At 40.6% G+C, this 275,486-nt stretch overlaps 2 protein-coding genes across 23 annotated transcripts; both read right to left on the reverse strand.

The window, feature by feature from the left end:
• Nucleotides 1-13,418: 13,418 nt before the first annotated feature.
• dlg2 (discs, large homolog 2 (Drosophila)) lies at nucleotides 13,419-176,769 on the reverse strand. 15 transcript variants are annotated; one of them, XM_069675111.1, is made up of 26 exons: nucleotides 176,694-176,769; nucleotides 164,389-164,457; nucleotides 106,787-106,870; nucleotides 104,447-104,608; nucleotides 101,112-101,171; nucleotides 57,694-57,747; nucleotides 56,012-56,062; nucleotides 52,670-52,794; nucleotides 50,371-50,540; nucleotides 49,755-49,891; nucleotides 48,720-48,864; nucleotides 47,877-48,042; nucleotides 41,755-41,814; nucleotides 39,272-39,427; nucleotides 33,645-33,801; nucleotides 30,824-30,926; nucleotides 25,295-25,409; nucleotides 24,667-24,843; nucleotides 24,445-24,520; nucleotides 21,351-21,447; nucleotides 18,984-19,034; nucleotides 18,549-18,650; nucleotides 16,353-16,525; nucleotides 15,313-15,422; nucleotides 14,829-14,920; nucleotides 13,419-14,422 (listed from the first exon to the last, which is right to left on the reverse strand). In XM_069675111.1, the coding sequence occupies exons 2-26, from the start codon at nucleotides 164,422-164,424 to the stop codon at nucleotides 14,316-14,318; spliced, it is 2,766 nt and encodes a 921-aa protein (XP_069531212.1). In that variant the 5' UTR covers nucleotides 164,425-164,457; nucleotides 176,694-176,769; the 3' UTR covers nucleotides 13,419-14,315. The 15 variants fall into 15 exon arrangements, with proteins under 15 accessions (XP_069531212.1, XP_069531235.1, XP_069531202.1 ...); XM_069675134.1 differs by lacking the exon at nucleotides 21,351-21,447 and adding an exon at nucleotides 20,846-20,891 and having other exon boundaries at nucleotides 104,447-104,611; XM_069675101.1 differs by having other exon boundaries at nucleotides 104,447-104,611.
• A 36,502-nt stretch (nucleotides 176,770-213,271) lies between these two features.
• sytl2a (synaptotagmin-like 2a) lies at nucleotides 213,272-233,394 on the reverse strand. Of its 8 annotated transcripts, none has more exons than XM_069670541.1 (18): nucleotides 233,359-233,394; nucleotides 230,644-230,964; nucleotides 230,206-230,360; nucleotides 229,805-229,928; nucleotides 227,678-227,747; nucleotides 227,481-227,574; nucleotides 225,244-225,816; nucleotides 222,838-224,760; nucleotides 220,646-220,747; nucleotides 220,264-220,523; nucleotides 220,059-220,163; nucleotides 219,579-219,748; nucleotides 219,258-219,360; nucleotides 219,004-219,165; nucleotides 215,628-215,724; nucleotides 215,444-215,549; nucleotides 214,969-215,174; nucleotides 213,272-213,789 (listed from the first exon to the last, which is right to left on the reverse strand). In XM_069670541.1, the coding sequence occupies exons 2-18, from the start codon at nucleotides 230,742-230,744 to the stop codon at nucleotides 213,641-213,643; spliced, it is 4,500 nt and encodes a 1,499-aa protein (XP_069526642.1). In that variant the 5' UTR covers nucleotides 230,745-230,964; nucleotides 233,359-233,394; the 3' UTR covers nucleotides 213,272-213,640. The 8 variants fall into 8 exon arrangements, with proteins under 8 accessions (XP_069526642.1, XP_069526623.1, XP_069526633.1 ...); XM_069670522.1 differs by having other exon boundaries at nucleotides 219,579-219,751; XM_069670532.1 differs by lacking the exon at nucleotides 233,359-233,394 and adding an exon at nucleotides 232,722-232,809 and having other exon boundaries at nucleotides 219,579-219,751.
• Nucleotides 233,395-275,486: the final 42,092 nt, after the last annotated feature.

Genomic DNA, 275,486 nt, shown 5'->3' on the forward strand with positions numbered 1-275,486 from the left:
GTCGCCTCTCTGCGACTGCAAGTTGCGGAGAGGAAGGCTCTGACTGTTGTTTGTGCCTATGCACCGAACAGCAGTTCGGAGTACGCGGCCTTCTAGGAGTCACTGGGTGGGGTCTTGGAAGGGATCCCATCTGGGGACTCCATAGTTCTACTGGGGGACTTTAACGCTCATGTGGGCAATGATGGAGAAACCTGGAGGGGGGTGATTGGGAGGAACGGCCTGCCCGATCTGAACTCGCGTGGTGTTTTGTTATTGGACTTCTGTGCTCGTCATGGATTGGCCATAACAAACACCATGTTTGAACATAGGGTTGCTCATAAGTGTATCTGGTACCACAGCACCCTAGGCCGCAGATCAATGATCGACTTTGTGGTCGTTTCATCAGATCTGCGGCCGCATGTTTTGGACACTTGTGTGAAGAGAGGAGCAGAGCTGTCAACTGATCACCACATGGTGGTGAGTTGGATCAGATGGCGGGGGAGGCTGCGAGACAGACCTGGTAAACCTAAACGTGTAGTGAGGGTGAACTGGGAACGTCTGGCGGAGGCCCCTGTCCGCGCGGTCTTCAACTCCCACCTCCGGAAGAATTTCTCTTGCATCCTGGGGGAGGTTGGGGACATGGAATCCGAATGGGCCGTGTTCAAAGCCTCCATTGTGGAAGCGGCTACTAGGAGTTGTGGCCAGAAGGCCGTCGGTGCCTGTCGTGGCGGCAACCTAAGAACCCGTTGGTGGACACCGACGGTGAGGGAAGCCGTCAGGCTGAAGAAGGAGGCCTTTCGGACTTGGTTAGCCCAGGGGTCTCCAGAGGCAGCGGACGGGTACCGAGTGGCCAGAAGGGCTGCAGCTTCGGTGGTTGCGGAAGCAAAAACCCGGGTGTGGGAGGAGTTCGGGGAGGCTATGGAGAAGGACTTTCGGTTGGACCCCGGGTGGTCCTGTGGGGGGTACTGCGGGAGTATGGGGTACCGGGGCCGTTGATACGAGCCATCCGGTCGCTGTATAACCAAAGTGAGAGCTGTGTCCGCATCCTCGGCACAAAGTCAAACACGTTCCCAGTGCGTGTTGGCCTCCGCCAGGGCTGTCCCTTGTCACCGATGCTGTTTGTGATATTCATGGACAGGATCTCAAGGCGCAGCCGGGGGGAGGAGGGTTTCCAGTTTGGGGACCTCAGGATTTCATCTCTGCTTTTTGCAGATGATGTTGTCCTGTTGGCTTCATCAGGCTGGGACCTCCAGCAGGCATTGGGGCGGTTTGCAGCCGAGTGTGACACGGTTGGGATGAGAGTCAGCACCTCCAAGTCTGAGGCCATGGTTCTCTGCCGGAAACCGGTGGATTGCCCCCTCCGGGTGGGGAGTGAGTCTCTGCCTCAAGCGAAGGAGTTCAAGTATCTCAGGGTCTTGTTCAGGAGTAAGGGTAAAATGGATCGTGAGATTGACAGGCGGATCGGTGCAGCATCAGCAGTAATGCAGGCGTTGTACCGGACTGTGGTGGTGTAGAGGGAGCTGAGCCTGAAGGCAAAGCTTTCGATTTACCAGTCGTTCTACGTTCCAACCCTCACCTATGGTCACGAGCTTTGGGTCGTGACCGAAAGAATGAGATCGCAGATACAAGCAGCCGAAACGAGTTTCCTTCGGAGGGTGTCTGGGCTCAGCCTTAGAGATAGGGTCAGGAGCTCGGAGATCCGGGGGGAGCTCGGAGTAGAGCCGCTTCTCCTTCGCGTTGAAAGGTGCCAGTTGAGGTGGTTCGGGCATCTGGTTAGGATGCCTCCTGGGCGCCTCCCTTTGGAGGTTTTCCGGGCTCGTCCAACTGGGAGGAGACCCCGGGGCAGACCCAGAGCTCGCTGGAGGGATTATATATCCTGTCTGGCATGGGAACGCCTCGGAATCCCCCAGGAGAAACTGGAAAATGTTGCTGGGGAAAGGGATGCTTGGGTCACCTTGCTGAGTAGGCTGCCACCGCAACCCAGCCCTGGATAAGCGGAAGATAATGGATGGATGGATGGATGGAAGTAATGTTTTCTCAATAAACATACGTAGCAGAATGTACACCCATGTATTCTTGACTGCACTCATTGTGAAAATATAATATTTCGAGGGATTTTTTAAAAAGTATTTTTTTAAAGCAAGAACTCCAGTACTTAGGGCTTGCAGTATGGCATAGGAGCAAACAGCCGCATAAAACGGAGGCTCCCAGACAGCCTTATTACCCTCGAAAAAAAAAAAAACACAGATAATTACACAGAAAAGGTATCACTGTAGCATGAAAGGGGGAAACAAAACACAGACCAGAGGAAATTTACGACGAAACCCGAGAAAAGACGATAAATCGCAGACGGAAAGTGGGGATACATGCTAATGCTAGCTGAACACGAGGCTATGGAGGCTATCCAAACTAAGATAATTGCCGAGATACAGGCGGTCCGTGTGGATGTGAAGAAAGAACTCAGCGAAGCAATAGGAACGCTCAAGAGCGAGCTGGTGGACTTTCGAGGAGAAATAAGTACGAAACTAAACGGTATTTCATCAGAGTTAAGAGAAATAACGGACAGAGTTGAGGCGACGGAGCAGAGAGTGGCCGACGTGGAGGAGAGTCATGCCGAAACCGCGTGGATGCTAACTTACACAGTTGAGCTTCAAAAATCCATTCAAACCCAGTTAACGGACCTAGAGGCGCGTTCCCGCAGGAACAACATCCGTATATACGGTATCCCAGAAGGGGCCAAAGGGAACAACATAAAAACTTTTCTGGAGGAGTTTTTCAAAAGTGAACTGTCTCTCACCGAGACCCCCCTTGGCATCCAGCGCTGCCACCGATCACTGGGACCCAGACCACCGCAAGGTGCCAACCCCAGGTCCATCCTTGTTTATTTCTTGGAGTATACAACTAAAGAGCAGGTGCTGCGCTCCGCTTGGAGAAAGAAAGAGATTCACTACAATGAAAGAAGAGTGTTTTTGGAGCAGGACTACCCGACAGAAATACACATGAAAAGAAAGGCGTACACCTTTATCAGAAAAGCTCTTAAGGAGAAGGACATTCGTTCCCAGATGCTTTACCCAGCGAAATTCAGAGTGTTTTTCGACACAGGACCGGTTGTCTATAACAACGTGGAGGAGGCGACTGATGACCTGAGGAAGAAGGGACTTATCCCGGATGGACACAGAGCAGACCCCTCCGCGCAGAGCACACCTTCAGCGAGATCAAGACAAACTCCCTGGGAAACAGCCGGCCCAAAATCACGTCGACAGCAAGAGGTCTGCCTCAAGCATATTTAGGACGAACTGAAGGGGTTTCGATGTAATGAGGAGACTTCATGAGAGTTTTTGGTATTGTGAATGACGAGTAATCTACAGAGATCGGTAAGACTACATCCAATATCACACCAGAATGTACAGCATAATCCGTTTTTTTTTCCTACTGTAATCATTTTCCAGATAAACTGACTGCATGTCTGGGAGCCGATGTTTACTTTTCTATGTGCACCGCTCTGATGTTAACCTGTCAGAGAGAATGGGTGGCACGGGGAGGAGCACCTCCGAGGTTAAGGGATTCCCCTCCTAAAATAGAAGTTGAAACTATACTTCAAGGATGGAAGTCACTAATGTTCACTATGTATTTTGAGTTCATATGTTATGTTTCATTTTGGTACACAGACAGACATTTTGTTGTTCTGGTCATCTATGGATGTTTGACTATTAAGCTAAACTTATTTTCTTTTCAACAAGTAAAATGCATCATCACGAGTACAGAGTGATCACTCTTAATGTTAATGGGCTAAATAATCCCATAAAGAGGAGTATGGCCATCGCTAAAATGAAAAGGGAGAAGCAAGATATGATCTTCTGGCAAGAGACTCACCTTACAAATATCGAACATGAGAAGCTGTGTAAAATGGGATTTAGGAATACATACTATTCCTCATTTGAGAAGAGAAATGCAAGGGGTGTAGCAGTATTAATTTCGAACAGAGTAAATTTCCAGTTTTCTTCACAAATTACAGATAAAAAAGGGCGTTACTTGTTGGTTAAAGGTTTCATTGACAATAAGGAAGTAACATTATTGAATTTTTATAGACCACCAGGAACTAACTATCATGATAACTACTCTGATATTTGCTGGGGACTGGAACATTAATTTACATCCCACCCTGGACCCTGGAAATAAGCATGTTGGATGTATGGAGAGAATTACACCCGACTGATAAGTGTTTTACTTACTCCCATTCGCATTGTATGTACTCAAGAATTGATTATTTTATTTTATGTTTAAAACTGACAGACATAGGATTAAAAAATGTGAAATAGGGGTAAGAGATATTTCTGACCATGCGGGGGTATGTTTGACACTGCATTTAGATAACAGACCTAAAGGACTGTGTGGAGACTAAACACCAGCCTCTTAAATGACTCCCAATGCCGAAAATATATAGAGTAACAATTTGAAGAGTATATGTTGTTTAATGATAATGAGATGGTGTCTCCCAGTACATTATGGGATGCGGCCAAGGCAAACAATTGGCAGAGAGAATGCCAGGAGCTGATGGCTATCCAGCGGCATGGTATAAAACCTTTCAAAAAATCTGACACTGCTTTCCTGGAGACAAGCTATAATTTCAGTGATCCCCAAACCAGGTAAAGCCAAGACAGAATGTAGCTCGTACAGACCCATATCAGTACTAAACATGGATACAAAATATATGCAGCAATACTAACAAAAAGGATGGAGGATATTGTCCCAGATCTGATAGCCCCAGACCAGACGGGTTTTGTGAAGCATAGGCAAACCCAGGACAACATGCGACGAGCTCTTCACCTCATTAACCAGATGAGAAGTAGCGACAAGGAATCTATAGCTATTAGCCTTGATGCCGAAAAGGCTTTCAAATCGGTTCAATGGGAATATCTATATCTGGTTCTCAAACGTTTCGGCTTCAACAATCTAGTGATTGGATGTCTCTCTACTGTTCCCCCAACGCTAGAGTAAAAATTAACGGGTCCCTGCCTAACACAGTATTTCTTGAGAGGGGGTGTCGTCAGGGGTGCCCCCTTAGCGCTACACTTTTTGCTCTTTTTATTGAGCCACTGGCTCAGGCGATAAGAGAAGATAAGGACATAACTGGTGTATTGATTGGAAACACACTATATAAAATTTGTTTATATGCGGATGATGTTCTTATGACCCTTAGCAACCCCAAAGTAAGTCTCCCTAAAATACTGCATCTACTTGAAGAATTTGGCTCATACTCTGGGTATAAACTAAATTTACATAAAACCCAAACACTAACCTTTAATCTGAAACCACATGAAAACAATTATAGAACATGTACATTTAAACTGAGAGATAGTATCATTAAATACCTTGGAGTACATATACCGAAAGATTTAACTAGCATTTATGACCACAATTATACTTCTATAACAGCTGACATCAAGGCAGATGTAAGTCGCTGGTCCTTACTACCGACAAATATGTACAACCGGATAGACATGATTAAGATGAACGTGCTGCCCTGTCTCCTGTATCTCTTCCAGTCACTGACAATTGAGATACCACCAAAACAATTTAATGAGTGGATAAGATGATATCTACTTTTGTCTGGGCAAAACTAAGACCGCGGATTAGATTTTATACACTACAGTTGCCCAAAGAGAAAGGCAGAAGGGCCCTACCCTGTTTGGAAGATTATTACAGAGCGGCACAGCTGCGCTTCCTGGTCGGTTGGTGTGATCCGGAATGTGATGCAAAATGGAAGGAGTTAGAACAATGTTTTATATGTGAACCTCTCCCATCTGTGTTGGGAGACAAAACCCTCTTGAAAAAGTACTTACCGGTAGATAAACCAATTAATTGGATCGAAACCCCTCTAAACATGGTACGAAATCCTTAAAGACTCTAAGTTTGAAAGAAATGCACGATTATTACGCTGGGTAGCATTTGATACGGAATTCACACCGGCCGAACTGGACAGAAGGTTTGCACACTGGATAAACCTGGGTATTACCTCATATTGCAAAATTCCTTTGAGTATCTCAGGAAAAAGCACAATATGGAGAATCAGGATCTCTTCAGATATTTTCAAGTGAGAGATTATTTTAATAAAAATATCAACACTATTGGAGAAGAAGGAATGAACCTGATCGAGATATTTATCAATGCTTATAAAGGAAATTCAAGCAGAAAACTGATCTCCAGGATCTATTCAGCTTTACAGAAGGACAGAGGTCTCTCCACAATGTATATTAAATCAAGGTGGGAAAAAGAAGCTAACATACGGTTAACTGAAGATGATTGGCTAAATATTCCAAAAAGTCCACTACCTCAAGCTCAGATCTGTGGAGGGAATTCACCTGGAAAAACACTCTGAGATTCTTTATAACTCCCAGAATCAAAAGTTTACAAACCAATAACCCAGCTCAAGGACAATGTTGAAGAGGGTGTGGTAATATGTCACCTGGCCATTTTCACATATTCTGGGAACGTCCCATAATTTCATCTTATTGGGAAGACGTTATAGCAGCAATTGAATCAATAATCAATTTGCAACCTGATCTCAGTTTCAGTGTTATATATTTAGGAAACATACCAACTGAAATAAATAAACAAGACAGATACCTATTACAACTATTATTGGCAAGTAGCAAAAAGGCAATAACCAGGAAAGGGCTGAGCAAGGAGTGTCCGACAATTTCAGACTGGATAGGAATAGTTGAAGAAATTCACAACATGGAAAGGTTGACATTTTCCCTGAGATACAATACTGAAAAAGGTGACCAGTATTGGAAGAAATGGAGGGACTACATAGATGAGAGGTGATTTTACCACTGAATGCATATTCTGTGTGGGGGAAGATTTGTGTCTTTTACTTTATTTTTCTGCACTGGGACACTGAAACTTTGCTCTGGGTAATGAGCTTTTCTCTCTCTGTATAAATATATATTTATTTCATGTCCGTCAGCCTGATTTCTGCCAACCCATCGCTTTGAACAAAGCCCGCCATTGTGTCTTGCTGTAGATGACCCTGTCTGATGTACTTGTTCAGTGTGCAAATGTCATCATGGCTGAAGTGCATCTAAGGGAGTGAGGGTGTTTAGAATAACTTCACTGTTGTATACTGTCTTGCTGCTTGTTTGCATTAGTGTGTGTCTAGTCCGGTCCTTACATCACATTGCACTTACAGCTTGTAATTCAGTAGTTACAGAGACCTTTGTACCATTACCCTTTATACAATCAGCCAGTAGAGGGCAGTGTTTTCTTTCTGCTGGATATAAACCTGCTTCAGCGATTCCTCTGCCCTATATGTTGTCATGCTACTTTACTGTCAGTCTGCACAACATTGTACATGTTTCATATAAGCAGTTGGCATTGTACATTTTCAGTGTAATGAACAGTTATCTTTATTCTTGTATACTATATTCATTTATACAGAATCACTCATCCGGTGTTTTGCAGAGGTTTGCTGAGGTTGTGGTGGTGAAAAGAAAACTTCTGTGTGCTTTGGATCAATCATCTGTAGCAGCTAACTATTTCAGAGAATCTGGTACAAAACCGCAGGAAACTTCAAACTTCCTCACACTGTTTTTTATAAAACCTTTACTTACCTTTAGACAACTTATAGTCAACTTTCTTTCATGATCTTGCATGATCTTTATTAGATATATTTTTATCTCCTTATCAGATTTTTAAAAAGCTTAACATGAAAAAAAGTTTTTAAAAACATACAGAACACAACAGAAACCTTTCAGGAAGGTTACTTAGGCTACTTACTGGCTCTAAATGCTTTTAAAAAGGTCATAATATAACTGAAGAGAAAACTAAGCAAACATTCTCTTATTTAGTTTTTCAAACCTTTAATCTTCAGCGATTCTTCAGAAAACAAGAGCTGTAAGCTTCTCTAATCTTTAAGTCATTACATTACCTGTCCTTTAAGGTTCAGGTTCTCTGTATCTCAGAGTGTTCTTGATTCTCTGAAGGTTCTTTGAAGGTTTACAATCTGTTCGTTCTATTTATCAGGTGTTTAATATGCTTATCTAAAAAGCACATTTAGTGTTCAAAGGTGTAAGTGAGAAATGATAATAAAAAAGATACAATGTATCCAATCATAAAGAGATAACTACACTTTTATGTGCATATTACTAACACACACACACACACACACACACACACACACACAAACACACACATGCGCGCACGCACACACACACACACGCATGCACACACACACACACACACATCTGCCAGAGTTCTGCCAGATGGTATCACTCGATAACAACATTAACTTATCAACATTGAGTGGCACTGATATCCATGACTTATCCAATCATGTTGTATCTTTTATTAGCACCTCTAAGAGCTAAACAAAGTAGACAATAAGAAACACACCCAGGATCATGTAAAAGTATCACTCTTTTAATTTCCTCTGTTACAGCTGTTTGCTGTTGTTATTATATATAGAAATATACTCATACAGCAATGCTCAGAAGAAGTTCTTTTAAGCAACCAGGTATGCATACAATCACATAATGCAAACACAACTTCCATATTCTCCATGTTCATACGCTGAAAAAATACATGTAGAGAAAACAAAGCGTTGACAGGAACATGTCTGTGAACAGCTCTTCAGACACGCTGAACAGAGGCATAAAAAAGACTGAGAGCTCATCTTCAGGTGCAGTAGACTGAGAGCTCATCCTCAGGTGCAGTAGACTGAGAGCTCATCCTCAGGTGCAGTAGACTGAGAGCTCATCCTCAGGTGCAGTCAGCTCCAGGGAGAATAAAAACCTGCCCCTCTCTGTGTTTTTCTCATTTATCACTTGTAAACATTTCTTGAGTAAACTTTTTTGTAATGATTAAAGAAAGTATAGCTTAGGAAAGGTTTGATCCAATCTACTCAATCATCAAATGTATTTGCAATTTGAAAATAATTTCTGGTTTTTCAGCAGGCTCAACATGTTGTACCAAGCTGTGCCATGTAGCCTCAGGATGAAGAAATCTAGTTACACATAAAAGAGTCCAGCAGCATCCAGAGTTTTCTAAATACAAAGTTTTACGAGTTTTAGTCTGACTTTGGGATCATGTTGCCTTCGGATATAATACAAATTATAATACGAATTTCCTCATTTCATTATTGACTCACAAAAAGTGCAATTAGCTTTTAAAGATAAATAAATGCTTGCTGCATATTCTAAAGTGCGAACCCTAATACCCTCGTACCTTATAACCATCACCACAGACATGACTCGAATGTATTCTTTTAGATGAGACAATACATAGGATTAAAAACAGAATGTAACATGTAAAATGTGTCCCAAACCATGTGATGCTTCCTTCTTGAACTTGTCATGGCACAAACCATCTCCAGGACTATATGTCAGAACTCATCATGAAGTTTGTTCCACTGAGATTGAATCTTTGTCTGTGGTGTGGAGGAAACTTCCTGCTGGTGAACTGTGTATTCAGCAACTAATGAGCTGCTGAGCGGAGTCACAGGACTGTCCTAGAAAAATATTTATTTTTCTTTGTTTCCACATCTTTTTTTTATTCACCTATTCTTTTATTTATTCCTATTCATATTTGTATTTATTCATTTAAAAGAGTCCATATGAGTCATTATCCTCCACCATCACTGAAGGACTCACCGTTATGGTCCATGTGCTTCGACAGATGCAGACGCTGCCAACAGAATATCAAGGGATAATAACTTGGAATATTGAGCCAAATGAAGTTGAAAGATCTACGTTTGGTTGAATAAATATTCCTGTGGGGTCAGTAAAATCAGATGTTGTACATTTGGGTTTACTATTAAAACTTTTAAGAAGCGAACATTGTAAATGTTTAACCAAAATATATTGCGTGGACACCAGCTCTTACAACAGTGTTTTTATTTAACTTGAAAATAGACACAATTTGAATGATTGGATCATGTCCTCAAACACAGCAGGTTCCCCAAAGCTTCAGCTGTGTGGAATATTGCACATCCACAGGAAACATAAGACTGTTGCATCATGCATAGTCAGACACCCTTTACATTTCCACACAAATCCCCATTGACCTATAAAATATGGTGTGTTACAATGTTTCTAATGACTTTATTAGATTTAGCTTTAGTATCAAGCCAATATATAAAGTTCTATTTCCTTTTACATCTCATCATATTGCTGGCCAATTACAAGGGTCCAAACACTGAGCTGTCTCATCAATGACGACTTTAAAGCTGCGCTCATTGTGGACGGAGAAATGCTCATTTTAAATATACACTCACACAAATATCTCTTTAGTCTTGTCACAACAGCCTGATGATGACATCCACCTTTAATATGATTACACCTTTTTTCATTTAAGACCAGGTATTAAGAAAGTTGAAATAAAGTCCTCTGTTCTCAACGGAAAAGTACATTTGCATGCTTGAATTTGTAATATACAGTAAACCTACTCTGTTAAGGCAAGTGGTGACCAATATGTCATTGAAAATGCAAACAATAATGGCCGGTGTTGATCCACACGTCAGCCACAAATCTCAACCAGTTTAAGAAAAGGGACAAGAGAAGCATGATACTATCTGTTCACAGAAACATAATTTTAATCCTCAAAGTACATACTGTGTTTGTGTTTTGGGGGCTCTCTCTGCTACTACAGGTGCAGTGTATAATCCATACAAACAGGTCAAACCTCTCAGGTGTCACTGTGCCTTCTTAAGTCCAGTTCAGATCAATAATTCGCAACAAGACTGGATGCAACTGCCAAAAGAATCCCTTGATATCTGATCCTAAACATATTAAAACTGGGCCGTTCACATCAAAGCAACGCAACGCAATACAGCTGACCGTCTCCATAGCAACGACGCACTGACATACCCAACTACTTCTGCGTTACTATAACATTAGTTAATACTATATAACCTAAGTAACATGAATTATCTAGCTGGATTTCTGTTATCGTTATAAAAAGGAATGGATGACAGTGAAATGCTCACAATGTTAGCTGTAACATTGATTAATAAACGTTGAAGACAGAGAGTTTGGAAAGAGAGGATCTGGAGCCATCTTTGGCTACTGCAGTGCCAGAGACAGGGTGCCTACGCCAGTTTATGCTGTTTCCTGATTGGCTGACGTGAAATAACTACATCATTCAGTTCTAAAACTGCATTTGGAGATTTGAAAAGTCAAATCTTCTGCAACTCCACGCAACGACTTCAGACCCTCTGCAACTAACCAGTTCACACCGCTGCAATTTTCTCTGCAACATTCTAAATCTGTTTTGTTGCATTGCAAATCATTGATCTGAAATGGGCATTACACAACACTGGATTTCACTTCTATTGCTTTTAAATTCTTTTCATTAATGTTGTCATACAGTGCCTATTTTTGTTAGCAAAAACAATGAATAAGTGCACTTTTGAAATGTTCCATTGATAGAAACATACCTGCTTTTAATGTAAATACTATATTAACTTTATAACATGTTGGGTGACACATGCTGACTAAATAAAACAGCAGGACTACTACAGTACATGTCACTCACTAATTATCGTCATGGGAATCTAACAAATAATGGCATTGCAATTAAACAGGACAGGGAGGTTATCACACTGTTAAATGCATTAGTCATTCCAAGTGCGTAAAGTACATAACAGATTACTTATTATTTTTGACAAGGAGAGGTTCTACTTTGTATGCCCTTTCATACAAGGCTACTGGTGAGTAAACTATATATATATATAGTGGATACACTGTATCATGCTGGGTCAGTTAAGCATCCGCTCAGGACATCAGGGCTAATCTACCTCTAGGTCGTCCTGGCTCTCTGTAGCTGATTCAGGATGGTCCTGTCCTGTCAGGTGTTCGACCTAACGAAGATGTTTGCTAAAGGTTTTAAACCACATCTAACTTTGGAGCAGAGAGAGTTGTTCTGTCACACATATCTCATAAGAGCTTGCATTTGTCTCATGATAAGGGTCAGCTGTCATTGTAGCTATAAGAACACATTTCTATTGAATAATAGAGGCTCATAGATAGGCCACCTGAAAGTCCTATTGATGATTGAGACAGCCACACCACTGACTTAATAAGGCTTCTTATTTATTGACAATGCTTTTTCTATTAGTTTTGGTCTTTCATCTACATGCAAACTGTGTTTTAGGTTCCTGAAAACTACATCAAAGGTGAAGAAATTTTCAGTGTTGTCTTGTATGGAGAAAAAAAAGAGCCTTTGGGAGTCAGTAAAGTCATTACAGCAGTTTGTGCATGACTCTGCAGTCTGTTTGTTTATCTTGTGTTAGTAGTGCTAATTACAACTTAACTGTAATTAAATAAATAATTGGAGATTTGTGTGTATTTTCTAGGCTTGTTAAGCGTGTTCACATGTACTTCTGGCTCTGTATGCTTCTTTGAGCCTTTGGAATAACGGTGGAAAGAAGTGTGGACATCATTTTTTAAAAACAGAGTACAAATATCTGTCTGGAAAAAAGACCTGTGTACATGTTGACAAGGCCTATTACTGTTCACTGTGCCGATAGTGGCTTTTAGTGGCTTTATTTTTTATAGCTAACAATTTGAGGATAGCTTGATTCAGGCGCTCATTCCTCCAGAGCTTACTGGACTTTTAGAGGTCCCCTCCTAATCAGATTCAGATATAGTGATGTTCAGGTTCTTAGGATCCTCTTGTACACCTGCAACTAAAACTGTAAAGCATGAGCTCTCCCTGGAAAGTTATGCAGTGCACCTATTGTTGTTTATCAGCTGTAGCATGCTAATCAGGCGGGCCGTGGTCTTTAGTATTATGTTTTCCCTGTGGGATACAGCTACCTGGACAGTAATTAGAGTCAAACTTTGTGCACACATTGTTAAGCTGAAGTCAGGTGTGTCTGCAGAAACACTTCCAACACGTGATTAATAAAGGCATCACTGAATGTGTTAAAAACAGACTGAACAGTGAGTCCTTCTTTCACAGTGGTCAGGTAGCCACTACAGATGTGGACCGTGCAGGAACAAAAACAAACGTGTTTATTTTAGTATTACAGCAGTAATAAGTGTCATCGTGTGTGTGTGTGTGTGTGTGTGTGTGTGTGTGTGTGTGTGTGTGTGTGCTCACACTGAACTGTGGATTTTGTGTAGTGTTACAGATGGAGGGGGAAACACAGAGTCAGACTGTGTTTGGTCTTTCTAAGCTACAATTCAATTCATGCTTATCAAACCGTTCACAGCGGGAGGAGAACTAGCCATCTGACTCAGTATCTCTTCAAAGTAAAGGTGAAAAAAAATCACCTCTTTTTGTTTAAAATCCCAAGTGACTCTTTAATGTTGCTGCAGAAAATTAATATCCAATAATTAACTGCCTTCTCTGTTTTTGGGTAATCTTTCATATATTTTTTATAAAGTATCTTTATTCTTATTCTTCATTGTCTTGCTTTAAGTTTCAAAAAACAAAAGTTGTGTTTCAGTATTAAATTTAATCATCACTTTGACCGCCCTCTCCACTCCAGGTCTACAAAATACAGAGAACATCAAGTGCCCCCTTTAACATCACTTAGCCATAACCCATCCATCTTAGCCACAACATACTACATTACTCAAACACAATATGCTCCTTAAATGACCTTTTAATCAAAGTTATATTTTCAGTTATAAATAATTCTGTGCTTTAGTGTCCTCGAGCAATTTAAGTAGCAAAATATAATGTTACATCTCTGGTGCCGATAGCAGCTTTCTCCCTTTACTTATCATTGTCAATGCAAGAGACGAATGAGCATTGTCTACTTAAATAAAAAAACATAAAAAATGTTACAAGTGAATAACACATTTTCCTCACACATTGTCAGAGAAATAATTACAGTAATTGAATGAAGAAAGGAAGATGTAAACAAACACAAAATAAAGCCGTGTTTGGGGATGCACAGATGAGACAAAACAATAAACTGTATGAGGTTATTTGCTCGCTGCTGCAATGTGAAGGGAGGGGGAGGCCGCTGGAGTTGGAGAATATACTTTCCTTTAGTAAGGCAGAGAAATCTGCTCTTTATCTGCAACCTTCAGTGTAGACACATACCCCAAAAATGTTGTTTTTACTTCATTTTCCTTTCTGCTTAAATCAGCAACATATACAGTTCCTGCTTCAGACCTAAAACTCTCCAACACATTGTGGTTTACATTCAGGAACATTCATGTTGAGTGAAAAATGAAGCAATAACCAAACAAAAGACAAAAAAAGGAGTAAAACATATTCACAATAATTATTAATGAGGACTATTCACCGCCTTACAGTTACCATATGTTACAACTTATTACTAGTTTCTAGCAGTCCAGACTCCCTTCCAGGTTGATGAGTTATTATAGTTTCTCCTTTGAGGGGATCCAGATATAGGGTCCTGAATGTTCCTCTATGACCTGTTTGCAGTAGTTATAAATGTCCTCTAAGGTGTCTCCTTGAACCAGGGCTGCAAAGCAAAGGGAAGGCTTTATGTAATGTGGATCATCATATTGAATTGAATACAGTCACACATGCACCCTTTCATTTAGGAAGCCTCATTGGCCCCCCATGATTCCAATTTGAGGATAAATTCTATATTTCATTTCGACTGGTAAGTGTCAATGAAGTTGTGTTTTACCACTGACAGGCTTATATTGTTACCAGAAACAGCAGTTATGAAGCTCCTTTAAAGACAAAAAATCATTTTACCGAGTAGAACAGAGGAGTTGTTGCACTGATCAGTTATTTTCTTTGTGTTATTGTGTGTTACACAAAGATTGTGTTGGATCTGAACTAAGCAGTGTTTTAAAAAAGGTTCTGACCTCAACAAAAGTCTTTTTCCGTCTCTACTGGTGCGTTTGTTAACATCATACCTGTGAAGAATTCACCAAACTCCTGCTCGAGCTTCATCGCCCTGTCAAATGTCTTCTTGGCTTGATCCTCTGTCAGTCTCTTATTCATGTCCCTGCACACATAAACACATGGTTTCTATTTCAACTGTGGAAAAAATACAATCTATTGTGAGTGTTAATACCTGTTTAATGCATGCTATAAAGTAGTTAGATAATGTAGTTATAAGCAGGTATAAGGACATTTTAAAACTATCATCAAAGTACAGTATTGGTCAATAATTCAAAACTTCTTCTATGATACTTTAAATTATGTTTTAATATATCATCATTCATTTTCTGTTTAGGACTTAAAGTAAATTGTTAGCAAATTCTGATAAGTCCTTTACTAATATAAAACAAAATGTACGTGTACATACGGGCAAGTGGAAGATTGTAGTGTTACAAAAGGAAGTATTTTTAAAGATAAATTATATGAGTGGTTTGCAAAAACAAAACGAATACTCACATTAATGAATCAATAGACTTAGGTTTGATGAAGATGGCGATGGGATAAAGTTGTGCTACTTGTAGTCGTTTGATGGCATTTCCAGACACATCCAGAATGCAATGCTTACCCTGACACCGGTGAGACACGAGGGCACAGTCAGAGAAAGAGATGTTACATATTTTATTTCCTTTAGTACAGAAACCCTCCCCAGCATAGTTGATAAACCTGAACTGCACAATGTACAGGTCATAAGCAGACATAAAGTGAAGCACATTTTTGCCTTGTATTAGTGGCAGGAGATTGACCACGTTATAATTCTGGTTTATTTGTGTGGGTTAAACACAACCAACATCGCCTCTCTACATATATCAGAAAAACCAAACCCTGGAGGGCCTGGGTTCATAACATCATACCAAGTCGCATGCAGCTCTGAGAATTTCACTGCCTGCTCTAGGAGCTTTTTCCTGTTAACTAGTGCCCAGTTTGATTCCCTGTCAGCTATGTCAGGAACACCTGGGCTGGGTACCAGGATTTCTTGTGTTGACAAACAGATTTCTGTTGCGGCTGCAGAGTGCCTGTCCATCAGCCTCCAGGCGAGTCCCGCTTCAGCTGGAATCTGGCTTACTACAGCCCTGTGCACCCAAATTGTACTAAAAGATTCCAAAGGATGCCTGTGTGACTTCTTCATAATGCAGAGCGACTGACTTTAAGCTTCGTCAGGTCTGACCACAAGACAATCCAGGTAAATAGCATTTAATGTTTCATTTTTAAAAGGAGGTTGTATTGACCACCTTCTAGAGCCATCTCAGAATGCCAGGAGATTCTTAATGCTGATTGGCTTTCGCAGCACAAGGTCACATTCTTGCTCGAGTAAAGAAAATGAAACTTACATGTCTTTATGTTTCTGATGAGTTTTTGCGTTCACTGTGAATGCACTTGCATCACAAGGAAAAAATTTGCTTCACGTTCGGTCTGAACACATCTTGAACTTTACATTTGTACATCTTTTATGTGGTGCAGAGAACATGCAGTTATAATAAACAAGTTCAGAGTCTCACCCTTTCTGCCACATATTTCACTGACTGGACACTTGTTCCATACAGATTTTCGTTGTACTGTCCCGCCTCAATGAACTTGTGCTCTTGGATGTCCCTCTCCATCTGCTCTCTGGAATTCACAAAGTGGTAGTCTCGCCCGTCCACCTCATAGTCCCTCTTGGGCCGAGTGGTATCTTCAGTGCAAGGAGGACAGTGAGCTCTTTAAAACTCAGAAATAACCACATCAGCAGACACTTCCTGCATGTCCTCTTCTATTTTAACTGAACATCTCGCTGAATGCTTTAAAACACAGCAATGTTCTTAAAGGTGCTAAATATAAACACTGTGTATTGTCGAATTAGTTAGATGCCTTTTATAACTATGGTTCTAACTACATGGTTCTAACTACAAACAGACGAGACCACAGGTGAGATAACTGGGTGATGTTGTCGTTGCAGCTGTTTCACAAAGTAACACCAATAAATCCTGTTTTTTTTTCTCATTACAAACAACATGGTGTCACTTTTACATTTATGTATTAAGGAAAGCATCCTGTCGGTCTTTAGAATAACTGCCTTTAAAGATATCCACTCACATTTTAAGTGCTTGTCATGACATTTTTACAAAAGAGCACATAAGGAAACATAACATTACATGTTTTTTTTCATTGACAAACTCTTATGAACCTTGTTATTTTATCAATTAGACATTACATGGAGTGAGTAGGATGGTGTTATGTGTTACAGCAACCGTATCATTCTGACAGAACTGACAAATAAGGAATTCTCAGTTGCACATTATTAGCGTACAATTAGTGCTGGAAAATCTGTAAACAAATTTCACTCGATATCTTTGAAGAAAAGAGGACGACTGATGAATGCTTCTACAAAACGCAGGATGTGTATTTAGTCAGTTTCAACAGTTAACAAACTAGGGTCCATAACACAACACAAGTTCACCTTTCTAAACAACGACTCAGCTTATCCGCAGACTTACCTTCTCGCCCTGAACTGTTGGCAGCTTTATATGGTTTCAAAAGTAAATTGAAATAAAAGAGATGGGTAAATCAAAACATGCAAAATAAAACTGCTTTGAGTGATGAAGAACACATTGCAGAGCGCACAGTGAAGTGAGGTGATCAGTCAAAACAGTGTAACATATCAGTGCAGGGGTCACATATACAGAAACACAAACAGCAACCATAGCTGATAATGCTCCTTCCAGTTATATCACCATGGCAACATTACATTGAGTTTCAGGGGCAGCTTTCTATCAAAAAATAGACACTGAACTGAACAACGTCAGGGATTAGTGAACATGACTGGGATGGAAGGGCAGAGGTGGCAAAAGTACACACATTCTATACTTAAGTAGAAGTACAGAAACTTGAGTAAAAAAATACTTTGGTAAAAGTAGAAGTACTGATTCAACTCCTTTACTCAAGTAAAAGTAAGAAAGTACAGGCTCTGAAATGTACTTAAGTACAAAAGTAAAAAGTATTCCTCTGAAGGATATTTTACCGACCACTTCTGTGCAAAGCTAACTAAACCTCACAATAATACTAATATTGTATCCTGCCAATAATGAACATTAACTTTGTTCTAGAATTGTAACACCAGAATTTTGAACTTCAGCAATAAATGATACCTCTTTTGATAACAGGGCAAAACAAAAAAAAGTCCTTGGCACACTAGGATAGTTTTGCAAGCCAAATTTCAGACAGAAGAATAAAGACTGAACCGAACTGAGGTCCCAAATGAGCACCCGGATCATTTTTTACAGCTTTGACATCAGTCTTGATGTTGGGCAGGCAGTGTGCAGAGACCAAAATAAGATTAACCGATAATTCCCCTCACATGCATTAAAACTAAAGTAACTAGCCTGTTTTGAGAATGTAAGGAGTCGAAAGTACAGATGTTTGTGTTCAAATGTAGGGAGTAGGAGTTAAAGGTTGTCAGAAAACTAAATACTCAAGTAAAGTACAGATACCTGAAAAATCTACTTAAGTATAGTAACCTCCTCCTCTGTGAAAGGGTGATGTTGGTTTGCAGTGAAGTGGACTCCACAGTGAATATGGTCATTGTCATACATGTGTTTACCAGCTACTGCACTGCGTATCAGTTAAACACAGACAATGAGGCATGAGTACAACCTGTGTCACTGTTGTGCATGAACAATTCAACATTAATTCCTGCTCTGTTTCCATTGATTACTTACGTGGCACACAAGAGCCAAACTTGTCTGGATACTCTGAAATCAGATCATCATTGATTCGGTCCTTCATGGGTCCCAGAATGATGACGGGCCTGGCATAATCAACTGGAAGGGGAAAAAAGACTGACTGCCTTTCTTACAACTACTTCAGCAACATTGATCATATGGAGGTTTCATGTGTAGTGTGCAGGGCAGTAAACATTCATCAATAATTATGTTAATTGCAAGCGCACACGCTAAAATCTCATCTTAACATAGTCTCATATAAAATACTCACATGTAAAGGTTGTTGTGAGAATAAATTGTGTTTTATTAAATTTCCCCAATGACCCTAATGATTTCAAATATTAGATTAAAGTTTGAGGGTTAATGTGCTCTCATTCACATGTATTCACATGGTGAGCTTGACGACACTCTTAGTGGAAAGTGAAGACTTACTTTCTTGCCGCATCACAGGTTCATATGAGATAATCACATCATCTTGACTTCCTGGTGAGGCAAACAGTGAAAAATATCATTCAGTTATTTGGACAAATAACTGATGTTTACATGTTGATTTCTCTGGCCACGGTGACATCAAAATGCATAAATACAGCTCATGCTACATAAATAAATCATGTGGTAAACTGTCACATTTCAAATGTAACCACATTTCATTAGCTTTTAAGCTTCTTTGAGGAGTGTCATATCTCCCATTCTATCATTTCTCTTCAAAATCTACTGAATTCTGGAGCTCGGGAAATTGATACAATATGGCCTGAAACTTCATTTATGCATTTATATATGCACAAACAAGGTCACACTGAATATAATTGTGTTCTTAGTAGTCTTATGTCTCTGTAACTTTAACATTAAGCAAATGATTTGGATTTTTCTGCTCAAATAATCATGTAAGTGTTTCAGCATATTTCTAAAGATTTCAATGAAAAATGCTGAAATAAGGTCCATACTTGTAAGACATGTAGAAAATACAGGATGATAAAGAACCCTAAAGTATTAACAGGTCAGAGCTCTTGGATCTAAAGTCATTTTAAACATAAAGGGGATTCAGGTATTTGTAAAACTGGACCAAATGTGTACATATTTTGACATGTAAACAGCTCTGAGATGTGCTGTTATGGCTGCCACATCACTCAGGGCAAAGGATTTACTCAAAGTAAGTCCTCTGATGTTTTTGTCAGTGTGATATGACAGCTGTTTCTGGTTGAAAGAAAGGATCAAACAATAAATCAGAGCAACAATCAATTTGGAGCATTTCCTCATAGCTTTGCTTTAGTGCTGGTTCACAGTTCCACAACTTTTTGTACCTATTAGCACAAATTAACACCCAAAAATGATGGGAAAAAATAGGGCATATAGTGTAAAAAATACCAGAATTCCCCTTTAAATCAATTACCAGGTGCTGAATATTCCTGTATTCCTGATTAATAAAATAACTCCAACAGTAAACTACACACGACAACATGAGATTAAACAGGTGGAATTGGTACGAGATCCAAAGGTGTCCTTCAAACTGACATGCTCATAAGCAAAGACGAAAACACATTAGTTCTTTATGCCATGTCATGCAAACATGCATTAAAGTATCTGTCAGCAGAAAGGTGTCAGTAAGGGATGCAATTATACAAACTTTTTCAGTTCTGTTAAGCATGCCAGTCTGAATATAGGAGGCTCCAGTCCACGAGAATTAAACACATTAAAGCAGAGTATAAAAACTCTGCAGGTGGCCTGCAGTGCCTCTGCTTCTACACACACACACAGACAAAAATGTGTGTGACAATGCCGTCCTTACACACATTAACTTATACAATGTATCACTCGTTACTGGTGACATCAGACTACATAAAGTTGGAATACAAGACAAGTTGAATGTGCTTCTTATAAGCCTATTAATTCATATAATTAAATGAAACAAAAAATCTCATCCACTTCTGATGACTACAATTATCGTCAACAGATCAATCCTGTTTGCAGTCAAATATTTAAAAACAGGGATTGTGTAAGAAATCCTTAAATGACTTTTCTGCCTCATAACTTCTAGAAAAGAACATTTCTAAGATATCATGCCACCTCTTGTGATTCATGACTTTGACTCGACAAGTGTCACATTTTACCATGTGAATGAATGAAACAAACCGAAGGCCCTCCTCAACTTCAGTCAACCTGCTTCACCCCTCATACACACACTGCAAACTGACAAGCAACAAATGCAGCATGCAGTTGGTTGGTTGGAGGTTGTTGTTGTGAGAGCGGGGGTGGAGGTTAAACAGAGATTAGGAATCATTTGTCGACCAACTTACTGAACGTCTTTGTCCCATACCCATCATCACCTATGCCCAGGATGTCCTATTGGTCAACCACAGAGAGCCATAACAGAAGAGAGAGAGAAAGGACGACAGCCGCAACATAAGCAAAAGGTTTGCGGCAGTGAAAGGAGAGAGCTGTGGGCCCACACATCAAACTCAGTCCAGCTACTGACCAGCCAGCAGGGGGAGCCACATTCAACCTGATAAGCAGTAGGCTGGTTGAGATTGAACCTAAATGATCTCTGAAGGAAAACTGGGTCACACAATATCACCATATGGGGACATATCACAGGAAAACCAACAGCATTGACTTGGCTTCTGTGCTGCTGACTGATCAGCATCTGAGCCAGAATCTCTCTGACTGGGATCCAGCAAAAAGAAAAAGAACCATCAGAGGAGGCAGGAGAGGCCTCTGACACCACCTGTAAATGCCCCGTCAGTACATGTGCCCTACTCTGACTCTCTGCATGAAAACAAGTGTGTCTGTGACTTTACTTACGATCTGAATCACTGCCATCCTGCTCACCCTCTTTGTTCTTGTAGAATGGGAATTTTCTTGTAAAGATGAAATTCTTTTTACGTTTGTCATTGAATGACTGTGAAGGGAGAAAAAGCATGGGGCAAACAGGTATATCTGTCACGGTCATGCAGACAACACAACTGCTTGCGGAAAGTGGGACATCAAGAAGTTCTTTCAGTAAAAATTAAATGTAATTAAATTATATATATATAATTTAATTATGTTTACATTAATTTGCCTTCTTGTGTTTAGTCTCTTTATTAAAGCTCATTCATTAAGAGTGAGCAGCACAGTAAATACCACTGTGGGTTGATACTTTTGGGAAAAACTTGTTTCCTTTTTTATTTAAATTTAAAGACTATCCAGATAAACTGACCTCTGACATGTTGAGACACTGCTTTATTATTTTGACTTATTAAAACTTTGACATAATTAGGCCAATTAAAAAGAAGTGTAACAGCTAAAACACACGTCTACATCTCATCCATCTAGAGTTATAATGCAGTAGGTGGCAGAACTTCTTGATGTGCCACAGTTGCATCAGTGGCATTCAAAGTAAAAAGCAAGATGAAAAAAGGAGTTACTGAGATCCTGCTATGAGAGAAGTTACATAACTGGGAGTTAGTCATAAAAGAGATTGTTACAACTAAGCACACACAAAACACATGCAGTGCTGGAAAGAAAAGAGGAAACTCAAAGGATGAGACTTCATATGATGAATACGCTGTCTGTATCATCGTTTGAAAGGCTGCAGCTGATGTGTAACATTTGTACAGCTTCAGCTTTGAGGTCTCTTTGTGGAGAGTCATTCAAACTACAAAAATCTCCCCTTAAGTTGATTAAAACTCTGTTTGTTAAAGTTACACCTGGATGCTAGACCCTTAAGATGGCACCTTTTCTGTCCGCTTTAGGGTTTACATCTAATAATGCAGCTCATTTAATGTGCAGTAGTGTTTCTGCTGCTGCAGGATCTCGTTTGGCTAATAGACTTCATACATTTTTTATCGCTTTCTCAGCTCAAGGAAACTTTTATATAAAATATCAATGATCAAACATTCTTCAAAGAAAGAGTCATAATTGAACAATTTTTGCAGTTTGGGCTGTTTTGTCTATAGCTTCACAGATTTTAGAATGGTGGCCTATGGGAAAGATGCTTTTAGGGGTAACGGGGTATTTTTGTTCCAATACCCCAGAGGTAACAGGGCAATACTGGTCTGAATCACTTTACCAGGAGACAGACTACATTTCTGGGCTTCTGGGGTCCATTTCAGAAAGGAGGTTCAACAAACCCTGAGTCTAACCCTGGACTGTGGTTTGACTTACTCTGAGTTAAAATTCGCTGGCTTTTTGGTTTCAGTACAGCTGATCCGAGTTAGTTCAATCAACTCTGAGTAGGTTCAGCCGGAGTTAAGTGCGTGCACGCTGACTATAAAAAGCCAGCATTAATGGAGCCCCGATACCACGATTCACCATGGCAACGGTACACAAAAAGAGGTCCTCCTACGTCATACGAGTGGAGCTCGAAATCCTCATGCGGACGTTCAGCGAATACGAGCATGTTTTTAGAAAAATAAAGTAACACGGCTGCAGCTGCAAAAGAGAGAGAAGCGGTGTGGGAAGAAACTGCTGCTCGAGTAAATGCGCAAGTTTGAACTGGTCTGTTTATTTTATACTTAATCACGACCGGAAGCTAAAATGTATATTAATTTAGGAGCAATCCAGCGGGAGAAAAATGTACATGGAAGCAGTTAAAAATAAAATACCTCACTTCAATCATATTTTAAATATTAAACAGATTCAATATCATTCAGTGGCTGTTTTAATGTGCATTAGCTTTATCCCTAACATGATGCTGACTTCACATACATTATAATGTATGTAGATTAAACTGAATGTGTTATTTTTAAAAAAGAAAAATAATTCCAATAACTTACGGCGTCTTATTTGAGTGCTCTCTGCAGTGGTGGTGGAACATCTAAAAATGATGACTTTAACACAGATTTGTCTTTTGATTTTTTTATCATAATTATAAAAGACTTTTGCAAAGGGGTCAGAGCAGCACAGAGACGCAACATTTTTTTTTAAATTTGTAACCGCTCAAACACGCGTGAGACTGGCTGAATGAATAAGGAAGTAATGAGGGGTTTATATTGTAGAGGGAGGAGACAGAGCGAAACTCTGAGTTTCCTGAAGAAAACCTGCTTGCGACCAGGTTAGGTTCACAGACACAGTTACCATAGTAACCAACTCAGAGTTAAAGTTACCTCTCCTTCTGAAACGGCAAACCCGAGGTTTCCCTCATTTCAGGGTTAACAAACTCGGGGTTTTCACTAAACCCGCTTTCTGAAACGGACCCCTGTTGTAGCACACTGATATTCTGGTAACTGGTAACGGTTATCAGGGCCCAGACTTCTTCTTACATACATATACAGATATCTCTTATGCAGATTATAAAAAAGATAGATCACTATCAGCCTCTTTTGATCTCCACAAGGACAGTTGTCTGCCTACAGCCAAAGCTCACTGAAATGTGATTAGTTTAAACTACTTAGAGAACAAATGGAAACCCAGAATGCTTCTGATTTTAAAGATCTTATCCCTCGCCTACAGCTTACTCTCTATAGATATTAACATGTCATGAACCAGCATACATTACATAAGAAAAGGGAAACTGGCCTTTTTAGTGCTTAAATTACATTTTGCATTTAGGGGCCAATAATGTAAATGTATTATGTAAACAATGGCTAATAATGTAATCGTATCATGTAAACAATGGCCAATAATGTAACCAAATCATGTAAACTATGGCCAATAATGTAACCAAATCATGTAAACTATGGCCAATAATGTAACCAAATCATGTAAACAATGGCCAATAATGTAACCAAATCTGAAACCAAAAAACCAAAAACTGAATAAATTATTACATTTTTGGCAGTTGTTACATTAAAGGTGTGTTTTACATTGTTCTGTTAATTTCTGGAAGTTCAAAGTTCTATCTGAGCGATACAAGACTCATCAAATCAATATGGTAAAAATATTTCCACTTTGCAGCTCTTGTACAATCACTTACCCCTTTAGAATCAAACGACCCAGGCTTGGCATTAAATTTCACCGTCTTGAGACGCGCACGCTCTTTCCTTTCAACCCTGCCAAGAAAAGAGTCATTCTCAGTCATACACCAAAGAGATGAAATTAATAACTCTGACACAAGGCTGAACTAAAACAGTTGTACTCTAAGGTGTGAATTTACAAAAGGACTGGGCAGAAAAAACTGTCTAAATCTCCTGCTCACCTTCTCTTGCTGGGGATGACACCCATTTCCTCACTGTCCCCATGTGGGGTGACACGGCGGGCCTGCCACCACTCGTCATCCGAGGCATTGATGACGTGGAGGATGTCCCCATACCTGAAGCTGAGCCCTTGGCTGGGGAGGCCGCTGTCTTTTGATCTCTCGTAGTCAAACAGTGCCCTATTCAGTGGAAGATATCAGGATTATCAGGATCAGATATGCGGTGCACGAAACTTTTTTCACTATTGTTCCTCTATGTGACGTCTTTTCTAAAGTGGTAGATAGAAACTAAAAGCAAAGTATTACCTGCTCAGAGATAGCAGTTACTGTTGGTCCATGGGAGGTACAATAATAAGCAATCTGGTTTTACAGTAACGTATGTGTGTGTGTGTGTGTGTGTGTGTGTGTGTGTGTGTGTGCGTTTAATCTCTACATGAAATTGGTCTGCATGCCTTGCATTGATCATCTAAAAGCTGGATTGTCATCATTTTGCGGTGGTGCCTAGAATAAATCAGTGCAGACATCACATGGAAGGAATTTGGGGCATGAAATGGGCTGCTTTTTATTTTGTGAATTCTCTGAACTTAACTTGAACAGCCAAAACTAGGGTGAAATCCAAAAAAAGACCAACCTCACATAGAGTGATCTCTTTTGATTAGTTCGCAGGGATCCAGACCCAGAGCTCATACTGTGGTTCATCATCTGTTCCCGCAGGTCATGGATTTTGGCCTCAAAACGCCCGTACTCTGCAAGACAGGATTAGAATGGATATAGACTGACAGCCAGGTCTGCATTCAGGATCCCAGTACATGCTCAGGAAGAGGAGTTTAACACAATCATGCTACTTAAACCTTCGCCTGTTTTTGGACAAGAATCTATTTGAACTTTTGATTATTCGACGTAAAATCAAAGGACATGGTGGTTAAGAGAGGATGTTTTCTAGCACTCAAAATGTGGTGTTGTGAATCATTTTCATAGTGAGCATACATAACTTTTTCACAAGCGATAATCCTTACACAACAATTACCGTCCCTTTAGGTTCTTTATGCAATGAAAATGTAGTTCACTACTCCAGTAAATAGCATGACTCTTAGATACGACTCGGCAATGCCAGCATATTCATTTACTATTTAGTGAGAGGTGGACACAGGCGTCACAGTATTTACTACTGTCTGCATCCAGATCTCATGTCTCAAAATCACCTAGCAATACATACCAAACTGTATGCACTTTTTTGACATTGATTTGTTTTAATATTTTCTGTCATGCAAGCACATTAACCACTAACGGAAATCATGTATCTTCATATTTTGGAGGTTATCCTTTGTGTAGCTGTATTCACAGAGCACAAATAATACTATAACCGACAAATCATTTATTTCTTTTGTTTGCAGTGATGCACCGAGTATTACCCAGCAGGATTTTCAGGCAGTGACATGAACTGAAACGCTTTTGGCATTCAGGATGAGGATGTCAGGATGTAAAAACCCATCACTCTGTTGACAAGTATGCTTCTCCTGACAGTGCAGTTACTATTAGGATGACAGAGCTGATAACTTGAGGCATGGCTGGCTAATCTGTCACTTAAAGAAGATCAACATGACATGGTCTGTCTTGGCACAACTGACTGCACAACCTGCAGCCTGGAAATCAAGGCAAGAAGAGAGAAGAGATTTACTGTAAATACAGCTAACAATACTAAATATGTTTGTAATTGTATTTGTTCAGTTTAAGCATGTTTTCCATAAATAACTGCGTCTATAGCTGCCAAACTTGCATCAAACCTGTACATGCTTTTCTCAAATGCTGATACTTCTCCATCATCCAAAGAGTTTTGCTACAAAGTCAAACACAAGGCTGAGACTTCACATGTGAGCAAACAAAGTGAAACGAGGAGATCCCCTCTCACACTAAATAATTATCCATAAAGATGTCTACTTGTTAAAACAGAAATGTCTACATTAGTTACATATCTTGTCTTCTTACTCTAAAATTGGGTCTCACATACCTTTCTGCATGTTCACTTTGATGTAATATCTTCTGCTGTCATCTCTTTTATAAACTGTGTTCCTCTTTTGCTCTTCTCATCACACAGTCCAATTCTGTGACCGTGCCGAGTGCAGCACTAAATAGAGAAAGGGAAACACCTCTCTCTCTCCTGTGACTGCTCGTACGCAGCACAGGGGCGGAGACAAGGGCAGAGATGCACCTAACAGGGTGACTGCTGTTAAACTAGAGCTGGTTTATTATGTTTTGTCTTTATGAGAGAACTCCTCTACCTGTTTCGTTTTATCATAAATCTGGAGCTAAGAGCTTTTATAATCTCTGAACAGATGGCCATTGCTCTTTAGGTGTTTTTTGGGAGTCACTTGAGCGTCACCTTCACACATAAACAAACTCTCAAAGCTGTGTTCAAACCAAAAGCATTAGTTTAACAGCAGATTATTTGTGTGTTTATTTGCTTTGGTCCATACTGATGTTATGAATCCAAACTGCAACATCATGTGGAGCTGTGCACAGCTCATATCATTTCATGGCATTTTTTCAGGAACTGAATCCGGACTAACTGTTCTGTCCCTTCAAGCTACTTGAGGCTGACAATTTTCCAGTTTGATGAGCTGTCAGCTAGGTCAGACTTGGCTCAAGCTAACCTCGTCAAGGATTTCTTGCATGGACCATCTACTGGCTCCAGAGTAGTATGCTGTAGTTCCTGGCATGGAAATTTCACTGTAACTAGCAAGTCCCACGTCCTCTGTAATCTGGCTAACTAAAGCAATATGACCCCACAAGACCAGACAAGCAACTCTTAGAATGATGCCGCTTTCCCACTGGTCAAATAACCCACTATTCCCGGCTTTTTTGCTTAGTGTGAAAGGCTCCAATCGGCATTGATGGGAACAAACCTGTGTCGACCCGCTAATCTCCGCCCCCTTTCCGACGCGATGCTATGCTTCATTGGTAACTTCTGCACGTCCTTGTCATCTCAGCTACAAACTCCGCCCGTCTCCTTCCAAGCTCTAACATCGTTCCAAATTTGTCGGCGCCGAGTTTGATATACAGACTGAATGAGTAATAAATACAATAAAGACCTAACCACCGTAACATCTTCACTGTTTACTAACCCTGTCTCCGGCACGTTTGTGATGTCAGACGGTGACGCAGCAGAAAAGAGACCAACAGGAGTATACTTCACTGGCAATGGGAAAAGAGACAATCGACATCTATAAGCGGGTCTTCCCGGGACTGAAAAACCTGTGTCAACGCGCTAATTTAGGTGGGAAAGGGTATTAGTCTCCTTTAAACAATGAGGGAAACTAAGCTATTATCACCTGTCAGGCTTATTTTACAGAAAACCCACTGGCCCCACATACAAGTGCACCTATGAGACCACCTAACAAAGACACAGCAAACATTAATCTCTGGTGCTACGAAGCCATGCCTACAGTATAGCTTTCATCTTTGCCAACAGTCAAATATATTGTGGTTGAGTGAAATACGTATATTTTTGGGCTCACAACAATGTTAGTATACAATATTCGACTGTGTCCTAGTTAATCTCTAGACTTCATCAGAGGGTTTTTACTGTTATCTATCTAAAGTGAACATTAAACAGAAGCAGTGTAATGACACAAATAAATCCGCTATAAGGCAATTAGACTGAGACTTAAAAAGGGGAAGAAGTGTGCACACTGTTTGAATGGTCACAAGCACAGGAACAAAAGGACAAATCAGGAGGGTTCAAACCGTGCATGTGCTGTGGAGGAGTGAGTGTCAAACTGTTTTGGAAAGGAAAGTATCAGGTGTGCTTCGGCGGGTCAAAAAGAGTGAATAGACTGTCTGTGATCACATTCACTAAGCGACTCTCACTTAGGTGAGCTCTGGTGAATGATACTAAACATCAGAGCAGCCAAGGGTGCCAATGGCACAAACCTGGTGCAGGAGAGTGGGACCGTCTTGGGGAACATAGAGCAAGTTCTGATGGGTAAGAAGAGAAAGCATTCGTTAGTCCCAAGAGCCCAGATTGTCGGCATAAAAGGGAAATTATGGTATTTTTCAAACGTGGCCCAATCTGAACATATTTTAAGGTCTAAATGACTATCAGGTACAAAAATAGACAGCTGTTATGACCTCAATCTATCAGGGCAAATGTGCCTAATCTAAATATGTCCACTTTAAGTGCTTGTTTTTGCCACTGACCAGTTTAGTTTGTTATTAAAAGTGTCTTAGAGATGATCACTAGAGACTTCTGTTATGGTAAGATTCTCTATTTTAAACAGACACCTTTACATTGTTCAGACCCACCTGACTCCTTGACAAAAGCTGTATTTAACCATGCAGAACATGAACGCTGGTTTGTATTGCTGTGTGACTTTGGTGTTGTAAATGGTTAGCAAAAAGCAAACACAACACAATAACACAGTCAGAGCAGCTTTAGAGTAGGAACTGTTTGTCAGTGGAGCTTGTGGGTTTTGAAAAGAGCAATGTAACTAAGAGCTATTTCTGGTAAAACAAGGAACTTACCATAACTAAAAGCTCCCTTCTGTAGGGATCCTTCTCAGTAATGCTGTCAGACACTTAGCATGACAGTCTGATCCTTTCAGGAGCAAAAACAAGCACTTTTAGTTGATGTACTTTGCTGTAGCCATTACAGCCCATTTTGCAACTCAAGCAACCTACTGGAGGAATTCCAAAACTGTCTGTACCCATTGTTGCCATCATTAAAAAGTACATAAAAAGTATGTAGAAACAGGGCCCCTGTTCAAAAATACTAGAATTCCCCCCCTGAAAAATACCTGATGAGTTGGATAATCAGATGGGAGAATTTGATTGAACAGGTTTCATTGTCATCCCTAAACAGAGACTCCTGATTACACAGGGCTTCACATTAAACTTGGTGTCTGGTAAAATAACTTCACCACAGACAGCACTGAAGAGTCTACTATGAGCAGGAACAAAGTCAGTCTGAGCTCCTGAACTGTAAAATTGAACCCAGCGTGCAGGATCGTTTTAATATATGTGATGTTGGAGTAGCAGAAGCAAAAGGACAATGACATTATTTTCTTGAGGCAGTTGTCAACAGTTTGGGCTCAAGTCAAGAATATATAAAGAAACCTTGGTCATTCCTTTCAGTATAATTGTCTGCACAGTTTGTGAGGTTGCCTCCTCTGAGACAGTACGAGGTCTCTGACCATGAGTCACTGTCTCTGCAGCCCTAGAGTAAACTGCTTCTGTTGACGTTAATCAGAGTAGACATGCTGGCAGTCAGAGCTGTCTCATCCATTACATGTTAACTTACAGATGGTTGGCAGACAGTCTTTGGCAAATTACAATTAGCATTAACATGCCCAGCAATTTACATGCTGATGCTACAGAACAAAGACACCACAAACCCGTTTTAGAATAGAATCAGATTATACCATAACATAATTTTCTAAAATCCTTTCAGGAACTTTATGAGAAAGCTTTTTATCATTTTTTGTTCTCAAGCTTTGAAAAGCTTTAGGATGAGATAGGTTCAGCAAAGACTACACTTTATATGGAGCAGGGTAAAGGTTATTATAGATTCTACTTTTTAACTGAGATGATGGTGGTGGGAAATGAGAAGCCATGTGAGACAATTCACTTGACCAAGGTGGTTACTCCTGCATCTAACCTGACATCCCGCTGAACTAACTGGCATGGCTGGACCTAGTTTCTGAGGCTGATAATTCGCAGTACAGGCCAGCAACCTCAGCTACTTGATCCGCACAACCTGCCTGATCTCTACGATGCGTCTGTCTGTCTGTCTGTCTGTCTGTCAGTCCGTCTGTCCGTTCGTCCGTCCGTTATCTGTTCAATATCTTGGTAGCCATTAATTGATGCTCATATTTTCACTTATTATTTCATTTCTTATCTATATTGCTTAATCTCTATGCTTTTCTATTTATGTTGTAAAATGGAAATAGATGAAACATAATGTAAAGCATGTATTTAAACAAAGCTGGGGGTCACTGAAGGCTTCTTCTGAAGGTCAAATCTGACCTCACTCAAACCTCAAACAGTCAAAGTGAAATCCTTGCATTATGTGTAACAAGTGACCGAAGGAACTTTGGGGATGTTTAAATGTCAGGCCCACAGGGTTGACTTAGACCACGATGTTCCTGAGCTTGTGTTGACTCACCTTCTGGTCTGTACTGGGCAAAGATGGTGACCACCTGTCCAGCTCCTTTCAGTGCTGCTGCTGCTTGTTCATGTGTGGCTCCTCGAAGGTCAATGCCATTAACCTGTTTGAACAACAAGAGAGATTCATACATTTACCTTTTGTGGAATTTCAGTAAACAAACGGTACCCATCTAATGGAAGGACATGTTTATTTCATTTTAAAATGTAATTTGATATTTATTTAACCCTGTAAAGAGTAATTTTGTTGAAATATGGATCATATTTTTAAACTGTAATCTAAGGATGTCTCTGTTCATGTGTTGCTTCACTCAAAGAACAAGCGTTTGACACTTTTACCTCTGATATTCTCTGTGCTGTCCGTTAGTGTAAAGCTGAACATTAGCAACAGGTCAAAGAGCCACCCAGGTTTGATCATAGTGTTGGCGATGACAGGAGAGTGTATGGTCGATAAGTGGAGAAAGATAGAAGTTGTTGTTTGAGTTCATAACCAGGCCACTGTTTTCATCAAAGTAGACTGACGTTCTGATTGGACGTGAATTATCAGCTAGACAGTGTCATGTTGATTTTATGCAGGCTATTCGATACAGTACACTACAATGAAAGGAGACAGTGTAATCTTTTGCACAGTGAGGTATTAATGTAGGAGGCAAACTGTTAAAATCAACTATAATGAGGCAGAACAATCATTTCCTCCCAGCTACTGCCAAACTCTGAGCTCTTTTAGTCATCCCAGTAGGTTTTTGTATTTATTTGTGTCATATGCCACTCCTGAATACTGGACCCAACAATCCCAAGTGTACAGCCATTGATTTACCAAAAGGAAGATGCTGACATGTTTAAGAAACCTGATATGTTTTGTCTATTTATTTATTTTTACATGTTTTGGAGTTAAATGACAGTTTGTGACTTGCTCAAGCAGATTCCTTCAGCCACCAGCCCTGGCTGTAATAGCTGCAACATAAACGCTGTGATCAAATGTGCCTGATCAAAGAACGACCACTAACAGGCTCAGAAAGACAGATTCCAGAATAACAGAAAGGATATAGATAGACCTTTTTGGTGGAGTAAGGTGTTTCTTTTTTAGATTGCTTCCTTTCAGAAGCACCAGACTCCATTGACAAAAATAGTAATTTTACCTTTACAGACCACAGTCACAAGTTCCTGGTCTACAGCTGTCTTTAATTGTTAGTTAGTTTGGGTTATTGTTTAACTGTGTTTAACACAACACATTGATACAAAGAGCTAACCAATCAAGACAGTGGCAGACAAGCAGCTCCTGTTCTGTGAGGTTTATCAGACGAGTCTGGTGGCTTTGAAAATAACAATGTTTAGGAATAGAGCACAACCCTGTTTGGAGAAGCTGGCTGAAGTACCAAAAATCAAGTCAGTGGTAGCAACTGTTGTTTTCTGTGACGTAAAATGACTGTATTTGTAGTCTGGTGGCTTTGAAGAGAATGATGTAACGGCTGTTTCTGGTCAAAAAGGATCTAGGTCTATGTCTGTAGGGATCCAATACATTATGTTGTTAGACACTTATAACACAACATAACAATCGAAGTCTGTCAGTGGCAAAAAACAAGCACTTTTAGTTGAAACACTTTGACACTTAGATACATATTTCAACATCATTCTGCAGTTTATACTGTTACAATACAATCTGAGTGATCACACTGCCAAGCAAGTACTTCCTTCAGAAAACCTGAAACTAAACTTAGAGTAAAACTAACTGTAATCAAATAACTAACAAGTGACTAATTTCAAAGTCAATATTGAAAACATTTCAAAGGATGTTGTTGAATATCTTGCAAAAGCCCTGAGAACGGCCATGCCCTCCAAACACAAGCTGGCTATAAACATTCATGTTATGTCTTTCTTAGTATTAGCATATTTTAGTGTATGGAGAAAATAACTGCAAAAACTTTTTGGTTCACTTGCTGTCAAGTTGCAGGAGGAAAAACTCTTTTCCACTAAAAATAGATCACATTTTTTTCTCTCTTGCCTCTCAGACTTTCAGTGGAATATGGACTCAGTTACACATTTCATTTCAAATAATGTGTGGTGGTAAGTTAACATTGCAGAGAGAAACAGTCTGTTGCAACGTCCAACATCCATGAAGAATTCGCTGATACCCTTTACAGTCGTGATGATTGGAGACTAATTCATTCTACATGACCATGAAAAGTAAGTGTTGGTTCTATTTTTATTTAATTATGTCACAGGCCAACAACCTCTGAATGTTTGGACGATAGGGTGAAAAGAGCACAAAGCACTATAGTGACACAATAGGAATGTCTCTGAAAACCAGGAATATCGTGCAACTTCCGGGGCTGAGAACTATACCGTCTAACACGACCAGTAACACAAACTTTCCAGTAACTACAACGGACATGCTACACATCTCTGTGGTAATATTGGTTAAAGGCTGCAGGACAATTAAGCCCTGAAGCCCTGAGAATTAATCTAGGCCAGTAGGACTATTACACTCTCTATAAATATGCTGGGAACGCACAGGTTTCACAAGAGTCGACCATTTTAAAAGGATCTGCACTTGTAATGAGGGGACTTTGTTGAAGCCAAGCTGCCCAGCCCTTGGGCGATTAGTCTAGGTCTTTCAGTGATCACTGTGTTATTATAATATTTTTATCATGTAACAGATTGTTTATTTGAATGTGACCAGCTTGTATTTGTCATTTAAGGCTAATAAACACATTTTCAAGACAAGACAACCTCCATATCAGGATGGTGACTTGTAAATAAATGATTCATTACTTATATCCTCTCACACTGTCTATCAGGCTGAGTTGGCTCTGTGTACTCACCGATAAGATCTGGTCGCCTCTCCTAAGTTCTCCGCTCAGGTCAGCAGGCCCACCTGCCAGGATGAAGGATACAAAGATGCCCTCGCCGTCTTCACCGCCCACAATGTTGAAACCCAGGCCTGTGGAGCCTTTGTGGAGCACAACCTTCCTGGGTTCCCTGTACAGACAGTTCAGATAGTACATCAGCTCGGGGGAGTCGGTGGGTTTCAGCATCTTTAGCCTGGGCAGTGGAGGACAAAAGTGGTGGACAACAATCGCGCGGTACGTCGACAAAAGGCTCAGTGATGCTTTGCTCAGGCAAACCAGCTCAAAGGCTGCTGGATCTCCACAGGGGGATGGTGCTCTACTTAGGATCACTTGTCCCCGATTCAGTTCTGATGGGAGAGGAACCTCGTCACATGCTTACACACACTCTGGCTCGCCTTTCCTCTGTGTCTTTGTCATTCATGTACACACACTACGCTATGTGCATAAATGTGTATAAAAACATCTCCTGAGTGAGTAGCTCAAAGACAAACTCCAGGCCTCAGTCTCTCAATGGAATGATTTGGTTCATCCTGTATGAAAACATTTTGACTAACTGAATTAGTGAGAACAGTGTACATGAAGAGCTATGGTAGCAAGGAAACCTACTGCATTGTTACAGCAGTCATTCAAACATGAAGAATGTTTACCAAACCAAACAACACTGAAATCAAGCTTCTACTGCATTTTGCCACAGTATGTATTATATTGTAAAACCAGACAGTTAAAAGCAGCAGCGCATTACCCTTTCAGAGACTAAGCACAGGAATATCAGCAGCACACTGCCATCTGCAGGTGCATACATACATTACAGCTGCGTAAGCAAAGCCTCATCACTGGGCACCACAGGACATTCACTTTCATTGTTCTTAGAGCAAAGTTTTTGCTCTTTTTCTCAAGTTCTGATTATATGTCCTCTTTGACCAACCAGTTGTCTCAAGAGCCCATACAGTGTTTTAATGTCAACGAAGCCAGCCCTCGTCCTTTGAAGACACGTCATAGTTTCTGGCTTTACGAGAAACTTGAGGGTTTTAACTGAAGCTTGACTGATATGGCATCACATTAAATATAACACACTTAAACAAACTTAAACTGTAACATATCACATAGGAGGGTGACAGAGCCCTCGCCATGATATCTAACCTTTAAAACAGACAGAATGACATGAGCCCCAACAACAGGCAGAGTTGTAAATATTCAGGCATCTCCAATTGAGCACAGATATCCTGATCGCAGTCTTCCCTCTGCTGTTGTCAGTCATTTTAGCAACCCTGCAAGTTTTATGAAAAAAACATATTCTGATCATGCAGCAATGCAGGTTTTGAAGAAATCATTCATGCAAAGAGAAGAAACGTATTGTGTCTTGTCTACATACCTAGCAGTGTCTGAGAATAAACTCTCACATTGTCTGTGATCAATTATTATAACTGAAGGCACAAGTTAGACACTCAATCAACCCCCTACAGTAAATGAGTGATTAATCATGCAACATTATAAACATGAATAATAGGTTACAAAAAGTTCACGATATTTGAAAAACAATGATTAACTTTGGTGTCTCAACTTCGATGAACAACATCTCTGTACAGTATCTGCTGAGACACGAATGTATGTACGAACACAACAGGTCATTTCAGGTCCAGAGTTAGGATTAGGTTAAAGATTAAGAATGATTCTTTTAAAGGAGGTGTACAGCTGAACAGTTATCAGTTATTTATTATCGTTTGAATTATCAGTGGAACAATAGTGTGTTTAAACTCCACATCACAATTTGTTCTCAAAGGCTTTTAGAATGTGTACATTATGCCTCTGTCCTTTGTCTCCAGGCCAAAGAGTGGCAGACATTGATAAAGGGGGCCGTAACTCATGTATATTATTTTCAAAATGTAGCAAATTCTGTTTGAAAAGGTGTTTTATAGGTAAAGATTTAGCTTTCTTCATCTGTAAACAGCAGCACTTCTTTGCTCTCTGCAGTAAACACCTGTTTCATTTCATTTGCATGTGGCAAAAAGACAGCAAATTGGTTCCATATTGGTGAAACTGTACTAAAGAAGCCCTGAGACACTATGTGCCCAGCTACAACTCCACCACTACCACTGGATACTTATTGCTTTGCTTACTTCTCCAAACACAAAACATGCAGAACCTACACAGCAGGGAATTTGTAAAACTATAGCACGTCAGATATTAGTGGGTTTCTATAGGTTTATCCTTGATAGCATAAATAAATGTGCTCAGATGTGTTTATTCTGTTATAAACAAAGAGATCTCTTTCTATCTGTAATCATGGAGATATAAATATCTATATGTCTGTTGTACTTGCACAGCAACAAGGCATCCGATCAACTTCACACTGGCTCATCTCATCACTGTTTGGAGAAGCTAGAAGTGTAAAACAGTACGATGGTCTGTCTGTTCAAACAAAATCTAGGCTGGCTCACCTGGTGCAGACTACCATGAAGGTTGTGGGGAGGACTGAAAACCTCTCCCTGCAGTCAATATATAAGCAGTCTGTTCTCAGGCAGGCCCAGAGAGTTCTGTCAGACCCATCTCACATCCTCCACACTGAATGTGAACTTTTACCATCTGGCAGAAGATACAGAGTCCCCAAATGCAAACTAAACCGTTTAAAACATGTGTTTGTGCCCACATCATAATAGCATCGTGGTGTTCCTATATCTTTAGATTTTTTATTCTTATATTCTAATATTTTTATCTTTTTCTCTTATTTCAGACTTTCTTTGATGTAAATCTGTGCAATATGGGTTACATGCAATACATGTTTGTGGTCTTTTCACAGGCATGGACTCTTGTTTACATGTGGATTGTGTTGGTTTCTATTGTTTTAATTTATTGATCCTACTGTAATGGGAGCGAGGTGTGCACAGCATTGGAGTCCAAGTACAAATTTCATCAAGGGGACAATAAAGTGTATCGTATCGTAAAAATAATCTGTTGGTTTAGTCACCTAATCTTGTCCTCAACACGTTAGCACACAGTAGACTGTGTCCCGCCTGATTGGAACATGAAGCTCGTTAGTTTGTTGTCATTGGTTTACAAAGATACACTTAGATTTTTGCTCCTTGCAACTCTATAATGGTAAATGGTAAATGGACTGTACTTATATAGCAGTTTTCTAGTCTTGGGACCACTCAAAGCTGCTTTTACACTACATGTCACATTCATCCATTCATTCACACACTGATGGCAGAGGCTGCTACAGAAAGAGCCCAACTGTCAATCAGTCATCACATTCACACACCATTGGCTATGCCACCGGGAGCAATTTGGCGTTCAGTGTCTTGTCCAAGGACACTTCGACATGTGACTGTAGCAGTCCGCGATCGAACCACCAACCTTCCAATTGAGTGACAGCCGACTCTACCACTGAGCCACAGCCGCCCCTTTACTGATGGGAAGGGCTAAGCTTCCCAGCAGGTTTTTAAACAACTTTTAGTGACCATCATAATGTTGAACTTGAAATAAAGCACAGCTAAAATATATTGAGATTGACTAAATTCACTCAGATGGTGGGGATCTGTATTCTATTATCAATGAAGTATGCATGCAGATTATTGTTTTAGCCCAAACCACAATCTATTCCTGAACCTAACAAAGTACAAACCTAAAAACTGTTTTCTTTCATCACATATTAATAACATAGCAAGAGCAGAGAGGAAAGTGATGAATAAAAGAACGCACTGTGTAAGGGACAGAGTATCCTGAAGTATACAATCCTATTTAAAGGGGCTTGTTGTAATTTAAAGATGCTACAGTTCATTTAGAGCTCAGCTCGGCCCCTGGAAGACTCAGTCTTAAAGCTGTTAATACAGACTCCTTTTTTATGCACCTTTGCTTTCCCACAGTCCCACAGATGATGCGCGTATAAGTCATTTTTATTCTCTTTCATTTGAGACCAAATTTTATCTGTGATGGAACTGTGCTGCCATGGTAACAGAAAAAAACGGATTTGTATCAGCTGATCAAAAGTTAAACTATAAAAAGTATCTTCCATACAAGCAGCAACGTCCCAACTGGCAAATACACTAACGGATCTATAAGGTTAAACTGTATGTTACAAAGAGAGGTGGTGTGTGTTAGAGTTAGGCTCTGGGCAGAGATTGAAGATAGAGCTCAAAGGAGTAGGTTTAGCAATAACATCTGACAACAAGATGCAAAGTCAGTTATTATGCATCTTCCTCTGCAGTGCAGAATTTTGTCCTGCATCTAAAATAACAATATAGAAGAAATCAGTCTTTTAGTTAATGGTCTTACACAGTGTTACTGTTTCATGAACAGTTATAAACTAAAGGGGAATTCACTAAAGGATTGTGCAGCTTTTGCGCCTCTAAACCTGCAAATGACACAAAAAGACTCCGCCTCATTCTCCAAGCACACGCAGAGGATTGAATGCACCTCAAAGTGCGCTGCAGAGCACACAGCGTCTCTGTGCTCCGGTGCTGTTTGCGCGTATTTATTCATTATGCAGACATTTGGGCAAATTTGTTTCCTTTCTATGTAAATGAGCCTCGTAGCAAACACCAGCGCTAACAGCAGCGCGCAGTTAGAGAGAAAATATACCATCTGCAGAGAGCTGGTGGTAACTGCAGCGCAGTATTATAAGAGCTGTCGCGCTCTGAGTTTACAGTGATCATGACAACAGTTCCACCTTTTGTGTAATCAAAAAATGCATTTGTCTGTAAAAACAATCTGTCAATAAAATATTGTCATTATTATAATAAAAGGGAGAGCAATCAGTCCAGGGCTGTGCGAGGCTCAACCCCGGCACACGGGCACAGACACAGGCAGACGCCTGGAGCCGTTACACATGACGGGGATTATGATCTCGACGAACTGCTGTTGCGCACTTGGTTAAAAAACTGAAGCTGCGTTACAGGCAGTGAAACTAGTAAACACCTGTTGAGTCTGGACTTCACAATAAACTGTTAAAGAGCTGCCCCTCCTCTCCCTGCTCATCATCGATCTGTGCATGGAGTTGAGATCCGTCAGTGTGGAGCTCAACTGATGCCTGAAAGCAGAGAGCAGGGCAGCAGAGAGCGGTGGTGCAGACAGCTTCTCTCCACAATCAGACACAAAACAAGAGCCAACTGCACGGATCTGTGAAACTTCATGGGTGTTTGCACTCAAATATCATCAGTGCAACTTGTTTAGTGAATCGGACCCTGAGCCAGAGCAGACATAGGGGGCAAATGATGACCAATTTATGGTGCTATCAACGGCCGCAATTCATTCTTTGTGAATTCCCCCCTTAGTGTGTTTAAGTAGATGTTCAGTTGTAATTGTAACACAGTACATCCACAATTTCTTTTATCTATTGTAACTAAAAGGCCAGAGTACTATTAAATGTGTGGGTGAGTCTCCTCCTGCTAATTCAGAGTCCTGCAGAGTGAAAGGGAAGAGAAGGGGAGACAGGCATGCTAGCTTGACAAAACAACAACATGGTTTTCAGGGGGCTCAAAGAAGAGAGACAGCAACTGAGTGCATAAGAGAAAACAGGTGGTTGTAATGTCACATACAGTAACATGCCTTTCTTGTGTTGGGATGGGATATTGAGTGAAGGTGAAGGTGGTTGTGGAAAGTACCTGTTGATGTCCGACTCAGGGAACAGGCTTAAGTGATAGTTTGGGAGGGGGGCTGAGTGGAGGAGGCTTTTGTCGCACTCTACTGGGGAATAGTGTCGGGGGGAGGGTGCTTTGTCACATAGTTTGTTCACAGTGCTGTAAACTGGCTCAGGAGGCCTACAGTGGAGTGAGAGACAAGAGCAGAGAGGTTAGTGTCCAGACACAAAGGTGGAGAGGAGGGGTCTGGAATGAACAAAGAAGATGGAAGTACGCAGAGGAATGACAGGAGGAAGAGAAACAAAACGAATGAGACAAAGTAGAAAGAGAAAGAAGTAGTACTGCTGTATGGTGTGAAGGGTGCTGCCGTGCTTTCTATCTTTAAGGCAAAAGGCACTTGAAGTAATGGATATGATATATATTAAACTGATTCATCTTTTAGTCTATAAGATAGGAGCTAAAAAATATGAGGGTCAAATCACTTGTGTTTCGTCTGACCGCGTAAACACGATATTCAATTTACAATAAAAACACAGATAAAGCTAAATACTCTCACATTTCGGAAGATGGATGATTATTAACTACAATGATCATCCATAATCATTAATACAATTGTTGATACTTCATGTTCAGGCAATGATTGATCAATAACTAATTATTTAGGTCCAACTGGTATTAACATTTATCTTAAAGCTTATATGAAATCAGTTCTAGAAAGCTTATTACTGTAATGAGAATGAATGCAGGAAGCGGATCAAAGAGCTCTGAAAACATGGACTTTGTTGGGTTAAAGGGAATTTAACCCTTTATTTACGTATTTCGGGATCTAAATGACGAAAGGGTACAAATTGGAATTGCTGGAGTCGAATGCTTCAGATACTAGAAACAGCTGAACGTTGCTCTTTTCAAAGGCACCAGACTCCATTGGCAGTAATTGTTTCTGGTACACTGCTGCCTCAGTTGGTTAGTTTGTTTATGTGATTGTGAGACTTTGGCATTTAAAATGTTAGCTTAAAGTAATCTATTATAGAATTAAGAAAAAATACAAGGGTATCAAAAAAAGAGATCAAATTTAAAATAACAGACACATCGGCATCTTTCATTTGTTTGAGTCATTGCCAAAAAAGTTTTATCACAGACATCAAACATTTTTTCTCAAGAAAATCTAAAAAAAAATCTTTTATTCACAACACCATCAAGAAAATAAGAATATTTTAAATGTGATCAATCTGAAAATGTGCATTATATTTCAACCATAAGAAGTCTACCTCGTGATTACAGGGAAAGTGCACTCTGCCCTTATGCCTGTTTGCCTGAGCCAGATGCTTGGCATCTTTTCTTGGCTGCAGGTTCATTCATGTTTGGGGTCTGGTTCTGAGCTGTGGACACTCTCAGGAAGGAGTGAAGGTGTGCATCAGTTGCACACGTGTATGTGCAACTGATGCACATGCAGAGCATTCGAGCAGCTTGTAGGCGGAGCTTGGAGCATTGTTTCAGAGTTCTATCAGCTTCATTCGGATGTTTACAGGTAATCTTTCGTTTCCTTTCCCACGTCAACTACAAACGGATTACTGAGAACTTAAAATTAAAATTTCTGAGCTCCAAAGTCGGCAAATCGCCGGGTGAACTCTGCCAGGTCCGCGTTATCAGCAAAACGCGCAGTTTGGAACACAGCGGTGGAGACCTGGTTTGTCATTGTTAAGCAACATGACAAGTTGCGAGTAAACAGTAATCTACTATATAAGTAAGTGAAAATCCAAAGAAAAAGAAACAAATTGGACGATCAGATGAAGGCAAACAGTCTAAAAAGGGAAGCGACCGTCAGCGAGGAAAATAAAGAGTTGCAACCAGAGCCAACCGTGGACGTCACACATGCAACACTGTCTGGATATCTGGGAAGTGTGCTCCCATAATCACTGTTTATCACCATAGGTGCCGCCAAAGAGAACGAAGCTGAGATCTTCCAGATCACCACAAGATCAAACAGAATATTTTTGTAATACACCATTACCCCCCCCCGCCCCATAAAAGCAAAAAAAAAGAAAACTGCTAGCAAAAAGATCTCTTTTTGTAGGCACCCTTTCCTTCATTTTATCAAACACTCACAGTAACAATCTTTGCCTGTCGGTTTTAGTGGATGTACTTTTGTACCTATTAGTGTTTTAGACCCCAAAAGATGTAAAAATAGGGCCCAGGTTTAAAAATACCTGAATGATCCCGAAAGACAATATACAAATGATATACATTATACGTTATCTATTAAGAGATGTATAACAGGGAATAACCTATTTCCTACAATATATGCAGAATACATTGTGAAAAAGAAAATGAAACATTCATCAGTACTTCAGTTTTCTTCATAACATTCAATCAGGCATCCAAAATAAAATCAAAAGGGACTCATGCTTAAACAAATTCATGATCTAATTTCTTTCTTCAGTGATTCTTTGCAATGATGAACATGCAAGAGCATGCAGGTCGTGCCCTGAGAGCACTAAATATCTCACCTCAACTGGAAGTGCTGAGAATCAAACCTGTGACCCTCCCCATCGTCTAGCGAGGGATTTCTAGTAGGAATGAAAAAGTAAACTTTGAAAACCAACGACTGATAGACGCCATCGAGTAATTATTTACAATCACACGGTTGATTTTTTACATCAAGACGCTCATCACAGAAACACTTAGAGGCATGCAACATAGAAGAAAACAGGACAATTAAAAAAGTAATGAACGTCCATGTCAGTAAAAACATTTGTTAGCTCTAACACAATATGCCTGCATGGAAGGAAGTGCTTATCTGCTGCTGAAACACTACACATTATAGATGTAGTCGAATCAGACAGTGAACACTCCCTGTGTGCATGCACAGTATGCTGCCACCTGAGTAGGATTAACGTGTGTTCACTGGAGGATACAGGAGTACAGTGTGAGTTTTAAATGAAATCCATAACAGAGACGAAGACTCCTCCTCTATTTTTGAGAACAAATAACCCCTTACCAAAATATTATCTATATTTTATATCTATATTATCTAAAACATATTGTTCTATTCTTTGGGAAAAAATTGTATGAAATTTGTATTAAAAAACAGTTTCGCAGTGAGCAAAGATGGCAGTCTGTGCAGATTAGAGATGAGGAGCAGAGGAAGACGGGCTCCTGCTGTCCTCCATGGTGCCGGATATTAGAATAGAATTCAAAATGTGAAAACTACATCATACTTTGAAACTAACAAAGCTCAAAATTCAAATTTATTAAGGCCTTTCATCGTAAAAGTGCAGCTTTCACCAGCCCCCACTAATGCAAATCATGTTTGTTTGACATACTGGTCTGTGTGTTATTCTGTAGTCTGTTGGTGTGAGGTGGGTCATTGAACTATTGTCGAGTATCAGTAAGTGTTACCTACACAATAACTTATTTACTCACACACACACACACACACACACACACACACACACACACACACACACACACACAGAGACTGGATTGTAGCCTCGTCATTTCACTGTTTAGCCTTTCTTGAGCAGGCTAAAGCACAGCATCACCATCTTATGGTAGTTCAGTCTCTCTGTTTGTTTCCTGTTCAAACATGAAAACATCTTCACCAAGCATCTCTGTCCCGTCTGACTGCCAGTAGCTGAAGAGGGTGCTAACTATAGCTGCTATGATTATACAGCTGAATGACATCACAGTCCTCCATCTACAAAAATAGACGGCACTTATGAAGCTTAAAATAAAGACCTTAGTTTGTGTGGGTTACCCTCCTCTGCATCATCTGGTGATATGAGCGGCCCTTTAGGCAGCAATGTTTCACTAATCATAATTCAACATGACCAGCCCTGCAGCCAACTCTGCTGGGTTGTAGAAAAGTTCAGAGCTCAGAAATGTAATGATGTGTCTACAGCCAAATCATTAAAACAGCTTTTATTCAGCTGAGACTCGGAGGCCACACTGAACAGATTGCCTGTTTCTCTTGCTGCATCATTCCCACTGTAATGAGTTGAGGCAATCAGTCAGCCCAGATCAGACTATAAAGGGGGAATCTACACAGGCAACGTTTTTGAAGCGTATTTTTGACACACATATGCCGGGACAGAACCGCTCCAATGTTATTCAATGCTGCAATCTCTACAGCTGCGTCTGTTGCGTGGGAGACAGGCATATTACGCAAGTCATTTTCTGCTGCTCTGTTCGTTTTACGTGTCACATCTATTTTCCCCGCTGCTGCGTGTCAGTGAAGCGTAGAAAGCCACTGACTAATACTGTAAATACATGCACACAACCAAGGAATCCATGTTAAACCCTTCGATTTCAGTTTCCGATTCAAGTTATTGATCGGCTCGATGAGCAGGTAAAATTAATCTGAAAGAGCAGTGAATATGTACATTTCCTCAACATCTGGGTAAACTAATCCTATTAATTCATTCTCATTTAACTTCTACATCCCATATAAATACAGAACGTATGCACAATTAAGAAATAAGTCTACAAGTCGGTTGCAAGGTTGTCTTCTTCTACTGTTTCCGTCAGACCGTGCGTACAGTCACTGCCAGCCCATTTAGGCAACATTTTCATACTTCGACGAGATCCTGTACTATGTAAGGGCCTACTGGTCTCCTTGTTTGCTGTTAGCCTCTTTTCTTACATTACTTTTTGGGCCCAAAGACTGCCAACTTAATTTCCAGAAGAAGAAAAAAAGATTATTAAAAATGATCAATATTTAAAATGACGGAATTTCAAACAAGGGCAAAAGCCCTCTATTTTCTTTTTCTGTTAATGGCATGAGTGGGTGTTTGTCAAGGGGAATATGGAAGAACACTAGCGCATCAACGAACATCTTGATCACAAACCAATAATTATTGTTAATGTTTATGCCCCCAACAATGATCATCTTCCTTTTTTTAATACAATTGAGAACTTCTGGTTGATTGTAGCAACATCTCAATAATTCTGGGTGGTGATCTAAGTCTAATCACCCCCCTAGAGATAACATTAAAGTTTCCAGTGCTTTAGTTGATTTATGTAGAGGAGCGGGGCTTTCTGATGTCTGGAGGATTACACATAATGAAGAGAGAAATTATACATTCCAGTGTACATAAAAAAGTTACTAAAGAATACAGTCATTGTGGGTATCTCAGGATGTCTTAAGCAACACTTTTGAATCCAAAATCCAAAATATAGTATACTCCGATCATTCTCCCATCTTTCCAATAGTTGAAAATCTCTCAAATGGTCACTAAATAACTCTTTTCTAGACGTAGATTTCAAAACAATGATTACCAAAAATACAGAACTCTTTTTCAGAGAAAATACTAACTCAGCTTTATGATTTAGAACTATTTGGGAAGCTTATGAAGCCACCTGTGGAGGCTGGATAAATAGCTATGCATCACATAAAAATAGAATCAACAGATAGACAATTTAACATCTACCCTGACATAACCGGAAAATAAACATAAAGCTTCACCCAGAAATGACCATTTATAGCCAGAGTTCATTAAAGTGAAATCTGAACAAAATTCTCTGACGAATGAAAAGCTGAAATTTGCCCTATACCAACTGAAAAGTAAAAAAAACTATGACGTGGGGGAGAAGACCTGCAGACTGCAGATGGAAAAACCTCTAGAATAATCACAGCCATACAGTCAGACCACACTGTTATTTAACATTTAGTCACACCATCAAAACAGGATTTAGATTCATTCATTTAACAGTCAATTGACCTGTATTATCCCAAATTGAAAGGAAATAATTAGATTTAGACATTTCAACAACTGAAGTTATTAAAGCAGTTAATTATTTATCCAGAAATACAGCTACAAATCTCTGTAAAACCTTTGTTGATCTATTGGCTGACAAGCTTCTTGAAGTATACATTGAGTCTAACTGCTAAAACACAGTCCCCCATAATAAGAACACACCAATAATCCACTTATATGTGGCAGCTATAAGCCTATTCAGCTGCTTAATGTAGACCATAAGATCTCATCTGGTACACAAAGAAAAGGTTCTGTTAAAAACAGAGTAGTCGGTGATACTATGCGCAAATTAATACATACTTTTTTTATGCAAAAAAACATCTCAAACCCCACAATTGCGATATGTCTAGATGCTGAGAAAGCAAATGTAATTCAAGAGGAAAAAATCAGAAAACCTTAAACAAGTTCTTTTCCTCCCTATATTAGAGCAGTCCCAGGACCTCTGGGCATTAAGTAGAAGATTTTAACAGATTAAAAGATTAAAAACAGGGGGCATATTGTTTGATAATAATGAAATTTTTAATAGTCAGGGGTGAACATACTTTTTTAACTGATGAATTGTTAAAAAAGTTTGGTTTTAAGAAGTGGGCAGACATTATATTAAATGTTTGGTTTTAAGACGTTATATTAAATGTTCATGTTTTCTGGATGTTTGAGCTAAATGTTCACATAGTTTCTGTTGTTTTGTGTCGTAGGGTAAACAACATGAATGTAATCGCTCCAGTGGATTTAACTAGTGAAAATCTAGAGTAACAGGAGTTTCTTATAACATGAGCTAAAAAGACAAAACATGCTGAACTAATGATGGCTTAAGTTTAGTGACAGCCACAGTCCAGCAGTAGTGTGTGAGAGAGAACTGCCTCCGCCCCTCACACACAGGCTCTGCGAGAGAGATCCCTCTTCTGGATTGGGTATATGCATCACAGAGGAATGTCTTAATCTTACTGCATATTAGAAGCGGTTGCTGAGATTAAATGTGCAAGATAATGTTTTTGTAGTAATAATAAACAGGAAATTTATTTTCTTAATTTCTGCAGTACCAAAAGCAAAACCGATAATGTCATAAGTTTATCAATAGTACCGGGTTTCAGTACCCATCCCTATAGGTCACCCAGATTGATGTGCAAAAGTAACATTAGCTAAAAACTGTTGCTAGCATCCCTGTTAGGAGATTCCTCCTTCTTTTCTTACTTTGCTTACAGAAATATAACATTTTTTTTTTTAGACCTTTCACATGCATATCCGTGATGAAATGAAAGTAGCTAAGCCGCTTTGTAGCTCTTCCTTCAAACTCTACGCCAGGCGGACAAGAGCTGCTGTCAGTGCTGCACTTTAGGTTGGAGAGGTAATCTCAAAGGCTATTAGGGATGCACCTCGGCCAAGAGCAAATACTAAACCTCTTACCTCCAAAGAGAATGGAGCACTAATCCTTCACTCAACAAAGCTTCACACAGGACAACTTCACTTAGGCTCTGGAATGAGCTTTTTTATCACTGGGATGCAACATTCCTCCACAGTCCATATTTTAAAGTGAAATATAAGACACATGATGGAGTGTGTTTATTTACTTGTTCATTTTGATGTGCACCTTTTACTGTGTCAAAGCAGTGACATTTAACCTATGAAGAGGCCAGATGAAGCAGCAACTCAGACCAAACCTTATGTTTGACCAGCAGCAGGCCTTCACCTCTGGAGACATTTGCTGAGCCTAAAGACTAAAGCTTTACTCTTGGATTAGATTTAATCAAAAATGTGGCCCATGTGTTAGCAAGCCTTATGTCAGCCTGCTTTAGGATTAGGTGTTCAGGGATCTGAGCTGGGGAGCTGCTAATGTTTGATTGTGACTGATTCCAGTAAGGCATCTTAAGCTGCCTTCTTTCTGGACCAGAAGCAGCTGTTAGAGAGGAGAGACTGAAAACTACAACAGGTTGAAAAAGCAGACATATTCAACTGCTACAGAGTAAACTGGAACTTTCATAGCTCATGTGTAGTCTGTGACGGGGTTTTACCTGTTGTTTACAGAAACATGTCCGGCAAAGATTAGGCACAAAAATAAAGGCTAGGATAAGGATTTTCTAGTTTTGTGAAAAGTGCAACACAAGCCTACAAGAACACACACTGTGACACGTGATGTGAAGCACCACACCCTGTTGAAATGCTGTTATATCAGGGAGTCCCTTGAAACTAAAGGTATGTGCCATGAGTCATCTAAAACAATAAAAAAAACAAAGACGAAACAGCAAACAACATGTGTGTCTCTGCCTGATGCCACATCAATGCCACAGTAACAGGAGAAAATAAGATGATAAGCCGACACGCTGATTTTTATTGAAATCTTTCTCTACAGTTAATTGTGCAAATGTATTTATTGTTTGTTTGAACTGCTGCTGGGGCCGGAGGCAACCTTTACTTTGACAACATTATATCCGCTGTTAACCAACCTTACACAACCTTTGAAAAACAGATCAACACCAAAACACAGTACGAGTACTCTGACTCTGTTCCAATGGTTTCCACGCTTGTGTCAAAATGGCACTAAAAGCATTGTCCAAACTATATCATTCAGCTGCAAAGATATCATAGTACAGCAGGCATACAGGACAGCAGCTGACCAGTGCTTTTCAAACCACTGTTTCCGGGTGTACACTGTTATATGTTATTCATATACAATGCCATATAACATTTGATTTAGTAAATGTGATCAAAGTGTTGTGATCGGGCAACCAGAGACCTGATTTTATCATCCCAGAAGTCTTTTTGAGGCTTTCTTTAAAAAACACACATCTGTCAAGACAAGGGGGAGACAGGAGGAGCTGGGTGGACAAGACTTCTACCTGTAGTTCTAGTAGTCTGGTAGAAAGGGAAGTAATTACCGTAAGAAGGAAAAACCATCCAACCTGTTTATATCCTCTTCCCCCAGTAAGTGCTTAGGGAGGGGGGAATAACTCCCTGGGGAGATTGGGGGGAGACTAGACTTGTAATCCAGAGTGCCACTGTTGACAGGGGAAGAGATATGGTTTTCCATGGCTGGAGAGAAAGCTGTGGAGGAAAAGTGAGAGAGTTACAATCGACCAATCAGTGGACACATTTCCACAACGCAATTTTCCAATTTAGTTTTAAAATTCTGAACATTTACTGTATTTAATATGATGATTTTTCTGAAATATACAAAAAATACTTTTAAAAACAAACAATCTCTCTATGACTGTAATCTAATTCATTATGTTTGGTTTATTAACACATACTGTATTTCTCATTGTCATCATTCTTGTCAACCCAATTTTCAGCAAAGGCAGCTTGCTTCTTTGCTAATAGTGCTCCGATAACCCCACATATACAACCACAAAACCACAGCTAGAGACTAGCTAGGGAACACGATGCAAAGCCAGACATGTTCTCAGATGTTGGTGGAAACCAAACCAGAGATTCAAACAGAGGGAATACTGCTCTGAGATCCATCAAGTGGACACAAACATGACAGAAAGATAATGTTACATAGACATGTAAGTTGACAATTGTTTGCTAATATGTGATAACTGATGTAAAGTCATGCTGTCTGATACAGATTGAGTGAATACAATGCCTTGTGTGATCAGCAGTAATAGACACATAACACAATTAAAAACATATACTGAACAATACTCTCTGCATTCTGTTCAAAACTTATACACACATCACATGACTTATCGCTTCAAATACAAGAGGTAAGGACTTACAGTGTGTAATATCAGGAGGCCCATAGGGATCTGATAGGTAGACATTGGTGGGCTTTCCCACCTTTAGGTAGACTACGTCCGACGTGTTCTTCAGAATGGCAACAGCCTCCTCATGAGACACTTCCTCCAGACTGTAGTTGTTCACCTGTCCAGACACAGACACAGTCCTTGTGTTTGTTCAGTCCACACTTTTACAGGCTGCCTTGTGTTTTCTTACAGCTCACTTCAGATTAGTCCAGCATGCTCCCTGCCTTCTGGAGACTGGATTATGACAGATGGTGTTCAGGAGAGAACACAACAGTTGGAAGGGAATTAAATTAAGCACTGGTTAAGCAAGAGGGATGCCCTCCTCAAGAGAAAGCTTGTGTTACACTACTGAGCCAGTAGGCTGCCATCCCTACTTTCAAACTGTGTGCTGGAGACTCATCTAATCACTAAATTATCAATTAGAAAGAAGCTACAGGAGTAATACTGTCAGCTGGAAGCACATCGCCTGCCTTATATGATGCTGGTTATTGTACTGTACACAGTGTAACTTCACTCATGGCATCACCTTTTGTCTCTTTATATTTAGTCTTTATAATAGTGACCGTTATTTCAAGGGTAATACCAGCATTATTATTTTCAGAGTCTGAGCCCTTTGCATGCCCCAAAGTCAACATTGATTTATTGACGTTTTGTCATGTGTGTAAGGTAAAGTTACTCAGGTCATAACATATGATGGTAAATGGTAAATGGGCTTTACTTATATAGCGCTTTTCTAGTCTCAATTTGGGGTTCAGTATCTTGCCCAAGGACACTTGGACATGTAGCCTGAGGGAGCTGGGGATTGAACCTCCGACCTTCCGATTGAAATACGACCGACTCTACCACAGTCGCCCACAACAGTAGGAAGGGAATTAAACATTTGATTACTATTCATACTCCCACGTTTCCACTTAATTTTATTGAAGCTGATCTGCATATTCATGTGGGATAATATGAGAAATATAACATTTTATATATATAATATATCTCCTTTATGTGTTTACTCACCATTAACAACCTGTCTCCAACATGTAGCCGGCCATCCTTCTGTGCTGCACCGCCATCTATGATCTTGGTGACGTAAATGCTGTTGTCACCAGGAATGTGTTGGTTCCCAACTCCACCTGCAATACTGAAGCCAAGCCCTGTGTGTATGTTTAAATGAAAAGTGTTGGTCAGTTTCTTGTTGTATGACAGATTGGGTCATCAGACAATACGAGCACTATATAATGATGTGTATTATGATATGCATTACATGGATCCAATTTTTTTTTTATTAAAACAAGAGGACCGGTTTGTCTAAATATTATATGTTTTACAATAAATTTAGAAGATACTAAATTTTACTGTATTTTGTGTGAGCCACAGCCCTGTAACATTATTGAACCTACAATAGTATTGGCAGCCAGAGAAAACCCTGTTTAAAATCTGTTGAGCTGAACTTGCATGAATGGTCAAAGAAAATTCCATTTACATGCTGCAGTACTTTGAATTGCTCCAGCTGCAGTGAGCAGTTAAATGAACTCTATCTGATTAATAATCCCAATGTAAGTATTTACACAAGCATTAATAGCAGAACAGAAATTAATATTCACAGCTGTCAGTCTGTGTGTGATTGACCAACCTTTGGGTCCTTTGATGAGTTTGATCTCAATTATGGTCTCCAGCATTGGCCTGCGGCGCCGCACATACAGCCGGACAATAGAACCTGCCACCTTCAGGGCTTCCACTGCCTTACTGTGGGACACTTCAGATACATCTGCGTCATTCACTCGCAGGATGCAGTCGTTTACTCTGGAGGAGGAACAGTATGAATTAATAATGATAATAATAATCAAACAATGTGACACTATGTCTCTTCAGAAACTGCCAGTTATTGGCATTAGATCATGGTTACTTGCAGTGGGGACCCATGAATCCATACACAAGGCATAGATTGCTGCTTTGTTGTGCATATTATACACTTTTTTATGTTTATGTGAGTCTGGGTCTGTGAATTGGTTACATGTGGGCGAGTACACAAGAGTGTAAAAATGAAATTACTGAGCTGCTTAGTTTGAATTCCTCTGGAGTGTTGACCAAACCATTCATGCCCTGGCAGTCAAGGACACAAGTCTCCTAGGGGTGCTCATAGGAAACAGCTGGGACCAAGCACACACACACACACGCACACGCCCACACAAACACAATCATAAACACACAGACTTTTCTTTCAGAGATAAAATGGTGGGGTTACTGTAGGTTTAGTTCCAACTACATCCATTCTTTTAACTTTCAAAAACAGCCTCCACGATAAACACTTAAAATGTTTCTTGCAGTCCCCTAAGCCCAGCTGCTGCATTAAGTATGCTTTGTGCTCTGCTGTGTTGTCCCAGAGCATCGGCAGGAAGTGTGTCTGGCTTCTCTGATGTTATAGTAAACAAAATTCCCATCAGGCCTCCTTCCTTACAGAGATTAGACTTCCCCTCCATCTATAATTCATTAGTCTTGCTGCCCACCATGTGAGTGGGTGAACATCAATTAGGCTAAGTGTGATCTATGCCCTGCCTCCTTCTTCTGTGATCTGCTCGAGATTAAGGCTGTGTATGCATTACGCGTCTCTCTAACATTTGTGATCTCACAGTGATGCTTCAAAACTGCTGGTTGGACAAAGAACGAGGGATGGCCTGAATGAAACACCAGCATTATTCAACAGTCTTAGTGTAAAGGGCAGGAGGGCAGACAGACTGCAACTATTTTCTGCAGATAATTTTACACCCTGTTTTTCCCCTTGTCTTTATTATATACATAATTTAGTAAGTACACAATACTCATTATTCACTTATTGTTTACTCAGAACAAATTAGGGCAGGGGTCTCCAACCTTTTTTCATCTGAGAGCTACTTTGCAAAATGAAAGTGGCCAAGAGCTACTTGCATTTCATCGCTTACGTTTATTTAAATAACGAATAAAAACAAATGAACCAGCTTAATAAAAACTACTTACATGAGTCAAAATGTCAATACTCAAAGCTTACACGCTGCATCAGAACATCTTAAATTAACTTCACGACCATGTAACATGTATGTTCTGCATCCATGTTTCAAATTTCAATGTGTCAAGTTACCAAACATCTTATTACATCAAAGTCCAAAGAAATTTTTTTTTCATCTCCTATTTTTCTCTGAAACCTATTTTCTGTATTATCAAGTCAGTGTATCCAACACCTCCATTCACATTTCAAAAATCGTGGGTGTACGATGGGGCCCTTAGTCTTAATACGCAAATGCTTATTAGTTTTAGTCACATTTTAGTAATTTTAACCCTTTATAGTTTTAGTCTAGTTTTAGTCATTAAAATTGTCTTTTCATTATTTATTTCCTGACAATGTTCTCCACGGCCAATATAGATCCTCAGCTGAGTTTATATGTGTATATGGAAACTTCTGGAACGTAACGTTGTGCATGTTAAGCCACAGAACGAAGCTATGCAGTTACAGTCGTACATACTGCAAATTCCTCTCTTGCCTAATTTGCAGCAGCAGTGTTGGTATTTACCGTTAACATTTTTTATAAATTCATCATTGCTTCTCATTGAAACAGTCTGACTGAAGCAGACAGCCGGTGATAGCTCTTTTTGTCCGGAAGAAGTGGCAAATGACACGTAAAACGCCCCTTAAATGTTTGAGACACGAACAGAAAAATGATCTGTATCACAAGTATGCATTCCATTAAATATGTCTGATGGTAGATTACGCTGTGCAGTAGTGGAGGAGTAAGTAGTAATATATTCAGTCCCCAGTGAGCGGTGAGAGATTATCTTTAAGTCATCCTCCCAAAGGAGATTTTCTTTCTCAACATTTTTTTTTTCTTTCCTGTCAGGTCTGAAAAGTTTTCTTTTAAGCTCTTATTAAAAACCCTGGTGGGAAAGCCTAAGTGACTGACCTAAGGCGTCCATCCTCTGCTGCAGCTCCTCCAGGGATGATTTTGGTGATGAAGATGCCGGGGTCGTCACCAATGTGTGGGTTATCTGTCCCTCCAGCAATGCTAAAGCCCAATCCCGAGTTACCCTGTGGCAATGCAAAGCAGTCAGTGACAACAGGAAGTCTGCAGGCAGGACCTATTCTTTATGTAGTGTTGTAAAATGTCAACACATCAACTGCATGATTCTTACACAGTTGGACACTGGTGTGATTAGCCTCCTATTTAGAAAGTCGTGCTGTTTTACACTGACACTAATGTTAAGATGTTTACGCCGATTCAAGTGTTCAGCAATGCACAAAGCACATTAACTATACAACTTTCTAAACATACCATCAAACCCAAAGTACACCTTCATCAACATCACCTCATGTTCAAAATGTGCTCAATTGAGCTGATATTCAGCTAGATTTCATTTTAGGACTAATAATCCTGTACACTTTAATTAATAGGTTAATAAGTTAGGGGAAAAAAGGGATGCCCGCTAAAAGTCCAGGATTTGAATCGTCAGGAGCAAAGATCCTGGGCCGACCAGCATTATGTCACTAAATTATTCACAAAACAAACAGACCCGCTAACCAAAACTGGTATAAACACAAAATAAGCAGTTTCAGGTTAATAATCTGTGTTTCTCTTTGGGGGCTGCTCGAGGAGATGCCAACACAGCTTTAGTTAGATTTTAAATCAAATCTTCATCCAGTTAAAAGATAACATGGTAGTTTATTATGGTGAAAATTTCTACACTTTGCCTGATATGTTGAGCTGACAGTTGGCGCATATGGAAAACTTATAAGCATGTCTTACTGGTATAAAGCGTTAGACCAAGAAGCCTTATATAGCAGTTCAATGTGTTTTTCTGAAAAAAGTTGAAATAGCTGCTTTGATTGATCAGTCAAATCAAATCTGACTGAGAATATATTTAGTCAGGTACAGTCTTACATCATCCTGAAATATTTAGACTTGGATCTTTCTTCAGTTGGTTGTTGAAGTTTAAGTTTCGAGTTGTAGAAGCTGAAAGTTTGATCATTTTAGCGATATATTGTAACTTCTTCTATACATACTTTCAAAGACTCTGAATAGCAGCAGGATGTTCAGGAGCTGACTAAGTTCGGTTGAAGATGTGTCTCGTAACCTGTTAGTTTACAGGTTAATGTCACAATAGACGCTGACGATCAGCAACTTTAAATCTCCAAAAACACAATATGTGGATATTTATATTTTTCAAATCATTTCACTTTTTTTTCTCACCAACTGCAGATTAATGCCCCGAGGGACATGCACTACCAGCTGGGAGGCACTGACCACAGGATCAAACAACACTGTGTTGTTACTGCCTCTAAAGAATCCAACACTAGGTATTCCTTCTGTTGACTTTTAACCCTGTTGAAAAGCACAGACAACAATCTACTTTCAAAATCACTGACACTGTAATGAATGTTTAAACACTTTAAAGTGTCACTGCTCTCAGTATGATTACTAGTGGTCAAAGGTGTCTTCAGTGTGTGCCATTACAAAATGGCTCTGGCATCCTGCAGTAAATCCAGGTCACAGTCACTCCCTCTATATATTGCTGAGGGATAACAGCAATGTCTTTCAGAGCAGCAGCTACACTTTGTCGGCTCTGCAAATAAAACTCCCTAGATACCCATTCACAAAATGAGAGTCAGGTTTTGATTAAATTGTTAGCTGATTGGAAGAGCAGATCTCTTGATTACAAAAACCTGCTGAGCATCCCTGCAGGGACTCGCTGCCTCTAACGCTGAGATAAAACAACACTGTTCAACTGTTCAAATATCATCTCTCTGAAGCCCCAGCATGCTCTCCTGGTTTGTTGGTTGTTGACCTTCACCTTTGGTGTTTCCTTTGCTTTCTTTGCTCCTGATTGTATAGGAGCTGTCATACCTCCATTCACCCTGCATCTGTTAGTATCCACTCTGCGTCTGTTAGTATTTCCATCTGAGTGACTTGGAGATAATTTATGAGCAGATGCCAACTGTGCCACATCTGCTTTGGCACACAATTGGTTTCATTGGGTTGTGAGGGATTAAAAAGTTTCATGCTGTTTGCTTTTATATCAAAGATCTGCATGAATTAATTTCAAAGTCGAATAACCCTTTGACCAAAGTCAGATGGGGAGGTGTAACAATTTTCTGTAGAACCAAGTAAAAGCAATGTTAAATTTAGCTTAATTATCTGGGAAATGATGTTTACACATACAAATTTTAGATGCAGTTTTTGTCATTGCCACATTGTGGGATATCGTGGGCACATTAAGGGAAAGAGGGCAAGCTCAATTATGGTAGCGGTAGCTTGCCACGGCATATTCGGTAGCTGCCAGGGGAACTGTCAGTAGCTACCACGACCTGCTGCAACCTACCTGAGCCGTATGGCAGTTCTGGTGACTGCCAGGACCTGCCACAGGAACTGCCAGTACCTACCGTAACCTGCCAGGACCTGCCCGTGAAACTGCCAGTACCTACTGCAACCTGCCGTGACCAGCCAGAGCCATAGTGGCCATTAATTTAATCCTGTTTAAAAGTATTAGCTGCAGTTCACGTCTTAAGAGAAAACATAATTTAACTCTAAGCCATTTCATTCAAGAAAAGAAATATGCAAATTCTATTAAGTTTATAGTTCAAAATGCAAATTATTGTAGTAAAACAGACTTGTATGGCAGGTCGCGGTAGCAACTGGCAGTTCACGTGGCAGGTCCTGCCAGTCACCAGAACTGCCATACAGCTCCGGGAAAATCAGGGTTGTGCAGCCCTAAACAGCATGTTTGAGTCATCTGAGCCAGCATTAGAGTCAAGCAGAAGCCATTTGGTAAGTAATACACTGCTTCGCTAGCCATTTAACACAACATTAGTGAGATGTCCCCATTCATTCCCAATGCTGTGAGTGCAGTACTAAATGTTATCTCTGTAGCAATAGCTAGTGCTATATTATTATGGAACTGAACTCCTGCCGTCTTCGCTTAACATCTGCTGCTAAAAAGGGTCAACTGTAGTCAGAGCTGAACACCAGCAGCCATAAATAATCAGTCACAGATGACTGGACGCTGGGTGTAAACGGTCAAGTAATGTGAATGTTCTCATGACATGGCTTACAGGAACTTAACTAACTCCTAGATGCTTCGAGGCTTTTGTGTGTTTGTGTTTCCAGTGTCTTTAATCGTTCTATCATTGCCTTGCATATCATATTAAAGCCTCTGTGAGCCCCTTTTTTTATGAACCAAGCTGTCTTGGCAGTGTTCTCATAGCTTTTCTGAGGTTAAACAAAGCTGGCAGTAAACTTTTAGATACTCACCCGCTCTAGAGTAATTTCTTCAAACTCATATTCAATTTCGGTGCCATTGACCTGAGAAAAGAGATATTGAACAGTCATTCCATTCTGTAGTCCTTCAAACAATGCTTCATTATGAAAATACTTGAAAGTGCTCCTGGATACGTTTCTGAATTATATTCAGACTGGCTGAACCAAAACACTTCAAATGAAGGTGACAGGTGTTTTCCTCGAGCTTAATAGGCCTCATCTCAAGGGAAACACTTTAAGGTGATGGATAATCAAGATTTGCTATTCTGAAACATGGAGGTTAGCTACAGAGGAGCCAGTCTCATCCTGTATCTCACTGAGATGATTAATTAGCAGTGAGTGCTTCCGTCATTATGCATTCATACAGGAATAGCACATGAGGATATGAGATGCTGCATATTATATCCCCAATCACTTTTAAGAAGCATCAGATATGAGAATTTCAGCAAGACTTAAGGGCTAAATGAGCAACAGCAGAAAAAGAGTTTATCTGATGTTAATATGTGACTTTGGCTCTTCAGTTTAGTTTAACGCTCTGATTAAAGCGCTTCAAGTAAGTAATGTTGTCAGGCCGGGAGAAAAAAAGAACTCATGGGCTGAGGCAGATTATCTTCTCAAATCATTTTTCACAAAAAAAAAAAAACATCTTCGACATTATTATCACCTTTTAACATGAAAATAGACCGTCTAATGAGTTAAACCCCAGTTTCAGTACACTGCAATACGTTAAATGAATAATCTTAAATCAGGACAAAATATAATTATTTAACGTTTATTTTAAAGAAGCTGTATTCATGTAAGAGTTAGTTAATAACATTTTTGTCTTTAATTATCTCAAGATATTAGCACATTTGAATGAGGTTTTATGATCCATTCTTGAAGTAACTAAAATGAGCAGAATTATAAAGCTGTTCGATCAACACTTACAAGTACAAAACTGCTCAAAGACAGATTTGCTTATTTTAAGCGTGTTATACTTTTCATCTCTTTACCCAAAAACAACAGATAATGAGCCGATGGAGTTAACTGATTACTGTCAATCACAATTAGTTTGGTAAAGAACTGCACCAGCCTTTATTTCATTCTTGAATTTCTTTAAGCAGGAATAATGAATTGCAACAAGTTATGCTATTTTCTTCTGAATTACAGTTTATATAGACTCAAATCAAGAGGACTGCGAAAGCATTGGATGCTAGATTTCCGGACACTGTCCTTTATACTGAACACAATTGTTAAAACTTTCCTTTTAGAAGCGTGGATGCACTAGTTTTAAGATAATCGAGACCTTTCTAGTTGTGTTAGCAGATGATGTTAAATATTCATTTTAAGCTTTTTTGCCCTTGTTTCTGAGAGGCCACTATCAGAACTATTTTGTGTTTTTCTGCTGTGCATCAGAACTTCATTTGTTTGCATTGATGTAAAATACTGTGAAACATGCCAGAGGTGAAGGTCTTAAGAAAGCCCTGCTGGTATTTTATTTGTGACAAGCATCAATAACGTTAGTTACACAAATCAAAATATAATCTCTACTAGAAACTAGAAGAAACTAGAAGGGAAGGCAAACATCATTTCTGTCTTTAAGAGCGCACTCACTGTGCTTATCTGCAGGAAGCAATGATATGTGACTGAAAATGACTAATAGGTGAATTGAAAAAAGACACAAAATTCAAACTCACATAAGGAACTGACTCCAAAGTGTCTGTGTTGACGATGATGGGGGCAGGGCTGGCCTGTAAGAGAGACAGAGAGAAGGGGGCAGAAAGGGGTGAGACTTTGGTTCAGGTGATTGGGGATGCTTGGGACCACTGCTGTCCTACTTACATACAGTAAATGTGTCTTGGGGAAAAGCCTGTGGATCTCTGTATCATCGACAATTCAACAGAGTTCCATTTGCTGGATGGTACCAGAAACCCTCCCCTCAGATACACAGCTATTATCACTGGATGGGTTTAACTTGAGAGAGTAAACGAGTGGATTTAGTATGTTTGTCACATGCTGCATGCAATTCTGACACTTTACTGATAGCAAAGATGCTCGAGCATCATCAGAGCAGATTTTATGATTCTTACAGGACAGCAGCTTGTGTTGAGTTGTGCCTGTTAAACATAAATCTTCAAATACAAAAACAAACTGTCAAACCTCCTCAGCTCAAAGCTGTCTCTGCGGAGGCTAAGGATGTGATACACTGCTCTAGAGTGAGTATAATAGGGAAGAGAAGCTTATGTTCAGTTTACGGTTAACACACACGCTCACTTTTGCTTTGTAAATGCCATCATGAGCTCATTACATTGCCATGTGCTGAACAAAAATCTATAGGGTAGGTCCACTCTGCAGAGTGAGGTTGCTGGAATAACAGTTAAGTACAAATTCAGGCCAAATGTGCCTCATGCTGGCTGGTTCTCGTCTGTAAAGAACTTCAAAGCATGGGGCGACCAGCCTGCACTCAATTGTAACACGTTACATACAGAAATGCCTAGATTCTGAAGCACAGTTTCAGTAATTTCCCCCTGTGTTTAAAGGTCACTGCTTGCAATACTTTGTGTCCAGTCAGATTTTATCTAAATATATTCTAAATCAGTTAGAGAATACAGTATTTTTACAACTTATGTCCATCAAATCTATGACATTAGATGTATGACATAATGCAGTTGTAATCTGAGTACAATTTAACAAGAAAGAACATCTGTGCCCCAACTGGTACAACCATTAACTTTCATTATATCATTAGTTGCATGACTTTTATCGCAATTGCAATTATTGTTGATTTCAATGAAAATGATGTGTTAAATGTTTTTGTTTGTTTGTTTGTTTTGTTTTTTTGCCACGTTAGTACCCAAGTTACAATGAGACTTAGGGTGCTTCAGTTGTAACGTTGGGAAACATCTAATTCCTTAAAACCTTTCTTTCTTTAAACCTTTAAAAGTGTTCTGTGATCTCAGACACATGTACAGTAGGTCAATTACCTGTTTACATATGTGGAGAAATACATCTCTGATGGACTGAAAGTGAAAAATGTTGCAATTATGGCGACTTGCCCCTATATTGGATATGTGACTTCCAGTCAGGTAATCATATTTCAGTCAAGTGAAACCAAAATATCCCAGTGCATGGAGAATAATTTCTCCTGATGGCCTGGAGAGCATGAGCAGATGGTTAAAGACAGAGATCCCAAGAGTGGTTTTTTTTATATACAATGCGAGAGCAGTGACCCAGCAGCAGTGTACAGCACACACACAACAAGCCTGATGTATAACACACTCATGAAGATGATGCTCAAAGAAGCATTTGGAGATTGCTTTGAAATGTGTCCTGTGATTTTGTTCTACAAGATAAAAATAACTCAAACAAAGAGGAGCAATGAGAAAAGAAAGGGCTAATCATCTCTGTGAATAATTAGAACAAAACACATGTAATGCATATTGAGTACTATATATTATAATGTGTTAACAACAGTGTAACTGAACACTGTAACTGAACTTGAACTGTTACCTTATCCCCCCACAGTGAGGGATTATTATCACAGTGTGCAGTTTTTCCACACACACAGACTTCTGTCACTGCTATCATTGTGTAGTTTGAGAATCTCTTACAGACTGTGTGTGCATGACTGACATGATGTCATGAGTTTCTAGTTTAGTTCCGGTTTTCTTGTATTTTGGTTTTCAGTTATTATTTCTTGTTTAACCATGTTACTTTGTCTCCCTGTCATGAGTTTTCATTGTTCAATTTTGTATTTAATATATTGTGTTCTTGTCTTGATTTAGTCTTGTTTAGTTATGTAATTCATTTGTGTTTTATTGTCTAGAGATTTTCTGCATGAGTTCTACTATCACAGTCCTGAGTTTGGTTTTTAGTGTTTCCTGTTTTATTTTGTAGTTCTTGCCCTATGTATGTTTTGTCTTGTTTTACTTCCTGCCTTTGTGTGTGTTCCCACCTGTTGGATCATGTGCCCTGCCCTTATTGTTTTCACCTGCTCCCTTGATTGTCTCACCTGTGTCTGATTAGCCTCACCTCCTAAGTTTATTTAGTCTTTGTGCTCCCTTGTCTCGTTGCCTGTTCATTGTGATCCATCGTACGTGAGTCTATGTCGTCTATCCTGTGTCTCTGGAGTTTTGTCTATGTCCATGATGGATATTCTTCGTGCTTCCCCTAACCCCTCATGTCTCTTGGATTACCTGTTCCTGGTTTTGTTGTAAGTTTTTTGCTCCGCCTTTTAGATTTTCCTTTTTGTCTTTTGTTGGAGTTAGATTTTGTTTTTGCATTTTTTGCCTTCTGTTTATTAAACCTATTTATCTAAGTCTGCATCTGGGTCCTCACCTTTTTGTTTAACTCAAAACCCTGACACATGATGCTGTGACAGACGAGACGGTTTGCTTGCTCATCAGTCCAGTGACAGCACATGTCATCAGCTAGAGTCTCAGCCTGTCCGCTTATGTCTCCATCAGAACTATTACACAGACTTCTGCTTACATGACCTAATTACACTCTATAAGACAGTCTGCAGCTTTTTATTACTGATACATGTGCATTTAGATTTTGAAAGAAAATCTGTTAAGCCACTTTATTTTGATGAATAAACACAATAATTATTTAGCTTATGGCTAAGTGAAAATGGGCCACTAAAAGCAAAGAGCATTTGAAGTATTTGGTATAAAGAACTGGGTACAGCTGGATACAATTATACTATGCGGTTAACATTATCAGTTGCAGTTCGGTTAAGTTTAGGCACCATCTCGTTATATATGTGACAAAACTGACTTCATTTAAAATAAATCACTTTTACTGCTCTGACACAAACACAAATTCTGTCTTAGGTTTTAAGTCAGGGACTGCCTAAGAACAGGGTATTTCATCCAGAGGGGTATGGTTCTGCAGGAAGTAGCAGTGAACACTATGTTTGTTATTCTTTAATTTTCAGAACTCTGTTTGTGTCCTGTGTGCAACAAAATCAACATTGACCTTCTATTTTAGTCCAAACCATGACCTTTTCTTAAATGATTTTCCAGATGAAAACTGGTAACCTGAATTTGCACTGTTCTCAGAGAAAGCAGACAGCACATCATCAATGAATATAAGGAAGACTGAAAAGTGCAAGAAAAATCTCATTCTATAATGCTGATATAAAGCTCAAATAAAGCAAATGTTTGTCAGAAGGGATCATATTCTGCTTTTTTTCGGCCTCTGCCCCGTCGGTTCTCCAACAGTCCATTGCACTATTTTTCCATGCAGTACCCATTGCAGTACAAGAACATTACATGGATATCACTGCTTCTGTGAATCCACGTGTATGCCCACACAGAGCCCCGAGAGGTAATGGCCACTCAACTGTGCCCATAAATTGCATGCTTAACTGCACTTAGGCTTATTTCTCCTCTTGTTCCTGCTTCTTACATTACCACGTGATCAAATGCCTCCAACAACACATTAAGCTGTGGTCCAGGAGAATGCTAACACCGTGCATGATATGTTATTAGATGTTCATGGAATAATAATATCATTGTTTAAAAATCATTGACTATTGATTAAAATCTACCAGCAAATAGAACAAAAACACTCACTGTTTGTGCTTTACAGTCAAGACTTAATGCAGAGTGTTCTTTTAACAGAGGTGACTCTGATGATTTCAGGCTGGATGGCCCCCGACATGGATTGTCTCTCACGCAAATTATTCAGCAAACATGTGAGCTGAACCCATTGAGTACAATATGCCAAAATGTTGTCTTCTTTTTTCTTACATCCTTTCACTTTGATATTGTGCTAACGACATACAGTAGCTTAAACATACCAAGCTCTAACTGGATAATGAGGAAGGTTTAAAAGCCTTTACTCCCACACTGAAAACTGAGACCAACGCAGCAGCACCAGGTACTTAAGATGTTACAGAGTTCCATGTATTGCTTCAGTCAAGCACTCTCGTTGAGTTTTGCTCAATAATTCAGCTGCACCTCTATGTAAAGTGGCTCATGAAAACAGGGGAGAGTATCAATAATTCACTGACATTTCATGTAAGAATAGTCAACACATCAGAATGTGAGATGTGGCTTCTTCAGAAGTGCGGTCAGAGAAAGGGGAAGGAAAATGAATGAGTGTGATGGAAATGGAAAGATTAGCTCAGCTAGAGAAGTGAGGAAACCAAAAATGTGACTGAAAGTTGTTTCAAACTGGAAGGTTATATGTCCATATTTCTGGCAAGCAGAGATAATATTGATCCAGTCCTCAGGATCCATCCATCCATCCGCTCCTTCTTCACCACGACGGTCTGCTACAATGCGTGCAATATTGCTGACGCTTACCTGTCTGTCAATCTCACAAAACATTTTACCCTCACTAGTGAACAACACTCTGAGAACTCCTTCACTTGGGGCAGTACCTCTCTCCCCACCTGAAGGGAACAATCCACTATTTTCCTGCACAGAACCATTGTCTCAGACTTGGAGGTGCTGACTTTCATCCCCACCACTTTGCACTCTGCCGCAAACTGCCCCAGTGGTTGCTGGAGGTCACAGCTTGATGAAGCCAACAGAATCACATCTTATGCAAAAAGTACACTCTCCTCCCCCTGGCTGCGCCTTGAGATCCTGTCCATGAAAATCATGTACAGAATTGGTGACAAGGGACACCCTGGAGGAGGCCAACACCCACTGGAAACCTGTGCCGAGGACACAGACACAGCTCTCACTTAGGTTATTCAGGGACCCCACAGGACCCCCCGAGGGACACAATTGTATGCCTTCTCCACATCCACAAAACACATGTAAACTGGATGAGCATACTCCCATGGCCCGAACAGCAATCCTGCAAGGTTAAAGAGTTAGTCCACTGTTTCACGGCCCAGACAGAATTGGCATGGTTCCTCCTGTATCCCAGGTTCGACGATCGGCCGGAGCCTCCTTTCCAGCACCATGGAATAAACTTTACCCGGGAGGCTGAGTAGTGTGATACCCCGATAGTGGGAGCACACCCTCCGGTACCCCCTTTTTAAAAATGGGAACCACCACCCCCGTCTGCTATTCCACAGGCATTGTCCCAGACCTCCAAACAACACTAAAGAGTCACTTCAACCACGGCAGCCCACATTACTATGACTACAAACGGAAACCAGACTGCATCTGCAGCCAAAATCATTTTTCTTTTCTTTATAGAAGTTACTCAAAAAGTTATGACATTCTGACATCTCTGACATAAGTCTGACATTTTGCTGTCAATTTTTCATTGATTTGACGACCTGCATCACCTTTCTCCATAAGCCTGCTACCCATATCTTTGCTCTGCGCCTTATGAGAGAAGTATCCTTCCTCTACTTTGCATCTTGGACTTGGAATAATGTGCAGAACATTGTACGTTTACACAATCTCGTCCCCATGGAAAAATGTACGTCCCTGTTAAAAGTGAAGGTCACTCAGAAATGCAATTGCTTCATTTGAGCTGGGTTTAGTGTTCTCCTTGTGAGCTTTATTTTTATGTTCTCTGCCTGTTCGGTGATTGATTGATTTGGACTTTAGCAGGTTAGCTGTGTTGCCAGGTCTCCCATGGAAAAAAGATTGTGAACAAGAGATGCCCTGGTAAAATAAAGGTTAAGTGATGCTATGGCATTGTTACACTATACACAGATGCACAGACTTTTGAGTAGAGCTATCATTTGAATGGTACAATGGACATTTTTCATTAAGGGGGGGTTTCTTTTTAATGTTTAGATACAACACCAGTCTCACTTACTTTTGTTGCCATGGGAAGGGTACAGGAGTCATACAATTTTTTCCCCCTGTCATGGCATTGAAATGGGGCAAAAGTAAAGATCCACTCCCTTCACCCTCTACTGTATGCTCCCACACCTTCCCTCTTTTGCTGAGGTAATTCCACCCATGCTCTGGTTGCCCAAAAACTACATGTCCAAGCAATTAGAATTACAATCATAACTAGTTTTTGCAGTACACCACTTACACTTTTACTAACCAAGTGTAATTCATAAAGGATAACTCGTGCTGTTATAGGAGAACACAATGTTTTACTGCTGTTGGACATTTTTACAGCCATCGTCTCACCACACACAGAAGGTTCATAGAAGGCAAAACAGTATCCTACATGCAATCACATTAAATATATGATGTCATGTTATTAATGGGGTTAGTCCTGCTATTTGGGCCTGTAATTGAGAAAATATTCATATAACCAATAATGTATTATCAAAACACGGTCTTCACGGCTGCCATCAGAGCTGCACACTTCTAATGCATACAAACGTGACAAGAAATAAGAACAACATACATAGGAAAAGCCAAAATGTAATTTAGGCAATGTCCTACATTTGATTACGAGAAATTTTTTTGAAGAGATGTGTCTTTTGACTGAATACGCATACAGAGAATAATTCAGTGTTTGTTTGGATTCTATGCTTTCATTGGTTTTTGCACTGCATGTCCAAGAGATCATTGCTTATGAATTTGTTGCTAACTACGCCAACTAAAACTACTGTAGACTGAAAAAAATCATCTGGGCCTAAAAATAATGATCTTTTTTTTTTTCTTTTCTTGGCAGGGCTAATGCACAATGCATTAATTATACCAGATATAGTCTCTAGTTAGGATTTGGAGATCAGTTATAGAAAATCAAAACTTGCCAATTTGAAAACATGTGAAACACGCTAACTTTCCCCTTGGTAGCAACTTCCCACTAAGTACCATTGCTCTTCACATTCAGTATCTCTATGTTCAATAAAAACAGACCTTATTGTCCATTTTTCATGTTTTCTGACTAAATTTAAAATGTTTTAAGACCGCACTCCTGAATACTCAGTGTTGAATAGTTCCATATCCCAGCTGAGAAGTATTTATTTATTTATTTTTGTCAAATTGTTAAATACAAAAATTTGACAGCCCGTCTAACAGAAGCTTTCATTAACCTTAAACCAACTCTTCTAGAATATTTTACATTGGCTGATTAGGGTTTATGGCACCTATAATCACATAAGCATATATGTCATCTGATAAGTAAGGAGACAACAACACAATTAAATAACGTCGTTATATGTTTAAGGCGGTTCAGTCAGACACTCAGCAGCCCCCATCTAATCAGAATCTGCTCTGGGATTCACACAGATAAACAGTGCGGTTCATTACTCTGACTTCTGCTGAGATGAACTCAGGGCAGACCCGGATGACCAAGTCACCCATGAAATCAATTTCATCTGTCATCAGAATTTCCTCATTTTTTCCATATTTAGAAATTACTGGGTGTGTGCATAACAAAAACAACCACAATATAAGTTCTAAGTATTTGCAAAGGAGACATCATTTGTGCTAATAGTTTGATCGGTTGATGTTTCTCCTCTTTAGCAGTGAGGTCTCTTATGTTTGGCACAGTGCATAGCGGGGATAGATTACTTACACACTTACTTATTATTGCAGGTTTTGTGCCTGATTCTAAAGAGCTAAAATACAATGTTAATTAGAATTCATAACCACATATGAAATTGCTGTTTGCTTACATTCTTAGAATTACAACTTAGTGTCCTTTACGTTCTTTGTCATGAGGTGTTTTTATTTTTTTCTCTTTAACTTTTGTTTTTCTTGACAAAAAAAATGTGAAACTAAATGTGGGCTCAAGATAAGTAGCACACTTTCAGGTGTCTTTCAGAAAAGCAAAACCTTTGTTCGTTCACAGATAAAATAAAGCAGTTTTGATGACGTTCAATAGAGATTCCACTGTGAAGAAAACAACGTGTTACAGGCCCTGACAATGACATCTGTTTAAAATGCTGTAACACTAATACACACTAATTCTGTCATTTCAACACAGAAAAGCTCTCATAACTAATATCTGGCATGATATGACATTGAGCAACGGCATTAAAGCCTATCTATGATACTAACGGAGGAAAATTTGTAAATTAAACAGGACTAAAGCCTCTTAACAAGTCTGAACAGGAAAGTCTGGCATTTTCCAGATGCCATCTCAACAGTAAGTGTAATTAATGTCTATTTTGTTGGCAGAAAAAAAGACGGTAAATGGACTGTACTTACATAGCGCTTTTCCAGTATTCCGACCACTCAAAGTGCTTTAACACTACATGTCAGTCATCATTTTACACTCACATTCACACACTGATGGTGAAGTCCTAAGTGCCAATCTTCAATCAGGATCTATAGGCTTTCATAAACCCATGCGTTTGCCTTCGGGAGCAATTTGGGGTTCAGTGTCTTGCCTAAGGACACTAATATGACTGTAGCAGTCGATGGTGTCGAACGCCCAACCTTCTGATTGAGAGACGACCGACTGAGCCACAGATGGGCATAATTATGATTTTTTTTTTTTTTTTTTTTTAACAATTAAAGTGAATTTAATGACATCTGTTGAGGCTGTCTATTGGCTGCTTACAAAAGGATTCAATGGATTTGAATCCAAGGTTTAGAAACAGTCTCCTCTCTAGATGCCACAAAAGAAAAAAACAATCTCAGTCAAACTCATATTGTTGATAGCAGTTAATCCCTCCTTTGAAATTATTATGTATAAGACCAATAATTATTTCCTTCATCAAAAAGTGCAGAAACAAAATGTCCTACATCATAGTTTAACAGGATTACCATGCTCCTCAAAGCTCCCATTTCCTGCTTTAGTCATTCTAATGACTTAAGTCTATATGGAAATAACAGGGACACAAAATTCCCCATCCAGAACACATTTTTTCCGATTATTCCAACACCACATGAATGTAGTAACTACCACAATACATATCTGCCCAACAGCTTGCTGCTCCTCATGGACACACATGCTAAGGTGCTCTGATAAGAGCAGAGTTTTACCTGATAGGGGTCCTGCCAGTTCTGGACACAGCCACACTCAGGGGGCCATATGTCACAGCTCCCCCCCTTGGCTCTTAGTGTCACCAAGCGGCTTGGGCTCCTGCAGGACATATTGTCTAAATGCCAGCCCGCCATCCGCTGCCCCCCCTTTCGGGGAAGGGTGGCCCCACCGGGGACAGATCCGTAATTGTAATGCTGGCCCGGATGATGGTCGTGGTGACTCTTTGGGTTCTGATGACGCAAGCTGAAGGAACATGGCACCTCTCCACAGTTCCTCCTTCCACTCAAATCTGCAAAGCAACTGTGCTGTTTGCTCAGGTAGGCAGTCATGCTGCCGCCACGCAACACCAACCTCTGCTCACTTCAATGCTTTGTTTAGTTCCTCTGTTGTAGGCTCACTGCTGTAGTCATCAAACACAGTACACGCTGCTGCTGATGTATGAGTCGCTGGCAAAATGAATGATGAATGCAGCAGCTGGCTGGATGGCTGCTGTAGCTGTACGGGCAACAAAGCTGTGTGTGTGAGTGGAAGAGCTTCTGGAGTGGGAGAACGAGAAATGAGAGAGAGAGAAAGGGGAGGGAGCAAGAGCTAGGGGAGAAAGAGGGGGATAGAGTGAGATACTTGATGAGAGTGAAAATGAGGGAGAGCAAGGGAGAGAGCTGAGTGAGAGAGAGGAATGGGAAAAGATGTAGATGAAGTGCGGAGGGAATGATGGGAAGGACAAAGGCTGGTAAGAACAGCAGGAGACTTAAGAGAGAGAGATAGAGAGTTGTCTGTGGGTTGGCTGCCAGCTCTGTCAATAAATGACTCAACTTCAGTGCTGTTTGACAGCATCCGCACCTCCAGGCAGATAGAATTGATGGCTGTGCTACTGGGAGCCAAAAGAACTACAAATCCCAACAATGTTACTGTTGGACTGGCCATTTTTTTTAGGTTTTAAAGTTGCTTTTCTTTGGAATTAAAATGTTGTGGTTCCTGGAAAGCTTTGGAAGACCAGATCTGTACCTGCAGCTATATATTGTATTTTTTAGTACTGATAGTAGATTAATAGCTATAGGTAATGTAAAGATGTTTTTTGCCGTGACCAACCCACAAACAATTATTAGCAGCTTTGCAGTTCCTTCAAAGCTCCAAGGATCCTCTTTTAGCTCACTGTTTTTGTTTTATGGTCTGCAAACTCCACTCTCAACAGCTCAACTCTCAGCAGTAGGTAGCAATAAACAAGCCCTGATAATATATGCTATAAAATACTATACATCAATCAGCCATACTATTATGACCAATAGGGGTGTGGCGAAATTTCGCACCACAAAGTAAATGAAATACATCCATAGCAAAAAAAAAAACGTGACGATATGCACCATTGAGACAAAACAGGTTTGCGTTATCAGGAATTAGTGATTACGTTGTCATGGAAATACAAACTAGGCCTGAATTGGTGTTCTCCTCTTTGGTTGCTACTCAGTTTGAACAGCAAAGTCGGAGCACAACTTTTTTTTAGTAGGTGAAGCAGATCCTGTGTCAACAACAACAGTGCCGTTGCAGGCAGGCGAGATGAGCACAATTTGTAAACATTGTAAGCATGTAATGCCTTACACCACCTCCTACACAAAACATGCTAAATCACCTACGGTGCTATCACAGTTCCCAATTCAAATCAGCTGTGCCGGTTGATCCGGTTACACACCGGAACTAATATAGCCAAGGTTTTGAAAGAAGCTGTCATTGACTTGGGAGCTTAAAAGGCAAAATCATGGCATCGCTATTGTGAATGACAATGCATGTAATGAGGACGTGACAGTGAGAGGCAGGATTGGAGCTGCAAGTCAAGTGTGTTGAGTCACCCTCGTGGGGCACGGGACAGAGTTAATGCTCGGAGGTCCAAACGAACCGCTATCCGAAAATGTGGATATGCTGGTGTTTGTGAAAATGAACGTGTATCTCACATGTAGCCATAGTCATAAGATCTATAACATGCGATTATGCTTGCAGGTAATTGTGTAGTCTCTGTTTACACTTTGAGTTTTGAGACTTTTCCATATTTTCTTCATGGACGTTGGTTATAGTTTGTGCATAAAAAATCAAAGACTAAGATATTTTAGTTTATATATAGTGTCAAGGGGCGGCCAAGGCTCATTGACGCATGTGGGGAGCAAATGCTGGCCCCAGGGGTCGGATCCAACAGAAGATCTACTGTAGCTCAATTGCTGAAAAAAGTTGATGCTGGTTTTGATAGAAAGGTGTCAGAACACAGTGCATTACAGTTTGTTGCGCATGGGGCTAGGGTTATCAAAGGCAGAGTGATGCTTTGGGCAGTGTTCTGCTGGGAAACCTTGGGTCCTGCTATTCATGTGGATGATGTTACTTTGACACGTACCACCTACCTAAACATTGTTGCAGACCAAGTACACCCCTTCATGGAAAAGGTATTCCCTAATGGCAGTGGCCTCTCTCAGCAGGATAATGCACCTTGCCACACTGCAAACATGGTTCAGGAATGGTTTGAGGAACAAGACAATGAGTTCAAGGTGTTGACTTGGCCTCCAAATTCCCCAGACCTCAATCCAATCGAGCATCTGTGGGATGTGCCCCACCTTGCAACCTACAGGACTTAAAGCTGCAGTAGGTAACATTATTAAAACTTTTTGTCATATTTGCTCAAACTGTCACTTTAAACATGCAGTAGTACATGAGAGAAATAATCTGTGAAAAAAAATTATGTTCCTCTGGTTCCTCCTACTGCTCCTAATGGCATTTGAAAGAATCCAACGCTCCTGAACCACAAATGGTAAATGGACTGTACTTACATAGTGCTTTTCTAGTCTCTGCGACCACTCAAAGCTGCTTTTACACTACATATCACATTCACCCATTCATACACTGATGGCAGAGGCTGCTACGTAAAGTGCCCAACTGTCAACCAGTTATCACATTCATACCCAATGAATGCCACCGGAGTGTATTGCCAAAGGACACTTCGACATGTAGCCTGAGGGAGCTGGGGATCGAACCTCCGACCTTCCGACTGAAAGACGACCGACTCTACTACTGATCCACAGCCGCCCCCACAACCAATCAGAGCTGAGCAGTCTCTCAGGCTGCTGTCAATCACACGCTACAATCAGCCGGTTTGTGTCCACAAAGGCTTAAAAACAACCACCAGGAATGAAAAAACTGCCCATCCCTCTATTGCCAACTATGGCTTACACTACAAAGAGTGTTAAACCGAAGAAGAGAAATGAGGAAAAGGCATGCTAAAAAGATAAAAAAAGAAAGAGTTGGACAGAAACTAAAGAAGATCAAACATTGGAGCCGCATTTCTGAGGTGGAGAGAGCTACGGGAACTGAAAGGATTAAAAAGCGATGCTGAGTTAGACAGTTCTGCTCGACAGGTAATCACTCCAGCTTCCTTTCTGCTGTATTTGTTTCAAAAACTGTTTCCATATTGCTAAGATGTCTGCGGTCACTGTGACGTTGTGTTACGTTGGTGTTGCAGTCTGGCTAACGTTAGCTTGTTCTCAATGCGGCTGCTGTTCAGCATTGTTTTATGGCGGTGTGGCTGAGAATTTCTCTGTGAAGTGCCCAGGCAGTGTTACTGTTTTTGACTTTCTACTGATAGTTCTGTGTGCCTGTGCTCTCACGGCTAAATGTTCTCAGCGTCAGTGAGTTACTGCTTAGTTGGCTCTGTTAGCAAACTAAGTGCTGGTGGTTTTGCTAAATAGAATTAGCTGTAGATTACCGTTCACAGCAAAAACATCCATCTTACCTACTACAGCTTTAAAGGATCTGCTGCTAATGTCTTGGTGCCAGATACCTCAGCACACCTTCAGAGGTCTAGTGGACTCGATGGGTCAGGGCTGTTTTGGCGACAAAATGGGGACCTACACAATATTGGGCAGGCGATCATGATGTTATGGCTCGTTGTATGCTACCTGACCAACACAGAATAGCAGACAACCACAGGAGTTGGTGGAGACCAACAATGGGACGTGTCGTCTTTGATAAGTCTGAAGAACAATTGGGCTAATACAATATCAGCCACCTCAAAAGGCTTTTACACTTTTAATTGCAAAAGACACAGCTGATTTCCTTCCTTTATTTCTACAAACTGGTTCTCAATGGATCAGGAAACACAGACAACCAAAGAGCAAGATGGTAAAAGTGAAACCAATCCCATAAGTCACTAATCCAAACTTATGAAACCCAATCACACAGCTGAAGAGCTTGGTGGAACAAAAGAATATGTATTTATGCATTGAGGTTACTGGAAACATGCTAATTCAATCTGATCAAAAACTGCATTTCTTGACTCCCACCTCCCCCACTTCCTCCGTCAGATGGAATCAGGGTCACAGGGCTTTTAGCTGTGAGCAAATGATGCTAACACATCCGGCTGCTTTAGCATCAACATCATCTGTGATGTGAAAGAAGGGAATAAGCCGTGTGCCTCACAGTGCCTGAACCAAACAAACATACACCTTTTTATATTCTGAATTCTGGTGACAGATTTACACGCTGTTAAAATAAAAGGTTTAGCTACGAAGAGATGTTCTTCACTGATGTACTGCGCACTTCACATCATCACATGGTCGTTTTTTCAGATGATGTAGTTTGTTTGTGGGCTTTGCTATTACCAGTTCCATTTACCAGAGGCAACAGCCACAAACAGTCGGAGATGGAGAATAATACCCCAACAGTATACCCTCATAGGAAAGAGCTGAGCATGCGGCCCTATTGCGTGTATGTGTGTGCTACTGTAACAAGATATCAAGAGTATATGTGGGCAGTAGGGGGCATGGTTGGATAGATGACGGTCAGTAGAAATAATACACATATTAACAAGCACAGAACTCTCATGATTCCCCCCCTTTATTCTTTCATATGTTTACAAGTGTGCCCATACAGATCATTTTATTTTTATTGGAAGTTGTTGCTTTCCTGCATTACTGTGCTCTTGATCACACCCCATTTGAAGGTAAGGGCCGGGTTAAGTGAAGCGAATGTTGCCTTGTGTTAATCAAGCCAGGTTGACAGCCCAATCATTCATTGATACTCTTCGGTTAAACACAATTCTCTTATTTTGGTTAATTTTACGATTTCTATTTTACCTTTGTCTAGATTAACTTATTGCCACTTCCCACTCTCTCCGTGAGGTTCAGAGGCAATATCCAAAGCATTCATTCATGAAGATTTAAGATCCACAAATGGGCTCTGTCTTAATGTTGTATATAGTGTTTCTTTTTATTGATTTCACTCTTGCATTGAATTATTTTGCTACTGTTAAAGTTCACAACATGTGCACAAGCCAGTTTGGAGTTAGGCGTGGGCTTAGTGACTTAGTGACTCACAGAAATGTGTTTGCCTTGTTTACACACATAATCCTTCTCCCTGCATGAAGTGATGCTATCTGCGCAATTGTCATTGTCATGTTATATTGTCTTAAATGATACAAAGGGAGTCCTTTAATACTGTCACCTTTTAATCCCTGCCTCACATAAGTGAGAAACCATGATGCTGACATTATGCTCTGTTCACATCATGCTCTGACAACTCCTCTCGCAAAGACTTTTCCTGCTCTGTTTGATTCAGCTGATTAAGTGAGAAATTAACTTGACTCTCCGGTTTTTAACCATTATTTATGTGAGAGCAAGTATTACTGGCTTTAAGTCTTGTCACTTCCTCTATATGTTTCAAGATGACATGATTATTTGTAGCAAAGAAAGTACTGAAAAATGTACCAGCTACAGAGGGCCCAGGATGTGGACGAAATCAGGCATCACATCCTTAGTCTCATGCAGCAATCAGCTGCTTAACAGGCCCTGAACATGTCTGAACAGTCTGCACTTTATTGATTGTACCTTTTACAGGTTACCACCACTGACTATATATAAATGGACGATGCATCTCCATCTGCTCTCATTGTACGAAATTGATGCCTTTATAGCCCCTGTGATAGGTGCTGCCATCTTGCAATGGTGACGTCATTTGGAGCCTGAGTTGCGCAGTAGAGATCTGTGGGTGGAGCCACCGTAGCCACTTCCGCTAACCAAAACACACACACACTTAACTTAGTGAAAAAAACAGCAAGGATCTCGCTCGCCGTTTGACGAATTTGACAACAGAGCTGTCAATCATCCTTTTTACAGCATCAAATAACTAATTAAAAATAAACTTGTCAGAAAAATGAACACTTACATAAATTAGCATGATAAGAACTTACTATAATGACAGAAACCATGTTTGAGAAAAATGTATTTGACGTGTATTTTGATTTTATAGTTTGACTCATGTCCCATCTGTTAACATGGAGGAGGCGGGCTTTATGGCCTATACTGCAGCCAGTCAGCAGGGGGCGATAAAGAAGGTTTGGCTTTACTTTTAGGGAGCTTTCATGTCATCCATCTTTTTATACTGTCTATGGTTAGCACATGATATTTTTATGATGTATTTGTTCTGTCTTGTATAGCTGATGATGTGAGATGTTATTTGTTTTTTGCTCTTCCCCGAGAAGCAACTTCCCCTAGAAGCAATTCATAATCCCAACAGGAAAACACATTTTACATGACCATTCAGGTGCACTGGGAATGCGTTGGCTAGTGTAAACAGATATCCGTTCCCTCCCCCAAAAAAGGAAAAGCTAAATAATAGCTGGCTTCTTACACGTGAAAGATAATAAAAGGCTGTTATGGAAAAGAATCACTAGATAAGATCTGATGAATCAGGGAAGGATTCCAAAGCAAAAGGCAGGTAACGCAGTTTATAGAGCATGGAAATCAGCTGGGGTTGCAGTCAAGTGATGCTCACTCCTGATCCAGTTCCTGATCCAGCCCGCTCCTGATCCTGATCCAGTTCAGGTCCGTCCCAATCCTGATCCAGTTCCGGTCTGGCCCGATCCTGATCCAGTTTCTGATCCAGTTTCTGTCAGGAGGCCAGTCCCTGATACTGTTTCCCATCCAGTTCCTGAGGCTGTTCCTGTCTGGCCAGTCTCTGATCCTGTTTCCGATCCTGTTCCAGTCTGGCCTGTTCCTGCCCCTTTTTCGGTCCTGCAGGATGCCAGTTGAGTTTCTCGGTCAGCGGTTCAGACAACATCCAGTCCTGGTTCTATGTCGGTGACCCTGCCGACACCTGTTCCTGTTCCTCCTGGTTGTTCCCTAGAGAAACTCCTGCTGTCTGGACAATCCCCTGCCCGTCCTTTGGTAAGGCTCCACCTGTTAGGTCATTTGTCCGTCCCCCTGTGAACTCTGCCTCTGCCCTGCCTCCAGGCCGTCTGCCGGAAGGCATTTGGTCCACCTCTGCCCTGCCCTCCAAGACCACCGTGCCCATGGGTTTAGCAACTCTAGAGACCTTGTCCTCCCTGACACGCCCCCTGAAGCTCAAGAGGAGGAGGCTGACATTGACATTTTGAGTATTAGAATCATTTGAAAACCTTCTAGAGAGTGAAGTCTATACTTAATAACCCAAACAAACAACGCGTGTTGCATTTGCAGCAAAATCTCCTCAATGACTGCTGTTACAGCCTGCTTGGACAGAACTATTGTTGTATGCATTCTGTACTTAAGTACTACTTGATGTGCCTACTGTGATTAACAAACTAACTTACAGCACAGTCTGATCAGCTGTGTGTGTGTGTGTACATGTGATCTCATGTAAAATTCTGTGTGTCCAGGTTTCATTATCACTCCAATCTGATATCATTTGACCCTTGACACAAAGTTGAAATGAACCAATCAAAATGTGACAGGTCATTTAGTGTGTCGGTGTAGCTTGATTGAACAGCTCTCAGCCACTCTCACTCGCATCTGTCTCCAAGGAACAAAATCTTCTCTGCGCCAAGGAGGAGAGATCGTGCTGGGAACGCTGAATAGCTTTAATGGGCTATCCCTCCTGTGCCTTTGACATATGAACTGAATATGAGTACAGGACATTTACAAAATGCATGATTGACCACTTAGTGCCCCCGCACGGAAAATTATCTATACAGGAGGTTTCAATCAAAATTTGCAATGGTTATGGTTCACTCTAAAAATCAAACATGCATGCAGCGCTGCGAGGTCTTCCTACCTGACATCAAATTATATCTACATATATATTTAGAGTACATCAAGTGTTAATTCATCTATGTAGAGATACATTGATCAAGCCATCCAAAGAATCGCTTTGGTCAGACTGTCAAGTATAAATAGTGTATATCACTAAATGTAAATGTAATGCTCTGCATTGATGGTTATTAGAAGTACACCTGGAATGTGACAAAGAAAAAAACACAAGAATCATCTTTTGCTGGCAATAAAGTGATGCTGCATTGAAATCCTGTCACTGACAGTAATTTCAAAGCTGTGATATGCAGAACATGTTGTGCAATACATTGAACTTGCCACATGAGGGCACAGTTTAGCTTCCCAGATTTAGGCTGACTAACTCGCAGCATTACAGTAATAATATATAATGTATGCACTGTGTGTGGGTTGGGGGTATGTAAATATATAGACAGATATAGTAGAGTACAAATCTGTATATTTAGGATTCATATACTTTTAGAATACTTACAATACAGAGGTACAGGTATCAAGCCTGTTCATGTTTTCACCTGACAGACTGATGACTGAATCTGAAACTTTGTCGAGGATTCAAACCAATCACATTTCAAGTCTGAAAAACAGTCTAAACAAAAAAAATTCAACAGAATACAACTAATAATAGTTATTCATTATTTTAAGTAACATCACCAACAGTACCATATTGCCAAGTTAAAAACCAGCTTTGCCTTGCCGTGCTGCATTAATCAACAAGCAAGAGGGTTATTCTCTAAAAATGTATTGCGGCCGCTGATAGCTCCATAAATTGCGCATCATTTGCCACCACTATCTGCCACGTCTCAAGGTCTGATTCAAAAAGCAAATGGCACTCATGATATTCAAGCGCAAACATGGAGATCTGTGCAGTTTGCTCTTGTTTTGCGTCTGACTGTGAAGAGGAGCTGTCAGCACCTCCACTTTCAGCTGCGCGGAGCAGCACTCTCGTGCATTAATGGTGTTCAGTTCCATCCACATATCGATGATGAGCAGGGAGATGAGGGGCACCTCTTTTAACATATTTTTGTAAGGCGCAGACACAACATGTGTTTTACTGTCTGTAACACAGATTCATTTCATGAGTGAGCTGGTAACAGCAGCTCTTCCAGATACAGTATATTTCCCCTCCTGCGTAACGGCTCGAGACTGGTCCACACATGTGGAAAAAGTGTGCTGGGGTCCTGGACTCATTGATCTCCCGATTATAATAATAATAATGACAAAATGGCACTGGCGTTTGTGAATTCGACTTTTGCCACAAGGTTAATTTGCATAGAAAGGGGCCAAATTCGCCCCGAATGTTTGCATGATGACTCACTTGAATATGTGCCAACAGCACCAGAGCCCAGTGACGCTGTTTGCTCTGCAGCACAGTTTGGGGTGCATTTAAACTTCTGCGTGAGCTTGGAGAATAAAGCCATTTTCCCACTGGTCAAAAAACCCACTAAGACCCGCTAACACCCTGCTTTTATGCTTAATGGGAAAGGCTACAATCTGCATTCAGACCCTTTACAGTTGACTCGGGTTATTATTGCCTTGGCTACGATCGTCATTGATGGGAACATAAAATCCGTGTCAACACGTTAATCTCTTGCCCATCTCCGGCGCAATGCTATGCTCCATCCGTAACTTCTCAGCTACAAATTCCGCCCGTCTCCGTCTGAGCAGCGCTCGAACATCGTTCCAAATTTGTCGGCGGCGAGTTTGATAAACAGACTGAATGAGTAATTGGTACAAAAAAGACCTAACCACCGTAACATCTTCACTGTTTACTAACCCTGTCAAAAGGAAAGAACGTTCGAGCTAATATAGAATCAATTTAAACAGAGTTACAACAAACTCCTGTGGATGCCCGCATGGTGTTATGGTGTACCTCATTTTACACAGCATGTAGTGTACTGACGTCACCAAAGAACATACAATAGATGACAAAAAAAAGAAGGAAGCCTAGTCTTTATTCTACAAAAAACAGTCAAGGCTCTATTAATGTTTACGATCAATTTAAACAGTTTGCAGACATTGACGTCCTGCCCAGAGGAGATCTGTTCTCATAAAACCTTCCAAGTACAAGTTTTCTGACCTGTAATTCATCCTCTTTGCCACAGTGACTCATCTTCAGCTTCTCCGTCAGGGTCTGTTTCCACTTGCAGACAGTAACTAGCGACGGCCATTTCCCTGGGCTCAGATTGAGATTGAGGCCCATACTAAGGCTCCCGAGATCTGGGGCCCAGCCCCGCAGGACATCCATGGACAGTCTCTTCTTGAGGGTCCCCAGGCTCTCTGAGTTTGGAGGGGACAACAGGTTCGGGGCACTGCCTCCATGAAGAGCATAGCCGAGGGATGAGTTGCTCATCATGCTATCCCACCGTCGCTTCCCCATAAAGGTCATTTTAATCCGAGATTCAATCCAAAAGTCCCCCGGTTGATAGAGGTCACAAAGAAGCTTCTACAAACAACCAGTTCCAATCCCGTTTTAGCAAAGATATCTCAATAAAGAAAAAAAGTTCAGTAATTTCCAACAACATCTTTAAAAGAATAATGTGTGGATCAGCTGTACCTCTAGATAGACACTAGATATCCTGTTTTCAAAATCATCCTTCATCCATGAGCTGCAGTTTTCATGAATCAGAGGCCCCAGTACTAGACACACCTGCCCTCTTTACAGCTGTGTTTTGGTGGGACAGAGTGCATTTACATTGGAGGACTTTCAAACAATGGCCAGAACAGATGGGTAATATTGCTCTAGGGGCGTGTAAACAGGGGAAAAGACTTGGGACACATACTCAATATATCTGATTGGGTGAGAGCTGCAGTGGCTGGGCCACAGACGTGGATCCGATTGGATTAGGCAGGAAGAGTGCTGGGTGCTGGAGCACACTGATATAAATCACATGGAGGCATAATTAATGCCTAAGGGAAGCCAGCTCTGAAAGGAAGCCAAAACTAGATTAGAGACAGATCAATGGAGCACGGCAGGAAAAGAGGCGGAGCAACAGTGGCCCATGCCAGAGAGACAAACACCCATCCAAACACAAACACACTGTAATGAGCAAACAACAAAGGGAAACAACACTCGGTCACTGCAGTGGGAGGTACATCAAATACGATGCTGAACACTAGCTTGAGGCTAATTGAACAACTCCCAGAAAACAGCAGCTCTTACCTTTTGTTTCACTCTTTAGTGTTGGAGGAAACTAAGAGCAAAACTTTAGCCAGAAAACAGAGATGAGCTTCATCTACCTGTCTGTCTCCTATTCCTTCCTCTCTCACTTTTTGTCTCTCTCTTTTATTTGCTCATTTGTCGATGGACTCTTCCCTCTCATAGCCCATTACTCACTCCCTCCCTCCCTTCCACACACTGGCCTCTCATGTGTCTTCCTCATTTTCTCCATGCCTTTTATTCCAGTGGAAGAGGCTGCAGGTGGATGTGTGGATGTTAGAACAACTCAGACTGCCTGGAAGCGGTGACTCTCTCTGCTTCAGTGCTGGATGACTGCAGGATTAGACGTGTCTGGCATGACACGGATAACAACTTGCAGGTACACATAAAACAAGGTAGAGGGTAAGCAGTATATGGAAGATGTTCTCTGCCTATAGACAACTTGTGACAGGCTTAAAACATAAAAGAAAGAGCCGAGCAGAAAACACCCACTGGCATGCTTCTGTGTCACTTGGTTATCCAGATCTTGACATCAGCCCTCCCTTTGGACCCCTTGGCTATAATGCTACTGGAGTGCACATTATCAAAAGGAGCTCTTTCCCATGCAGCAAATGGCTGCCTATCCTCCAGGACATATGAGAGTCACATCCACAGGGGAGTAAAAGAGAGAGGAGAGAGCGAGAGAGGAGGGAGCGAGAGAGGAGAGAGACAGAGATAGTGTAAGTTAATCAATAGGAATGGAAGTGGGAGAGAGTGGCAGACAAAAAGAGAGATAAAACTGATTTGTAACATCAGCATTTAAATATAAATTGATATTTTTTTCTAGATTAACATGTTATTTTGGAACTGAACCTTCAATTGTGTGTTTTAAATTCTCTCTATATGTTCAATTCTTAAAACAGTCTGTGATTATTCTACTCAATACAAATGTCAAGCAAGAACACCTAACAAATAGAAAAGCTGCAGAGGCAATGTTCAGGGTCCGGGTAGGTTGCATGTTTGTTCTATATTTAAAGCTACTGAGATACTTCTATTTAACGATCTCTTCACATCTAGTGATGTGTAACCAAAAACACCCTCCTGCTGAAAGAACGTTTTAAACGTTTCACTCGCACACTGTTTTAATAAAGGAACTTCCTGTTTGCGTGCTGTAAATCTGACACTGACCAGGTGGCAGCGGTTACAGGCATTGAAAATAATTATATCAAAATAATCAGTCTTCTTCCTGATGGTCTGGTTTGCTTTTGTAGGTCATATAGAGGCCGCTCTGCTTCATATCCAGCTTAAAACTCCTCACGGGAGCTTAAAGTCGAGATGAAACGGCATTTCGAGAGTATCTAGCTTCCGTATCGTGACGTATTTCAGAGTGAAACAGGAGGTGCAGGCGGGACATATCATTAGAGGGATTTGATTTAATTGTTGAGAAGTGGGCGTAGACAGACGTTCTCCACAGCGCAGTAGCTAGCTAACTGACCGAGTGCTTGGTGCTCTGTATTTCTGTATTACTCTCTCTATTTCTATCTATCCTATTCTATTTGTATTTGCCTTCTTGCTACTTGTCTTCGTGCTGTTGCAACAACCGAATTTCCCCTCTTGGGATCAATAAAGTAAATATGTTATCTTATATCTAAACTTTTAAACATTTGAGAAACCCTTTTTGAAACATTAGAACATTGAGTTGTACAGTTAAACTGACTGAATTTGTCAGCGTTTGGAATTAAACAAAAAGTTGAGGACCCCAGTGCAGACTAAGGCGATTTATTTAGACACAAAAAATGAAGCAAAAAATCAAAAGGCAGACAACTAAGGCTTACTGTGAGGGATCCAGATAAAAAGAAATAATCCAAAGAGAAGGTCCAAGTAGAGACAAGCCGAGTCCATAAACTAAATCTTAACCAAAAGTCACGGGGGGAAACACAGGAAACTTCAAGAAGGTATCACAAAGGTTACACGACAAAAGACTATAGTTCCACAAGTAAACACGACAATGAACCAGCACTGAGACAGGGGAGCAAAAAGACTAACCAAACTAAGAGGTGAGGCTAATCAGACACAGGTGAGACTAAATCATGACAAGAACACAGAATAAACTAAAAACAAAACTAAACAATGAGAACTCATGACAGCAAGAGACAAAGTGACTGAGAGTGGTAAAACAGGAAACAATATCTGAAGCCTGAAATACAAATAAAAACATAACTAAACTAGAATAACTCATGACATGTTCATGATGTGTCCTCTATGCACACCAAAGTTAGTCATGGAGTTCCACAAGGTTCTGTGCTCGGACCGATTCTTTTTACCTTATATATGCTTCCTCTGGGTAATATCATGAGGAAACACTCCATTAATTTTCATTGTTATGCAGATGATACTCAATTATACTTATCTATGAAGCCATACGAAACCAATCAGCTATCTAAACTAGAAGCATGCCTTAAGGACATAAAGATCTGGATGACTAGAAACTTTCTGCTACTTAATTCAGACAAAACTGAAGTTATTGTGCTCGGCCCAAAACACCTTAGAGATTCTTTCTCTAATGATATAGCTGCCCTAGATGGCATCAGCCTGGCATCCAGCACTACTGTTAGGAATCTGGGAGTTCTATTTGATCAGGATATGTCCTTCATCTCCCACATAAAAGAAATATCAAGGACAGCTTTCTTTCATCTTCGCAACATAGCAAAAATCAGACACATCTTGTCTCAAAACGATGCAGAAAAACTAGTCCATGCATTCGTTACTTCCAGGTTGGATTATTGTAACTCGTTACTATCAGGCTGCCCTAATAAGTCACTAAAAACTCTGCAGCTGGTACAAAATGCTGCAGCACGTGTGCTGACAAGAACTAGGAAGAGAGATCACATCTCTCCTGTATTAGCCTCTCTACACTGGCTTCCTGTAAAATCTAGAATAGAATTTACAAAGCTCTTAATGGTCAGGCACCATCATATCTTAAAGAGCTCATAGTGCCATATTACCCCTCTAGAACATTGCGCTCCCAGGATGCAGGCCTGCTTGTGGTACCTAAAGTGTCTAAGAGTACTGTTGGAGGTAGAGCCTTCAATTACCAGGCCCCCCTCCTCTGGAACAATCTACCAGTCAAGGTCCGGGAGGCAGACACCCTCTCTTCTTTTAAGAGTAGACTTAAAACTTTCCTCTTTGATAAAGCTTATAGTTAGGGCTGGCTCAGGCTTGGACTAGCCCAGAGTTATGCTGCTATAGGTTTAGACTGCCGGGGGGATCTGACACACCAAGCTTCTCTCTCTCTCTCTCTCTGACTCTCTGACTCTCTCTCTCTCTCTCTCTCTCTCTCTCTCTCTCTCTCTCTCTCTCTCTCTGTCATATTAATGCAGCTCATTAACTCTGTATCTTCTGGTCCCATTAACATTACTAACCACATATCTTCCCGGGAGTTCTTGTGCTCCCTTGTCTTGAAGGTACCTGAGGATCGTTGCTGCAGACCACCTGCTGCTGTGGACCTGCTCGACTGCAACAACTACTAACATCAGCCTTCCCCATAGTATCATTATTGTTGCTGCTAATGCTAATAGTAGACCTGTTGACTTCAACTGTTACAATTACGATTACCTCAGCCTTTATCATTACTCTGCTTCTCTCTCTAATTAATTAATTAATTTAGCCAATCTTCACCCTAGTCTACCACTATTATTGGCATTGTAACCATAAGTATGTGTCTGTTGCTGTTCATGTAACAAGGACATATGTTGTTGTGGTAACAAGAACATATGTTGTTGTTGCTCTCTTTGCCTGTCTCTATCCTGCATCTCCTTCTATCCCATTTTCGGCCCATCCAGTCGAGGCAGATGGCTGTTCAACATGAGTCTGGTTCTGCTCGAGGTTTCTGCCTGTTAAAAGGAAGTTTTTCCTTGCCAATGTGCCGAATTGCTAAGTGCTACTCATGGTGGATTCATGTTGGGCCTCTCTTTAAATAACTTAACAAAGAGTTGGTCTAGACCTGCTCTTTCTGTAAAGTGTCTCGAGATAACCCTGGTTATGATTTGGTGCTATACAAATAAAATTTGATTGAAAATTTGATTGACAGTCCAACCACAGTGATTTACGAAAGACCTGCAGACTGGGTTAGAGTGTTACACATTCTTCACTACCACAAGTACGCTCAACAATTCTCACACCTTAAATCTTATCTCCTTTATGTGTTCTTTACACGATTAACAGCATGCTGCCAAAACAGCCTTTGTTTACATGGCTAAGATTCATGGAAAATTGTTCATTTGACTGTTAAAAGACAGCAAGAAAACACTACTTATGCATGTACAGTAAAAGATCGGCTATTTGTCCACAGGGTTGCCAAGTACGTCACAAAATGAAAGTTACTCACAGTAGCTTTAAGGAAGTTTAATAGAGCAGGCTGCTAGGATAAAGTCAGACTTAAAGTTCACTTTAATTTTCCCTCTACTGCATCTACTAGCAGTGATACCATTAGATAAATATACAACTTATCCTCATAAAACGGTTTGTATGACATACAAAAATGTATTATTACTATTTTTCGGTTGAATACTACAACTATCCAGCACGTATACTGACCCCTGGTGGACAAACAGTGATGCACAAGGTGGCGCCTGTTTCCTTGCAACAAGTGGTTAACATGAAACGGTCTGATTGGTAAGATTCAGGCTTAGGTGTCAAGATTCTATGTCGAAATGTAGAATCTGTACATGGCAGGGACATGGATATCCGGGATGGCAAGTGTTCTGGTTTTCGTTTGTACTACGCTTGTAGTCCAAGTAGTATTGACCAATTACATATCAGCAGGCTGCGACTTATGCAATTAAAACAGTCCGTGTGGAAAGCAATAGCAGGCGGAATGTAATCCACCGTAATAACATCCCGGCTCCCATCAGTAGTCATCTGACGATGATTTAGCTTCTTATTATTCTCTATAAACAGACGTATGCATGCTAACAGCTAACAATCTGTTCTAGATCTAAAATTCAACTTGAGACAAATTCCCTAACACTGTGTCACGAAAGCCGTTCAGCGTTCAGATTTCCCGACTTCCACGAATGCATCAGACATGATCGCTCAGACCTCCGTTCAACAAGTGAGCATTTTAAAAGTAGTTTTCTTCTCTTGAGGACAGACCTGACAAAGCTTTATTTTTACTTTTTACATATCTACATCATGATGTTGAAAAGAATTGAAAATTTCGGCAAAGGTAAGACCCATTAATTAAAGTCAATCACAAGAAAAACGGGTTATTTTTCTGTAAACAATGCAGCACGCGAAAAAGGTAGTCGTTTATCACTTACTGCCGGCTACATGCCCCAGCATGTTCAAAGTTGTCCCCAGGGGCTATACCGTCGTCAGGCTATAGCCGATGGGATCCGAGAATCATTTATGTTATACCAATTTAAGTGCATATTCTTCGTAGGCATTAGTACAAACAGTGAAAGAGAATTCTGTTACATAAAGTCTACAGTTTATTAGTCTACTGTGGGGATAAATCTGTTTCTGCTAAATCTCTGAAATTCATCATCTCACTGCATTAGATCCATTACCCGCCTCCACCCCTCGCACTGGGTGTTTGGGTGAAATAGACACACTGTACTTCAGCGTTTAATCAGCCTCCACCACAGTGCTTCCATATGCCACACACACAGACACACACACACACACACACACACACACACACACACACACACACACACACACACACACACACATCAACACAAACATTGGTTGCTAGGCAGCACGCTGCCTTTTGTTAATGTGAATGTGGCCTTGGCAAACACACTTCAGGGCGTCACAGATTACGTACAAAGCTAGGGAATAATCAGTGTTGATGCATTTATTGGTGAGTCAGTGCACAGGGGAGATTGTGACATCACACTAGTGATGACAAAAGCCGGATGATTGCATCAAACTGAGAAAGACATGAGTAAGAAACTCATCTGGGGGCCCCCAGATGGAAGAAAAGTGTTTCTTTCCCAAATGAAGATAAGATGAAACCAAGCGGCAACCTCCGGTGTTGAAAAATAAAGCCAATGCGGAAGTGCAAAAAACTCCTCAAGTGGCCACTTGAGGCTCCAGAAAACAAGAAATAACATTACAGCAGGTGGGAAAATGCCCATTTTTACAGCTGAAATAAACATGTTTACAGGCTGGTACAAAAAACAGTTTTGTTATAAATAGCTAATTTTATTGTTCAGGATAACTGTACGGGGGGTGAATTTTTTTTATAACACACCCGTTTTAATTATATTAAGCCTTAAATCATAGGGGCAGGATCACTTGATTGACAGGTGGATCCTGCTGGCTGTCTGCTAGACGTCACAGACACACAGACACTGAACTTAACTTCACCTGTTTGTGTTGTTGGAGACTTTTGGGGATTTTTTCATTCAAAGTTTGGACAAATAATCTCTCTGTGGGATTTATGGAACCTTATGGCCGTGCAAGAAGTCTGAGCTCCAGCTTTTCGGTGAGTTAAATGCTAGTGTTATTGTATTGATATATTTTTAGCACTAATTAGCAGGTATACTGTGCTCGCTTTAGCTGCTTGTTAGCCTGTGCAGTGTTTATCAAACATTTATTTAATCGTCGGCCAGTAAATAGGAGTCAGGAGTTGTTGGCTTTTCCCTGGAGTGATTATAGCAGACCGTAGTGATGAGAAGATCGGTTATTTTAAGTTTCCCGTAACGTGTCGGCTTGCCGCTCTCTCACCGGACGAGCAAGCAGCGAGTCTGCTACTTTTTTAGTCTTATAACTAAACACCTGCAGTCAGTCACCGTCACAAACAGAATCTCCTCCTGGCAAAGTCAAACTAGCTCATTCATTATTTATATAGTCTATGGCTAATAACCACTAGCTACGCTGAGGAGCATATAGCCTAGCTTCATAGCCTTAGCTGGCTGATTCATGCGGCCCGCCCATAGTCCTCAGCCATAGCCTGTAGCTCGGTCGTGCTCCGCCTCTTTGCCTGCCTCTGAATTATCCAGCTCTGGCGTTTCCAATATGGCGACCCCCAGCGGCAGCGCAATTCGGGCTTCAAAACGCTTCTTCAGAAACCAATGGGTGACATCACTCTGACTACGTCCATTATTTATACAGTCTATGGATGAAACCTGGTGTATGGCTGGACCACAATGTCTGTTTTGATGTCCTGTATACTGTGGCCAAAGCGTTAGAAGAATAATTGGTGGTAATAATTGGTATTTATCATCATGGCATGGTTAAGTAACATTTGAGTTAACGTATCATAAACAATACTTTCCACCTAAATCTAGCATTGTTTGATTTTACAGAGAACTTTCTTTCTAATTTTCTGACACATTTTGTATGTACATATTTTATTTGGGATCAGTTAAGCCATTTTTCTTATACAAGCATATAAAGAGCTGCTTTTCTCCTCCTCTGGGCTACACTGGACTGTGCATTACCAATGTCATTGCTCCTAATGCTCTCTCTGCCTACAATGGAGTGTGGTTGAGAGAGTATGAACTGGTCATTGTTAAATGTGAAGAAGTTGTGGCTAATGTTGGTTACATACTGTAACGCCCCCTTTTCCCATGAGTTATTGGCTGATCTGTGTGTAACTTACACGCAAGCATAAACGTAGGTGTTCTTGGACTCGGGTTTGGCACACTTGGGGTGAGCGGAAGTGACAGATAAACCAACTTGCAAAAGCTTAAGGTTTACGCTTTTACCCAAAGAATCTGGAGTTGCAGTACGTAACTATAGCGTTGCGCTTATTTATTTATAAAAGGAACAGCCGATGGGGAAGTGGCTTGACCTACGATATAACTTCATCACTCACACAATCACAGACAGACAGACTTTCTGTGGTGTGGTTTTAGGCAAAGCTTGGGCCAACAACAACCAATTTTTCCCTCGACACATTTTGTTCATTCTGTGTTTTGGTGTAATACCCAGGGTTTTCAAGGGATGAGAATATAAAAATCAGGAAACTACTCCAGAGGATATATTCCAACTTTGATCACAACTTTTTATAGAATTATTGGGTATTCCGGTAAAAGGTGCCCCCACCTTTGTTCATGCAGTGCAGCACTGGCGGACAGGTAAATGTACTGGTGAGCTTAGGCGTCTGCACTTATGTACTTGGTTCACTGTTACAGCAAATGTTTCTCTGTGCAACAAACTGGAAAAACTTCAAAAAGTCCGCCATCTGCCATCAAAAATTGCTTGTACTTCCTCAACTGAAATTAGCACCAACATAACAATTACCTCCTGTTAACATCGAAATGCATATTATGGAGGTCAGTGAGTTTGGTTGCAAGTTCAATTGAGTTGAAATTTGGTAACAAAATCTGGTAGAAAATCAGCAGGCGGGCTTTGCTCTTTGCAATGTGACACTCGCACATCTGGTAGGTAAGTAGGCTAACAGTTGAAAGAATGACTAGCAGCCCCTAGAGACTGTTCAGCTCAACACACCACACTGATACAAAAGTAATGCACAACATAAGATACAAAAAGTTTTAAAGTTTCTCCTGAGGGTGCACTTGTGGAAAGGTTTCATCCACTCTGGAGTGTAAATGTGCACAGGCAATTTCATGGCAATTGGATTATGGGATTGCTTTCATACAAAGTTGGTTGTGCTGGAAGAGATAATGGGGAGTGGTTGAAAATACAAAAAGCTTTATCCTCTGGGGAGCACCGAATGAGCTCAGTAAAGTCAGATATATATGGATGTGGTTGTACAAAGGTGAACTTTTTGGCCTGACAATGCACATAAGGGATGATTTATGGGTCACCAAATGCATTAAGATTATTTCCAATGGATATCAAATTCCATGATGTTCCAGAAGATTTTTACTTGTGATGAGATATTTTTGACGTGATGTTGGTGCTAAATGGAATGTCAGGGCAGTCAGCAAAATATATTCAGTCCATTTGAAGAATGGGCTGACCATCATTGTCAGCCTTAGGCCCTGCCCTTTAAAGGCAGAAGTCTGAGTAAGTATTAGTTTTATATTCCTATTTTCAGACACATGAGTATTTGTAGCCACCAGGCAATATGCATCTTACTCTTTTCAAGAGGAGTGTAAACCACGTCATTGTGGGGAAAAAAGAGTATCCATAGGCAACAGATAAAAGCTGCCCTGTCAGTGTAGTAAATTGTCAGCCAGGTACATCCATCAGATGACTCCAGGGGGAGAATTTGCTAAGCAGAGCAGCGTCTGCCCATGGCAGATGACTTAAAAGATAAGAAAACCAGCACTCAGAGACAGAATGACTGGGGATGGTAAAAGTCCTGTTGCTTAAATTTAGATAAGTAATAATCAGAGTTCCTCTGTATGTAAGCAGGGTCCAAATACAAGATTTGGCTTACTAAGTAGCAGGGTCTGGGTCCCTTGTTGATCCTTCGCCCAAAGAGGACTTAATGAAGCAAAGTCAAATCACTAACACAGACATCAACAACACTATTAATCAACAGGTCAGTTCAAGTAGTACTCCCTGCTGCAGTATAGCCTATATTGTACATCTTGACAAAAAAGTAACATTTATTGTCAAAAAGACTCAATCAAAAGAACATGTCAGTTTTTAAAGCAGTTTTCATAAAGATGTGAGAGGAGATTGTATTCTCCATCAAATAAAAACCATAGTAGCATTTCCTCTAGGTGGACACATACTTGGAAAACAAAGCTGATTCTGAACCCAAAGTCAATCAGTAAGACACAATGGTAAACTTACCTTGTCTTTCAGCATCTTAGCTTTGCGGCTGTTCTGCACAAGTCGTCTCCCTAGCTTCTTGGCATACCAAATAGAGGCAAACATAGCGACAGGTGAAATAATAATGTCCTCTGGTCTGTGGTCACCCCCCAAATGGCTCTATGTGCAGCCCATCTGGACTGAGTGCACCTTATCAGTGCACTGTAACGCGCAGACGAGAGCAGAAAAGAAAGGGAAGGAGAAAATACAGGATGATGCTGAGGGGGGAGAGCGTCTGCAGAGCAAAGTCAGGTCTTTGTCAGCCACAAAAGCAAGGGGAGGGAGGGAGAGAGAGAGACAGAGGGAGAGATAGGTTAGGGGAAAGAAAGGGAGGAGGGGCAACTGCATTCCACGTGGAAACAGCATCTTAAGCACCAATTGAAACCTGCTAAGAGGTTGTCGGCAGCTCCCAGTTTCCAAAGGTGGGGGTGGAAGGGAGTGAGTGATGCTCTGCTCTCACTATACCTACGCAAGAGGCCACTTATCCTCCTAACCAATAAACAGCAAAAAAGAAAATCACTACTTGTGGCCAGCAAGTCTACAACAACTCAATCTATTTGTATTCCTAAATTGTCTCAAAATAGCCTTTTTGTCTTGCATTCACTATCAATTACCTCCACCAGCATCAGAAGAACCGGCGCCCTCAATGTATAATTCAACAGCATATAGACTCATATATATGCATATAGCACATAGACTCTGTAGCAACAGAGTCTGGAGTCCAGCAACTTGGCCAGTGAAGTTACCCTGTCTTATAGCAGTGCAATACAGTTAAAGATGTGTTTTAGTTAATATGCCAGGCGCTGACATCACACCTCATACAGGCATATTAACACTGCTGTCCCATACATTACCTCCCTCTCTCTCTTTGTTCTATCTGAACCGAGACGTTCTGGATTCATCACTCTTCAGGGCTATAATTCAAACCTCTTTAAGTAATTGGGTGACTTGCATTCAAATAATTCTGCAACAGAATGTGGACGCGGACCAGAAGCAGGTCTGTGCATTCTGAGCATGTGTGCTGTTGACTTGTAACGGACCAACCTCCTATAATAACAATGCTGCCCCCCCATCACTAAAGAGAAGGAATGCCAAAGGCTAATTGCCAGGAAAGATGACACCACACAGCTGAACAATGATAAACTACAGGATGGGGCGGAGGACATGCTTTTGTTTGTCTCCCAGCCTGACTCATCTTGTCCCAGTTTGTCTTACGACAGAGTTCTCTTTCTGCAACTACAGCAGATGGATGTGATGCATAACATTTTATAGAATAGACATCTTCGGTATATCAATCAGTTCTCTGTCTAAATCTCACAGTCCAATTTATTCTAATATTCACTTATTCTGCTTGGTCTTGATATTGTATTAAATTAAAACAGCAAGATAAATTGTGTTGCTGGAGTGTAGACCATAAGGTTGAGTGTTAGCAGCTCTGAGCTCATCTAAGCTTCTTTTTTCCTGCAACAAGCGACCCTATATCCAACAAGTGTTTATTACTAAACTGCTTCACTAATAACATTGTGGTGACAATGTAATCACTACCAGGAGTATGTTCACACGCCTTTTTTTAGAGTGAATGAAACACAACATTTATAGACAGCATTGGATTCACAAAAAAAGTGGTGGAGGTGATAGTTCTTCCTCTTAAATAATGCTAATTACAGAGCTGTAAGGACAAAGATATTACTAAAACAAGGCTTAATTAAATCATAATGTCATTCTCACGTGTGTGTGTGTGTGTGTGTGTGTGTGTGTGTGTGTGATACATTTAGGTGGTGGGTGCTGTGAGAAAGTAGAAACATTTAGTAACTCAAAGTTTATCCTTGACTATTGGCTGAGATCAAAAATGTATCCTAAACATGGCATTCAGGCAAAGAAAATAAAAAAATTAACAATGCAAAAGATCTTCTGATGAATGATATTTGTTAGCTCTTTAAGGGTGTAGTTTCAATCAGGATGTTGTGTTAATGATTAAGATGTAAAAGGTGCTGATTCCTTTAGAGCCGCTGCAGAAAGTTGTTAAATTTGACATTTATTTTTCAAGGCAGCATTAGTGATTACATTATCTGTGCTTCATTGATTATTTATGATGGGTCTCAGACCTTAGTTTAAACAGACGATTTGATCCTTTTTTCCACAATGAAAAACACTGTAGTCTTTTCATTATTTTGCAAACGACAGTTAATAGTTAGTCCGGGGATGCTGGATCCTCACTAACTGTGGATGACTGTGATATGCTGTCAGACGAGGCTGGAGGGGGCCTTGGCCATCTGGAGCGAAGGGTCCTGGTGTCCCCAGGGTCGCACTCATGTTGTATCGGTGTGCAGTAGGAAACACAACTTTGTGCCTGATGTGTATAAATTACTTTGTGTTTCAAAGAACCGTCTGTATGCTTGGGGAGGAAAACTCAGCGGGGATGAAGTCGATCTCATCAAGCCATCCTTGGCCTTGTAAGGGAGGTCAGCTGCATGCATTTGCATTCTCTCATTCTACGGAAACATGTGCAAGATGTTGATATTTACAGGGACCATAGCGCATTGTGCCTGCTTAGGTTGGTGAACAAGTGACAATTAAGATATGATATTTGTATATATTATCTGGATTTAAGATATATTTTCATATGTTTGCATTAAAAGCAACAACATAGAGGAAAATAATACTGCTAAAGTGCAGCTGCAACTGTTGCTATTGATAATACAAATTGTTATTGAAAGTGTGTAGCCTATCCTACATTAAGACAGAACATGCAGTAAATGTTACAAGGAAGAATATGCATTTATATACTTTCTATGGAAAAGACAATTATTTTCCAATATGCATGTTTTCACAGTAATAGCAATGATGTCACTTCCTGTGTTGCTTGTGAGTTGATGCTGCTGACGTCAGATCATAAAGCATTAGTATTTTTTGCTACTACTCTTCTGCTCTAAGCTCTGGAAATGTATGAGTTAGAATATGAATGCATATTACTGTAATGTTTGTTGAAGTGCTGCGTCGTAGCGTAGGGCTATATAAGCCTCACAAATAAACACAGTGCCAAATCCCCAAACATCCTTAACCTTTTAGACAGCATGGCGTCGAGTCTCCATCTCCACTTACCTCTATTAACTATGCAAATACACATACATGCCTTTACTTGGGAATATACTGACTACCGCATCTTCTTTTATCTTCGTTTATTATTATGCTTTTGAAATAATTAGTTATTAATTGTCACCTTAATGCCTTGGCGGCCGAAATATGTCATGCCGCTGAGCAGCATCATACCAGATACTTTCATTGAAATAGTTTCCTTAAGAATTGGAAGAGAAAACCAAGTTTAAAAAAGTCAGTTTTAGCATCTGTGACACATAAAACAAAAAAAGATTTTAAAAAAGAAACCCCACTGTCCAACGGGACTAATTCACTGACCAGTCACCATTTTCCTGCTGTCTCCAAAGTGTAGTGCTTCTGAATGGCATCAGAACGACCCTCCCTTCTGAGCTGATCAATATATGACTACAGGTTATGCAATGAGATACATGCAAGGAAACATTTCACCTTAAGAGTTGCTGGTGTTAAGGACGCCTTATAACACCACAGTGTATTTCCTTTTTTTTTCTCTTCAATCTATAGCTCGCTAACAAGCAAAGTTGAAAATGCACCAAATCAACCTGTGCATGCTGTGCAGCTTTTCCTCACAATGGATTTCACAATGTTACATTTTCAGAAGTAGGCACATGTATGTCGTGCAAGACAAGATCCTGCTTTGTTCAAACTTTTAATGAGAGAGAGAAAAATCACAGAAAGAAACATCATAAGCAAAGTTCTTAAAGTGTAGAACTTTTACCTTTATAAAAGCTTGATTATTTTTATCAATGGAATAGGGTTTTTTTTTTTATTAAAAAAAAAACATTATCATTATAGATATGACCATAGTTAGAAAAACATAAGCCCACAACAAACAAGAGTTAAACTACACCACAATACAAATTGTTAAAAGTAAAAACGATCCCACTCAGCTGATCACCTGTGGGTCCTGGAGACTCAATACACTGAAAATCTAAATCAATGGAATTTAACCACGTCATGTCCTGAAACAGGCAGCAGAGCTGTGCAACAGGTTGTCCTGCTTCAGATCTCACATTCAAATCTGCCATCAGACAACCCCTGTACGGTTCATATCATCCAAACACACATTTATCAAGCATTTCAATCCAAACAGCCAAACAGCAGCCAGCTCAAACACATGGGTAGGTATTTGCTTTCCAGCCATGCTCACTGCAAAGACATAGAGCATACTTCACCACATACACATGCACACGCGCACACACACACACACACACACACACACACACACACACACACACACACACACACACACACAGTTCAACTTTGAGTGCTGCCCTGATTGACATATTGAACCAGGTTCATCCAGCAAGTCAAGGTCAAACTCTGACCTTGACTTGACAGATACAGCAATAGCAATAGCAATAACAATAGCAATAACAATAACAATAACAATAACAATAACAATAACAATAACAATAACTTTATTGATCCCCAAAGGGAAATTCATTTCATAGATATACACTATCAGTCAAAAGTTTGGACACATTTTCTCATACAAGTGAATGGGAAAATGTGTCCAAACTTTTGACTGGTAGTGTAGATATAGATGGTAGATCTGCATGGCTACTTGCACACTATGAATACTAACCTGCATCTTTAGTGTTTATGACCTTACTGATGTTGTTATGTTTGGTCATGTCCACAGAGATTGTTTGATAATGAATTGGGGTCAAAGGTTTAAAAGGGGGTAATAATGGGGCAGATGATCATGAGCTTCTGAATAGTCACTTCTTTTATCTGCATATCCTCAGCTGTACCAGAGAGTAATAGTCACCACTCCACCAATTGATCTGTTTACATGTCATGCCTTTGCACCAATCACTGTTAACATATTTTTTTACAACACAATGTATTCATATGCTGCCATCACCACTGCTACAATAAAGTTCCTGGAGGTCTGTACCTGGATTAATGTTAGTGCCACTGGAGGTTGTAGCAGAAAAAAGCGATTGGGTGAGTAACATCAGACATTCTTAAAAATGACTTAAAAATATATCATCTTTGGGGTCTGACTACTGTACATAAACCTGTAGATGTTTAGATGTTTAGAAAGGCATTTGTCTTTATCTATTTGGCTTTCACTTATTAGTATTGACAGTAGCCAACAGTAGTAAAATGTATTCTCTCAACATAATTCATTACAGAGGCAGAGAGTAAATAGGGACTCAGTTTCCTATTTAAGACTATCTAAGAGCGATCAGACTGCTTTTGTTTGTTTCTTTTCTCCGATTTGTTCTCCTCCAGTCATATGAGCTGCCTCAAGGTAATTGAAAAAACGCATTCCTACAACATTGACAGTTCAAGCTGCTGTTACCTGACTGTTACAAAGACAATGTTAAAATTTCATTTAGCAGACGCTTTTGTCCAAAGCGACGTACATCTGAGAGTTAATACAACACAAGCAACGATCAAGACAGAAGAGAACGAAGTCAGTAAGAGCCAACAAACAGCTTCAAGTGCGATCGGACACTGGTGCCAACATGCAGTGTATAGGGCGTTCTTTTGTTTTTTGTTTTTTAAATAATAATCATCAGCAACATCAACAAGATCAGTATAGTCATCATCATCATCATCATCATCATCATGAAAATCCTAGTCAGCATAAACTACATCCTCGATGTCATCATCATCAATCGATAGCAACAATATCATTAAGGTCTGAGGTGTTCATAAAGAGCTGGGTCTTCAGCTTCTTCTTAAAGGTGGAAAGGGACTCTGCGGACCGAATGGAGTTTGGTAGCTCGTTCCACCACCTGAGGACTACTGAGGAGAAGTGTCTAGTTAGCAACTTAGGGCCCTGTTGTGATGGGAGTACCAGGAGCCTTTCATTGGCAGAGCGAAGTGGGCGGGACGGAGTGTAGACCTGGATGAGGGCGTTCAGGTAGGCAGGAGCCGTTTTTGTTGCTGTTTTGAAAGTGAGCAACAGGGTTTTGAATTTAATGTAAGGGGCAGCTGGGAGCCAGTGGAGGGATCTGAGCAGTGGAGTGACATGTGCCGTTTTGGGTTCATTGAAGACCAGTCGCACTGCTGTGTTCTGGATCATCTGCAGAGGTTTGAATGTGCATGCAGGAAGGCCTGCCAGTAGGGACTTGTTATCATTAGAGCCTGTACCAGCAGTTGTGTTGCATGCTTTGATAGGTAGGGTCTGATCTTCCTGATGTCGTACAGGGCAAATTGACATGACTGAGCAATCGAGGCCACATTAACCTTAAAGGTTAGCTGGTCATCAATTGTGACACCCAGGTTCCGGGCATACTTAGTGGGTATGAGTTCAGTTTGTCCAAGCTGGATATTGATCTGTGGTTGCATAGAGGGACTGGCAGGGATGACAAGTATCTCAGTCTTGGATAGGTTGAGCTGTAGGTGGCGTTCTTTCCTCCATTTAGAGATATCGGCAAGGCATGAAGAGATACGTGCCGAGATTGTAGTGTCGTCTTGTGGGAATGACAGGAAGAGATAGGTACATGAGCATTGTTCTCTTCCCAATATAAATTAGGAATATGCATATATCTAAGTCATAAATTATTCATCAAGGTCACTGTTTATTATTTTGATGCTTTACCTCAGAAGTACTGCAGCTCATAAAAACATCTTTGAAATTGTGAGAGAATAAAAACAGTCAGATGCACATCCAGCATGTCCCAGCCTTCAGCTACAGTCAGGTTCCATGTCATGATCTGAGAGGCCACGACAGCACTCTGAAGTACTCATGGCTGTTTCTGTTTAATGGTTTTCCATTTCCCTGTCCTCTTTTTAAGAGCTGCCCCCTCATATGTGCTTTCACGACAATATTACATGAACTGTTCAATATGTCTTACTTTTTATTCTTCAAGTGTTTTCACCACCTTTATTCATGTTCATAGACATTTTTTCATAAGAAAAAAGAAAAAAAACCTCTTAAGTGAAAATGAAGTGAACAAAATTGACCTTTTTACAGAAACCCACGAAGAGAAAATCCCAGATTGTGTCTGAGTGTAGACAGCAAACAGCAACTCTGTCAGATAGATAATGAGATGGGTCTTTAGGTCCTTAGGTCTTTATCATTGTGCTCAACTTAGGTTTGATCTCCTTGTGAACAGGCCATCAGTAGGAGAGGTCTTTCACACTTTGCATAACCTTTTGACTCCTTGTGTCTCTTTACTCCCTTTATTTTTCTCACCCACAGCAGATGACAAACTAAATTTTGAAAATCCACAGAGGGTCATGGACCACACATGTCCAATTACAAGGGCTAGATACCACATCAACTGTGTTAACCATCACCAGACACACCTACCAAAGACTTCTTCAACTTAAACTGCAGCTTTATTGTTTCTAAGGCAAAATTTGTCTTAAAGCCAGATAAGGAAAAATATGGTAAGATACATGAGTACATCAAGTGACAACAGGACGAGTAGAATGTGTAAGAACTGTCACTAAATCAACCATTAGCCACCACTAATGAAATGGGAAACTGATCATTAGTTGAATCATCATGAAACCCTCATGAATAGTTTGAAAAATAAAGTTCAACCTGCTAGACCCGACCTTTGGTAATCTAAATCTACATCCAAGGTGCACACCACCAATGATCCTATTGGCCATTTAATCATATGTTGCAACCTGTTGTTGTCCCACGACTACCAAAGTAGGTTACAACCGCGGTGATGATTGGCTCTACCATGGACCTGTTTGACCACTTTAGAGAAATAACTAATTTCAACCATTTCCTGTGGAACTTGTATGTCCACAGTTTTAAGAAGGATTATAAGGTTGGGCCTGTAACATTTAAGCATTTTGTGTCAATGTCCTGACCAAGCGGCCAACTCCGGTGTTAATTAAGCTAATGCGGAAGTGCAAAGAACTGCAGTTCCTCAAGTGTCCACTTGAGGCTCCAGAAAACAAGAAATAACATTGCAGCAGGTGGGAAAATGTCAATTTTTACAGCAAAAATAAACATGTTTACAGCCTGGTACAAAAAATGGTTTTGATATAAATAGCCACTTTTATTGTTCAAGATAACTGTACGGAGGGTGTTTGTGTTGTTGGAGCCTTAAGAGGACAAATAATCTCTCTCTGTGGGATTTATGGAACTTCATGGCCGTGCAAGAAATCTGAGCTCCAGCTTTTCAGTGAGTTAAATGCTCGTGTAATTGTATTGATATATTTTTAGCACTAAGTAGCAGGTATACTGTGCTCACTACAGCTGGCTTGTTGGACTGTTCAGTGTTTATTAAACATTTATTTAATCGTCGGCCAGTAAATTGGAGTCGGCTTTTCCCGAGAGATGACAGCGGACCGTAGTGATGAGAAGATCGGTTACTTTACGTTTCCCGTTACGTGTCGACTCGCCGCTATCTCATCGGGTGAGCGAGTGAGCAGCAATTCCGCTACTTCTTTAGTCTGATAAATAAACACCTGCAGTCAGTCACCGTCACAAGCAGAATCTCCTCTGTGGGAAACACAGTTAAACTAGCTCATTCATTATTTATACAGTCTACGGCTAATAACTGCTAGCTGAGAAGCATATAGCATATCAGTCGAGGCAGATGGCTGTTCAACATGAGTCTGGTTCTGCTCGAGGTTTCTGCCTGTTAAAAGGAAGTTTTTCTGCCAATGTGCCGAATGTTGCTAAGTGCTACTCATGGTGGATTCATGTTGGGTCTCGCTTTGAATAAGATGACAGAGAGTCCGTCTAGACCTGCTCTTTTTGTAAAGTGTCTTGAGATACCTTAGGCTATGATTTGGCGCTATACAAATAAAATGTGATTGATCGATTGCAAATTTAATATATGTTTGTTGTTTTTAAGCCTTTGTGGACACAAACCGGCTGATGCTGCGCCCACTGAAGAAATTGAGTTTGACTGTGTGAGCATGCGCGGAGAAATGGTGCTGATTGACAGCAGCCTGAAAAAACATTTGACAACTTCCATTGCAGAGATGGTAGACAGGTGTGCCAGAGAAAACTCAACTGGGAAGTCTACCTACAATGTTGTTATGAACCATTATACTTCACTGAACCCCCTGAAACATCTTAATAGTAGCATCATCTTCTGAGACTCAAGTTTCAATGCTTTTTCCTGCCAATGACAGCTAGTGAGACACCAAGACTGGGCAGATTTTCAAGAACTGTCCAAATGTGAGGCAGATGGACACTTTGATAGACGTCTATCTGCAGAGAGAGACGTTTTAAAAAATCTCTTGATGAATGATGAATGAAAGTCGAGACAGTTCCCCATACCCAATTAAGAGGATTGGAAAGTGCTGCTTTATCGACTGCATAATGAATATTCATGGATTTTTCTATGATGAATGGAAATTTCCATCTAACCTTTAGATGAGTTTGTTTGAGTGAAGCTTCTTCTCTCAAATCTTGCACATCTTAGCCAATGCATCGGTTTGTGTGTGAACATACAAGGAATGTGTTGCTCTCAACGTACTGACCAGGAAAACGGAAAGAGATCACATCTCTCCTGTATAACCCTCTCTACACTGGCTCCCTGTAAACTCAAGAACACAATTTAAAATCCTTCTTCTCACCTACAAAGCTCTTAATGGCCAGTTACCATCATATTTTAGCTCATAGCTCATACAGCCCTATTACCCCTCTAGAACATTGCACTGCCAGGATGCAGGCCTGCATGTGGTACCTAAAGTATTATAGAGCAGTATGGGAGGTAGAGCCTTCAATTATCATGCCCCCCTCCTGTGGAAATATCTTCCAGTCAGGGTCCGGGAGGTGGACACTGGAACTGCACAGTTAATCAAATATTAATCCTGATTAATTCTGGCTTCCCACAATCATGACTGATAGTGATACTGACATTCAAAATCCACCTGTAGAAAACTCATATCAAATCAAGCACTCCCTAAACTAACAGCCACTCCCCCAGGGGGCGATCGAGTTCGAGCGATTTTTTCTGTTTACTTAAATGTGAAAGTACAATGAAAAAATGTATTAATCAAAATTATCATGATTATCATTTTGGCCATAATGGTGCAGCTAGGTGTAGGCGCATCTGTCATCTGCATGCATTTTTGTCCTTTTCATGCATGTTACTAACTTTATATCTTCCCGGCAGTTTTTGTGCTCTCTCATCTTGCAAGTTCCTGGTCATAGCTGATGCGAACTGCCTGCTGCTTTGGACCTGCTGCCTCACATTTGTAATATTATTATTATGATGAGTTATTCTTGTATGATCATTATTATAGGTGTTATTGCTAAACATATTTCTACTATTTTTATTGACATTGTAACCATAATTTCCCATCTGGGATCAATAAAGGATGATCTTATAGCTGTATTTTCTTTATCTGTTGTTTTTTTTGTTGTGTGTTCATCCCACTGTCTGTCTGTTTGTCTGTCTCTCTCTCTCTTTCCTTTTCTCCCTCTCTCTCTGTAAGTTATGAAAAATACAATTACATTTTCTTTGTCTTCCTAGAGAGTGCATTTACCCATTAATATAATAGCAAGATAAATTAATCTGGATCATTAAAAGGGCAGCAAACTTTATTATGAGACAATAAAAAAACAAATATGTAATAAGGTGGGCACAACACCCCTGAGCATACAGTACCTGGTATTGCCAGGCAGTCTCCCAAGTACTAAGCAGGCCCGACCCTGCTTAGTTTCTGAGATCGGACAAAGTCGGGCGTGTTCAGGGTGGTGTGGCCATAAGCATAAAAATAAGCTTGACTAGTAAAATCAGCAACAAAAAGATTCTCTCCTCAAACAAAAGCATTTGACTTTATCATCTATAAATAAAGTTACATTATGAAGTGCATCTGTACAGTGTGTGACTTTCAATGAATTCCCTATCGTTGCTGTTGTGCTGTTGGTGGCACTGTTGTCACCAAGTAACAGTAGTGACACAGGGATTGATTAAGAAAAAGCTATCTTTGCCCCATGGCACGAAAGTTTGTAACACAAAAGTGCACTGTTGATGTCCCCCCTTGCCTTGCCTCACATAAACTAGTGTCATTAAACTGCCATTTATGACTCTTAAACCTCCCCCTCCCTGACTGACATAGAAGTAATTGCTGCCAAAAAATGTGTGCGCTTTAACAAGCAGATATTGCTATGGAAAGAGGGAAGCAATCGATTAACATTGCAGCAGTTCAAATCAATAATGTCTTCCTGAGTCACACTTTCCAATGTGTGCTGCTTAATTTGGCCAGTGAGGGAGCGGTTACACTTCCTCTGGTCATAGAAGAACCATAATTCTTGCCCCCCTGCTGCTTTTACAATTACAGCGGCTGTATTAAAGCAATTTTTCATTCAAAGTCCCAAGGCTGAGGCAAACAAATAGGCTAAGCACAGAATCTGTGGTCCTGGGCCTGTTCCTGACTCTGCCTTTCCTATACTCGTAATAATGCTCTTGTCAGGTCCTGCTACAAATACGCCACAAAGGAACCCACCCACTGGGAAATGATATCCTAGAAGTCAATTATAGTTACCTACTGTATGCACATGTACAGCTGTGAGAATCGCTGGGACAAAATGTCTGAAAATACGTTTTTTACATTTATTTTTGATTTATTTTTCAGTTACCGGAGAATCCAGAATGGTCACACCGGAATATAACACACAGTCTGTTTTGGAACAGGGATACCCATCTCTGAGGAAAAAAGGTTTTCTATAGCTATTTATTTCAAAAAAACATGTATACAAGTTATTTCAATACAATTTCAATTTATTTCTATTTAAAAACACACAAATTACAGCCTACCATCTGTTTTCTCCATGTTTGCAATGTTTGCAATCCTGTAGGCTACCGGCAATCATGCTAGCTACTGGCGTGGTAGCTAGCGATAGCTAGCGGTAGCTGGCAGCCTATGGTAGCGTTGATTGTTGTAAGGGTTGCGGCTTCAATGGCGATCAAAACAGTGGTTGTCCATGACGAAGCGTTAGCAACAATCAAGTTAGTTTTCCTCACTTAAAACAGCGAGGAAAACAGCACTGCGGCATGTTGGAAATAGGAGATGTTGTAGTGGCTTGGACCCAGAAACAGTTTAATGCGGAGGTGTGGAGTCACCACTTAACAACCGGAGAGTGCCATAGTCTGGGTAAAATACCGTAATACAATAACATACCTCTCTCTGCATTTTATACTGGTATATTGGTCACACCGGTATATAGGACGCAGCCCACTTTTTAGATTAAAAAAAAAAAAACAGTATTAAAAGTGCGTCTTACACACCAATTTTATGGTATATATTTTGAATTATGTTATCCATGACTAACCTGCATCCTAACTTACCAGAGACAGTAATGTGTTAAAGAAGAGGTCTGGGTATTATGTAAACCTGGGCCTTTTTTTTTATCTTACTGACTAAAAATATGTTTCTGAATAGAATGCTGTCTCAGTCATTTCAACCCCAACATATGTTAAAATATGGCCAACCTTTAAAAATATCAGAATTCAACTTTAAAACTGCTAAAACAGACAAAAGACAAAAATTTAATTAAAATGAGGAAGAAAATCAACTTAATCTGATAATTTATTCCCCCCAAAGTCCTTGTGTTTGTTTGGAAATAATGAGCCATACTTGTGAAACATGAACATGCAATGCACCTTCAGTATTTGGCTCAGAGATTTGTCTTGTTTTATGAAATCAGAACAATACAGCAAGGGGTGGCTTTTGGTCCTGCTAAACATCTGTTCTCCTCACTTTAATAAACACAGTCTGTACTTCTGGAACTTCCAATACAATATGTGATGGACCTTACTTTGTTGGGCCGCTGACAGTCATTGACCAAACTGGAGAGTCAGTGACCAAAAATAATGTTTGATCAAACGACCATCAGAGGTGAAACACAGGAAGCAGTCCACTGTAACACATGCTGTAACCTTGCATTAACTTTCCCTTTGATTATGTTCCTCATTATTACAGTGTAGTTAAACTCTTCAACATGTAACACATGGTTATTAACAGAGACAGATTAACAACAGATCACAGTAACACTACTGCAAGCACATGGGATTTGCTGGCAAGCATATGGGTCACAAACACATATGGGGTTATTTTGAGCAGAAAAGGGCAGCGGCCCCCAGGAAGGAAAGACTGCTTCTTCAGGCAATGGATTAAAGACAACACCAAAACAAAGTGCATGCAGCACTGAGTAGACATCAATTTGATGGGCTCAAGGACCCAGAGCAAATGAAAAGGGATTTTAAAATATACCCAGAAAATACAGGAGATTGAGATTCCCCAGAGGTAAAATAAAATGAAATGAAATAAAACTTGCCATGTAGTTTGCTGTGGTCACACCCGGGTATGCAAGATCAAAACGGGTAACCAGTGCAGGCTGCAGGTAAGAAATGAAAGACAAGATCACTAGCTAGTATATACTGTATACTATACTTGGGTAAAGACAGAGAGAGAGAGAGAGAGAGAGAGAAGGGAGCCTAATGCATAAGGGGGAAAAAAGGCATTAGTAATGGTTACCCTGTCACATATTAAAGGAGGGAGAGGGGAAACATGTTCACAGGGGTTAGGGATGGACTGGATGTGGATGAGGGGGAATGGATCACTCTGGCTTCCTGCATTATTTCTGGCAATGAGGAAGGGCCTCTTACCAAGAGTGAGATATTATCATCACAGAACAACTGCCCATGTGCAAAGCACTGATCACTACTGCACCAATGAGAGACTCTGAAGCAGCAATAGTTGAGGGACAACTGAACACATTTGTGTCTGAAGCTTTCATAAACATTAACCAACTCTGGTCCAAAGAAAGCCAACAGTCAACACTGACACACCTTAGCAACATAATAAGAATATTCAGCCCGCTCTCACTCCCAACTCTTCAAATACAGAAGCTTTGTCAGTGGCCCAAGGCTCACTATGTGACGCTGCAGGTACTCCTTTAGCATTGCGCTGCCCTCTGGTATATTTGCTGTTAAAGACAGGTGACAGTATAAAAAGTCACTTGAGGTGGTGGCCAGAGCTGATGAACGGATCATATAAACAGGGACCTCTCTTACAGGAGCCCAGTGTTTGATTCCCATGTGAAATCCAAAGTCAGCGTTACATAACATTGAGACCGTTGGTACTTAAATAAACTCAAAACATCCACAAACTCAAAACATCCTACTCTCCAACTATTTTATAACCGGATATTGCATATTATCTTTTATTACGTAGTTCACTGGGCAGCCCTACACGTGCAATAGGACACAGGAAAGGTTCCTAGATTGTCATATTTAGAAGTGCAGGGGCCACAGGATGCCATTCTGAAGAGCTGGCAGTGAGAAGGTGTCACAGCATTACTTTGCTAATAATCAACAGCTATAGCCAATATAGCTTGTTCTCATTGCTGGGACCTGAAAATATTACCCCCTTTCCGAATAGACTGGAGTTCAACAGGAAGAACTTAGTTGGGTTAGGTTGGGTCACATTGTTCAAGTCGCATCACTGCTGTGTGTCACCTTACATGAACAATAACCTCATTAACTTTGAGGCGTTAGTATGAAGATCATCAGGGAGACATTTGGCATGCATCCCCCGGTTTATTACCTCCATTTTACAATGTATGACAATGGGTCATTATTAGTCTGCTGGATTACATCACTAACAGACATCGCTCCATGAGACAACACGGAGGAAGGGTCCAAACAGAACTTAAGCACTCACTGAGGCACAGTGATCATTGTAAGAGCTGGTCATATATTCAAAGATAGAGGCTGGAGCATAATGACCTAACTATGTGACAAGGCAAGTTCTGTGTTTAGTCACATTTGATCATATTGAGTGTCTGCTGCATAGCCATAGCCAACTGAAAAGTTAAATGAATAAATGTCAACACCATGCATTCAATCAAACCAATCTAACCAACAGATTGAATACAGAATCACTTCGATCGAGGGAACAGTTTTTAAAGATGTCCTGGAAATCTTTAATATATTACAATCTAACCTTTTGACCATAAAGCAAACAAGACTCAGCCGAGGGTACTGACATCATGTCTTTACAAACTTGTAGTTAGATTTACTGTATACTGTGTTTCTATATGAGAAAAGTCACTGTTATCAACATCAGTGGTCGCTTTGAACACTTTCATGATAAAGATTTATTTTGCTGCATACATGCCTCATCAAGTCAGACCCACATCAATTAATTCTTCATTCACAGTAACAACAAATGGTTTGGATCTCAAAACGGCCTGAAATGAACTGCAGGAAAACTTAACTTCATTTATAACACTGCCCTCTGCTGGCTTAATCCAGAGAAAGAACACAACCCCAACGACTGTATTATTGACCTGAATCAACATAGTGCAGCTTGTACCATGCACCCGACACCGCCTGTGACCTGTGAGCCTAAATCACAAATCAACGTCACACATTTTGAGGTCTTAATGACTTAAAGGTGCAAGAGGTTTGTGATTGCTCAAGTAGATGGCTAAAACATAATCTTGGGGACAAAAAAAACTGATCAAAGTATGTACACTAAAAGTGCTTGTTTTGGCCATACACATGTCTGACAACAATATGAAAGGAATCAATACAGAAATTCACAAGATCCTACATTTTTGCCATAAACAGCTGCTGAATTTTTATCTCCAAAGCAACCAGACTCCATTGACATAAAAGTAATTAGTCCTTGCAGAAAAGTTGCTGGTCTATCGATGCTTTGACCTGTTAGTTAGTTTGTTATTTTGCTGTTTTAAATGGTGTAATGTGTAACACAGTATAACACGCACACAAAAACAGACCAGTCAAGGTGGTGGTAGGCCAGCAACTCTTGTGTTGTGCAAGGTTAAATTACTGTCTTTGTCAATTAAGATGGTGGCATTGAAAGACAGGATGTATCAACTGTTTTTGTTACACCTCTTTAACAAAACAGAAGTGTCTTTTTTTTCTTCAACTTTGGACTCTACATGGAGGCGTGCTCTTTGGTGGGCAGAAAGAGCTCTGAGATGTTTGAGGCTGGTGTCCAGGCCAAGACACATGAGGACCATATGACTCAAGGCAATGAAAAAAATGGGACATGTGTGCAACAAATGGTAAAGGAAAGGAGAAGGATGGATCTGAAGACAGTTCTTTGTCTGATGATACATCAAAACGTTAAACTGTCAACCAGATTATTGCCACCAACGTGAGCATCTGTGAATCAGAGGAGCACACTAAAGAAAGTAAAGAGGAAGTAAAAAAGAAGGAGGAAACACTTTGAATAATTCAGAAGTAACATGAGCAGAATTCACATATTGTTGTGTGGTGAATCATTCTCCAATACAGTACACTTTACTTTTTGTGATTCTTAGACACATTACATTTTATGTATGCTAGTTTTGTGTCTTTCTTCCTGGTTTGCCTTATTAGCAGCAGTCCTGGTGAAAACACTACACGATGTTTAGTACTTCTCTTTTATACGCTAACAGTAGTATGAGTTATATAAAATGAGCTATGGAAAACACTGGACAGTCTGGGGTCAGATTTAAGCTAAAAAGAAAGAGAAGTAAGAAAGCAAGTGAGAGAGAATGCCAGTGCTGCTGAACTGGGATGAAGGTTGGAAGGTGTTTTTTGATGCCATGTATAAATAGGTTGCTCAGAAAGATGGTACAGAGGTTTGGGTGCTAACCTTGAGGGGAGAGATGTGGGCATGGGACACGTAGCCGTGCACATTCTCGATCTCAGACAGGTTCTTCTCGGACACATGCACAAGCTCAGGGGCGCGCACCTCGTTGGTGAGCCGCGGGAAACCTTGGTCAAGAGGCGGTGAGTCGTCTTCTTGGTAGTGGTACTGCTGAGAGTGGAAAAGGGGAGGGAAAGGAAGATAGAGATATAGGTGGACGTTGGGAGAAAAAGAAAGACAAAGAATGTGGTGAGAACTAAATACGAGTAAAAAAGTAAGTATAGGGTTTATGTTGCAGTAGAGGAAGAAAATTCATATTGATAAAATATGAACCTGTATCATATTAATACACTCATATATTGTTTTCGCCAATTTTTGAACTATGCTTTAATACTGTGTATGCACTTAAGAAAATAATTAATGTTCATTAAAATGTTGTGTTTGTAAAAGTTTCCTTTATAAAAAAAAAAAACTAATCTGGAATGAAAAATATAATGCTTTAAAAACACGGCAGAACTCTTTTGCTGTCTGAAGGATGACTGCTGTTACTACAGTTTTGATCAAATCGGTTTAAAAATGAGCTTCTTGATCTGTTTGATGTGAAGTTTTAATAATAAGTGTGAGAGTTTTTACTGACACTGACAGTCATATCGTGTAATAAACGGTATCAAGTAAGAGGTACAGGATACACCAAAGTGTCCATGAAATCGTTTGGATGATATTATTAAAGTGATTGTCATCAAGACAACAACGGTGACAGTGACAACAATAATGAAAGTGAAGATGAGGATGCAAAGTTTAGCTTATATATAAATTATGATCTAGATCGGTCAATCAGTAAATATGTTAATTAATGAAATCATTTTATAACATCAAATCAATTTGTTGTACTGCACTAAGCTTTCTATATTGCTGTAAGAACAATTTATGGCATTGCATAGGCAGAGTACAGAACCAACATACTTTGGGGTCAAAGTCCAAATCAGTCATCAATGTTTTTACTGTATAAAAAATTACCTGCTGAATACATTAAAAATTAGTGCAATGTCACTCTTTTTATCCACAACCCGTTGAGCTGGCCAGTAAAATTGCTTTGAAAACAAGTTTTAGCATTTGCTTACGCCGGGGACACACCGGATGCCGAAGCGCTTTTATTTATTTTATTTATTTTGAAAATGGTTTTAATTTTGAAAATTGACCGGATTCTGTCGTTGTTTCATGTGTGACTTCCTGCCAGGATTGACGCGATCGCTCGCGGCTCGCTCAAAAAATAGACCAGACACCGAAACGATCGCTGCAGGGCGGGAGCCGGCCGCGGAGGTGCGCACCGCGGCACGTCTGGTGTGAACGACACAATCGGTTAACATGGGCGAAACTGGCTCCGCTTCTCAGCGCTTCGCGGCTATTCGCGGCGCTTCGGCGTCCGGTGTGTTCCCGGCGTTAGTCAGAGCAGTTTGGCATTTTAGGACAGTACAGGGAGAAAAAAGAAGCACCAGCATCACAATAGTTACAACGGAGATATTAAGGACAAGCATTGGCAGGACTTCCATTTTTCCTCGGTGTGGGTGTTAGGGATCAGCGATAAATGATCTTCAGTATGATAAAAAAAAAGTTATTAAGACATTATTTACTCAACATGAATTTCTCCAAATGAGCCCATTAATTAAAAGTAACAGCCAGTCCGTCTGTAGTCTCTGGCTAGCACGCTGGACATTAAAACAATTTCAGCAGACCCAAGAGAGAAAAACACATTTTGAAAGGTGAAACTAGTAAATCAAGTGTTTTAACAGTAGACTTCAGACCTATCTGGCTCACAGAAGGAACCTTGTGAATGATTACCACTGAAGGACTGGTAAATGAAAGACTCAGCTCACAGTCCCGCTGACATCCTGTCAATCGAAGAGCATTGGGGAAATCTTGATTATTAACATGAAACTGCATTATTCTGAGTATTAAGCAGTTTATTGTTTTTACATTTTAAAAAAACTTATGCCTAAAATTTGTGATTAAGAATTTTTGAGCACGTAATGAACTATATTCTTAATTTTAACAAATGAACCCTCTCCTTTCTTTACGCTTGTATCATAAGCAGGAAGCTCTTCAAACAAGCAGCAATATGAAATTACACATTCTAATAGGTATCAATGTTACGTGATGGATTTCAAGTGTGACTCAATGAACACACAATGGAGTGAATGGGTGAAATATCTTCTTTGACTGGTGAAAACATTGAATCATGACCTGTCAGATATCATGGCAGTGAATACTGTGGTAGATTGCCAGGATGAAACTGTATACAGTTTGAATGGGGTGAGAAAATACTACCCCCTTACTCCCCTCTCTCACCCAGGGCGCGTTCATCAAGGCAGAGTTCATGCAGGGTGGGGGCTGGCCGTTGTTGGGTGACCCCTGTACTGCTGGTGGCCTGTTCTGGAAAGAGCAACAGGACCATATGTGACCACTGAGAGCAAACAGAACAGGCCAGAATCAAGGATGAAGTCCATAGATGATCAAACATGTCCAAGATCCCAAACATACAATCAGCACAACCATACAGAAGCAGAAACAGAAGCAGGAGGCAGAGAAAGTCGTTCACAGGTATCACAACACACAGCGTTATTCTGGATATCAGTACGTGCAAGAACAAAGTGGATAGGGTGATAACAAACTGAAACACATGCAAACACAGATAAAACAATTACATCATTGCATGGCATGGATCCACACTCACACAGTTAGTGTGAAAAAGAGTTACCTAAAGCATGACACAATTCTTATGTCTACTGTTTCACTATAGAGGACAACAGAAGAATGCCATATTATCACTGAAAATCTTCAACCAACCAGGTTAATAATTACAGCACCACTTCTCAACCTGGTTGTGTATTTCTAAGTGGGATATTCACAGTCTAAAGGGATAGTTTGGATTTGTCAAAGTAGAGTTTCATGAGGCTGTTATCAATCGTCACTGTATTACATACAATAGATGGCGGTCAGCAGGGCTCCTGTTTGGAAAAATAATTAATCAAAATAAAGCTACTTTAAAAAGTCCCACCTTCAGTATTACTTATATGAGCCCCTAAATCACATAGTAATAAGGCTACTCATTCTTTTTATGAGGCTATTGTGGATTTGAGTTTTCAGTGGCTTCAGATTACAAGCATCAAGAATGTTAATTTGCAGAAAGACCCTGGTGTCAAGGCAACACCTTACCAAGTCATCTAACAATAGAGGAAGAGCATGCCTTTTGGAGTCAACTGGTGCATACTGAGTAAGACTGAACAGTAATTATTAGGTACAACAGACTCAGAGAACAAGAGGTTACACAAACACAAGTGGTCTTCATGCAGGCAGCGTAGCCACTTGCATTACTGAAATGCAAACCAACTGTAATGACCAAGTGATCCCAGTTATGTAAAGACACACATTCTAATGTTAGGAAGACACAGCTCTGGGCTGGTGATACATCAGCAACCAGAGCTACTAAAAATAGAACAGCATTCTGCAATCTTGCCTGAGCTTGCATTCTCTACTGTATACTCCTGCAAGATGTAAGAGAAACAGAGGGTGCAGTCACAAAGGAACTCTTCAGAGAAAAATATATTTACAAAAAGGTAAAGAAGATAGATTTAAGCAATATCACACAAGAGGGAGTAATGAACTGAATATCATCACAGCCTTGATTAACTGTGTGAATTATGTTAATGCTTAAACTATTACGTTCAGTTTAGAAAATATATCTTGGTGTGGGTTAAAATAATGTCTCAATAGCCGCTTTTACACTGCCAGTTCAAGGTTATTACAATATGCACGACTTCGCCCCACCATTCCGACTCTGAGCTGGCATCAGAGGTAGTAACAGAGGCGTATGTGTGAACATTTGACGGTTGCGAGTATTTTAGTTTTTTAACTTTATTAAAAGCACAATATTAGACAAATACACTACAATACAATACAAATAACAGAACCTGGTCGTTATTAGCCATCATAAAAGCACAGAAATGTTGCACGACTGCTTGTTTTATTAACATTGATTGTTAAAAGATGTTTTGCTAAAATTACAAGGTGATCATTACAGACATTTGTGATGGACTTTACTGCTCTGGGGCCCTACTATCGCTCTGTCACAGAGCCCTGTCACCCATAGATCATATATAAGTAAACTGCCATCTGATATAAACACACACCTCTGGAGTTGTATGTGTATTTGGATCTGAAAACACACCGTGAAATGATACTTTCTAGGCAACCAAGAAACTTTCTCGACCAAGCAACATCTCATGGTGTATTTTCATTGTATGGTATGTGGTGCACATTTAATGAAAGCAGTCAAGACTAATTTCGCCAGATTTACTATTTATTAACATATAAAGCAGACAATACTTACTCTCTAATCAATTTGACCACCATACACGGCACAACTCTCTCGAGTCGAGCGGCGCATGCGTGGAACAAATAGAGCAGTGTCGTAAAGCAGGTTCAATTCTGCGCATGTGCAGAACGGATTGGGCAGCCGGGACGGATTTGGTACCGACAGGGTATTTAAAGCATGTGTTGTTTCTTTACACCTCGCGCACATTTTGCTTCCGCAACACTGGAACGCTTTGTAAAAACACACACTGGGGTGGCTGTGTATGACAGTGTTGTCAGTCTAGCTTGACAAATAACTTTGCCAGCAAACATGATACTAACTTAGGTATTGTGACAAACAATGTTGATTTTGGACTATTTGATTTTATTTAAATCATCATATTTTCAAATTGTATTTATTCAAATTCCTTAGAATCAGCGTAAATCTGTTAATTGTGAAAACAATTACATTTAATCAGTTAAAACGTATGAACATGGTTTAAATATATCTAGCTGTGAAACAAGCAAGATTCAATTAGTTAAAATGTATGAGATTGGTTTACATAATAATGGCGCAGGAGTTCTCTCCACAATGAGTTACTACATCAGTGGGGGCAGCAACGCACCCAACTGTGCCTACTCTGCCGGAAAGCAGCAGAAGAAGAGTTCTCCCCGCCAGCATTTGCATTTATTGGATCAAAGAGGAACTTCTTCATTTGCCGTTCTGTGAATGAGAACCGTCCGCGTGCGTGTGTGTCTCACTGCTGGAAGGAGCTGCAGGTGTGCTGCGGGCGGAGTAGACAGACGCGGACTCTGGCAGCGACAGGGACGTCATCATTTACCATCATGCCTGCCATCTAGTGCTGACTGAGTAGTTTAAGTTGTTAAGTTTGCTATTTATGTTCCAAAATGCAAAAAAAAATGTTGTTAGTGTTTTTAATGTGTCTGTTTAGAACATATGTTCTGCATATGTTGGTAATTGTCATTTTTGTGCTAGATTATAGTTTAACCATGAGTGAGGAGGCTGTTACATTTCTTGACTTCAGCCGTATTTTGACAAAATATTTCTGTTCGTCTCTTGTACTGTCAAAGATTAAAACTGCGTCCTCTGCCTGTCAGGAGATGCACTGGCATTTACCCGCAGCACTGTTAAAAATTAAATGTATATATATATCGGAGGACTTCTACACTGATATCGATATATCTGCAAAGTGCGAATGTCGGCCGATAAAATCGGCTGGGCTAAACATATTGGATTTATTAATAATAATACATAAATCCTGGTTATTATGAATTTTAAACAAATAGGCTTTATTAATATTGAATACATAAACCTGGTTCTTATGAATTTCAAACACAGTGGGTTTATTCGTACTATTACATAAATCTCATTCCTACTTGTTTCATTTATGTTTGACTGACAAATATGCATCACATTAAGTTTATTAGTTTGTTTATGTTAAAACTAAGTAATCCAAATGGATGGAAATTTATATGCAATTAAAATACATCAATCTTAAATATTAGGCCTAAATATTTCTGAGTGCAACATGATATGGTAAATGGACTATACTTATATAGCACTATTTCTAGTTTCTGCGACCACTCGAAGTTGCTTAAAATAGGAAACGCTTTGAGTTCTTAAACCCCCTAATTAAGATCAGGTGCAACCAATTGCATTCAGTTGTTGTGCATCACACAGATGTCTGGACTGCTCTTTGACTGTGAAAAGCCCACATAGGTCTACCTGAACTCCAGGTTGTACTGATGAATGCGATATTTTTATCAATTTACAAAATGATAAGTGAGCGAACAAAAGAAAAATCAAAATCAAATCAATATATATGTATATATATGTATATGTTACTACCCTTTTGCTTTCAAACAAAGTCAGGGATTTTGTAGGATTATAGTCAGGTGTATGATCAACCAATTATACCAAACAGGTACTAATGATCATCAATTTCACATGTTGGTTGAAACACAGTCATTAACTAAAATAGAATCAGCTGTGTTGGAGGCTTAAAACTGGGTGAGGAACAGCCAAACTCTGCTACCAAGGTGAGGTTGTGGACAGTTTCATGTCACAGGTCAGACACCATGGCAAGACTGAGCACAGCAACAAGACACAAGGTAGTTATACTACATCAGCAAGGTCTCTGCCAGACAAAGATTTCAAAGCAGACTGGGGTTTCAAGATGTGCTGTTCGAGCTCTTTTGAAGAAGCACAAAGAAACGGGCAATGTTGAGGATGGTAGACGCAGTGGTCGGCCAAGGAAACTTAGTGCAGCAGATGAAAAACACATCGAACTTATTTCCCTTCGAAATTGGAAGATGTCCAGCAGTGCCATCAGCACAGAACTGATGAGTCTACTTTTGAAATATTTGGCTGCAGCAGAAGGCAGTTTGTTCACCCAAGGGCTGGACTGTGGTACAATAATGAGTGTCTGCAGGCAACAGTGAAGCATGGTGGAGGTTCCTTGCAAGATTGGGGCTGCATTTCCGCAAATGGTGTTGGAGGTTTGGTCAGGATTAATGGTGTCCTCAATGCTGAGAAATACAGGTAGATACTCATCCATCATGCAATACCATCAGGGAGGCTTATTATTGGCCCCAAATTTATTCTGCAGCAGGACAATGACCCCAAACACACAGCCAATGTCATTAAGAACTATCTTCAGCGTAAAGAAGAACAAGAAGTCCTGGAAGTGATGGTATGGTTCCCACAGAGCCCTGATCTCAACATCATTGAGTCTGTCTGGGCTTACATGAAGAGACAGAAGGATTTGAGGAGCCTACATTCACAGAAGATCTGTGGTTCGTTCTCCAAGATGTTTGGAACAACCTACCAGCCGAGTTCCTTCAAGTTCCAAAAACTGTGTGCAAGTGTACCTGGAAAAATGTATGCTGTGTAGAAGGCAAAGGGTGGTCACACCAAATATTGATTTGATTTAGATTTCTCCTCTGTTAATTCGTTGCATTTTGTTAATTGATGGAAATAAACTATTAACACTTCCATTTTTGAAAGCATTCTTAGTTTACAGCATGTTTTCTGCACACAACACAAAACCTCTCTTGCTTGCATGTGGTAGGCCTATGTTTTTTCTCTTCTACAGTGACAGAAAGGTGGAAATTCCTTTTGAGTGACATTGACCTGGATAAAAACCTTGTCCAGTTTCTTTCATCTGAAGCTGTTAAATATTCAATCTAAATTTCCACTTTACAAAGCTGGTCTGTTAATGGCTTTCTGTGAAATAACAAATAATACAAAACTATATACATTCCATAATAATTGGCATGTAGCCAACAGTAGAGATTGCTATAATGAGGTGATATGCTATGCAAGTTAATAATCTAAGGCTCGAAGCTAAACACAGTTTCTACTGCACCGATTCAAGGCCATTTGACCTGAAGGCTGAGAGAAGCCAAGTGACCTACAATATACTATGTGGGAGAATCACCACAGCACCCGGGCTCTGGTTACATAACCATACTGGAGAATGAGTTTGCCATTGAAGCTAGTAATGAAAAAATGTTTTCTCACTTGTATTCAGGTCACTGTGAACTACAATGGCACTTACGTATTTTTGTTTCCATTAAGGAGATGCTCAAACATCAAGGTGGAGGCGTTTTTCATCATTTTTTCATCAATGATATGATGTCAAATAATCAAAGTAAATGTCATGTGTGAAGTCCATCCATACATCCAGTATCTACACTGTTAAGCCTTGCGAGGGGCTCGAGCCAATCCTAGCTGTCATTGTGCAAGAGACTGGTACACCCTGAACAGGTTGCTAGTAAATCACAGGGCTGACACATAAAGACAGACATCACTTTGCCCTTGTCTATCAATTGTTCAAATGGTTTATACTGGGAGCCATATTATCTGCAGAGGTTTCCATGAACTAGGTAATGAAAACCCATAAAAAACACTGAATAAAGCAGGCTTATGTGGACAATCAGTGTTTCTCCAATACTCTTCAAGGGCAAACCCCACTGCAGCTTACTTTAGCTCATTAGTTAAGTAAAGGACAGCTAGCGCTAAAGCCCTTTCAAACCAAACACAGGAAATTTATAAAGACTGATTTTGTAGGTTCTTATGAATGTTTGCACACCTGTGTGGAATATTCACACGGGGAAAACATGTTTGGAACAACTTCGATTTCTGCAGATTTCCACCGGCAATATACATGACCAATTAAATTCTTTGATTTGTTCCAGCTGATGCAATACCTCCAGGTCCTTTATTCATTCATTCATACTCCATTCGAAAGTTTGCTGCCGAAATGGGAGAACGTAAATCTTGTGTCCCCACACCCAATACTATATGATAAACACAGCACTGGACCTGGTGTGTTTATTTGCCATGCAGGAAATTCGCATGCAAATTTTTTCATTCCGCATTTGGAGCCAGAATTGGCCCAGTAGGGATCAGCTGGTGGAGCCGTGCTATTGATGGCCCATCCCTTCTGCTGCAAGAAACTCACATTTTATAAAAAATGTTGGTCTGAAGCAGATATTCATGCTTATGGAAAGTTTAATGACTGTAGTGTTAGTGTCAGTTACGTCTCCTCTCGCTGCTCCTCCTCTACTCTGCTACTTGGGAACAGAACGCTGCAGGAGCCCCATTTGTGAACAGAGCTGTCAATCATGAGGTCACGCCCCCTTTTTATAGCATCAAATAACTAATTAAAAGTAAACTTGTCAGAAAAATGAACACTTAACGTAAATCAGCATGATAAGAACTATAATGACTGTATAGTTGTAGTTCCTACAACACTGCAACTTTAGTCCTACATACTCCTCTGAGCTATCCTGTGAGCAGTTTCCCAGCCACAATGTTAATGTTATAGAGACTGTGTCTGCCCCCCAACCCAGGCCTTTTATTACAGTTAATTCAAACTTAAATAAAAAAGGAGTAAATCGAAAAAAATGAGACTTGGCTGTGTCAGGAAGAATATGTCAGCTTAAATGAATCCACTCCTCCCAGTCATCTTAATACTCATACTCCTCGAGACACTGGTCGAGTTGGTGGAGTGGCAGCTATCTTCACTTCTAGTCTTCTAATCAACCCTAGACCAAAACTTAGTTTCAGCTCTTTTGAAAGCCTTGTTCGGAGTTTTTCACACCCAGCTTGGAAAACTTTACAGCCTGTTTTATTTGTGATAGTATACCGCCCTCCTGGCGCATACTCTGATTTTCTAACTGAATTCTCAGAGTTTTTATCAGATTTAGTCCTGAGTTCAGATAAAATAATTATCCTAGGGGACTTCAATATTCATGTAGATGTTGATAATGATAGTCTTAACATGGCATTTATGTCCCTTTTGGACTCTATTGGTTTCACTCAAAGTGTAAACCAGCCTACTCACCGCTTTAACCACACCCTCGACCTTGTTCTAGCTTATGGCCTTGAAACCGAAAACTTAATTGTCTTCCCACAAAATCCTCTTTTATCAGATCACTATTTAGTAACATTCGATGTCTTATTAACCGACTACTCTCCAGTTAACAAAAATGTACTCACAAGATGTTTGTCTGATAGGACTGTAGCTAAATTTAAGGAAACAATTCCAGCTGCTTTTAATTCTTTACCACATCTGTTTACTACAGAAAGCTCTTATGCTAATGTTAGTCCCTCTCAGCTTGATCAGTTTGTTGATAGTACTGCAGGTTTGCTGAGAAGTACTCTAGACTCGATTGCCCCCTTAAAAAAGAAGATTATTAAACGACAGAGGCTAGCTCCATGGTATGACTCAGAAACTCGTAACTTGAAGCAAATGTCGCGTAAATTTGAAAGAATGTGGCGATCCACCAAAACAGAAGAGTCTCGTTTACTCTGGCAAAATAGTCTTAATAAATACAGGAAGGCCCTACGGCATGCTCGAGGTGTCTACTACTCCTCCCTCATAGAAGAACATAAAAACAATCCCAGGTACCTTTTCAGCACTGTAGCCAGGCTGACAGAGAGTCACAGCTCCACTGAGCCAAGTATTCCTATAGGCCTCAGCAGTGATGATTTCATGAGCTTCTTTAATGACAAATCCTAAAGATTAGAGACAAAATTTGTAACCTCCTGCCGTTAACTGGTGCAGATGTATCTTTGGAAACTGCTCAAAAACCTGATGTTTACCTTGACTGTTTTTCTCCAATTGACCTTCCTGAGCTAAATTCTCTGATATCTTCGTCTAAACCATCAACCTGTCTATCAATATGTCTTTATCGACTGGCTATGTACCCCAGTCTTTTAAACTAGCTGTAATTAAGCCACTTCTTAAAAAGCCTACCCTAGATTCAGGCACCTTAGCTAACTATAGACCTATATCTAACCTTCCTTTTATCTCAAAGATCCTTGAGAAAGCAGTCGCTAATCAATTATGTGACTTTCTTCATAACTACAGTTTATTTGAGGACTTTCAGTCAGGATTTAGAGTCCACCATAGCACTGAGACAGCACTTGTGCGAGTTTCAAATGATCTACTTACTGCTTCAGACAGAGGACTTCTCTCTGTACTCGTCCTGTTAGATCTTAGTGCCGCTTTCGACACGATAGACCATCACATCCTGTTACAGAGACTAGAACATTTAATTGGCATTACAGGATCTGCATTAAGTTGGTTTAAATCTTATTTATCAGATCGATCTCAGTTTGTTAATGTTCATGATGTGTCCTCTATGCAAACCAAAGTTAGTCATGGAGTTCCACAAGGTTCTGTGCTCGGACTGATTCTTTTTACCTTATATATGCTTCCTCTTGGTAATATCATGAGGAAACACTCTCACAACATTTTCATTGTTACGCAGATGATACTCAATTATACTTATCAATGAAGCCAGACGAAACCAATCAGCTATCTAAACTAGAAGCATGCCTTAACGACATAAAGATCTGGATGACTAGAAACTTTCTGCTACTTAATTTAGACAAAACTGAAGTTATTGTGCTCGGCCCAAAACACCTTAGAGATTCTTTCTCTAATGATATAGCTGCCCTAGATGGCATCAGCCTGGCATCCAGCGCCACTGTTAGGAATCTGGGAGTTCTATTTGATCAGGATATGTCCTTCATCTCCCACATAAAACAAATATCAAGGACAGCCTTCTTTCATCTTCGCAACATAGCAAAAATCAGACACATCTTGTCTCAAAACGATGCAGAAAAACTAGTCCATGCATTCGTTACTTCCAGGTTGGATTATTGTAACTCGTTACTATCAGGCTGCCCTAATAAGTCACTAATAACTCTGCAGCTGGTACAAAATGCTGCAGCACATGTGCTGACAAGAACTAGGAAGAGAGATCACATCTCTCCTGTATTAGCCTCTCTGCACTGGCTTCCTGTAAAATCTAGAAATAGAATTTAAAACCCTTCTTCTTACTTACAAAGCTCTTAATGGTCAGGCACCATCATATCTTAAAGAGCTCATAGTGCCATATCACCCCTCTGGAACATTGCGCTCCCAGGATGCAGGCCTGCTTGTGGTACCTAAAGTCTCTAAGAGTAGTGTTGGAGGTAGAGCCTTCAATTACCAGGCCCCTCTCCTCTGGAACAATCTACCAGTCAAGGTCCGGGAGGCAGACACCCTCTCTTCTTTTAAGAGTAGACTTAAAACTTTCCTCTTTGATAAAGCTTATAGTTAGGGCTGGCTCAGGCTTGGACCAGCCCATAGTTATGCTGCTATAGGTTTAGACTGCCGGGGGGATCTGACACACCGAACTCCCCTCTCTCTCTCTGTCTCTGTGTTTATCTGTCTCTCTCTCTCTCCCTCTCTGTCTCTCTGTCTCTCTCTCTCTCTGTCATATTAATGCAGCTCATTAACTCTGTATCTTCTGGTCCCATTAACATTACTAACCAGATATCTTCCTGGGAGTTCTTGTGCTCCCTTGTCTTGAAGGTTCCTGGGCATCGTTGCTGCAGACCACCTGCTGCTGTGGACCTGCTCGACTGCAACAACTACTAACATCAGTCTTCCCCATAGTATCATTATTGTTGCTGCTAATGCTAATAGTGCTAATTTATTTTTTGCTCATTTTCACACTAGTGTGCCACTATTATTGGCATTATAACAATAAGTATGTATTACCTGTTGTTGTTGATGTAACAAGGACATATGTTGTTGTGGTAACAAGAACATATGTTGTTGTTGCTCTCTTTGCCTGTCTCTATCCTGCATCTCCTTCCATCCCATTTTCGGCCCATCCAGTCGAGGCAGATGGCTGTTCAACATGAGTCTGGTTCTGCTCGAGGTTTCTGCCTGTTAAAAGGAAGTTTTTCTGACAATGTGCCGAATATTGCTAAGGTCATGGTGATTCATGTTGGGCCTCTCTTTAAATAACATAACAAAGAGTCGGTCTAGACCTGCTCTTTCTGTAAAGTGTCTCGAGATAACTCTGTGACTCTATGATTTGGCGCTATACAAATAAAATTTGATTGATGACAGAAACAATGTTTGAGAAAAATGTATTTGACGTGTATTTTGGTTTTATAGTTTGACTCATGTCCCATCTGTTTATCAGGTCGCTCAGGTATATTATTATGTTTCTTATTTTATCTCTCCAAGATCTTCATCTAAGATTGATTAATTACTGAACATTCTCCCTTCGCACTGTGCCCCTCCCGCACCCATTGCGAGCAGCATCTGTACACATGCTTGTCATACAAACACACACACATACAGAGAGAGACGACCGCTGGTACATCCCTCCTGTAAATGACTCAGGTATGACGTCGCCTGTTAAATATGGACCTTGTTATGGCACCGTTTTAATGGCTTTGAAGTGCCGTGATGTAGTGCCTATGTCATCCAGAACCATGTCGGCTTTGGATCATTTTGATACACAGCATCTTTAAAGGTGAGCCTCCTCCACAAAACAGAGTCGCAGTGAAACATGCAAAATGCCAGTTGTGTTTTTTGGGCTACTTGAAACTCATGATAATGGAAACAGAGCAGAAACCTATTGTGATCGAGAAACAGGAAGAGGGACACGCCACTGTGTAACAGCATTTCAGTTACAACAGAGCTCTAGGTGTGTGGAGAAAAAGGCCTATCTGCACGGTGTCTTGTCGGTAGGTTGGTTATCTAAATCATTTGTCTCTGTTTTGGCTGCATAACCGAAGTGCGGTCCAATGACTGCTTTGACTTTTCAACCCTGTTCGCTTCTGAAGTAATGGCGGCAGTGACGGATGCAGGATAGAAACCAGTGTTAGCGTTACTATATGCTCTATGGGAGCGGAGATCCTTATGATCACAGGATTTTGAGGGAAATATGAGGCCGTCTTAATATCGATATGATGGTCGGGAAAATCGATACATATTGTGAATAAGAAATATTGCGATACTTTGCTGTATTGATATTTTGGCACAGCCCTAAACGATACGTTCATTTTCTTGGTCAAGTCCCCATAAACACTGCACACTCTCCTCCTGTAGTGCACAGTGTCTCAGTGGGAGGGTTTTAGAATATGATGTAGCTGTGGGGCTGGCTGGGCAGTGCATTGTGCAAAGCACAACCACTCACGTGTGGTGTTGTTGGTCCACTGAGAAGATCTCTTCTCTCTGATCACTACAGCTCTAACCAGCAGAATCAAGATGAGATGGAAATGTGGGTTGGCATGGCCGAGGGCAGATTCAGAGCCTCTGTGCTCCTTTAGTGTGGAATCTCCTTGCAGTTGTGTGCAATGACCTCCTTCTGTGGCTTAATACCTACAGTTAGACTCTCTTCCCCCATTATCTGCTCCAGTCCTAATTTCTTCTGACAATAGGAGGGAGAGCCGGGCTTTTAGAGTCAAACATGTAAGTTTCTGTCATCAAGTGTTTCTTAGCTTCAGTGGTGAGCAATAGATTTTGTACCCACACACTGCCTGGATGTTTTTTTTCTGCCACTGATGAATATTCCTTACTCTTACTGCGTGGAAGAATTGTGTGGTCCCACACAGACCATTGTCTGATGTCTAAGTCTGGAAATTGGATCTAATGTAGTTGTCTGTTAGTTCCTCAATTGTTGTCATCCACTTTTTACTGTCTTTGAAGTCCCTCTGCAAAAACAGCAATAAAAAAAGCTTCCATTGGTTGCACCCGGTGTTTTCCCAATCAGAAATCTTATTTAATCAGGAGCAGAACAAGAAAGATTTTGCGTAAACCAGTTAGCCATAACATGTCCTGTAAGTTGCTAGGTGGGGCCTCCATGGATCAGACTTGCTCGTCCTACACATCCCACAGATGCTCTATTGGATTGAGGTCTGGGGAATTTGGAGGCCAAGTCAACAACTTGAACTCTTTGTCTTGTTCCTCAAACCATTCCTGAACCATGTTTTCAGTGTGGCAGGGCGTGTTATCCTGCTGAGAGAGGCCACTGCCATTAGGGAATACTGTTTCAATGAAGGGGTGTACTTGGTCTGCAACAGTGTTTAGGTAGGTGGTAGGTGTAGAACTAACATCCACATGAATGGCAGAACCCAAGGTTTCCCAGCAGAAAATTGCCCAAAGCATCACACTGCCTCCACAGGCTTGCCTTCTTCTTAAGCGACGTACATGCACTTGGCCATCCATATGATGTAAAGAAATTGTGATTCATCAGACCAGGCCACCTTCTTCCAATACTTCCTGGTCCAGTTCTGATGCCCATTGTAGGCGCTTTCGGCTCTGGACAGGGGTAAGACACCCTCACCGGTCTGCGGCTACACAGCCCCATACGTAACAAAAACATTATGTGTTCTGACACCTCGATCAGAACAAGCCTTACCCAGTTGTCTAGCCATCACAATTTGGCCCTTGTCAAAGTCGCTCACATCTTTATGCTAGCCCATTTTTCTTGCTTCCAACAAATCAACTTCAAGGACAAAATGTTCACTCGCTGCCTACATACCCCTTCCCCATTTTTCTAAGCTGGCTGGTTCATTTTAAAGGTGGAGATTAGCAGTAGAGGAAAAAGAAGTTAGCAATTGATGCATAACTCCTCTCTGCCTTGTATTTCTTATTCTGACACTGATGAGGGAGGAGAACGAAGGAGAGATCTGAATGACAATTAATGTCAATGGACAATTAGACTGTTGAACCGTTGAAGCTGTGGAACTCATTCAGTCAGAAGAAAGAGTGCACACATTTGGGGTGGTTATAAGAACATGAGGCTATTTTTTTCAGGTCATGAGGCACAAAATGACTCCTGAATTACTTACTGTAGCTAAGCATTTGCACGCTCAGTATGTGATCATGCATGATCACTGCAGAAAGTCACTACTGGTCAGAGTTTGTTAATAGAAAAAGAAAGACACCAAACTGAAACTAAAGTAAATACCAATCGAACTGCCAATGCAGAAGTTTCAAAAACCACAGTTCCTCCACTGGCCCATGATAGGCTGGCCGCAAAAGAGAGTCAGTCCCCCCAGAGCCCAAGTTAAAATGCCCTAAACATGTCTACAGCCTGATACAAAGGACAGTTTAGGTCTCTTTAGCTTTAACTATACCTCTGTCTCTAAAAATATTTGCAGATAGCCATAATGCTCAACAACATTCCATGTGATGGGTGATACCTCCTGTAGACAGTCAGTGGTACCAATCCAATACCAGTGCTCTTTTGTTTCCACAATGTTAAATGTGTAAGCCTCGCTATGTGGAACGGATCATTTCACGTCAAGTTCAAAAAATGATCAATACTAAGTGGAGAAGAGGAACGTTTTTTTTTTTTTTTTCAAACCTTAACGTATTATATCTTTATTCTTTTGACAATTCATTATAATCGTGCTCAGTTACTGCAGATGACAAAGTCTAAATCTAGTTTAACAATAGCTACAATCTTTCAGTTTCCCACTATGGACCTGCCACTGATTTCACGCACACACACTCTCATATGGGAGCAGATGCACAGAACTGTCACATCAGAACAGGTAAGAGATATGCAGATACGACCCAGGGTCATACAGTACTATAAGCAGAAGCCTTAAGTATGAATTCAAGCTCTCCACAGCAAATAATGAAAGATTTTGATGCCATTGCATCTTAAGATTCACATTCTCAAAAAAGGAAACATTCAATTTATGAATAGTCTAAATCACAATGACCAGCCATTGTGATTTGACGAGCTTAAAGCAGCGTGGGGGTAAAATTCCAACAAAACTGGAGACAGATAAGAAGTGTCTGACTTGAATTACAGCAGATTAAAGGCAGAAGAATGATTAAAATCCGTACGATAATGAAGGGGACAGTAGGGGGATGCAGAAATATTACAGTAGCTATAAATATGCCCTCATAAAGCCTCAGTAAGCAATTATAAGGCTGCAAGGGTTACAGATGGAAAAAATAAAAGTATTAGCGCTGCCTTTCCGTTAAAAAATAAAATTGTTTCGTTACTCTCAGAAGCAAAAAGCGTAATTCTCACTTAACTGACACAAAATTATACAAAGACCACCAAAGGAAAATACTCTAAAGATGTCTCCTACTACTCAATATCAGTGAGGAAAAAAGAGCAGTCAGCAACCTACCTTACATCCAAACATTAACGACAAAGAGTTGTTGGTGCAGGCAACTTTGCAGTGGCACAGCAGTGGGGTGCACTCTGGGCTTTTGACTATGGGAGACATTCCTGAGGTAAGGAGCGGACGTACAGACTCTGCTGCAGCACAGAGTCCAAGGCAGAAAGATGAGAAGCCACAGTCAGAGTGAACAAGAAAGCTACGAAGGATCACGCCTCACAAGAACAAGGTTTTGCATATAGGCTTTACACACACACACACACGCATTCACACACACACACACACACACACACACACACACACACACACACACACACACACACACACACACACACACACACACACACACACACACCCCGCCCTATCTCTCTTTTCCCTTTCTTCCAACTCTACTTCGATTACCCTTACCATCCGCCTCCTCCTCCTGCAAGTCTCATTGCTATGAAACAACAAGGCTATCTCTTCATAATGCGTCTAACTGATAAGATAATATTATCCTTTATTGATCCCCAGAGGGGAAATTCGGGTGTTGCCACAGCACAAAGACAAAAAATTGCACATTTGCATTATACAAACAAAAAAACATCACAGTTTTTGTTTATTTGTATACTGTTGTAGGGTGCCCCCAACTGGCCAAGCTTTCACCTGACAAATAAAAGGAACTTTCAGTAGCTGTGTTTTTCCCATGAATGTATTTCAGAGGACCTAAACAGAACTGTCAAAAAACAAAAACATCTTGTTGAATACTTGTATTTAAGGATGTCCTCATATGATATTATACTAAATCTTCCTATTGCAAAACAATACTCACAAGTGGACCAAAATGATAGTTTACAATCCTCTCAGCACTGTCTGCTGAATAGGAGAATAGGCTGACAATGAATAATAAGGTGAAATATTCTTTGCTTAAGTTAGAAAAGCAGCTTTCTGAAAACCTTAGTGCAGTCGTAGTGGTGAAAAGGGTTAGCCTCTAAAAGTCCATGTAATGCAGTTGCCTAATTTGAGCTGGTTTGGGTCTGGTTTGCATTATGTCTGTCTGTCATGTATGATCATGATATTTGATCCTGGAAATCATACCTAATCAAATGTACTTATGGATGTCATTTAAAAAGAAGTCTTTCATGTATTTCAGTTTTGTTTTCTAACACTTTTCCTCTAAAATAGATTTTTTTCCCATAGCTGCTTCTTCAGGATATCAAGATTACAAGTTGCACCTCCAACTGCTCAAAGCACACACACACGAAACACACAGCAGTGTGAAGACACCGCACACTGCACACTGCACACGTGTCATCTGGCACTGGTAAGAGGTGAGAGCCCTGCATGATGTGCTGATGTGTGCATACCAGGTGAAAATGACAAAACCATGGTTGGTTTCTATCTTTAGAGGTTACACTCTGCCAGGTTGAACTACATGTACAGTATCTCACAAAAGTGAGTACACCCCTCACATTTCTGCAAATATTTTATTATATCTTTTCATGGGACAACACTGAAGAAATTACACTTTGCTACGATGTAAAGTAGTCAGTGTACAGCTTGTATAACAGTGTAAATTTACTGTCCCCTCAAAATAACTCAACACACAGCCATTAATGTCTAAACCGCTGGCAACAAAAGTGAGTACACTCCTAAGTGAAATTGTCTAAATTGGGGCCAATTAGCCATTTTCCCTCCCTGGTGTCATGTGACTCGTTAGTGTTACAAGGTCTCAGGTGTGAATGGGGAGCAGGTGTGTTAAATTTGGTGTTATCTCTCTCACACTCTCTCATACTGGTCACTGGAAGTTCAACATGGCACCCCATGGCAAAGAACTTTCTGAGGATCTGAAAAAAAGAATTGTTGCTCTACATAAAGATGGCCTCGGCTATAAGAAGATTGCCAACACCCAGGACAGGTTCCACTCAGAACAGGCCTCGCCATGGTCGACCAAAGAAGTTGAGTGCACGTGCTCAGCGTCATATCCAGAGGTTGTCTTTGGAAAATAGTGCTGCCAGCATTGCTGCAGAGGTTAGAGGGGTTGGGGGTCAGCCTGTCAGTGCTCAGACCATACGCCGCACACTGCATCAAATTGGTCTGCATGGCTGTCGTCCCAGAAGGAAGCCTCTTCTAAAGATGATGCACAAGAAAGCCCGCAAACAGTTTGCTGAACACAAGCAGACTAAGGACATGGATTACTGGAACCATGTCCTGTGGTCTGATGAGACCAAAATAAACTTTTTTTGTTCAGATGGTGTCAAGCGTGTGTGGCGGCAACCAGGTGAGGAGTACAAAGAAAAGTGTGTCTTGCCTACAGTCAAACATGGTGGTGGGAGTTTCATGGTCTGGGGCTGCATGAGTGCTGCCAGCACTGGGGAGCTAGACATTAATAGCTGTGTGTTGAGTTATTTTGAGGGGACAGTAAATTTACACTGTTATACAAGCTGTACACTGACTACTTTACATGGCAGCAAAGTGTAATTTCTTCAGTGTTGTCCCATGAAAAGATCTAATAAAATATTTGCAGAAATGTGAGGGGTGTACTCACTTTTGTGAGATACTGTATCTGTCAGAATGTAAGGCTAACTATTGTCTGCTACAACAGAGTGATTTCTACCGTATAGTATATCAGCATGTCTGTGATTGTCTTATTTTCATTTCTGACAAACTTATCCTTGTGTAAATATTTACAATTCCTGTCTGTGAAGGTGAATGATCACCTTTAACTAGGGCTGAACAAAAAAAATCATATCATCATAACACATCATACACAGACTTAAGTTTCACATTTTTCATGAAACATGTTTTTTTGTTTGGTATAGATCCCCTAAAAGATCACACCATCATCCTCTTAATATGTTTTTTGCTGAAAATGAGTAATAATGATGTAAAAATGATCATTCCCTTTAGTATCGCAAATCACATCAAAATTGCATTGTAACTCAAGATGATTGCAATTAGCTCTTTTTTTTCTGAATTGTTAAGCCCTACCCTGAACACACATGAAATATATGTGCTTCTTTTCACAGACTTTGACTGTGAACATCAAATGGACATCTGTGTCTATAGAAATTCTGTGTAACAACAATGCTTTGGATGCAAATGTGTTTGTTCACATGGCTGTGTTTCCATTCTGTCCATATCATCATCACCATCGTCATCACCACCATCACCATCATCATCATCATCATCATCATCATCACCATCATCATCATCATCATCATCACCATCGTCATCATCATCATCATCATCATCATCATCATCATCATCATCATCATCATCATCATCACCACCATCATCATCATCATCATCATCACCATTGTCATAACCATCACCATCATCACCATCGTCATCACCACCATCATCATCATCACCATCATCATCATCATCACCATCATCATCATCATCATCACCATCGTCATCATCATCATCATCATTATCATCATCATCATCATCACCACCATCATCATCATCATCATCATCATCACCATTGTCATAACCATCACCATCATCACCATCGTCATCACCACCACCATCACCACCATCATCATCATCATCATCATCACCATCACCATCATCATCATCATCACCATCGTCATCACCACCATCATCATCATCATCATCATCATCATCATCATCATCATCACCATTGTCATAACCATCACCATCATCACCATCGTCATCACCATCATCATCATCATCATCATCATCACCACCACCACCATCATCATTATCATCATCATCATCATCACCATCGTCATAACCATCACCATCACCGTCATCACCATCGTCATCACCACCGTCATCACCACCGTCATCACCACCGTCATCACCACCACCATCATCATCATCATCATCATCATCATCATCATCATCACCATCATCACCATCACCATCATCATCATCATCATCATCAACACCACCATCATCATCACCATTATCACCATCACCCTCATCATCGCTATCATCATCATCATTAGCATCACCATCACATCACTGTCATCCTCACCATCATCATCACCATATCATCATAATCATCATCATCACCATTATCACCATCACCATCACCATTATCACCATCATCATCATCATCACCGTTATCACCATCATCATCGCCATTATCACCATCACCCTCATCATCACTATCATCATCATCATTAGCATCACCATCACACCACTATCATCATCACCATCATCATCACCATTACTATCACATCACTGTCATCATCACCATCATCATCACCATCACTATCATCATCATCATCATCACCACCATCACCACCATCACCATCACCATTACCACCATCACCATCACCATCACCATCATTTGCCAAAGCGTTTTAGCGAAGTACCTCCATTCCTGCTCCAACTGTTTTTTTATTGTTCTACATGTGAAAACTAAGCAGTTATTTCATGATTGATTACTGATGTACTTGTTGTAGAAATGCAGTTTAACTATTGAAATGTGATACTGCAGGTTTAATTGATGTCTGCTAATTGATTGTTGTCTGCTGTGTGATTTACACTTTGCAAACTGATGAAATTCTCTACAGCTAACATGCAGTGCTGGAAAAGCCTGCTTTGTCTCATATAATACTGGCTCAACACACAAACATTATGTAACCCTACTACAGCTGTTTCAAACTTCTATCTGTCTTTCACATGACGTGTTTTTAGTCCTTGGATGAATTCATAAAAGTCTTTAGTGCTTGTGCAGTATTGTGGATGAGGTCAAGATAAAAAGTACCTACATGACAGGTGTTCAAACACCTGCATCCTAACTCTCCATTATAAAAGGACAGTACAGTGTTATTTTAACTCAACCACTAGAGGGAACTCTAGGATTGAGTATTTGAAACTGTTCCACTGTGGGACAGAGCGGGTCAGTAACTAAAAACTCAATTATAGCCTTCTAATTAACAGTGATTAAGGGTTAATGAAAATGAGGATTAAATAATCTGTGAACCTGATGGGAACATATCAGCACACTTTATAAAAATAACATAATTCCCAACACACAGTTGCACATAAGCACATCTTAAATGCAAACACAGTAGCGTGAGTGAAGGCAATGAGATTGGGTAAAATGCTGGGAAGAAATCAACAATGTCTCCCTTGACATTGTAAACTATAACAAGTCTAATATTCTTCTGATTCAAGCTTCTCTGCCATTTAATGTCTGTATGTTCTTCCTTTTTGGCTCTTCCTGGGGTTTCTGCCATTTTTCCCGTTGAAGGTTTTGGGAGTTTTCCCTTATCCCACTTAAGGATCCAGGGATAAAACAGCGTATACTGTACAGGTCTTACAGCCCTTTGAAGAAAATGTGTAATTTGAGATATTAGGCTTTATAATTTAAAGTGACTTGACTTGATCAAAACAGTTTGACTGATGGTGCGACTATGGCTATTTGCTGAATGGAAAGCACTTGAATCTGCTCCTCTTCCCATTTTAGCTGCTGACGTTTGCAGGTGGATATCTTAGCTATATTTCATGCACTGTAAAAATAAGACTTTAGAAGATGATGATCCAGGTCTCCAACAGATCCTTATTGCTAATATTGCTATAACATTTGAAAACTTTAAAACACACTTAAACTAGATGACGGTTCCGACAGGAATAATATTCATGCCTATTTTAATCATGTTTTGGCAAAGACAGAACCAACGAGCAACTAAAATCCCAAATTCAAACTCATATTAATGTTAATGTATTACTATTTTAAGTATCAAGAACATAAAAATCACATTTTACATTTTAATAGTAAAATGAATCTTGAATGCACATTTCTAGATGAAAGCTCCACCAGCACAGAGCCCATGACTCAGACAAGCAGCACGTGGAAGCAGAACTGTAAAGTGAACCCACTCAGTAGCAGACGGATGATGTTTACACACAACACTTCCCCCACACTAGGTTAATGATCCAATTACAAATATGTCCACTCAAGAGGAATATAAACAGTTTTGGTGAAGTGGCTGCATCTTCTTTCACACATTAATAAAATGCATGTTTTCTTGTGAGCCTGTACATTAGAGGGAATCAAACCCATGAACTCTAATGTCTTCCCTTGGAGGAAAAGTGCGTCTCTGCTGCAGCATTAGAGGGGAAATCCAAAAATGCTTCATGGCAGATGTCATTTGTAATGAACTGGATCGTGGAATGACTGTTGTTGTTGTCTTTTGTGAGTTGGTTTTGTGTTGGTGTATGTGCTGGTTTGCAGGCTTGTTTGCTAGAGATTGGATGAAATTCTGAGGCAAGAGAATATATTGTGGAGCTCTACCAAAACTTATATTTTATGAAGATGTTCTGCTGGATGTTGCCCTTTGTTGTTGCTGTTGAGGACCTTTTTTTGTCAACATTGTATTTTCATCTATGAACTTCATGACTAAATTGACTAAATTCACCATGTACACCCAAGCTCTTGGCAGCCTTACGACATATGACATGACCAGCGTCTGTACAAAGTTATGAGCAGCATATTCAGTCAGCTAAGTCCTGATCATGCTGATGTCAGCTATAGTGAGAATAAAATGACTGAGAGGGCAATGCAACATTTGCACTGAAAGATAGTTGGTAATTAATTAAAATGTCCTGATTTTGTGCAGGCTGTTTGAGAGAGCCGGGCGGCACTTTCATTACACATTTTAGAAACTGATGCGGCCGGCTAAGATCTGTACCGTCCATCTGGCACAAAACACAGAGAAAGCTGTGAATAATCTACTTAGAAATATTAGAGGCTTTCAAAACTCAATTTTGTTTCTTATTGTCAACAAATCCCATTAGAGGACCAAATCCAACAATGCGAGTCACTTTTACTCTGCGTGACTCAGATACGAGCCCAAGATATAAAATGGTTTAAAAGACCCCACATGTATACAGTTTAATTCTTACAAAGGGCTCAATCATTACATAAAATGCTGCTCACCAGTTTAAAGCAACACGACCTAAGTAAATACAAAATTTTAAGTTTTGCTAACTTTATTGATGTCCATTACGTAAAGCTTGTGTTTAAATGTTTAAATGGACTTGCTCCTAAGCCTCTCTGTGAAAGCATCAAAAGATTACAGAGTTTTAGCAGATCCTCCAGGGCAGCTTATAGTGGCAACTGTAAGGTGCCATTCTGCAAAACATGTTTTGCTCAGACAGCTTTTTCTGTGAAAGGAACAAAGTCTTGGAACTTGCTACCCGATCACTTGATATTTGCTGCAAACTTCACCACTTCTACAAGAGAAACAAACCTGCACTCATGTCAAGCTTTTAAATGTAATGTTTTTAATGTGTGCTTAATTGTACATTGTATTTAATGTATTTTCTTACTTTACTTTTGTTACTAACCTCTTGGATTCCTAAAAGCCCTCCTAGTGACAGGTGTTGCAAACTAGCAGACGCTATGAACACGAGGATACTTGCATTGGATGGCTGTTTTCAGTTTGTCTATGTATATTGTATCTGTCCCAATCAAATAAATCATTAATAAATAAATAAATAATGTTTTTTTTACAAATAACACTTTTTCATATCACTGTTTTTCAAAACAATCTCACAATAATGATCGACAGCTCTTTGAGACATCGGTTTTCAGCTTGTGTGTGGACAACTGCAGATTCATGTTCACAGCCGTGTGGCTTTCATGTATCACTCGTGGCTCAAGAGGTCCACGCATCGCAGGTAAGAGCTATTCCATAACAACACCTTGGTCTCATTACCTTACTTGGTCCAGAAGCACGGCATTGGGGAAAATCACCTCTTAGAATATCACCAGATCAAATCCTCTATTTAAGCTAAAATCAACATTAAATCATGTGACTTAGACCTTCCCAACTAAGACCTGATTAACATCCCCAACAGAAAAAAAAAATACTGTGCAAAATCTACAAGTTAATTTCCACATGCCATTTAACACTATCTGTCCCATCAGCACTTCATGACCCAAATATGCAACATCTTAGTACTCACCAACACAAGCATACAACTTATTCAATACAAAATTATTCATAGAGTACATTACACAGGGAAAAGAATGTTTAAAATGGGTTTTATAAATTCAGAAATTTGTTCACACTGCAAACACAACACCATACACAGTTATATGCATGCCACATGGGATTGTACACCAATGAAACAATGCTGGCGGGACATCACTGACAACCTTTCTCTTCTCTTGGACTGCCACATCCCGCTCTCCCCTCAACTCTGCTTACTTGGCGACATAGCTAATATCAGCCTAAATAACACATCTACCAGATGTCCATAGCCCTAACCATTGCCAAGAAAACTATCCTCATGAACTGCCGTACCGACCTCATTCACCGCCCTTTTTGCCTGTCCACCATCCACAATAGACATGCACACCATCATTCATCCCCACAAATGGTTACATACAGACATCAAACATACCAGGATACCAAGATCATTATTTTGGTGGTGGTAAAATATTCTTTTGTTAATTATTTTTATTATTATTATTATTATTACTATTATTATTATCAATACCTTCATGGTTGATGTTATCACTACAAATTTTCATAATTACCACTATATTATTTGTAGTAGTATTAATACTATTCATTATTATTATTATTATTATTATTATTTTATTATTATTATTGTGATCATTTTTTGTATGTCTACTTTTTTATTCATTTTGGTTGCTATGGTCACTCCTGCTCTAAAATGCTTGTAAATGACCATTTTTACTACATGTAACTTGAACTTAATCCTAATTTTTTCTCCCTCTTTTCTTTTCCTCTTCTCATTTTACTTAGTCAAGTATATTATTACAATAATTATTTCCATCAATAAGGTTGTTTCTATTATTAGTATTATTACCACCATTATTGTGTTCATGTTTTGTTTTTGTTTTCCTCACAATCCCCCTCTAATCTACCGGTCAATTATTACTATAGTTATAATTAATTGTTAGCATTATTATTGTTGTTATTATTATTATTATTATTATTATTATTATATATAATAATACCTTAATGGTTGGCATTATTACCATAAATTATCATAATTACTACTATTACTATTATTATATTATTATTATTACTATTTATTATAACTGCAAATCCTCATTCCTAGTATACCCGTAGTATATGTCTGCCACCCGTGCCTGATTGGCTGCAGCCGATGGGAAAAGGGGAAAATAAATGTAAACGAGTGAACTAAATGGACATTTGCCTTCAGACAACAGAGCCTCCTTGTTGTTAACATGGTGCATTTGGCATAATTCAGTGTAGTATTCTGTGGTGGGCATGAGAACTCTTTTTTGGACGTCAGTATTTGATCAGTGTTAAGGACAATCCCATTTTTCATAATTAAAATGACATTAAATGTGTTCTTAATAAAAAGTTAACATTCTTGAACAGAACAAAGTTACACAAACTTTTATCTATGAATATCTAAACAGAGTCATGAAGCAAAAATAATAGATCAACTCAGCTGCCCTGTTCATCACAGCATCAGAAGTCGCTCCATTCAACGTGACATGCAGAATGGTGACCAGCAGGAAGAGCTCACTAATTTCTGATTAACTAATGACTTATTAAGCATAAGAAGAAAAGAGCAGAGGCTGATCTGTAATCACTCAAACATTCACTATTGTGATGCTACCAGGGCAGATAAGATTTACCATCTCATCACTAAAACAGAGACTGGAGATTTTCTCTCAGTAAGTTAATGGAAAGAGAAGGCTTCTGTGAGCTGGTGGTGTTTGTAGCTGCAGAACAAGCTAACAACTTGGTTAACAACTACAAGGCTGGAGACGATATACGAGGTGAGCTGAGAGAAATTGAGGGATGATCTGCAAAGTGAAGACAAGGAAACTATGACTACAGACTCAAGCAAAGCCCTGTTAGTACTCAATATGCACATGACTTAAAATGTCTAGTGCAGCCATGATGCTGCGATACATTATGTTTGTAATGTAACACAATTACATAAAATGAAATATAGTATCATAAAACTGTCACTCTCTCATTTAGGTAATCCAGAAAATTTGCAGACACAGCTTGATGCTTACTGAAGAGAAAGTGTGCCAAAAGGCTGGCGGATACTTTCTTCATGTCAGTTTAAACGGCCTATTTCTTTCTCCCACATTTCTAAATCTAAGTCCCAGAACCCAAGGAGCTCTCCCTTCTAAACAATACCTGCATTCTGACAAAAGAAAGGACGAGCAAGAGAGAGAGAGGTGGGGGGAGACAGACAGAGAAAGCATGAATGGGCTACAGACCACTTGATTGGCTCTCACAAAGGGAGGCCTGGGAACAAAAAGTAGTGCAGTTTCCATTCGTTATCGTAATCACAGACATTCCTGAGCACAAACTACACCGCTCTGCCTGGCCTTTAGAAAGACAGCCCTACCCTCACTTGTCAGAAAGGAAGTCAATGTTTTGTATAAAAAAGACTAAGAGGAGCTACTGTTCCACTCTAGTGTGACTAAAGCCATTAAAGGAGGAGACAACCAGCAGGAAAATCAGTTTTTAGGCAGTATTTCTTTATTGTTCAAGCGTTACAGGATGTTTAAAATCATAGGTAAGTTGTTACTTTTATAATAACTTAATTCAGCATCCAGAGAATAAAGAGCCAAAATGCACATAATGGTTCAGCCATGTTCACCTTAAATTCACCAGGAGTTCTTAACTTCAACTTTACTTATCTTTACACTTTTGATTTCATTCATTTATAATTTCTAATAATAATAATGATTTATAATAATGATGACTTTTTTTTATTATTAGGCTTTGTTACACATCTTATTGTGTTTAGCTTTACAACAATCAAGCATATTAGCGTACACAAAAGGACGTTTACCTTGTCACAAAGATTTACATATATGACTGATGTAGTGGCTGAGGTCTGTGAGCCTCTATGAAACCCACTGTGGTAAGACATCAGTGACAGTGAGCACAGGACACCACAGCAGAGAGGAGGAGGTAAGCTTCTGAGACTAAGAAAGAACTGGAAAAAAATAGATCTTGCTGCAGTTTTCTGCTACAGAGTTCAAGCTCCTTACCACTAGACTGCAGGATGAGCTGGCAGGCGATGTACACACACACGATTAGGAGCGCACACACACATTCACACAGACATAGAGCTGGAGGTTATCCCTCTCACTCATTTATATCTTGTAAATACTAAACTGTGAATGCCTTTAAAGTCTTTCCTTACCTCCTCGTTCTTTTCCTTCTCCTCTTGCATGCCTGTTTAAGATGTGTCTGATGTGTGTGTATGTGTGTGTGTGTGTGTGTGTGTGTGTGTGTGTGTTTGTGTGAGATTTAACCTGCAATCTCACTAGCTGGGAAGTGCTCTCTTCAAACTACTGCCTGCTCTCTGGCAGCACTCTGACTGGCTGCTCATTGTGGAGATGTGTGTGTGTGTGTTTGTGTGTGCGTGTGTGTGTGCAGCCCAATGGTTGTCAGTGTTGTGGGGCAGCAATGAATTGCTTCCCCACCGCTGCATCAGTAACTGCGGCAAACAAGTTCCCTCCCACACCCCGCCCGGAGTTCAGACGAGGGAACCACAGGCTGGACAGACTCTGCTGCAGCACGGATACTTCACACAATGACACACACACCAGAGCACAGGAACTACAAACAGAGACAAAAGTATGAGATCATTAAAATCAGTGGCTGTAAGTGTAAGTTTGGAGCAGGTTGTAACAGGTTGTAAAAGGACCCAAGTAATTCTTGTACAAAGCTGCTGTTCACTTCATTGTTTTTAGTCTGATCAAAAGAAACATAATCTAATGTTGCAGTCACAATGTGTCAGTAGGTGGATGACAACCAACAGTGTTTTTAGTAAGAGAATAGGTAACTGTCAACACTGCCATCTGCTTTCTTTGTAGAAAAACCCTCCAAATGAAGTTTTTCATCTTCTTAACTTTTGCCTTTTGCCTCAACGAATGCACCACAACTGTTGAGCTCATTACAACCACAACACCAGAAAGGAAGAGGAAATATCAGGAAATTCTCTCATGCAGACATGGACATTAGCTCCCTCAAATCTCTGTAGAAAGTATTACCTGCAACAGAAACCCTCATCTACAAAAAGGAAGCTAACTAGGTACACACTGCACACCTGAGCAGCGTGTGACAGGCGCCTCAATGAACTGCTGCATCTCGTACCACTGCGGTGTTCACACAGACAGCTTGTCAGCTGCATCTTGCCCGTAACATATACTAGTGATAAAGACGTTAAAACTGTACTCAGAGGTGTAATACACTTGTATTAAGTAAATGTGATTACCCATACACCAATTTAAAACACCAAGAACCACACACGGCTCGTGGTAGAAATAGTTGAGCCTCCAATTCTCTCGAATTTCGGCAGTGCAACACCACAAGACATGACTGACATGCGCTGTTTAAATGGATGCAAAGTGTAAAACAAGAAGTTACGCGACCGACACGCACTGCTCAGGTGTGCAGTGTGGACCAGGCATAAGCAATCGACAAAAGACCAGTGGACCATGAGAGAATAACGGCGGTTTCACACTGGAAGCATGAGCAGAGCGTGACAACTGTGTGGCATGAATACACCGTATCACGCTGTCAAGGTGTTCACACACTTTGTACATGAGTTTTATTTTAATAAAGGCCATAAACAATTTCAATATGTTCGCTTCATAAATGTCATTTGCTTAACCGTAAATAATAATAGATAAAATAATCAATCTTCACGTTTATCAGAAAATGAAAACAACCATATGAGCAGAGATAGAGAGATTGAGAGAGAGCTTGGAGGGGATCACACCACAGTAACGTCTGTAAACTGTTGTTATTAATTTACTTTGAAAAAGCAAACCAGAAGTGTTGACGTACTTTACTGTCCATGCCTGTGACATTCTACAGGAGGTGATGTTAACATTGGTGGTACGAGGTCAATAAGACTCATCATATTTAATTTTCACAGTATATTTTTTCAGTAACTGCACGCGGCTCGTGGTACAAATAGATGAGCCTCCCATTCTCTAGGTTTTCGGCACGTAAGCAGCGCAAGACACCCGCAAGACTTGTGTGAAACGCGCGACTCCGAACACACTAACCTGTTTTTATTCATTTAAAAAGAGAATGAAGACACTCCATGGCCGTCATGCACATGTCACACGTCCAGTGTGAACTGGCAGTAACTAGGGCTGTCACAGTACTGAATTTTTCGAAGTGCGGTGAAACACTAACATCCCCTTGCGGTTCAGCGGTTAACCACTGGCCCAGCCTGCTCCCGGAGTATGTTTCGTTTATTTAACTACAGCGCGTCCCCCAGATGGTAAAACATCATCGACATGTGAATAAATGAAATCCGTGGTGACATGCTAGTTGTGTTTGTAGAAGCTTATCTAGCATGTCGTGAGACTGCACACAGGTTCATCTGCACCGATTAGATGTGCACAGGGTTGAAACAGTTGCGCTCTGACAGCCAGGTTTCTTTGGCTGATTTACTGTGATTTTTGAAATGACTTTGTTCATAATGTATCGTTCTGTATGGAAAGATGAGGTGCTTCCCTGAGATGCATGGATAGTGAGTTTACTGCGTCCCTTTAGATTGTAATGCGTCACAGATACTGGACATGTACCTAGCAACATCACTGGGTCTATGATATTAAAAAAAGAATAGCGGTGATGATGGTCACTGGGTCCACCCAACGGTTAGCGTCACATAATCGCGGTATTGTAAACTTTTCTTCTCCTCCAATGAGTTCCCTTCATTTATTCTAGTCGGTATTTACATCCCATAGCACACTCGCCGACCACCGCCGTGTGTGGAGTGGACAATGATCCACCTGATTCCTGCGTACAGGCAGAAACGAGGACATCGAAGCAGTGGACCAGTGAAGCTGTGGAGGATCTACAGGCGTGTTTAGACTGTACGGATTGGGATGCTGTCCATACATGGTCAGAACTCTGTTGAAAATATGTGTCTATGCGTTTTCATTATTGCCTGTTTTTGCCTCTTGCCTGTTTACAGACAGCTCTGTGCATTATGAACAAACCATCAAGCCAAAAGTTTGCAAGGCTCGGCTCAACTGCAGTATCTCCTGCATGTAAATGGGATTATTGGTGGAATATTCAAATCCGTTAGCCTTGTAAAAAGCTTAGTAGGAATATCATCTTTTTTGGAATGAAGTCAAAAAACTGTGCATGTAAGGGTAGTCATGATAAAGTTACAGTTTGACTATCGAGTCTCACAGGGAATACAAAATGTTTGTTGGTCACTGGGTAACACTGAACCCTGCACTATAAGCTAACAAACAGAAAGAGTATAAAAGAGGGTTAGGGTTAGAGGGTCACCCCCCCGTACAGTTATTTTGAATTGTAAAATTAGTTATTTGCAACAAAAACGTTTTTTGTACCAGGCTGTAAACATGTTTATTTGTGGACACTTGAGGAACTGCAGTTTTTTGCACTTCCACATTGGCTTCATTTTTCAACACTGGAGGTTGCCGCTTGGTTATGACACAAGTACCAGCTTAATCGGATAGTGTTACAGTGTGTGCAGGCTGAGCATGTTGGTGGGGGGCCTTGGCAGGGCAATGAAGAACCCAACATTTTATGAAGATGACTCAGTGATGGTAAGGCTATCCCAGACGCGAGCTTGTGTTTCCCTTCTCTCTGCCTCTTTTAACAACATTAGAAACCTGCCAGAGAAACCGGACTACTTCTTGACTTTTGGACAAAAGCTAGATAAGAGTTAAGGCTGAAGGTTTAGTTAAAGCACGTTTGATGCAACATGTTGCTAGTGGCACCATGTCTATGTAAATAGATTAAAATTGCTTTTTCACAGATGAAAGTGTATAAAGTGATGCAGCTAAATCAAACTGCTGCCAAGCCAATGAAACCCAATAAGTAGCAACAGTTGCTAAGCACAGTGCTTTAATTACTGTTTCAGCCAACTTTATGGATGTGTGGGAATATAAAGCAAAATGTATCTGCAGAATCGAATAGTTAAATATTTTTTGAACACTGGATTTTGTACCAAAGAATATATTAGAAGCCAAAAATTGTTAAAAATATGCATTTATTATATTATATTATATTATATTTTAGTGGCTTTTTTTGTCAATACAACAGAGAAACATTTTGGTATGATGGTAGATGAGAGGGTGTTGGTTTCAAGTGCCACCAGATTCATATTTAACTCAACAATAAATCAAACTTTGACTATATTAAAGTCAGTACAGCGGGGAATGAACAATTAAACCAAATAACAGAAAAATATAGTTCAAGGGGCATTGTTTAGTTACATGCAATGACTGATGAATAAATCCAGTACTGGCACTCATCACATGGCCGCAGCAACATTAACAGCATAGTTTACAGCAGATTCAAATTCATTAAAAAAATCTTTTTTTTATCTTTTCACTACAATATCATTTTGAAAGCAGTTCAACACAATTTCTCACAACAGCAGCTTCAATCATCTGAGTTAGTTACTATGTGAAACACACTCACTACTTATCTCATTCTATAACTCGTAATGTGCTCCATGTCACAACTTCTTTAATGCTACAGTTTAGCATCAACTTTTTCTATGTATCACAATGTTACCCATACAAGTGGTTTTGTTTTCAAAGTTTACCCCTCTCTACTCGACCATGATTACAACGTGTCACCTAACACGATGCTTTATACTGCCTAAACATCACCATATAAACATTAATTTTGCTTCAGTTTCCACACACAGATATTGCAGAGAACACCATGAAAAAGTTTAGCAAGCAGCTAAGATGTTTCAAATATGTCAAATATAGTGGTGAGCTGGGCAGCATTACATTTCCTTCCCAATATGTTTAGCAATATGTGCACTCACTGAAAATGAAGACTGTAAAAGCTCACTCTTTATGATTCTCTTTTGTTCTTGCATATTTTGATTTGGATTTGGAGTTTTCCTTTTTTAAAACTAAAAATGAGATAAAAAATATTTTGGCCATACTTAAATCAATCTGTATTTATGTGCTAGATCAGAGTACACATGCTTACTTTTCAATGTATTTCAGTGAGGAAAAATGCTTAATTAAATTACTGTGATAATGTATGTACGTATGGTTCACATTGCTACTTGATGAGGGTATTTGCGTCACTGTGTTGACTCTGAGCCCTGTAGTCTGGCCATGGAAGAGTAGTAATACACACACCACTGATCCTTCCCACTGGGCAGGAATCCCACAAAACTAAGTCTTCCTTATGTATAAGAATGAGACTTTTTAATGTCAGAAACTCAGTCAAGTGCAATGTTACTGTTTGAAACATTTCTACAAGCTATCACTCTGTAGCAGACAGGCTTTATAAGCTGATAGACATTTAGTGGCTCAAACGTCTTCCTCTACATACAGGATTTTGATTTGTTTTTAAGAGCTACACATGCTATAATGTATGCTTTAAAAGTGTTTCAGCTTAATACAAAGTAATTCCGGCAAAAAAAATATCAGAATGATAAATGGCGTTGCTGAATAATGTGTGTTTGAGGCTGTGGCTCAGTGGTAGAGTCGGTCGTCTTTCAATCGGAAGGTCGGAGGTTCGATCCCCAGCTCCCTCAGGCTACATGTCAAAGTGTCCTTGGGCAAGACACTGAATCCCAAATTGCCAAATTACGAATGTGATATCTGATTGACAGTTTGGCACTTTACCTAGCAGCCTCTGCCATCACTGTGTGAATGGGTGAATGTGATATGTAGTGTAAAAGCAGCTTTGAGTGGTTGCAAAGACTAGAAAAGCGCTATATAAGTACAGTCCATTTAACTCAGTGGCAAACAGTGCCAAAGGGTCAATCAATTTTTGATCACAGAGTATGCTCATGGAGGGACAGTTAAGAAAATGAAGGGGGAGGCAGGAAACAGGAATGGGAGCATTGCTGAGTCTAGCCCCTCTGCTGTAAAGAGAGGAAGACAACAAAGGGAAAAACTGGTGAACTTTCAAATTAGGTTCACGATCTGCACGGATACTTTTATTTTACTCCTTTAAGACGTAAGATGGAAACATATCGTGCATACGTTAGTCATACATAGAATCAATGACCATATAATGTATGCATCACAGTTCTGTCAAATATGGTTATGTGACTAACATACACTGCCTGGCCCAAAAAAGTCACACACTAATATATCGTTAGACCACCTTTAGCTTGCACTTATTACATTACATTTATTACATTACATTTATTACATTTATTTCCGTCTAGAGTTGCATCCATTTTTGGCCAAGATCTTGTATTGATGATGTGAGAGTAGGGCCGCTCCATAAAGGCTTCTCCAGCACATACCAAAGATGCACAATGGGATAAGGTGTGGACTCTGTGGTGGCCAATCCATGTGTGAAAATTATGTCTCATGCTCCCTGAACCACTCTTTCACAATCTGAGCCCGATGAATTGTGGCATTGTCATCTTGGAATATGCTCGTGCCACCAAGGAAGAAAAAATACATTAATGGAAAAACCGGGTCATTCAAGTGGTCAGCTGACCAAGCTTTGCTGAACCTGGACCTGACCAACTGAAGCAACCCCAGATCACACTGCACCCACAGGCTTGCACGGTAGGCACTAGGCATGATGGGTGCAGCACTTCATTCGCCTCTCTTCTCACCCTGATGCGCCAATCACTCTGGAGCAGGGTCAATCTGGACTCATCAGACCACATGACCTTTTCCCATTGCTCCAGAGTCCAATCTTTATGCTCCCTAGCAAATTGAAGCCTTTTCCTCTGATTAGCTTCACTGATGAGGTTTTCTTAAGGCCACACGGCTGTTTAGTCCCAATCCCTTGAGTTCTCTTCCCATTGTGTGTGTGGAAATGCTCTTTCCTTCACTATTAAACATAGCCATGAGTTCTACTGTTGACTTTTAACGATTTGAAAACGTTTAACGTTTAAGTGATCGCCGATCACAATCATTCAAGATTTTTTTTCAACCACAGTCCTTCCAGGTTTTAATAATGCTTTGGACAGTTCTTAACCCAGTTTTAGCATCTCCTTAGTTGTTTTCTTTGCTCGATGCAGGCCAACAATTTCACCCTCTGAAACAGTCACATCTTTTTCACGTCCACAGGATATGTCTTCTGACATGGTTTTTTAAGAAATGAGAAGCTGCTCACTGCATCAGTAAGGGTTAAATAACTTAATAAATAAATACAGATTTGTTTCCAAAACAAAAAATGTTGCTAAATATATATATATATATATATACATATATATCTATAGAGAGAGAGAGAGAGAGAGAGAGAGAGAGAGAGAGAGAGAATGTACTATGCATATACTATGTACAGTGCATACGGAAAGTATTCACAGCGCTTCACTTTTTCCACATTTTTTTATGTTACAGCCTTATTCCAAAATGGATTAAATTAATTTTTTTCCTCAAATTTCTACACATAAAACCCCATAATGACAACTTAAAAAAAGTTTGTTTGAAATTTTTGCAAATTTATTAAAAATAAAAAACGAAGAAATCATTTGTACATAAGTATTCACAGCCTTTGCGATCAAGCTCAAAATTGAGCTCAGGTGCATTCTGTTTCCACTGATTGTCCTTGAGATGTTTCTACAGCTTAACTGGAGTCCACCTGTGGTAAATTCAGTTGATTGGACATGATTAGGAAAGGCACACACCTGTCTATATAAGGTCCCACAGTTAACAGTGCATGTCAGACCACAAAACAAGCATGAAGTCAAAGGAATTGTCTGTAGACCTCCGAGACAGGATTGTCTTGAGGCATAGATCTGGGGAAGGGTACAGAAAAATTTCTGCTGCTTTAAAGGTCCCTATGAGCACAGTGGCCTCCATCATCCGAAAATGGAAGAAGTTTGGAACCACCAGAACTCTTCCTAGAGCTGGCCGTCCCTCAAAACTGAGTGATCGGGGGAGAAGGGCTTTAGTTAGGGAGGTGACCAATAACCCGATGGTCACTCTGACAGAGCTCCAGCATTCCTCTGTGGAGAGAGGAGAACCTTCCAGAAGGACGACCATCGCTGCAGCACTCCACCAATCAGGCCTGTATGGTAGAGTGGCCAGACGGAAGCCACTCCTTAGTAAAAGGCACATGGCAGCCCGCCTGGAGTTTGCCAAAAGGCACCTGAAAGACTCTCAGACCATGAGAAACAAAATTCTCTGGTCTGATGAGACAAAGATGGAACTCTTTGGCGTGAATGCCAAGCGTTATGTTTGGAGGAAACCAGGCACCGCTCATCACCTGGCCAATACCATCCCTACAGTGAAACATGGTGGTGGCAGCATCATGCTGTGGGGATGTTTTTCAGCGGCAGTAACTGGAAGACTAGTCAGGATTGAGGGAAAGATGAATGCAGCAATGTACAGAGACATCCTGGAGGAAAACCTGTTCCAGAGCGCTCTTGACCTCAGACTGGGGCGACGGTTCATCTTTCAACAGGACAACGACCCTAAGCACACAGCCAAGATATCGAAGAAGTGGCTTCAGGACAACTCTGTGAATGTCCTGGAGTGGCCCAGCCAGAGCCCAGACTTGAATCCAATTGAACATCTCTGGAGGGATCTGAAAATGGCTGTGCACCGACGCTCCCCATCCAACCTGATGGAGCTTGAGAGGTTTTGTAAAGAGGAATGGGCGAAACTGGCCAAAGATAGGTGTGCCAAGCTTGTGGCTTCATATTCCAAAAGACTTGAGGCTGTAATTGCTGCCAAAGGTGCCACAACCAAGTATTGAGCAAAGGCTGTGAATACTTATGTACAAGTGATTTCTTTGTTTTTTATTTTTAATAAATTAACAAAAATTTCAAACAAACTTTTTTTAAGTTGTCATTATGGGGTTTTATGTGCAGAATTTTGAGGAAAGAAATTAATTTAATTCATTTTGGAATAAGGCTGTAACATAACAAAATGTGGAAAAAGTAAAGCGCTGTGAATACTTTCCGTATGCACTGTATATGCAAATACGTTGTTGTTTCTCTTCAGGGATACATACAAACATATTATGTTGGCACTTTATTAATCTCTAGGGTAATTTGCTTTCATTTGTATTGAACAAAAACAAAATAGATATAAAATAATTCCCCCCCAAAAAATCGTAAATCGGGGTTGGTGTGAACTAAAATCAGAGATTTTATTTTTAGTCGCCCAAATCGCCCAGCCCTAGTTTGTACAACGGAATATCATATAGCACTTGTTGTTGTTAAGCTGGCAGCTATTTCCATTGAGCTTACAGTAGAAACTGATTACACAGAGCCTACTAAGCAGGCTGTATTAACTCTTATATCAGCCAAGGTTAAAGGTGGAGGTGACAGAGTCCAGCTTTGTTTGGCTGTTGATGGCTAACACGTCTACCCTCACACATAAGCATGGCAGGGTAGTGAGACAAAAATTAAAAATTAACTGTGCTCTTGCTCTTACACAGCCCTCCAATTTTAGAAAGAACGCATATAATGAGAGAGTCAGTGAGAAAAAATTATAGATATAACCCCCCCTGTACACTTGTTCTGAAGCCCCAGCAGTTTGCTTCAGCTCACTCACTGGGATGGAACCACGCGCACATCCTCCCCACACCATGTCCCACTTTACACACACTCATTCTCACATAACTGGAAGTCCTTTACCTGCATGTCTGATCTCAGAGCACAGCAGCATGCGAGAAACATGGCAGTTCTTTAGGAACATGAAGGATTCAGGGAGTAACTGCTAAATCTTCTTCAAGGATGAGAAACAAAAAGCAAAGAAAGGAGCTGCAGCTCCAGATGAGATGGACGAGGAAGCATCCCTGTGTGAGAGAACTACTTCTCTGTTTGTTCACACACTGAGGTGGCGGGACCACTTTTTCTGTGGGGATATTTAAAACTGCATTAAAAAGAGATCATATGATGCAAAGCTCCATCGCAGCTAACAGGCAAGCAGGCGGGAAATGATATGAAATGACATGTGGGTGTGGGTGTGTGTGGGTGTGTGTGGGCTGGGGGGGGGGGGATGTAAAGGAAAAAAAAAAGTGATCAACATGTTCAGTAATCGGTGACAATAAAAGATGATCAGAGATGTAGAGTAATGAGTGTGCACCAACATGTGATGTGAATAATGTTTGGCATACGCTGTTTTTCCAGAAAAAAAAAAAATTCTCACCATCTCTGTGTCTCTCTTTCTCTTTCTCTTACACGCACATGTGCTTCACACTGTCACTTCCACAGGTCTCTGAAGAAAAACACTTGCAAGAGTAACACCTCACAGTTTCACCAGAGCAGGTTTCCACACAGGGAGGACGACCACAAAACCTAAACTCAAAAATGAAACTGAAATATGAATCTATAATGAAGTCCTAATTGAGCAAACACACCACAATAAGAGCTCACCTGTCTCTTGTGATCGATCAATGTGTGTATTGCATGGCAGCGTAGACTACAATGATGTAATGAGAAGGGTTGACCGCAGCGTGTCACAGTCATAGACTGTATAAATAATGGACGTAGTCTCAGTGATGTCACCCATTGGTTTCTGAAGAAGCGTCTTGAAGCCCGAATTGCGCTGCCGCTTGGGGTCGCCATATTGGAAATGCCAGAGCCAGCTCTTCCAGAGGCAGGCAAAGAGGCGGAGTGTGACCGAGCTACAGCCTATGGCTGAGGACTATGGGCCGGCCGCATGAATCAGCCAGCTACGGCTATGAAGCTAGGCTATATGCTCCTCAGCGTAGCTAGTGGTTATTAGTCACAGACTGTGTAAATAATGAATGAGCTAGTTTGCCAGGAGGAGATTCTGTCGGTGACTTACTGCAGGTGTTTAGTTATCAGACACAGCCAGAAAATAAAAACAAAAGACATTGAGCATCCCCCCCCCCCCCCCCAATTCATGCACAAGGGTAAATAAAAACATGTAAACAGAGAGCTCAGTAAAAACAGGAACTGAGGAAACTGAGGAAACTGAGGAAACGCTATCATGAATTTATAATGAGGAAACACTGGAGGTAAAAATGTTAAGACTCAAAATAGCAGAATAAAATGGTGAACGTAAATAAGACAATACAACATTAAATTTTATTATCTTTAAAATATCTATAAAATAAACTAGAATAAGATAATGACACACTAAAATAACATAATAACACATTAAACGAATATATATGAATCACTAAAACGGTCTGAGATGCAAAAGAAATACACAAGTCAATAAATAAAGTTGAATTAAGTACAATTCAGTTAAAAGCCAGACTAAAAAGGTAGGTCTTTAGTTTGCTTTTGAAAATGTTGATGCTCTGTGCTGCCCTCAGGTCTTCAGGTAGGCTGTTCCACAGGCAGGGGCCATAATGATAAAAAGATGCCTAACCATAGGTTTTGGTTTTGACTTTTGGCACAATTAAAAGCCCACTACCCGAAGACCTAAGGGTTCTCACAGGCTCATAAGTTAAAAGCAGATGTGATAAATAGGTGGGAGCCAAACCATTAAGAACTTTAAAAACCAATGAAATAATCTTAAAATCGATTCTTAAACACACGGGGAGCCAAAGCATTTAAAATAGGCGTGATGTGTGCTTTCTTAAAGGTTATGGAGGTTTTATACGCAGTGTGATAGCTATTATTGTTTTCATGGAGGCTGCCCCATGGCACCAGCTTCTTTTCATCATGTTTTATACAGAACATAAATGAAGGAAGTACAATGCATGACACGAAAGAAAAAACAACAACTCTCACACTGTCAAAGTTTTAACTTGGATGGATTTAAACAGGATTATGCACACAACAAGCTCCTGCGGCCGGAGCATCATCGTTTCTGTTGAATGAGTTTCTGGGAAATTAAGCAGTGACATTACATCACACAGCAAAAACCATGGATTTAACTAGTGAAGCAGCTTTTTAAATCTTTATTGATAACAAGATGAGGTATGTCAGGATATGTCTGATTCAGCTCAGCAGGTGACTGATTGATAGGCAATGTTGTGGAATCACTTTGCAGTAAATGTAAACAAGCAGCAGTCAATATGTCGATTAAGGCCAAAATGATAATCACAATTATTTTGATCAATATTGAGATAATGTTTTTACATTAACAACATTTTTTCTTTTACATTCAAATAAACAGAATGACGTTTTCATTTCCATTTTGTGTTACATTCCGGCTGTACAAATTTTGCATCAAACTGAGGGGGAATTCACCAAAGGATTGTGCAGCTTTTGCGCCTCTAAACCTGCAAATGACACAAAAAGACTCCGCCTCATTCTCCAAGCACACGCAGAGGGTTGAATGCACCTCAAAGTGCGCTGCAGAGCAAACAGCGTCTCTGTGCTCCGGTACTGTTTGCGTGTACTTAAAGTCATTAAGCAGACATTCGGGGCAAATTTGGCCTCTTTATATGCAAATGAGCCTCGTAGCAAAAAGCAACTAATTCACAAACACCAGCACTAACAGCACAGCGCAGTTAGAGAGAAAATATTACTGTCTGCAGAGAGCTGGTGGTAACTGTGGCACAGTATTATAAGGGCTGTCACACTCTGAGTTTACAATGATCATGACGACAATTCCACCTTTTTGTCGATTGTATTTGTCTGTAAAAACAATATGATAATAAAATATTGTCATTATTATTATAATCGGGAGACCAATCAGTCCGGGGCTGTGCAAGGCTCAACCATGGCACACGGGCTCATTTTGGAGTTTATTATCTGGACCAGCTGCTGTTCATTCAAAAATATGAAGCTGCGTTACAGACAGTGAAACTAGTAAACACCTGTTGAGTCTGGACTTCACAATAAACTGTTAAAGAGCTGCCCCCACCTCTCCCTGCTCATCATCGATCTGTGCATGGAGTTGAGATCCGTCAGTGTGGAGCTCAACTGATGCCTGAGAGCAGAGAGCAGGGCAGCAGAGAGCGGAGGTGCAGACAGCTTCTCTCCACAATCAGACACAAAACAAGAGCCAACTGCACGGATCTGTGAAACTTTATGGCCGTGTTTGCACTTCAATATCATCAGTGCAATTTGCTTTGTGAATCCGACCCTGAGACGGGGCAGATAGTGGGGGCAAATGATCAGAGACCGCAATTCATCTTAATGAATTCCCCCCTAAGACTTAAAATTAGGTTCTTTACCTGAATTTGGTGCATCATGGGTAATTTCAGTGTGTCTTTGGGAGTTGACATTTTGACTTTTATTCGTCCCGACTGCTCTCTTTTGTTTACTCTTTCGTTTGAAACTGCCGCTGCAAGGTAGGCGCTCATGACATGACATGCCAGCTCTCCCAAAAGTGAAGCCCAAACCTCTCCATCGCCCCCTCAGTGGCTGTTTAGGGAGCGCTTGATTTGATATGCAGCAGAGTTTTCTACGGGTGGCGCACACAATGTCAATATCACCATCAATCATTATTAATTAATTGCAGGGGATATTGAGGATAAGCCCACTCCACCAATAACAGCCAGATGCTCTGCTGTGGAGTACCAGTGCACAGGCTACAACCTGTTGGTGCAGAGGCAAGTAAACCTTCCATATGGATCACTAAAGTTACAAGGATTTGTTATCTGTGACCCATCAAATAATTTTTACTGGATCAAGCATTTGACCTGCTTGTGGCCATAAATAAAGAGTTAATAATCCAAGACACAAATGGGCAAAACTAAGAGTGCCATTTGATCAGTTTGACAAACATTTGACCAAAGGAGCCTGCATCCAGTCGAAGTTGCTTTAAAGGTTTTGTTTACCAGCTGGAATCTGTGATTAACACAGAGTGAAGAGCCTGTGTGACTACAACCAATGCAAGTGCTGATGATCTACATATCTAACTATCACCATGTCATTCAGCAGCTGCAGCACTGAGCTCAGCTTGTCTTGATGCTACATTCAATTTACAGCGAGCAGGCAACAAGAATAAACAGAATCAGGAGCAGCTTTATGAGGTATGTACACATTTTTAAACTAATATATTCAAGCCTACCTTAAACATTAAACTAATATGTACAAGCTACAAGAGACAATAGCGCAATGATGAAGAGTGCAAAGGATGCTGAAATAACATGAAAAAAAATCTAAATTAATGTGTACATTTTTGCAATTAATTTGAAAGTAATTTAACGCGTAAAAAAAAAAAAAACGCAGCTGTGTTTACTTCCTTTGGCAATTGCCAGTGTTGCCAATTTAGCGACTATCTCTCTCCCTCTTGGCTACTTGTTTCTAAAAAGCGACTCGCGACAAGTTTAGCGTCTTTATTAGACCAGTGAAATATATTATATTGTAATTCATTCCCATGTTTTCTGATCAGAGTAATCGCAGTTCGCGGCTCCTCTGCCAACAGCTCCGAGTTGCTCTCTCTCCTCTCTCCTCTAGTCCCGTGTGCAGCAGCTCTGCACAGGCAGTCAGGGGCAGGCAGGGCTGGCCTGGGGCAGCGGGCAAGAGGAGGACAGCGGCCAATCGGGCAGCTCACTCGTCGCAGAAGTGCTGTGACAACCGCTACACCGAACCATCCTGGCTAAAGATGACTAAGGACAATGATGGCTTTGAAATTCAACTGGCACTTATAGGCCTGGGTTTTCTTACTCTTTCTTTTAGTAAATAAGAAGTATATCATTCAAGCTGACAGTCAATTTTGATGCCTTGAGAGTGTTATTGGAAATCTATGGTTCACAGGAGAATCTGTGTTTTTTTTCAAAATGAGCATCACTGTGCATCCTGCTTGGGGAGTGAGCTCACAGTGGTGTATGTGGGAAGATGCACCATTTAGAAACCTGGATGTAGGGGGGAGGTATTAAACATGTTGTATAGAATATATTTTTGGTTCGAGCCTTCCTGTTTCCATAGCAACCGTCCATCGATTCAGCAGCATTAGTGAAAAGAGAACCAAATAAATCCCCCACCCGACATTCCTTAAGGATTTATTTCCTTCAGTGAGTGCGAAGGTTTGGATGAGGAGTGGAGATGGAAGGTGGAGGATGAAGTCTGGGGGTGGATGAGTTGGACTGAAGACTAAACTCTTAAGAAATTATTGAAGTAGGCATCCTGGATACAGTGACTGACTAGGTAAAGAATAATCTATACAATAGTTGTTTATCTGATGAGACCCTCCGCCTTATGGAGGAGCAACTCAGAAGGCAATTACTGCCTCAGCTCCTCAGCTCACTATTGATCAGTGTTGAAGCCACCTCAGTCCCTCAGAATTGCAGGATTTTAGGCAGATTTATACCTGAAACATCACTCACAATAATCGCAGGAGAAATCTGGTCTGGGAGTTTGGTCACCACAGATCTCCTGAACAGCTGAGCTTGCAGACTTATCAGGGCCGACCAGGGCTGCATGATGATCGTTTAACCATTCCAATTGTGATGTGGGCATGTACACTTGTCACCTCGCAGGATGTGCGACTGTGAGGCAAACTGACTGCAACACGTCAAGCTGCTACTTTATTGTTGCTCGGTGCAAAAGAAGTATTTCTTTTTTCCATCACTAATCTACAACAAACGTCCGTCTATCACATTAGTGCAGCTCTTCATCAGAGCACAGTGAACTGACGCTGAGCTGCAGAAAGCAGAAACTGTAAACAAGCACGGGACGTTGCAGCCGACACAGATCATGTTGGCGGGATGATCGTAGCAGGCTTTCAGTAATGCATTGCAGCATTTTAGTGCTTGTCCCGGTGCTTGTTAACGCCGTGGTTACATATACGGGCTGGTAACGGAGCAGGCATAGAGTGTTTTTAGCGGCAACGCCTGCAGCGCACACACGGTGTGTGATTGTGTCTGTCGTCAAGAAGTAGGATGCTGCAAGCTTTCGTTTCCAAAAGTTACCGTCACTGAGCTGGTCACGCTGTTAAAACTTACATTTGGACACCGTTAGAAACGGTTGATGACAAACTGTATAAGTAATACAACTGCAGCCCACAAGTCTGTTTGTTTATATTTTAGAAAGAAGCGCGTCGCTCCACCTGAACTCTCTATTTTTTCATGCAGGTATACGAGTCGCTCACACAAGTGTGGTAAAAGCAAGAGGGGGGGTTTGCTTTGTTAAAAGAAAATAGACTTGAAAGTCCCAAATAATAAAAAGTAGGATTGTTCATTGTAATATGTACATAAAACACACATTTATCTGGTATAATTTCCTGAATTTTTTTAAATCACCATGATTATCACAGAACAAAAAATTATTGCAGTACTTTTTCCAATATCGTGCCGCCCTAGGTCGACAATTATAGACATGTTTGATATTAAGTATTTAGAAGAAAGTTTGCAAGGAGACAGAGTTTCTGATGGTGATGGTGATGGCAAGCAATCGTAAACATGCCAGCATGAGGCTAAAGTTAGTTAGCTGTGTGTGATGCAGCATAGTTTCAAAGTATTTCACCCGGAAGCTCCACCTAAAATCAGACTACCCTCTCTTTAGCAAAGTTTTCCGGGATTTCTATTGGGATCAAAAGGGATTGCCAGACCACATGAGAAACGTAATTCCCAATAAACCTCCAAATTGCTGGTGGACAGTGCGCTTCTTTAAGAGATGAAATAAAGCTTCGACAGTTGGCCAGGAACCATGCAGGCGCTTGACAGACTCAACTCATCAGCACATGCTTTTAAAGGAACATGTACTCCCTGCATCCAAATCCAAAAACCTATATTTATTCAATCTGTGTGTGTGTCCACATAAACTTTTTACCTCATGCACAATGATTTCTACAGCTGCTACATTTAATTCCCTTTCACAAGATTGTATTTGCAGGAAATTTATATGGTATAAAATACTCTAGCTTTCACTCAGAAGTGCTTTCTCCGCTGATTCAGGAGAGAGCTGGTTAAAGGTTTCAACAAAAGACTGCCTTGTTGTATTTCTGATTACAAATAACCCACCTACACACTGTCCATACACAATCTTCCATAAGCACTGCTAAGACTACACAGAACGATGTCAGGAGAACACTGCTTCTGACTGTCTTCTTCACATATGATCTATGTGTACAGTTTCTAACCAGTCTGAACATTTAACCATCTGACAACTTACCAATTGTTTGAACTCATTGTGAAAATGATCTAACTTTGAACACAGAACATGATGAAAGTTGTGCAATCCTTAGACATCTGGCTCTTTGCTGTCTCCAGAAAGTCTTTCCTCCTCACCCCTGTAGAGCAGCATTGCTGTTTCCAGGCAACAACGACAACCGATCGCAAAACTACTCAGCAGGCTGCCCTGTAGTGGGAGGAAAGTTTTGTTATTCTACAGAGGACATGGTTCCTACCCTGGCTACACTCTAACGACAATGATTATCTTAATGCTGTTAAAAGTTTTATTATGCAGACATATAGATCAATTTTTACACTTCCTGAGTTATCATGAGCAACCATCAAATTAATATGGTATGTGTTCTTGTTTTATAAAAAGCTAACATTTAATGTTGTCCAAATTAGTTTTACAATGATTTGAATCATCCCTGGCAGCCTTTAGCATGTCTTCAAGGATAGAAATGCAAAAGAGCATACAACACAGAGATGGTCCATCACTAAATGGTCACACTGGTGGTGCCAGACATCAGTAGTGTTGCAACATGTTCCTCTGTTGGTGAAAAGAAGCGTTTAATCGTGCACTCTGTAAGGACTTAACTGGCTGTTTTTCTTCCTGATTATAGAAGCTGTAAAATGATTGCAGGTTTTTATAGAGGAATAGGAATAAAGCGTGAATCAAACCTGAAACATACAGTAAACATACAGCAACATACAGCAAATATGGGGATGACACTTAGGCTAAATATGTGCAAGGTTTGTATGTTGTGCAGTGTTTATGGTTTCATCTATAGCCACTTAATCCACAAGTTAATTTGCACCACAACCTATGATGCATTTCATCCAGTAAGGCAGAAAAGGGTAGTATAGCCTCTTCCCACAGCTCCACAGTTATTTACAACTCAAACTTCCTCCTCTCACTATACTGGGGAAATACTAGGTACTGCCATTGCATGCATCAAAGGTAAAAGTTATCAACATGTTCACATTAATTTACAACGGCATCACATATTAGATTAGATACATCAGGAGGCCATCAGCAGGTTGAGGAAATGTCGTGTGCCCAAGTTCGGGTGCATTTAACAGGACACAAAAAATAAACAAATAAATATAACCACTAATGTCTTTCAAACTCTGCAGGATGAAAGCAGTGTGTTTCTTTTGCTGAATCTAGAATAGAATAACAATTGGGTGAAATGAAATACAGAAGAAATGGAACTCGTTGGTTTGGAAATCAGGGCTCGGTGGCTTGATGAAGAGGTCTCACAGTAATGTAAACTCACATTACATTTTAAATGACCTTTTCCACTTTGTACATTTTCACTAACAGTACTTTGAGTTGGGTGTAATATCAGTGTCTATTTAACCAATCACAGGTAAATACATTTGCTGAAACAGTTGTCATTCTAACAGATGAAATCAATGGCTGTCTCCGAAAGTCAACTAGTAGTTGTTCATTCAAGCAATTAGTTGACAAGGTGCTGTACGTTTATGATATTAATTTAATCATCTAAATATGGTTATAGGGGCTTTAGAGAATGGTTGGGGCAGAAAAAGCATATTAACATTAATATATTCAACAAGGTTCAACATTACAGAGAAATATGATTGTAAAAAGCTAGCCCTAATGAAATGAGCCGTCTGTTAAGAAAAAGGGTAACGACTTAAACGCTTTGAACACATTTTGAATGTGTAAGGACCAACAAGGACAACAATTTGGTCCTTTATATCAGCACAGTGATTGATCTGATTCAGTTAACTTTAGCCTGGTTAAGTAGCTAAGTAACGAGTGAAGAACAGTTGTTTTAACATCACATTATAACTTTATTCACGCTGTGCAGTGAACACAACACATGCCCCTTTTCACAACCGCTGTGGTGAACCTGGGTTTATCTGGAAACTTTCTGCTGAAATCTGTCATTATCAGGGTACTTCCTAAACTCACAGTAGTATCAACTTATCTAGTGTATATCAATACTGATCAATTTAGAAAATCTCAATGTGGTTATATTTTTGCTATATTGCCCAAAAAAATGCCCATGACTTACAGGGGCATAAGTGAGAAGACGCATTTTTTTTAATGTAATGTTACGATGCTGTTGGCCTTAGGGCTGTCAACGAATATTCTAAATTCAAATATATATCAACGAATTGTAATAAAAAACAGATATTCGGTGATTAAAATTTATATCTGATGTGAAAAAAATCAGTGCTACCGTGAGTCTCGTCCGCTCTTATGAGCTCTCGCTTGTGCTTGCGTGCACACTCTCTTGGTTAAAGCCCCTGGAAACCCAAATCCACAAAACCCTTCTCACTATGCAGTTTAAAGTCTTATGTACATACTTGTAAGCATGTTAAAAGTTTTAGAAATGACTTTTAATCCAAACTGGAGTTATTGCCATTCTTACTTTGTTAACTTCCCTGACGCTGGGGTTAAATTGGGGGTGGTCAGTGAAGATATTTATGTCGTCATAAATTTTCTCGAACCAATCCTGAAATAATCAACAGCAGTTGCCGCCCTCACAGGTGCAATAACACTTCTGGGCTCGCGATCAATCCTCTCTCTGAGTCTGCGCTAACTCGTGTCCACATACCTTGAACATCTCTGCACATACCTGTTGCAGTTACCTACCTAACGCTCGCCTTTTTTCCCCATCATGCCTGTGTGTGCTGTCCCCGGGTGCACATCCACCATCTGAGATGATAACGTGTCATTCTTTTACTTTCTAAATGCGGCGGACTTGGAGAAGCAGCAGTGTTTCCGCCACATACATTTAATGAATTGTTGCAGCTGCTGCTTCAGAAGTTGTATTTGAACGACTCTTTGGAGATTTCCGCAGCAAATCAACGATCGTCCATCCTCTCCTCATTGAGGAAGACCACTGAAACAGTGAACTCGTGAAATCTTGGCAACCACATAAACAACAGCGGAACCAGTTTACTTCTAACGGCAAAAGAGGGTCCGCTCCGCATCGCTGACATCGGCATACACAAGCAGTTCTAATACGCAGTGTAAACAATCCACGTGCCCATATCAGCTGTGCGGTCAGTATCAAACTTTCAGCTCCCTGGTGATCTCCCTCCAGCAAGCTGCACAATATTATACTGAAATGAGGAGATATTGTCTGTCTAACTCTGTACGTCCCTACTGTAAATACATTGATTCTCGCTCTATATAAGCATTATAAAAGGAGATGTCATTTGGTAACGATCGATCGTTTAGATCGCTACGTCATTAATAACGTCCCTCGTGCACACGCGACTCACGTGCTGTGAGAACTGAATTGCGAAAGAGAAAATATGTAACTTTTGTGACTTAATTAAACAGACTGCTGATGAAGACAGTCAACACAGCAGACAGAGAGACAGACAGAAGCGGGGTTGAGCGGGGCCAGTAGTGGTGCAGGGAGCAGAGGTGCAGGTGTGCTGGGGGACTGAAGCAAAGTGATCAGATTAAAGTAGTTTGTGAATTAAAACTTAATGAGGTGAAGAAGAAAGTACAATTAAAGTGTGGAAGTAAGAAATAACCATCTAGAAAAGTCTACATGTGATGTGCTTCTCACAGAAATCATTGATATGAGATTAATTGAAATCAATTAATTACAAAGCCTGTAATTAATTAGATTCATTTTTTTAATCACCTGACAGCAATAGTTTTGGTATGATGTGCACATGCGCACATACCTGGGTACAACACCCTCTACCCTGCTGCTGAAAAAAATCCTAGAGGAAACACTGCTTTCCCATGCGCCATTGTTGTGTTGACAGTTGCCATGAGAACTCGGACAGGCGGACCCCGGCAGGTGTCAATCAACACGGGAGCTGCCACACCTACACAGTCCTGAGAAATTGTCTGCACAGCCAAACGAGCTGTTTTTCAAGAAGATTTTCTAGTGGTTCTGAACGTTTATTTTCACTCAGATTTTTGTGGATGCTTTATGACACACTCGCAACTGATATCATATATGCGTTTTTGCTATTTCAAGCTGAGTTTCCAGGGGCTTTAAGGCAACTTGAATGCGCACATCACTTTGTACAATGACACGTTAATAATTAACTTTAGTCTAGCTGAAACAAGCTCAAACAACAACCATGTGCTGTGTGGTAATAATGGTGGAGAATTCAAATCCCAGCCCCGCCAGAGAGACAGAGATTCTCACCCTAAGCATAACAGACAGGTATAGGTAGGTTGATTTTTTTTATGTCATGTTTATGTTTACATAAATCTATCTTTGCAAGTAAGTTTGTCTCTCATCGTATTAGTTTGCCCTCTGGTGGACATAATGCACAAAAAACGATATTCACATAGTTTAACCTTTGTCTTTTTTTAGAAGGAATTATTGGATGTCATTTTTTGAAAGATTTGGAAACACTAGTTGGCATGCAGGTAGCAACAGTATTAGCGGCAGAGGACAGAAAGCTTTTTCAGAAGCAACGTGCTTACTATTTACAGTTGCACTGGCTTCTTGCAGTAGACACAGTAAGAGAGTTAGCCTTCTGTCCCGGGTGCAGTTTCAAACATTAACCTCTGTCTTTCTCACATGTTGTCCAACATTCATGTTGAAGTGGCAGAAACCCGTTTGGTCAGTTCACCTGTTTATATCCTGAAAGCTCTGGTTAAATATTCACACTGGCTTTTGCATGAAAGCCATTACCAAGCCTCAGTGTGCTGCCCTGCACTCCAAGTGCCTCATGCAGAGTGTTTTTCCTACTCTGAACAGTGTTTAGAAGCAAACTGCATACTGTTGTGTGTGGACCTGGAGGAGTACATGGCAGCATATGCTTTATATAAGGTTTAACTTCAGCCCACACAACTAAGATTAGCTGTCTTCCTCTCTTTGAAGCAGATCCACTCCTTCTTAGTGATACTGGTGTCAGGAGACTGCTTTTGTTTTAAAAGAGAGATTTGCTGAAAAAAAGGGTTTATGATGGACAGCTGTGAGAATTTGCTATATTGACCTCACAGTGTCAGTATTAACTGAGTCGTTGTTATTTCTAGTGAACAAAACCATGAACTCTTCTGCATATGCCATGTCCACAAATTCTGGTCTCTGCAAGTACCCTGACTCATATGAATACATTATACAGCAGTCACACTGAGCTCTTAGTGCTTGTATGACACTGTGAATATTAGATTCATCTCTTCTACCTTAAGTATTCTGGTCTCCATAATGAATGTCCACGGCATAATGATATGCAGTTCTCGTTCCATAGCCACATTATGTAATGCTTTGGGGGCATGGTAAGTATACTAGGCTGTAGTTCAGCATGAGAGGAAAAAAACACAGGAAGAAACCACTCCAACATGAGTGTTGATACTCTGCTGCTGTTTCTGTTTTTAGATCATCTCTCTCATCTGGATTCTAACAAGCTTTGGTGAGGTAATACAGCAAAGGCTTCTCTTTCATACCTTTGAAAGCAATCCAGGTCATGGTATTTCAGGATGTAATCCAAAAGGCAACTGGACTAGGTTGAAGTTCAGGAAGACGTTTCGCTCCTCATTCGAAAGGCTTCTTCAGTTATGAAAGAAAAAGCTTCATAACTGAAGAAGCCTTTTGGATGAGAGGTGAAATGTGTTCAAGAACTACAAACCTCGCCCAGTTTCCTTTTGGATTACATTTTACATGATGGCTGGAAAATGTACTGTTGTCATTGAAATCAAAGTTTGAAGTGAACTTTAAAACTGTAGATGTGTGTTCACACCCAGGTTTGTTTGCACATAGCCCTGGTGCTACAGAGGTTCACAGGTTTGTAGCACAGGCCACAAAATTGTAGCACAATTTAAACATTTGTTCCCATCTCTAAAAACATTGTGACATTGCAACTATATACAAAAACATAAATATAATGCTTCCACTGAGCAGTGAAAATCTCAGAAATGTTATCTCATCTAAATAATTTATGAGACCAAAAACTAACCATGGGTTGACAATGAACACAATTTTCCACTGGCACTCTGGGCCAGTAACTTTGCACATTAACTGGCCATGCCATTAAAACCACTGGCCCTGAAATAATGTTTTATTTCGGTATTACTTTAACATCAAATTTTGTTTCTCCCTATGTAAGGGTTCTTGTTACTGAATTTGTGTTCAATTGTGGTCATGGGCATAAGTGAGAATTTGTGTAAATAAGGAGGTTTATTAATAACGGTATTTTTTTAAACGAAAGCTTACTGTCTCCACACACACGACCTCACACTGTGTGTGTGCTGCAGGTGTGGCCGTTAAAAGCAAACACTCCACAGCACGTCCACTCTGTGAACGGTCCGTTTTTGTAGCCACAGAGTTAACGTGCACCAGGATGCGGTGCCGCTGATAAGGGGAATACACACACTTATAGCCACCTCATGTAACTGACTGCTTGCCTCGATCATCCTGCTGACATCATCTGTGACGGCAGAAGCGTCACACGCATGTTTACAGTTTACCGGCAGGTGACACACTTTGCTTGCATGTGTGTGTACAAAAACTAAAACGTGTGTGTTTATCCTGGTAATTACAATATTGAAAAAATCCATGGCGTGGCAGAATGTGACACTGTTGACGGTATTGAACTCTAACCGTTTCTGGAACCTTTTCTTTTTCAGCCTTAATATCTTTTGGCAGTTTCTTCTTTAGTTTCTTGCAGGGTCGGGGTCGATTTTGGTTCAGAACTTGAAAAAACAACTTCATTGTTTACTCTGATTTAATTTAGCTGGAAGCTAGCCTAGCCCGAATCCTATAGATGCAACGTTTTAGGAGTTATGGGATTGTTCCCCTGGAATTGTGGGAATTGGTGTTGGATGTATAGACTCACCGCAGCCGGGACATGGTTTTAGATCGTATGATAGACTACAACTACCAAGTAGAATAGCGATGTGCCATCGATTCACCTCACATACGATCAAGCACACAAACCCACTTCATAACAACAGGCATGTCTGACTCACACACAGATGCAAAACTGTATTGCACATGTGCTTTTTTCGTAGCACATGTCGCCCTGTACAGCCCTGAATGTATTTTAGAAAAGAAATGGTCTTATCAAGCTGTGGCAAGTGGAAGTTTTTTAAGATTGTGGAGTGAACAGCTGTATATAGGAAATATGGGGAAGAGCAACTGAGAGAGTGAGGATGACATGCACCAAAGAGCAGAGCTGTGCCTTGTGTGTCTCTTAGACCTACCTGTAGTGTTATCAGTTGAGCCTTCACTTTCAAGGACGGGGGCCTTGTAGGTTACATGTGCATATGACAGTCTCAACCCCGGGGGCCAAATTATTCGCAAACGTCTTATAGAGGGTCAAATCGGTATTAACAGTAAATGAAGCAGTTTTAAGTGAACATCTGTCTTAATCTGATGGGCTTCAGTGGGGCTTTGTGCGCTGTGAGCGGAGCTGCTGTTAAGACTAGCTTTGTTTGTTTCTCTGACAACTTAAGATTCAGATGTCTGATGTATAAATGCCTCTTTTTGAATAAAAGATATAGAAAGCAGGTGACGTGACTTGCACAGTAAGAAGTAATGTGAGCTTGAAATGTTTTCATGTTGTGTACATTCTGGCTCCATAACGAGTAAAAGAGTCACTTTGGTTGTTTTTGACATAGATTTGATCACGATCCAGTATCACCATCATATTAGGGCTGTCACTTTTCCCAAATTCAAGTTTGAAGGAATTCAACGTGAAATGGAATTTGTTTCCCCCAAGCAATCTAACTACTTTCTAATTATAATGTTAACACACTGATAATTAGGTTTCATGTTTTCCATCTTTAGCAGGTCAACATTTTCCAAGAGCAATGGTTGCTGAGGCTGACCCAAATATATGAGTTTTAAAGATATTTGGTTAGAGACCAAATTATTGACCTAAACATGGCCAGAATAAGAAAGACTATACTGTCCTTTCTGTGCTTCACACACCAATGGACAGGTTAACGGCTTTCAGGGGTACCTACTAAATGGGGCCCAAAACATTTAGTTGCCTTCTTTCTAGCAAACATACATACAACAATAGTATTACCTGCTCAAAAGAATCCTTTTTAAGTCATGACATATTGAAAAAAATTGTTATTGAAAAACTGATTCACCTTCAACATTCAATACAACTTCATTAACATCTCTGTATACTGTAATGCACATTACACTTCAAATCACTGTAATCTATGTTAGTTTTATGTAATTTCTTGTTACTTAAGTAGGTTTACTTTCAGATATATTTAGTTAAGATTTTAGATTTAATATAGTTGCTGACTGTAATTATTTATTACTGCCATTTGAATTCTTGGTTTATATCTGTCTTTCTGCTAGTGTTAGGGTTATTTTTACTGTGCATTTATTTTCTTCTGTGCTGTATTCACCTTAATAACTGCTGCTGTAACACCACAATTTCCCAGTTAGGGATCAGTAAAGTACATCTATCTCTCTGTCTCTCTCTCTATCTATCTTAATCATATCCTCATGAAAAAAGTGATAATTTCTTTGTCGTGTAAGATATGAGGAGAAAGACACAGAAGAGGAGGATTCCCCTCTCCAGTGATGCGATGCTCGTTTACACAGTGAACAGTGTATAGTCCAATACAAGCTCCATAAGACAACTAGAGAGTTCACTAAAAAAAGGTGCTTTAAGTTTGAGTAATACGATAATCTCATAATGCTTTTGAGTGGAGTTCACAGCCCTCAGTGCTCATGTGCTGCAAGTGCAGAGGGTTGCAGCAGAGCCACAAGCCAGCTGACAGAAGTTTAACCCAACTTCTGCTGCCATATCTCAACAGATCATTCGCTGCAGACTTAACATTACCAGTCATTCCATCAGGTAAAGTAAATATCCTCTGAAGCATCCTATAGCAAGAATAAAAAATCATCTCTTAACTTCAAAGCTCAAAGCAAAGCGATGATGAAAATGTGGTTGGGGGAAAACAAAAACTATTGCACATGCAAACATTTAGGAATAACCAAGACGGAGCGTCTCTCATCCTGCTTCACTGGTGTCTCACTCTCCCACAGTCTCTCATCCAGTGAATCATTCACCCATGTGTCTCTTACCTTGGTTGTGACAATGCAGAGACAATCCATGCTGGCCAGACAAAAAAAGGAGCTCTCAACCTATGCTCAATTTCATCACCTCGAATAGCACCACTTGAGGTCAAAAAGAAGAAGATGAAGAAAAATATCCCAATGTGAAAAAGCAATGAGGAAAGATAAAAGGTAGGGATTGCTGAAGAAGAAAAAGAGGGGGAGTAGAAGACACACACAAGGACACACACACACACACACACACCCAGGCACGCTCACACACATTCACTCACGCTGGGGAGGGAGAAAAGCCACGGCGGACAGACGTTACTGCATGTGGGCCCCTTGTGAGGATTGGGATGCCTCCTCCACAGCGCTGAAGGCAATCAAGATTCTGAACGCCATCTCTGAGCACAGCGTGCGTCATCAGCCAAACACACACACAAACACGCACACTAAAAAGGCTAAGTAGCTGGTCTGGCCTCCTCCAGCAAACCGAAAAACATTCCTGAGCTTCTCCCCCTCTCTGGTATCCACTGCCTCTTGTTTTCACTTCATTGTCTCCCGTCTCTCCCTTCTGTCTCCTGGCTGAGCGAGTGAGCAGCGTTACAGGATGAGAGAGCGCATGAGGGAAGAGAGTGAAGGACGAGAACGTCAGCTCAGCGGAATGAATTAGATTCCCATGCTCTCTGTCTCGCTGGCTATTAGCTGCAGTGGCAGACTGCTGAAATAAAACATTGGTTTTAATTTTGTCAGCTGAGAAGGGACAGAAGTCGGGAAGCAGCCTGTGTTTGAGGTTTGATTGGTATGGCATTTTAAGCATGTAAGAATGCTGGGATTGGGATATTTGGTTTAAAAAATAATAATTAAGCTCAAGGTTTGCCAGTTAACAAGCCACAAACTAATAACACTTGATATTCTACCAAAAATAATGAGGACAAAAACACTTATGCAGATATTAGATTTTAATAAAAGTCCATTCATGGCTTAGCTCTAGAGCTCTAACTATGTAGGCCTGTATCATCATACCCCTCTAATAATAATGTTGATGCTCTAAATATGAAGATACACCAAGACTGCAATACTCTGCTGATAATAGCAGCTATCATAGTGGCAGTGCATATGAATAATACTCTAATGACCATCTAAGCATAATACAAAATGCAAACTGTTGCAAAAATATTTGCGCTGACAACATTATGTTTTTGGCCAGAAGTGCAACGCTTAAAATTTCAATTGAACCAAAACAAACTTCACTGCATTGCAGTGAAACACTTGCAGCAAACGTTAAAGGCAAACTCACAATAGACTGTTTTAACTGCTTGTCATCACAAAGTGACAATCACTTCTTTCATTCAATTCCATATCAGATAACTGCATATGAATGAAGGCGATCATCTGGAGATTAGTGTCGTTTCTCAAACCTATCCTCACGTCTGACACGGCTCCTTGGACTGTAAACAATGACCCCTGCACAGAAAGTGCAGTAATTAAACATCAATATTTTCATTAAACACCTTGATATAAAATCTAACAACTTCTCTTAATAAAGAATTTAATAAAAGCAAGGACAACTTTGAATTTTCCCAAATTCACCCTTATCAGTTGTAAATATGTGAAAATCACCTTTTTGAACTTAAATTGTAACCTACTGTATTTGTATAATTTTTAACCAATGTCTGCTTGTTTTTAACAATGCTACATGCAACACTTAAAACACATAATTAATAGACTCTAATACATTATTAATTTGCAGGAAGCGTGTATCCATCCTGCAAGTACAAAATATTGCAATTAAAGTGCTAAAGAACATAAAGTTGATAAAACATGTTTGTAAAGCTCACTGGCTCAGTTAATACCAGATAATAAGAATCAAGACTGCGCCACGTCAAGCAGTAAAAGCCCATCTCCCACTAAACATTAGCCTTTGTGCTACACCACTTTCCCCCTGGATAGTCCCTGTACCTGTTTGCTGGAGCCATGCTGGTGAAGAGGTGTGTTGCAGAATTTGACCTTGATTACTGCTTTCATTTGTGGGCGAAGCAGTGCACCTTTACTCCCAGTCTCCCGTCCGTTCTTTCTGAACACGCTTAGCTGCTCAGGCTGCCTCTTCCAGAGCAATAGGGCTAATCTTTCAGGTGCGGCGGCTCAGGCAGCTTCGACTTATTGCATTAGAGAGGAGGAGTGCCTTAACCTCCTTTGTAAGGGCAGTTGTTGGTAAAAACAGTATAGGCGTTAAAAATTTTGATATGTCTATGTATGTAAAGGACCATGCGACACTGCTGGACAGAAACAGAAACTGGCCTTAATCTGACCATAACTAGTCCTCCTTTCAGTTTCTGACATGGCAAAGGTAAATCCTCAGCTCTGCTCTGTGATATCACTGCAGTGAAGACGCTAAAATAAATATGTGCTTAACCTTGTTAGTCAGTTGTTTATGGCACTGTATTCATTAAAAGCAAGAGGCAGTTTCTGCTTTGACTCCTTTGATATAATTTAAAAGTAAAAAATAAATCAATACATATAAATATAAATATTTGATATACTTCTCTTTCTGCTTTTCCTAACCACACACAGAAAGACCGGGAAAACAAATGAAAAACAAAACATACAGAAGCAAGTACTTGCCATGTCAGCATGTCAAATATTATTTGATTGTTTTCCACAAAACCCAAATACAAAGAGAGACATTCACTGAGTTATATAAAAATGATTGTAATTTGTGCATTTAAAGTATCTAAAGGAGGGTTTGTATAGATTTTCCTTTTCATAATCACATACTTTTCCAGACTCATATTTCAAGTCTTCTCTTTAGATTCTTCAGTTCATATTTGACACGTATGTTTGACATGTATGTTTTCCCATCCTTATGCTTTAGATTTGGGAACAAGCCATGTTTACCACTTCTAGTCAGACAGTGAATAATATTATATAATGGATCTCCCCACATTTTTAAGTCTCCATGATAAGTATGAAAAATGAGTTGAGAAAAAAGTGATATAATTTCATGTTCATTGTGTCTGTGGAGCCTTTTTTTTTTCAATGTTTCCATGGAAATGACAATGTACGCTGCCATACAGCTGTGATCTCTGGTGTCTGATTACCTTTCTGATAACTACACACCTACATTACTGATAATTGTTGTCTGCCACAAGGTGGCATAGTATGTCTAAGAAGCAGAGAGGGAGAAGTGAGTTGTTGGGAAAGTGAGTTGGAGAAGTATGCCTCACGCATCACAGTTAATAATAAAGCCGATGAAAAGGAGTCACTGCCTTGCTCATTACTTTCGCTTTGCTACCAGAACTACACACAACAATTGGCAACAATGATTTTCGTACCTATGTCTGCACGGTTCCTGCCATACAGTGGGGAACTGGCAATTCTGTTTATCAAATGGCGGAAAATGTTTAAGAATTACCTGTGAAGCTATGGAGGCGCCAACAGTTCAGAGAAAGCTCAGCATGCTAACGAGACTGTGCCTCAGTATATGGCAGTGCAAAGAGAATTAGCGGCTACATATGCTTATGCTACTATGGAAAATGAGATGCTGAGAGAACTCACTGAGAAGGCTTATGTACCGGAGGTGCGGGAGTGAATGTTATCGGGACCGTCTTTGACCCTGGACTCTGCCATTACACTTGTATGCCAGGTGGAGCACACTCTGGAATCTTCCACTGTGCTAACTGGTGGTGCAGCTGTGCATGCGGTCGCACAGCAGCAGAAGAACTGGACATTTTTCAAAAGTGTGCCGCTCAGCTAAGCAAGTTAGGGAAGTGCTGCCTGAAGTCGTGGTGCTTTTGGTGACCCCAGATAAAGTACAATGCTGCCGATAGGATACAATACAAATTGCAGATTGAAACTGCCTCCTGGGTACTGGCTCAGCAGTCTCCATTATACCAAAAAACAGACAATTTTCTAGGTGCTCACTTAAGTTGGTCACTTACTGAAAGGAGAACATCCCAGTGCTTGGATGTTTACAAGCCACTGTTTCACTTGACTCCATTACTGCTTCTGCTTCACTTCTGTTTTGTTGGGGATGGACTTGATGAGAGATGGACGCTCAACCATGAACACAATCACACTCCGCCTATTGACCCCAACCAAACTCCACCCACTGCACTTTTGATGGAAACAATCCCTGATTCCTGTTCAGTTGGCTGTGTCATAGGATTAATGCACAAAGTAAAGGTCCGTGAAGATGCTGTACCAAAAAAGTTACAGCAACTCCCCTTTGCTGTGCGTCAAGCAGTCTCTGAGGAACTCAAAATGCTGCTGAAGAAGTTGAATCAAACGAATTAAGGCCTCACCTTGGATTTCCCCAATCATGGTTACAACAAGAAAGGTAGGCAGAATTCAACTATGTGTGGATCATCATGAGCCAAACAAGGCCACTGTAGCTGACAGTCACCCACTTGACAGTGGATGCAGATCGCAATTTTAACAAAGTGAAATGGTTGCCACTTGACAGTCCAGTGCTTGCACTTTTCTACCCCTCCCTCCCAACCTTTGTGACCACAGATGCATCAGTGTATGGACTGGGAGGTGTGCTGAACCAAATACAAACAGATAAGACTGAATGTACTGTAGCATTTGCATCACGGTGCCCTAGAAACGTGGAGGTCATATCGCTGGGGAAGGTGCTTCACACTAAGAACAGACCACTATGCATTGACTTCATCGCTTGCCAACAAAGGGATTGGTCGCGCAGGTATGAGAGTGGCACGTTGGTCAGCTTGACTACTCTGTTTCACCTACGATGTAGAGTACAGACCACAGTCATGAAACCAGGCTGCAGATTGTCTGTCACATCTACCTATTCCCACCAATACAGCCGCAGTTGAGGAGCCTGATATGGTAGCACCTGTACTACCAGCTGTATCTGTGAGTGACTTTACTGCTTCCTCTGCACAATGATCTGAAATCACTCTCCACTAAATGGATGGCCCATCTGCAAAAAGAACAAGGATCCTACCTCGGCTCCATACTTACTGCCAGAAAAACTGGGATTGGACATTGTGGGTCCTTTTGAGCATACTCCTGTTTGGCATAAAACCCCTGCCAAAATGCACAAGTGCAGATATAAAGGGGTCGCGCGTGCAAATCAATCAGTCACGCACACATTATTTTCGTGAGCACTTCCGCAGCATTCCGCAACATTTCTCTGCTTGCGAGTGTAATATTGAAGCCTGTGAGGAGAAAACTATGTTTTGAGCGCGCGCAGAATCAGACCTATTGTTTTCCCAGTGCTGTCCTGCTCACAAACTTTCACCTGCTAGCACGCATTGTTGTTCATTTTTGGCAGTGAGTGGGCGGGGGTTAAGTGGGTTACGTTGCAACTCCGCATTAAAGTGTTTCCAGGTCTAAGCTGCTACCACCTCTCCTATTTACAACATGCCGCAGTGCTGTTTTCCTCTCTGTTTTAACTGTTCTGAGTCTACAAAACACTGTCATTTGTCTTTTTATTGATCGCCATGTGCATGTCACGGGTCCCTGTCGTGTATGTTATCGCAGATGGTGAAGTAGATTAATTAAGAGGTGAAGCGTTTGGCTTTGATCAGTGGATGCTATCGTTAGTTAACTTTAGCTTCAAAGCATACAAATGGTTGGCAACTGAAACACGAACAAGTGGGCTCACAGCAATAAAAATCCTTATAGAAACTTTCAGCCCACATCAGTAGTGGAGTTTGTTAACAAACGGACCAGAGTGACTACAGGTTGTTGTTCTAATCCAACAAGAGCGATGATGTGATCTACAGCAAAATACAGATATACTGTAGTTCTTCTCTGTGGGGGCTAATCAGTGATGAGAAATGATCTGAAATCTCTAGTTCATAAGCGGCTAGTGTCATTATTGTTTTATAGACTAAGCAGAAGACTAGAGCCGGAGATAATAGAATTATTTTCCAGACCACAGTTTAGCTTGTCATAGAAATGTCCAAAAGGATATTTAATGATATTATTGTCACAGCAATCTTTGTTGTGGCCCCTTCACCAATCCTCTCTTGAAGATACATGAATTTACTTTTATTTGCTCTGGTTGTTCTTGAGATTGTAGAGCCACAAATAATACACGCATTATATATTGCTGGGAAAAGGTGAGTTTGGTTCACACTGCAGTGTTCTACCATGCCATGAGTGAAAATGATGTAAAACCAAAAGCACAGATTAAAACAGAAAAAATCAGATGCTGGTAAAATCATTGCGGATTACAGTGCATTGTTTAGTATAAGAAAGAATGGCTACCAAAGAAAAACTCACCTCAAAGGCCCTGATGCTGGTTTCTTCCTGCTCCATCCCACTGGGCACTGAGCTGCTCTGCTCCCTCTGCTGGGGACAGCAAAGAGGTTTTTAAGTAACACTTTACAACCACACTCAAACTGTAAACACTGACCTGAGGGTAACTGTAGATACAACCAAGGGAATGGTTTCAAGTATTTTACAGACTAGTGCTGAAGTGCTGCAGCACCCCTTAAGCTAGGCATAATAAAAGTCAAAGGCTCTGACTCTGCACGTAATACAGTATAAATCTAATATAACTCAAATGGAATTTGAAATGTTGACAGTAAACCAGATAAATAAAAATGTATGTATGGATGTAACATATTTTTAATACACAGGGTAAAGTTGTAAAGGTTATGCAAGACTTGGCAGTGACAGAAAGATGGAGTCATCATTGGCTGGTCAGTCAGTCTGCTGCTCTGGTAAGTCTTTAATTAGAAGCTCAGATAGCGTAAGCCTATATGTGCCTGTGGCGACCAAAAATAAATCCCTGACACACTAAGACATACTATAAACCCTTCAAGCACGCACGCTTGCTTTATCCCTCCTTTTTATAGCAGCAAATTAAATCCTACTTTTTTTGTGATTTATTCAATTTAACATATAATTCATATGCGTTATCTAGATACGAACTGGACCCTAATGCATGCTGAGAGTAAATTTATGACACAGGCATCACTTTTGTAGTGAAAAGTAATGTTATGATGTTGGATGCATTAAAAGTAAATATTTTTACCCAGATTATATGCAAATGGTAATGTGGTCTTAATACTGTGACAGTTTCCCAAAAATTACTTTTTTTAAAAATCCCATTATATCGCAATATATTTAACCATGATATTGTATCTGCACATTCTTGCACCTATCAGGTACAATATCATGTAAGCAGCAATATATACAACCACATTTATATACAAAATGCAACTAATGAGTTCTTACTAACTTACATGTTTTCATTAATTCGTTATCTGTTATTTAAGGGTGGGAGAGACATTAAGGTTTCCAGTAAAATTTGAAGTAGGGATGTAGCAGTTTAACATTGGAGCCTCAACTCCAACTCAAGTGGCCACTTGAGGAACTGCAGGTTTTTGCACTTCCACATTGGCTTCATTTTTCAACACCAGAGGTTGCCGCTAGGTTTTAACCATAAAACAATGGACGACATGACAGCTCCCTAAAAGTGAAGCCAAACCCTCACTATTGCCCTCTGCTGACTGGCTGCAGTATAGGTCATAAACCCCTCCTCCTCCATGTTAACAGATGGGACATGAGTCAAGCTATAACAAAAAGGTCACAAAAACAATCACTACAGTCATTGAAGTTTCCATACCTGTGAACGTTAACCTCAGACCACCACAAGAAGCTTTTCTGCTGTTAAACACGTTGGCGTGCAGGGTCCCTGCTGTTTTTTCGGTAAGTTAAGTGTGTGTTTTGGTTAGCGGAAGTGGCTACGGTGGCTCCACCGGCACAATCTCTACTGCGTTGCTCTGGCTCCAAATGACGTCACAATCGCAAGATGGCAGCGCCTATCACGGGGGCTATTTTGGCATCAATTACTTACAATGAGAGCAGATGGAGACCTGTCATCCATCTATATACAAGTCATTGGTCACTGAGTTAAACTGGTGCCCCTAAAATTAACATTTGAAGTGCATTAAATACTGTGTATTTTTGTCAAAGACCTGTTTAACAAATCAATGAAATAAATAATCATCAACTGTTTTGTTTTTAGATCACCTTCGGCTTTAATTCTACTGAGGGTCACCCTTCGATTGCTTGTGATTCCACAGCACGCGCCGCAGTCCGTCTCCGGCGCGTCCCAGAAGTGTGTCTCCGCTCTGCTCCGCTAAAGATAAGCGCCAGGTCTATTTTTGACGGAGGCCCCTTCAAACACGCGTCAAGCTCAACAGAGCAGATCGTTCCAAACAGGAAGTCACACACGAAAGCAGCATACAGCATCCAGTCATTTCAACATATAAAACACCATGTTCAGACCCATTTAATTTAAGATCAACACTGAAATATCAAAAAAAGAACATTTTTAATTTAGTAGTGTACTCCTGCATGTAAGAAGCACAAAAATCATGAAATGATTTCCAAATGAGCAGATAATCAACCTTGGATGTGCAAACTGAAGTGACTGAACAAACTGTAGTTTGTGTGTTGCTCTGCTAACATTGATGTTATTGCGTGATTTCTCAATTCTCGCGCAATAATGTAGTTCTCCCGCGATCTTGTGATCTCGCGAATCCAGCTGCTTGGGCCAGCGCTCAGCTGCGCTGCGGACCAGACACGCTTCCTGTGGGCGAGGGCTCGCGCCGCTGACTGACCAGAAACGCGGCGCAGACGGTACGCGCCGGAGACGGAACATGTGGGATCGAGGGGTAAGCAACTGAGGACAAAAAGACGTGTCACTCTAATAAAACATGGACTTAAACTGACAAATATATAACTTTTAATTTTTGTATCAAACAAGGTTTGTCATACATAGTATTTGTCATAGTTTATAACAGCATTAACATGTCATGCAAAGATTATGCAGGGATTGTCATTGCTTTAATCTGATACTGAAAAGTTAATCCATGTCAACAAAAGCTCTCAAGCTTGATGTCCCTGTCAGGCTCTGAAAAAAATCCCTTTAATTTTGCTTCAATGAACTAGACACTGTGCTCAGTGTTGTTTACCTTTCATCTGTAAAAATCTTATTAACACTTCAAAGATGCATAACTTGTTTATATTTGATTGTGGACTCTGTAAACATTTGGATAGGGCCATCTGCCATCTCATTTTTTGACAGGACATGTGCCTGATCATCAGCAGGCTGATTGTGGTGACAGAAAAGGGGATATAACAGCAGTGCGCTGATGACCTCATGGCGGTGTCATCAGTCTCTAAGGACTCTTCTAATCCCCTTCACTTATCCCTATCCTGGCACTACTGGATGACCTCAGCACAGTGGTTCTGCAGCTCCTGCTGTCACACGGGGGCTATTTTAAAAACTACAAAACCTTGTGCATAGGGTCTGTTTGGAAACGCAATTGTGTCCCTTGTTCTTTACTGTTACAGCAGAAAAATAGCAGGTATTACACAAAACGTTTGGTTGCATAGACAAATAGGATTACCAGTGGATTAAACTGGCTGGTCCCATTCCAGGTTCCACACACTGTAAGTACAAACCAGAGGCTTGTATTAAGGACCAGGATTTGGGGTAAGCAAGGTAACTACAGGTTTTACTCTGAGTTAACTTATGCTACTCACCTAACCTGCTCCTATTAAACCATTGCAAACTAATCAATCAGCCCTCTTGATCCCAGAGCTTGGGATGTGGATCATTAGAGATAAGGAAGAGAGTGTTCAGAGACCAACATATACAGTATACATACTCATTTAGCACTAATATATTACTGTACTGATATATTTTAGTACACTTTGGTGACACTGCTTCCGGCTCTGTAAAAGTGTTCTTAAGTGAAGGTTCCCCTCACAAACAAGAAACACTTCAGTACTAACTGTGACACAGTGACACTGTCCAGCTCTGGACCGATTAGACAATTTACAGCAGGATGTATGAATGGACGATAACCTGGGTCAACACTCAGAGACAACAGCAAAGAACTGAACTCCTTCTCTTTCTCTCTCTGTCTGTCACAGTTAGACACACACACACACACACACATACACAAAAACAAAGAAAACAGACCGACGTCGTAAATTGTCGTGAACCCTTTTCAGAATAATTATGCGTCTTCTGCTTTCTTCTCTATGGTTATGTTGAAATAGAAAAGCTGTTTTTTTGTCATCACTGTTTATCATTGTTTATAATATCACTGTTGATAGAGGTGAAGAAATATGTGACTTTTGTGTGAAAGACCCCACAATTAAATTACTCCAATAACCGTACTAAAATTAAGTAGTAATAGACAGATAAATAGAAGACAAAGCAACGGATGCAAAAGTTACACCTTTATAAAAAACACTTCATAAAAGCTCTTCATTCCTGCTTTTGTATCTTTGATTTAACTTATTTTCTAAGCGGAATTTTTCATTGCTCACACAATTTGTTTTATTGTTATTCAAGTTTTTCCTGACGTCACGTTTAAAGTTGTACCTGCTTGCCAAGCCAGCCAGTTTTTCCTATTCTTAGCATCAAAAGAAATCTCCTTTTTATACATCCAAAGTTTTATCGTTAAGCCAAATGGTATTTTGAAGGTTTTTGCTGATCCACTTCACCTTTAACAGACCAGCATCTGGAGCAGTCTGCACTCTGAAAAGCTGTTAAACTCCAGAGACTTTTCACTGATCCATCGAGGTGGATGCTTTTGGCCAGCTCAGAATCATTGCTATTCGTCTCCATCACTGGGCACTAACTGCTGGAGAGTGGCTATCACAAGATTAGAGCCAGAGAGGACCGTGGACCCCCACTAGAGAAAGTTCCTGTGCTCAAAGTTGATGTAGGATAATACTTACAAACTCAAAATGTATATTGTTTTCATTACAATCTCTTTGTTAGCCTGTTATAAACCAAACTCATATTCTTCATCACTATAACCCAGCCTGATTGCCATTTCTCCTTCATTCATTTGATATTATCTGTTTATGTGCTAATTTACTCCCTCATTTATTCATTCACTTGTAATCATTTTATTATAAATAAAAAAGGCTTCTTTCATCACCAAAGTTGTCTGTCCTTGTCGAAGCAGAAACTGTCGGTCAATGTATTCATGAACTTTCAACCCAGAAATGAGATTGATTATTACCAAACATTTATTTGTTTCATTTCCTCTGTAGTGGAGGTGGTACCCTTCTCTGCAAATTATAACTTAATAACGTTACACCTGTATTGTGTGATAAACTTCTTCACATTATATATTATGATATTATTTGATATTCGTTTATAAAATATGCAGCTCTGTTTGCTGTAGACTTGTTCATGTTTGGTCATATACTCCAACTTTTATATAAAGAATTATTGCTAGATGGTGAGGGGGGTGGCCAAGAAGAGGCATTAAGCCTAGAAGTAGCTCCAGAGATAGACCGAGCCCATAGAGCCCTACAGAGGCGCCTTGGTGATAACTAGCCACCGCGGCATCTGATTGCAAGGATATATTACTGTCACGCTTATGAGGACATAATGAAGACAGCGATGTCCATTAAGGATCTACAATTCCAGGGGCAAGGACCAAAATCATCAGGGTCCTCCCACCAGAAGTGGTTAAACGCCAAGCTGCTTTCACTCCAGCTAGGAGGATGCTAGGCGACAAACCCAGGTTAAGATTTGAAGAAGAAGAAGAACCACCCTCCAGTTCCCAAGCCAAGTCCCTGCAGCCTGAGCTACCGTCTACCCACAATAGGGATACACTTCCGTATCCAGCTACGCTACGAGTGTCACACAACGGGTCAGAGATGTTTTTCACGGATCGGGAGGATGCTCGTCATCATCAGTTAGAAAACGTTTCTTTAATGAAAAATGGAGATAAGACGACAATGGAGAGTCCCAGGAGCGGTTAGTTTTCGAAAGCAGTTACACATTGTCGGTTAAAACGAGAGAGTGGCTGGTAAAAAAGTTGAGTGTCTTGTAGATTTTGGAATCCAGCAGCCACAGTGGCAGGTGGACACAAAAGTTGATATCCAACCCTGCCGCAGAAGATTTAAACTTTAAAAGAATAACTATAAACATATAGACTTTTATATTCATCTGAAAGTCGAAAATGAAATTGAAATTCAGTGGACTCAGTTAGTTTCTCTTAAACTTTATTTATAATCACATACTGGCCCTTGTTCTGACGTAAGGCAAAGAAATTAAACATTTAACAGGCTTTTCACAGAATCCTCTTTTATAAGATCCTTTCACTTTCGAAATTCTGTTACTGGACTCAATTCACTTGATACAAAATGTAGCTAAATTGATAGTGATGTAGCTAAATTTAAGAAAGAGATTTTAGCAGCATGTAATTCAATGCCATGTCTCAGTACAACAGGAAGCTTTTGTACAAATGTTAGCAAGATCAGTTTGTTGACAGTACACTTCATTCAATTGCCCCTCTAAAGCAACAGAGACTAGCTCCATGGAATAACTTTGAATTTGCAAACTAAAACAAACGTTTGGCAAAACTTGACAGGATGTGGCGCTCCACCAAAATGGAAGAATCTTGTTTAGTCTTGCAAGATATAGTCTAAAAAAAATATAGGAAGGCCCATTGGAATGCTAGAGGTTACTCATCCTTCATAGAAGAACATAAGAAACAGCCCTGTAGCCAGGCTGCCCTGTAGCAAGACTGACAGAGAGACATAGCTCCATTGAGCCATGTATTCTTAGTCATCCCAGTTATGACTTTATGACCTTTTTTACTGAAATCACCTTCTTCCCTTAACTGGTACAAATTTACCTTCAAACACAGGATATTTACCTTGACTGTTTGTCTCCAATTTACTTTTCCAAATTAAATTTAATCATTTCTTCATTTAAACCATCATCAACTAAACTATTCAACTTTGCTCCTTAAGCAAGTCTTACCTTTAGCTAGCACCTCCTTACAAGATATAATCAATCTATCTTTATCAACAGGTTATGTACCACAGTCATTTAAAGTAGCAATATTATACCTGTTCTTAAAAAGCCTACTCATGATTCACGAACCTTAGCTGACAATAGACCTATACCTAACCTTCCCTTTATCACCAATAAAGGGGGGCGGCTGTGGCTCAGTGGTAGAGACGGTCTTCTTTCAATCGGAAGTTCGGAGGTTCGATCCCCAGCTCCCTCAGGCTACATGTCGAAGTGTCCTTGGGCAATACACTGAACCCCAAAATGCTCCTGGTGGGTGCAACGAGTATGAATGTGATATCTGATTGACAGTTGGGCTTTATGTAGCAGCCTCTGCCATCACTGTGTGAATGGGTGAATGTGATATGTAGTGTAAAAGCAGCTTTGAGTGGTCGCAAAGACTAGAAAAGCGCTATATAAGTACAGTCCATTTACCATTTACCAAGATCCTTGAGAAAGCAGTAGCCAGTTATGTGACATTCTTCATAACAATTTATTTGAAGACTTTCAGTCAGGTTTTGGAGTCCATCATTGCCCTGAGACAGCACTGGTGAAAGTCACGAATGATCTCCTAACTGCTTTGGACAGATGACTTCTGTCGGTACTTGTCCTGTTAGAACTGCACTGGACATAAAGAATATCTTATCCTCTGATAGACTACAACACTTAGTTGGCATTAAAGTAATAGAATTAAGCTGGTTAATACACTATGTATCAGATCGATCCAAGTTTGTACAAGTTAATGATAAGTCCGCAATAAAACCAAAGTGAGTCACAAGAGTTCCACAAGGTTCTGTCCTCAGACCCCTTAAATATACTTCTTCTAGTTAATGTCAAGAAACTCTCCATACATTTTCATTGTTATGCAGATGACACTCAATTACACTTATCAATGAAGCCAGATACAACCGATCAGTTAATTAATTCTAAACTTGAAGCATATGTTTACATCATACGTATTTCTGTTTACAGTCTATAGAGCAGAGCCAGTTTAATGGCTCATCGTTACATCCGACATTTGCTGTTGCATAATTCTATTAAAAAGGACTTAATTTAATTAAACAACATGGTTTGAGATTCGCATCTTGTTTTTGCAACTGCACAGGAAGGAGACAACACCCTCAACCCCCTCAGGTAAAGAAAGTCCTTGTCAGTACTTTAAGTACATTTTGAACAAATTACTTTTTACTAGAGCTGTCAAAGTTAACGTGTTAACGCACATTCCCTTTAACGACACTTATTATTTTAACGCACGATTAACGCATGCGCGTTCTATTATTATGACCCTCAACCCGCCCCGTAGTTTGAGAAATCAGGAAGCGATGCAGCCATAATGTTGTGGATAGCATACAGAAACAAACTTTTAAATGGCAAATTCAGCCTCAAAGCCCTGCTAGATGGTTCTCTGGACAGACAAACGTTATTTGTTTTTACTGTCGATGTGAACCATGTAATGAGTTACCACCAGCAGTAATGATAAATGGTAAATGGACTGTACTCATATAGTGCTTTTCTAGTCTTTTGCGACCACTCAAAGCTGATTTTACAATACATGTCACATTCACCCGTTCACACACACATTCACACAGTGATGGCAGAGGCTACTACGTAAAGTGCCCAACTGTCAACCAGTTATCACATTCATACTCGTTGGCAATGCCATCGGGAGCAATTTGGGGTTCAGTGTCTTGCCCAAGGACACTATGACATGTAGCCTGAGGGAGCTGGGATTGAACCTCCGACCTTCCGATTGAAAGACGACCTCTACCACTGAGCCACAGCCGCCCCAGTGTTTCCGCCACATACATTTTGCCGAGGCACCGCCGCTGCTTCAGATTTCTGTGCAAGTAAACAACTACGCTCCAAATGAATGGTCGTTCGCCTGCTCTCCTTGTTGAGGAAAAGCACTGAAACATTGACAGGAGTCACAGGACATCAGGACGCTCTCTGTCCGCACACAATCATATGCAGTTCTGTAATGCAATGTAAACATTCCTGCTGTGTATCTCCGTATGTCCCTATTGTAAATGCATTGATTGTCGCTGTTTATAAAGCTTATTAAAAGGTGCAGATGTCATTCGGTAACGATCACTCGTTTACGTCATTAATAACCTCCCTCGTGCACCTGCGGCTCACGTGCTGTGAGAACTGAACTGCGAGAGAAAATATTTAACTTTTGTGACTTAATTAAACAGACTGCTGTTGAAGACAGTCAGCACAGCAGACGGAGAGACAGACAGAAAGAGGGGGCGGGGCCAGAAGCTATGCAGAGAGCAGAGCAGGTGTGTTTGGGGGACTGAAGCAAAGCAAAGTGTTCAGATTAAAGTAGTTTCTGAATTAAAACGTGAATTAAGGTGAAGAAGAGAGTACAATTAAACTGTGGAAGGAAGAAATAAACGAAAGGGGGTAATCCAGATTGAGTAAGTCTACATGTGATGTGCTTCTCACAGAAATCATTGATATATACGATGATTGGCATGTTCTGCTTTCAGCATATTTTTTGAGCATGCAGTACCTTTGAGGTTATTCTGTAGAATATTCTGGACAGTATTTGTCATTGTTTTGGAATGTTGCAGTGATAATAAACATACATTTGCATAAAGAAAGCAGATTTGTCCATTCCCATGTTGATAGTAGTAATAAAAACTTAAAAATATCTCTTTAAGGTAACAGGTAAAAAATGTGCGATTAATTTGTGATTAATTACGAGTTAACTATGGACAACCATGCGATTAATCGCAATTAAATATTTTAATCGATTGGCAGCACTACTTTTTACCTTTACTTGAGTAGATTTATAGACCAGCCACCACCAAGGTAACTGTACTTTTACTTATATATATATATATATATATTTTAGTATTCATTTACTCTAGTCACCTCTTACGTAAGAGGAGATAAAGTAGGAGAATCTGTACCTGTAAAATCTACGATAGAATATTTTGATATGTTCGAATCACAGTTGATGCGTGCTCTATACGGATCACCCCCACGGTTTGGCATGCGGGTGATCCACAGACAGGATGGTTCTAAGGGGCCCATGACTGACAGGAGCCCTAGAAAATATTAGACCAATAGTTTTTTTTTCAATATTAAATCAGTCCCTCCAGGAAGTTGCGATTCAGTGAATTCACTCATTCATTTGGCCAATTTCTCCAACAAATTTGGCCAATCAACGTACCGTATTTCCCCGATGGGAGCTGACGTGTACATCACCAAATACTGATTTTCATTGGTCTGCAATGTTGTATAAACATCGGAGAGTATTGGTTACTGTGACTATAATATCTCCAGAATGCTGCATGCTAGAGACAGACAGCTGATGCATTCTAACGAGGCTCCGGTGCGATCGTCTCTCTTTTATGAGCTTTCTGATCCTCAAACTACAGAGTCTTTAATGAAACTCTATACAGTGAATCCATAATAACAAATCCAATGTCTTCTTGTGATTTTGTATCCATTTCGAAAACTTTTAGCCATCCACTAAGCCAGTTCATGGTGCCTTGTGTTAAGTCTATTGTCCAATCAGAGGCTGTGTTCCTAACTTTCCACCAACCAGAGGCTCTGTTTACATGTGAGTAAGTGCTGATCTCAAAGAGTGATTGTGATTGACGTACCTAAACCAGCTGGGCTCCAATGTAGTGACGTAAATCTGTTACAATAATTTTCTTTATGATTGATATTTTGTTTAGAACAGTTCTCTATTTAAAGACGGTTATACCGTATTTCTCCATTTGAAAGGTGCGTAATTCTCCACCATATTGTAGTTTGTTCACATACGTTATTTTTCCACACGAGGCTCGTCCCACCCCTGCTTTCTTCTGTTTCTTTCCCACTTTATGTCCGCTCTGTTAACATTTATCATGAGCTGCAAGATTTACAAAGTTGCCCAAAAAACACAACTTGTGTTTTTTTTTTTTACCAGCGACCTCGTTTTCACAGCAGCAGGTGAGCCGCGTGCGAAGGAGGCTCATCTTTAAAGATGTTGTGTGTCGAAATGATCAAACTCTGTTTCATAGTGCAGTGCTGTGTCCAAAAAGTAAAAAACACAATCCAAAAATTAAAGTTCATGGGACTGTTATATTGCTGTGACATACAAAATGTGCTGCAGGTGAAGCAGTGAAGCACAAAGATACACACAAAGCCCCTCATTGAACGGTGTACATATGTGATGTGTTCACGGCAGACATTCTGTTATGTGAAACCCTTTTATTGTAGATTACGATTTGATTTTATGACCTGCCCATTTTATGTAGCCGCCTTTATGAAGCACTTTGAAGCTCTGATCCAGGACTCTGTGAAGCGGTGAAACGATCCAATCTGTGAGTTTTGATAACTATTACACACCTAATAATATTACAAAGAGTGCCGTCTAGACTATATGTAAAGTGTCCTGAGATCACTTTTGTTGTGATTTGGTGCTGTTTAAATAAAAATGATTGATTGACTGAATTTTGGTGTGTCAATAACTATCAAGTACAAAAGGTTTCAAAATTGCTACACAAGATTGCTTCAGCAGCAGTACAAGAGGCACAAGATCATTACAGGGATAAACATTTTTGTTCAGAGACATTTTTTCACTCACTCTTTAAAAACACCAGACTCCATTGACAAAAACAGTTATTTTAAATTGCGTAAAATACGAGTTGATGGTCAATGGCTGACTGTTCAGTTTCTTTGTTTTCAAAGTGTGACTTTGGTGTTTTGGGGGGTGAGGTTTGATCCAACACAGGACAATAACACAAACCAGGAGAACAGCGACTCCCGTGTTCTGTGAGCTAAAATCACTCGTCACTCAGTTTTTGTCAATTAGGTCTGCTGGCCTTGAAGAGAGCGATGTAACAATGATTCTCTCCTTGATGTTGTTAGATACCTCAGATAGCAATCTGAGCTTGTCAGGGGTGAAAATATGCACTTTCATTTGACCGACTTTGATCGACTACTGAGGCCCATCCCGCATTTGAGGGGCATTTGCTAAAGTTTGTTTTTTTACCTCTTAGTCATTTCAACCCTCGATATGTAGAGAGGGCAGCTGAATGATATACACATTTAAACTTTCTTCCTCATATTAAAAATAATCACAGTTGAGAGCCTCAAAAGACATTATAAATCTGCTGTCATAGGGTATAATTGTCCCTTTGACTGGCTACAGAAGTTTCACAATATTCTGTTCTATCATTAACATGCAGATGGACATTTAATGCACATTCATGACTAATGAGCCTGTGACATATAAACGTTAGATTTAAATAAACTGCTTCTGGTATGTCAAATATCCCATTATTCTGTTTATCTGACAGCTCACTACAACCAGCAAATGGTAAATGGACTGTACTTATATAGCGCTTTTGCTAGTCTTTGCAACCACTCAAAGCTGCTTTTACACGACATATCACATTCACCCATTCACACACTGATGGCAGAGGCTGCTATGTAAAGTGCCCAACTGTCAATCAGATAACACATTCATACCCGTTGGTATACCCGACCTTCCGATTGAAAGATGACCGACTCAACCACTGAGCCACAGCCGCCCCTCCAAATCTCCCTTCAGTGACTTAGCGGTCTATTTAAAGGCTTTGACCCTCAAACTTAACATATCTGCTGATTCATACTTTGCCATTGCTGACTTAAAAAAATTCTCCACTTCAGCTTCCACCCGCTTTGCTTTTGCACTTTCTCATCAGCTTCAGCAGACATTCAGTCATACAGAGGTAAATCTTCTGTGTCAGAGACTCACCTCTTCCAAAGGACACGCAGAGTGTGCAAGCTCAAAGTTTTGAATAGAAACACTCTTCTCCCACTTGTCCGCTATGTGGTTGACCTCCTCCAGCTTTTGCTCGCAGCTCTTCTGTGTGTTTAGCAGGGTCACTTCATAGAACTCCTGGATATCTGTGGAAATATAGGTATTATATGACTCATTAACTGCTTAGCTTCTTCATAGACAGCACAGTTAAAGCACTCGAATAGGAAACAGATTTTATGTGGTAGTCATAAATCAGAAAATACATTGAAGTCCCTTTAAATTTACAGAGATTCTTACACAAATGACATTGATGTATTTATTCAGAAATGCACAATTCAAATTTATTTCTAAATAATTACAAATAATCTGCAGAACTGTGACTAAAACTGGTAACACGGCATTGACCTCCAATTCTCTTAATCAGTTGCTTTTGATGTGACTGTGTCAACAAATGCCGAACAAGAATTTACTATGGTTTTTAAAGGTCAATGTTTTCCTTTAACTTGGAGCCAGACATAGTAAATGAGTTGTAAGTGGGCATTATACACAGATTCAGACATGGCATTTTTGCTGGTGCAAACCATTGCTTATCTGAAGGCTTAGGGCCTGTTTACACGGCGGAAGATCCACAGTCAAAGCACATGGTGCTAAGTGATTTAGGGCGTGTCTGACGCACTTTTGCTAGTTACAAGGCGCACAATCTGGGTGCAAACCAAGGCAGAAGGCGCAAAGAGGTTGGCTTTTGTCCCTGGATTATTCATAACATGTTTTTGGCATAACATGAATCAAACCAATCAGAGTGTCAGCTGTCATTCCCTTTAAGAGCCCGGTGCGCCTACAGGCAGGCGTGTTGCTATTTACACTGAACAAAAAAACAAACAAAAAAAAAACAATAAATGCAACAATTTTGTTTTTGCTCCCATTTTTTGTGAGCTGAACTGAAAGATCTAAGACTTTTTTTCTTTTTCTTAATCCATCCACCTCACAGGTGTGACATATCAAGATGCTGATTAGACAGCATGATTATTGCACAGGTGGGCCTTTCGCTGGCCACAATAAAAGGCTACTCTCAATGTGCAGTTTTATCACACAGCACAATGCCACAGATCGCGCAAGTTTTGAGGGAGCGTGCAATTGGCATGCTGACTGCAGGAATGTCCACCAGAGCTGTTGCCCGTGAATTGAATGTTCATTTCTCTACCATAAGCCGTCTCCAAAGGCGTTTCAGAGAATTTGGCAGTACATCCAACCGGCCTCACAACCGCAGACCACATGTAACCACACCAGCCCAGGACCTCCACATCCAGCATCTTCACCTCCAAGATCGTCTGAGACCAACCACCCAGACAGCTGCTGCAACAATCAGTTTGCATAACCAAAGAATTTCTGCACAAACTGTCAGAAACCATCTCAGGGAAGCTCATCTGCATGCTCGTCGTCCTCATCGGGGTCTCGACCTGACTGCAGTTCGTCGTCGTAACCGACTTGAGTGGGCAAATGCTCGCATTCGATGGCGTCTGGCACTTTGGAGAGGAGTTCTCTTCACGGATGAATCCCGGTTTTCACTGTACAGGGCAGATGGCAGACAGCGTGTATGGCGTCGTGTGGGTGAGCGGTTTGCTGATGTCAACGTTGTGAATCGAGTGGCCCATGGTGGCGGTGGGGTTATGGTATGGGCAGGCGTATGTTATGGACAACGAACACAGGTGCATTTTACGAGATACCGTGATGAGATCCTGAGGCCCATTGTTGTGCCATTCATCCACAACCATCACCTCATGTTGCAGCATGATAATGCACGGCCCCATGTTGCAAGGATCTGTACACAATCCCTGGAAGCTGAAAACATCCCAGTTCTTGCATGGCCAGCATACTCACCGGACATGTCACCCATTGAGCATGTTTGGGATGCTCTGGATCGGCGTATACGACAGCGTGTTCCAGTTCCTGCCAATATCCAGCAACTTGGCACAGCCATTGAAGAGGAGTGGACCAACATTCCACAGGCCACAATCAACAACCTGATCAACTCTATGCCAAGGAGATGTGTTGCACTGCGTGAGGCAAATGGTGGTCACACCAGATACTGACTGGTTTTCTGCCCCCCTCCCCCCCCCCCGGAACCCCCCCGGAACCCCCCAATACTGTAAAACTGCCTGAGTGTCCTTTTATTGTGGCCAGCCTAAGGCACACCTGTGCAATAATCATGCTGCCTAATCAGCATCTTGATATGCCACACCTGTGAGGTGGATGGATTATCTCGGCAAAGGAGAAGTGCTCACTAACACAGATTTAGACAAATGTGTGAACAATATTTGAGAGAAATAGGCCTTTTGTGTACATAGAAAAAGTCTTAGATCTTTGAGTTCAGCTCATGAAAAATGGGAGCAAAAACAAAAGTGTTGCGTTTATATTTTTGTCCAGTGTATATTGCTATTTCAGTCTCATATAAACCGGACTCAGACCAGCATATTTAACTTATTTCTTCCCACTGCACTCCACAGCTTACTGTCGGTACATTTCGAAGCACAGTTTGATGTTGAAACCACTGAAGCGATCCCACTGCCCAACAGAAAGGAAAATGAAAAGAGACATGCTGTGTATATTTACGCACAAGGCACAGCATTAACAATTTAAATCTCCAGACGGACAGGATCTTATGTTTCTTAAAGTTCTGTGTGCTGACCATCAAAGAAAGGAAGGCTTTAAATGTTTATTTACTTATTGTTGCTGCTGGATCACACGGCTGTATTCTCCACTGTGTGCGTAATGGATACTGGACAGTGTGTTAATATCTGTGGGCACGATTGTCGGTGCCACATGTAGTTATGTTTGAAGATTGTAATAAATTTACCTTAGTTGCGTGTGTGTGTGAGTGTGTGTCTCTTTCTGCGTGTGTTAGAGAGAGTGTGCGTCTGAATGAGCCTGTGCGTGGCTGGAACAGGAATCTCCCTGAGTTGAAGCAGGTGTGTGTGTGGAGGCAGCGGTGAGCTTGTCCACGTCTTCCAGCACTTCTCAGCAGATCGGTAACAAACCGAAAGCAGAATCATGATTTAAGGAGACAAGGGAAACAAAAGCTTGCAGTCTGTACCTATTTCTCTGTATGCAAACACACCGCTTTTTCCTTATGAGTCAAATCGCTGCTGTGTGTCCCATGTTGTGAACTCGCCGGTATGTCCATAATACGCCGTTTAATAGTAGAGACTTTCTGCATCCTGCGACCCGTTTGTCTGACCACACCTCAAAACCCAACACACCCACAGGCTTGCTATCAACAACGTGGGCGCTGGGCGTTGAAATGACAACTGCGTCGGCTGGGAAATAGCAATGACACTTGCGCTGCATGCTTTGCGCTGTGTACAATAGGGCCCTTTGTGTTGACAACTATATGCTTTGTTCAAACACCAAAAACACGAGTCAACTGTCAATAGAATATTGGCTGGAAATTGCAGCCTAAAATGTGGAACAATATCACTCGCTATCTCAATGAAGCTGCCTTGAGACGAGTGCAAACCAGGACCTTTAACAACTTTAACAACAGGCTCACGTGTGTATAAAGCCTGCAGTAGGTGATCTCATTTAATTGGATTTTATTTTTAACAATGATGGAAAAAGTAATAAGTCTTCATTCAATTTGATAAATTGGAAAACTGAGTGTGATCTAGTGATTTGAAGTCATTCACAGCCCTGTCCCGTTGGTTGAGAGTATGAATATTAACTATTTATTTTTTATAGTGTGTTAATCGGACTGCCGTCTTTGGAGCACGTCTGTGTCTGTGATCACTGCGGGTCACAAAGTGGTGACGCAGCACCACTGGAGCAGGAGGAGCGCAGGCTGTGGGGTTTCCTCCTCGTAAAGAGAATGCGTTGAGACTCAAAGACTCAAAACCAAATAAGAGTCGCCTCTGCAGCAATCTCCCCTGATTACGCACAAGCAAGTGTTTTATTTGCCTTCACTGTCACTGTGGGGAAAAATCATTAATCTGCTTGGTTATTCAACATCGTTTCCCTGGATACATAAACTAGGCTGTCTTTCAATGTGGCCCAGGACACATTGTAAAAGAATCTGTATATCACCAGACCACCAGTGAACGTGGTCTCAACGATCAGATCTCAATGCGTCGTTTGCGTCTTGGTTGTACTATGAAGCAGACAAATAGATGACCAACAATGTTAATAATATGCAAAATCATCATGACATTGATACTCTGACAAAGGTAGGTCATGCTGTGTTTACATCTTACGCTGTGTCTCACTTACACACACACGCACAGCTATGATGACAAAGCTTCCCTGTCAGAAGCTTCAGATCAACATGACTGAAGGTGTCATCAAATCAAGGAGCAGCAGTACAAGCAACACATGCAGCACACTGCACTCATCACATCCGAATTTTAAACATCAATGCAGAAGTTAAATTTCAAAGTCGATGTTTTCGGTTCATTCAGGACTTGTGACTGCACAGTGAAAACATGTTCAGATGTTGTGCTTGGACTGAATGTCATTATGAGTCATTGCTGTATCAGCCTGGCCACATTATAAGCTTCTGGAGCAGAGTGGACTAAACATCTGTTCGTGCATCATTACATCCACCTCAAAGCATTGTGTAACTCAAGTAAGCTCTTGGTTTGGCTTTCAGTACAAGTGCTGTTGTTGTTTTTTAAACCCAGACACATTATTTGAGTGGCTATCCATGTTTTACCAAAGAACTAGACTCGTAACAAGTGATCTGCCACACCAGTCCAGTCCCTCTGCATTGCACATTAACATATAAATAGGTCTCAATAAACAAAAACTGTTTGCCACCTGACACAGGGTCCCTTCTTGTCAGTCATTCACGAATGATTATTTTTTTAGGAACAGGATATACATTTTACTTCAATCTACATCAATATTTAATACTGATGTAGGTCTTGTAAAAAATCAAACAGACTAATAACATACACAGTTCAATCCTTTTGTAATTCAAATGAATACAGCTTAATCTATGCAAATCCCTAAAAGCTCTCAAGTGCTTGGAATACAACAGGGCAAGTATGTGTCAGAATCTGTGCTGTACAGAACAGGTTGTTGCGGGTTTTACTCCTTTGATTATCATGACCGAAGGAAGTCATGCAGTAGAACCATACACAAGTGTTTTAAAGGCCTGCAGCACTTGTCTATGCTTACAAAAGTAAATAGGTTCTTACTTTTGTGTCATTTAAAGACTTAACATTAAAATGACTTTACTAAGATCAAAAGATAACATCCATCCGCTGTGCTTACTTCATGTGACAAGTGCTAACAGTTGGTATTAAACACCCCCTGCTCTGCATTACACTCCAAAACCTATTTAAACACCATCTGTGATCATCAAATGCTGCTTATATGCAGAGATTTATGGAAAGAAAAATGAGTGACCTAAATCTGACTTTGAATAATACAGAAAGTTAAAGAGAGTAACTCACAGTGCAGTAAAACCTCTCTGCTCTCTCCGGTCATATTGCAGCGCAGCTAGTGTGTGAATCAGTCTGCTGCGAGAGGACCAGATGCCTGGTGGCAAGCTAACAGTGAGCCTAATCCTCAGACATAGAGGCTGCCTGTTCCCTTCAATGCAGACAATGACCTTACACCCTACATAGCTGATTTCTAAATCAGCTCTCCACTGGGTAATGTGCTCAACACAGCCAGCAGTCCTTTCACACTCTTCTCCTTAATGAACCAGACCGTGTTTCTTCCATCAGAAGCTGAAGAAGTTTTACCAATTCAGCTTCCAGCACCAGTGTATTGTATTCACCCAACATTAAACATTTGACTGAAAGATAGTCCTGAATTGATCTTCTGCACTGAGTGGGGAAGTAAAAATACAAAAAGACATAAACTGATAGATAAATAAATAAATAAAGCTCAATTAAAGACAGAGTTTTTGTTCATTCATGAAATAAATGTATATACATTCATCTAGGTCAAAATAACCTATTGAATGTATAGAACAGACATTCAGCAAGTTATATAACAGGATAAATTGTGCTTGCTAAAATGTTTAATTGTGTAATTAAATAGTGAAACTATCTGTTAAACCCTTGGTATTAACTGTTAATCCATAGGCTTTAGAAAAAAATACAATGACAGAATCCCAATCTGGTGACTATTTGTGTCAGCAGGGCCATGGGTATTGTCATGACATGCATTCTGCTCATCAGCACAGACATCCAATACTGCTCAGCTGCAATATATCATTACTAATGGTAGGAGGAAAAGAATGTTTTGGTAGTTAGCACAAATCGTGCAGTGCAAATTATCATTGTTGTCATTAACATTCGAAGGTACTTTTATTTTCTCTGGTCACATCACTTCTTCTGGCTTTCAAGCACTTGACAGGGGCTTTTTGCATGCTGCTCTCTCCCCCTTTGGGTTTCCTAGGCAACCATGCAGAGGATCTAAGGAGATTTGCATCCTCTTTGACATATGTGTTCCACATGCAACTTCACTGGCAGCTTCCTTTAACGAGCACAAATTCCCACTGACACAAAGCATTTTGACCATAAATACACATTCACAGTGTCACAATGCTGCTCTGCTTTCTTCGTGCTTACATAATGCGTGGGTGGAGTGGGCTGGGGCTCACAGTGATGCTTCCTCTGTAGCTCTGCTTCTTTGGAGAGCGATTCTCTCAGCTGCATCCCCTCCCTACAGCAAGCCCTCCTCCACAGTGACTAACGTGCCAGCTAATCCTTCTATCTCCTAACACATGCAGGGTACCAATTATTGGTAATACATCACAGCTCACTCTGGCTGAAATAACATTGTACAGTAACATTAGTAGTGTTAAATTAAGTTTATGCAGGAATGTAGTTTTGTGCAGGAACTCCCACTATAAGGATTTTTTTATCTTGTGAAAAGACATGAGCTGACTGAAATCAGTATTGTGATGGATTACTGAATATCATTACTATTACTATTATATGGTTATATGGAGAAAATAAACATGACATTTCATTAAAGTTCCTAACTTGCTGAGCTTGAGGACAGAGCTGTACAAGTAGGAACCCTTTTCAGCAGCTCTCACTAAACTGAAAAGACACACACCAGAGAGAGCATCAAGGCTGCCATCAGGGGGACATTACCCACTGTTCACAACTGCTGTGAGGAGTTTTTAACTGGTTATGAAATAGTCTGACCTTAATAACGATGCCGCTACATAACCTACACTAGTACAATTATCAGCAAAAATAAGTTATTTCTTCATACTCCTACAGGTCGCTCATTCAACAGATGAAGAGAATTAGTGGAGTTGAAACTGATCTTGAGTTGGCCGACTTCCTATGTGACAGTTACATAAAGTGTTTTGTTATTTTTATTGAATTACAAAAAATCTTGAAGTGGCTAAATTAAACCTAGCTAACCCTTATTGGCATTTACCAAGTTAAGCAATCACGTCTATCCTTTCTGTGATAATGTATATGATGACTAACATGCACCAGGCTGTCCACTGTAGTTTATATAAAACTTGAGAGCGTGAAAGAGGAAAGCTAAGTTACGTTCACTCTGCCAGGTTAGGCTTTCGGTGGTAGGTACTAGGTAAGGCGCCTAGATTATTCCCAACTGGAAACTAGAATGGCTAGCTGATAAATGTCTAATTCGCACTAAATATACTATTGGATTGCAACATTTCTATAACAGTTATACCATACAACATTTATTACATTGTGTTATAAGAGTTCTACAGTGTATGTGGGCTGGACAGCATGATTTAAGAAACTCAAAGCAAAACTTCAGCAGTTTTTTGGGGTCAAATTGCAGGAGAGTGCATTGTGTTAGAGACATAAGAGAAGTGGTGATCAGGTTCCACCTCTTTCTAACCAATGAACCTTCATTTAAAACAATTCAGTCTGTAGTCCATGTCCTCCTTACATCACCTCCAGAGAATCAGCATCACCACTGGAGACTAAATGTGAATGTTGAAAGCAAGGGAGGGAGGAGCAGCACAGAGTGGGTGGATAACTCCACTTAGGTTTGACTCCTATTCGAGAGAACAGTGAGAGGAGGATTATAATTAATGACTGCAAGATGAAGTAAACACTTAACTGAGCTATGATTCATCTTTCCCTTTTTTTTTTGGAAAATCATGTTCGGGTTCTGTGGGGAGAAAGAGAGGGAGGTTGGGTGGAGTGAATATTCCTGAACTTTCTTTAAGTTACATCAAGGGTTCCAGTTTATGGCATCTCCATGACAACTATTTTCAGGCTAATTTTTTTTTAACTCTGATGTAACACTGGAAGATTCCGGACACTAACACACTGCAGGAGTAATATGACCAATCCGACCAGCTCTTGACGAAAGTGCACACCTGGAAATTTAGCTTGAAAAAGTTGCAGGATGGTTTGGGGATGAACATGATTTCAAAAAATTGAATAATTAGTTTATTAAACCCCAAATGCAAAACCTGTTTGGTGCTGCACTAAGAATTTAATAGTTAAAGGATGCATAGCTCAGAAGGTAACGTGTGAAAATCATACACATTCACAATAATAACAATAACACAAAGACAAAGAGATATACCAAAAAGACTAGTGTTGTTGAAGAGCCTAAAAAACTATATGAATAAAATCACTGAATAAATGAATTAATTAGGTGACCAAAAGTTGTAAACCTTAAGACAGAACAAGTGAAAGAGGCAATAAAAATGAAACAATAGATTAACAATGCAAATTGAATTAAAATGAAATAAGACCTAACAAATAATGTGGAAAAACATCCAGTATCTCAGGAGACAGGGGAGCATCACATATGGGATACAGGTTTAACAGCTGTGGACACAAAAGATGTATATAAACAAACAAGGAAATGACCTTCACACTAAAGTATGGTCTGAACTCTCATCCTGTTTGTTCCATCATTATCATTCTTATTAACCATCACTGGACTTAAATCTGCATCACACACACACATAGTATTTCCTTCAATCGTAACTTTACTCCACTCTTTACTTGAACCATTTAAAAGATGATTCCAGTTTATTACATTTTCAGTCTTTTTCTCATAGTTCTAGCATTCATTTCTTGTGTTTGTGCTAACACAGTGCTCAACAAAAGAATTGCAGAGATGTGGGAACATAACAACATATATATATGGGACAAGACAAGAGTGGGGAAAGGACCAGACAGCAGTGAATGCACATGATCTAAAAGACTCGATTTGTTGTTCAAACTGTAAGTGAGTTCATCCATAATTTCAGTAGCAATCTGCCATTGCACAGGAAAATCAAAACTGTGGTCTTTAAACTGTGATGCATGTTTACACTGGAAACTGAAGGAATCATAAAGGGAATAATTTTACCATTCAGCATCACCCAAATGACGCTCAGTGACATTTGGCTTTGACAAGAGTCTCAATTCTTAGATTTTTCATCTCAGTCAAAACCCCCCCTCACAAACTGAGACCTTCTATAAGCAGCAGCATATTTAAGATCCAGAGAAAAAAAAGAATGAATTATGAGGAGAAAACGTGATTGAAATGATCGTGATTCCATTGCGCGCCGGTCTATTTTTGACAGAGGCCGTTTCAAACACGCGTCAAGCTCAACAGAGCAGATCGTTCCAAACAAGAAGTAACACACGAAAGCAGCAGCATGATTTCCATATACTGGATATAATCCCTCCACCAAGCTCTGGGTCTTCCCCCGGGGTCTCCTCCCAGTTGGACAACCCCGGAAAACTTCCAAAGGGAGGCACCCAGGAGGCATCCTAATCAGATGCCTGAACCACTTCAACTGGCCCCTTTCGATGCAAAGGAGTAGCGGTTCTACTCCGAGCTCCCCCCGGATTTCCAAGCTCCTTACCCTATCTCTAAGGCTGAGCCCAGACACCCTCTGAAGGAAACTCATTTCAGCCGCTTGTATCCGCGATCTCATTCTTTCGGTCACTACCCAAAGCTCATGACCACAGGTGAGGGTTGGAACGTATATCGACTGGTAAATCAAAAGCTTTGCCTTCAGGCTCAGCTCTCTCTTCACCATGACGATCCGGTACAATGCCTGCATTACTGCTGATGCTGCATCGGCCCACCTGTCAATCTCACGACCCATTTTACCCTCACTCGTGAACAAGACGCCGAGACACTTAAAGTCCTTCACTTGAGGCAGAAACTTACTCCCCAACCGGAGGGACCAATCCACCGTTTTCCAGCAGGGAACCATAGCCCCAGACTTGCAGGGGCTGACTCTCATCCCAACTGTGTCGGCTGCAAACCGCCCCAATGCCTACTGGAGGTCCCAGTTTGAAGAAGCCAACAGAACAACATCATCTGCAAAAAGCAGAGATGAAATTCTGAGGTCCCAAAACTGGAAACCCTCCTCTCCCTGGCTGCGCCTTGAGATCCTGTACATGAAACTCACAAACAGAATTGGTGACAAGGGACAAAACTGGCAGAGGCCAACACGCACCGGGAACATGTTTGACTTTGTGCTGAGGATGCGGACACAGCTCTCACTTTGGATATACTGAGACCACATGGCTCGTACCAACAGCCCAGGTACCCCATACTCCTGCAGTACCCCCCACACGATTGTAAGCCTTCTCCAAGGCCACAAAACACACGTAGACTGGATGAGCAAACTCCCATGCCTCCCCCAAGCAGCCCTGCCAGGGTTAAAGAGTCGGTCCACTGTTCCACAACCAGGTCGGAATCCGCATTGTTCCTCCTGTATCTGAGGTTCGACAATCGGCCAGAGCCTCTTTTCTAGCATCCTGGAATAAACTTTCCAGGGAGGCTGAGTAGCTTGATACCACGATAGTTGGAGCACACCCTCTGTTCCCCCTTTTTAAAATTGGGAACCACCACTCCAGTCTGCTATTCCACAGGTACGGTTCCAGACCCCCACACAACATTGAAGAGGCATGTCAGCCAAGACAGCCCAACAATGTCCTTTACCATCTCAGGGCGTATCTCATCTACACCAGGCGCTTTGCCACTAAGGAGCCCTCGATTACTATGTGAGTCCAAACCAACATACCATAACATTAACATAAAACCTAAAGACATAATAGTTAAGGTAGCTAGGCTAGCATTAGTATCCTGTTTTGCCAAAATCAGACAGCTGAACAGAAAGTGAGAGTGGGAGATCACCTGATACAAGCTAATACAAGCTTAGACTTAAGTTTCTGAAAGAATCGATATTCCTGACAGTATGAGATGACCAATACTAGTATTATTGTTGCCTGATACAGCGCCCCCTGCTAACTGGCTGCAGTATATAGGTCATAAAGCTCGCCTCCTCCATGTTAACAGATGAGACATGGGTCAAACTATAAAATCAAAATACACATCAAATACATTTTTCTCAAACATGGTTTCTGTCGCTAGTTAGTTCTTATCCTGCTGATTTATGTCCAAGTGTTAATTTTTCTGATAATTTAATTCGTTATTTGATGCTGTAAAAAGGATGACTGACAGCTCTGTTGACAAATACAGCTCCTGCAGCCAATCTGTTCCAGATTAGCAGACCAAAGGAGGAACGGCGAGAGGAAACGTAACTAAAACAATAACTACAGTCATTGAAGTTTCCATATCTGTGAACATCTGCTTCAGACCAACAAAGCTGTTCTGCTGTTAAATACTGTTTACTTACGGTAATTTAACTGTGTGTTTTGTTTAGAGGAAGTGGCTAAGGCGGCTCCACCCGCCGATCTCTGATGCGCAACTCGTCCAGACACGTTTTCCATCTTTATATACAGTCAAACGATGTGGGCTTCATAGATAACTGGCAGACATCCTGGGGAAAGCCTGGTCTGATCGGAAGAGACGGCATTCATCCCACTTTGGATGGTGCAGCTCTTTTGTCTCGTAATATGGCTAAGTTTGTTAGTCGTAAAACCTGACAAACCAGAGTTGAGACCAGGAGGCAGAGCTGTAGTCCTACACACTCCTCTGAGCTTCCCTGTGAGCAGTTTCCCAGCCACAATGTTCATGTTATAGAGACTGTGTCTGCCCCCCAACCCAGGCCTTTTATTACAGTTAATTCAAACTTAAATAAAAAAGGAGTAAATCAAAAAAAATTAATAAAAATTAAAACAACAACCGAAGTTATGCCAAAAAATATGAGAATAAAATGTGGTCTGTTAAATATCAGATCCCTGTCATCTAAAGCTCTATTAGTGAACGATCTGATATCAGATTATCATATTGATTTACTCTCTTTAACTGAGACTTGGCTGTGTCAGGAAGAATATGTCAGCTTAAATGAATCCACTCCTCCCAGTCATCTTAATACTCATATTCCTCGAGACACTGGTCGAGGTGGTGGAGTGGCAGCTATTTTCAGTTCTAGTCTTCTAATTAACACTAGACCAAAACTGAGTTTTTCACACCCAGCTTGGAAAACTTTACAGCCTGTTTTATTTGTGATAGTATACCGCCCTCCTGGCGCATACTCTGATTTTCTAACTGAATTCTCAGAGTTTTTATCAGATTTAGTCCTGAGTTCAGATAAAATAATTATTGTAGGGGACTTCAATATTCATTTATTTTGCTAATCTTCACCCTAGTCTACCACTATTATTGGCATTGTAACCATAAGTATGTGTCTGTTGTTGTTCATGTAACAAGGACATATGTTGTTGTGGTAACAAGAACATATGTTGTTGTTGCTCTCTTTGCCTGTCTCTATCCTGCATCTCCTTCTATCCCATTTTCGGCCCATCCAGTCGAGGCAGATGGCTGTTCAACATGAGTCTGGTTCTGCTCGAGGTTTCTGCCTGTTAAAAGGAAGTTTTTCTGCCAATGTGCCGAATATTGCTAAGTGCTACTCATGGTGATTCATGTTGGGCCTCTCTTTAAATAACATAACAAATAGACGGTCTAGACCTGCTCTTTTTGTAAAGTGTCTCGAGATAACTCTGGTTATGATTTGGCGCTATACAAAAAAAATTTGATTGATTGATCTGATTGATCCAAATGAACAAGATGGCAGCACCCGATCTGGGAAGCATTTCTGTACAGCAAGAGGAAATAACCCTCAAAACCATTGCAGATATTCCAACCAATTGATGTTTAGCAGTGAAACGGCATTAGGACAACACAGTAACTGATGAATCATAACCCACAGCGTTATGTTAAATCCTTGCCTGAACACTGCCCCAAGGAGGCTGAAAACAGTAACATATTGCCCTTATGTAAGTGTGACTGCAATTTCCTGTGAGGTCAGCCAAAAGGCTGAGGTAAAGCTCAGCCAATTGCAGAGGGGTCAACTAAGTGTGTGGGTGTCTTATTGACCTCACAACTGTGGGAGGAATAACTTAGCCGACAGTGTTCTATGAAAGTTTGTGGAGATTTGCATTTAGTTTTCAGCTATTGGGACCGGCACATGCACTACAATTACATAACACAGTTTTTACATTACACAACTTAGAATTCAACAGTTAACCCCTATGTCTGCGTCAAATTCATATTATTATTCATCAATAAAATTGCTACACCCTTCACTCTGATTTCAGCAAAGTGGACACCACTCAAAGCTAATACTAAGCAGATCCAAACAGATTGCAGATCAGGAACATTCTCGGATATGTGCCTCAGAAAAATCAGGAGCAAGGCTTTGTTCACTCTTGACAAAAGCAGGATATGTGCAGCAGTGATGCTGGAGGTAGAACCAGTCTTCTGGCTCCCTCTACTGGAGCTTCTTCTCCAAATAAATTCTGGCTATCTCTATATAGTCACATCGATATTACTGTACATGAGCTACAAAAGCAAACCAGACCCTTATAGGGCACAAGCACAAGCAAAGTGGATCTTGGTTGGTTACTGATTCTGAATTGTCCCCATTTCTCCAGCAGGCCTGTCAGATACATCCATCCATCCATCCATCTATTATCTATACCGTTTATCCTGTTCAGGGTCCCTGGGGGACTGGAGCCAATCCCAGCCAAAAAACTGGCTTATAGAGTAACATTATAAACTGCCTTGCTACTGAGCTATATGTAGCTGTTGGCTTATTGACGACACTACAGGGATTAGTGAAGCTACGCTATCGGTTTCTGTATATGTACAAACGAGGTGTATAAACAGTACATTGCTATGCATCCAGTGAACAGCTGTGCCTGTGTTTAAAAGTATTTTAAAGAACTTTCATCTTTCTACTTGTTTTACAAACAATGTACACAGATCAAGATATTTAAAACACCAGATGCTGTAGCCTACATCTGGTGTACATTTGTGCCCACAGAGGCAACAGAATCCACACATCCACACTATGGTTCCTAACTGTTATCTTAGACAATAACAATTTTAATAATTAACCAAATGTTTCTAATGAATTAAAAAATCAATAATATATTATTGTTTTACACTGTTGTGATTGATAGTAATATTATAGCATGTTCTTTCAGCCCAATATAAATTTTTGACATTTCATAAAAGATTATGATCTTTTAAGTAAGTACAAACTTCAGCTGAAAAAACATCATGTTCAAGCTGAAGTTTTTTCCTGTCCATCTTCATTATTGGGGCAAATGTTATTAATTAATACATTTTGGACTATTATTGAATTGTGATGATGTGTTTTGCTGAGGAGATTGAGTGAATGTCTTCTGAATGTACATACAAAGCTTGTCAAAGCATAACACTCAGTCAATAAGACAAATATGTTTCCTGAGCATTCTTCTCTCAGAGTCACCCAACACACCAGGCCTCATAAACAGGCGAAAAGCCTGTCCGCATGTATAAACACAATACCATGAGAAATGGTTCATGGACCATGTGAAGAGTGGGACGGGATTTGTCTAATCATATGATGATTCATTACATGTTTCTCTCCACGAGATGGCAGTACTCTACATCTTTTATGAGGAGTAATGTCTGTCAGTAAATCAGTTATCAGTAAAACACATTGATTTATTCTGGGCCACAGGGGAAATACAACAATTTTTAAATGGTTAATAATTACACAAGTGCTCCCAAAAAATCAAAATGGCTTATGTGAAAAGCAATTTACAGAATTTACAGGAAGTAAACAAAAAGTAGAAAGTACAATACACAGAAACGTAACAAAACAAGTTAACACTAAAGAAACCCCTTAAAATGTAGCAAACTTGAATGTTTCGTCTCACTTAAATAGAATGTGGTCCAGGCAGTGTACACGTTCTAATTGTTAAGCTAAGAAGCACTCCTGTGCTGTTGTTAAGCCTCCCTAGACAGAACGAGGAAACAAACACAAACAGTAGTAAATTATTTTGTTGTGCCCTGACCTAAACAACTGCTTCAACAGATGATCCATCTGATCTTAAGCTCTACAGGAGTCCTGTAATCCATTAAGTACACATGAAAGCTTTAAAACCTACCAATGACATTCGTAACCTTTGACATGGCCTGGATCAGAAAGAATCATATTAAACAACAGAAATGTCCCAATTAAGCAGTCATAATAAAGTGATAAACAGCAGGTCTGTTTACTTGTTTACAGTCTATGAAGGGCTTTAACTTCATCTCACTGGTATTATACTGTTTGAGCCTAGAATCTCTGCTCCCAATTCCTACCACTGAAGTTCACTTTTGATTACGACACTGGTTTATGACAATAAATTAATTAATAAATGAACTGTGAAAGCTCTGAATGATACAAGAAGAACCCAGCTCTGTTTTTCACTTTGGGCCCAATCCAGATCTGAACCCCAATGAAAGCCTCCTGAATGCATACCTATGAATACTGCCTCCGATACTTTTTTGTCGTATCTCAAAGGTACTTTATGGTTAAATTTCTTCTTGACTTTGTTAATCACTGCCACCGGGATGGATTCAGACAAAGTGATTTACAGCATGCAGCCCAAGAGACTCTTTGTGTTCCCTTTTCCCAGCAAAGTTTCCCAATGAGGAGTACGTTAAACGGTTTAAAGTAAGCAGGGGTAGATGTTTCTTTCGAGAAATACTACACAGTAGAGAGATACTGCCAAAACTGACACAAAATTAAAGTTTCTAACAGCTCCACAGTTTTTTCCCGATGACATTAATTATATAACTAAAAATGAAAAAAGTTAACATATTGCTACGATGGCTGTTTCTTCTTCTTTCTTCTCATAGTACAATTTGTTGTCCTTGTAAATATGTTGAAATGAAGATTATTCAAAATTTACAATACATAACAGTGAGTAGCAGTAGTTTATCTTTTAAAATGATGTCTGAGTTACACAACTTATGTAACACAGTCCTGTGGTTGGTCTGCTTTGCTTTCAGACAACAAACCTCACAAGCTGAAACTGAAAACAGTCATTTCTATCTCTCCAAAAGTGTACGGCAAGAGTTTTTAGGTTGTGTCTAACCTGTCTCCTCCTGTCTAGTTTTCTAGTTTGACAATCTGGACACAAAGTAAGGGGCAGGGTGTGAAGGGGCTGTATGAAGTCTCATTATTATTCATGCATGTGTTTTGGGCGTAACATGAATTTAACCAATAAGATTGTCTTCGGCCATTGCTATATACACGGCAGATTTCTGCTATTGTTCGTATTTGGGCTTGAGCCGATCATGGCACTCCCCTCCTTCCATTATGTCCATGTACATGCAGAACACACACAGGCCTCTGTATGAAATATTGTGATGCACAGAATAAACGTTCTATCCGCTGCAGCAATCCCAGCACAGAGAGAGAACATTAAGACAGAAATATGCTGAAAAATTTATGTTAACTAATGTTTTCTGTGCTTAACATTACAGAGAGGACGGACACATCTCTTTATTTACTGTTTTTTATCTAGATCACATGGCTGCATTCTGTACTGCATGCGTAATGGAAACTGGACAGTATATCTATCTATAATCCTTTTTTTGTGAACATGATTGCCGGTTACACTACTGGTACTAATATATGTTAGAGGTAGCTGTGTAAAATGTGTTCTGTATACATTAGAGAGAGGCCACATCAGTGAGTGTGCATAAGGAAGGGCTTGTTGGTTTCAGGCTGGAGTTTTTGGCCCGTGCTGGGCTTGAACAGGAATCTCCTTGAGGTGAAGCAGGCGTGGGAGGAGGTAATAGTGAGCGTGGCTTCATCCTCTGGCATTACAAGATCAGCTGCACAGTGCCAAAAAGGTTATAATGATGAATATGAATGAAGGAAACAAAAGCTTGCCATCTCCCAGTCCCCTGTCCTATGAATGACTTAATTTGCACCTGTTCACTCCCTTTTATAGAACCAAACCCACACATGGGAGCACAGATAAAGGCAAGTACATTTGTTACTTACATGATGTGGGTTCTGGGCCTTAAATGTCAACTGCTCCACTGCGCTGCACCATGCACTACACCCTGAAACCCTAAACTTGGGCCCTAAACATCTACAATGTTACAATGTTACAATTTCATTTAGCAGACGCTTTTGTCCAAAGTGACGTACATCTGAGAGTTAATACAACATAAGCAACAATCAAGACAGGAGGGAACGAAGTCAGTAAGAGCCAACAAGTAGCTTCAAGTGTGATCCGACACAGGTGGGGTTTTTTTATCATCAATGTCAATATAGTCATCATCATCATCATGAATATCCTAAATCAACATCAACAGCATCCGTAACAGTGGATTAGTAAATTGTGGCTGAATTTTAAATTTAATACTAAATACTTAATTCCTTTTAATTTTAAAATGTTTTACAAAGTTGCTTCTGCAAGATCATTTTAATATTTAATCATTATATTACTTGTTACATTTTTTGACAAAGTAAGGAAAGACATGAAAGAATGATCCCACTCTCTTCCATAAAGTTTATTAATGAACGGCTCGATTTAGTACTTAGTATTAGCAGATCCCCTAAAGCCCAGGCATTAGTATCAGTATTCGGACTGAAAAAGTCAGATTGGTGCATCCTCATTGTATCAGTAAAACATTATCAACTTATAAGATGAGTGGATACACACAAAATAATGTGTCATTTTAATGAAGTGAGTCAGCGTTTATTGTCCGTTAAAAACATATCATAAACTTTCTCATAAAATATTATGCTTTCAATTTTCTTAACAGAATAAAGAGATAAGCCACCAAAACAAATAGCAATATTCAGAGTATTAAAGCCTTTGTGCAATCTCAATCAAATAGTTTTTAGCATCTGTTGGGCTTAAAAATAGGCATTCACTGATCTAACAGTCAACTCAAGAAAATCTGTTGATACTGAGTACCAATCTGACACCTGAGCTCTCTTTTTGCCATATTTAAAGTCTCTGAAGCTCATTGTGTAGAATCTATACGGTTTTTGTATGTAACCTTAAACTAGAGATTGCTCTTGTTCTAGAAAACTAAGTCAGCAATCCGCCAAAGGTCAGTACCGGGCCTGATAAGATGTGGCATTTTGGATCAAACTGCACTGCAAAACTGTTTAGTTTTACAAAGTTATCCTGGCAGACATAATTTTTTCTTTCATTGTGATGATCACAATGTTAACTGTTGACAGCGCACAAGCACAAGACATATTCATTTTTTCAAGTAGAACTCGAATCAAAACAGAACAGTTCCTTAGGCACAGCAGTTCTATAAGCAAAATGCTAACATCAGCATGTTAACACATTCTACCTAACAATGCTGAAGTTTAACAGGTATAATGTTTACCACGTTCACCATCTTAATCTGCTAAGTAGCACTAAGATATAAGTGCAGATGTGAATGTCATTAGCTTTGTAGGTAAATGATGAACATATGGAAAGTGAGAGGATCATTTCAGGGTTTTGTTTCAAAATTTGTCAGGAAACCATCAGCAGCATGAAAGTGCTCTGACAGGATGTAGTGCTCAACTGTAGTAATAACAGTTATTTCCCTGTGAGTCAAAGGAAGTATAAAGCTCGCGCTGGAATCGGATCATTAAGTCCTTCAACTGTGCAGATGAGTGACGGAGGAGACAGGGATGAAGAATGGGTTAATCCACACATGGATCCACTCTGCATTGATGGGTTAAGCTGGCACGCCCACGCCACTGACCAGATTAGACAGCACCTAATGCTTTGTAGGATGATTGCATCTATTTCAGGAGGCATTATACATAGAGATGTAACCGTGTTTGATTGCATTTCATAGAGCGATTGTTCCTCATAACTACCATTATTGGTGATGTTTAAAACTTATACAGTATATTATACACCGATCAGCCATGAACATTATGACCACCTTCATAATATTGTGTAGGTCCCCCTTTTGCCGCCAAAACAGCCCTGACCCATCAAGGCATGGACTCTGCTAGACCTCTGAAGGTGTGCTGAAGTATCTGGCACCAAGACATTAGCAGCAGATCCTTTAAGCCCTGTAAATTGCGAGGTGGGGCCTCCAAGGATCGGACTTGTTTGTCCAGCACATCCCACAGATGCTCAATTGGATTGAGATCTGGGGAATTTGGAGGCCAAGTCAACACATTGAACTCGTCGTTGTGTTCCTCAAACCATTCCTGAACCATTTTTGCAGTGTGGCAGGGAGCATTATCCTGCTGAGAGAGGCTACTTCCGTTTCTATGAAGGGGTGTAATTGGTCTGCAACAATGTTTAGGTAGGTGGTACGTGTCAAAGTAACATTCACATGAATGGCGAGGTTTCCCAGCAGAACATTGCCCAAAGCATCCCATTGCCTCCGCCAGCTAACCTTCTTGCCATAGTGCATCCTGGTGCCATGTCTTCACCAGGTAAGAGATGCACATGCACCCGGCCATCCACATGATGTAAAAGAAAACATGATTCATCAGAACAGGCCACCTTCTTCCATTGCTCCAGTTCTGATGCTCATGTGCCCATTGTAGGCACTTTCAGCTGTGGACAGGGGTCAGCATGGTCACCCTGAGTGATCTGCTGCTACGCAGCCCCACACGCAGCCCCATACGCAACAACTCTGTGTGTTCTGACACCTTTCTAACAGAATCAGCATCAACTTTTTGAGCTATTTGAGATACAGTAGCTTTTTTGTTGGATTGGACCACACTGGCCAGCCTTTGCTCCCCGCACACATCAATGAGCCTTGGGCGCCCATGACCCTGTTGCTGGTTCACCGGTTTTCCTTCCTTGGTCCATTTTTGGTAGGTACTGACCACTGCAGACCAGGAACACCCCACAAGAACTGCAGTTTTGGAGATGCTCTGACCCAGTCATCTAGCCATCTCAATTTGGCCCCTGTCAAAGTCACTAACATTCTTGCACTTGCCCATTTTTCCTGCTTCCAACATATCAACATCGAGGACAAAATGTTCACTTGCTGCCTTACATGTCCCGCCCACTGCCAGGTGACGCTCATTCTATATTGATTAACGATAAATAGGGCTGTGCAAAAATATCAATGCATCGTGGTATCGCGATATTTCATTTTCACGATAATGTATTGATTTTCCCTCATATCGATACATTTAATGGATTTAGGACGGCCTCATATTTCCCTCAAATTCCTGTAAACATAACGATTTTCGCTCCTGTAGATGTCGCTGTAACGCTGGGAGGCTGCATTACTGCAGAAGAACATGGGTGAAAAATCAAAGCAGACGTCGGACCGTACTTGGGTTTTGCAACAATAACGGAGACAAATGATTTAGATAATCAACCTACAATTCCCCTGACAAGACACCACGCAGATAAACCTTTTTTTCCACACACCTTCAACTCTGCTGTGACTGAAGTGCTGTTAAACAGCGGCTGGTCCCTCTTCCTGTTTCTCAATCACAATATGTGTCTGCTCCGTTTTGTGAAGGAGGCTCATCTTTAAAGACACTGCGCATTTTTACTATTATTGCTGGCTGTTAGTATTTTCAAAGCCAATAACATAATCAACAAGTTTTATGTCTGTTTTTTACTTTTATTTTTATTTGTGTATATATATCTTTTATTTATTTACTTATTTTTTTATTTTTTTTACATGACATTTTCATAATTTACACCCCGTTAAAGATCTTTTACTCTGAAAGTAAATATATTAACTAAATGCATTAACTTCAGCAACATAACTATGTATGTATGTATATGGGCATGTAACAGCCCAAGCTTTCTGCGACAAACACCAAAGTAATTGCTGTTAAAAAATTGTTATTGCTATCATTGCCACTATTTTTTGTAATCAGTTACTATTATCATCATTACAATTATAACGATAATAATTATCACTATTATTATTACTATAATTATTATTATTATAGAGCAATATGTCCGATTACTATTATTATTGTTATTATTATTTATTTGATCATTTATTTATTTATTCATTTTTTCCCCCCCACCTGCCTCTCTTATGACGACATTGTTATTTATGATATTCTTTGGTTACTTGGATTAAAAAGATCCAAATGTCTTATACATGTAGGGATAAAAACAACTAAACATTAGCTGTGAGATGCGGGACTGGCCGGGGTGGGGACAGGGTGGGCAGGGGCTTTGTGTCCGGTGGTGATGATGTCCTGGTGGAATGGCGGTGCATCTGACTGGGGCGGGTGGAGAGTAGGGTTGGTGGGGCCTACCTCTGCACCAGCACTTTGAATAGGGGGGGTAAATAAATTAAAATTAAAAAATTAAAAAATTTAAAAAAAATTGCATGTGCTCCCTCACTGGACACACAAAGGGTCTGGGAGTGGTCCGTGTACAGGACGGCCATCGGGCCATGAAATTTGGGCGGTTTTTTTTGGTTTGTTTGTTTTTTGCAGCGGGCCAGCACTCACCTCTGGGCCTGGGTGCGGCCCCATGTACAGGACGGCTCACAAAGAAAAAAAAAAACAAACAAACAAACAAAAAGAAATATATATATACATATATAAATAAATAAAGGGTGTTTGGGTGTGGGGGGAGCCCTCGCTGACCTGTCCTGCCTTTCTCCTGTCGGGGCTTCGGGTTGTGCCCCTAGGGGCTGGGGGTCTTCTGCTCGCCTCTCCGATGCCCCGGTCCGGCCTCGCCCTCATTGCTATATAACATTTTGATTAATTATCATAAAACTCATAATCATAACCCACATAACACCTAGTTATTCATTTCTGTATTTTATTCACTTATTTCTGTGCCACAACTGCCATACCCCCCACATGTCCAGGATCCTCAACACAAACCGAACCTGTCATACATACAACATCCAGCCACACACACACACACACACACACCACACCATACCTGAGTCTAATTTCTACTCCCAGACTGTAATGAAATCAACACCTACACTGTCGTAACTTTTCTATACTATTGGTTTATTTTATTTTATTTTATTTTTTGGTTTGTTTGTCTGTTTGTTCTGCTTATCTGTTTGTTTTTTTCTGTTCAATGTCACTATCTTGTTTGTCATGTTAATCCAAGAATAAAAAATTTTTAAAAATTTAAAAAAAAAGATCCAAAGTTGATGTAGTTCTGCCGAAAGACATTTAAAGCTTTAAAACAATTAACAAGGTCCATATTTGACAGAAGACAGGTGGGATGTGGATGTACTCGCGGACGTCTCTCTCTGTATGCGTGTGTGTTTGTCTGACGAGCATAACGCTGCTCGGAACAGGTGTGGGAGGGGCACAGCACGGATAGAGGATGTTCAGTATTAATCAATGGTGGATGCAGATCTTGGATAGATAAAATAAGAAACAATAATCTACCTGGGTGACCTGCCCTGGTGTCGTCTGTGTGGGAAACACTGTGATAATATAGCAGCCATATCTATTTCAGATTAGTGACACATAAGAACACTTTTAATATGCACTTTATTTTGACATGATGTTATGTCATTTTCTTTTTAGTTCCCCGTCTTTAGTGACACAGAACACTACACATTTTATTTCATGTTATGCATAAACATTCGAGTATAGTGATACACTAAGAATATTTGCACTTTATTTTCATATAATGTTTAATGTCATCATTCTATTCAGTGTGTTCAGTGAAACTGCAAATCAAATATTGTTCTAATAAAATATCATGGACATTTTGAATTAAATAGTTTTAATTTAATTTGTGCTACCCAGGTGGTACACAGCAAGTTGTATTCTCAGTTCCAATTTTAATTTTTAGTAAATGATGTAGAATATTGCAAAGTATCACAATACGTATCTTATCGTGATTCAAGTATGTTTATGCGCATCGTATCGTGAGGTCCTTGCCAATACCCAGCCCTAATGATAAACATTTAGCAAAATTAATGATATTTTCAATGACAGCTTGTCAACGCACATTTTTTGTCTCAGCAGTATGGGTCTAAGATTTGGCCATGTTCCTGGAGAATATCTGTTGCTGGATATTATGTAAGCAGTCAAATGTGTAAAGATTATCAATTGTAATCCACACGTAAAATGAGAAATTAGTCTTATTGGAGTTTCTCAAAAAGGTTCATATTTCTTATCTACAAAATATTTCTTTTTGTACTGTAGAAGAGGGTAAAGGAATGTGTATGATGAATAAAATGTAAACAACAGGATAAAAACTACTGAAAAAAATGCAATGACAATGACATACTGGGTCTACCAAAAAAGTTATTGATTGTGCTTGCTTGATGTCACCTGTCTTACACTGAACATACTGTATACAACCATGCACATTTTGGCCATAACCATTTTGGTAATAAAAATAATCAAAATGATCTATTCCTTTAATTTTTGACTAAGGTAGGTGATAATATATTCAGGACCTTTTTTTGTTTGGGTTTGGAGTGGGGCATGTGCAGTGTGTTTACAATGAGCCAGTCACTCAATGAGTAAGTGACATCATTGTCAAGGGTTTTGATACATTTTTTACCACATAATATATCAATTAACATTACAGGACCAAACCAAGGACACATTTCAACAAAAAACATGATTGTAATCATATAAAGAGAGTAAAAATAAAAGTAATACAGAATGAAATAAATTGAGAGTGGGTAGGTTTTCCAACAGACGACAAAGACCAACAACATTACACAACAAGGAACAAATAAGGGGTGCAACGATAAGTCGTCACTGTCAACAAAAATCAATGACAAAATTAGTCGTCAGCATATTTAATTGTCGATAATTAATCAGTTCTGTAATCACGCCTGTCTTTCATGCTGTGTGAGTACTTAATATCGTTTTCCGGAGCTGAGTTTGTTGAAAGGTGAGCCATCTTACATTCTTACTATCTCTGTTAGGAGTTGTACATACAAAACAATACACTACCATTCCGCAACATCAGGGCCGTAACGACGCTCCACCTTTACTCCGCCTTTGTTATTTTACACTGCACCAAGCAACGCCCACGTAAAGCTGCCTCAGTGTGCATTTTACATAGTGTTGCGGCTTTAAGGAAGCAAAACGTGTGTGAGGTGTAAACAAACAGCACATGCTTCAAATACCCACACACGGCACTGTTACGCCCTGCTGGCTCAGCTGTTTACAGAGACGCAGGTCTTCCGGGGTCTGAAAACGTCACGTCAATGCGCTAAATTCGGAGGGAAAGTGGTATTAGACAGTGCAGCTCCAGCTGTCGATCAAACAGCTGACTTGTCACTTAATTACAGCCGCTTAATTTTTTCTATTCTCGATTGTAATACAATAGTTTAACTAATAAGAGAAGCTGTACTTTTCAGCAATACGGCTGGGTTGTATAAGTGAGCAGTTCATCACAACCACCAACAAAAAATAAAGAAATATAAGAAAATAAAGCAAGCATGTGTCAACCTGGTTTCAACCTGTGTTACAATATAATGTCAGCCACTTATCGCTGTGAGCCACTGAGATTTCATACTAACATACTCATATGTATTAATTATTATTAGTTAACGACATCAGCATCCAGGTAACATTTTGTTTCATGTGCTCATCTGAAAAAACTGCTTACCTTGAGCTTAGCCTTGAGCATATTTAGTAGGGGGTCACGATCTCTATTGTAAGTTGGATATTGATTGATGTGATCGAAAGTGTGGTACACTGCAAACTAATGATGGCGATTATATCACTCAGGACACCATGTAGACCATCTTTTGAAATAAGAATTTAAAATTAAATGTGTTATAACAGCACAAAACCAATGATCTTAGACTAGACTAGTCTAAAAATGGCACAGCCATCTGTGCTGAAAGACAGAAATGAAAGAAAAAAAAGATCAAGAATCAAATTGAATCGTGACTTTAAAATTGAAAATCAATCGTGGCACGTTTTTTCTCTAAACTATGGCTTTTTAACCAAGCATTGCAGCACCCTACAACACTACACAGTATAACAAATAAAAATACTTTTTAATGGTGACGATCTAACTTGGGGAACACGGTTAAAAAAACCAAAATTATCGTTACAGCGGAGCGACAGGGAAGACTATGCAGGCAGTTAATACTGCAGTGCAATAGAAAGTAGAACCCGACCTATTTATCTGTTAGCTGATTTTATCAGACGGATATAAGCATTTCGCAGATATATCCGTATCAGTGTGTATGTTTTTCGATATGCTCTGCTATTAATTACTTTAATTCTTGCAGTTCTTTGAGAGCAAATCATTACACCTCCTGACAAGCAGAGGGCACGCTGATAATTTTGACAACATGAGAGCCAGGTTCTCAGTCTCTCCATCAAAATACAGTCAAGAAATGTAACAGCCTCCTCACTCGTGGTTACAACTATAAAACAGCAAAAAAAAAAGACAATTACCATGTGCCATATGCAGAACATATGTTCTGAACAGACACATAAAAAAAAACATTAACAAAAATTAACATAAAACAGCAAACTTAACAACTTTAAAAAAAAAACTGCTCAGTCAGCACTAGGCGGCAGGCATGATGGGTAATGAGGACGTCCCTATCGCGGCCTGAGTGTGTGTCACAGCTGAGCAGAGCAGCACACACAGCGAAGGGAAGCATTATCTTTCGCATACAGAACGAAACATTGTGAACAACAAACTCAGTTAAAATCACAGTAATCAGCCAAAGAAAGCTTGCTTTCAGATCACCGCTGTTTCTACCCTCTGCCCATCTAAACTACGCAGACGAGATCCCGTGTGTACAGTCTAGCTCTCAGTTAGTTTTAAGTTTGATAGTTACAAAAGGTACCAAAGCTTAAAGCTTCATTTTCTGCTAGTTTCACAGAGGTTACGCTCTAACCAACAAACTTACACGGCTATACCTCTGTACAACCCCGCAGGAAAGTACAGGATTTTGTTTTATTATGCTGAAGTTGCGCCTGCTGCTGACTGTGTGCGTCTGTCTACTTCACCCTCCATCACACCTGCAGCAACCTACAGCAGCGAGACCATAGACTGTATAAAAAGATGGACGACATGACAGCTCCCTAAAAGTGAAGCCAAAACATTTCGGGCGCCCCCTGCTGACTGGCTGCAGTGTAGGTCATAAAGCCCGCCTCCTCCATGTTAACATGTGGGACATGGGTCAAACTATAAAATCAATATACACGTACGATAAATTTTTCTCAAACATGGTATGTCATTATAGCTAGTTATTATCATGCTGATTTACGTCCAACTGTTCATTTTTCTGACGAGAAAAATTTTTAATTCGTTATTTGATTCTGTCAAAATGATGACTGACAGCTCTGTTGACAAATTTGGCTCCTGCAGCCAATCAGTTCCGGCTGAGCAGAGCGGAGGACGATCCGCGAGTGGAAACGTAACTAAAACAATCACTACAGTCATTGAAGTTTCCATACTTGTGAACGTTAACCTCAGACCAACACAGAGAAGCTATTCTGCTGTTAAACATGCCGGTGTGCGGGATCCTTGCTGTTTTTTTTAGTAAGTTAAGTGTGTTCTTGGGTTAGCGGAAGTGGCTAAGGCCGCTTCACTCGCCGATCTCTACTGCGCAGTATCTGGCTCCATATGATGTAACCATCACAAGATGGCAGCGTCTATCACAGGGGCTATTTTGGCATCAATTTCATACAATAGGAGCAGATGGAGACGTGTTGTCCATCTATATAGACAGTCATTGAGCGAGACACACACACACACGCAGACTGTTCTCATACACAAAACGGCAAATTAAGTGGTTTTGTGAAGTCCCTTACACGTCTCATAAAGTTGCTAAAGTTACGACGGTGTTACAGACAGACCGACAGACAGACAGAGAGAGAGCAGAGCAGAGAGATAGCTATGTCACCGTGATGCTATGTTTGGATTGAGTCCCGACCTGCGGACTGTTTGCTGAGCTCCAGACCACTGCCCTGCGATAGACAGTCCATAGATAGTCCAAAATTGAAACACAATTTTATTTTAATTTTGTATGTCACGCAAATCTGACAATAACTTTCAGATTTGGAATTGAATTATTCTAATTTCAGATACATTTTGAACACGTGAATATATCTGTTAATTATAAGCATATACCTTATACCTACAATAAACAAAAGTATATACTACAATATATACACCTTTGATGTATACATACCTTTGACGTGCGTGCAGTAGTAGTGTAGTTTATTCACACTCCATTTTTCCACTGATTGGGTAATCCCAGCGTCAGTTACATTTACATCCTTGAAACTTAATGAGCCCGACAGTGATTGCATTTATGTTGCACCTTTAGTTTATTTCTGTTGAAAATGGCTGCCGATTGAATTAATTGCAGAGGAAATATTTTTCATTTTGTCATTTTGCTCGACTATTATACTGCTGCGTTTTGTGAAGTTGACATTCTGTGATGTTTTGTTCCAAATTTGGGCCGCATTAAGGTGGTGGTGGGTCCTGAGGCTAGACCAGTTGAGAACCACTGCTTCAAAAAACCTCCAAAAGCTGATAGCTAAATACAAGCCATTGAGTCATTGTGCAATCTGATTAGTCGATTAATCGTTTCAATAATCAATGACCAGTTGTTAGTTACAGCCCTAGATCAAATAGCGAAAAAATACAAGTCAAATAATTAAATTTCAACTGAAATAAATAACAGAACAATTCCACATACATAGTAGATACATAAAATGATTATGGTAAGCAAAAACCCCATATGGAGGATTAACTGTTACACATTAAGAGGTAAAATAACAGAGGCCAAATAGTATCTGAGAACGGCAGAAGCATGAGCTTCACACACACACAAACTGGGACAAACTGTTTGGTTTAGTGTAAAAGTCAAAAGGCGATGTAACGTAGGAGATTCCTTAATGACAAATTGCGACCCAAATTTCGGAACATTTTCAGCCACTTATTCTATGAAAAATGTTGGTGCAGTTTGGACCTGGAAATCACAAAACACAAAAGTATAATAGTCAAGCAAAATGACCAGCAAGTGGCAGAGCAAGAGGAAAATATTCCCTCTATATCTAATTAATTACATTAGCAACCTTTTAAAAAATAATAAATAAATAAAAAGTGCATAATAAATGCAACTACATTAGAGCTCATCAAGTTTCAAGAATGTAAATGTAACTGTAGCTGGGATTACCCAATCAGTGGATAGATGGAGTGTGAAAAAACAACACTTCTACTGCACGCACGTCAAAGGAAATCCATGCCCTTCAAAATAAAAGCGCAGCATAGCCTTTTAGCCAAAACTTGCTTTTTTTCCAAGCACACATCCGCAAGCCACTGAAAAGAGCTCTGCAACCCGCTTTTGGGCCCCGACCCACCAGTTGAGAGCCTTAGACGGTGTTGCAGAATCTCTGTGTGAAAAGTGCCTAAGTGTCTGTTGCCAATTACTTCACAAACACACATAAGCTGAGGTTAAGGCAAGTCAATGAACTGTGCAGGGGATACCTGCTCACCTACATGTCCTTTCAATTTCAAATACACAAATATATATTGTCCACAATATCAACTGAGGGGATATTAGATTGACAAATTACAATTAAGTATGATCTTTTGGGTACAAGAGGGCTCAAATAAAAATAAAAATAAATAATTATCAACCTTTATCAGAAAATGAGCAGACCAGATAAGCACAACTAAAGCCAAGTTGTTGAGGAAAATGGATTCACAAGAGACTGGACTGGAATGACTAGATCATGGTATATTTGGCCTTTGTGTTCTGGCTGAGCTGCTTACATTTAATTTCACCTTCTTCCCACCACATCACCCCCATCCTACAGCAACTCCACTGGCTCCCAATCACCCAACGGATCACCTACAAAATCCTTCTGTATACTTTCAAATCTATTCACAACCTCGCCCCTCCTTACCTCTCCGACCTCCTGCACATTGTCACTCCATCCCGCACCCTCCGGTCTTCCTCCTCCATCCACCTCACTGTACCCCCTGCCCGCCTCAGCACCATGGGGGCCAGAGCTTTCAGCCGCTCTGCTCCCCAGCTCTGGAATTACCTCCCACCCGACCTCCGAAACTGCACCACCCTCCCGATCTTTAAATCAAATCTCAAAACCCATCTGTTCCGCCTCACCTACTCTCCCCAACTCTAAGCACTGTCCCTCACCCACTCCTAATGTATTTTATCTGGTTTGTTTTACCCTTGTTGGTGTTTTTACTCTTGTTTGTGTGGTTTTTTTTTTTTTTTGTTTTTGTTTTTGTACAGCGACCTTGAGTGTCCTGAAAGGCGCTTATAAATAAAATGTATTATTATTATTATTATTATTATTATTATTAAGAGAGGATGCCGGAATGCTGACAGGTAAGAAGGTACTGGTGTCATTTAGTCACTGTGAAGGTTCAACATAGCCCTCGTTAGGCATAAGTTGATTATCACAGATCACACAAAGTGAGGAAAACCTCCCTCTCTCCCAGATGTGTTCATGCAGGAGGATGAAGGAGTGGTAATTAGATAATAGAACTTAGTCTTTATAACCACTTATGAGGCAGTGTTAGACAAGAAACAAGTTCAGGATAAATTCTTGGTGTCATGTGAGAATAGTATGGTGTGAAGGCCTGATATAACAGGGAACAAGCAGAATCCTCAGTGAAACAGTGACACAGTCTGCAGAGTGGTTGCACAAGCAGACTGCTGTTTGACTGTGTCTGTCTCTCTCCTAACACGCTCAGCAATCACAGCAACTACTTCAGGCCCAACTGCAATATTTGCTGCAGTGTGTCAACGTTACGTCAAGTAACTGTTCAGTCTCCAACTAATCTAACTGTAAAAGGAAGGAATTTTAACTCTCAAATTTCACAGGATCCGTCTCCGGCGCGTACCGTGTGCGCCACAACCTCCGGAGTCGATCGCGCCCATTCAGGTCAATGCTCGTGATTCCACAGCATGTGTCGCTGCCCAGAAGCGTCTCTCCGCTCTGCTCCGCTAAATATACGCGCCGGGTCTATTTTTGACAGAGGCCGCTTCAAGCACGCATCAAGCTGAACAGAGCTTCCAAACAAAAAGTCACACATGAAAACAGCATACAGCATCCAGTCATTTAAAAATAAAACACCATGTACAGACCGTTTTAATAATAACAACACACTGAAATCTTGTAAAAAGAACACTTTTAATTAAGTAGTGTACTCAGCCATGGTAGAAGCACAAAAATCATGGAATGATATCCAAATGAGCAGAAAATCAATCTCGGAGGTGCAACTGTTTGTGTGTTGCTCTGTTTAACATTAATGTTATCATGTGATTTCGCAATTCTCGTGCGATAATGTAGTTCTCCCGCTATCTTGTGATCTCGCGAATCCAGCTGCTTGGGCCAGCGCTTCACTGCGCTGCGGATTAGACACGCTTCCTGTGGGCGAGGGCTTACGCTGTCTGACGGACCAGAACCGCAGCACAGACGGAACGCGCCGGACACGGATCCTGTGGGGTCAAGACGTAAGTCTATCCTGTAACAGTTAATACAATCAACTTTAAACTTTGTGTGTCTATTACTGAGGACCTGAGGGAGTGAAGCGTGTCTGTACATTGAGAGTTAAGAAAAAACTGAGTCAAATTCCTTGTATGTGCCCACATACTTGGCCAACAAAACTGATTCTGATTCTGAAGTGTCCAGTTGGAAGTACCTTGGGTGAGAAATGTTTAAGATATGAACTACAAGGGGAAAAAATGCACCTCTCCAATATGGTGTCTGCAAATAGTGGCATACTTGCACTGCAGATGTTTAACTGGCAGAACTTGTCCTCCACAGACCTATAGCTTGAACATACAGTAGCCAGTTATGTGTAGTTTTTCCTTGCCAAGCGTTTATACAATTGATTTCACCCGTGGCAGGAGTATTTCTGAGGACCCGAGGGAGTAGTCCAAGAGAACTCTGCAAGCAGCACTTCCGGGGGCCAAGCCATCCGACTGCCCCTAATGGACACTGAACTAGTCACTGATAAGTGGAAAAGGAAACAAAGTATGTCTCAGTGATACAGATCCATGAAACTGCTAATAGGCTGATGGCCTGCTGATTGTTAGACAATGCCACCTCGGTGAAAAACACTGACCGGTAGAGTCTGCAGCAACTGGGGTGTAAAATTTAGCTTACTGCAGAAAAATGTTGATGTTTGACCCTGACAGTTATCTGGCTTTTGTCCTCCATGGTCAACATACCATTGATGAGACAAAAGCAAAGCAGAGTTGGATGCAATATTATTTCTAATTAATGAAAATGATAAAGAAATTATTAATTTTGCAAGGACTGAGTATACAGTGACATAAATTTAAACTAAGTGTAGGGACAGCAGTCACAGGAATGCAAACTAGATGTCTTCACAGGTCTAAAATAATGGACCCAAACCCTAATGAACCCGGGACGTGTGTACTGATATCTGAATAATAGATAAATACCGGAGTCATATTCCTTGTGTGTACATACCTGGCCAATAAAGCTGATTCTCATTCTGATTCTGAAATATAACTAATTCACTTCTGGGGATCAATAAAGGATTATCTTTTACAGACTGTTGCAGACTCCATGGGTTCATGGCACTCTGCTAGAGACCAAAGACCCGGGGAGGGTCAAGTCAATAAAATAGAACTGACATACCTGGATATTAAAATTGCTTCCTAAAATGCTGTTCTACTGCTTTACTTTTCTTTCCACCTGATTGTCACTCTTGTTATCTGATCGTAAATCAGCCTAATTGCCAGGTAAGTTGCACTAACTGACTGAATGTTGTGCTTAGACATTAAATTCAAGTAAATGGATTTAAGTTCTTCTTCTGGCGCATAGACAAAGAACATCGGAAAATAATGTAAGCTTTACTGTATATAAGAATAATTTTACTTTGAAGCATGTGATGGATAGATTTACATAAATCGTGTTGTAAATATATGGTACATCTACATGCTACAACATACCTTGAGTCTCTGTCACTATTGCTCACGATAATGGAATCCAACTCTGTGGCCCCATGGCTTTCTGGTTTAGGAAATGACATTTCTGAAGCCACACTTAGGAGGGTGGTCAGAGGCTTTAAGTTGTGTGCAGATCATGAAGTCAACCCACAGCGCCTGAATAGATTGATCACTGTCTGCCAGTGCACTCTAAAATCATCATACAGGACATTTTGTACGGGGGAAAACCAATGGGGCATCGAATGGAAATTACATTAAAGACATTACAGCCTGTTTTGCAGCCACTGGCTGAAGCAATCTACGGGAACAATTCCGACATTTTTGAAGATTTTAGTCACTTAGACCCCGAAATATGTTAAAATAGGGCCCAGGTTTAAAAATACGATAATGCAATAGGCTTGCATTATTGTTAATAATTGTTACATAAACATAGTGATTGATATAAAAATTAATACTGCTGTTATGTAATTTGTATGATGTTTCATGAGTTTCTCTCAGCACCCTCATCTCTAATGAACTTAGGGGCCTGTGTGTTGACTAGACTGGACTGGACTGGACTTGTCACACTGTGGATGCTTTTCATATGACATGGGAGTGTTTATGGTTTAGTCACATCAATTATAAAAAGCTATCTGTTAAACTTTACTTCATACACTATCTAATTATTCACAGGCGTGTGTAGGTTTAGTATTTCAAATATGTGACACTGCTTTAAAATTCTTTCGTTTTTCTAAAAACAACAAAACAATATAAAGTTGAGAGAATATACCAGTTGCCTGATGGCTTGATTGTGCTTTACACACTTACCGAGAAGAGCTTCAAACAGGTTGCTTTTAAAAATCCCCATTACTCTCTGAATGGCAGTTCGGAGCTGCTGCTCCTCTGGCTTCCTCAGTTTAGTGCAGTACTCCTCCAGAAGCCCCAAGGCTCGAGCTGTGTCTGCAAAAGAGGGGGCAGATAAGACAGCCATTCGTGTTTCTTGGTTTGTTATCTTCATATGATAAATATGTGTCATATATATTAATTTTACAATATTTTGTAAGTGACAAAATTGTATATAATGATATAATATGACAACAGAAAGGATATCAGCCCTCTTTCTATACATACAATACATACAATACAAGACTGTAAGTATAGAGAGAAGTTTAGAGAGCTTTATGTGGGGTTACCTTCCTATACAGCTGAACTCACAGCAGGCTGCAAACATTCTTTTAGAAAGCACAGGCTGGACAACCAAGCTTAACTTCAAATGTTGACAAATGTGACACATTGTCAACATGTGACATCTTGTACACATTGAGCTAAACTTTCATATGTCTAACACATACAGTAACTCACCTTTTTTTCTGATAGGCATGGCTGACTTTTTGTAAACGTTACTCTTGCTAAGCCTTCCAGTTCAGTGACCTATGCTTTGTCAAAAAAGTCATTTCTTGACAGAACGGGACGTGTTTTGAAGCTCAGCTGTTAAATCAGTATCTCTCAAAGTGGAGTCCAGGGACAAGGGGCCCTGAAGGTGCATCCAGGGGGTCTGCGCTCATCAAACAGGAGTAGAAGTTGATCTTAGATTTCGCTGTCCCAGATGAGTACAGTACCAAAAGTTGTCCAGAAGAAGCTCAGGTAAGGTTCACTCAAGCAGTGCGTCTTCAACTTTTACCTACTGTATAAGCACAGTAACTCAAGGATCTTTAATGTGAGCATGCTTGGGAACAGAGGTTGTGTTTAAACTCTCCCTGGGTCCATTTAAAAAAAACTCCTTCAGTTGAAGAACTTGCAGTACACAGATTTGTTGACATGACTGACTCACTGATCATCCCAAAAGCCTATTGCACGCAGACAAGTTACAAGGCTGAACTGGAGACAGATGGGTGGACAACACAGTTTGATGAGGACTGTCTAGAGAAGTTGGTTTAGTGTCCCATGTTGAGTAGGAGCTGTCAGGTCAAAGGGCAGGCCTGAGTTAACACTCTCTGTTCTGTCCAATGTCACACACAGCCCTTGTGGTGTGACAGTGCTGGGTCGGTCCCCTGTCTGAGGAGCTGGTCCACATCATGAATCCTGTCTGACTGTCAATACACAAGGCTTCTTTGACCTGCCAGTCGATGCGTAGAGTACAGGGTGCGCCACCTTTCTCTGAGGGAGGATAAATTGATGTTGAGTTTAAAGAGAAACGTCTGCCGGTCTTGTGTTTTTTTCGTGTCAGCTAACACGTAACAGTCACTTCAGAGTTTGAGTCTGGAGATACTGAACAGCGGGGGGACGTGTGTGTGATCTCCATGAAGCGGGGAACGAAAAATCATGACATTAAAAATTCCTCTTACGCTGCCGTGTTAACCGTCTTCAACGGTTAAATATTAACATGCATGTTGCATATAAGTTAGCTAGCATTCATGCTACATCACCAGCCAGCAGCAGTGCCAAATGAAATGATGCTCTCCCAGTGAGAGCCCTGGTTGTAGGAAAATGCCTTCCTGCCAAATGTGGGAGAAAAAGCATGGCTCTCAAATGCCTCCATGTATTTTCATATTCCGAAAAATGGTGACTGTGAATTCGCTGGAAATTTCCCCTGATAAAAAAGCAGCACAGTCCTCGATCTGCCACATCTCTTTATTATTTAACACGCTACTGTACAGTAGCGTTAGCCATATGAACTGACAGCGTTACCAACAGTTTTAAGTGCTAGGAACAAGACAGCCACACGGAGTAACATGACTTCCGTTTATAGCTTTCAAAGTAAAACACTCATTAGCAATACATTTTTATAGAAAAAATAGACCTACCGGTCATGTGAAACAGCCGTCTCTGATTTTATCTCTATGGTTGATATTTACAATTAAGTGGGACATAAATAAATAAATAAATAAATAGAATTTCCAGTCAATGCAATAAGAATGAGATTACAACATGATAAAATCACACACACCAGCCATTGCAATAATTGAGCGGTTTTTAAAACATTGAAAAACATATTGCTCAAACAAAGTATTTGTTATTATTTACATTATATTCATATAATACATATAAGATATTCTTATGGCCTTAGCTAAAGTACTTTTATTTTGAATACAAATTCATCTGACTTCAGGGCCAATTCTGGTGAGCTTGACGCAGCTGTTTAACTTCCCTTAGCAACGCAGAGGCTGGTCGCTGGTTGCTGGTTCGCGTCTCGATTGACAGGACTCGAAGACCAATGCAATAGAGGGATTACTTGTCGCATCAGGGCGGATCCACCAATGAGAAGCTTAAGACCTGTTCAAAGGTGAGAGTAGAAATGTTGCTTGATTTAATTTTCAGTAGGAAATTTGATCTCGAGTAATCTATTTCTGTGTATCTAAGTATTAATATTGAGAGAGCAATATTTTATTTTAAAATAGGAAATAACAGTGTCTATTGGGTAAATGTCTAAATGGCATTATATAATATGCATATTTGTCATACATATTTTCATCAAAAATTGTTTTCATGTTGATTGTCCACAGCACAATTTAACTGTGCTGGTCTATCAATTACATACATGACACATGATACATTGATTGCATGCTGTCTGTCCTCAGAGAGGGATCCCTCCTCTCTGGCTCTTCCTCTGGCTTTTTTTTTAAAGGATTTTTCGGGGTGATTTGTCTGACCTAACAAACTAACCTGACCTAACAAAAAAACAAAAACACTTTTCTTATGCTGTATAGAATGTGAAGCCTCTTGAATCAATTGTATTTTGACATTCGGCTGAATAAAACTGACTTGATGATGCAGTAGGGCTTATGAATATTCCTCTCATGACTTTTGTCATTTGTGTCCAAACAGCAGACTCTGGTGGTCAGTAAAGACAACCCACCTCTAATATTACAGCAGCTGAGAGGACTCAGCTTTAACTTGAAAACAATATACAGTGACAGCACCCAAATAGATGAAACAGAAATTAGAAAAACATAATTAGTGTTGAACATTAGATTCTGCATACATTTTGCTCACTTTTCAGCTGTTTCTTTCTGTCTTCAGAATTAAAAAAACTTTTTCTCACTGGATTGTTGTCCATCCAGAGACTTTAAAGTATTCACTATTGATTGTGAAGAAATAATGCTCAATCTTCCATGCATGTCCAGACAGACTAGAATAAGAGGAGGACAACTGTAAAGACTTCAGAGAAGGTACTGTTGGCTTGTTTCATAATAAGAATTTCATATCAGAGTATCATTGCAGATGGACTGCACATATAGAGCATTTTTCAAATCTTCCGATCACTAAAAGCTCTTTACACAACATGTCACAATCCCCCTTTTACACATGCATTTATACCCTGATTGCAGAGGCTGTTAAATACCAAGCTGCCTATCACACCTGATCTAATTACAATATCGTGCTTATGGCTTTGCCTTCTGGAGCAATCAGGGGTTTCTTTGTATTGCCATTCATTCATTCATTCATTCATCATTAATTGCTGCGTCTGAGGTGAATATGTGGTTATTGTCGGCCGCTATCTAAATGGAATTATACAACAACACCACAGTAGTTAATTGGTCAATTTAATATGCTGTTTATTGAAGAAAGAATTGCTTGATGCAGTGATCACATTACAGAACAACATATACAATCAATAGTGCTCTGATCAAACATATGTTCAGATCAAAAAATATTGTATATCTTATAACTACAATTTTATCCTCTAACATATAACTACCTTCTTGATATGGCAAATTCAACATGTGCTTTGGACTACACCTAATTATTGTGTGTGGAATTTCTCATACAGTGATCATCAATTTTACAGATACATAGTGCTCATTAATGCTGCTGATTCCACTCATAATGTAAAGGTTGTAAATGCATTTATATGTACACGCAGTGTGCTCCCATCAAGTTTCCACACATTTATCAGCATGTTTTATACAGTCTCACTTTGACATGCTTTTTGCCATCAACAACATTCTCAAAGGTAAAACATCCTCCACCCATTCACCTTCTGCCTGTAACATCCTCTGCCATAAGTTTGCTTCATCTGCTGTTGAATCCATCCAAGCCACTTCCACCCCATAACTCTTCCCTGCACAGAAGGGCACAGGCATTATTTTGTTAGTAAGAATGGCAATAATTGAAAATCAAGTTATTATGACTGAATGTTTTGTTTCTGAAGCAAAACCACATTTACATCTTTAAAAATGCAGTCTGTCTGTCTGTCTTTCCATGGTAAATGGTAGATGATACAGTTTTTTTCAACAACTCAAAGCACTTTCACACTACATGTCACATTCGCCCTTTCACACACATTCATACACTGATGGCCGAGGCTGCCATACAAAGTGCCAACCTGCTTATCAGGATCTATTTAACCACAGTCATGCACATTCATACACCAATGGCTATGTCTTCAGGAGCCATTCTGGGTTCAATATCTTGCCTAATGACATTTGAACATGCAGACTTCACGAGCAGGGGATTGATCTGCCAACCTCTCTGATTACTAGACGACCCAATCTACCTCTGAGCCACAGCGTTCACAGAAGAAAGTGAAAAATGTCAAATGTAAACTCACAAACCCATAATTGCACATGATATTTGGTGTTGTCAAGGTTACATGAAAAGTGCTGTCCCATTCCTTTTTGCTCCATTTTGAGCCGTTGCAGCCTCTCGCACCAGGTGAGGCATATTCAGTCCTAAGTGTTCAGAGCTTAGGCTTTTAGGCTTAGGAATATTAGGATTGGGCTACATAGCAGAGGCCTGGTTTAAGAAACAAGATCTGGAGTTACGCTGCATTAACGTGCATTCAGCAGACAGACAACACTTTCTTGGCAGCACCAGAAAACAAACGTGCAGGTCATCAGGATGGCAGCAAAACAAAACACAAATCACAGCGTGTTATTGTCATGTTTCTGATTGTCACCAAAGAATTAAATATATTATTAATTATGAATTATTATTTTTTCTACTTTTGGACTAAATGTTCAATTGTATTTAGCTATAATATGCAGCTTTCTCTTAATATTCTGTTGCAAGGCGCTGGTTTAGCTCAGTTGGTAGAGCACGCGCCCCATGTACAGAGGCTACAGTCCAACGCACTGATCACAGGTTTGACATTCTGTGGTAAATTCCTTTGTGGAGGATGGCAAAAGAAAAAAGCAAGTGCATTGAAATTCTTTGCTCAGAGTTCAAACTCATCCAAAGCATCCAGAGTGCACTCGTCACAGTAAAGATAAGATAAGATAACAGTGGGGTGGAAGCTAACCTGTCCCTTGCCCCAGCCTCACTCCGCCGATGTAGTGGTTGTTCAGTCGGTCATGATCCCACACTGTTATCTCCACACAGGCCTCTCTCAGGTCCTCTGGTCGGAAGCCGTCGTACACCATGGTGTGGTTAAACATAGGGTTCGCCGTCCTCTTCACAACCCGTGTCTTCTGTCTGCTTTTCCGGCTCGTGTCAGGAAGTACGGTGCTGCAGCAGAAGAACAGGAAGAAAATATAACGCTAATATTCATTTTGTAAAACAAAAAATAAAAGGATTTCATTTGACCATGATGTTGTGAATGAATCCACTCAACTTAAAATTCTGAAATGTTATTTCATTCAGCTTCTTCTCAAACTTACTATATTGCAGGTCATTTGGATTTTATTCAAGCAGTTTTATTGTTAAACCTGCTGTTTCTAATACTGTTACTTTTATTTAGTGAATTTCAGTAAATGACAGTTTGCAGGACATCTTACCATTTCACAAACGGGTCGATCACAACTCCTCGAACTGGAGGAAGATTCTTACAGTCTTTCACCCAAATCTGCACCTCACTAGTTTCCATCCTAGATGTGCTCTGACCTGTGGATTCAGTCAGAACACAAAAAGTGACAAAATTGAAAGGAACAGTTGATTAAAACTTAGGAGTCATCAGCTCACTTTGGCACGTCTGCAGCAGAAATCTCAGGGCGACTCTCATCTGTCCTCTGCCGTCAATCAGCTGTGAGGGAGTCGGTGTTGAAGCTTGTGGTGACACCTAAACGATTGAGATGTGATGAGTAAATGTCTCATATAGGGTTGTCACCATACCAGAATTTCAAACTTCGCTACATTACTAGTAGAAATAAAACGATACTTGATACCTGTTCGATACCACGGCAACAAAAACATAAGTCCAAGGAACAAAAATATTATTTTTCTTTTCATTTCCCACCTTCACAAAATGCTGGTACAGAAAAAAGACACACCAGCTCATCTGACATACTGTTGATAATAATGAAAGGCTTAATGAGCAGCATTAAAATTTTCCCTCTTAATCCTCACTTATTATCCAGTAGCAGTATGAGCTGGTGTCTGTGTCTGCAGAGGATCTGCCCTTGGTCTGTGTTTCTATTCTTCTTATTATTCTGCTGTGTTTAGGACATTTGTGGACGTATCTTTGGAAACTGCTCAAAAACCTTATGTTTACCTTGACAGTTTTTCTCCAATTGACCTTCCTGAGCTAAATTCTCTGATATCTTCGTCTAAACCATCAACCTGTCTTTTAGACCCGATTCCAACCAAGCTGCTTAAGGAAGTCTTTCCCTCAATTAGCACTTCTTTACTAGATATTATTAGTATGTCTTTATCGACTGGCTATGTACCCCAGTCTTTTAAACTAGCTGTAATTAAGCCACTTCTTAAAAAGCCTACCCTAGATTCAGGCACCTTAGCTAACTATAGACCTATATCTAACCTTCCTTTTATCTCAAAGATCCTCGAGAAAGCAGTCGCTAATCAATTATGTGACTTTCTTCATAACTACAGTTTATTTGAGGACTTTCAGTCAGGATTTAGAGTCCACCATAGCACTGAGACAGCACTTGTGCGAGTTTCAAATGATCTACTTACTGCTTCAGACAGATGACTTCTCTCTGTACTCGTCCTGTTAGATCTTAGTGCCGCTTTCGACACGATAGACCATCACATCCTGTTACAGAGACTAGAACATTTAATTGGCATTACAGGATCTGCATTAAGTTGGTTTAAATCTTATTTATCAGATCGATCTCAGTTTGTTAATGTTCATGATGTGTCCTCTATGCACACCAAAGTTAGTCGTGGAGTTCCACAAGGTTCTGTGCTCGGACCGATTCTTTTTACCTTATATATGCTTCCTCTTGGTAATATCATGAGGAAACACTCCATTAATTTTCATTGTTATGCAGATGATACTCAATTATACTTATCTATGAAGCCAGACGAAACCAATCAGCTATCTAAACTAGAAGCATGCCTTAAGGACATAAAGATCTGGATGACTAGAAACTTTCTGCTACTTAATTCAGACAAAACTGAAGTTATTGTGCTCGGCCCAAAACACCTTAGAGACTCTTTCTCTAATGATATAGCTGCCCTAGATGGCATCAGCCTGGCATCCAGCACTACTGTTAGGAATCTGGGAGTTCTATTTGATCAGGATATGTCCTTCATCTCCCACATAAAACAAATATCAAGGACAGCTTTCTTTCATCTCCGCAACATAGCAAAAATCAGACACGTCTTGTCTCAAAACGATGCAGAAAAACTAGTCCATGCATTTGTTACTTCCAGGTTGGATTATTGTAACTCGTTACTATCAGGCTGCCCTAATAAGTCACTAAAAACTCTGCAGCTGGTACAAAATGCTGCAGCACATGTGCTGACAAGAACTAGGAAGAGAGATCACATCTCTCCTGTATTAGCCTCTCTGCACTGGCTTCCTGTAAAATCTAGAATAGAATTTAAAATCCTTCTTCTTACTTACAAAGCTCTTAATGGTCAGGCACCATCATATCTTAAAGAGCTCATAGTGCCATATTACCCCTCTAGAACATTGCGCTCCCAGGATGCAGGCCTGCTTGTGGTACCTAAAGTGTCTAAGAGTACTGTTGGAGGTAGAGCCTTCAATTACCAGGCCCCCCTCCTCTGGAACAATCTACCAGTCAAGGTCCGGGAGGCAGACACCCTCTCTTCTTTTAAGAGTAGACTTAAAACTTTCCTCTTTGATAAAGCTTATAGTTAGGGCTGGCTCAGGCTTGGACTAGCCAATAGTTATGCTGCTATAGGTTTAGACTGCCGGGGGGATCTGACACACCAAGCTGTGGACCTGCTCGACTGCAACAACTACTAACATCAGCCTTCCCCATAGTATCATTATTGTTGCTGCTAATGCTAATAGTAAGACCTGTTGACTTCAACTGTTACAATTACGATTACCTCAGCCTTTATCATTACTCTGCTTCTCTCACTAATTTATTTATTTATTTATTTTGCTAATCTTCACCCTAGTCTACCACTATTATTGGCTTTGTAACCATAAGTATGTGTCTGTTGTTGTTCATGTAACAAGGACATATGTTGTTGTTGTAACAAGAACATATGTTGATGTTGCTCTCTTTGCCTGTCTCTATCCTGCATCTCCTTCTATCCCATTTGCGGCCCATCCAGTCGAGGCAGATGGCTGTTCAACATGAGTCTGGTTCTGCTCGAAGTTTCTGCCTGTTAAAAGGAAGTTTTTCTGCCAATGTGCCGAATATTGCTAAGTGCTACTCATGGTGATTCATGTTGGGCCTCTCTTTAAATAACATAACAAAGAGTCGGTCTAGACCTGCTCTTTCTGTAAAGTGTCTCGAGATAACTCTGGTTATGATTTGGCGCTACACAAATAAAATTTGACTTGATTTGATTTGATTTTTTCATTTGATTTGATTTGACGTCCATTGATTGGCAGTGGTCTGGAGCTCAGCCAACAGTCTGCAGGTCGGGATTACATGCCCGTCTCTCTGTCTGTCTGCAACAGACTCTATCGTAACTTTTGCATCTTAATGAGATGGGAAAGGGACTTCACAAAACATCTTCATATGTCGCTCTGTGAATGAGAACAGTCCGCTGTGTCGCTGCTGAATCAGAGGTCCAGGTGTGACGGAGGGCGGAGCAGAAAGACACATAGTCAACTTCGGCCTATAAAAACTAAACCCTGTACCTTCCTACAGGGTTGTATGGTTGTTGTACGGTTCCACTGCCTTATTCACATTAACGGCTCTCTCTCTCTTTACTCCCTGTCTATGTTACTGCTCTCTCTCTCTTTTGCTCGTGGCAGCTTTAGGTTGAAAATCTGAATGCAGATCTGTTGTTTTTTTAAAGCTCCCATACCTCTGAGGACTATCGAACGTAAAAATAGTTTTCAAACACGTGGTTTCGAAAAAGTATCCAAGTATTGAAAATGTTGACAACCCTGGTCTCGTCAAATCACTTCAACAGTACACACAGACTGTGTGAAGAAATGAAGCCTTACCCGGGCTTTTAATGCATATTCATTTATCTGTGTGTTGCTGAAGTCCCACTCTGACAGATCCAGGTCCACATCACCCAGAAAACTGTTTCGCCCAAAAGTGTCGTTGTGCCACACTGAGATGTTTAAATTCTGAGTTTTCAACACCTCCATTAGGATTTTAAACTATAAAAGGAGAAGGAGGCAATTAAGATGTTTGCAAAATGTGGACTGAATGTATTGAGAGATCTGTAAAAGACTAAGTATGGCCTTCTTACCCTGAGGATTTCATTGTAGTCAGGGTTTAACGACTTCTTTTTTACAGCGGTTTTTCTCTTTCCTATTTTTGTTTTGTCAGGAAGGAGGTAGCATTTCACATACCTGGAAAGAGAGAGCAGAGCATTACTCTTTTTCTTAACATAGAACATAGGGTAACATATTAAAAATTATTCAAATGACTGCAAGAGGCTACTGTTTCACAAATGTGGCACGTGTCTCAGATTCGTTCTGATCTCTCTCTCATGTCAGATATCACTGGATGATGTGACATCTGCTCTACCTTTACCATTTGGTGCATAAGATATATAACAAGCATTTACGGATCTGAGCGGTTCTTCTTGGTGTCTACCACAGCAAGATCCCTGCAGTGCACCACAAAGATGTGAAACTCTCCAAGCTTCTGGATGTAGTTCACTGCAAACTGGATGCTTCCATGGACTTCAATGTCACCAAAGTCTGCAGGGTAAATGCTGCTGATGCTGCCGCTGACCTGCTCATTCATAATGACACAGAAGAGAGAAACGCCCAACCTCTCTGGGTTTAGGTCATGGTATACAAAGAGGGGAAATGATTAAATTCATTTGTAGGGAAAAAAAGGAATATATTATGGCAGCTATAACAATTACAATGACTATGTGTTACTGAACATCTATCCCCTCATTTTCCATTGTGTCTTTGTACCTAAGATGCTAACTGGAAGACCACTCTAGGCTGATGATTTTTAGAGTCTAAACTGTAAATTAAGGAAAATTTATGGAGGTCACATGTCGGGTGTAGTGTGTATTTTTGACTGAACATACTGATGACATGGAGGCCATTCCAGAGGAGAGACTTAAGTTAGACGTGGAGCTGCCTGTGTTTCGTCTCAAGCCCAAGATGGTCTCAAAAGTGCTGTCACTGTCTGTCTGATGATATCAGAGAAAAACAGAAGAACACATAGATTAAACTCTGTCACAGCTCACTTACTGCAGGACAGATGGTGAAGGTCAGTTTAGAGTGGTTTACCTCGTCCTGCTGAAGAACAGGCACTGACACACTGGTTTTCAACTGCTTCGGGTCAGATGATAATGGAAGTGAAGAAACTAGGAGAGAGATGTGACAAATCTCTTCCAATGACAATAAAATGAGTAGCCTACTTATGGATTTCAAAAGTATGCTTTCTGCATGTTTCCAAGCCTGTAAATACATTAAAGAAGGGACCACACGTTTACCATCATCCACACTTTGATTCATTGCTTCTTCTTTATCCTGGGCCCTCTCTTTTCCTACAGAGATAATATGAGACAGTGCTATTTACATAAAACTGCTAAATAAAATAAAAACACTTTATCATGGCAAAACAGTAACACGCATGACCATCAGCTGCATTAAAGAGGAGTCCTTTTACTTGTTGTTGAGGTGAGGTTATCCAGACTTTTGGATGAGGACTTGATCTTTGAAGATAATTGTTTCAGAGATGTCAGGATGGTACCAGGAGTCTCATCACAACCTACAGATGAAACCAAATCAGCTCTGAAAAATAGACCCAACACAGATGTTCTACACACTTTATGAATTACTAATGCATCTGTTTCAATGAAAGTAGAGTAGAGATGTTAACAAAAAAACAGACTATACACTTAAAACTTGTTAAAAAAAAGAGAGTTAAATGTATGAAAGTTACATGATTTATATTAGCAAAGATGCTATGTTATAGGAGATGTATGTGATTTTGGAGATAAAATATTGATGAGTGTATTTTTAAGAACATTTTGGTCAGGAAAAGCTGTACTCAAAAATCTGCATTATGCTACAGTCGAGCAAACAGTGACACTGCAGCAGGTCATGCAACCAGTGAAGTTAGGTTGTGCGTTAGCAGACTTTCATTAAGATGCAGAGAGGTCCCAGTCGTACTATCAACCCTCTGCTACTAGCTAACGTCAAACTGGAGAGTAAGCTGAATGGCCATGGGCTATGACTGTCTGAGCTTTGTTTGTTGTTTGGCTAGAACACTGGATTATTTGTCAGCACACACACAACAGGGAAATACAGGACTGTGAGGAGGTATTGACTGAATTTGACAAAAGCTTATTGGATTAGAATCATCTATAAATACAGTACAAGTAAATTTGAACATGTTCCTCCTTATCCCTGATCTGCTTCTGCATCAATGTTGATATAAAATGAGGGGACTGAGGCCTTCGCTATGAAGTTGGATTTGGGGTCAGCCAGGTGAATTCAGGTTTTTTTCTGGGTTACAGTACTACAATGTTAGGTCAATTCTTAGTACATAACCACGCTAACTTATGTTATGTTCCAGATAACGAATCAAGCTTTTTTAAAGCACCGCCAACTGACCAATCATTGCTCCTGACCCTGGAGCTCTGTGAGTGTTCAGAGAGCGGCAGACACCCTCGCTACTTTTAAGAGCAGGCTTTACACTCTCCCTTTTTATAAAACTGGCTCAGGCTTGCCTTGAACCAGCCCCTAGTTATCTTGATCTAGGCTTAGACTGCTGGGAGACTTAAGACATTTACATAAACTTGTTGGTGCAGCATAGTAAGCTGGCAGATTTTGATGACTGTGAGCAGAAAACAAAAAACGTTCATAATACACAGCCTAGTATTAAACTATTATAATAAAGATTATAAACATGACTGACAACTTTTAGACCTCTGCTGAGGCAGAAGTGTCTGTCTGTCTAGGCCTTCTGCAGGAGAAAAGAGTGACCCACAGGACAGATTTTCTGATGTGAGACAAAAATCTGCATGTTAGAGGCTGACAGAGCTTGCTCGCCTAAGCTGCAGCGGAACAAAATTATAAATACTGGGCAAACATTGCATGTATCATTGCAACTAAGGGGGAGAAATATCTAAACATCTGACACAATAAGAGGGCAGGTGAGTGAGACGAGTCGGTAAAGTTTAGAACCTTGCAGGTAGCAATAGGTAGCATTTAAATGACTAAATGATGAGGAAGTCCCCAAAGAGGAGGGAGTGTGACTGCTTAATCAGAACCAATGTTAGTTTAATTCTACAGTGTAACAAAATTAACTGGGTTGACCTCGGGCAGCAAACCCTTACCTTAGCACATCAGTCCACAAACAGTGACCAACGTAACAGCCAATAGCCTTGTACAGATGTTTTGTGTGAACATAAATCAGCCAATTGCAAATGGAAAGCCTTTGTTTGTGCAATATGTTGTTTATGTTTAGAATCAGAATAAAGCCATTCTGATAGCTGCTGGACAAAGCCAGTGGTTTGCATAAAAATGACTGAAAATGTTACAGATCCCCCTGGAATATTTTGCACTTGCCCCCATTGCAGCTACCTTTTAAATAAATTGAGTACCAGATCATCCTAAGGAAAAGAGCAGGTTACATTTAAAAGAAAAAACAATGTAAATGGGGACTGAAAAGAAGGTGGTGATAAAAGTATATTAGGGTAGCACATTTTTTGTATGTTGGTGAGCCTAAATGAGAGAGTTAGGGGCATAAATGCCACCTATGTAACACATATGTCTCGAGCTCTGCACTGTGTTTCATATTTCTAAGTGATTATTTCAAAGAAACAAAAATGGAGAATGGATTGAAAAGCTCACTGCCTGAACTTGTCCGAGGCAGTGACCAGGCACTGGTGGTTGTGTCCTGGCTGGAGTTTCCATCTTTATTTTGCACAAGCCAGGAACCCTTCCTGGAACGACTCCCCTCAGTGGGAGTGTCTCTCTGGTTTTCCATTGCGTCTCTGAGGGTTTTTTTTGGACTGTGTACCGCATCGCTCTCTTGGGTAAAAGGGGGGATATGGGCCTTTTCATGTGGCCCAAGGTAGTGCTGATAATCCTGAGGGATGAAAGATCTGGCAAGGAGTGTGATGGTCCCAAGCTTCTTTCCAGAGGCTTTTTTGGATTGTGGTGACGTACATTTAGAACTATTTTGCTTAGTATTCATATTATCAATCATGATGTTTGAGCTCAAATTAGTTTCTGTTAGCACTGTCTGCTTTGCCCCATGAGAGGGGCTTTTTCTCTCTTTTGGCACTGGTTTCAGCTTTCCTTGATGCTCTTCAACATTCTTGGTTTGGGGGTCAATATCTATTGGAAAGGTTTTTAAGGGAGAACCTTCCCGTCTGGGACTCTTAGGACTGGAGGCTTCTCTCTGTAGGACCCTTGGGTGACACGTCTTAGATGGACTCCTCCTGGTTTCTTCTTCCTGGTCTTTTGATCTTGGAATATGGGATATACTTGGACTGAGGGGCATCATTTGAGCCTCTATATCAGCCTCGACTCTGTTTTGCTGAGAAGCTGACGATACATCCTGAGAACTTTGACTGACGAAACCCTTGTCTGTCACATTTAAAGATTTCAAGACAACATTGGAGTTGGTTTTGTATGGAGATGTTTGTCCCTCTGTCTCAAATGTCTCTTTGCTGTGTAAGAATATTTTTATATCAGACTGAGGGGAAACCACTTTATTACGGAGAATTGGCCTCGTTGAGGCATTTGCAGGGATTACCTTGGATTTTGTTAATTCCTTCTCCCAAAAATGTTTTAGATCACTGATCTTAGCTCGGCTGTCCCTTTGAGGAGTGGGACTGGACTGCCTGGAAAGGGGATCTGGAATATCTCCCTCTTTCTTTTGGCTGTTTTGAGAGGAAGGTACAGGGATGATGATGTTTTCCTCTCTGATAGAACAGGTTAAAATGTCATCTGTCTCTTCATAGATGAGGACTGGATTTGCTCTATATGTGCCATCTTCTTTGTATAAAACTACTGGGAGGGTACAGCCAGTCTGTGGTGACGAACTCTTTTCTTGGGGTGTGCCAGCGGGATACTCAACTGTCATTTTCATCTGAGGCAAGAGATTATCATTTATGCTCTCCACATCAGAGTCAGTCTGAGGGCCAAGGGCAGCTTCTCTTCCTGTCTTGTTGTCTTTGTGCCCTGCCTCTTCCCTAGCAAAAATGATTTTGGGAACACTATTTTCCCTCTCCCAGAAAGCTTTCAGATCTGATAGTCTCTCTGGATGCTGATCAACACTGTCGGTATCTACTGAGGTCACTGTTTCTTTGAAAGAAATGTTCTGCATTGCTGTAAGTTGAAGTGTTCTGACCTCCGTCAACTCAGAGAGTTTAGCTTGTTGTTCAACACTTGCAGATTTGTCCTTGGTGGTATCTGCAGAACTTTGGGAGATCATATGGCTGCTGTCTGAGTCTTTTTGCTTAAATAGCTTCACCTCTTCTTCCTGTGTCTGGTCTTCAGCAATTGTATCTTTCTCTTTTTCTCTAAGCAGTCTATTTCCAGGCTTCATGACATCATGAGAAGAACCCTTTGAGGACATGGTATCTGATACGGCCTTAACAGTAATGTCAGTGTTTTGTTCAGGCCAGTCTGCTGTCCTAGCCTGAGAGTGAAGGTCCTCTTCAGGTCCTGTCTCCAGGTGAACAGGCTTACCTGACTCCTGCTCAGTGCAAGGGAGTCCAGACACAGCAGGGCTGAGGAACTCCAAATAACAATGCCCAGAGAAGTCTGCAAAGACAGCAACCACCCATTGAATCACTTGTGTACATTATATCTGCAGATCATTGCACAGTATGATTAAAGATACATGTGTAGGATTTTGTCTTAGTGTATCACTATCAAATGAAATGGGAAACCTAAGAAAGTATTGTTATGAAATGTGTAACCGAATTCAACAAGGTCACTTTGAATAGGATTTGAAAATATGCAACTTTAGTGCCACTCAGTGATAGAATGAAAAATCAATGCCAGTACTGCAGGTCTGACAAAGAGACATTTAGATGAACTCATCTGTATGATTTGAAATATATTCTAAAAACTATTCATAATGATTTGAAATTATTTTCCCCTTCTGCACTCAATGTACAATTTATAATTGTACCAAGAGTTCCATAATCATATTCACATAAGTCATGAACTCGATTTGTGGGCCGTTGGTAAAATTCATTATTGGATGATTCATAAGTCAAGGGTATAAAATAAAACTCTTACCACCAACAACCTCGTGTTGATCAGATTTCTGCTCTTGGATATATGAATCATTTTTTAGGTTGAGTTCATCCTCCTGAGAATCCACTTGAATCTTGTGAGAAGGCCTGTGTGTGCCAGCACCAGTACTGCCTGTGTTGGCACTATCATTTCCATCCTCAGAGGGAGCGATGCAGTCGACATCCAGCAAACTGTGCTCCCCCAGCTCCTTCCCATCATGCCTATCCACTCCGCTCTGGCTGACCATGGAGCTGAACCTCACCTGCTTCCTGTCCAACCAGGTTTCTGTGGGAGAATCCAGGCTAACTGGACTCGGCTGGTCCAGACGAGGGAACAAGGAGTCTGACGAGCTAGAAGGGGACAAGTGCTTGAGGATGCTACGTGGACCAGCAGAGGTAGTTTGCCTGCCTCCTGGCCCGTCTGTCTCAACAAAACACCCCACAGATGTGGTGTTGACTGCTCTGTTTTCACACATTAGAATGGAAACAGATGCATTCTGGGTGAATGGGCTGTCATTAGGGTCCTGTTTACGGTCACTAGTGTAAGATATGCAGTTGTTAGATGATGGTAAAGGCTCTGAAAGAAACAAATACAGACAGTTTTTGTCATTAAGGTATCACAGTGGTTTCCTTCAGCAACTCCACCAATGAACCACCATCCACATCATTTTTTGTAATGTAATCAAAGCCTCTGTTCATGTAGCACCTCATGCCTGAGCAGTTTCTCATCCTACATTATTACATACTCATGACTCCAGGCTTCTATCAATGGTCGGAGGCCTAGTCTGGTTGTGATGATCGATTTGTGATTTGTTAGCACGTTCACAAAAACAGATCACCTCAACGTTTCATATGGTTCCACTCAATGACTTTGTTCTATTTTGCTCTCCCATTGTTCATCATACAGCCCCTCAGATGTATCTGTCGACCCTTCAAATGGGCTACACACCCTCGGTCGAGAACCACTGCAATATAACGTATGTAAATAAAGTAGTTCAAACTGGCCCTACCTGGACCAGGTACAACAGTAAACGCAGCTTACACATTAAAGCATCCTCATAAATTCTGAAATGTCACATAAAAAATCAATCTCATCAATTTCACTGCAGAATGAGAAGTATTTATTTGATTCTGAAAATAATGCTGAAAAACATTGTAATGGAGTATTTGTGACTATTGGTTACTCAAGTAAAGGATCTAAATACTGTTTAGTCAGTAAGTCTGAACCACACTGTGAAATATCAGGAACTCATTTATTTATTTGTTCTCTTTGTGTTTTAAGGTCTCTTTGAGTTTCTTGCAAAGTTACAGTTAATAAAAAAATAAACTTCTTAAAATTGATTATTAAATTAACTGTGACTTGCTCATTAGAAATAATTGAGAATATTCAGAATGTCGTTCTAGTCAATATTGTACATAAATGCACATAGTATACAACATGCACATTGATCAATGTAAATACATTACACTGGTACTGTTTTCAATATTTGCTAACCAATTGTCATTTGTCTGAAGTGTCACTATTTGTGTAAGCTGTGTCCTTGTATCATTTCTCCAACAAAAACATTGTTTTCTTGGTTCCTGAAATATTTCCAGCAGCCACAAGTCATGCAGTACAGATTAAGGCTGTGGAATGTATTTCTCTTTAATCCTCTGGCTAGTCTGGCAGCACTGTTCAGATTTCCCTTCACTCTGACTACTCACAATGTTACAATTTCATTTAGCAGACGCTTTGTCCAAAGCGACGTACATCTGAGAGTTGTTCTCAGAAAATCTGTGGCCCACAGTGACTGGAGGAAAATAAACATAGACATATTGGGAGATCTGACTTCAGCTGTTGATCTTTCATCAGAGTGATATCCCGTATAACCCTATACACACTACTACAGCCATTAGTTTTTTTTATAGAAGCACCTGTTTGTGGAGCTGTAATGTTCATTTGTTAGAAATGATAAGCCAGTACATGCTCTCCACAGCCATCCAACCACTGCTCATGCCAACATGCTGTTCACAGGAAAGGTAGCTGAAGCATAAAACACCCATACACCTGAAGAATGGATTGGTTGAACCAGACTTACATTGGTATATAATGTAGGTGTACCTGCTCTCACGATTTGTCCATTATACAGCTCAGAAATTCAAAACATAATACATGATATATCAGTAGATTACAATGGATAGAATAATAAAGTTACACTCACAAGACATATTCAAAAGGGCACAAGCCAACAAAAAACTCACCCTCATCCTGTGCTCGGGTTTGATCCACTGCTTCTTCCTTTTCTTCCAAGGTGTAACTTGCCATGACTTTGCTGTTGAATGGATTTTTTCTTTCCTTTAACAAAATAAGGTTGATAAATAAAACACATGCAGCACATTTTAACACCGACTCACACTCAACTTTTTAAATGATTTTTTTTCTCTGGACAGGATCTTACCTTTGAGGGTGACTGTAAAACCAGTTTAGGTTCATTTTGCGGTGTCTCATGAGGGTTCTCGATGTCATACCTATCAGGAAACACATCACAAGGTTACATATTGTCTTGACAATTTCTGCAGAACTTTTTAGGTTTTCCAAAAACAGTTCATCCTATTTGAAAAATTTTGATGCTCATGTAAATGGATTACACTATTGTCTATCAACAGGTACTTTTCTGTCAGTAAAATATGTCATTATCTCATTACCTAAATTACCCCTGTTGTCTTGTTTCCTGTCATAGCAAGTGTTGGCAATATGCAACACAACCTCTCGTCTAACTTGTTTTGAAACTCTTAATTAAAGTTACATATTGGAACTTTTAAAAACAGACAGAGAAGTCCTCATTACTGAAGGCATGCAGAAAGTGAATGACATTTATCAGTGTGATCACTCCTCAGGGTCAGTGGAAAACATGTGAGACCTGACCTTGTAAGACGATTACTGAGAACTATGGGGGCCAGTTACTAAGTGTTCATTTACCGTGAGCACAACTCCGCTCACAAGCAGCTACACCCAAATAATCTGCTCCACTAGTACATCATGTGATGTTGCTCAATACAGACAGCACAGGCCATGTGTTTGTTTATACTGTTCCCTGAATGTGTACAGTTTAAAATGTGTTTGTGTGAACAAAAATTGAGTTTTGAACTGCTATAACAATCCCTCTGTTACTACATTCTTCTGTTCAAAAGATAAGTCTGCTGATATTCTACATGTTTCAACAATAAATGTGTCCTATAAAGACATGTACATTATTGTGTGTATCCATAGCCTGATGTATCATTATCATAGAGCTGCATCAATGAGTCTGCATTGCACACATACTGAAGCATCATCCCTGTATTAATATGTTGTGGAAATATTCCCCTTTAAAATAAAACTACAGATATGTAAGATTTATGTCTGTAAAAAATGTAAATGGCTAAATGTACCACAATTTTAGCAGCTGGTCTCTAACTGTGTCTATCTGCTGTTTGCTTGTGAGCAGGCTGTATTCAGTGGTTTATCACTTCAGGCTGCTTCCTTCTGCAGTGGGAAATAAGACAACAACGATGAGAGAGTTGGGGACTCCCTAAAAACATCTTTACTCACTGGAAGGCCAGGCCATATGTTCTGCGTCACACAAAGGTTCTTCATAGTCTACAGTTCACAGGGCAAGGACATTTAGGGAGAAGAAACCAATTTTAACCAATAAGATGGCACATCATCTGGGGGCAAAGTAAGGTGCAAGGTGAAAAATGGTTGTATCTAGTCCCTTAATGATACATTAATACACCAGTTAGAGCGTCATTTGATGATAAATCTATCTTCCTTGTAACTTTACTGCTGGCATTGCTGCATTTGCAGCTAGACTGATTGTCAAAATACTTTTATGTGACTGTTAAACATTTCTCAAATTGACTATAACAACATTTTACTGGAACAAATGTACAAATTCATAGTTCTGAAATATACTGACATTTAGATTGACTTAATTATGTCCACCAACAAAAATCTACTCCGATGGGTCGATCTGTGTTATCAATGTAGCAGGCCTACAGATTATTATGTCTTACCAAACATCTACCATTTAGTTTAGTTTTGCGAAACAGTCACAGTTTGGTTCAGTTTGTGATCAGGATTTGGCCTAAAATTGTACATCAATGTTGACGCTTTTACACTGGACACTAACAGCAGTCTCCTGGATGAAAGGAGTGTTCCAGATGATGTCCTAGGCAAATTTTAACTCGCCAACATTCACATAAAAAGTAAGGGCATAGAATTGGTTAGGGACATGTCTCACCAATACACAGTATTTACTGAACTGTCCCTACCAATAATTTTGTCCAAATTACACTTTTTTTCACCAAATTACAGTTATGCTTTCAACTTGCAGAAGAGTTGTGCATATGAGACAGCCATCAGTCTGTTTGTCACTGTAAACAAGGACTCCAATCTACAGTTCAGTTCAGACACTAAATACAGCAGAACAAAATGTCTCAATCAAATGGCCATTTTTTAAGCTGTATTTTGGGGGGAAATCAAATTTGAAAATTCAAATATATAAATGGTTAAAATGTCTCCTGCGTTGGTTATCTATACTCACCTGTCATTGCTGAGCTCCGTGTGAGGCTCCTGAAGGAGTCCACAGAGCACAGGTGGGACAAACACTTCTTTATTTTCACTGCTGACAAAACTAGGCTTCTCTGGCAACACCTGGGAGAGCTCCACTGCAGCACACAACATAGCTACTGTTAGAAAAGCTATCCTGTAACACACACAATTATGTGGTTGAAATGTTTAAACAAAACATCTGGATAAATAAAGGATGACCACTTCTCAGATCCAGGACTGTTTTCTGGTGTGCATGTAAGTGTTACTTATGTATATGACAAAGACTTTTCTTTCGATTGTTCTAACTTTCCATACAAAAGAATTTTCATTTCTCAAGTATCAAGCTCATTTGGTAATGTTCTAAAGAAGCGATGCAGGACATAGCAGACTCACGTATAGTCAGGGGTTTATGTGTGTGTCTCATGGAGGCCCTGATGATGTCGGAGCCATGGATGCGATCCTGGTGACGAAGCTGCTTGGTCTCATAGAACCATTCTCCCGTCATATACTTAAGCTGGTCCTTGTCGTTTACAGTCTTCTGTAGGTTCCTGATAGCACACACATATGGGGGAATTGTATCCTCACTTCTTCATTACTCAGATCATTCATTTATACATTTTGGTCTATAAAAATTTGGTTAGGAAATCACATCCTTTTTTGGTAAAAGTTCTTCTGCAAAACGTCCCATAAATAAGGCACTGTGCTACAAGTTGTGTTGGATTTGGAACAGACACTTTCTACATTATCTCACGCATTAAAGTTTAAAAGGAAGGATCAGTCAGTGCCTCCAAACAGAGCTGTTGAAACATGGAAGTGACATCAGGAACTCACTGGACACGCTTCTCCTCTGCCTTCTTCAGCTCAGCATCTCTTCTCAGGACAGCCAGGATGCTCTGCTGCTCCTCCTCACTCAGAAAGCTCAGGTCGATCATGATGACTCCTGCTGCTCGTCCTCAGCTTGCCTCAGCTTTCAGTTTGAGTTTAAGGGTTTAACATGATCACCACTTCTTCCCAAGTGAAGTCAGTTGCTTACACAAACTGTGTGAGCTTTGCTATATCCATACAATGAAATGTTTATATTGAGACACTTGTGTTTGTGTTTATTCTTCTGGAGCTCTTTCTGCAGCCATGTTTGATCCTTTCTGGATCGATCTGAATGTGAAAGAAAAAAGCAAAGAAGGAACTGGCACAGAATCTTCGTTAGCTGTAAGCTCAAATGATCCATTTAGAAGGTTTAGGTAAATTTTGAAGCAAGAATGCTGAAGGTTCACTGGTTGCACTTTCTCCTCTCTGAATACATCCTGCTCTCTTTGTCCTATGAAATAACCCATTGAATATTTTTGGGCCCTTGAGTTGTTGTTTTTTTTAAAGAGCAAATATTGAGTTTGGGTTTTTGAAAATCCTAATGGGATTGTTTTTACTAGTGTTTTATATTTTATAGATCAAATCATTGATGGACAAAACAAGCAGCAATTTAATGAGTCATGAAATTAATCATTGTGTTATTGCTTGCTAGATTTTCCTCAACTCATGTTCAAAGATGATAACCCAACATTTCTTACATTTAAAGATATTAAATCATCAACTCTGAGTCTCAAAATGCACTTATGGTTGATGAGTTAGCTGTCTATTCCATTACTTATCAATGGAATGGCTCATTTAATCATCTGTTAACTATTACAATTGAATTGTTACATTTATCATAATTTCAAATAAACATACAAAGTAAGGCTAAATCTAAATACAGGCCCTGTAGAAGACCCTCTGATATAAACAATTGACCAATTCTTTCAGGGATGTTATATCTCATACAAAAACAAATCCGAGTGACTGTAGACACTTGTAGAGCACTTTGTGTTTCAACAACCTGGTTGGGACATGTTACTACTTTAATTGGTTCAAATTGGCCTCCTGTAACCTACCAAAGTGAAATTCATTGGAACAGTTCTGTGGATGGGATGCGTCAGCGTCAGGACATGTACAGGCGCAGAGCCTCGCAGTTTCTGGCTTGGTATACACGCCCTTGCAGCAGCTGGATAACATAAGCTTCTTTGTCTCGACATAAAAAGCTCACAAACTTTTTTACATGTTTTCTTTTTTAAGCCTTCCTCTAGCTGATCAACACGCATGCCACACTTCCGTGTGCCACACAACCCCCCCCCAAAAAACACCAGAAACTTTATCAGTGTTTGACAAAGATGTTCTGCAGATGAGGATAAATAATTGCACAATTGACAGTTGTGAACTGTAAACAAGGCACCAGTGAACAACAAAGGCACCAGTAAACCAGGTGCACAAGTGAACAACAAAATACATATTGTAAATAGAGGTGACAGTTTCACCAGAGCTGCTGCTTTTCCTTTAAGAGAGGAATTCCTGCAAGTTCTAACAATGTCCATGTTCACCCACATCCATCAGGACTTTGGAAATTTCACTTTATACATTTGAGGTTCGTGTTGATTAATGAAGTAAGGTTGTTTATCTGCTATGGGGAAAATGGTGGTGATGTAACATTGTTTTTGAGATTGTTGTGGTGGCATTGGCTCCCATTGTTTGTTCATTATTCCTCTTAGGAAAGACGTAATCCCATTTTATTCACTAGGACAAGGCTGCTGAGAACTGAGCTGTTAGAAGCCCTGGACAATGTTTATTTTCTTCCTGTGTAAGACGATGCAGGTTGATGTTACGTGGGCAAAATACAGTACTTTATGTACGTTTGTTGCATGAGGAATGTTGCATGTCCTGCTTCTCTGAAGTGTAAAGCATGGCTGACAGATAGTAGACTTATTTCCTCCTTCCTTGTGATGTGACTGGTTTCCTCCTTATTATTCTGTTTTGCATATATATCCAGGGACGAAATGATATATTGACGTGTAAGTGACTAAGGTCTAACAAAGTAATAAACTAACCTCTGCCTGGTCCCTACCTTCACCTCCCCTGTCTGTGATGCATCAAGTTCAGGAGACTTAGGAGTGAACTGAAGCGCTGACCCTTACCCTGCCTCGGTCACTTGCACTGACTCAAAATAAAGATCCAAAAATTAAAGGGAAAAGTGGTAACAGCAATGTTTGCTAGTTTGAAAAACATCAACAGACCTCCACAATAAAAAAGGTGTTCTTCAGCCATCCCCCTCTGGGTAAAAAACCTGTTGATGTTTTTTCAATGCAGACTTTGAGAAGTTACATCACCTAAGGAGATTAGACCGCAGTAGACTCACAATAGTTCTGCTGTGTTATGATCTGAATCTAAATGAATCATACAGAAAATATTATGTCTCATAATGTCACTTAATGTGATTTATACAATTATTGTTTTATATTCAGATACTTTGTCATTCAAAACAGCATTTTTCTTAGCAAACCAATAACAGTAGAAAATAGCTTTTTTTTTTCCTCATTTGGATTCCTTTCCTTTCCTTTCTCCCTTTGCTGTGACTTCGGTTAGTTTTGCCCTGACAGTACACTGGCACACCAGCTCTATATCATAACCGTGTGAGAACAACAACATCAACAAACAAGGTCTAATGTCACAAAGCAGTCAACTTACCTTTCCCTGTTGCTCCTTGCTGCATGAAAACTAAACTGCAAGTGGTTGCTGAGCTGCTGCAGGTGGGAGGAGCCTCAGACACTGCTGAACACAGGCCCTGTCTCTGAACCTTTCTGTTACCTTGAGAAATGTTAATCTATCGTTAGACATTGTTGTAATCTGACCTTTTGTCTTCTGTTTTATTTCAATGGGTTTTAGACAGATTTTTGCTTTCCAATGTCCTGAGAAAGTGTCATGAGTCATTCTAGTTTAGTTATGTTTTTGTCTTGTATTTCGGTGTTCAGTTATTATTTCTTGTTTTACCTTGTCATTTTGTCTCCCTGTCATGAGTTCTCATTGTTTAGTTTTGTGTTTAATGTATTCCATGTTTGGTTCACTTGTGTCTTTTTGATTAGATCATTTCCTGTTTTACTTTGTCACCTTGTCTCTCGTGTTGGTCCACTTCCTGCCTTTGTGTTTCCCGCTTGTTTGATTGTGTGTCCTGCCCTGATTGTTTTCACCTGCCCTTCACTGTCTTCCTGTGTTTGCTGATGTCTCATTTTGGATTTTTTGGATTTTGGATTTTGGATTACCCGGCTCCTTGTTGTTTTGCCTGTTTTTGTTGACTCTTCAGTTGGATTTTTGTTTTATTAAATCATTTAAATCTGCATCTGGGTCCTCACCTTTTTGGGAACATTGAACCCTGAAAGAAAGCAGCTTTGTCTCTGTGATAATGTATCCCCCTATTTTGACAATGACCAAAAACAGGTGAACATTCAGATGTTTCATGTATTTACAGTTTAGTCAACTTAATTTCCATTCTGGTAAACCGCTGAAGAACAACATCTGACCGCCCCAAGTCACTTAATAAAAATCAAATCAATTAACAAACAAACAAACAGCTGGTCCTTAATGCTGCTGCACATGTAATGTACATATTTCTCCTGCATGGCTACCTGTGATATCTAAACCCATTTTTAAAATCCTACTCACTTAAAAACTTAAAAACTCTTTAATCATACTTTAAATAGCTCATAGTGCCCTATTTCTCCTCTGAACATTGCACTTGCAATATGAAGGCAGTCTGTATATATTCATGTTATCTGTTTGCATGTGCAATCCATTAATATATGTTACTAACTTCATATCTTCCCGGGAGTTTTTGTGCTTTTTTGTATCACAACATTCTTATGGATAGATGTTTTGGATAGCTGCTGCCATGGACCTGCTCTACTCACACAACAAAAATTATTATCAGTCATACTTATATTATCGATACCATGGTATCTATTTCTAATATAAGTTACATGTGTAATATAAGTTATCTCTGCATGTCCATCACTGTTTGGTTTGGATCTGCCACCAAACAGGACATTACCAATCAGGTCTGCAGAGAGGATCATTGGAACCAACCTGCCCTCCATCCAGTCCAGGGTCAGGAAACGGGCAGGTAACATCACTGCAGACTCCTCACATCCCAATGACAAACTGAACTTCTCCCTTCCGGCAGGCGTTACAGAGCACTGTACGCCAAAACAACCAGAAACAGGAACAGTTTGTTTCCCCAGGCTGTCACTGTGATGAACAGCTAACTCAGCCAGAGTGTCAGGGACAATAAATGTGAATAATCTAATCAACTGTACATGTGAGTTATACAAATATCCACTGTGCATGGGAAATATGTTATTAATTATTTATTGGCATTGCTTAATTCACCCTCTTATCATGTATATATTATCACTACATCGATGGTCAATCCACATTCTATGTAGCTTAGCGAAAGTTCAAGCAGGAAAACTGTTCTCATTCATTCATTCATTCATCATTAACTTCATTCATGCTACGCTCTCTCTCTTCCCCTCTCTGTTCCTGTTTCGTGATCACCTGATTATGGGCTTTTCCATTTAAGTATTAACCAACCAGAGTTAGACACGACGTCTGTGAACCAATCATCTTACTGCTGTCAAACTTTAAATCTGCTCCTCTCTCTTCCGCATTCTGCTCATCGTTTCAGACGATTATTGAGAATGGAACATTTCCTACTCACCCTTTGTTGCATCTCGTTGTTTCATTTTTCTCCAATGTCCGACTCTGACCTCGATCAGCTCGCGGAGGATCCTGATCTCGAAGGCGATGTGTTGCCGGAGATTCCTTCCATCTCCCCGGACAGCCGGTGCAGGAGACTGCGGTCAAGCCAGCCGTGGTTCGCGTTTCCTGGGTCAAATCAGCCGCACCTTTTTTTCCAGCACGCAAATACACTAACTTTTACGGTAATCGTAATGAAACCGCTCTGAAGAGCTGCTAGTAGTGAATTTGGGGCAGACTGCGGTCTCACAATCAGACCCATAAAACATAGGATACTTTTACAGTAATTATTCCCGGTAATAAACTGAAGGTATCACGAAGGTATCCTTCCGGATTTCAAAGTAAAGGACGACGTGAGAAAAAAACAGTAGAGTACTTTTCTGAGTAATCCTTACCACTAGAACGACCAAGACGGTCATTTTGACCGTTTTCAAATTAATATGTGCAATAACTTTGTTGAATGAAAAAATGCAATACTGCTGTTACCTGACTTTAAAAAAAAAAGTGTTTGTATTTTAATTTTAAAAAGTTTTTATATAAAATACACAAAAGACAAAGAAAATATTATATGTTTTACCTATTTCGGCCATAAGCGGTCATATTGACCGCATATCATTTCGCAGGGTTTCATTGATACATTTTTTGCGCGGTTTGCATTTTCATTGTCTCTCTTGTCTCCAACTTTGCTTGCGGTCTCCAGCTGTGCTTCTTTGCAAATTAACTTGTAAGTTAATTATTATATAGGGTTACTGTGATTATTGATTAGTTATTGATATGTCTGCGATGGAGCCTTGACAACATGTCCAAAAGGGAAAGGATGAGGAGGAATTTGAATACTGCCGAAGCCCTGAAGATGTTTCACAACTTGGACAGAGGTGATTCTGATGGAGGGGATCCATCAGAGCTTGGACATGAAAGCGATCTTTCCTGGGTACACGAGTACACCTCCTCAGAGAGTGACTCGGAGTCTGTACCGAGGAAAAAGAGACGGCTTTCCCCGGCGGCTACGGCGTACAACGCTCAAAGTGAGCTCCGCTGCCTTACGCTAAGTTATAGCCTCGGCTATTATTCGCTTATTTATTCGCCTATTCTGCTGCTCATATCTTTATTATTATTATTATTATTATTAGGCTATTATTGTTGTTCTAGGCCTCCCCAAACCAGCTCTTGAGCCCACTGGAGTGCTCAGCCCGCCATTGGTGTCATCTCAGCCGGAGGCGACTGTGGAAAAGGGGAAGGATGGGACGGTGTGGGTGGTCCTTCAGCCAGATGGACGTCCAGGGAGAAGGCAGAGCCAAGATGTCCTGACGGAAGCTGCTGGCCCCACAGCGCACACAAAGCGCAACGCCGAGGATGCGCTCACTGCCTTTATGTGTGTTTGATGATGGCATGCTGAAGCACTGTGGCTGAGGCTCATCGGGACCACGGCGACAGCCCGTGGGGCCTGACAGTGGCTGAACTCAAAGCGTTCATAGCGCCGTTTTTATGTCCGTGGCGCACAGTGCGCCAAAAACATTGAACTCGACAGTCTGTGGTCTGAGGAATGGGGCTTCCCATTTTTCAGACAAACCATGGCGAGAAATCGCTTCAGGGACATAATGACGTTCCTGCATTTTGACAGGAAGGAGACCCAAAGGAGTACTCGAAAAGTACTCAGTAAAAGTACCTCATAGTTGTTATACAAGTAGTCTAGGAAGTACTTAGTTCAGCAGTATATGAATCTTGGACTACTTATGGAAAATAAGGTTTTTATTCCACATCAAAGTTGGGTGAAGCATCCTTATTCTTGCTTTCCGTTAAGTATTTTGACACAGTATTACTCGAAAAGTACTCAGTAAAAGTACTTCATATTATGCAAGCAAGTAGTCTATGAAGTAATAAGTTCAGAAGTGTATGAATCTTGGACTACTTATGGAAAATAAGGTTTTTATTCCACATCAAAGTTGGGCGAAATATCCTTATTCTTGCTCTCTGTTAAGGATTTTGACACAGGATTACTCGAAAAGTAAACAGTAAAAGTACTTCACAGTAGTTATACAAGTAGTCTAGGAAGTACTTAGTTCAGCAGTATATGTATCTTGAGCTACTTATGGACACAATGTTTTTTTTGTTTTTTTCTCACGTCGTCCTTTACTTTGAAATCCGGAAGGATACCTTCGTGATACCTTCAGTTTATTACCGGGAATAATTACTGTAAAAGTATCGTATGGTTTATGGGTCTGATTGTGAGACCGCAGTCTGCCCCAAATTCACTACTAGCAGCTCTTCAGAGCGGCTTCATTACGATTACCGTAAACGTTAGATCATTTGCGCACTCGAAAAAAAGGTGCGGCTTATTTGACCAAGGAAACGCGAACCACGGCTGGCTTGACCGCAGTCGCAGGAGTGCTCGCCTTGCAGTTCGTGACAGTCCATCAAAAGGCGAGGCAGGATTCTTTATGTCTCAGCTTCATGGTCGTGACATCACTCCAGCACCAGGTATTTCTCTCTCCCAGCTCCGCGAGTTGGCGGAATTATCAAGTTACGAACAGGGAGAATGCTCATATCGCGCCGAGCAACCGGCTGCTTCCATCATTTCCTCTTCCGTACCAACTCGCGGTCGGAAAAGAACAAGGAAATCAGGTCCCTCACAAGCTCCTCAGCCCAAGAGGAGAAATGTGTCTTGCCGGTCCCCCTCTCACGCGGAGCCGACTAATCCAAGCCACTCATCCTCTGATAGTTTCTTAGTCTCCACCTTACAGGCTCTGAATAAATCTATGAGTAATATTGACGCACGCCTTTGTCTTCTGGAGAACGCTTCATCTGCCACTTCTTCCTCTGCTACAACTTCTGCAAATTCGGGCACTTCAATGTTGGATGTCACTACGACAAGTCAGCCATCCATTATCACTCGGATTGAATCTTCTGCACATTCACTTGCCACGGCTGTTCCAGCTCCTATTTTAGGTAGGCCTTACATTCCTCAATCAGCGTACATATCTCCCTGATTAAGGTCTAAAATCTTAGATGGCATTGATCTAGTCAGCCTTATCCCTGCCTTCACCAGAGTGCGCTAATAGCGTCGCCACAGGCGAAAATTGAACTGCCGTCTTTAAATCCGCCGATCCCCGGCTTAATAATGATTTGAGTTTCGGGTTCGTGGCAGCTTTCGGCATATACTGTGATGTAATATGCTCTGCGAGAGAAGACAAGAACTCAATGCTTATTTGTCTCTTGTGTCCTGTGCCCCTCAGTGCCGTTTCAGCAGTCTCTCTTCAAGCCCCCACCTCCACCCACGCCTCTACCTCTTACCGAAAAACGTGGCCGTCAGATGCATTTCTTTAATAGTACGCCGATCTGCAACAATTTCAATGAAAATGACTGCTCATTTCCCAATTGCCATTTTCTTCACGTTTGCAGCAGTTGCAGGGATGCGCATCCCCGGTCCATCTGCCCACGGCGCATCGTTCCGTCTCGGAATTTTGCACGCCAAGAGAACCGAAGTGGTTCAAAGACATTCTGAACTTTCACCCTTCTACACCAATAAATGTTAAATATTTAGCAGCTGAACTGTCATCTCATCCTGATTCAGTGTTCGTGGATCACCTTCTTACAGGGCTCTCTCAGGGTTTTCGGGTTGGAGTTATAGCTTCTCCCTCAGTTACATACGTAACAAAGAATCTTCAGTCTGCAGCGAAAGAGCCAGAAATAGTCTCGCAACTAATAGAGAAAGAGGTTAATAAAGGGTATTCATAGGTCCATTCAAGTCTTCTCCCTTTTCAGTATTTCGCACTAGCCCCATAGGTGTAGCTACAAGGAAATATTCAGGGAAGAAAATATTAATTTTCGACCTGTCCGCGCTGCGCTCCGGCCCCTTTACGAGCGTTAACAGTGCCTGAACCTTTTTCTCTTCACTACGCGTCAGTCGATAACGCCATCAATTTGATAAAGTTAGCAGGGCAAGGCACGTGGCTCTCCAAAGCAGATATCACCGACTCATTCAAAATTGTCCCCATTCATCCGTCTCAATGGCCTCTTTTCGACATCAGGTGGGATTCAGAGTATAACTTCGCCGTGCGCCTTTTTGGTTTGACACAATACAATATAATATGGTACGACACAATACCAAATGATACGATACTATACAATATGATTCAGTACGCTTTGAAACAACGATATGACACGATGGGACGCGATACGATACTATATGATTCAGTACGCTTTGAAACAATGATATGACACGACACGACAAGATGTGATAAGACAATACGATATGATACGGTACGATTTGAAACGCTACGATACTATACAATGTGATAACTTTGTCCCCGTAGAGAAATTTGTTTTGGGCTCGCATTGTGCATAGATTGATGTTGACAGCAGCTTTTCACGCTTTGTAGGCAGTGGCAGGGTGAGGCGATGACCCACAAACGTGGCAGCTGAGACCGGAGCGGGCTGCGAAGGTGCGGCAGTACAGCTCTTGATCCAGGCAACCCCAGTAGGTGCCCTGATTGAATTGCTGCAGGTGAGCTGCTGCGTTGGAGGAGAACTGGACGTGATACTGGTAGAAGCCAGTGCCACCGAAACAGAGGGCTAACTGCAGGACCAAGGAGAGGTAATCATCAAGCTCCTGCCTACGGGCTGGGTAGACAGAGCAGATGATGTCTCTGCACAGGGAGAAGGCATAAGCGAACTCCACTGCTGTCAGCTCCTTGGATCGAGACGGGGCCTTGGCAAGCATGATCATGATGCCGCCGTGGCTGTTGAGTAGGCGTGGTTGAGAAGGTTGGTCGAGGGAGGGAAGAAGCAACTCCGCAAGGTCGATATATTTACCAGTCAGGATCTGATGTCGAAGGTGAGCTGCGACGGGAGATGGTTTAGAAGGAGGCTGGTTAACTGGAGGGACAGCTGAAGCCAAGGAGAACTGAAGACCGCCTGCCGGCGGGATTGTTGCAGCCAGAGGAAGAGTGAATGGCATGACGAATGAAGGCTGGTGGGCGAAGCCAGATGTGGGTGCCAATCCAGTTGGCAGCACTGATAGTGGAGGTTGCAGGGAGGGGAGACCTTGGCTGCACGATGCCAATGGATGGTGGTGGAAGCGAGTGGGAGGAAGAGGCGGCAGGGAGAGGACCTGGCAACCCGGTGCCAGTATAGAGCAGTGGAGGCAGGTGAGACAAAACGGCGGCTGGGAGAGGACCTGGCAACCTGTTGCCAGTAGAGGGTGGCAGATGTAGGTGGGACGAAAAGGCAGTAGAGAGAACCTGGCAACCCGGTGCCTGTGGAGGTTGGTGGAAGCCGGTGGGAGGGAGGGGCGGACGGGAGAGGACCTGGCAACCCGGTGCCAGTAGAGGCAGTAGAAGCAGGTGAGATGAAGAAGCAGTGGGAAAAGAACCTGGCAACCCGGTGCCAGTATAGAGCGGCAGGCGAAGTTGAGATGAAGAGGCAGTGGGGAGAGAACCTGGCAACCCGGTGCCAGTAGAGAGCGGCAGATGAGGTTGGGATGAAGAGGCAGTGGGGAGAGAACCTGGCAACCCGGTGCCAGTAGAGAGCGGCAGACGAAGTTGGGATGAAGAGAAGCTGGCAACTCGGTGCCAGAGGTTAGGTTAGGTTGAGAGAGTGAAAGGTTGTCGGAGTGAAGCAAACCTGGCAACCTGGGAGGAGCCAACTCCGTTCTAAATCATGGCCCCATGATCAGCTATTTAGAGTCATCCAAATATTATATGAGGAAAGGTTTAGCCCCCTCCACTTTAAAAACATATGATTTTGCATGGAGTACTTTTGCCTTGTTTTGTGTTTCAATATGTATACCACCCATTAACACCATTTGTGCTTTCATAGGCTATTGTATGGATGTTAGACATTTTAAACCTCAGTATATTAGAGAATTACTTGCAGGAATCCAGTTTAACGTCAGATGTTATGATCCCTCTTTTCCTAGTTTATTTTCGAATCCTGCTATTAAACTTTTGTTAAAGGGCATTGCTAAAGTCTCCCCTCCTGTTGCAGAGCGCAGGAGGCCTATTACTTTGTCCATTCTTCATAGCATGTTATCTGTGCTTAGAAAAGGGTTTTTATCTCCTTATGTTGACGCTCTGCTCGAGGCAGTATTTTCCATGGCTTTTTATGCATTTCTCAGAGCTGGTGAATTCACTACAACTTCCTCTCAATCATTCAATCCCAATAGGAATATTTCTTTCTCTGATTTAGCCTTTCATTCTAGTCACTATTGTTTAGATCTTAAGGATACTAAATGTAATGGGTCCTGTTCAGTCATTGTGGCTCGCACAGGAACACTCTTTTGCCCCTTTAAATACATGATTAAATACCTTTTAGTCAGACCCCCTACTAAAGCCAAGTCTCCTCTATTTCTAACACCTGGGAACTCCCCTCTTTCAAAATCTTGGTTTAATTCTCATCTAAAACAAGTGCTCCTCAAAATCAATTTATTCCCCCAGCATTATTCAGGGCATTCTTTTAGAATAGGTGCTGCCACTACTGCTGCCAATCAAGGCATCTCATCATCCTCTCTGCAACAACTTGGGCGGTGGTCTTCCTCGGCCTACACATCTTATATTCGCCCTGATATCGCACCGTTCTTGCAAATCAAAGATCTCTGAAACCCTGAATTCTGGTAAGCTTTTGGTGGAGGTTCACCGTTGCGTCATGTCACAAGGTCTCATGGCGGGGGAGGGCACGTACACGCACCACACACTTGGTTAAAACACGTAGATCATATAGGTTTCATCACGCACCTCACGTATGAGCTATTCGGCCACCGTCAGCTTAGGGTCATATGACCGTTAACACTCAGCCTTAGTGGCGCGATCAGGTCATCGGATCAGCATACACCTCGCATAGGTCTATCGTGACCTCATCATGCACGGCCAATCGCAGGTCCAGGTCTGTCGTGACCCCATCATGTACAGCCAATTGCGGGTCATTCACAGGTCTATCGTGACCTCATTACGCACAGCCACTCGCTGGCCAAGGTCTCATGACCTCACTCTTGCACGGCCAATCGCTGGCTTCATGTCTTGTGATCTCACTCTTGCACGGCCAATTGATGGCTATTAATGTGAATGTAAATGTCTAATAATTGTTTCATAATGCATATCAATTATTCACGCTCTTTGTGCTTAATTCTTAAGCCTTAATAAGTCTTCTTAGAATCCTGTTAAAACCCGGTAAGGTAAGGCCTGCTTCATCAAAAGTGAGTATATGCTTCCTGTTATTTCTTCTCATTGTTTTGGGGGGTATCCTATCCTGCTCTCGGCCTCTACACCCCTCCAGCACACGATGACATCACGATGGAGTCTAATCGCCAAAGACTTTGCACATTTGATTTCAACTTGTAAATAAATAATTGTTCAAACGTATTAAGTCTCTCCTGATTGAAATGTAGCTTAGCGAAAGTTCAAGCAGGAAGACTGTTCTCATTCATTCATTCATCATTAACTTCATTCATGCTACACTGTCTCTCTTACCCTCTCTGTTCCTGTTTCGTGATCACCTGATTATGGGCGTTTCCATTTAAGTATTAACCAACTAGAGTTGGACACGACGTCTGTGAACCAATCATCTTACTGCTGTCAAACTTTAAATCTGCTCCTCTCTCTTCCGCATTCTGCTCATCGTTTCAGACGATTATTGCGACCCTCCTCCACCCCAGTCACCTCCATCCTTTTCATCAGTGTCCAGTCAGCTCAGCTCATCCTGCATCCTCTCTTCACCATCATCACCACCAGTGTCTAGACTCCATCTGGGGGTTTTCCTATCCTGCTCTCGGCCTCTACACCCCTCCAGCACACGATGACATCACGATGGAGTCTAATCGCCAAAGACTTTGCACATTTCATTTCAACTGTAAATAAATAATTGTTCAAACGTATTAAGTCTCTCCTGATTGAACTGTAAATACTGTAAATACTACAACCATCTATCTCTGTACATAACAACCTGACTCACAACCATATTTATCTCTGTACCTTTGCACTCTCTATTGCACCATTGTCTCCTGTCTGTAAGTGTTGTATTTCTTTTTTTAAATGTATATATTTATTTATCTACTCGTATATATACAAATAATAAGTAAAATATATTTGTACCCATAGGTCTGTAGAGTAGTTTAAGATTTAGTTTTTAGTGTCTAAGTGTCTGTGTTACCTTGTCTAACCTGTCCTTGTTTTTAAGTTTAGTGTCTGTACATTGAGAGCAAAGAAAACCTGGAGTCATATTCCTTGTATGTGCCCACACACTTGGCCAATAAAGCTGATTCTAATTCTGATTCTATTTCCATTATCATCAGAATTGGCATTGCTATTATTAGTCCCTATATAATTATGTCTATTAATCTCTCTCCCTCTATCTCACTCTCTCGGCCCAGAAGGTTGCAACAGATAAGAGACTGCTACTGCTGCCGAGTGCTTGTTCATTGGTGGATACATTTTGGTGTCTGTAATAAATATAGTAATATATAGTACAGTCTTAAACTTCTCAATATGTAAAGTGTCATGGAATAACTATATACAAATAAAAACTGATTGATTCTTTGTTTGAAGGAACAACAGCACAAGCTACATGAACACGGACTACATAAAACAGAAGCACACACAGTCAGAACGCAGCAGCTGTGCCTGTAAACCACAAGATGGCAGAAGAGCTCCATTCTTTACCAACCTGTACTCACCTGGACTTTTATATCAAACTTGTGCTGCTCTCTGAAAGTTTATTTGATGGGCTTTTTATTTGTATCATTTCACAAGTTGCTCCTAGAATTCACATGAACATGAACAATCCATCTCTCTCTGATATAATGAATGTTATATCATACATTTAACAAGGACTGTAGGTTTATGCAGCTTTAAAACCAGGAAGAGGCTGAAAGACTGCTTATGTAAGTTCTGGATATTTGACTGACCCCACAGGAGGGTCATTTACATACTTTAGAAAGATACAGCTGGTGATTAATTTTTAGAACAGAAATGTAATTTAATCATGTCATTAACTTTACTCCCCCCCCTTCTTACATTTCGCCACTAATATGAAACAATTAAGCTAGAACATAATTTTATAAGGGCATTTACATACGTTTCTTTCCCTCTTTTACTGGAGCAACACCTTATTTAGTGTAAGATAGGAAGTGTGTTTGTTTTGAAGTTGGTTGTGAAGAGCTTGCTGCTTTCTTTTTTAGCAGCGGTCTTATTTGGGGAGGGAAGGGAGGTAAGGGGTAAAGTCACTGCCTGTGATAAATTAGCAGTCTATATTACTCCAACTTTTGGTACCAGTCTCATAATTCCAGTTCTCACCTTTTACAGTTTTAACATTAAACTTCTCTATGGTCTACCATTTTTACATTTCAACCCTCTTTGTCAAGCTGTATGGATAGGCACCTCAAATTTCTAAGTTGGAAGTTGGAATGTCAAAGGCCTAAATCATCCTATTAAAAGAAGAAAGGTCTTCTCACACCTCAAACAGCTTAAGACAGAAATAGTGTTCCTCCAGGAAACTCACATTCGCAGCTCAGATAATGATCGTCTTTTACAATGTTGGAGAGGGGAACTTTTCCACTCCTCCTTTCAGGCTAAAGCCAGGGGGGTTTCTATACATATTAATCAATATATCTCTTTTCATCCTCATAATGTAGTCTCTGACAAGTTCGGTCGTTATGTCATCGTCTCTGGAAAACTGTATAATACAAACGTTGTTTTTGTAAATGTCTATGCCCCTAACTCAGATGACGCCTCCTTTTTGAGAAACTGTTTTCACAACTCCCAGATCTTAACACACACTCCGCCATATTCGGAGGTGATTTCAGCTGTTGGTTAGACCCAGTTTTAGATCGATCCTCTCCCAATAATACTACAATAAGAAAATCAGCCTCTCTTATTCAAGCATTCCTCTCTTAATATGGAGTCCGCGACGTGTGGTGCTTCTTGCATCCCATCGACAGAGAATATTCCTTCTTTTCACACGTCCATCACACCTATTCCAGAATTGATAATTTTTTCCTTGATAGCCAGCTTCTTCCGCTTGTCCATTCCTGTGTTTATGAAAGTATAATGATCTCTGATCATGCTCCCGTCACTATGACCTTATCCCTGCCTGGCCTCCCACACAGGCAGTGGCAACTTAACACAACTTTACTGTCAGAAGACAAATTTGTAAAATTTATGGAGGAAGAGATTGCCTTTTTTCTTCCCATGAATACATCGTCTGACATGTCTAGTTTAATTGTGTGGGACCGTCCACCTATCTCAGGGGGACAGATCATATCATACTCCGCCCAACTAAAAAGAAGGTCCTGTAGAGAGTGATCAGAGCTGGCTGACCAAATTAAAGACATCGATAAACATTATGCCCAAACTTGAAACCCAGACCTTTATAAAACACGTGTAGAACTTCAAACCAAATTAGATCTTCTCTCAACTCATTACACTGAAAATTTACTTTTAAAAAATAAGACCATGTTCTACATACATGGCGACAAGCCTGAAAAACTGACAACTCAAAGGGTACAGAGTTAAACAAAGTATACCTGAGATACAGCTGTCCAATGGTCTCAAAACTTCAGACCACTTAGAAATAAATGATGCTTTCAAAGACTTTTACTCGCAGCTCTCCGTCTCAGAGTCTCATGTTAACCATAATGCTACTGTTGACTTCCTGAGAAATCTTTTAATTCCTAAACTTTCACCAGACTGTAGGAAGAGGCTGGAAGAGCCTATAACCCAAGCAGAGGTCATCTCAGCCATTTCTTCAATGCAGTCTGGCAAATGTCCTGGCCCTGATGGCTTTCCAGTAGACTTTTTCAAAAAATGTTCCTCTTTACTTTCTTCAGTTATGTGCAGTTCTGTCTGAATCCCACACAAAGCGTTCTCTCCCTCCATCATTTAATGAGGCTTATATTACTCTCATAGCTAAGAAAGGAAAGGACCCACTGGATTGTTCCTCTTATAGACCCATCTCTCTCTTAAATACAGACTATGAAATCCGAGCCAAGATCTTAGCTTGCAGATTAGAAAACACACTTCCCACAGTCATTTCAGAAGACCAAACTGGTTTTATAAAAAACAGACTTCTTCTTCTTATTATTTTAACATACGGCGTTTATTTGATATTATCTATACGTCCTCTGAGGAGACCCCTGAGTGTGTTGTCTCCCTAGACGCTGAGAAAGCTTTCGACCACGTCGAATGGAAGTATTTATTTGCTACTGTGATGCCCCCGTGTCATTATGTGTTTTCTGTGTCATCCTGGAGGTGTGACTTTGCAGGTAACTAATCAGTGTAATTCAGCTCACCTGGGCCCAGTGTGCTGAGGTTACTTAAGCTCCAGCAGGAAGCCTTAATTAACCCTTGGGGCACCCCACACCTAATTTCATGTGTTTCTGAGGAACATGTATCCATACTTACAGAGAACGATCGATCTGTGAGATAAGAACTGAACCAATTAAAAACAGTACCGGAGAGGCCGATTGTTTCAATTTAAAAAAAAACTCTCCAGTGTTTCCTCGGATAAAAGCGAGTGTCCAGGTGTGATAAAAGTTACATTCTGATGTGCTAAAAGCCTGGATCTGATGTCGTCGATTTTACTTCTGAAGTGGTCTGCAAAGTCCTCGCAGAGGGCGTCTGTTGGTGACTCTGAGGATTTTTTAAAATTGGTGTTGGTTAAAAGATCGAAGGTGGAGAAAAGAAATTTGGGGTTATTTTTGTTGTCTGTGATGAGTTTTGAGACGTGGGATATTCTTGTCTGTTTGACTGTTTTATTGTACGATTTAAGATGTTCACGAAATATCTGATAATGGACTGTGAGTTTATTTTTTCTCCACCTTCTCTCCGCACTCCTGCATTGTCTTTTTGATTTTTTAATTTCCTCATTTCTCCACGGGGGTAAAGGTTTTGTTTTTATTGTTTTTGTTAAAAGTGGAGCCACAGAGTCCAGAGCTAATTTCAATTTCCTGTTAAAATTGTCAGCAATAAAATCACAGGGTGCAGGTAAGATTTCAGCAGGAGTGCTCAATCAATCAATCAATCAAATTTTATTTGTATAGCACCAAATCATAACCAGGGTTATCTCGAGACACTTTACAGAAAGAGCAGGTCTAGACCGACTCTTTGTTAAGTTATTTAAAGAGAGGCCCAACATGAATCCACCATGAGTAGCACTTAGCAATTCGGCACATTGGCAAGGAAAAACTTCCTTTTAACAGGCAGAAACCTCGAGCAGAACCAGACTCATGTTGAACAGCCATCTGCCTCGACTGGATGGGCCGAAAATGGGATAGAAGGAGATGCAGGATAGAGACAGGCAAAGAGAGCAACAACAACATATGTTCTTGTTACCACAACAACATATGTCCTTGTTACATGAACAACAACAGACACATACTTATGGTTACAATGCCAATAATATTGGGAGACTAGGGTGAAGATTGGCTAAATAAATAAATAAATAAATAAATTAGCGAGAGAAGCAGAGTAATGATAAAGGCTGAGGTAATCGTAATTGTAACAGTTGAAGTCAACAGGTCTACTATTAGCATTAGCAGCAACAATAATGATACTATGGGGAAGGCTGATGTTAGTAGTTGTTGCAGTCGAGCAGGTCCACAGCAGCAGGTGGTCTGCAGCAACGATCCTCAGGAACCTTCAAGACAAGGGAGCACAAGAACTCCCGGGAAGATATGTGGTTAGTAATGTTAATGGGACCAGAAAATACAGAGTTAATGAGCTGCATTAATATGACAGAGAGAGAGAGAGAGTCAGAGAGAGAGGAAGAGAGAGAGAGAGAGAGAGAGAGAGAGAGAGAGAGTCAGAGAGTCAGAGAGAGAGAGAGAGAGAAGCTTGGTGTGTCAGATCCCCCGGCAGTCTAAACCTATAGCAGCATAACTATGGGCTAGTCCAAGCCTGAGCCAGCCCTAACTATAAGCTTTATCAAAGAGGAAAGTTTTAAGTCTACTCTTAAAAGAAGAGAGGGTGTCTGCCTCCCGGACCTTGACTGGTAGATTGTTCCAGAGGAGGGGGGCCTGGTAATTGAAGGCTCTACCTCCAACACTACTCTTAGAGACTTTAGGTACCACAAGCAGGCCTGCATCCTGGGAGCGCAATGTTCTAGAGGGGTAATATGGCACTATGAGCTCTTTAAGATATGATGGTGCCTGACCATTAAGAGCTTTGTAAGTAAGAAGGAGGATTTTAAATTCTATTCTAGATTGGAAGTAACGAATGCATGGACTAGTTTTTCTGCATCGTTTTGAGACAAGATGTGTCTGATTTTCTCTATGTTGCGAAGATGAAAGAAAGCTGTCCTTGATATTTGTTTTATGTGGGAGATGAAGGACATATCCTGATCAAATAGAACTCCCAGATTCCTAACAGTAGTGCTGGATGCCAGGCTGATGCCATCTAGGGCAGCTATATCATTAGAGAAAGAGTCTCTAAGGTGTTTTGGGCCAAGCACAATAACTTCAGTTTTGTCTGAATTAAGTAGCAGAAAGTTTCTAGTCATCCAGATCTTTATGTCCTTAAGGCATGCTTCTAGTTTAGATAGCTGATTGGTTTCGTCTGGCTTCATAGATAAGTATAATTGAGTATCATCTGCATAACAATGAAAATTAATGGAGTGTTTCCTCATGATATTACCAAGAGGAAGCATATATAAGGTAAAAAGAATCGGTCCGAGCACAGAACCTTGTGGAACTCCATGACTAACTTTGGTTTGCACAGAGGACACATCATGAACATTAACAAACTGAGATCGATCTGATAGATAAGATTTAAACCAACTTAGTGCAGATCCTGTAATGCCAATTAAATGTTCTAATCTCTGTAACAGGATGTGATGGTCTATCGTGTCGAAAGCGGCACTAAGATCTAACAGGACGAGTACAGAGAGAAGTCCTCTGTCTGAAGCAGTAAGTAGATCATTTGAAACTCGCACAAGGGCTGTCTCAGTGCTATGGTGGACTCTAAATCCTGACTGAAAGTCCTCAAATAAACTGTTGTTATGAAGAAAGTCACATAATTGATTAGCGACTGCTTTCTCAAGGATCTTTGAGATAAAAGGAAGGTTAGATATAGGTCTATAGTTAGCTAAGGTGCCTGAATCTAGGGTAGGCTTTTTAAGAAGTGGCTTAATTACAGCTAGTTTAAAAGACTGGGGTACATAGCCCGTCGATAAAGACATATTGATCATATCCAGTAAAGAAGTGCTAATTGAGGGAAAGACTTCCTTAAGCAGCTTGGTTGGAATCGGGTCTAAAAGACAGGTTGATGGTTTAGACAAAGATATCAGAGAATTTAGCTCAGGAAGGTCAATTGGAGAAAAACAGTCAAGGTAAACATCAGGTTTTTGAGCAGTTTCCAAAGATACATCTGCACCAGTTAACGGCAGGAGGTTACAAATTTTGTCTCTAATCTTTAGGATTTTGTCATTAAAGAAGCTCATGAAATCATCACTGCTGAGGCCTATAGGAATACTTGGCTCAGTGGAGCTGTGACTCTCTGTCAGCCTGGCTACAGTGCTGAAAAGGTACCTGGGATTGTTTTTATGTTCTTCTATGAGGGAGGAGTAGTAGACACCTCGAGCATGCCGTAGGGCCTTCCTGTATTTATTAAGACTGTTTTGCCAGAGTAAACGAGACTCTTCTGTTTTGGTGGATCGCCACATTCTTTCAAATTTACGCAACATTTGCTTCAAGTTACGAGTTTCTGAGTCATACCATGGAGCTAGCCTCTGTCGTTTAATAATCTTCTTTTTTAAGGGGGCAATCGAGTCTAGAGTACTTCTCAGCAAACCTGCAGTACTATCAACAAACTGATCAAGCTGAGAGGGACTAACATTAGCATAAGAGCTTTCTGTAGTAAACAGATGTGGTAAAGAATTAAAAGCAGCTGGAATTGTTTCCTTAAATTTAGCTACAGTCCTATCAGACAAACATCTTGTGAGAACATTTTTGTTAACTGGAGAGTAGTCGGTTAATAGGACATCGAATGTTTCTAAATAGTGATCTGATAAAAGAGGATTTTGTGGGAAGACAATTAAGTTTTCGGTTTCAAGGCCATAAGCTAGAACAAGGTCGAGGGTGTGGTTAAAGCGGTGAGTAGGCTGGTTTACATTTTGAGTGAAACCAATAGAATCCAAAAGGGACATAAATGCCATGCTAAGACTATCATTATCAACATCTACATGAATATTGAAGTCCCCTACAATAATTATTTTATCTGAACTCAGGACTAAATCTGATAAAAACTCTGAGAATTCAGTTAGAAAATCAGAGTATGCGCCAGGAGGGCGGTATACTATCACAAATAAAACAGGCTGTAAAGTTTTCCAAGCTGGGTGTGAAAAACTCAGAACAAGGCTTTCAAAAGAGCTGAAACTAAGTTTTGGTCTAGGGTTGATTAGAAGACTAGAACTGAAAATAGCTGCCACTCCACCACCTCGACCAGTGTCTCGAGGAGTATGAGTATTAAGATGACTGGGAGGAGTGGATTCATTTAAGCTGACATATTCTTCCTGACACAGCCAAGTCTCAGTTAAAGAGAGTAAATCAATATGATAATCTGACATCAGATCGTTCACTAATAGAGCTTTAGATGACAAGGATCTGATATTTAACAGACCACATTTAATTCTCATATTTTTGGCATAACTTTGGTTGTTGTTTTCATTTTTATTAAATTTTTTTGATTTACTCCTTTTTTATTTGAGTTTGAATTAACTGTAATAAAAGGCCTGGGTTGGGTGCTCTGTAAAATCTCGATAAAATTTGCAGCCACCTCAGAAGTTAGGTAGCGTTTCCTCACTGTTCTCACCGGGGCCTCCTGGTGGTTAAAACTGGCGATGTTAAAATACACACAGTAGTGGTCGGACACAGCCAGGTCAACAACAGAGGACACACCAGTGGAGAGGCCATAGGTTATGACCAGGTCCAGGGTGTGTCCTCTGTTGTGAGTCGGCTGTGTCACGTGCTGGTTAAAATCTATGCAATTTAAAAGGTTTAAAAATTCTCTGGACAGTGGGTCCGAGATGTTGTCGACATGTAAGAAGTCTGAAAATTCACTGCTAATAGAAGTGGAGTGATGGGGTGGTCTGTAAACAGTGATGCAGAGAATAGGAGGACTGCTAAAAACAAAGGCGTGATACTCAAATGACGAGTAACTGTTAAAAGAAACTTCCTTTGATATTAATGTGTTTTTAAAAATGGATGCAGTTCCCCCTCACCTCCCCTGATAGAAAATAAAAAGTTAAAATTTGGTGGGCAAGCCTCGGTGAGAACAACTGATGCCTCTGTGCCAAGCCATGTCTCTGTTAAAAGAATCCCATCTAACTTGCTCTAAAATCAGGTCATCTATATTAAAAGTTCTGTTTAAAAGAGAGCGCACGTTCAGCACGGCCAGGTTAATGTTCGTGCTGAACGTACGCTCATGACCACAGGGAGGTGAAATGTCTGCATATACAAGATTGTCTCTGTTAAAACCACTCTGTGTGTGTGCCCGGGGAAAAAGTCTGCCTGTAATGGTCTGAATGGGAAAAATGTCCGGTGGGGGTGGTAGAGGTAACTGGGACCTGTAGGGGGAGCTAGTGAATGTGGAGGTACTGTGAGCAGCTGGTGTTGTGGACGGAGCCACTACAGGCAGAGAAGAAGGAGGAGGCTCAGGTACAGGGGTGTGCAATGTAAATAGTCAATCACGTGGAGTGTATCGGACAACATACTGCATGTTAGCCCTTAACATCGAGCTGCCCAGACTGTTAGGGTGGACGCCGTCATTCCTGTAAAAGGAGGGACGGTTCCAAAACAGATTAAAGTTGTCAATAATAACAAAGTTGTGAGCTCCGCAGGCGAACCGGAGCCAGGTGTTGAGATAGCGGAGCCTGCTAAAACACTCATCCCCGCGGGACAGCGTTGGCAGGGGACCACTGATAAAAACAGCCTTCCCACAGTTTTTTAAAAGGCTAAAAAGCTCATTGAAATCCCTTTTTGTCAACTCCGATTGCTGACGATTCGTGTCATTACAGCCCACATGGATTATCACCCGTTTTATGGAGGATGGAAGTGAGTGCAGCAACTCAGGTAGTTTCTCCTGGATGCCCTGGACCGTGGCTCCAGGAAAACAATGTGTAGTGGCATTAAAAAAGCGAATGTTCCTGGTGATGCTGTCCCCCACTATCAAGGTGGTCGGGGGGAGAAGGGGACGAGGAGGAGACAGGTGGGAGGACCTACGTGAGGACAATGCACCCCCCACAGTGTGTGGCCGGGCAGACGAGTGTGTCGAGCCAGCCACTGCCGAGTCCACAGATGCTGAGCCATCGGATTGGGAAGCCGCAGGGTGTGGCTGGCTGGTTGTGACCGGGGACCTCTGCAGCGAAGTGATGGTTCCTTTCCTAGCAGAGGGGACCCCTGCTGCCTTCGGATGGATGAGTCCTCCGGAGTTTCTCTTCCTCACGGCCTCCTTTAGCACCCTGCGGCGGGCGAAGGAGGAGGCGGACTTAACCGCCTGCGATGGAAGCTGAGGAGAGGGTCCAACCAGAGGAGGGAAGTCCTGCATGCTCAGAATGCCGAACCTGTTGGCCAGCGGGAGGTCCAGAGGTGGAGAGAAAGGGGCGGGAAGCTTTGCACGGTGTTTATCCCGACATGCCACCGACCAGGGCTCCGGTTGACGTGTAGTCGAACTCACCGGGGCTTCCACGTCAGCTCCGCCGACACATGCCTGTGTCTCCACGGGTACCTGGCAGTCAGTAGAGCCGGCCGTAGCTTTGGGTTTCGCTCCCAGACGAAGCCACGGATCCTCCTGCAGGACTGAAGCGGCCTCGGGCTCTGGAGTACCGGTGATCGTGGAGCCGTCCACGGCACAGTGTGATCATTAAAGAACAGTTCTGAAGTTGGCGCGGAGCAGTTAGAACGGCAGGTCCCATTTCGGTAGCCGTCTCCAGACGAGCTCAGGACTGCAAGGTGTTTCGCCTTGGCCGTGGCAACAGTGGAAAACCCTAAGATGAGCTTATCTTTCTCTCTGAGCTCTGCCTTCATTGAAGCGATGCTTTTCTTCAACATTGAAACGGTAAGGCAGCAGGAGGCGCACTCAGATCCATCAGTAGCCACAACCCTCCGTCCGTAATATAGTAAATGTGATAAAAGTCCAGAATCCTCAGCAGTCCGTAAAAGCAGTAAAAAGTTGTAAAAATCCCCAGCAGGGAGTAGAATCCGTAAAAGCACTGATCACTTAAGAAAAAAGAAAAGCGATGCAGTAGCTTGACAGCTGACAGCACATACCGGTGTTTTCATAGGCCGGAAGACGTGTTGTGGAGTTGGCCTATAACTTCACAACGAAGCGTGCGATTACTAAAAGCTTTTGTCCGGTTAAAACAGGATAGGATAACATAAACGAGGCTAAAAACTGTGACAGTAAAAACGACTTAAAACATGGGTAAAACGCCAATACTGACAGAGCCTCTTACTGAACTTCCCTCCAGACATCATACATTACTGATTACTGATTTCCACACCTCATATTGTTAATATCTAATTTGGCCTAATCTGATTTAATCTGTTAAATAAAGCTCCATCTTTTATGTTGGATATTTAATTTGGTCTAATTTGGTTTGATTGAATTAATAAAGATTTGTTTAAACGTTTGGCATGGTGTGGTCTCCCTTCTTTGTTGTGACTTCTGAGCCAGATCGTGACAAATAGGGGCTCGTCCATTAGGTTAAGAGTTTGTTTTGTGCCTTAGGTTGTTGACCTTTGGTAACAAGTCTTGGTTTGAACTTAGTTGGTTCAACTTGGTGCTGAATTTGGCTGTGCTTTACTGTCAGAGTTGTTTTTTGTCTTAGATGTTGGACTCTGATTTCTGCTTGTTGGGGGATACACCATGCGTTCTCTGGAAGCCTTTGTCTGTGAGGTAATGTTGGGTCATTGTGTACCAGGCAGAAAATAATTGTTACTGTTTTGATGCACTGTGGACAGAGATTTCTCCGCCAGGTGGTAGGGCGCTTTCCTCTAGGTATTGTGTCCGTTTGTTTTTTTCTGCTAGTGTGGTGGGAAAGTGGCCAGAGCAGTAGTCTCGGGAGCACATCCGCTGCTGCAGGGGGGTCGCCATATAATGGTTGCTTACCCGGGCTGTCGGGCTATAGTCACTGAATGTATATAATGGTGATTATTACAGTCAATGCAGTGCATAAAAACCTACCATAAGTACCACACGAAGACTAGGGTTGAGCCAAGTGCTAGTTTTCCAAGTGTGAGTCTAGCAGTGAACATATTTTCTGCATTGGTATTTGTGATGATGGATTTCTTTGTCAGAGTTTTTTGTGATGCCTACGGTGGCGTATGTGAAAAGCTGTAAAAAGGATCAGTTGGTGGAGATAGCTGACCATTATGGCATTGTTGTTGCAGTAAAGAGTCGCAAGGATGAAATTAGACAGCTAGTTTTGTTGTCTTTGTTTGATCAGTGGGTTTTATGTGAAGGGGAGATTAAGACAGAGCCTGTGTCAGTGTCTGCACCGGCAGTTGTGCAGGCCACAGGGCTAACATTTGAGCAGCAGAAGGAGCTGTTACATTTGCAGTTGGAGCAGGAGAAGCTGCGCAGACATATGGAGAGGCAAGAGAGGTTTGAGTTGGAGAAGATGCGGTAGGAGACTGAGAGGATGAAGTTGAATTCAGAGCACACCAAGTTGCAGTTATTAAGAGAGGGCAAGCTTTCTCCTGGAGGGTTTGGCTCCTCCATTGGCTCTGCACCAGGTGGTATTGATGTTGCTGCTAACTTGCGCTTAGTGCCGAAGTTCAGTGAACAAGATCCAGATGCTTTTTTCACTTTATTGTGTAATTACTGCCATGGCGAGGGTCATTGGAAAGACCAGTGTCCGCTGTTAAAGCCAAAACTTAAGGTCAATTTGCCTTTACATGGTCCAGCTATGCTTTGTTCCACAGTTTCAGAGAAGCCTTTTTGTGTAGCCTCTAGTGTTGACTTGAGTGATGTGTCAGATAAGATACCTGTTTGTGTAGACCCAGATAAGGATTCTGGTTTTGAGCCGTTCATTCCTGATGCTTTTGTATCATTAGTTGGTAGTCACGAACGTGTTCCAATAAAGCTAATACGTGGTACATTTGTTTTGAACTCGGTGTTGCCATTTTCGCCAGCTACAGCAACAGGTGATTACATACTGATGAGGGGAATGGAGATGGGTTTGAATCCTGTGCCACGTCATTTCTTGAAGCTGGATTGTGAGCTTGTGCAGGGTGTTGTTCCTGTTGGCGTGCGCCCTGAGTTGCCAATCGGAGAAGTCTCTATGGTTTTGGTTAACGACTTAGCTGGTAGTCGGGTGTGGGCTAATGTTCCACCCTCACCTGTGGTTGTTTCCAAGCCGTTGGTGTCCGAGGGATTGGAGGAGAGCGGTCTAGTTTTGCCAGGTGTTTTTCTGGCCTGTGACACGTGCGTAGAGCTGCAAAAAATCTGCTTCTGACTTGCCTGGGTCAGGGAATGGTGATGGTGGTGTTCTTGTTGAACATGTGAATGTGGTTCCACTACCTGATCTGCCATCGTCTGTTTCAAGGGAGGACTGGGTGAAGAGCCAAAGGGCTGATCCTTCCCTGTTTGCATTATGGGATGAGGTGCTAACAGTTGATAAGGTCGGCGATGTAGCACAGGGCTATTTTGTTCAGGATGACTTGCTGATGCGCAAGTGGGTGCCCTGTGATGGTGACTTTGTGGGAGAGGCAATTTATCAGGTGGTTGTGCCAAGTTGTTTTGTTGACATGGTGCTGCAGAATGCACATGATTGTTGTGGGCACTTGGGCATAAAGAAAACCTATGACCATGTCCTACGTTATTTCTTTTGGCCTTGTTTGAAGCGTAGTGTTTCGAAGTATGTTAAATCTTGTCACATTTGCCAGCTTACTGGAAAACCAAGTCAGGTTATTAAACCAGCTCCCCTCAGTCCCATTCCAGCTGTGAGCCAACCTTTTGAGCATTTGATAATAGACTGTGTAGGGCCGTTGCCTCCTGCTAGGTCTGGTTGTGCTTACTTGCTAACTGTGATGTGCCAAACTACGCGATATCCTGCAGCATTTCCTTTTCGCTCAATCTCAGTGAAGTCTGTAGTTAGGGCCCTTACTCAGTTTATTTCCACATTTGGTATTCCACGTGTGATCCAGAGTGATCAGGGTTCTAATTTCACTTCCCATATGTTCAAACAAATTCTGAGGCAGCTGGGGGTGAAGTCCTTATCTCCTTATCTCTCACGGGACGTATCAATGTTGTGAAAATGAACATCCAACCAAAGTTTCTGTATTTATTTCAGGCCTTACCAATCTTTGTCCCTTTGTCAAACTTGATTCACTCATTTCATCATATTTATGGCAGGGTAAACATCCTCGTCTTAATAAGATCCATTTTTAGAAAACCAAAGCTAGTGGCAGTCTAGCTCTCCCAAATCTCCGTTTCTATTATTGGGCTGTCAACTTGCGTTGCTTCTCATTCTGGTCTTTCTTTTTGAACCAGCCCAACTGCCCTGACTGGGTGGGAATGGAGCTAAATTCCAACAAAAACGTGTCTATTCCTGCGCTGTTGGGATCGTCGCTCCCTCTCCCTCCGTTCAATTCCATTAAGAATCCAGTGGTTAAACACTCTTTAAGAATATGGGCCCAATTCAGGAAATTCTTTAGGCTAGACAGATTTTCTCTTCCAAGCCCTGTTAAAACAAACCACCTTTTGAACATTCTATGCATGACTCTGTTTTTCGTGAATGGCACAAGAAGGGTATTATGCACTTGAAAGATCTGTTTATAGACAATAAATTAGCATCATTTGAGCAGTTAAGCAAAAAGTTTAATCTACCAAAGTCTGACTTCTTTAGATATTTACAAGCAAGACAGTTTCTCATCTCAAAGTTTTCCCATATCCCCTTGTCAGCAGAAACAACCATTGTTGACTCGGTCCTGTCTCTGAACCCATTTCGTAAAAGACTCATCTCAGTGCTGTATAGCATGGTGGCAGACCTAAAGCGGGACACTACAGACATACTGAAAAGATCACGGGAGGAAGACTTGGGCCTGTCTTTATCTGAATAGGGGCTCTATACTAAAGCGTATTAACACAACTTCTCTCTGTGCTCGCCATTGCCTAATCCAGTTTAAAGTGGTTCACAGAGCTCATATCTCTAAAGTCAAACTGTCTCGTTTCTATCCCGGCATCGACCCGTACTGTGACAAATGCAAGAATGCAGAAGCATCACTTGTTCATATGTACTGGCAATGCCCTAGTCTTAATGGCCAGGCGTACCGTGCTGCTCAGATGGAGAGACACTACCCCGCCCACGCATGCACAATGGTTGGCAGAAGTTATGGCTTGCTTACAGCTAGAGAAAATAAGATTCTCACTCCAACATTCAAGTGCGCAGTTTATTGAAATCTGGGGACCCTTTCTGAACTCTGTACACAACCTTTAAAACCATGATTCAGATGCAGCTTCATCATCTCTCTCTCTTAGATGTACAACTAGGTCTTTAATGGGACTGGGGAAATCATTTCACGTCATCACTGGCAGTGACAGGGTAGGGATTGTTTTATAATGGATTTTTGTTTTTGTTTTTTTTGTTTATTGTTTTTATTTACCTTTATATTTTCTTTAACCTAAAAAGTTAAACAGTAACACAGGCTGTTGTTGTCCATGCTTCACTAACTTACCATGTGCAGTTAATAGTTCTTTTTTTCCCCCTTGTATGCATGTCTCTCACTTTTCCTTTGTATATGTGACTGCTAGCTGTATTTGGTGTTTATTTATAACATCCTCTAATGTCAGTGACTGATCAGCACTGCGCTTCATGAACAACTCGTTTGTATCTCAATAAAAAAAGATTTTGACAAAAAAAAAACAAGACAAGACCTACAAGGGGCAAGAACTACAAAATAAAACAGGAAACACTAGGAACCAAACTCAGGACTGACAGAACTACAAAGTAAAACAGGAAATTCTCTTAATGAAATGCACAACTAAACCAGACTAAACCAAGACAGGAACACAATATACAAACTAAACAATAAGAACTCATGACAACAAGAGACAAAGTGAGGAAAAAAGGAAATAAAATCGAAACACCAAAATACAAATCAACAACATAACTAAACTAGGATGACTCATGTTTTTTTCCCTATAGAAAGAGACGGCATGAAGAAACGCAGCACAATGAAAAAAAACAAAAAAACAAATCAAACTTTTATTTTGAGCATTTTAGGATAAAATGTCCAGTGGGAGTTTGCACAGCAGAATACACTAATTAATGTAATCTGTGTCCAATTTTCTGTGTTTTTTCCTATGCTTGTGTTTGTGATTTCTGACTGTGTGTTGTCATCTGTCCACAGTGGAAAGGCTGCATGTTATGATCTGGCCGAAGTGGAAAGAAATCTCCACAGTCTGCTGTACCCTGAGTGGTCCACCAGCCATAACTATGTAAGTACACCCTGCTCACACACAACTGAAACAGCAACACTACAACTGATAAAAAAAGAGTTTTAATACCATTTAATCCTTTCCGATACTGATTTTGATACCTGCATTTGCTAAGCTGCAGATAAGAGATAAGATAAGATACAGAACTTTATTAATCCCAAAGGAAATTATAGTGCCAGAAAGCTCTAAAAATACAGTACAAACTTGTCAGTAAATAAACAGTAGTATTGACAGTTATTATGTAGTAAGAACTTCTGTTGCACAAGATTATGAATTTAAAGACGCATGATATATAATGTAATGTAGGAAGTACTGATTCGATACCGGTGTGAGACTAAAAGATAACAGCTGTATACGAATAACTCTGTATGGATGTGATTTGACTGCTATCATGTTTGCCTGGATCAGGAAAAACCCTCTCTAAATATGCACCCCACTGTTGTTTGTCACATGATTATAGGCCAGACTTTAGCTCTTCTTCTATGCTTTAACACAGTAGCTATGTGTAGTTGTAATTGATTTCCAGTTAAACAGGTTGATTTTATGCAGGGCTGAAAAATTATGTTATTGGATCGGTGCAGCCTGACAACCTCACAGTTCTGTCGAGGTGGTGCCCAGCAAACGATGTGGGCTTCATAGATAACTGGCAGACATTCTGGGGAAAGCCTGGTCTTATCGGAAGAGACGGCATTCATCCCACTTTGGATGGTGCAGCTCTTTTGTCTCGTAATATGGCTAAGTTTGTTAGTCGTAAAACCTGACAAACCAGAGTTGAGACCAGGAGGCAGAGCTGTAGTCCTACACACTCCTCTGAGCTTCCCTGTGAGCAGTTTCCCAGCCACAATGTTAATGTTATAGAGACTGTGTCTGCCCCCCAACCCAGGCCTTTTATTACAGTTAATTCAAACTCAAATAAAAAAGGAGTAAATCAAAAAAATTTAATAAAAATTAAAACAACAACCAAAGTTATGCCAAAAAATATGAGAATTAAATGTGGTCTGTTAAATATCAGATCCCTGTCATCTAAAGCTCTATTAGTGAACGATCTGATATCAGATTATCATATTGATTTACTCTCTTTAACTGAGACTTGGCTGTGTCAGGAAGAATATGTCAGCTTAAATGAATCCACTCCTCCCAGTCATCTTAATACTCATACTCCTCGAGACACTGGTCGAGGTGGTGGAGTGGCAGCTATTTTCAGTTCTAGTCTTCTAATCAACCCTAGACCAAAACTTAGTTTCAGCTCTTTTGAAAGCCTTGTTCTGAGTTTTTCACACCCAGCTTGGAAAACTTTACAGCCTGTTTTATTTGTGATAGTATACCGCCCTCCTGGCGCATACTCTGATTTTCTAACTGAATTCTCAGAGTTTTTATCAGATTTAGTCCTGAGTTCAGATAAAATAATTATTGTAGGGGACTTCAATATTCATGTAGATGTTGATAATGATAGTCTTAGCATGGCATTTATGTCCCTTTTGGACTCTATTGGTTTCACTCAAAGTGTAAACCAGCCTACTCACCGCTTTAACCACACCCTCGACCTTGTTCTAGCTTATGGCCTTGAAACCGAAAACTTAATTGTCTTCCCACAAAATCCTCTTTTATCAGATCACTATTTAGTAACATTCGATGTCTTATTAACCAACTACTCTCCAGTTAACAAAAATGTACTCACAAGATGTTTGTCTGATAGGACTGTAGCTAAATTTAAGGAAACAATTCCAGCTGCTTTTAATTCTTTACCACATCTGTTTACTACAGAAAGCTCTTATGCTAATGTTAGTCCCTCTCAGCTTGATCAGTTTGTTGATAGTACTGCAGGTTTGCTGAGAAGTACTCTAGACTCGATTGCCCCCTTAAAAAAGAAGATTATTAAACGACAGAGGCTAGCTCCATGGTATGACTCAGAAACTCGTAACTTGAAGCAAATGTTGCGTAAATTTGAAAGAATGTGGCGATCCACCAAAACAGAAGAGTCTCGTTTACTCTGGCAAAATAGTCTTAATAAATACAGGAAGGCCCTACGGCATGCTCGAGGTGTCTACTACTCCTCCCTCATAGAAGAACATAAAAACAATCCCAGGTACCTTTTCAGCACTGTAGCCAGGCTGACAGAGAGTCACAGCTCCACTGAGCCAAGTATTCCTATAGGCCTCAGCAGTGATGATTTCATGAGCTTCTTTAATGACAAAATCCTAAAGATAAGAGACAAAATTTGTAACCTCCTGCCGTTAACTGGTGCAGATGTATCTTTGGAAACTGCTCAAAAACCTGATGTTTACCTTGACTGTTTTTCTCCAATTGACCTTCCTGAGCTAAATTCTCTGATATCTTCGTCTAAACCATCAACCTGTCTTTTAGACCCGATTCCAACCAAGCTGCTTAAGGAAGTCTTTCCCTCAATTAGCACTTCTTTACTAGATATGATCAATATGTCTTTATCGACGGGCTATGTACCCCAGTCTTTTAAACTAGCTGTAATTAAGCCACTTCTTAAAAAGCCTACCCTAGATTCAGGCACCTTAGCTAACTATAGACCTATATCTAACCTTCCTTTTATCTCAAAGATCCTTGAGAAAGCAGTCGCTAATCAATTATGTGACTTTCTTCATAACAACAGTTTATTTGAGGACTTTCAGTCAGGATTTAGAGTCCACCATAGCACTGAGACAGCCCTTGTGCGAGTTTCAAATGATCTACTTACTGCTTCAGACAGAGGACTTCTCTCTGTACTCGTCCTGTTAGATCTTAGTGCCGCTTTCGACACGATAGACCATCACATCCTGTTACAGAGATTAGAACATTTAATTGGCATTACAGGATCTGCACTAAGTTGGTTTAAATCTTATCTATCAGATTGATCTCAGTTTGTTAATGTTCATGATGTGTCCTCTATGCAAACCAAAGTTAGTCATGGAGTTCCACAAGGTTCTGTGCTCGGACCGATTCTTTTTACCTTATATATGCTTCCTCTGGGTAATATCATGAGGAAACACTCCATTCATTTTCATTGTTATGCAGATGATACTCAATTATACTTATCTATGAAGCCAGATGAAACCAATCAGCTATCTAAACTAGAAGCATGCCTTAAGGACATAAAGATCTGGATGACTAGAAACTTTCTGCTACTTAATTCAGACAAAACTGAAGTTATTGTGCTCGGCCCAAAACACCTTAGAGACTCTTTCTCTAATGATATAGCTGCCCTAGATGGCATCAGCCTGGCATCCAGCACTACTGTTAGGAATCTGGGAGTTCTATTTGATCAGGATATGTCCTTCATCTCCCACATAAAACAAATATCAAGGACAGCCTTCTTTCATCTTCGCAACATAGCAAAAATCAGACACATCTTGTCTCAAAACGATGCAGAAAAACTAGTCCATGCATTCGTTACTTCCAGGTTGGATTATTGTAACTCGTTACAATCAGGCTGCCCTAATAAGTCACTAAAAACTCTGCAGCTGGTACAAAATGCTGCAGCACGTGTGCTGACAAGAACTAGGAAGAGAGAGCACATCTCTCCTGTATTAGCCTCTCTGCACTGGCTTCCTGTAAAATATAGAATAGAATTTAAAATCCTTCTTCTTACTTACAAAGCTCTTAATGGTCAGGCACCAACATATCTTAAAGAGCTCATAGTGCCATATTACCCCTCTAGAACATTGCGCTCCCAGGATGCAGGCCTGCTTGTGGTACCTAAAGTCTCTAAGAGTAGTGTTGGAGGTAGAGCCTTCAATTACCAGGCCCCCCTCCTCTGGAACAATCTACCAGTCAAGGTCCGGGAGGCAGACACCCTCTCTTCTTTTAAGAGTAGACTTAAAACTTTCCTCTTTGATAAAGCTTATAGTTAGGGCTGGCTCAGGCTTGGACTAGCCCATAGTTATGCTGCTATAGGTTTAGACTGCCGGGGGGATCTGACACACCAAGCTTCTCTCTCTCTCTCTCTCTGACTCTCTGACTCTCTCTCTCTCTCTCTCTCTTCCTCTCTCTCTGACTCTCTCTCTCTCTCTATCTGTCATATTAATGCAGCTCATTAACTCTGTATTTTCTGGTCCCATTAACATTACTAACCACATATCTTCCCGGGAGTTCTTGTGCTCCCTTGTCTTGAAGGTTCCTGAGGATCGTTGCTGCAGACCACCTGCTGCTGTGGACCTGCTCGACTGCAACAACTACTAACATCAGCCTTCCCCATAGTATCATTATTGTTGCTGCTAATGCTAATAGTAGACCTGTTGACTTCAACTGTTACAATTACGATTACCTCAGCCTTTATCATTACTCTGCTTCTCTCGCTAATTTATTTATTTATTTATTTATTTAGCCAATCTTCACCCTAGTCTACCACTATTATTGGCATTGTAACCATAAGTATGTGTCTGTTGTTGTTCATGTAACAAGGACATATGTTGTTGTGGTAACAAGAACATATGTTGTTGTTGCTCTCTTTGCCTGTCTCTATCCTGCATCTCCTTCTATCCCATTTTCGGCCCATCCAGTCGAGGCAGATGGCTGTTCAACATGAGTCTGGTTCTGCTCGAGGTTTCTGCCTGTTAAAAGGAAGTTTTTCCTTGCCAATGTGCCGAATTGCTAAGTGCTACTCATGGTGGATTGATGTTGGGCCTCTCTTTAAATAACTTAACAAAGAGTCGGTCTAGACCTGCTCTTTCTGTAAAGTGTCTCGAGATAACCCTGGTTATGATTTGGCGCTATACAAATAAAATTTGATTGATTGATTGATAGAAGACATTGCAAACAAGAGGGTTTTGGACTCAAGAGCAAACTAGTATCATCTGCATACATTGAAATCTTTGTTTATTTATTCCCAACTTTCAGCCCCTCTATGTACAGGTTAGACCTCCCTTTAATGGCGTGAGCGTATTGCGTCAGGTGAGCGTATTGCGTCATTGCGTCATTTCCTGTTTTCTCGCTGCTACTGTGTTGTTCTGTGCTGTTTGTAGCTGCTGCTAGAGCTCGAGCTAAATCGATTAATCTGCTGTAATTATCATCACTGTGGTTATTCAGCTGCTGTGTACTTAAACACTACACTAGTTTTCATCAAGCACTCTCGTTGTTGCATTAGCGTCATATCTGCTAAACCCTTAACTTTATACTCGCTTAGCCGTTAGCTTAGCAGCTAGCTTAATCAATTGAAATGTCTTCTCCTTCTCCCTCCTGCTCTCCTGATCTGCCCTGTTCGGTGTGTCAGATGTTTAGCTCTACCTCGACCTCCTTTACGGATAAGGGTACTTGTATGAAATGTAGTATTTTTGGAGCTATGGAGGCGAGGATCACGGAATTCGAGACGCGGCTCCGCACCTTGGAAAACCAAGCATCGCTAGCTGCTGTAATCAGCAGCAAGCCCCCAGGGCCAGTAGCCGGTGCGGGCCGACCTAGCGTAGCTTCTCCCCCGGCAACTCCCGAGCAGCCGGGATGCAGTGGCTGGGTTACTCTCAGAGGGAAGCATAGCCGCAAGACGAAGCACACGGTTCACCACCAACCACTTCACGTTTCGAACAAGTTTTCCCCACTCAGCGACACACCCGCTGAGAAACCAACTCTGGTTATTGGCAGCTCCATAGTCAGAAACGTGAAGTTAGCGAAGCCAGCGGCCATAGTGAAATGTATTCCTGGGGCCAGAGCGGGCGACATCGAGTCACATTTAAAACTGCTGACAAAGGATAATCGTAAATTTGATAAGATTGTAATTCATGTCGGCGTTAATGACTCCCGGTTACGTCAATCGGAAGTCACTAAAATTAATGTTGAGTCGGTGTGTGCATTTGCAAAGACAATGTCGGACTCCGTAGTTTTCTCTGGACCCCTGCCCAATCTGACGAGTGATGACATGTATAGCCGCATGTCATCATTCAACCGCTGGCTGTCGAGGTGGTGCCCAGCAAACGATGTGGGCTTCATAGATAACTGGCAGACATTCTGGGGAAAGCCTGGTCTTATCGGAAGAGACGGCATTCATCCCACTTTGGATGGTGCAGCTCTTTTGTCTCGTAATATGGCTAAGTTTGTTAGTCGTAAAACCTGACAAACCAGAGTTGAGACCAGGAGGCAGAGCTGTAGTCCTACACACTCCTCTGAGCTTCCCTGTGAGCAGTTTCCCAGCCACAATGTTAATGTTATGGAGACTGTGTCTGCCCCCCAACCCAGGCCTTTTATTACAGTTAATTCAAACTCAAATAAAAAAGGAGTAAATCAAAAAAATTTAATAAAAATGAAAACAACAACCGAAGTTATGCCAAAAAATATGAGAATTAAATCTGGTCTGTTAAATATCAGATCCCTGTCATCTAAAGCTCTATTAGTGAACGATCTGATATCAGATTATCATATTGATTTACTCTCTTTAACTGAGACTTGGCTGTGTCAGGAAGAATATGTCAGCTTAAATGAATCCACTCCTCCCAGTCATCTTAATACTCATACTCCTCGAGATACTGGTCGAGGTGGTGGAGTGGCAGCTATTTTCAGTTCTAGTCTTCTAATCAACCCTAGACCAAAACTTAGTTTCAGCTCTTTTGAAAGCCTTGTTCTGAGTCTTTCACACCCAGCTTGGAAAACTTTACAGCCTGTTTTATTTGTGATAGTATACCGCCCTCCTGGCGCATACTCTGATTTTCTAACTGAATTCTCAGTTTTTATCAGATTTAGTCCTGAGTTCAGATAAAATAATTATTGTAGGGGACTTCAATATTCATGTAGATGTTGACAATGATAGTCTTAGCATGGCATTTATGTCCCTTTTGGACTCTATTGGTTTCACTCAAAATGTAAACCAGCCTACTCACCGCTTTATCACACCCTCGACCTTGTTCTAGCTTATGGCCTTGAAACCGAAAACTTAATTGTCTTCCCACAAAATCCTCTTTTATCAGATCACTATTTAGTAACATTCGATGTCCTATTAACCGACTACTCTCCAGTTAACAAAAATGTACTCACAAGATGTTTGTCTGATAGGACTGTAGCTAAATTTAAGGAAACAATTCCAGCTGCTTTTAATTCTTTACCACATCTGTTTACTACAGAAAGCTCTTATGCTAATGTTAGTCCCTCTCAGCTTGATCAGTTTGTTGATAGTACTGCAGGTTTGCTGAGAAGTACTCTAGACTCGATTGCCCCCTTAAAAAAGAAGATTATTAAACGACAGAGGCTAGCTCCATGGTATGACTCAGAAACTCGTAACTTGAAGCAAATGTCGCGTAAATTTGAAAGAATGAATCATGATGTGTCCTCTATGCAAACCAAAGTTAGTCATGGAGTTCCACAAGGTTCTGTGCTCGGACCGATTCTTTTTACCTTATATATGCTTCCTCTTGGTAATATCATGAGGAAACACTCCATTCATTTTCATTGTTATGCAGATGATACTCAATTATACTTATCTATGAAGCCAGACGAAACCAATCAGCTATCTAAACTAGAAGCATGCCTTAAGGACATAAAGATCTGGATGACTAGAAACTTTCTGCTACTTAATTCAGACAAAACTGAAGTTATTGTGCTCGGCCCAAAACACCTTAGAGACTCTTTCTCTAATGATATAGCTGCCCTAGATGGCATCAGCCTGGCATCCAGCACTACTGTTAGGAATCTGGGAGTTCTATTTGATCAGGATATGTCCTTCATCTCCCACATAAAACAAATATCAAGGACAGCCTTCTTTCATCTTCGCAACATAGCAAAAATCAGACACATCTTGTCTCAAAACGATGCAGAAAAACTAGTCCATGCATTCGTTACTTCCAGGTTGGATTATTGTAACTCGTTACTATCAGGCTGCCCTAATAAGTCACTAAAAACTCTGCAGCTGGTACAAAATGCTGCAGCACGTGTGCTGACAAGAACTAGGAAGAGAGATCACATCTCTCCTGTATTAGCCTCTCTGCACTGGCTTCCTGTAAAATCTAGAATAGAATTTAAAATCCTTCTTCTTACTTACAAAGCTCTTAATGGTCAGGGACCATCATATCTTAAAGAGCTCATAGTGCCATATTACCCCTCTAGAACATTGCGCTCCCAGGATGCAGGCCTGCTTGTGGTACATAAAGTCTCTAAGAGTAGTGTTGGAGGTAGAGCCTTCAATTCACCAGGCCCCCCTCCTCTGGAACAATCTACCAGTCAAGGTCCGGGAGGCAGACACCCTCTCTTCTTTTAAGAGTAGACTTAAAACTTTCCTCTTTGATAAAGCTTATAGCTAGGGCTGGCTCAGGCTTGGACTAGCCCATAGTTATGCTGCTATAGGTTTAAGACTACCGGGGGGATCTGCCACACCAAGCTTCTCTCTCTCTCTCTCTCTCTCTCTCTGACTCTCTGACTCTCTCTCTCTCTCTCTCTCTCTCTCTTCCTCTCTCTCTGACTCTCTCTCTCTCTCTGTCATATTAATGCAGCTCATTAACTCTGTATCTTCTGGTCCCATTAACATTACTAACCACATATCTTCCCGGGAGTTCTTGTGCTCCCTTGTCTTGAAGGTTCCTGAGGATCGTTGCTGCAGACCACCTGCTGCTGTGGACCTGCTCGACTGCAACAACTACTAACATCAGCCTTCCCCATAGTATCATTATTGTTGCTGCTAATGCTAATAGTAGACCTGTTGACTTCAACTGTTACAATTACGATTACCTCAGCCTTTATCATTACTCTGCTTCTCTCGCTAATTTATTTATTTATTTATTTATTTAGCCAATCTTCACCCTAGTCTCCCAATATTATTGGCATTGTAACCATAAGTATGTGTCTGTTGTTGTTCATGTAACAAGGACATATGTTGTTGTGGTAACAAGAACATATGTTGTTGTTGCTCTCTTTGCCTGTCTCTATCCTGCATCTCCTTCTATCCCATTTTCGGCCCATCCAGTCGAGGCAGATGGCTGTTCAACATGAGTCTGGTTCTGCTCGAGGTTTCTGCCTGTTAAAAGGAAGTTTTTCCTTGCCAATGTGCCAAATTGCTAAGTGCTACTCATGGTGGATTCATGTTGGGCCTCTCTTTAAATAACTTAACAAAGAGTCGGTCTAGACCTGCTCTTTCTGTAAAGTGTCTCGAGATAACCCTGGTTATGATTTGGTGCTATACAAATAAAATTTGATTGATTGATTGATTGAATGGCTAGTATTTCCATAGCCATTATAAATAAATATGGTGACAAAGGGCATCCTTCTTTTACTCCTCTTGATAAAGAAATGGATTTAGAGATGTATCCATTGTTAATAATCCTACAACTGGTGTCATTATATAACATTCTAACCCCAGGATTCGCCAAAATTAAAAAAGCCTAAACTTTAAAAAAATAATTCTAACTGAACCATATCAAAGGCTTCCTCCAAATCAGCGAAATAAAAATTAACCCAGCTTCATTATTTAACTCAAAATATTCAATAATCTCCAACAGCTGTCTGGTATTATTGCCAATGTAACGACATCACAGATTGTTAAGCAACATTAATTTCTTATATGTAAAATTACTTTATAAGACAGTCATTCAATATAAGTAATAAAACACTATCTTGTTTCTAAAGTTTAAGAAGACTGATGAAGGTTTTGTTTGTTCACAGCTGTGAATGGGCCTTCCTGGGTGCAGACACACTTCATGGAGCCATGTGCCATGCAGACAGGTGGGATGGAGCCATAACACCTGCAGCTGCCACACACACAGACAGCATTGATGGAGCCGGCATCCTCATCAACCCATGGATGCTACAAACACACTGGTGGTAGATATGGTGGACCCCTCCTTGTCCCTATCAGGCAATACAGTAATGCTGTGGAATATGTCTGGGTGATGCCGCCAATCACACACTAAGGTGCCGCAATTTATAAGAGACTGGACAATTTACATAGATTCACAAGCCGTGCAGAGCGTCGAGAATATTTTAATTATATCATTATTACAGTAATTTTGTCCCTCTCTGAGCGACCTGTTGATGCACTTTGTTGTTAATCTTCAAGTGATTAATGAAATTATTTTGTATATAACATTATAACAACATACACACTCATGCATTAGTAAAATAAATAGAAAATAGGTGCTGAATAAATATCTATAAAAAGCATTATGTAACTAGTAACTAGCAGATTAAATGCAGCTGTTAAATGATTAAGCTATCTAGCTAGTAGAGTAACGTTATTTTACACAGCACATGGAGAGAGCAGTAAAACACTGATTTTATGAAACATATTTATTAAAGATATTCATCGTGCTTTACTGATTATCAGCTATACTGCTATACAATAGAGACTGATCACAGCACTGAAGCCTCCCACTTGTTGTACATACAGTGGATATAAAAAGTCTACACACCCCTGTTCAAATGCCAGGTTTTTGTCATGTAAAAAAATTACATCAAGATAAATAATTTCACAACATTTTCCACCTTTAATGTGACTTATAACCTGTACAACGCAATTGAAAAACAAACAGAAATCTTTCAGGGAGGTAAAGTAAAAATAAACAACTGAGATAATGTGGTTGCATAAGTGTGCACACCCTTTTATAACTGGGGATGTGGCTGAGTTCAGATTTAACCAATTACATTCAAACTCATGTTAAATTGGAGTCAGCACACACCTGTCACCAAATAAAGTGCCTCTGATCAACCCCAAATGAAGTTCAGCTGTTCTAGTAGGCTTTTCCTGACATTTGTGTTGCCACATCTTCCAGCACAAGCCATGGTCCGCAGAGAGCTTCCAAAGCATCAGAGGGATCTCATTATTCAAAGATATCAGTCAGGTGAAGGCTACAAAAGAATTTCCAAGGAATTAAATATACCATGGAACACAGTGAAGACCGTCATCATCAAGTGGAGAAAATATGGCACAACAGTGACATTACCAAGAACAGGACGTCCTTCCAAAATTGATGATAAAACGAGAAGAAAACTGGTCAGGGAGGCTGCCAAGAGGCCGACAGCAACACTGAAGGAGCTGCAGGAATTTCTGGCAAGTACTGGCTGTGTAGTACATGTGACAACAATCTCCCGTCTTCTTCATATGTCTGGGCTATGGGGTAGGGTGGCAAGACGGAAGCCTTATCTTACAAAGAAAAACATCAAAGCCCGGCTTAATTTTGCAAAAAGACATCTGAAATCTCCCAAACGCATGTGGGAAAATGTGTTATGGTCTGATGAAACCAAGGTTGAACTTTTTGGACATAATTCCAAAAGGTATATTTGGCGCAAAAACAACACTGCTCATCACCAAAAGAACACCATACCTACAGTGAAGTATGGTGGTGGCAGCATCATGCTTTGGGGCTGTTTTTCTTCAGCTGGAACTGGGGCCTTAGTCAGGGTGGAGGGAATTATGAACAGTTCCAAATACCAGTCAGTGTTGGCACAAAACCTTCGGCCTTCTGTTAGAAAGCTGAAGATGAAGAGGAACTTCATCTTTCAGCACGACAATGACCCAAAGCACACATCTAAATCAACCAAAGAATGGCTTCACCGGAATAAGATTGAGGCTTTGGAATGGCCCAGCCAGAGTCCAGACCTGAATCCCATCGAACATCTGTGGGGTGATCTGAAGAGGGCTGTGCACAGGAGATGCCCTCGCAATCTGTCAGATTTGGAGCGGTTTTGCAAAGAAGAGTGGGCAAATATTGCCACATCAAGATGTGCCACGCTGATAGGCTCCTACCCAAGAAGACTGAGTGCTGTAATAAAAGCCAAAGGTGCTGCAACAAAGTATTAGTTTAAGGGTGTGTATATTTATGCAACCAGGTTCTTTTAAGTTTTTTATTTTGTATTTTTCCCCTTTAAAGGTTTCAGTTTGTTTTTCAATTGCGTTGTACAGGTTATAGGTCACATTAAAGGTGGAAAAAGTTGTGAAATTATTTGTCTTGCTGTCATTTTTTTACATCACGAAAACCTGGCATTTGAACAGGGGTGTGTAGACTTTTTATATCCACTGTATAAGTTATTAAAAAAAAGCATTATTTCTGCTTGAAATTGTGGTTCTATATTTAGTTTTATTTGCTCTGTATGTCCGGATACAGCTGGGGCCGAAGGAATAAGTCTCAGTCTAAACAGCAAAAAAATACATCTGTGCAACACATTCATTTAATGTAGTACACAAGAATCATTATAGTCAGTACATGGTACTCTGATGATGGAGCAGTGATATTATAGACTTTATTAACAGATTTACAGCCAGTGAATTTTTGCTATTTGTCCTTCCTGCATTCAGCTGCTGCAGCTGAGTGGATCTCAGTCTGGATTACTTCTTGTTATCTGTCTTATGTCATACACTGAACAAAAATATAAACGCAACACTTTTGTTTTTGCTCCCATTTTAATGAGCTGAACTTAAAGATCTAAGATCTTTTTCTATGTACACAAAAGGCCTATTTCTCTCAAATATTGTTCACAAACTTGTCTAAATCTGTGTTAGTGAGCACTTCTCCTTTGCCGAGATAATCCATCCACCTCACAGGTGTGGCATATCAAGATGCTGATTAGACAGCATGATTAATGCACAGGTGTGCCTTAGGCTGGCCACAATAAAAGGCCACTCTAAAATGTGCAGTTTTACTGTATTGGGGGGGTTCGGGGCCTCACGCAGTGCAACACATCTCCTTCGCATAGAGTTGATCAGGTTGTTGATTGTGGCCTGTGGAATGCTGGTCCACTCCTCTTCAATGGCTGTGCGAAGTTGCTGGATATTGGCAGGAACTGGAACACGCTGTCGTATACGCCGATCCATAGCATCCCAAACATGCTCAATGGGTGACATGTCCGATGAGTGTGCTGGCCATGCAAGAACTGGGATGTTTTCACCTTCCAGGAATTGTGTACAGATCCTTGCAACATGGGGCAGTGCATTATCATGCTGCAACATGAGGTGATGGTCGTAAATGAATGGCACAACAATGGGCCTCAGGATCTCGTCACGGTATCTCTGTGCATTCAAAATGCCATCAATAAAATGCATCTGTGTTCGTCGTCCATAACATATGCCTGCCCATACCATAACCCCACTGCCACTATGGGCCACTCGATCAGCAAACCGCCCACCCGCACAACGCCATACACGCTGTCTGTCACCTGCCCTGTACAGTGAAAACCGGGATTCATTCATGAAGAGAACAACTCTCCAAAGTGCCAGAGGCCATCGAATGTGAGCATTTGCCCACTCAAGTCGGTTACGACGACGAACTGCAGTCAGGTCGAGACCCCGATGAGGATGACGAGCATGCAGATGAGCTTCCCTGAGACGGTTTCTGACAGTTTGTGCAGAAATTCTTTGGTAATGCTAACCGATTGTTGCAGCAGCTGTCTGGGTGGCTGGTCTCAGACGATCTTGAAGGTGAAGATGCTGGATGTGGAGGTCCTGGGCTGGTGTGGTTACAAGTGGTCTACGGTTGTGAGGCCGGTTGGATGTACTGCCAAATTCTCTGAAATACCTTTGGAGACGGCTTATGGTAGAGAAATGAACATTCAATTTACGGGCAACAGCTCTGTTGGACATTCCTGCAGTCAGCATGCCAATTGCACGCTCCCTCAAAACTTGCGACATCTGTGGCATTGTGCTGTGTGATAAAACTGCACATTTTAGAGTGGCCTTTTATTGTGGCCAGCGAAAGGCCCACCTGCACAATAATCATGCTGCCTAATCAGCATCTTGATATGTCACACCTGTGAAGAAGATGGATTATCTCAGCAAAGGAGAAGTGCTCACTAACACGGATTTAGACAATTTGTGAACATGTATAATGACGCAGTAAGATGACAACAAGACGACAGGTATAACAACGCTGTTAGATGACAACCAGGACAACAGTTACAATGACGCAGTAAGATAACACATCAGGATGACAGGTATAAAGACACAGTAAGACCACACATCAGGACAACAGGTATAATGAAGCAGTAAGATGACACATAAGGATGACAGGTATAATGACGCAGTGAGATGACAACCAAGACGACAGGTATAATGACGCAGTAAGACGAAATATCAGGTCCACAGGTATAATGACTCAGTAAGATGACAACCAGGACCACAGGTATAATGATGCAGTAAGATGACACATTGGGATGACAGGTATAATCAGGCAGTAAGACGACACATCAAGATGACAGGTATAATGAGGCAGTAAGACGACACATCAGGATGACAGGTATAATGACGCAGTAATACGACACATCGGGATGACAGGTATAATGAGGCAGTAAGACAACACATCAGGATGACAGGTATAATGACGCAGTAAGACGACAACAAGGACCACAGGTATAATGACGCAGTAAGACGACACGTCAGGATGACAGGTATAATGACAAAGTGAGAAACAACCACGACCACAGGTATAATGACGCAGTAAGTTGACACATCAGGATGACAGGAATAATGACTCAGTAAGACGACACATCAGGAAGACGGGTATAATGACCCAGTAAGATGACACATCAGGATGACAGGAATAATGACTCAGTAAGACGACACATCAGGAAGACGGGTATAATGACCCAGTAAGATGACACATCAGGATGACAGGTATAATGACGCAGTAAGACGACACATCAGGATGACAGGTATAATGACCCAGTAAGATGACACATCGGGATGACAGGTATAATGACGTAAGATTACACATCGGGATGACAGGTATGGGACACAGTAAGATTACACATCGGGATGACAGGTATAAAGACGCAGTTAGATGACAACCAAGACGACAGGTATAACAACGCAGTTAGATGACAACCAGGACAACAGTTACAATGACGCAGTAAGATGACACATCAGGATGACAGGTCTTAAGAAGCAGTAAGATGAAAACCAGGACCACAGGTATAATGACGAATGTAAGATGACAACCAGGACAGGAGGTATAATGACGCAGTAATATGACAACCAGGACGAAAGGTATAATGACGCAGTAAGACGACACATCAGAAGGACAGGTATAATGACGCAGTAAGTTGACACAACAGGATGACAGGTATAATGACGCAATAAGATGACACATCGGGATGACAGGTATAATGGGCAGTAAGATGACAACCAGGAGCACAGGTATATTGACACAGTAAGACGACAACCAGAACCACAGGTATAATGATGCAGTAAGATGACAACCAGGACCACAGGTATGATGACACAGTAAGATGAGACATCAGGATGACGGGTATAATGACTCAGTAAGATGACAACCAGGACCACAGGTATAATGACGCAGTTAGACGACACATCAGGATGAGAGGTATAATGACTAAGTGAGATGACACATCAGGATGACAGGTATAATGACGCAGTAAGACGACAACAAGGACGACAGGTATAATGACGCAGTAAGACGACACGTCAGGATGACAGGTATAATGACAAAGTGAGAAACAACCATGACCACAGGTATAATGACGCAGTAAGTTGACACATCAGGATGACAGGAATAATGACTCAGTAAGACGACACATCAGGAAGACGGGTATAATGCCAAAGTGAGATGAAACGTCAGGATGACGCAGTAAGACGCAGTAAGACAACCAGGACGAAAGGTTTAATGACGCAATGAGACGACAACCAGGACCACAGGTATAATTATGCAGTAAGTTGACACATCAGGATGACGGGTATAATGACGCAGTAAGTCGACACCTCAGGATGACAGGTATAACAACGCAGTAAGTTGACACGTCAGGACGACAGGTATAATGACGCTGTATGACGACAACCGGGACGACAGGTATAATGACGCAGTAAGATGACACATCAGGATGACAGGTATGATGACGCAGTAAGATGACACATCAGGACGACATGTTTAATGATGCAGTAAGATGACACAGAAGGATGACAGGTATAATGATGCAGTAAGTTGACACATGAGGACAACAGGTATAATGACGCAATAAGATGACAACCAGGACAAAAGTTATAATGACGCAGTAAGATGACAACCAGGACGAAAGGTATAATGACGCAGTAAGACGACACATCAGAAGGACAGTTATAATGACGCAATAAGATGACACATCAGGATGACAGGTATAATGGGCAGTAAGATGACAACCAGGAGCACAGGTATAATGACACAGTAAGACGACAACCAGGACCACAGGTATAAAGACGCAGTAAGATGACACATCAGGATGACGGGTATAATGACTCAGTAAGATGACAACCAGGACCACAGGTATAATGTCACAGTAAGACGACAACCAGGACGACAGGTATAATGACGCAGTTAGACGACACATCAGGATGACAGGTATGATGACGCAGTGAGATGACACATCAGGTTGACAGGTATGATGACGCAGTAAGATGACACATCAGGACAACAAGTTTAATGATGCAGTAAAGTGACACATCTGGATGACGGGTATAATGACGCAGTAAGATGACAACACGACAGGTATAATGAAGCAATAAGATGACACATCAGGTTGACAGGCATGATGACGCAGTAAGATGACACATCAGGATGAGAGGTATAATGACGCAGTAAGAGGACACATCAAGATGACAGGTAGAATGACGCAGGAAGATGACACATCAGGATGACAGGTAAAATGACTCAGTAAGATTACACATCGGGATGACAGGTATAATAACGCAGTAAGTTGACACATCAGGATGACAGGTGTAATGCGAAAGTGAGATGACACGTCAGG

Source organism: Semicossyphus pulcher, unplaced genomic scaffold (genome assembly GCF_022749685.1).
Source record: "Semicossyphus pulcher isolate SPU_LCO1_2020_fin unplaced genomic scaffold, fSemPul1.0.p SCAF_10, whole genome shotgun sequence".
NCBI lineage: Eukaryota > Metazoa > Chordata > Actinopteri > Labriformes > Labridae > Semicossyphus > Semicossyphus pulcher.

Excerpts from the sequence above, each read along its gene's own strand:
- sytl2a (XM_069670522.1), bottom strand. The coding sequence starts at position 230,744 with ATGATCGACCTGAGCTTTCTGAGTGAGGAGGAGCAGCAGAGCATCCTG. Across the intron at positions 225,817-227,480 it reads AACCCGAGCACAGGATGAGG|AGCCTTTACCATCATCTAAC; the intron begins GTGAGTTTTTTG and ends TGTTTCTTTCAG. Across the intron at positions 220,164-220,263 it reads CTGTTCTTCAGCAGGACGAG|ACAGACAGTGACAGCACTTT; the intron begins GTAAACCACTCT and ends TGATATCATCAG.
- dlg2 (XM_069675101.1), bottom strand. The coding sequence starts at position 164,424 with ATGGAGCAGGAAGAAACCAGCATCAGGGCCTTTGAG. Across the intron at positions 57,748-101,111 it reads TGACCACAGCAAACTACATG|GCCAGCCCTGCCCCCATCAT; the intron begins GCAAGTTTTATT and ends TCTCTCTTACAG. Across the intron at positions 30,927-33,644 it reads GAGGCGACCAGATCTTATCG|GTTAATGGCATTGACCTTCG; the intron begins GTGAGTACACAG and ends TTGTTCAAACAG.